Genomic DNA, 288,358 nt, shown 5'->3' with positions numbered 1-288,358 from the left:
CTACACATACAGATACCACCAATACAAAACCAAACACACACACAAATACCTTTTCCTCCAACAGAACTCCCACTCAAACTCCCCTGTTTACAGCTCTGTTTGCTAGCTCCTGTGCCGCTGCCTGACTGGCTGCTACCTTTATAGGACCCCTAGTCAGTCAAGCCCCGCCCCTAATCAGGGCTCAGCTTCTCTCCCAGCACAAAGCCCCTCCACATACAGATACTACCAATACAAAACCAAACACACACAAATACCTTCTACTCCAACAGAACTCCCACTCAAACTCCCCTGTTTACAGCTCTGTTTGATAGCTCCTGTGCCGCTGCCTGACTAGCTGCAACCTTATAGGACCCCTACTCAGGGAAGCCCCGCCCACTAATCAGGGCTCAGCTTCTTTCCCAGCACAAAGCCCTCCAAGCCTCTACACATACAGATACCACCAATACAAAACCAAACACACACACAAATACTTTTTCCTCCAACAGAACTCCCACTCAAACTCCCCTCTTTACAGCTCTGTTTGCTAGCTCCTGTGCCGCTGCCTGACTGGCTGCTACCTTTATAGGACCCCTAGTCAGGGAAGCCCCGCCCCCTAATCAGGGCTCAGCTTCTCTCCCAGCACAAAGCCCCTACACATACAGATACTAACAATACAAAACCAAACACCCACAAATACCTTCTCCTCCAACAGAACTCCCACTCAAACTCCCCTGTTTACAGCTCTGTTTGCTAGCTCCTGTGCCGCTGCAGCTGTCTGTGCGGCTGCCTGACTGGCTGCTACCTTTATAGGACCCCTAGTCAGGGAAGCCCCGCCCCCCTAATCAGGGCTCAGCTTCTCTCCCAGCACAAAGCCCCTACACATACAGATACTAACAACACAAAACCAAACACACACAAATACCTTCTCCTCCAAAAGAACTCCCACTCAAACTCCCCTGTTTACAGCTCTGTTTGCTAGCTCCTGTGCTGCTGCAGCTGTCTCTGCCACTACCTGACTGGCTGCTACCTTTATAGGACCCCTAGTCAGTGAAGCCCCGCCCCCTAATCAGGGCTCAGCTTCTGTCTCAGCACAAAGCCCCTACACACACACATACTACCAATACAAAACCAAACACACACAAATACTTTCTACTCCAACAGAACTCCCACTCAAACTCCCCTGTTTACAGCTCTGTTTGATAGCTCCTGTGCCGCTGCCTGACTGGCTGCAACCTTATAGGACCCCTAGTCAGGGAAGCCCCGCCCACTAATCAGAGCTCAGCTTCTTTCCCAGCACAAAGCCCCTCCAAGCCTCTACACATACAGATACCACCAATACAAAACCAAACACACACACAAATACCTTTTCCTCCAACAGAACTCCCACTCAAACTCCCCTGTTTACAGCTCTGTTTTTAGCTCCTGTGCCGCTGCCTGACTGGCTGCTACCTTTATAGGACCCCTAGTCAGGGAAGCCCCGCCCCCTAATCAGGGCTCAGCTTCTCTCCCAGCACAAAGCCCCTACACATACAGATACTAACAATACAAAACCAAACACACACAAATACCTTCTCCTCCAACAGAACTCCCACTCAAACTCCCCTGTTTACAGCTCTGTTTGCTAGCTCCTGTGCCGCTGCAGCTGTCTGTGCGGCTGCCTGACTGGCTGCTACCTTTATAGGACCCCTAGTCAGGGAAGCCCCGCCCACTAATCAGGGCTCAGCTTCTCTCCCAGCACAAAGCCCCTCCAAGCCTCTACACATACAGGTACTACCAATACAAAACCAAACACACACAAATACCTTCTCCTCCAACAGAACTCCCACTCAAACTCCCCTGTTTACAGCTCTGTTTGCTAGCTCCTGTGCCGCTGCCTGACTGGCTGCTACCTTTATAGGACCCCTAGTCAGGGAAGCCCCGCCCCCTAATCAGGGCTCAGCTTCTCTCCCAGGACAAAGCCCCTACACATACAGATACCACCAATACAAAACCAAACACACACAAATACCTTCTCCTCCAACAGAACTCCCACTCAAACTCCCCTGTTTACAGCTCTGTTTGCGAGCTCCTGTGCCGCTGCAGCTGTCTGTGCCGCTGCCTGACTGGCTGATACCTTTATAGGAACCCTAGTCAGGGAAGCCCCGCCCCCTAATCAGGGCTCAGCTTCTCTCCCAGCACAAAGCCCATACACAGACAGATACTAACAATACAAAACCAAACACACACAAATACCTTCTCCTCCAACAGAACTCCCACTCCAACTCCCCTGTTTACAGCTCTGTTTGCTAGCTCCTGTGCCGCTGCAGCTCTCTGTGCCGCTGCCTGACTGGCTGCTACCTTTATAGGACCCCTAGTCAGTGAAGTCCCGCCCCCTAATCAGGGCTCACCTTCTCTCCCAGCACAAAGACCCTCCAAGCCTCTACCATACAGATACCACCAATACAAAACCAAACACACACACAAATACCTTCTCCTCCAACAGAACTCCCACTCAAACCCGCCTGTTTACAGCTCTGTTTGCTAGCTCCTGTGCCGCTGCAGCTGTCTGTGCCGCTGCCTGACTGGCTGCGACCTTTATAGGACCCCTAGTCAGTCAAGCCCCGCCCCCTAATCAGGGCTCAGCTTCTGTCCCAGCACAAAGCCCCTACACACACAGATACTACCAATACAAAACCAAACACACACAAATACCTTCTCCAACAGTACTCCCACTCAAACTCCCCTGTTTACAGCTCTGTTTGATAGCTCCTGTGCCGCTGCAGCTGTCTGTGCCGCTGCCTGACTGGCTGATACCTTTATAGGACCCCTAGTCAGGGAAGCCCCGCCCCCCTAATCAGGGCTCAGCTTCTCTCCCAGCACAAATCCCCTACACATACAGATACTACCAATACAAAAAAACACAAATACCTTCTCCTCCAAAAGAACTCCCACTCAAACTCCCCTGTTTACAGCTCTGTTTGCTAGCTCCTGTGCTGCTGCAGCTGTCTCTGCCACTACCTGACTGGCTGCTACCTTTATAGGACCCCTAGTCAGTGAAGCCCCGCCCCCTAATCAGGGCTCAGCTTCTGTCTGAGCACAAAGCCCCTACACACACACATACTACCAATACAAAACCAAACACACACAAATACTTTCTACTCCAACAGAACTCCCACTCAAACTCCCCTGTTTACAGCTCTGTTTGATAGCTCCTGTGCCGCTGCAGCTGTCTGTGCGGCTGCCTGACTGGCTGCTACCTTTATAGGACCCCTAGTCAGGGAAGCCCCGCCCACTAATCAGGGCTCAGCTTCTCTCCCAGCACAAAGCCCCTCCAAGCCTCTACACATTCAGGTACTACCAATACAAAACCAAACACACACAAATACCTTCTCCTCCAACAGAACTCCCACTCAAACTCCCCTGTTTACAGCTCTGTTTGCTAGCTCCTGTGCCGCTGCAGCTGTCTGTGCCGCTGCCTGACTGGCTGATACCTTTCTAGGACCCCTAGTCAGGGAAGCCCCGCCCCTAATCAGGGGTCAGCTTCTCTCCCAGCACAAAGCCCCTCCACATACAGATACTAACAATACAAAACCAAACACACACAAATACCTTCTCCTCCCACTCAAACTCCCCTGTTTACAGGTCTGTTTGCTAGCTCCTGTGCCGCTGCAGCTGTCTGTGCCGCTGCCTGACTGGCTGCTACCTTTATAGGACCCCTAGTCAGTGAAGCCCCGCCCCCTAATCAGGGCTCAGCTTCTGTCCCAGCACAAAGCCCCTACACATACAGATACTAACAATACAAAACCAAACACACACAAATACCTTCTCCTCCAACAGAACTCCCACTCAAACTCCCCTGTTTACAGCTCTGTTTGCTAGCTCCTGTGCCGCTGCCTGACTGGCTGCTACCTTTATAGGACCCCTAGTCAGGGAAGCCCCGCCCCCTAATCAGGGCTCAGCTTCTCTCCCAGCACAAAGCCCCTACACATACAGATACTAACAATACAAAACCAAACACACACAAATACCTTCTCCTCCAACAGAACTCCCACTCAAACTCCCCTGTTTACAGCTCTGTTTGCTAGCTCCTGTGCCTCTGCAGCTGTCTGTGCGGCTGCCTGACTGGCTGCTACCTTTATAGGACCCCTAGTCAGGGAAGCCCCGCCCACTAATCAGGGCTCAGCTTCTCTCCCAGCACAAAGCCCCTCCAAGCCTCTACACATACAGGTACTACCAATACAAAACCAAACACACACAAATACCTTCTCCTCCAACAGAACTCCCACTCAAACTCCCCTGTTTACAGCTCTGTTTGCTAGCTCCTGTGCCGCTGCAGCTGTCTGTGCCGCTGCCTGACTGGCTGCTACCTTTATAGGACCCCTAGCCAGGGAAGCCCCGCCCCCTAATCAGGGCTCAGCTTCTCTCCCAGGACAAAGCCCCTACACATACAGATACCACCAATACAAAACCAAACACACACAAATACCTTCTCCTCCCACAGAACTCCCACTCCAACTCCCCTGTTTACAGCTCTGTTTGCTAGCTCCTGTGCCGCTGCAGCTGTCTGTGCCGCTGCCTGACTGGCTGCTACCTTTATAGGACCCCTAGTCAGTGAAGCCCCGCCCCCTAATCAGGGCTCACCTTCTCTCCCAGCACAAAGACCCTCCAAGCCTCTACCATACAGATACCACCAATACAAAACCAAACACACACAAATACCTTCTCCTCCAACAGAACTCCCACTCAAACTCCCCTGTTTACAGCTCTGTTTGCGAGCTCCTGTGCCGCTGCCTGACTGGCTGCTACCTTTATAGGACCCCTAGCCAGGGAAGCCCCGCCCCCTAATCACGGCTCAGCTTCTCTCCCAGCACAAAGTCCCTACACATACAGATACCACCAATACAAAAACACACACAAATACCTTCTCCTCCAAAAGAACTCCCACTCAAACTCCCCTGTTTACAGCTCTGTTTGATAGCTCCTGTGCCGCTGCCTGACTGGCTGCAACCTTATAGGACCCCTAGTCAGGGAAGCCCCGCCCACTAATCAGGGCTCAGCTTCTTTCCCAGCACAAAGCCCCTACACATACAGATACCACCAATACAAAACCAAACACACACAAATACCTTCTCCTTCAACAGAACTCCCACTCAAACTCCCCTGTTTACAGCTCTGTTTGCTAGCTCCTGTGCCGCTGCAGCTGTCTGTGCCGCTGCCTGATTGGCTGCTACCTTTATAGGACCCCTAGTCAGGGAAGCCCCGCCCCCTAATCACGGCTCTGCTTCTCTCCCAGCACAAAGCCCCAACACATACAGATACTACCAATACAAAAACAAAAACACACACAAATACCTCTCCTCCAACAGAACTCCCACTCAAACTCCCCTGTTTACAGCTCTGTTTGCTAGCTCCTGTGCCGCTGCCTGACTGGCTGCTACCTTTATAGGACCCCAAGTCAGGGAAGCCCCGCCCCCTAATCAGGGCTCAGCTTCTCTCCCAGCACAAAGCCTCTACACATACAAATACTACCAATACAAATCCAAACACACAAATACCTTCTCCTCCAACAGAACTCCCACTCAAACTCCCCTGTTTACATCTCTGTGTGCTAGCTCCTGTGCCGCTGCCTGACTGGCTGCTACCTTTATAGGACCCCTAGTCAGGGAAGCCCCGCCCCCTAATCAGGGCTCAGCTTCTCTCCCAGCACAAAGCCTCTACACATACAAATACTACCAATACAAATCCAAACACACACAAATACCTTCTCCTCCAACAGAACTCTCACTCCAACTCCCCTGTTTACAGCTCTGTTTGCTAGCTCCTGTGCCTCTGCAGCTGTCTGTGCCGCTGCCTGACTGGCTGCTACCTTTTTAGGACCCCTAGTCAGTCAAGCCCCGCCCCCTAATCAGGCCTCAGCTTCTCTCCCAGCACAAAGCCCCTACACATACAGATACTATCAATACAAAACCAAACACACACAAATACCTTCTCCTCCAACAGAACTCCCACTCAAACTCCCCTGTTTACATCTCTGTGTGCTAGCTCCTGTGCCGCTGCCTGACTGGCTGCTACCTTTATAGGACCCCTAGTCAGGGAAGCCCCGCTCCCTAATCAGGGCTCAGCTTCTGTCCCAGCACAAAGCCCCTACACATACAGATACTAACAATACAAAACCAAACACACACAAATACCTTCTCCTCCAACAGAACTCTCACTCCAACTCCCCTGTTTAGAGCTCTGTTTGCTAGCTCCTGTGCCGCTGCAGCTGTCTGTGCCGCTGCCTGACTGGCTGATACCTTTCTAGGACCCCTAGTAAGTGAAGCCCCGTCCCCTAATCACGGCTCAGCTTCTCTCCCAGCACAAAGCCCCTTCACATACAGATACTAACAATACAAAACCAAACACACACAAATACCTTCTCCTCCAAAAGAACTCCCACTCAAACTCCCCTGTTTACAGCTCTGTTTGATAGCTCCTGTGCCGCTGCCTGACTGTCTGCAACCTTTATAGGACCCCTAGTCAGGGAAGCCCCGCCCACTAATCAGGGCTCAGCTTCTCTCCCAGCACAAAGCCCCTACACATACAGGTACCACCAATACAAAACCAAACACACACAAATACCTTCTCCTCCAACAGAACTCCCACTCAAACTCCCCTGTTTACAGCTCTGTTTGCTAGCTCCTGTGCCGCTGCAGCTGTCTGTGCCGCTGCCTGATTGCCTGCTACGTTTATAGGACCCCTAGTCAGGGAAGCCCCGCCCCCTAATCAGGGCTCACCTTCTCACCCAGCACAAAGCCACAACACATACAAATAATACCAATACAAAACCAAACACACACAAATACCTTCTCCTCCAACAGAACTCCCACTCAAACCCCCCTGTTTACAGCTCTGTTTGCTAGCTCCTGTGCCGCTGCAGCTGTCTGTGCCGCTGCCTGACTGGCTGATACCTTTATAGGACCCCTAGTCAGTGAAGCCCCGCCCCCTAATCAGGGCTCAGCTTCTCTCCCAGCACAAAGCCCCTACACATACAGATACTAACAATACAAAACCAAACACACACAAATACCTTCTCCTCCAACAGAACTCTCACTCCAACTCCCCTGTTTACAGCTCTGTTTGATAGCTCCTGTGCCGCTGCCTGACTGGCTGCAACCTTATAGGACCCCTAGTCAGGGAAGCCCCGCCCACTAATCAGGGCTCAGCTTCTTTCCCAGCACAAAGCCCCTCCAAGCCTCTACACATACAGATACCACCAATACAAAACCAAACACACACACAAATACCTTTTCCTCCAACAGAACTCCCACTCAAACTCCCCTGTTTACAGCTCTGTTTGCTAGCTCCTGTGCCGCTGCCTGACTGGCTGCTACCTTTATAGGACCCCTAGTCAGGGAAGCCCCGCCCCCTAATCAGGGCTCAGCTTCTCTCCCAGCACAAAGCCCCTACACATACAGATACTAACAATACAAAACCAAACACACACAAATACCTTCTCCTCCAACAGAACTCCCACTCAAACTCCCCTGTTTACAGCTCTGTTTGCTAGCTCCTGTGCCTCTGCAGCTGTCTGTGCGGCTGCCTGACTGGCTGCTACCTTTATAGGACCCCTAGTCAGGGAAGCCCCGCCCACTAATCAGGGCTCAGCTTCTCTCCCAGCACAAAGCCCCTCCAAGCCTCTACACATACAGGTACTACCAATACAAAACCAAACACACACAAATACCTTCTCCTCCAACAGAACTCCCACTCAAACTCCCCTGTTTACAGCTCTGTTTGCTAGCTCCTGTGCCGCTGCAGCTGTCTGTGCCGCTGCCTGACTGGCTGCTACCTTTATAGGACCCCTAGCCAGGGAAGCCCCGCCCCCTAATCAGGGCTCAGCTTCTCTCCCAGGACAAAGCCCCTACACATACAGATACCACCAATACAAAACCAAACACACACAAATACCTTCTCCTCCCACAGAACTCCCACTCCAACTCCCCTGTTTACAGCTCTGTTTGCTAGCTCCTGTGCCGCTGCAGCTGTCTGTGCCGCTGCCTGACTGGCTGCTACCTTTATAGGACCCCTAGTCAGTGAAGCCCCGCCCCCTAATCAGGGCTCACCTTCTCTCCCAGCACAAAGACCCTCCAAGCCTCTACCATACAGATACCACCAATACAAAACCAAACACACACAAATACCTTCTCCTCCAACAGAACTCCCACTCAAACTCCCCTGTTTACAGCTCTGTTTGCGAGCTCCTGTGCCGCTGCCTGACTGGCTGCTACCTTTATAGGACCCCTAGCCAGGGAAGCCCCGCCCCCTAATCACGGCTCAGCTTCTCTCCCAGCACAAAGTCCCTACACATACAGATACCACCAATACAAAAACACACACAAATACCTTCTCCTCCAAAAGAACTCCCACTCAAACTCCCCTGTTTACAGCTCTGTTTGATAGCTCCTGTGCCGCTGCCTGACTGGCTGCAACCTTATAGGACCCCTAGTCAGGGAAGCCCCGCCCACTAATCAGGGCTCAGCTTCTTTCCCAGCACAAAGCCCCTACACATACAGATACCACCAATACAAAACCAAACACACACAAATACCTTCTCCTTCAACAGAACTCCCACTCAAACTCCCCTGTTTACAGCTCTGTTTGCTAGCTCCTGTGCCGCTGCAGCTGTCTGTGCCGCTGCCTGATTGGCTGCTACCTTTATAGGACCCCTAGTCAGGGAAGCCCCGCCCCCTAATCACGGCTCTGCTTCTCTCCCAGCACAAAGCCCCAACACATACAGATACTACCAATACAAAAACAAAAACACACACAAATACCTCTCCTCCAACAGAACTCCCACTCAAACTCCCCTGTTTACAGCTCTGTTTGCTAGCTCCTGTGCCGCTGCCTGACTGGCTGCTACCTTTATAGGACCCCAAGTCAGGGAAGCCCCGCCCCCTAATCAGGGCTCAGCTTCTCTCCCAGCACAAAGCCTCTACACATACAAATACTACCAATACAAATCCAAACACACAAATACCTTCTCCTCCAACAGAACTCCCACTCAAACTCCCCTGTTTACATCTCTGTGTGCTAGCTCCTGTGCCGCTGCCTGACTGGCTGCTACCTTTATAGGACCCCTAGTCAGGGAAGCCCCGCCCCCTAATCAGGGCTCAGCTTCTCTCCCAGCACAAAGCCTCTACACATACAAATACTACCAATACAAATCCAAACACACACAAATACCTTCTCCTCCAACAGAACTCTCACTCCAACTCCCCTGTTTACAGCTCTGTTTGCTAGCTCCTGTGCCTCTGCAGCTGTCTGTGCCGCTGCCTGACTGGCTGCTACCTTTTTAGGACCCCTAGTCAGTCAAGCCCCGCCCCCTAATCAGGCCTCAGCTTCTCTCCCAGCACAAAGCCCCTACACATACAGATACTATCAATACAAAACCAAACACACACAAATACCTTCTCCTCCAACAGAACTCCCACTCAAACTCCCCTGTTTACATCTCTGTGTGCTAGCTCCTGTGCCGCTGCCTGACTGGCTGCTACCTTTATAGGACCCCTAGTCAGGGAAGCCCCGCTCCCTAATCAGGGCTCAGCTTCTGTCCCAGCACAAAGCCCCTACACATACAGATACTAACAATACAAAACCAAACACACACAAATACCTTCTCCTCCAACAGAACTCTCACTCCAACTCCCCTGTTTAGAGCTCTGTTTGCTAGCTCCTGTGCCGCTGCAGCTGTCTGTGCCGCTGCCTGACTGGCTGATACCTTTCTAGGACCCCTAGTAAGTGAAGCCCCGTCCCCTAATCACGGCTCAGCTTCTCTCCCAGCACAAAGCCCCTTCACATACAGATACTAACAATACAAAACCAAACACACACAAATACCTTCTCCTCCAAAAGAACTCCCACTCAAACTCCCCTGTTTACAGCTCTGTTTGATAGCTCCTGTGCCGCTGCCTGACTGTCTGCAACCTTTATAGGACCCCTAGTCAGGGAAGCCCCGCCCACTAATCAGGGCTCAGCTTCTCTCCCAGCACAAAGCCCCTACACATACAGGTACCACCAATACAAAACCAAACACACACAAATACCTTCTCCTCCAACAGAACTCCCACTCAAACTCCCCTGTTTACAGCTCTGTTTGCTAGCTCCTGTGCCGCTGCAGCTGTCTGTGCCGCTGCCTGATTGCCTGCTACGTTTATAGGACCCCTAGTCAGGGAAGCCCCGCCCCCTAATCAGGGCTCACCTTCTCACCCAGCACAAAGCCACAACACATACAAATAATACCAATACAAAACCAAACACACACAAATACCTTCTCCTCCAACAGAACTCCCACTCAAACCCCCCTGTTTACAGCTCTGTTTGCTAGCTCCTGTGCCGCTGCAGCTGTCTGTGCCGCTGCCTGACTGGCTGATACCTTTATAGGACCCCTAGTCAGTGAAGCCCCGCCCCCTAATCAGGGCTCAGCTTCTCTCCCAGCACAAAGCCCCTACACATACAGATACTAACAATACAAAACCAAACACACACAAATACCTTCTCCTCCAACAGAACTCTCACTCCAACTCCCCTGTTTACAGCTCTGTTTGATAGCTCCTGTGCCGCTGCCTGACTGGCTGCAACCTTATAGGACCCCTAGTCAGGGAAGCCCCGCCCACTAATCAGGGCTCAGCTTCTTTCCCAGCACAAAGCCCCTCCAAGCCTCTACACATACAGATACCACCAATACAAAACCAAACACACACACAAATACCTTTTCCTCCAACAGAACTCCCACTCAAACTCCCCTGTTTACAGCTCTGTTTGCTAGCTCCTGTGCCGCTGCCTGACTGGCTGCTACCTTTATAGGACCCCTAGTCAGGGAAGCCCCGCCCCCTAATCAGGGCTCAGCTTCTCTCCCAGCACAAAGCCCCTACACATACAGATACTAACAATACAAAACCAAACACACACAAATACCTTCTCCTCCAACAGAACTCCCACTCAAACTCCCCTGTTTACAGCTCTGTTTGATAGCTCCTGTGCCGCTGCCTGACTGGCTGCAACCTTATAGGACCCCTAGTCAGGGAAGCCCCGCCCCCTAATCAGGGCTCAGCTTCTCTCCCAGCACAAAGCCCCTACACATACAGATACTAACAATACAAAACCAAACACACACAAATACCTTCTCCTCCAACAGAACTCCCACTCAAACTCCCCTGTTTACAGCTCTGTTTGCTAGCTCCTGTGCCGCTGCAGCTGTCTGTGCGGCTGCCTGACTGGCTGCTACCTTTATAGGACCCCTAGTCAGGGAAGCCCCGCCCACTAATCAGGGCTCAGCTTCTGTCCTAGCACAAAGCCCCTACACACACAGATACTACCAATACAAAACCAAACACACACAAACACCTTCTCCACCAACAGAACTCCCACTCAAACTCCCCTGTTTACAGCTCTGTTTGATAGCTCCTGTGCCGCTGCAGCTGTCTGTGCCGCTGCCTGACTGGCTGCTACCTTTATAGGACCCCTAGTCAGGGAAGCCCCGCCCCCTAATCAGGACTCATCTTCTCTCCCAGCACAAAGCCCCAAAACATACAGATACTAAGAACACAAAACCAAACACACACACAAATACCTTCTCCACCAACAGAACTCCCACTCAAACTCCCCTGTTTACATCTCTGTGTGCTAGCTCCTGTGCCGCTGCCTGACTGGCTGCTACCTTTATAGGACCCCTAGTCAGGGAAGCCCCGCCCCCTAATCAGGGTTCAGCTTCTCTCCCAGCACAAAGAGCCTACACATACAGATACTAACAATACAAAACCAAACACACACAAATACCTTCTCCTCCAAAAGAACTCCCACTCGAACTCCCCTGTGTACAGCTCTGTTTCTAGCTCCTGTGCCGCTGCCTGACTGGCTGCTACCTTTATAGGACCCCTCGTCAGGGAAGCCCCGCCCCCTAATCAGGGCTCAGCTTCTTTCCCAGCACAAACCCCCTCCAAGCCTCTACACATACAGATACTACCAATACAAAACCAAACACACACACAAATACCTTCTTCTCCAACAGAACTCCCACTCGAACTCCCCTGTTTACAGCTCTGTTTGTAGCTCCTGTGCCGCTGCCTGACTGGCTGCAACCTTATAGGACCCCTAGTCAGGGAAGCCCCGCCCACTAATCAGGGCTCAGCTTCTTTCCCAGCACAAAGCTCCTCCAAGCCTCTACACATACAGATACCACCAATACAAAACCAAACACACACACAAATACCTTTTCTTCGAACAGAACTCCCACTTAAACTCCCCTGTTTACAGCTCTGTTTGCTAGCTCCTGTGCCGCTGCCTGACTGGCTGCTACCTTTATAGGACCCCAAGTCAGGGAAGCCCCGCCCCCTAATCAGGGCTCAGCTTCTCTCCCAGCACAAAGCCTCTACACATACAGATACTACCAATACAAATCCAAACACACACAAATACCTTCTCCTCCAACAGAACTCCCACTCCAACTTTCGTCTTTACAGCTCTGTTTGCTAGCTCCTGTGCCGCTGCAGCTGTCTGTGCCGCTGCCTGACTGGCTGCTACCTTTATAGGACCCCTAGTCACGGAAGACCCGCCCCCTAATCAGCGCTCAGCTTCTGTCCCAGCACAAAGCCCCTACACACACAGATACTACCAATACAAAACCAAACACACACACAAATACCTTCTCCTCCAACAGTACTCGCACTCAAACTCCCTGTTTACAGCTCTGTTTGCTAGCTCCTGTGCCGCTGCCTGACTGGCTGCTACCTTTATAGGACCCCTAGTCAGGGAAGCCCCGCCCCTAATCAGGGCTCAGCTTCTCTCCCAGCACAAAGCCCCTACACATACAGATACTAACAATACAAAACCAAACACACACAAATACCTTCTCCTCCGAAAGAACTCCCACTCAAACTCCCCTGTTTACAGCTCTGTTTGCTAGCTCCTGTGCCGCTGCCTGACTGGCTGCTACCTTTATAGGACCCCTAGTCAGGGAAGCCCCGCCCCCTAATCAGGGCTCAGCTTCTCTCCCAGCACAAAGCCTCTACACATACAAATACTACCAATACAAATCCAAACACACACAAATACCTTCTCCTCCAACAGAACTCCCACTCAAACTCCCCTGTTTACATCTCTGTGTGCTAGCTCCTGTGCCGCTGCCTCACTGGCTGCTACCTTTATAGGACCCCTAGTCAGGGAAGCCCCGCCCCCTAATCAGGGCTCAGCTTCTCTCCCAGCACAAAGCCTCTACACATACAAATACTACCAATACAAAAACACACACAAATACCTTCTCCTCCAACAGAACTCCCACTCAAACTCCCCTGTTTACAGCTCTGTTTGCTAGCTCCTGTGCCGCTGCCTGACTGGCTGCTAGCTTTATAGGACCCCTAGTCAGGGAAGCCCCGCCCCCTAATCAGGGCTCAGCTTCTCTCCCAGCACAAAGCCCCTACACATACAGATACCACCAATACAAAACCAAACACACACAAATACCTTCTCCTCCAACAGAACTCCCACTCAAAATCCCCTGTTTACAGCTCTGTTTGCTAGATCCTGTGCCGATGCAGCTGTCTGTGCCGCTGCCTGACTGGCTGATACCTTTTTAGGACCCCTAGTCAGTGAAGCCCCGCCCCCTAATCAGGGCTCAGCTTCTCTCCCAGCACAAAGCCCCTACACATACAGATACTAACAATACAAAACCAAACACACACAAATACCTTCTCCTCCCACTCAAACTCCCCGTTTACAGCTCTGTTTGCTAGCTCCTGTGCCGCTGCAGCTGTCTGTGCCGCTGCCTGACTGGCTGCTACCTTTATAGGACCCCAAGTCAGGGAAGCCCCGCCCCCTAATCAGGGCTCAGCTTCTCTCCCAGCACAAAGCCTCTACACATACAGATACTACCAATACAAAACCAAACACACACAAATACCTTCTCCTCAAACAGAACTCCCACTCCAACTTTCCTCTTTACAGCTCTGTTGCTAGCTCCTGTGCCGCTGCCTGACTGGCTGCTACCTTTATAGGACCCCTCGTCAGGGAAGCCCCGCCCCCTAATCAGGGCTCAGCTTCTTTCCCAGCAGAAAGCCCCTCCAAGCCTCTACACATACAGATACTACCAATACAAAACCAAACACACACACAAATACCTTCTCCTCCAACAGAACTCCGACTCAAACCCGCCTGTTTACAGCTCTGTTTGCTAGCTCCTGTGCCGCTGCAGCTGTCTGTGCCGCTGCCTGACTGGCTGCGACCTTTATAGGACCCCTAGTCAGTCAAGCCCCGCCCCCTAATCAGGGCTCAGCTTCTCTCCCAGCACAAAGCCCCTACACACACAGATACTACCAATACAAAACCAAACACACACAAATACCTTCTACTCCAACAGTACTCCCACTCAAACTCCCCTGTTTACAGCTCTGTTTGATAGCTCCTGTGCCGCTGTAGCTGTCTGTGCCGCTGCCTGACTGGCTGATACCTTTATAGGACCCCTAGTCAGTGAAGCCCCGCCCCCTAATCACGGCTCAGCTTCTCTCCCAGCACAAAGCCCCTACACATACAGATACTACCAATACAAAAACACACACAAATACCTTCTCCTCCAACAGAACTCCCACTCAAACTCCCCTGTTTACAGCACTGTTTGCTAGCTCCTGTGCCGCTGCCTGACTGGCTGCTAGCTTTATAGGACCCCTAGTCGGGGAAGCCCCGCCCCCTAATCAGGGCTCAGCTTCTCTCCCAGCACAAAGCCCCTACACATACAGATACCACCAATACAAAACCAAACACACACAAATACCTTCTCCTCCAACAGAACTCCCACTCAAAATCCCCTCTTTACAGCTCTGTTTGCTAGCTCCTGTGCCGATGCAGCTGTCTGTGCCGCTGCCTGACTGGCTGATACCTTTTTAGGACCCCTAGTCAGTGAAGCCCCGCCCCCTAATCAGGGCTCAGCTTCTCTCCCAGCACCAAGCCCCTACACATACAGATACTAACAATACAAAACCAAACACACACAAATACCTTCTCCTCCCACTCAAACTCCCCGTTTACAGCTCTGTTTGCTAGCTCCTGTGCCGCTGCAGCTGTCTGTGCCACTACCTGACTGGCTGCTACCTTTATAGGACCCCAAGTCAGGGAAGCCCCGCCCCCTAATCAGGGCTCAGCTTCTCTCCCAGCACAAAGCCTCTACACATACAGATAATACCAATACAAATCCAAACACACACAAATAACTTCTCCTCCAACAGAACTCCCACTCCAACTTTCCTCTTTACAGCTCTGTTTGCTAGCTCCTGTGCCGCTGCAGCTGTCTGTGCCGCTGCCTGACTGGCTGCTACCTTTATAGGACCCCTAGTCAGTCAAGCCCCGCCCCCTAATCAGGGCTCAGTTTCTCTCCCAGCACAAAGCCCCTACACATACAGATACTACCAATACAAAACCAAACACACACAAATACCTTCTCCTCCAACAGAACTCCCACTCAAACTCCACTGTTTACAGCTCTGTTTGCTAGCTCCTGTGCCGCTGCAGCTGTCTGTGCCGCTCCCTGACTGGCTGCTACCTTTATAGGACCCCTAGTCAGGGAAGACCAGCCCCCTAATCAGGGCTCAGCTTCTGTCCCAGCACAAAGCCCCTACACACACAGATACTACCAATACAAAACCAAACACACACACAAATACCTTCTCCTCCAACAGTACTCCCACTCAAACTCCCCTGTTTACAGCTCTGTTTGCTAGCTCCTGTGCCGCTGCCTGACTGGCTGCTACCTTTATAGGACCCCTAGTCAGGGAAGCCCCGCCCCTAATCAGGGCTCAGCTTCTCTCCCAGCACGAAGCCCCTACACATACAGATACTAACAATACAAAACCAAACACACACATACACCTTCTCCTCCGAAAGAACTCCCACTCAAACTCCCCTGTTTACAGCTCTGTTTGCTAGCTCCTGTGCCGCTGCAGCTGTCTGTGCCGCTGCCTGACTGGCTGCTACCTTTATAGGACCCCTAGTCAGGGAAGCCCCGCCCCTTAATCACGGCTCAGCTTCTCTCCCAGCACAAAGCCCCTACACATACAGATACTAGAAATACAGAACCAAACACACACAAATACCTTCTCCTCCAACGGAACTCTCACTCCAACTCCCCTGTTTAGAGCTCTGTTTGCTAGCTCCTGTGCCGCTGCCTGACTGGCTGCAACCTTTATAGGACCCCTAGTCAGTGAAGCCCCGCCCCCTAATCAGGGCTCAGCTTCTCACCCAGCACAAAGCCCCGACACATACAAATACCACCAATACAAAACCAAACACACACAAATACCTTCTCCTCCAACAGAACTCCCACTCCAACTTTCCTCTTTACAGCTCTGTTTGCTAGCTCCTGTGCCGCTGCAGCTGTCTGTGCCGCTGCCTGACCTGCTGCTACCTTTATAGGACCCCTAGTCAGTCAAGCCCCGCCCCCTAATCAGGCCTCAGCTTCTCTCCCAGCACAAAGCCCCTACACACACAGATACCACCAATACAAATCCAAACACACACAAATACCTTCTCCTCCAAGAGAACTCCCACTCAGACTCCCCTGTTTACAGCTCTGTTTGCTAGCTCCTGTGCCGCTGCAGCTGTCTGTGCCGCTGCCTGACTGGCTGCAACCTTTATAGGACCCCTAGCCAGGGAAGCCCCGCCCCCTAATCAGGGCTCAGCTTCTCTCCCAGGACAAAGCCCCTACACATACAGATACCACCAATACAAAACCAAACACACACAAATACCTTCTCCTCCAACAGAACTCCCACTCAAACTCCCCTGTTTACAGCTCTGTTTGCGAGCTCCTGTGCCGCTGCAGCTGTCTGTGCCGCTGCCTGACTGGCTGATACCTTTATAGGGCCCCTAGTCAGGGAAGCCCCGCCCCCTAATCAGGGCTCAGCTTCTCTCCCAGCACAAAGCCCATACACATACAGATACTAACAATACAAAACCAAACACACACAAATACCTTCTCCTCCAACAGAACTCCCACTCCAACTCCCCTGTTTACAGCTCTGTTTGCTAGCTCCTGTGCCGCTGCAGCTGTCTGTGCCGCTGCCTGACTGTCTGCTACCTTTATAGGACCCCTAGTCAGTGAAGCCCCGCCCCCTAATCAGGGCTCAGCTTCTCTCCCAGCACAAAGACCCTCCAAGCCTCTACCATACAGATACCACCAATACAAAACCAAACACACACAAATACCTTCTCCTCCAACAGAACTCCCACTCCGACTCCCCTGTTTACAGCTCTGTTTGCTAGCTCCTGTGCCGCTGCAGCTGTCTGTGCCGCTGCCTGACTGGCTGCGACCTTTATAGGACCCCTAGTCAGTCAAGCCCCGCCCCCTAATCAGGGCTCAGCTTCTGTCCCAGCACAAAGCCCCTACACACACAGATACTACCAATACAAAACCAAACACACACAAATACCTTCTACTCCAAAAGAACTCCCACTCAAACTCCCCTGTTTACAGCTCTGTTTGATAGCTCCTGTGCCGCTGCCTGACTGGCTGCAACCTTATAGGACCCCTAGTCAGGGAAGCCCCGCCCACTAATCAGGGCTCAGCTTCTTTCCCAGCACAAAGCCCCTCCAAGCCTCTACACATACAGATACCACCAATACAAAACCAAACACACACACAAATACCTTTTCCTCCAACAGAACTCCCACTCAAACTCCCCTGTTTACAGCTCTGTTTGCTAGCTCCTGTGCCGCTGCAGCTGTCTGTGCCGCTGCCTGACTGGCTGCGACCTTTATAGGACCCCTAGTCAGTCAAGCCCCGCCCCCTAATCAGGGCTCAGCTTCTCTCCCAGCACAAAGCCCCTACACATACAGATACTACCAATACAAAACCAAACACACAAATACCTTCTCCTCCAACAGAACTCCCACTCAAACTCCCCTGTTTACAGCTCTGTTTGCTAGCTCCTGTGCCGCTGCAGCTGTCTGTGCCGCTGCCTGACTGGCTGCTACCTTTATAGGACGCCTAGTCAGTGAAGCCCCGCCCCCTAATCAGGGCTCAGCTTCTGTCCCAGCACAAAGCCCCTACACACACAGATACCACCAATACAAAACCAAACACACACAAATACCTTCTCCTCCAACAGAACCCAAACTCAAACCCCCCTGTTTACAGCTCTGTTTGTAGCTCCTGTGCCGCTGCCTGACTGGCTGCTACCTTTATAGGACCCCTCGCCAGGGAAGCCCCGCCCCCTAATCAGGGCTCAGCTTCTTTCCCAGCACAAAGCCCCTCCAAGCCTCTACACATACAGATACTACCAATACAAAACCAAACACACACACAAATACCTTCTCCTCCAACAGAACTCCCACTCAAACCCGCCTGTTTACAGCTCTGTTTGCTAGCTCCTGTGCCGCTGCAGCTGTCTGGCCCGCTGCCTGACTGGCTGCGACCTTTATAGGACCCCTAGTCAGTCAAGCCCCGCCCCCTAATCAGGGCTCAGCTTCTGCCCCAGCACAAAGCCCCTACACACACAGATACTACCAATACAAAACCAAACACACACAAATACCTTCTACTCCAACAGTACTCCCACTCAAACTCCCCTGTTTACAGCTCTGTTTGATAGCTCCTGTGCCGCTGCAGCTGTCTGTGCCGCTGCCTGACTGGCTGATACCTTTATAGGACCCCTAGTCAGTGAAGCCCCGCCCCCTAATCTCGGCTCAGCTTCTCTCCCAGCACAAAGCCCCTACACATACAGATACTACCAATACAAAAACACACACAAATACCTTCTCCTCCAACAGAACTCCCACTCAAACTCCCCTGTTTACAGCTCTGTTTGCTAGCTCCTGTGCTGCTGCCTGACTGGCTGCTACCTTTATAGGACCCCTAGTCAGGGAAGCCCCGCCCCCTAATCAGGGCTCAGCTTCTCTCCCAGCACAAAGCCCCTACACATACAGATACTACCAATACAAAACCAAACACACACAAATACCTTCTACTCCGACAGTACTCCCACTCAAACTCCCCTGTTTACAGCTCTGTTTGATAGCTCCTGTGCCGCTGCCTGACTGGCTGCAACCTTTATAGGACCCCTAGTCAGGGAAGCCCCGCCCCCTAATCAGGGCTCAGCTTCTCTCCCAGCACAAAGCCCCTACACATACAGATACCACCAATACAAAACCAAACACACACAAATACCTTCTCCTCCAACAGAACTCCCACTCAAAATCCCCTGTTTACAGCTCTGTTTGCTAGCTCCTGTGCCGATGCAGCTGTCTGTGCCACTGCGTGACTGGCTGATACCTTTTTAGGACCCCTAGTCAGTGAAGCCCCGCCCCCTAATCAGTTCTCAGCTTCTCTCCCAGCACAAAGCCCCTACACATACAGATACTAACAATACAAAACCAAACACACACAAATACCTTCTCCTCCCACTCAAACTCCCCTGTTTACAGCTCTGTTTGATAGCTCCTGTGCCGCTGCCTGACTGGCTGCAACCTTATAGGACCCCTAGTCAGGGAAGCCCCGCCCACTAATCAGGGCTCAGCTTCTTTCCCAGCACAAAGCCCCTCCAAGCCTCTACACCTACAGATACCACCAATACAAAACCAAACACACACACAAATAACTTTTCCTCCAACAGAACTCCCACTTAAACTCCCCTGTTTACAGCTCTGTTTGCTAGCTCCTGTGCCGCTGCCTGACTGGCTGCTACCTTTATAGGACCCCAAGTCAGGGAAACCCCGCCCCCTAATGAGGGCTCAGCTTCTCTCCCAGCACAAAGCCTCTACACATACAGATACTACCAATACAAATCCAAACACACACAAATACCTTCTCCTCCAACAGAACTCCCACTCCAACTTTCCTCCTTACAGCTCTGTTTGCTAGCTCCTGTGCCGCTGCAGCTGTCTGTGCCGCTGCCTGACTGGCTGCTACCTTTATAGGACCCCTAGTCAGGGAAGACCCGCCCCCTAATCAGGGCTCAGCTTCTGTCCCAGCACAAAGCCCCTACACACACAGATACTACCAATACAAAACCAAACACACACACAAATACCTTCTCCTCCAACAGTACTCGCACTCAAACTCCCTGTTTACAGCTCTGTTTGCTAGCTCCTCTGCCGCTGCCTGACTGGCTGCTACCTTTATAGGACCCCTAGTCAGGGAAGCCCCTCCCCTAATCAGGGCTCAGCTTCTCTCCCAGCACAAAGCCCCTACACATACAGATACTAACAATACAAAACCAAACACACACAAATACCTTCTCCTCCGAAAGAACTCCCACTCAAACTCCCCTGTTTACAGCTCTGTTTGCTAGCTCCTGTGCTGCTGCAGCTGTCTGTGCCACTACCTGACTGGCTGCTACCTTTATAGGACCCCGAGTCAGTGAAGCCCCGCCCCTAATCAGGGCTCAGCTTCTGTCTCAGCACAAAGCCCCTACACACACAGATACTACCAATACAAAACCAAACACACACAAATACCTTCTACTCCAACAGAACTCCCACTCAAAATCCCCTGTTTACAGCTCTGTTTGATAGCTCCTGTGCCGCTGCCTGACTGGCTGCAACCTTTATAGGACCCCTAGTCAGTTAAGCCCCGCCCCCTAATCAGGGCTCAGCTTCTCTCCCAGCACAAAGCCCTTACACATACAGATACCACCAATACAAATCCAAACACACACAAATACCTTCTCCTCCAAGAGAACTCCCACTCAGACTCCCCTGTTTACAGCTCTGTTTGCTAGCTCCTGTGCAGCTGCCTGACTGGCTGCTACCTTTATAGGACCCCTAGCCTGGGAAGCCCCGCCCCCTAATCAGGGCTCAGCTTCTCTCCCAGGACAAAGCCCCTACACATAGAGATACCACCAATACAAAACCAAACACACACAAATACCTTCTCCTCCAACAGAACTCCCACTCAAACTCCCCTGTTTACAGCTCTGTTTCTAGCTCCTGTGCCGCTGCCTGACGGGCTGCAACCTTTATAGGACCCCTAGTCAGGGAAGCCCCGCCCCCTAATCAGGGCTCAGCTTCTTTCCCAGCACAAAGCCCCTCCAAGCCTCTACACATACAGATACTACCAATACAAAACCAAACACACACACAAATACCTTCTCCTCCAACAGAACTCCCACTCAAACCCGCCTGTTTACATCTCTGTTTGCTAGCTCCTGTGCCGCTGCAGCTGTCTGTGCCGCTGCCTGACTGGCTGCGACCTTTATAGGACCCCTAGTCAGTCAAGCCCCGCCCCCTAATCAGGGCTCAGCTTCTGTCCCAGCACAAAGCCCCTACACACACAGATACTACCAATACAAAACCAAACACACACAAATACCTTCTCCTCCAACAGAACTCCCACTCAAACTCCCCTGTTTACAGCTCTGTTTGCTAGCTCCTGTGCCGCTGCCTGACTGGCTGCTACCTTTATAGGACCCCTAGCCAGGGAAGCCCGCCCCCTAATCAGGGCTCAGCTTCTCTACCAGCACAAAGCCCCTACACATACAGATACCACCAATACAAAACCAAACACACACAAATACCTTCTCCTCCAACAGAACTCCCACTCAAACTCCCCTGTTTACAGCTCTGTTTGATAGCTCCTGTGCCGCTGCCTGACTGGCTGCAACCTTATAGGACCCCTAGTCAGGGAAGCCCCGCCCACTAATCAGGGCTCAGCTTCTTTCCCAGCACAAAACCCCTCCAAGCCTCTACACCTACAGATACCACCAATACAAAACCAAACACACACACAAATAACTTTTCCTCCAACAGAACTCCCACTTAAACTCCCCTGTTTACAGCTCTGTTTGCTAGCTCCTGTGCCGCTGCCTGACTGGCTGCTACCTTTATAGGACCCCAAGTCAGGGAAGCCCCGCCCCCTAATGAGGGCTCAGCTTCTCTCCCAGCAAAAAGCCTCTACACATACAGATACTACCAATACAAATCCAAACACACACAAATACCTTCTCCTCCAACAGAACTCCCACTCAAACTCCCCTGTTTACAGCTCTGTTTGCTAGCTCCTGTGCTGCTGCAGCTGTCTGTGCCACTACCTGACTGGCTGCTACCTTTATAGGATCCCGAGTCAGTGAAGCCCCGCCCCTAATCAGGGCTCAGCTTCTGTCTCAGCACAAAGCCCCTACACACACAGATACTACCAATACAAAACCAAACACACACAAATACCTTCTACTCCAACAGTACTCCCACTCAAACTCCCCTGTTTACAGCTCTGTTTGCTAGCTCCTGTGCTGCTGCCTGACTGGCTGCTACCTTTATAGGACCCCTAGTCAGGGAAGCCCCACCCCCTACTCAGGGCTCAGCTTCTCTCCCAGCACAAAGCCTCTACACATACAAATACTACCAATACAAATCCAAACACACACAAATACCTTCTTCTCCAACAGAACTCCCACTCAAACTCCCCTGTTTACATCTCTGTGTGCTAGCTCCTGTGCCGCTGCCTGACTGGCTGCTACCTTTATAGGACCCCTAGTCAGGGAAGCCCCGCCCCCTAATCAGGGCTCAGCTTCTCTCCCAGCACAAAGCCTCTACGCATACAAATACTACCAATACAAAACCAAACACACACACAAATACCTTCTCCTCCAACAGAACTCCCACTCAAAATCCCCTGTTTACAGCTCTGTTTGATAGCTCCTGTGCGCTGCCTGACTGGCTGCAACCTTTATAGGACCCCTAGTCAGTTAAGCCCCGCCCCCTAATCAGGGCTCAGCTTCTCTCCCAGCACAAAGCCCTTACACATACAGATACCACCAATACAAATCCAAACACACACAAATACCTTCTCCTCCAAGAGAACTCCCACTCAGACTCCCCTGTTTACAGCTCTGTTTGCTAGCTCCTGTGCAGCTGCCTTACTGGCTGCTACCTTTATAGGACCCCTAGCCTGGGAAGCCCCGCCCCCTAATCAGGGCTCAGCTTCTCTCCCAGGACAAAGCCCCTACACATAGAGATACCACCAATACAAAACCAAACACACACAAATACCTTCTCCTCCAACAGAACTCCCACTCAAACTCCCCTGTTTACAGCTCTGTTTCTAGCTCCTGTGCCGCTGCCTGACGGGCTGCAACCTTTATAGGACCCCTAGTCAGGGAAGCCCCGCCCCCTAATCAGGGCTCAGCTTCTTTCCCAGCACAAAGCCCCTCCAAGCCTCTACACATACAGATACTACCAATACAAAACCAAACACACACACAAATACCTTCTCCTCCAACAGAACTCCCACTCAAACCCGCCTGTTTACATCTCTGTTTGCTAGCTCCTGTGCCGCTGCAGCTGTCTGTGCCGCTGCCTGACTGGCTGCGACCTTTATAGGACCCCTAGTCAGTCAAGCCCCGCCCCCTAATCAGGGCTCAGCTTCTGTCCCAGCACAAAGCCCCTACACACACAGATACTACCAATACAAAACCAAACACACACAAATACCTTCTCCTCCAACAGAACTCCCACTCAAACTCCCCTGTTTACAGCTCTGTTTGATAGCTCCTGTGCCGCTGCCTGACTGGCTGCAACCTTATAGGACCCCTAGTCAGTGAAGCCCCGCCCCCCAATCAGGGCTCAGCTTCTGTCTCAGCACAAAGCCCCTACACACACAGATACTACCAATACAAAACCAAACACACACAAATACCTTCTCCTCCAAAAGAACTCCCACTCAAACTCCCCTGTTTACAGCTCTGTTTGCTAGCTCCTGTGCTGCTGCCTGACTGGCTGCTACCTTTATAGGACCCCTAGTCAGGGAAGCCCCGCCCCCTAATCAGGGCTCAGCTTCTCTCCCAGGACAAAGCCCCTACACATAGAGATACCACCAATACAAAACCAAACACACACAAATACCTTCTCCTCCAACAGAACTCCCACTCAAACTCCCCTGTTTACAGCTCTGTTTCTAGCTCCTGTGCCGCTGCCTGACGGGCTGCAACCTTTATAGGACCCCTAGTCAGGGAAGCCCCGCCCCCTAATCAGGGCTCAGCTTCTTTCCCAGCACAAAGCCCCTCCAAGCCTCTACACATACAGATACTACCAATACAAAACCAAACACACACACAAATACCTTCTCCTCCAACAGAACTCCCACTCAAACCCGCCTGTTTACATCTCTGTTTGCTAGCTCCTGTGCCGCTGCAGCTGTCTGTGCCGCTGCCTGACTGGCTGCGACCTTTATAGGACCCCTAGTCAGTCAAGCCCCGCCCCCTAATCAGGGCTCAGCTTCTGTCCCAGCACAAAGCCCCTACACACACAGATACTACCAATACAAAACCAAACACACACAAATACCTTCTCCTCCAACAGAACTCCCACTCAAACTCCCCTGTTTACAGCTCTGTTTGATAGCTCCTGTGCCGCTGCCTGACTGGCTGCAACCTTATAGGACCCCTAGTCAGTGAAGCCCCGCCCCCCAATCAGGGCTCAGCTTCTGTCTCAGCACAAAGCCCCTACACACACAGATACTACCAATACAAAACCAAACACACACAAATACCTTCTACTCCGACAGTACTCCCACTCAAACTCCCCTGTTTACAGCTCTGTTTGATAGCTCCTGTGCCGCTGCCTGACTGGCTGCAACCTTTATAGGACCCCTAGTCAGTGAAGCCCCGCCCCCTAATCAGGGCTCAGCTTCTCTCCCAGCACAAAGCCCCTACACATACAGATACTAACAATACAAAACCAAACACACACAAATACCTTCTCCTCCAAAAGAACTCCCACTCAAACTCCCCTGTTTACAGCTCTGTTTGCTAGCTCCTGTGCTGCTGCCTGACTGGCTGCTACCTTTATAGGACCCCTAGTCAGGGAAGCCCCGCCCCCTAATCAGGGCTCAGCTTCTCTCCCAGCACAAAGCCCCTACACATACAGATACTAACAATACAAGACCAAACACACACCAATACCTTCTCCTCCAAAAGAACTCCCACTCAAACTCCCCTGTTTACAGCTCTGTTTGCTAGCTCCTGTGCTGCTGCAGCTGTCTGTGCCGCTACCTGACTGGCTGCTACCTTTATAGGACCCCTAGTCAGTGAAGCCCCGCCCCCCAATCAGGGCTCAGCTTCTGTCTCAGCACAAAGCCCCTACACACACAGATACTACCAATACAAAACCAAACACACACAAATACCTTCTACTCCGACAGTACTCCCACTCAAACTCCCCTGTTTACAGCTCTGTTTGATAGCTCCTGTGCCGCTGCCTGACTGGCTGCAACCTTTATAGGACCCCTAGTCAGGGAAGCCCCGCCCCCTAATCAGGGCTCAGCTTCTCTCCCAGCACAAAGCCCCTACACATACAGATACCACCAATACAAAACCAAACACACACAAATACCTTCTCCTCCAACAGAACTCCCACTCAAAATCCCCTGTTTACAGCTCTGTTTGCTAGCTCCTGTGCCGCTGCAGCTGTCTGTGCCGCTGCGTGACTGGCTGATACCATTTTAGTTCCCCTAGTCAGTGAAGCCCCGCCCCCTAATCAGGGCTCAGCTTCTCTCCCAGCACAAAGCCCCTACACATACAGATACTATCAATACAAAACCAAACACACACAAATACCTTCTCCTCCCACTCAAACTCCCCGTTTACAGCTCTGTTTGCTAGCTCCTGTGCCGCTGCCTGACTGGCTGCTACCTTTATAGGACCCCTAGTCAGGGAAGCCCCGCCCACTAATCAGGGCTCAGCTTCTCTCCCAGCACAAAGACTCTACACATACAAATACTACCAATACAAATCCAAACACACACAAATACCTTCTCCTCCAACAGAACTCCCACTCAAACTCCCCTGTTTACAGCTCTGTTTGCTAGCTCCTGTGCCGCTGCCTCACTGGCTGATACCTTTATAGGACCCCTAGTCAGTGAAGCCCCGCCCCCTAATCAGGGCTCAGCTTCTTTCCCAGCACAAAGCCCCTCCAAGCCTCTACACATACAGATACTACCAATACAAAACCAAACACACACAAATACCTTCTCCTCCAACAGAATTCCCACTCAAACCCGCCTGTTTACAGCTCTGTTTGCTAGCTCCTGTGCCGCTGGAGCTGTCTGTGCCGCTGCCTGACTGGCTGCGACCTTTATAGGACCCCTAGTCAGTCAAGCCCCGCCCCTAATCAGGGCTCAGCTTCTGTCCCAGCAAAAAGCCCCTACACACACAGATACTACCAATACAAAACCAAACACACACAAATACCTTCTACTCCAACAGTACTCCCACTCAAACTCCCCTGTTTACAGCTCTGTTTGATAGCTCCTGTGCCGCTGCAGCTGTCTGTGCCGCTGCCTGACTGGCTGATACCTTTATAGGACCCCTAGTCAGGGAAGCCCCGCCCCCTAATCACGGTTCAGCTTCTGTCCTAGCACAAAGCCCCTACACACACAGATACTACCAATACAAAACCAAACACACACAAATACCTTCTACTCCAACAGAACTCCCACTCAAACTCCCCTGTTTACAGCTCTGTTTGCTAGCTCCTGTGCCGCTGCAGCTGTCTGTGCGGCTGCCTGACTGGCTGCTACCTTTATAGGATCCCTAGTCAGGGAAGCCCCGCCCACTAATCAGGTCTCAGCTTCTCTCCCAGCACAAAGCCCCTCCAAGCCCCTACACACACAGATACCACCAATACAAAACCAAACACACACAAATACCTTCTACTCCAACAGAACTCCCACTCAAACTCCCCTGTTTACAGCTCTGTTTGCTAGCTCCTGTGCCGCTGCAGCTGTCTGTGCAGCTGCCTGACTGGCTGCTACCTTTATAGGACCCCTAGTCAGGGAAGCCCCGCCCCCTAATCAGGGCTCATCTTCTCTCCCAGCACAAAGCCCCAAAACATACAGATACTACCAATACAAAACCAAACACACACAAATACCTTCTACTCCAACAGAACTCCCACTCAAACTCCCCTGTTTACAGCTCTGTTTGATAGCTCCTGTGCCGCTGCCTGACTGGCTGCAACCTTATAGGACCCCTAGTCAGGGAAGCCCCGCCCACTAATCAGGGCTCAGCTTCTTTACCAGCACAAAGCCCCTCCAAGCCTCTGCACATACAGATACCACCAATACAAAACCAAACACACACACAAATACCTTTTCCTCCAACAGAACTCCCACTCAAACTCCCCTGTTTACAGCTCTGTTTGCTAGCTCCTGTGCCGCTGCCTGACTGGCTGCTACCTTTATAGGACCCCTCGTCAGGGAAGCCCCGCCCCCTACTCAGGGCTCAGCTTCTCTCCCAGCACAAAGCCCCTACACATACAGATACTACCAATACAAAACCAAACACACAAATACCTTCTCCTCCAACAGAACTCCCACTCAAACTCCCCTGTTTACAGCTCTGTTTGCTAGCTCCTGTGCCGCTGCAGCTGTCTGTGCCACTGCCTGACTGCCTGCTACCTTTATAGGACTCCTAGTCAGTGAAGCCCCGCCCCCTAATCAGGGCTCAGCTTCTGTCCCAGCACAAAGCCCCTACACACACAGATACTACCAATACAAAACCAAACACACACAAATACCTCCTACTCCGACAGTACTCCCACTCAAACTCCCCTGTTTACAGCTCTGTTTGATAGCTCCTGTGCCGCTGCCTGACTGGCTGCAACCTTTATAGGACCCCTAGTCAGGGAAGCTCCGCCCCCTAATCAGGGCTCAGCTTCTCTCCCAGCACAAAGCCCCTACACATACAGATACTAACAATACAAAACCAAACACACACAAATACCATCTCCTCCCACTCAAACTCCCCGTTTACAGCTCTGTTTGCTAGCTCCTGTGCCGCTGCAGCTCTCTGTGCCGCTGCCTGACTGACTGCTACCTTTATAGGACCCCTAGTCAGTGAAGCCCCGCCCCCTAATCAGGGCTCAGCTTCTGTCCCAGCACAAAGCCCCTACACACAGATACTACCAATACAAATCCAAACACACACAAATACCTTCTACTCCAACAGAACTCCCACTCAAACTCCCCTGTTTACAGCTCTGTTTGTAGCTCCTGTGCCGCTGCCTGACTGGCTGCTACCTTTATAGGACCCCTAGTCAGGGAAGCCCCGCCCCCTAATCAGGGCTCAGCTTCTCTCCCAGCACAAAGCCCCTACACATACCAATAATACCAATACAAAACCAAACACACACGAATACCTTCTCCTCCAACAGAACTCCCACTCAAACCCCCCTGTTTACCGCTCTGTTTGCTAGCTCCTGTGCCGCTGCATTTGTCTGTGCCGCTGCCTGATTGGCTGCTACCTTTATAGGACCCCTAGTCAGGGAAGCCCCGCCCCCTAATCACGGCTCAGCTTCTCTCCCAGCACAAAGCCCCGACACATACAGATACTACCAATACAAAACCAAACACACACACAAATACCTTCTCCTCCAACAGAACACCCACTCAAACTCCCCTGTTTACATCTCTGTGTGCTAGCTCCTGTGCCGCTGCCTGACTGGCTGCTACCTTTATAGGACCCCTAGTCAGGGAAGCCCCGCCCCCTAGTCAGGGCTCAGCTTCTCTCCCAGCACAAAGCCTCTACACATACAAATACTACCAATACAAATCCAAACACACACAAATACCTTCTCCTCCAACAGAACTCTCACTCCAACTCCCCTGTTTACAGCTCTGTTTGCTAGCTCCTGTGCCGCTGCCTGACTGGCTGCAACCTTATAAGACCCCTAGTCAGGGAAGCCCCGCCCACTAATCAGGGCTCAGCTTCTTTCCCAGCACAAAGCCCCGACACATACAGATACCACCTATACAAAACCAAACACACACACAAATACCTTCTCCTCCAACAGAACACCCACTCCAACTCCTCTGTTTACAGCTCTGTTTGCTAGCTCCTGTGCCGCTGCAGCTGTCTGTGCCGCTGCCTGACTGGCTGCTACCTTTATAGGAACCCTAGTCAGTCAAGCCCCGCACCCTAATCAGGCCTCACCTTCTCTCCCAGCACAAAGCCCCTACACATACAGATACTATCAATACAAAACCAAACACACACAAATACCTTCTTCTCCAACAGAACTCCCACTCAAACTCCCCTGTTTACAGCTCTGTGTGCTAGCTCCTGTGCCGCTGCCTGACTGGCTGCTACCTTTATAGGACCCCTAGTCAGGGAAGCCCCGCCCCCTAATCAGGGCTCAGCTTCTCTCCCAGCACAAAGCCCCTACACATACAGATACTAACAATACAAAACCAAACACACACAAATACCTTCTCCTCCAAGAGAACTCCCACTCAAACTCCACTGTTTACATCTCTGTCTGCTAGCTCCTGTGCCGCTGCCTGACTGGCTGATACCTTTCTAGGACCCCTAGTAAGTGAAGCCCCGCCCCCCAATCAGGGCTCATCTTCTGTCTCAGCACAAAGCCCCTACACACACAGATACTACCAATACAAAACCAAACACACACAAATACCTTCTACTCCGACAGTACTCCCACTCAAACTCCCCTGTTTACAGCTCTGTTTGCTAGCTCCTGTGCCGCTGCAGCTGTCTGTGCCGCTGCCTGATTGGCTGCTACGTTTATAGGACCCCTAGTCAGGGAAGCCCCGCCCCCTAATCAGGGCTCAGCTTCTCACCCAGCACAAAGCCCCGACACATACAAATACCAATAGAAAACCAAACACACACAAATACCTTCTCCTCCAACAGAACTCCCACTCAAACCCCCCTGTTTACAGCTCTGTTTGCTAGCTCCTGTGCCGCTGCAGCTGTCTGTGCCGCTGCCTGACTGGCTGCTACCTTTATAGGACCCCTAGTCAGGGAAGCCCCGCCCCCTAATCAGGGCTCAGCTTCTCTCCCAGCACAAAGCCCCTACACATACAGATACTAACAATACAAAACCAAACACACACAAATCAATTCTCCTCCAACAGAACTCTCACTCCAACTCCCCTGTTTAGAGCTCTGTTTGCTAGCTCCTGTGCCGCTGCAGCTGTCTGTGCCGCTGCCTGATTGGCTGCTACGTTTATAGGACCCCTAGTCAGGGAAGCCCCGCCCCCTAATCAGGGCTCAGCTTCTCACCCAGCACAAAGCCCCGACACATACAAATACCAATACAAAACCAAACACACACAAATACCTTCTCCTCCAACAGAACTCCCACTCAAACTCCCCTGTTTACAGCTCTGTTTGCTAGCTCCTGTGCCGCTGCAGCTGTCTGTGCCGCTGCCTGACTGGCTGCTACCTTTATAGGACCCCTAGTCAGTGAAGCCCCGCCCCCTAATCAGGGCTCAGCTACTCTCCCAGCACAAAGCCCCTACACATACAGATACTAACAATACAAAACCAAACACACACAAATACCTTCTCCTCCCACTCAAACTCCCCGTTTACAGCTCTGTTTGCTAGCTCCTGTGCCGCTGCAGCTGTCTGTGCCGCTGTCTGACTGGCTGCTACCTTTATAGGACCCCTAGTCAGTGAAGCCCCGCCCCCTAATCAGGGCTCAGCTACTCTCCCAGCACAAAGCCCCTACACATACAGATACTAACAATACAAAACCAAACACACACAAATACCTTCTCCTCCCACTCAAACTCCCCGTTTACAGCTCTGTTTGCTAGCTCCTGTGCCGCTGCAGCTGTCTGTGCCGCTGTCTGACTGGCTGCTACCTTTATAGGACCCCTAGTCAGTGAAGCCCCGCCCCCTAATCAGGGCTCAGCTACTCTCCCAGCACAAAGCCCCTACACATACAGATACTAACAATACAAAACCAAACACACACAAATACCTTCTCCTCCCACTCAAACTCCCCGTTTACAGCTCTGTTTGCTAGCTCCTGTGCCGCTGCAGCTGTCTGTGCCGCTGTCTGACTGGCTGCTACCTTTATAGGACCCCTAGTCAGTGAAGCCCCGCCCCCTAATCAGGGTTCAGCTTCTATCCCAGCACAAAGCCCCTACATACACAGATACTACCAATACAAAACCAAACACACACAAATACCTTCTACTCCAACAGAACTCCCACTCAAACTCCCCTGTTCACAGCTCTGTTTGATAGCTCCTGTGCCGCTGCCTGACTGGCTGCAACCTTATAAGACCCCTAGTCAGGGAAGCCCCGCCCACTAATCAGGGCTCAGCTTCTTTCCCAGCACAAAGCCCCTCCAAGCCTCTACACATACAGATACCACCAATACAAAACCAAACACACACACAAATACCTTCTCCTCCAACAGAACTCCCACTCAAACTCCCCTGTTTACAGCTCTGTTTGCTAGCTCCTGTGCCGCTGCAGCTGTCTGTGCCGCTGCCTGACTGGCTGCTACCTTTATAGGACCCCTAGTCAGGAAAGCCCCGCCCCTAATCAGGGCTCAGCTTCTCTCCCAGCACAAAGCCCCTACACATACAGATACTAACAATACAAAACCAAACACACACAAATACCTTCTCCTCCAAAAGAACTCCCACTCAAACTCCCCTGTTTACAGCTCTGTTTGATAGCTCCTGTGCCGCTGCCTGACTGGCTGCAACCTTTATAGGACCCCTAGTCAGGGAAGCCCCGCCCCCTAATCAGGGCTCAGCTTCTCTCCCAGCACAAAGCCCCTACACATACAGATACTAAGAATACAAAACCAAACACACACAAATACCTTCTCCTCCCACTCAAACTCCCCTGTTTACAGGTCTGTTTGCTAGCTCCTGTGCCGCTGCAGCTGTCTGTGCCGCTGCCTGACTGGCTGCTACCTTTATAGGACCCCTAGTCAGGGAAGCCCCGCCCCCTAATCAGGGCTCAGCTTCTGTCCCAGCACAAAGCCCCTACACATACAGATACTAACAATACAAAACCAAACACACACAAATACCTTCTCCTCCCACTCAAACTCCCCGTTTACAGCTCTGTTTGCTAGCTCCTGTGCCGCTGCCTGACTGGCTGCTACCTTTATAGGACCCCTAGTCAGGGAAGCCCCGCCCCTAATCAGGGCTCAGCTTCTCTCCCAGCACAAAGCCCCTACACATACAGATACTAACAATACAAAACCAAACACACACATACACCTTCTCCTCCGAAAGAACTCCCACTCAAACTCCCCTGTTTACAGTTCTGTTTGCTAGCTCCTGTGCCGCTGCAGCTGTCTGTGCCGCTGCCTGACTGGCTGCTACCTTTATAGGACCCCTAGTCAGGGAAGCCCCGCCCCCTAATCACGGCTCAGCTTCTCTCCCAGCACAAAGCCCCTACACATACAGATACTAAAAATACAGAACCAAACACACACAAATACCTTCTCCTCCAACGGAACTCTCACTCCAACTCCCCTGTTTAGAGCTCTGTTTGCTAGCTCCTGTGCCGCTGCAGCTGTCTGTGCCGCTGCCTGACTGGCTGATACCTTTCTAGGACCCCTAGTAAGTGAAGCCCCGCCCCCTAATCACGGCTCAGCTTCTCTCCCAGCACAAAGCCCCTTCACATACAGATACTAACAATACAAAACCAAACACACACAAATACCTTCTCCTCCAAAAGAACTCCCACTCAAACTCCCCTGTTTACAGCTCTGTTTGCTAGCTCCTGTGCTGCTGCAGCTGTCTGTGCCGCTACCTGACTGGCTGCTACCATTATAGGACCCCTAGTCAGTGAAGCCCCGCCCCCCAATCAGGGCTCAGCTTCTGTCTCAGCACAAAGCCCCTACACACACAGATACTACCAATACAAAACCAAACACACACAAATACCTTCTACTCCGACAGTACTCCCACTCAAACTCCCCTGTTTACAGCTCTGTTTGATAGCTCCTGTGCCGCTGCCTGACTGGCTGCAACCTTTATAGGACCCCTAGTCAGTGAAGCCCCGCCCCCTAATCAGGGCTCAGCTTCTCTCCCAGCACAAAGCCCCTACACATACAGATACCACCAATACAAAACCAAACACACACAAATACCTTCTCCTCCAACAGAACTCCCACTCCAACTTTCCTCTTTACAGCTCTGTTTGCTAGCTCCTGTGCCGCTGCAGCTGTCTGTGCCGCTGCCTGACTGGCTGCTACCTTTATAGGACCCCTAGTCAGTCAAGCCCCGCCCCCTAATCAGGGGTCAGCTTCTCTCCCAGCACAAAGCCCCTACACATACAGATACTACCAATACAAACCAAACACACACAAATACCTTCTCCTCCAACAGAACTCCCACTCAAACTCCCCTGTTTACAGCTCTGTTTGCTAGCTCCTGTGCCGCTGCAGCTGTCTGTGCCGCTGCCTGACTGGCTGCTACCTTTATAGGACCCCTAGTCAGTCAAGCCCCGCCCCCTAATCAGGTGTCAGCTTCTCTCCCAGCACAAAGCCCCTACACATACAGATACTATCAATACAAAACCAAACACACACACAAATACCTTCTCCTCCAACAGTACTCCCACTCAAACTCCCCTGTTTACAGCTTTGTTTGCTAGCTCCTGTGCCGCTGCCTGACTGGCTGCTACCTTTATAGGACCCCCAGTCAGGAAAGCCCCGCCCCTAATCAGGGCTCAGCTTCTCTCCCAGCACAAAGCCCCTACACATACAGATACTATCAATACAAAACCAAACACACACAAATACCTTCTCCTCCAAAAGAACTCCCACTCAAACTCCCCTGTTTACAGCTCTGTTTGCTAGCTCCTGTGCTGCTGCAGCTGTCTGTGCCACTACCTGACTGGCTGCTACCTTTATAGGACCCCTAGTCAGTGAAGCCCCGCCCCCTAATCAGGGCTCAGCTTCTGTCTCAGCACAAAGCCCCTACACACACACATACTACCAATACAAAACCAAACACACACAAATACCTTCTACTCCAACAGTACTCCCACTCAAACTCCCCTGTTTACAGCTCTGTTTGATAGCTCCTGTGCCGCTGCCTGACTGGCTGCAACCTTTATAGGACCCCTAGTCAGGGAAGCCCTGCCCCCTAATCAGGGCTCAGCTTCTCTCGCAGCACAAAGCCCCTACACATACAGATACTGAGAATACAAAACCAAACACACACAAATACCTTCTCCTCCCACTCAAACTCCCCTGTTTACAGGTCTGTTTGCTAGCTCCTGTGCCGCTGCAGCTGTCTGTGCCGCTGCCTGACTGGCTGCTACCTTTATAGGACCCCTAGTCAGTGAAGCCCCGCCCCCTAATCAGGGTTCAGCTTCTTTCCCAGCACAAAGCCCCTCCAAGCCTCTACACATAGAGATACCACCAATACAAAACTAAACACACACACAAATAGCTTTTCCTCCAACAGAACTCCCACTCAAACTCCCCTGTTTACAGCTCTTTGCTAGCTCCTGTGCCGCTGCCTGACTGGCTGCTACCTTTATAGGACCCCTAGTCAGTCAAGCCCCGCCCCCTAATCAGGGCTCAGCTTCTCTCCCAGCACAAAGCCCCTACACATACATATACTACCAATACAAAAACACACACAAATACCTTCTCCTCCAACAGAACTCCCACTCAAACTCCCCTGTTTACAGCACTGTTTGCTAGCTCCTGTGCCGCTGCCTGACTGGCTGCTACCTTTATAGGACCCCTAGTCAGGGAAGCCCCGCCCCCTAATCAGGGCTCAGCTTCTCTCCCAGCACAAAGCCCCTACACATACAGATACTACCAATACAAAACCAAACACACACAAATACCTTCTCCTCCAACAGAACTCCCACTCAAACTCCCCTGTTTACATCTCTGTGTGCTAGCTCCTGTGCCGCTGCCTGACTGGCTGCTACCTTTATAGGACCCCTAGTCAGGGAAGCCCCGCCCCCTAATCAGGGCTCAGCTTCTCTCCCAGCACAAAGCCCCAACACATACAGATACTAACAATACAAAACCAAACACACACAAATACCTTCTCCTCCAACAGAACTCCCACTCGAACTCCCCTGTTTACAGCTCTGTTTGTAGCTCCTGTGCCGCTGCCTGACTGGCTGCTACCTTTATAGGACCCCTCGTCAGGGAAGCCCCGCCCCCTAATCAGGGCTCAGCTTCTTTCCCAGCACAAAGCCCCTCCAAGCCTCTACACATACAGATACTACCAATACAAAACCAAACACACACACAAATACCTTCTCCTGCAACAGAACTCCGACTCAAACCCGCCTGTTTACAGCTCTGTTTGCTAGCTCCTGTGCCGCTGCAGCTGTCTGTGCCGCTGCCTGACTGGCTGCTACCTTTATAGGATTCCTAGTCAGTGAAGCCCCGCCCCCTAATCAGGGCTCAGCTTCTGTCCCAGCACAAAGCCCCTACACACACAGATACTACCAATACAAAACCAAACACACACAAATACCTTCTACTCCAACAGTACTCCCACTCAAACTCCCCTGTTTACAGCTCTGTTTGATAGCTCCTGTGCCGCTGTAGCTGTCTGTGCCGCTGCCTGACTGGCTGATACCTTTATAGGACCCCTAGTCAGTGAAGCCCCGCCCCCTAATCACGGCTCAGCTTCTCTCCCAGCACAAAGCCCCTACACATACAGATACTACCAATACAAAAACACACACAAATACCTTCTCCTCCAACAGAACTCCCACTCAAACTCCCCTGTTTACAGCACTGTTTGCTAGCTCCTGTGCCGCTGCCTGACTGGCTGCTAGCTTTATAGGACCCCTAGTCAGGGAAGCCCCGCCCCTAATCAGGGCTCAGCTTCTCTCCCAGCACAAAGCCCCTACACATACAGATACTAACAATACAAAACCAAACACACACAAATACCTTCTCCTCCCACTCAAACTCCCCGTTTACAGCTCTGTTTGCTAGCTCCTGTGCCGCTGCCTGACTGGCTGCTACCTTTATAGGACCCCTAGTCAGGGAAGCCCCGCCCCTAATCAGGGCTCAGCTTCTCTCCCAGCACAAAGCCGCTACACATACAGATACTAACAATACAAAACCAAACACACACATACACCTTCTCCTCCGAAAGAACTCCCACTCAAACTCCCCTGTTTACAGCTCTGTTTGCTAGCTCCTGTGCCGCTGCAGCTGTCTGTGCCGCTGCCTGACTGGCTGCTACCTTTATAGGACCCCTAGTCAGGGAAGCCCCGCCCCCTAATCACGGCTCAGCTTCTCTCCCAGCACAAAGCCCCTACACATACAGATACTAAAAATACAGAACCAAACACACACAAATACCTTCTCCTCCAACGGAACTCTCACTCCAACTCCCCTGTTTAGAGCTCTGTTTGCTAGCTCCTGTGCCGCTGCAGCTGTCTGTGCCGCTGCCTGACTGGCTGATACCTTTCTAGGACCCCTAGTAAGTGAAGCCCCGCCCCCTAATCACGGCTCAGCTTCTCTCCCAGCACAAAGCCCCTTCACATACAGATACTAACAATACAAAACCAAACACACACAAATACCTTCTCCTCCAAAAGAACTCCCACTCAAACTCCCCTGTTTACAGCTCTGTTTGCTAGCTCCTGTGCTGCTGCAGCTGTCTGTGCCGCTACCTGACTGGCTGCTACCATTATAGGACCCCTAGTCAGTGAAGCCCCGCCCCCCAATCAGGGCTCAGCTTCTGTCTCAGCACAAAGCCCCTACACACACAGATACTACCAATACAAAACCAAACACACACAAATACCTTCTACTCCGACAGTACTCCCACTCAAACTCCCCTGTTTACAGCTCTGTTTGATAGCTCCTGTGCCGCTGCCTGACTGGCTGCAACCTTTATAGGACCCCTAGTCAGTGAAGCCCCGCCCCCTAATCAGGGCTCAGCTTCTCTCCCAGCACAAAGCCCCTACACATACAGATACCACCAATACAAAACCAAACACACACAAATACCTTCTCCTCCAACAGAACTCCCACTCAAACTCCCCTGTTTACAGCTCTGTTTTCAAGCTCCTGTGCCGCTGCAGCTGTCTGTGCCGCTGCCTGATTGGCTGCTACGTTTATAGGACCCCTAGTCAGGGAAGCCCCGCCCCCTAATCAGGGCTCAGCTTCTCACCCAGCACAAAGCCCCGACACATACAAATACCAATACAAAACCAAACACACACAAATACCTTCTCCTCCAACAGAACTCCCACTCCAACTTTCCTCTTTACAGCTCTGTTTGCTAGCTCCTGTGCCGCTGCAGCTGTCTGTGCCGCTGCCTGACTGGCTGCTACCTTTATAGGACCCCTAGTCAGTCAAGCCCCGCCCCCTAATCAGGGGTCAGCTTCTCTCCCAGCACAAAGCCCCTACACATACAGATACTACCAATACAAACCAAACACACACAAATACCTTCTCCTCCAACAGAACTCCCACTCAAACTCCCCTGTTTACAGCTCTGTTTGCTAGCTCCTGTGCCGCTGCAGCTGTCTGTGCCGCTGCCTGACTGGCTGCTACCTTTATAGGACCTCTAGTCAGTCAAGCCCCGCCCCCTAATCAGGTGTCAGCTTCTCTCCCAGCACAAAGCCCCTACACATACAGATACTATCAATACAAAACCAAACACACACACAAATACCTTCTCCTCCAACAGTACTCCCACTCAAACTCCCCTGTTTACAGCTTTGTTTGCTAGCTCCTGTGCCGCTGCCTGACTGGCTGCTACCTTTATAGGACCCCCAGTCAGGAAAGCCCCGCCCCTAATCAGGGCTCAGCTTCTCTCCCAGCACAAAGCCCCTACACATACAGATACTATCAATACAAAACCAAACACACACAAATACCTTCTCCTCCAAAAGAACTCCCACTCAAACTCCCCTGTTTACAGCTCTGTTTGCTAGCTCCTGTGCTGCTGCAGCTGTCTGTGCCACTACCTGACTGGCTGCTACCTTTATAGGACCCCTAGTCAGTGAAGCCCCGCCCCCTAATCAGGGCTCAGCTTCTGTCTCAGCACAAAGCCCCTACACACACACATACTACCAATACAAAACCAAACACACACAAATACCTTCTACTCCACCAGTACTCCCACTCAAACTCCCCTGTTTACAGCTCTGTTTGATAGCTCCTGTGCCGCTGCCTGACTGGCTGCAACCTTTTGGACCCCTAGTCAGGGAAGCCCTGCCCCCTAATCAGGGCTCAGCTTCTCTCCCAGCACAAAGCCCCTACACATACAGATACTGAGAATACAAAACCAAACACACACAAATACCTTCTCCTCCCACTCAAACTCCCCTGTTTACAGGTCTGTTTGCTAGCTCCTGTGCCGCTGCAGCTGTCTGTGCCGCTGCCTGACTGGCTGCTACCTTTATAGGACCCCTAGTCAGTGAAGCCCCGCCCCCTAATCAGGGTTCAGCTTCTGTCCCAGCACAAAGCCCCTACACACACAGATACTACCAATACAAAACCAAACATACACAAATACCTTCTACTCCAACAGAACTCCCACTCAAACTCCCCTGTTTACAGCTCTGTTTGATAGCTCCTGTGCCGCTGCATGACTGGCTGCAACCTTATAGGACCCCTAGTCAGGGAAGCCCCGTCCACTAATCAGGGCTCAGCTTCTTTCCCAGCACAAAGCCCCTCCAAGCCTCTACACATAGAGATACCACCAATACAAAACTAAACACACACACAAATAGCTTTTCCTCCAACAGAACTCCCACTCAAACTCCCCTGTTTACAGCTCTTTGCTAGCTCCTGTGCCGCTGCCTGACTGGCTGCTACCTTTATAGGACCCCTAGTCAGGGAAGCCCCGCCCCTAATCAGGGCTCAGCTTCTCTCCCAGCACAAAGCCCCTACACATACAGATACTAACAATACAAAACCAAACACACACATACACCTTCTCCTCCGAAAGAACTCCCACTCAAACTCCCCTGTTTACAGCTCTGTTTGCTAGCTCCTGTGCCGCTGCAGCTGTCTGTGCCGCTGCCTGACTGGCTGCTACCTTTATCGGACCCCTCGTCAGGGAAGCCCCGCCCCCTAATCACGGCTCAGCTTCTCTCCCAGCACAAAGCCCCTACACATACAGATACTAAAAATACAGAACCAAACACACACAAATACCTTCTCCTCCAACGGAACTCTCACTCCAACTCCCCTGTTTAGAGCTCTGTTTGCTAGCTCCTGTGCCGCTGCAGCTGTCTGTGCCGCTGCCTGACTGGCTGATACCTTTCTAGGACCCCTAGTAAGTGAAGCCCCGCCCCCTAATCACGGCTCAGCTTCTCTCCCAGCACAAAGCCCCTTCACATACAGATACTAACAATACAAAACCAAACACACACAAATACCTTCTCCTCCAAAAGAACTCCCACTCAAACTCCCCTGTTTACAGCTCTGTTTGCTAGCTCCTGTGCTGCTGCAGCTGTCTGTGCCGCTACCTGACTGGCTGCTACCTTTATAGGACCCCTAGTCAGTGAAGCCCCGCCCCCTAATCAGGGCTCAGCTTCTCTCCCAGCACAAAGCCCCTACAGATACAGATACTAACAATACAAAACCAATGACACACAAATACCTTCTCCTCCCACTCAAACTCCCCGTTTACAGCTCTGTTTGCTAGCTCCTGTGCCGCTGCAGCTGTCTGTGCCGCTGCCTGACTGGCTGCTACCTTTATAGGACCCCTAGTCAGTCAAGCCCCGCCCCCTAATCAGGTGTCAGCTTCTCTCCCAGCACAAAGCCCCTACACATACAGATACTATCAATACAAAACCAAACACACACACAAATACCTTCTCCTCCAACAGTACTCCCACTCAAACTCCCCTGTTTACAGCTTTGTTTGCTAGCTCCTGTGCCGCTGCCTGACTGGCTGCTACCTTTATAGGACCCCCAGTCAGGAAAGCCCCGCCCCTAATCAGGGCTCAGCTTCTCTCCCAGCACAAAGCCCCTACACATACAGATACTATCAATACAAAACCAAACACACACAAATACCTTCTCCTCCAAAAGAACTCCCACTCAAACTCCCCTGTTTACAGCTCTGTTTGCTAGCTCCTGTGCTGCTGCAGCTGTCTGTGCCACTACCTGACTGGCTGCTACCTTTATAGGACCCCTAGTCAGTGAAGCCCCGCCCCCTAATCAGGGCTCAGCTTCTGTCTCAGCACAAAGCCCCTACACACACACATACTACCAATACAAAACCAAACACACACAAATACCTTCTACTCCAACAGTACTCCCACTCAAACTCCCCTGTTTACAGCTCTGTTTGATAGCTCCTGTGCCGCTGCCTGACTGGCTGCAACCTTTATAGGACCCCTAGTCAGGGAAGCCCTGCCCCCTAATCAGGGCTCAGCTTCTCTCCCAGCACAAAGCCCCTACACATACAGATACTGAGAATACAAAACCAAACACACACAAATACCTTCTCCTCCCACTCAAACTCCCCTGTTTACAGGTCTGTTTGCTAGCTCCTGTGCCGCTGCAGCTGTCTGTGCCGCTGCCGGACTGGCTGCTACCTTTATAGGACCCCTAGTCAGTGAAGCCCCGCCCCCTAATCAGGGTTCAGCTTCTGTCCCAGCACAAAGCCCCTACACACACAGATACTACCAATACAAAACCAAACACACACAAATACCTTCTACTCCAACAGAACTCCCACTCAAACTCCCCTGTTTACAGCTCTGTTTGATAGCTCCTGTGCCGCTGCATGACTGGCTGCAACCTTATAGGACCCCTAGTCAGGGAAGCCCCGCCCCCTAATCAGGGCTCAGCTTCTCTCCCAGCACAAAGCCCCTACACATACATATACTAACAATGCAAAACCAAACACACACAAATACCTTCTCCTCCAACAGAACTCCCACTCAAACTCCCCTGTTTACAGCTCTGTTTGCTAGCTCCTGTGCCGCTGCCTGAGTGGCTGCTACCTTTATAGGACCCCTAGTCAGGGAAGCCCCGCCCCCTAATCAGGGCTCAGCTTCTCTCCCAGCACAAAGCCCCTACACATACAGATACTAACAATACAAAACCAAACACACACAAATACCTTCTCCTCCAACAGAACTCCCACTCAAAATCCCCTGTTTACAGCTCTGTTTGCTAGCTCCTGTGCCGCTGCAGCTGTCTGTACCGCTGCCTGATTGGCTGCTACCTTTATAGGACCCCTAGTCAGGGAAGCCCCGCCCCCTAATCAGGGCTCAGCTTCTCACCCAGCACAAAGCCCCGACACATACAAATAATACCAATACAAAGCCAAACACACACAAATACCTTCTCCTCCAACAGAACTCCCACTCAAACCCCCCTGTTTACAGCTCTGTTTGCTAGCTCCTGTGCCGCTGCAGCTGTCTGTGCCGCTGCCTGACTGGCTGATACCTTTATAGGACCCCTAGTCAGTGAAGCCCCGCCCCCTAATCAGGGCTCAGCTTCTCTCCCAGCACAAAGCCTCTACACATACAGATACTAACAATACAAAACCAAACACCCACAAATACCTACTCCTCCAACAGAACTCCCACTCAAACTCCCCTGTTTACAGCTCTGTTTGCTAGCTCCTGTGCCGCTGCAGCTGTCTGTGCTGCTGCCTGACTGGCTGCTACCTTTATAGGACCCCTAGTCAGGGAAGCCCCGCCCCTTAATCAGGGCTCAGCTTCTCTCCCAGCACAAAGCCCCTCCAAGCCTCTAAACATACAGATACCACCAATACAAAACCAACCACACACAAATACCTTCTCCTCCAACAGAACTCCCACTCAAACTCCACTGTTTACAGCTCTGTTTGCTAGCTCCTGTGCCGCTGCCTGACTGGCTGCTACCTTTATAGGACCCCTAGTCAGGGAAGCCCCGCCCCCTAATCAGGGCTCAGCTTCTCTCCCAGCACAAAGCCCCTACACATACAGATACTAACAATCCAAAACCAAACACACACAAATACCTTCTCCTCCAACAGAACTCCCACTCAAACTCCCCTGTTTACAGCTCTGTTTGCTAGCTCCTGTGCCGCTGCCTGACTGGCTGCTACCTTTATGGGACCCCTAGTCAGGGAAGCCCCGCCCCCTAATCAGGGCTCAGCTTCTCTCCCAGCACAAAGCCCCTACACATACAGATACTAACAATACAAAACCAAACACACACAAATACCTACACCTCCAACAGAACTCCCACTCAAACTCCCCTGTTTGCAGCTCTGTTTGCTAGCTCCTGTGCCGCTGCAGCTGTCTGTGCCACTACCTGACTGGCTGCTACCTTTATAGGACCCCTAGTCAGTGAAGCCCCGCCCCCTAATCAGGGCTCAGCTTCTGTCTCAGCACAAAGCCCCTACACACACACATACTACCAAAACAAAAGCAAACACACACAAAAACCTTCTACTCCAACAGTACTCCCACTCAAACTCCCCTGTTTACAGCTCTGTTTGCTAGCTCCTGTGCCGCTGCCTGACTGGCTGCTACCTTTATAGGACCCCTAGTCAGGGAAGCCCCGCCCCCTAATCAGGGCTCAGCTTCTCTCCCAGCACAAAGCCCCTACACATACAGATACTAACAATACAAAACCAAACACACACAAATACCTTCTCCTCCAACAGAACTCCCACTCAAATTCCCCTGTTTACAGCTCTGTTTGCTAGCTCCTGTGCCGCTGCAGCTGTCTGTGCGGCTGCCTGACTGGCTGCTACCTTTATAGGACCCCTAGTCAGGGAAGCCCCGCCCCCTAATCAGGGCTCAGCTTCTCTCCCAGCACAAAGCCCCTACACATACAGATACTACCAACACAAAACCAAACACACACACAAATACCTTCTCCACCAACAGAACTCCAACTCAAACTCCCCTGTTTACATCTCTGTGTGCTAGCTCCTGTGCCGCTGCCTGACTGGCTGCTACCTTTATAGGACCCCTAGTCAGGAAAGCCCCGCCCCCTAATCAGGGCTCAGCTTCTGTCCCAGCACAAAGCCCCTACACATACAGATACTAACAATACAAAACCAAACACACACAAATACCTTCTCCTCCAACAGAACTCCCACTCAAACTCCCCTGTTTACATCTCTGTGTGCTAGCTCCTGTGCCGCTGCCTGACTGGCTGCTACCTTTATAGGACCCCGAGTCAGGAAAGCCCCGCCCCCTAATCAGGGCTCAGCTTCTGTCCCAGCACAAAGCCCCTACACATACAGATACTAACAATACAAAACCAAACACACACAAATACCTTCTCCTCCAAAAGAACTCCCACTCAAACTCCCCTGTTTACAGCTCTGTTTGCTAGCTCCTGTGCCGCTGCAGCTGTCTGTGCCGCTGCCTGATTGGCTGCTACGTTTATAGGACCCCTAGTCAGGGAAGCCCCGCCCCCTAATCAGGGCTCAGCTTCTCACCCAGCACAAAGCCCCGACACATACAAATACCAATAAAAAACCAAACACACACAAATACCTTCTCCTCCAACAGAACTCCCACTCAAACCCCCCTGTTTACAGCTCTGTTTGCTAGCTCCTGTGCCGCTGCAGCTGTCTGTGCCGCTGCCTGACTGGCTGCTTCCTTTATAGGACCCCTAGTCAGTCAAGCCCCGCCCCCTAATCAGGGGTCAGCTTCTCTCCCAGCACAAAGCCCCTACACATACAGATACTACCAATACAAAACCAAACACACACAAATACCTTCTCCTCCAACAGAACTCCCACTCAAACTCCCCTGTTTACAGCTCTGTTTGCTAGCTCCTGTGCCGCTGCAGCTGTCTGTGCCGCTGCCTGACTGGCTGCTACCTTTATAGGACCCCTAGTCAGTGAAGCCCCGCCCCCTAATCAGGGCTCAGCTACTCTCCCAGCACAAAGCCCCTACACATACAGATACTAACAATACAAAACCAAACACACACAAATACCTTCTCCTCCAACAGAACTCCCACTCAAACTCCCCTGTTTACAGCTCTGTTTGATAGCTCCTGTGCCGCTGCCTGACTGGCTGCAACCTTATAGGACCCCTAGTCAGGGAAGCCCCGCCCACTAATCAGGGCTCAGCTTCTTTCCCAGCACAAAGCCCCTCCAAGCCTCTACACATACAGATACCACCAATACAAAACCAAACACACACACAAATACCTTTTCCTCCAACAGAACTCCCACTCAAACTCCCCTCTTTACAGCTCTGTTTGCTAGCTCCTGTGCCGCTGCCTGACTGGCTGCTACCTTTATAGGACCCCTAGTCAGGGAAGCCCCGCCCCCTAATCAGGGCTCAGCTTCTCTCCCAGCACAAAGCCCCTACACATACAGATACTAACAATACAAAACCAAACACACACAAATACCTTCTCCTCCAACAGAACTCCCACTCAAACTCCCCTGTTTACAGCTCTGTTTGCTTGCTCCTGTGCCGCTGCAGCTGTCTGTGCGGCTGCCTGACTGGCTGCTACCTTTATAGGACCCCTAGTCAGGGAAGCCCCGCCCACTAATCAGGGCTCAGCTTCTCTCCCAGCACAAAGCCCCTCCAAGCCTCTACACGTACAGGTACTACCAATACAAAACCAAACACACACAAATACCTTCTCCTCCAACAGAACTCCCACTCAAACTCCCCTGTTTACAGCTCTGTTTGCTAGCTCCTGTGCCGCTGCCTGACTGGCTGCTACCTTTATAGGACCCCTAGTCAGGGAAGCCCCGCCCCCTAATCAGGGCTCAGCTTCTGTCCCAGCACAAAGCCCCTACACATACAGATACTAACAATACAAAACCAAACACACACAAATACCTTCTCCTCCAAAAGAACTCCCACTCAAACTCCCCTGTTTACAGCTCTGTTTGCTAGCTCCTGTGCCGCTGCAGCTGTCTGTGCCGCTGCCTGATTGGCTGCTACGTTTATAGGACCCCTAGTCAGGGAAGCCCCGCCCCCTAATCAGGGCTCAGCTTCTCACCCAGCACAAAGCCCCGACACATACAAATACCAATACAAAACCAAACACACACAAATACCTTCTCCTCCAACAGAACTCCCACTCAAACCCCCCTGTTTACAGCTCTGTTTGCTAGCTCCTGTGCCGCTGCAGCTGTCTGTGCCGCTGCCTGACTGGCTGCTACCTTTATAGGACCCCTAGTCAGTGAAGCCCCGCCCCCTAATCAGGGCTCAGCTACTCTCCCAGCACAAAGCCCCTACACATACAGATACTACCAATACAAAACCAAACACACACAAATACCTTCTACTCCAACAGAACTCCCACTCAAACTCCCCTGTTTACAGCTCTGTTTGATAGCTCCTGTGCCGCTGCCAGACTGGCTGCAACCTTATAAGACCCCTAGTCAGAGAAGCCCCGCCCACTAATCAGGGCTCAGCTTCTTTCCCAGCACAAAGCCCCTCCAAGCCTCTACACATACAGATACCACCAATACAAAACCAAACACACACACAAATACCTTTTCCTCCAACAGAACTCCCACTCAAACTCCACTGTTTACAACTCTGTTTGCTAGCTCCTGTGCCGCTGCCTGACTGGCTGCTACCTTTATAGGACCCCTAGTCAGGGAAGCCCCGCCCCCTAATCAGGGCTCAGCTTCTCTCCCAGCACAAAGCCCCTACACATACAGATACTAACAATACAAAACCAAACACACACAAATACCTTCTCCTCCAACAGAACTCCCACTCCAACTCCCCTGTTTAGAGCTCTGTTTGCTAGCTCCTGTGCCGCTGCAGCTGTCTGTGCCGCTGCCTGACTGGCTGCTACCTTTATAGGACCCCTAGTCAGTGAAGCCCCGCCCCCTAATCAGGGCTCAGCTTCTCTCCCAGCACAAAGACCCTCCAATCCTCTACCAGACAGATACCACCAATACAAAACCAAACACACACAAATACCTTCTCCTCCAACAGAACTCCCACTCAAACTCCCCTGTTTACAGCTCTGTTTGCTAGCTCCTGTGCCGCTGCAGCTGTCTGTGCCGCTGCCTGCCTGGCTGATACCTTTCTAGGACCCCTAGTAAGTGAAGCCCCGCCCCCTAATCACGGCTCAGCTTCTCTCCCAGCACAAAGCCCCTACACATACAGATACTACCAATACAAAACCAAACACACACACAAATACCTTCTCCTCCAACAGAACTCCCACTCAAACCCGCCTGTTTACAGCTCTGTTTGCTAGCTCCTGTGCCGCTGCAGCTGTCTGTGCCGCTGCCTGACGGCTGCTACCTTTATAGGACCCCTAGTCAGTGAAGCCCCGTCCCCTAATCAGGGCTCAGCTACTCTCCCAGCACAAAGCCCCTACACATACAGATACTAACAATACAAAACCAAACACACACAAATACCTTCTACTCCAACAGAACTCCCACTCAAACTCCCCTGTTTACAGCTCTGTTTGATAGCTCCTGTGCCGCTGCCTGACTGGCTGCAACCTTATAAGACCCCTAGTCAGGGAAGCCCCGCCCACTAATCAGGGCTCAGCTTCTTTCCCAGCACAAAGCCCCTCCAAGCCTCTACACATACAGATACCACCAATAGAAAACCAAACACACACACAAATACCTTTTCCTCCAACAGAACTCCCACTCAAACTCCCCTGTTTACAGCTCTGCTTGCTAGCCCCTGTGCCGCTGCAGCTGTCTGTGCCGCTGCCTGACTGGCTGCTACCTTTATAGGACCCCTAGTCAGGGAAGCCCCGCCCCCTAATCAGGGCTCAGCTTCTGTCCCAACACAAAGCCCCTACACACACAGATACTACCAATACAAAACCAAACACACACACAAACACCTTCTCCTCCAACAGTACTCCCACTCAAACTCCCCTGTTTACAGCTCTGTTTGCTAGCTCCTGTGCTGCTGCCTGACTGGCTGCTACCTTTATAGGACCCCTAGTCAGGAAAGCCCCGCCCCTAATCAGGGCTCAGCTTCTCTCCCAGCACAAAGCCCCTACACATACAGATACTAACAATACAAAACCAAACACACACAAATACCTTCTCCTCCCACTCAAACTCCCCTGTTTACAGCTCTGTTTGCTAGCTCCTGTGCGGCTGCCTGACTGGCTGCTACCTTTATAGGACCCCTAGTCAGGGAAGCCCCGCCCCCTAATCAGGGCTCATCTTCTCTCCCAGCACAAAGCCCCAAAACATACAGATACTACCAACACAAAACCAAACACACACACAAATACCTTCTCCACCAACAGAACTCCAACTCAAACTCCCCTGTTTACATCTCTGTGTGCTAGCTCCTGTGCCGCTGCCTGACTGGCTGCTACCTTTATAGGACCCCTAGTCAGGAAACCCCGCCCCCTAATCAGGGCTCAGCTTCTGTCCCAGCACAAAGCCCCTACACATACAGATACTAACAATACAAAACCAAACACACACAAATACCTTCTCCTCCAACAGAACTCCCACTCAAACTCCCCTGTTTACATCTCTGTGTGCTAGCTCCTGTGCCGCTGCCTGACTGGCTGCTACCTTTATAGGACCCCGAGTCAGGAAAGCCCCGCCCCCTAATCAGGGCTCAGCTTCTGTCCCAGCACAAAGCCCCTACACATACAGATACTAACAATACAAAACCAAACACACACAAATACCTTCTCCTCCAAAAGAACTCCCACTCAAACTCCCCTGTTTACAGCTCTGTTTGCTAGCTCCTGTGCCGCTGCAGCTGTCTGTGCCGCTGCCTGATTGGCTGCTACGTTTATAGGACCCCTAGTCAGGGAAGCCCCGCCCCCTAATCAGGGCTCAGCTTCTCACCCAGCACAAAGCCCCGACACATACAAATACCAATACAAAACCAAACACACACAAATACCTTCTCCTCCAACAGAACTCCCACTCAAACCCCCCTGTTTACAGCTCTGTTTGCTAGCTCCTGTGCCGCTGCAGCTGTCTGTGCCGCTGCCTGACTGGCTGCTTCCTTTATAGGACCCCTAGTCAGTCAAGCCCCGCCCCCTAATCAGGGGTCAGCTTCTCTCCCAGCACAAAGCCCCTACACATACAGATACTACCAATACAAAACCAAACACACACAAATACCTTCTCCTCCAACAGAACTCCCACTCAAACTCCCCTGTTTACAGCTCTGTTTGCTAGCTCCTGTGCCGCTGCAGCTGTCTGTGCCGCTGCCTGACTGGCTGCTACCTTTATAGGACCCCTAGTCAGTGAAGCCCCGCCCCCTAATCAGGGCTCAGCTACTCTCCCAGCACAAAGCCCCTACACATACAGATACTAACAATACAAAACCAAACACACACAAATACCTTCTCCTCCAACAGAACTCCCACTCAAACTCCCCTGTTTACAGCTCTGTTTGATAGCTCCTGTGCCGCTGCCTGACTGGCTGCAACCTTATAGGACCCCTAGTCAGGGAAGCCCCGCCCACTAATCAGGGCTCAGCTTCTTTCCCAGCACAAAGCCCCTCCAAGCCTCTACACGTACAGGTACTACCAATACAAAACCAAACACACACACAAATACCTTTTCCTCCAACAGAACTCCCACTCAAACTCCCCTGTTTACAGCTCTGTTTGCTAGCTCCTGTGCCGCTGCCTGACTGGCTGCTACCTTTATAGGACCCCTAGTCAGGGAAGCCCCGCCCCCTAATCAGGGCTCAGCTTCTCTCCCAGCACAAAGCCCCTACACATACAGATACTAACAATACAAAACCAAACACACACAAATACCTTCTCCTCCAACAGAACTCCCACTCAAACTCCCCTGTTTACAGCTCTGTTTGCTTGCTCCTGTGCCGCTGCAGCTGTCTGTGCGGCTGCCTGACTGGCTGCTACCTTTATAGGACCCCTAGTCAGGGAAGCCCCGCCCACTAATCAGGGCTCAGCTTCTCTCCCAGCACAAAGCCCCTCCAAGCCTCTACACGTACAGGTACTACCAATACAAAACCAAACACACACAAATACCTTCTCCTCCAACAGAACTCCCACTCAAACTCCCCTGTTTACAGCTCTGTTTGCTAGCTCCTGTGCCGCTGCCTGACTGGCTGCTACCTTTATAGGACCCCTAGTCAGGGAAGCCCCGCCCCCTAATCACGGCTCAGCTTCTCTCCCAGCACAAAGCCCCTACACATACAGATACTACCAATACAAAACCAAACACACACACAAATACCTTCTCCTCCAACAGAACTCCCACTCAAACCCGCCTGTTTACAGCTCTGTTTGCTAGCTCCTGTGCCGCTGCAGCTGTCTGTGCCGCTGCCTGACGGCTGCTACCTTTATAGGACCCCTAGTCAGTGAAGCCCCGTCCCCTAATCAGGGCTCAGCTACTCTCCCAGCACAAAGCCCCTACACATACAGATACTAACAATACAAAACCAAACACACACAAATACCTTCTACTCCAACAGAACTCCCACTCAAACTCCCCTGTTTACAGCTCTGTTTGCTAGCTCCTGTGCTGCTGCCTGACTGGCTGCTACCTTTATAGGACCCCTAGTCAGGAAAGCCCCGCCCCTAATCAGGGCTCAGCTTCTCTCCCAGCACAAAGCCCCTACACATACAGATACTAACAATACAAAACCAAACACACACAAATACCTTCTCCTCCCACTCAAACTCCCCTGTTTACAGGTCTGTTTGCTAGCTCCTGTGCCGCTGCAGCTGTCTGTGCCGCTGCCTGACTGGCTGCTACCTTTATAGGACCCCTAGTCAGTGAAGACCCGCCCCCTAATCAGGGTTCAGCTTCTGTCCCAGCACAAAGCCCCTACACATACAGATACTAACAATACAAAACCAAACACACACAAATACCTTCTCCTCCAACAGAACTCTCATTCCAACTCCCCTGTTTAGAGCTCTGTTTGCTAGCTCCTGTGCTGCTGCAGCTGTCTGTGCCGCTACCTGACTGGCTGCTACCTTTCTAGGACCCCTAGTAAGTGAAGCCCCGCCCCCTAATCACGGCTCAGCTTCTCTCCCAGCACAAAGCCCCTTCACATACAGATACTAACAATACAAAACCAAACACACACAAATACCTTCTCCTCCAACAGAACTCCCACTCAAACTCCCCTGTTTACAGCTCTGTTTGCCAGCTCCTGTGCCGCTGCAGCTGTCTGTGCCGCTGCCTGATTGGCTGCTACGTTTATAGGACCCCTAGTCAGGGAAGCCCCGCCCCCTAATCAGGGCTCAGCTTCTCACCCAGCACAAAGCCCCGACACATACAAATACCAATACAAAACCAAACACACACAAATACCTTCTCCTCTAACAGAACTCCCACTCAAACCCCCCTGTTTACAGCTCTGTTTGCTAGCTCCTGTGCCGCTGCAGCTGTCTGTGCCGCTGCCTGATTGGCTGCTTCCTTTATAGGACCCCTAGTCAGTCAAGCCCCGCCCCCTAATCAGGGGTCAGCTTCTCTCCCAGCACAAAGCCCCTACACATACAGATACTACCAATACAAAACCAAACACACACAAATACCTTCTCCTCCAACAGAACTCCCACTCAAACTCCCCTGTTTACAGCTCTGTTTGCTAGCTCCTGTGCCGCTGCAGCTGTCTGTGGCGCTGTCTGACTGGCTGCTACCTTTATAGGACCCCTAGTCAGTGAAGCCCCGCCCCCTAATCAGGGTTCAGCTTCTGTCCCAGCACAAAGCCCCTACACACACAGATACTACCAATACAAAACCAAACACACACAAATACCTTCTACTCCAACAGAACTCCCACTCAAACTCCCCTGTTTACAGCTCTGTTTGATAGCTCCTGTGCCGCTGCCTGACTGGCTGCTACCTTTATAGGACCCCTAGCCAGGGAAGCCCCGCCCCCTAATCAGGGCTCAGCTTCTCTCCCAGGACAAAGCCCCTACACATACAGATACCACCAATACAAAACCAAACACACACAAATACCTTCTCCTCCAACAGAACTCCCACTCAAACTCCCCTGTTTACAGCTCTGTTTGCCAGCTCCTGTGCCGCTGCAGCTGTCTGTGCCGCTGCCTGACTGGCTGATACCTTTCTAGGACCCCTAGTAAGTGAAGCCCCGCCCACTAATCAGGGCTCAGCTTCTCTCCCAGCACAAAGCACCTTCACATACAGATACTACCAATACAAAACCAAACACACACGAATACCTTCTCCTCGAACAGAACTCCCACTCGAACTCCCCTGTTTACAGCTCTGTTTGTAGCTCCTGTGCCGCTGCCTGACTGGCTGCTACCTTTATAGGACCCCTAGTCAGGGAAGCCCCGCCCCCTAATCAGGGCTCAGCTTCTTTCCCAGCACAAAGCCCCTCCAAGCCTCTACACATGCAGATACTACCAATACAAAAAAAACACACACACAAATACCTTCTCCTCCAACAGAACTCCCACTCAAACCCGCCTGTTTACAGCTCTGTTTGCTAGCTCCTGTGCCGCTGCAGCTGTCTGTGCCGCTGCCTGACTGGCTGCGACCTTTATAGGACCCCTAGTCAGTCAAGCCCCGCCCCTAATCACGGCTCAGCTTCTCTCCCAGCACAAAGCCCCTACACATACAGATACTACCAATACAAAAACACACACAAATACCTTCTCCTCCAACAGAACTCCCACTCAAACTCCCCTGTTTACAGCTCTGTTTGCTAGCTCCTGTGCCGCTGCCTGACTGTCTGCAACCTTTATAGGACCCCTAGTCAGGGAAGCCCCGCCCCCTAATCAGGGCTCAGCTTCTCTCCCAGCACAAAGCCCCTACACATACAGATAACACCAATACAAAACCAAACACACAAATACCTTCTCCTCCAACAGAACTACCACTCAAACTCCCCTGTTTACAGCTCTGTTTGCTAGCTCCTGTGCCGCTGCAGCTGTCTGTGCCGCTGCCTGATTGCCTGCTACGTTTATAGGACCCCTAGTCAGGGAAGCCCCGCCCCCTAATCAGGGCTCAGCTTCTCACCCAGCACAAAGCCCCGACACATACAAATAATACCAATACAAAACCAAACACACACAAATACCTTCTCCTCCAACAGAACTCCCACTCAAACCCCCCTGTTTACAGCTCTGTTTGCTAGCTCCTGTGCCGCTGCAGCTGTCTGTGCCGCTGCCTGACTGTCTGATACCTTTATAGGACCCCTAGTCAGTGAAGCCCCGCCCCCTAATCAGGGCTCAGCTTCTCTCCCAGCACAAAGCCCCTACACATACAGATACTACCAATACAAAACCAAACACACACAAATACCTTCTACTCCAACAGAACTCCCACTCAAACTCCCCTGTTTACAGCTCTGTTTGATAGCTCCTGTGCCGCTGCCTGACTGGCTGCAACCTTATAGGACCCCTAGTCAGGGAAGCCCCGCCCACTAATCAGGGCTCAGCTTCTTTCCCAGCACAAAGCCCCTACACATACAGATACCACCAATACAAAACCAAACACACACAAATACCTTCTCCTTCAACAGAACTCCCACTCAAACTCCCCTGTTTACAGCTCTGTTTGCTAGCTCCTGTGCCGCTGCAGCTGTCTGTGCCGCTGCCTGATTGGCTGCTACCTTCATAGGACCCCTAGTCAGGGAAGCCCCGCCCCCTAATCACGGCTCAGCTTCTCTCCCAGCACAAAGCCTCTACACATACAAATACTACCAATACAAATCCAAACACACAAATACCTTCTCCTCCAACAGAACTGCCACTCAAACTCCCCTGTTTACATCTCTGTGTGCTAGCTACTGTGCCGCTGCCTGACTGGCTGCTACCTTTATAGGACCCCTAGTCAGGGAAGCCCCGCCCCCTAATCAGGGCTCAGCTTCTCTCCCAGCACAAAGCCTCTACACATACAAATACTACCAATACAAATCCAAACACACACAAATACCTTCTCCTCCAACAGAACTCTCACTCCAACTCCCCTGTTTACATCTCTGTGTGCTAGCTCCTGTGCCGCTGCCTGACTGGCTGCTACCTTTATAGGACCCCTAGTCAGTGAAGCCCCGCCCCCTAATCAGGGCTCAGCTTCTGTCCCAGCACAAAGCCCCTACACATACAGATACTAACAATACAAAACCAAACACACACAAATACCTTCTCCTCCAACAGAACTCCCACTCAAACTCCCCTGTTTACAGCTCTGTTTGATAGCTCCTGTGCCGCTGCCTGACTGGCTGCAACCTTTATAGGACCCCTAGCCAGGGAAGCCCCGCCCCCTAATCAGGGCTCAGCTTCTCTCCCAGGACAAAGCCCCTACACATACAGATACCACCAATACAAAACCAAACACACACAAATACCTTCTCCTCCAACAGAACTCCCACTCAAACTCCCCTGTTTACAGCTCTGTTTGCTAGCTCCTGTGCTGCTGCAGCTGTCTGTGCCGCTACCTGACTGGCTGCTATTTTTATAGGACCCCTAGTCAGTGAAGCCCCGCCCTCCAATCAGGGCTCAGCTTCTGTCTCAGCACAAAGCCCCTACACACACAGATACTACCAATACAAAACCAAACACACACGAATACCTTCTACTCCGACAGTACTCCCACTCAAACTCCCCTGTTTACAGCTCTGTTTGATAGCTCCTGTGCCGCTGCCTGACTGGCTGCAACCTTTATAGGAACCCTAGTCAGGGAAGCCCCGCCCCCTAATCAGGGCTCAGCTTCTTTCCCAGCACAAAGCCCCTACACATACAGATACTAACAATAGAAAACCAAACACACACAAATACCTTCTCCTCCAACAGAACTCCCACTCAAACTCCCCTGTTTACAGCTCTGTTTGCTAGCTCCTGTGCCGCTGCAGCTGTCTGTGCGGCTGCCTGACTGGCTGCTACCTTTATAGGACCCCTAGTCAGTCAAGCCCCGCCCCCTAATCAGGGGTCAGCTTCTCTCCCAGCACAAAGCCCCTACACATACAGATACTAACAATACAAAACCAAACACACACAAATACCTTCTCCTCCCACTCAAACTCCCCGTTTACAGCTCTGTTTGCTAGCTCCTGTGCCGCTGCAGCTGTCTGTGCCGCTGTCTGACTGGCTGCTACCTTTATAGGACCCCTAGTCAGTGAAGCCCCGCCCCCTAATCAGGGTTCAGCTTCTGTTCCAGCACAAAGCCCCTACACACAGAGATACTACCAATACAAAACCAAACACACACAAATAACTTCTACTCCAACAGAACTCCCACTCAAACTCCCCTGTTTACAGGTCTGTTTGCTAGCTCCTGTGCCACTGCAGCTGTCTGTGCGGCTGCCTGACTGGCTGCTACCTTTATAGGACCCCTAGTCAGGGAAGCCCCGCCCACTAATCAGGGCTCAGCTTCTCTCCCAGCACAAAGCCCCTCCAAGCCTCTACACATACAGATACTACCAATACAAAACCAAACACACACAAATACCTTCTCCTCCCACTCAAACTCCCCTGTTTACAGCTCTGTTTGCTAGCTCCTGTGCCGCTGCCTGACTGGCTGCAAACTTATAGGACCCCTAGTCAGGGAAGCCCCGCCCACTAATCAGGGCTCAGCTTCTCTCCCAGCACAAAGCCCCTCCAAGCCTCTACACATACAGATACTACCAATACAAAACCAAACACACACAAATACCTTCTCCTCCAACAGAACTCCCACTCAAACTCCCCTGTTTACAGCTCTGTTTGCTAGCTCCTGTGCCGCTGCCTGACTGGCTGCTACCTTTATAGGACCCCTAGTCAGGGAAGCCCCGCCCCCTAATCAGGGCTCATCTTCTCTCCCAGCACAAAGCCCCAAAACATACAGATACTACCAACACAAAACCAAACACACACACAAATACCTTCTCCACCAACAGAACTCCCACTCAAACTCCCCTGTTTACATCTCTGTGTGCTAGCTCCTGTGCCGCTGCCTGACTGGCTGCTACCTTTATAGGACCCCTAGTCAGGGAAGCCCCGCCCCCTAATCAGGGCTCAGCTTCTCTCCCAGCACAAAGACCCTACACACACAGATACTACCAATACAAAACCAAACACACACAAATACCTTCTCCTCCAACAGAACTCCCACTCAAATCCCCCTGTTTACAGCTCTGTTTGCTAGCTCCTGTGCCGCTGCAGCTGTCTGTGCCGCTGTCTGACTGGCTGCTACCTTTATAGGACCCCTAGTCAGTGAAGCCCCGCCCCCTAATCAGGGTTCAGCTTCTGTTCCAGCACAAAGCCCCTACACACAGAGATACTACCAATACAAAACCAAACGCACACAAATAACTTCTACTCCAACAGAACTCCCACTCAAACTCCCCTGTTTACAGCTCTGTTTGCTAGCTCCTGTGCCGCTGCCTGACTGGCTGCTACCTTATCAGACCCCTAGTCAGGGAAGCCCCGCCCCTAATCAGGGCTCAGCTTCTCTCCCAGCACAAAGCCCCTACAAATACAGATACTAACAATACAAAACCAAACACACACAAATACCTTCTCCTCCAAAAGAACTCCCACTCAAACTCCCCTGTTTACAGCTCTGTTTGATAGCTCCTGTGCCGCTGCCTGACTGGCTGCAACCTTTATAGGACCCCTACTCAGGGAAGCCCCGCCCCCTAATCAGGGCTCAGCTTCTCTCCCAGCACAAAGCCCCTACACATACAGGTACTAAGAATACAAAACCAAACACACACAAATACCTTCTCCTCCCACTCAAACTCCCCTGTTTACAGGTCTGTTTGCTAGCTCCTGTGCCGCTGCAGCTGTCTGTGCCGCTGCCTGACTGGCTGCTACCTTTATAGGACCCCTAGTCAGTGAAGCCCCGCCCCCTAATCAGGGTTCAGCTTCTGTCCCAGCACAAAGCCCCTACACACACAGATACTACCAATACAAAACCAAACACACACAAATACCTTCTACTCCAACAGAACTCCCACTCAAACTCCCCTGTTTACAGCTCTGTTTGATAGCTCCTGTGCCGCTGCCTGACTGGCTGCAACCTTATAGGACCCCTAGTCAGGGAAGCCCCGCCCACTAATCAGGGCTCAGCTTCTTTCCCAGCACAAAGCCCCTCCAAGCCTCTACACATACAGATACCACCAATACAAAACCAAACACACACACAAATAACTTTTCCTCCAACAGAACTCCCACTCAAACTCCCCTGTTTACAGCTCTGTTTGCTAGCTCCTGTGCCGCTGCCTGACTGGCTGCTACCTTTATAGGACCCCTAGTCAGGGAAGCCCCGCCCTCTAATCAGGGCTCAGCTTCTCTCCCAGCACAAAGCCCCTACACATACAGATACTAACAATACAAAACCAAACACACACAAATACCTTCTCCTCCAACAGAACTCCCACTCAAACTCCCCTGTTTACAGCTCTGTTTGCTAGCTCCTGTGCCGCTGCAGCTGTCTGTGCGGCTGCCTGACTGGCTGCTACCTTTATAGGACCCCTAGTCAGGGAAGCCCCGCCCACTAATCAGGGCTCAGCTTCTCTCCCAGCACAAAGCCCCTCCAAGCCTCTACACATACAGATACTACCAATACAAAACCAAACACACACAAATACCTTCTCCTCCCACTCAAACTCCCCTGTTTACAGCTCTGTTTGCTAGCTCCTGTGCCGCTGCCTGACTGGCTGCAAACTTATAGGACCCCTAGTCAGGGAAGCCCCGCCCACTAATCAGGGCTCATCTTCTCTCCCAGCACAAAGCCCCAAAACATACAGATACTACCAACACAAAACCAAAAACACACACAAATACCTTCTCCACCAACAGAACTCCCACTCAAACTCCCCTGTTTACATCTCTGTGTGCTAGCTCCTGTGCCGCTGCCTGACTGGCTGCTACCTTTATAGGACCCCTAGTCAGGGAAGCCCCGCCCCCTAATCAGGGCTCAGCTTCTCTCCCAGCACAAAGACCCTATACATACAGATACTAACAATACAAAACCAAACACACACAAATACCTTCTCCTCCAACAGAACTCCCACTCAAACTCCCCTGTTTACAGCTCTGTTTGCTAGCTCCTGTGCCGCTGCCTGACTGGCTGCTACCTTTATAGGACCCCTAGTCAGGGAAGCCCCGCCCCCTAATCAGGGCTCAGCTTCTCTCCCAGCACAAAGCCCCTACACACACAGATACTACCAATACAAAACCAAACACACACAAATACCTTCTCCTCCAACAGAACTCCCACTCAAATCCCCCTGTTTACAGCTCTGTTTGCTAGCTCCTGTGCCGCTGCAGCTGTCTGTGCCGCTGCCTGACTGGCTGCTACCTTTATAGGACCCCTAGTCAGTGAAGCCCCGCCCCCTAATCAGGGCTCAGCTTCTCTCCCAGCACAAAGCCCCTACACATACAGATACTAACAATACAAAACCAAACACACACAAATACCTTCTCCTCCCACTCAAACTCCCCTGTTTACAGCTCTGTTTGCTAGCTCCTGTGCCGCTGCAGCTGTCTGTGCCGCTGCCTGACTGGCTGCTACCTTTATAGGACCCCTAGTCAGTGAAGCCCCGCCCCCTAATCAGGGTTCAGCTTCTGTCCTAGCACAAAGCCCCTACACACACAGATACTACCAATACAAAACCAAACACACACAAATACCTTCTACTCCAACAGAACTCCCACTCAAACTCCCCTGTTTACAGCTCTGTTTGATAGCTCCTGTGCCGCTGCCTGACTGGCTGCAACCTTATAGGACCCCTAGTCAGGGAAGCCCCGCCCACTAATCAGGGCTCAGCTTCTTTCCCAGCACAAAGCCCCTCCAAGCCTCTACACATACAGATACCACCAATACAAAACCAAACACACACACAAATACCTTTTCCTCCAACAGAACTCCCACTCAAACTCCCCTGTTTACAGCTCTGTTTGCTAGCTCCTGTGCCGCTGCCTGACTGGCTGCTACCTTTATAGAACCCCTAGTCAGGGAAGCCCCGCCCCCTAATCAGGGCTCAGCTTCTCTCCCAGCACAAAGCCCCTACACATACAGATACTAACAATACAAAACCAAACACACACAAATACCTTCTCCTCCAACAGAACTCCCACTCAAATTCCCCTGTTTACAGCTCTGTTTGCTAGCTCCTGTGCCGCTGCAGCTGTCTGTGCGGCTGCCTGACTGGCTGCTACCTTTATAGGACCCCTAGTCAGGGAAGCCCCGCCCCCTAATCAGGGCTCATCTTCTCTCCCAGCACAAAGCCCCAAAACATACAGATACTACCAACACAAAACCAAACACACACACAAATACCTTCTCCACCAACAGAACTCCCACTCAAACTCCCCTGTTTACATCTCTGTGTGCTAGCTCCTGTGCCGCTGCCTGACTGGCTGCTACCTTTATAGGACGACTAGTCAGGGAAGCCCCGCCCCCTAATCAGGGCTCAGCTTCTCTCCCAGCACAAAGCCCCTACACATACAGAGACTACCAATACAAAAACACACACAAATACCTTCTCCTCCAACAGAACTCCCACTCAAACTCCCCTGTTAGAGCTCTGTTTGCTAGCTCCTGTGCCGCTGCCTGACTGGCTGCTACCTTTATAGGACCCCTAGTCAGGGAAGCCCCGCCCCCTAATCAGGGCTCAGCTTCTCTCCCAGCACAAAGCCCCTACACATACAGATACTAACAATACAAAACCAAACACACACAAATACCTTCTACTCCAACAGTACTCCCACTCAAACTCCCCTGTTTACAGCTCTGTTTGCTAGCTCCTGTGCCGCTGCCTGACTGGCTGCTACCTTTATAGGACCCCTAGTCAGGGAAGCCCCGCCCCCTAATCAGGGCTCAGCTTCTCTCCCAGCACAAAGCCCCTACACACACAGATACTACCAATACAAAACCAAACACACACAAATACCTTCTCCTCCAACAGAACTCCCACTCAAATCCCCCTGTTTACAGCTCTGTTTGCTAGCTCCTGTGCCGCTGCAGCTGTCTGTGCCGCTGTCTGACTGGCTGCTACCTTTATAGGACCCCTAGTCAGTGAAGCCCCGCCCCCTAATCAGGGTTCAGCTTCTGTTCCAGCACAAAGCCCCTACACACAGAGATACTACCAATACAAAACCAAACACACACAAATAACTTCTACTCCAACAGAACTCCCACTCAAACTCCCCTGTTTACAGCTCTGTTTGCTAGCTCCTGTGCCGCTGCCTGACTGGCTGCTACCTTATCAGACCCCTAGTCAGGGAAGCCCCGCCCCTAATCAGGGCTCAGCTTCTCTCCCAGCACAAAGCCCCTACAAATACAGATACTAACAATACAAAACCAAACACACACAAATACCTTCTCCTCCAAAAGAACTCCCACTCAAACTCCCCTGTTTACAGCTCTGTTTGATAGCTCCTGTGCCGCTGCCTGACTGGCTGCAACCTTTATAGGACCCCTACTCAGGGAAGCCCCGCCCCCTAATCAGGGCTCAGCTTCTCTCCCAGCACAAAGCCCCTACACATACAGATACTAACAATACAAAACCGAACACACACAAATACCTTCTCCTCCAACAGAACTCCCACTCAAACTCCCCTGTTTGCAGCTCTGTTTGCTAGCTCCTGTGCCGCTGCAGCTGTCTGTGCCACTACCTGACTGGCTGCTACCTTTATAGGACCCCTAGTCAGTGAAGCCCCGCCCCCTAATCAGGGCTCAGCTTCTGTCTCAGCACAAAGCCCCTACACACACACATACTACCAAAACAAAAGCAAACACACACAAAAACCTTCTACTCCAACAGTACTCCCACTCAAACTCCCCTGTTTACAGCTCTGTTTGCTAGCTCCTGTGCCGCTGCCTGACTGGCTGCTACCTTTATAGGACCCCTAGTCAGGGAAGCCCCGCCCCCTAATCAGGGCTCAGCTTCTCTCCCAGCACAAAGCCCCTACACATACAGATACTAACAATACAAAACCAAACACACACAAATACCTTCTCCTCCAACAGAACTCCCACTCAAATTCCCCTGTTTACAGCTCTGTTTGCCAGCTCCTGTGCCGCTGCAGCTGTCTGTGCGGCTGCCTGACTGGCTGCTACCTTTATAGGACCCCTAGTCAGGGAAGCCCCGCCCCCTAATCAGGGCTCAGCTTCTCTCCCAGCACAAAGCCCCTACACATACAGATACTACCAACACAAAACCAAACACACACACAAATACCTTCTCCACCAACAGAACTCCAACTCAAACTCCCCTGTTTACATCTCTGTGTGCTAGCTCCTGTGCCGCTGCCTGACTGGCTGCTACCTTTATAGGACCCCTAGTCAGGAAAGCCCCGCCCCCTAATCAGGGCTCAGCTTCTGTCCCAGCACAAAGCCCCTACACATACAGATACTAACAATACAAAACCAAACACACACAAATACCTTCTCCTCCAACAGAACTCCCACTCAAACTCCCCTGTTTACATCTCTGTGTGCTAGCTCCTGTGCCGCTGCCTGACTGGCTGCTACCTTTATAGGACCCCGAGTCAGGAAAGCCCCGCCCCCTAATCAGGGCTCAGCTTCTGTCCCAGCACAAAGCCCCTACACATACAGATACTAACAATACAAAACCAAACACACACAAATACCTTCTCCTCCAAAAGAACTCCCACTCAAACTCCCCTGTTTACAGCTCTGTTTGCTAGCTCCTGTGCCGCTGCAGCTGTCTGTGCCGCTGCCTGATTGGCTGCTACGTTTATAGGACCCCTAGTCAGGGAAGCCCCGCCCCCTAATCAGGGCTCAGCTTCTCACCCAGCACAAAGCCCCGACACATACAAATACCAATAAAAAACCAAACACACACAAATACCTTCTCCTCCAACAGAACTCCCACTCAAACCCCCCTGTTTACAGCTCTGTTTGCTAGCTCCTGTGCCGCTGCAGCTGTCTGTGCCGCTGCCTGACTGGCTGCTTCCTTTATAGGACCCCTAGTCAGTCAAGCCCCGCCCCCTAATCAGGGGTCAGCTTCTCTCCCAGCACAAAGCCCCTACACATACAGATACTACCAATACAAAACCAAACACACACAAATACCTTCTCCTCCAACAGAACTCCCACTCAAACTCCCCTGTTTACAGCTCTGTTTGCTAGCTCCTGTGCCGCTGCAGCTGTCTGTGCCGCTGCCTGACTGGCTGCTACCTTTATAGGACCCCTAGTCAGTGAAGCCCCGCCCCCTAATCAGGGCTCAGCTACTCTCCCAGCACAAAGCCCCTACACATACAGATACTAACAATACAAAACCAAACACACAAATACCTTCTCCTCCAACAGAACTCCCACTCAAACTCCCCTGTTTACAGCTCTGTTTGATAGCTCCTGTGCCGCTGCCTGACTGGCTGCAACCTTATAGGACCCCTAGTCAGGGAAGCCCCGCCCACTAATCAGGGCTCAGCTTCTTTCCCAGCACAAAGCCCCTCCAAGCCTCTACACATACAGATACCACCAATACAAAACCAAACACACACACAAATACCTTTTCCTCCAACAGAACTCCCACTCAAACTCCCCTCTTTACAGCTCTGTTTGCTAGCTCCTGTGCCGCTGCCTGACTGGCTGCTACCTTTATAGGACCCCTAGTCAGGGAAGCCCCGCCCCCTAATCAGGGCTCAGCTTCTCTCCCAGCACAAAGCCCCTACACATACAGATACTAACAATACAAAACCAAACACACACAAATACCTTCTCCTCCAACAGAACTCCCACTCAAACTCCCCTGTTTACAGCTCTCTTTGCTTGCTCCTGTGCCGCTGCAGCTGTCTGTGCGGCTGCCTGACTGGCTGCTACCTTTATAGGACCCCTAGTCAGGGAAGCCCCGCCCACTAATCAGGGCTCAGCTTCTCTCCCAGCACAAAGCCCCTCCAAGCCTCTACACGTACAGGTACTACCAATACAAAACCAAACACACACAAATACCTTCTCCTCCAACAGAACTCCCACTCAAACTCCCCTGTTTACAGCTCTGTTTGCTAGCTCCTGTGCCGCTGCCTGACTGGCTGCTACGTTTATAGGACCCCTAGTCAGGGAAGCCCCGCCCCCTAATCAGGGCTCAGCTTCTCACCCAGCACAAAGCCCCGACACATACAAATACCAATACAAAACCAAACACACACAAATACCTTCTCCTCCAACAGAACTCCCACTCAAACCCCCCTGTTTACAGCTCTGTTTGCTAGCTCCTGTGCCGCTGCAGCTGTCTGTGCCGCTGCCTGACTGGCTGCTACCTTTATAGGACCCCTAGTCAGTGAAGCCCCGCCCCCTAATCAGGGCTCAGCTACTCTCCCAGCACAAAGCCCCTACACATACAGATACTACCAATACAAAACCAAACACACACAAATACCTTCTACTCCAACAGAACTCCCACTCAAACTCCCCTGTTTACAGCTCTGTTTGATAGCTCCTGTGCCGCTGCCAGACTGGCTGCAACCTTATAAGACCCCTAGTCAGGGAAGCCCCGCCCACTAATCAGGGCTCAGCTTCTTTCCCAGCACAAAGCCCCTCCAAGCCTCTACACATACAGATACCACCAATACAAAACCAAACACACACACAAATACCTTTTCCTCCAACAGAACTCCCACTCAAACTCCACTGTTTACAACTCTGTTTGCTAGCTCCTGTGCCGCTGCCTGACTGGCTGCTACCTTTATAGGACCCCTAGTCAGGGAAGCCCCGCCCCCTAATCAGGGCTCAGCTTCTCTCCCAGCACAAAGCCCCTACACATACAGATACTAACAATACAAAACCAAACACACACAAATACCTTCTCCTCCAACAGAACTCCCACTCCAACTCCCCTGTTTAGAGCTCTGTTTGCTAGCTCCTGTGCCGCTGCAGCTGTCTGTGCCGCTGCCTGACTGGCTGCTACCTTTATAGGACCCCTAGTCAGTGAAGCCCCGCCCCCTAATCAGGGCTCAGCTTCTCTCCCAGCACAAAGACCCTCCAATCCTCTACCAGACAGATACCACCAATACAAAACCAAGCACACACAAATACCTTCTCCTCCAACAGAACTCCCACTCAAACTCCCCTGTTTACAGCTCTGTTTGCTAGCTCCTGTGCCGCTGCAGCTGTCTGTGCCGCTGCCTGACTGGCTGATACCTTTCTAGGACCCCTAGTAAGTGAAGCCCCGCCCCCTAATCACGGCTCAGCTTCTCTCCCAGCACAAAGCCCCTACACATACAGATACTACCAATACAAAACCAAACACACACACAAATACCTTCTCCTCCAACAGAACTCCCACTCAAACCCGCCTGTTTACAGCTCTGTTTGCTAGCTCCTGTGCCGCTGCAGCTGTCTGTGCCGCTGCCTGACGGCTGCTACCTTTATAGGACCCCTAGTCAGTGAAGCCCCGTCCCCTAATCAGGGCTCAGCTACTCTCCCAGCACAAAGCCCCTACACATACAGATACTAACAATACAAAACCAAACACACACAAATACCTTCTACTCCAACAGAACTCCCACTCAAACTCCCCTGTTTACAGCTCTGTTTGATAGCTCCTGTGCCGCTGCCTGACTGGCTGCAACCTTATAAGACCCCTAGTCAGGGAAGCCCCGCCCACTAATCAGGGCTCAGCTTCTTTCCCAGCACAAAGCCCCTCCAAGCCTCTACACATACAGATACCACCAATAGAAAACCAAACACACACACAAATACCTTTTCCTCCAACAGAACTCCCACTCAAACTCCCCTGTTTACAGCTCTGCTTGCTAGCCCCTGTGCCGCTGCAGCTGTCTGTGCCGCTGCCTGACTGGCTGCTACCTTTATAGGACCCCTAGTCAGGGAAGCCCCGCCCCCTAATCAGGGCTCAGCTTCTGTCCCAACACAAAGCCCCTACACACACAGATACTACCAATACAAAACCAAACACACACACAAACACCTTCTCCTCCAACAGTACTCCCACTCAAACTCCCCTGTTTACAGCTCTGTTTGCTAGCTCCTGTGCTGCTGCCTGACTGGCTGCTACCTTTATAGGACCCCTAGTCAGGAAAGCCCCGCCCCTAATCAGGGCTCAGCTTCTCTCCCAGCACAAAGCCCCTACACATACAGATACTAACAATACAAAACCAAACACACACAAATACCTTCTCCTCCCACTCAAACTCCCCTGTTTACAGCTCTGTTTGCTAGCTCCTGTGCGGCTGCCTGACTGGCTGCTACCTTTATAGGACCCCTAGTCAGGGAAGCCCCGCCCCCTAATCAGGGCTCATCTTCTCTCCCAGCACAAAGCCCCAAAACATACAGATACTACCAACACAAAACCAAACACACACACAAATACCTTCTCCACCAACAGAACTCCAACTCAAACTCCCCTGTTTACATCTCTGTGTGCTAGCTCCTGTGCCGCTGCCTGACTGGCTGCTACCTTTATAGGACCCCTAGTCAGGAAACCCCGCCCCCTAATCAGGGCTCAGCTTCTGTCCCAGCACAAAGCCCCTACACATACAGATACTAACAATACAAAACCAAACACACACAAATACCTTCTCCTCCAACAGAACTCCCACTCAAACTCCCCTGTTTACATCTCTGTGTGCTAGCTCCTGTGCCGCTGCCTGACTGCTACCTTTATAGGACCCCGAGTCAGGAAAGCCCCGCCCCCTAATCAGGGCTCAGCTTCTGTCCCAGCACAAAGCCCCTACACATACAGATACTAACAATACAAAACCAAACACACACAAATACCTTCTCCTCCAAAAGAACTCCCACTCAAACTCCCCTGTTTACAGCTCTGTTTGCTAGCTCCTGTGCCGCTGCAGCTGTCTGTGCCGCTGCCTGATTGGCTGCTACGTTTATAGGACCCCTAGTCAGGGAAGCCCCGCCCCCTAATCAGGGCTCAGCTTCTCACCCAGCACAAAGCCCCGACACATACAAATACCAATACAAAACCAAACACACACAAATACCTTCTCCTCCAACAGAACTCCCACTCAAACCCCCCTGTTTACAGCTCTGTTTGCTAGCTCCTGTGCCGCTGCAGCTGTCTGTGCCGCTGCCTGACTGGCTGCTTCCTTTATAGGACCCCTAGTCAGTCAAGCCCCGCCCCCTAATCAGGGGTCAGCTTCTCTCCCAGCACAAAGCCCCTACACATACAGATACTACCAATACAAAACCAAACACACACAAATACCTTCTCCTCCAACAGAACTCCCACTCAAACTCCCCTGTTTACAGCTCTGTTTGCTAGCTCCTGTGCCGCTGCAGCTGTCTGTGCCGCTGCCTGACTGGCTGCTACCTTTATAGGACCCCTAGTCAGTGAAGCCCCGCCCCCTAATCAGGGCTCAGCTACTCTCCCAGCACAAAGCCCCTACACATACAGATACTAACAATACAAAACCAAACACACACAAATACCTTCTCCTCCAACAGAACTCCCACTCAAACTCCCCTGTTTACAGCTCTGTTTGATAGCTCCTGTGCCGCTGCCTGACTGGCTGCAACCTTATAGGACCCCTAGTCAGGGAAGCCCCGCCCACTAATCAGGGCTCAGCTTCTTTCCCAGCACAAAGCCCCTCCAAGCCTGTACACATACAGATACCACCAATACAAAACCAAACACACACACAAATACCTTTTCCTCCAACAGAACTCCCACTCAAACTCCCCTGTTTACAGCTCTGTTTGCTAGCTCCTGTGCCGCTGCCTGACTGGCTGCTACCTTTATAGGACCCCTAGTCAGGGAAGCCCCGCCCCCTAATCAGGGCTCAGCTTCTCTCCCAGCACAAAGCCCCTACACATACAGATACTAACAATACAAAACCAAACACACACAAATACCTTCTCCTCCAACAGAACTCCCACTCAAACTCCCCTGTTTACAGCTCTGTTTGCTTGCTCCTGTGCCGCTGCAGCTGTCTGTGCGGCTGCCTGACTGGCTGCTACCTTTATAGGACCCCTAGTCAGGGAAGCCCCGCCCACTAATCAGGGCTCAGCTTCTCTCCCAGCACAAAGCCCCTCCAAGCCTCTACACGTACAGGTACTACCAATACAAAACCAAACACACACAAATACCTTCTCCTCCAACAGAACTCCCACTCAAACTCCCCTGTTTACAGCTCTGTTTGCTAGCTCCTGTGCCGCTGCCTGACTGGCTGCTACCTTTATAGGACCCCTAGTCAGGGAAGCCCCGCCCCCTAATCAGGGCTCAGCTTCTGTCCCAGCACAAAGCCCCTACACATACAGATACTAACAATACAAAACCAAACACACACAAATACCTTCTCCTCCAAAAGAACTCCCACTCAAACTCCCCTGTTTACAGCTCTGTTTGCTAGCTCCTGTGCCGCTGCAGCTGTCTGTGCCGCTGCCTGATTGGCTGCTACGTTTATAGGACCCCTAGTCAGGGAAGCCCCGCCCCCTAATCAGGGCTCAGCTTCTCACCCAGCACAAAGCCCCGACACATACAGATACTACCAATACAAAACCAAACACACACAAATACCTTCTCCTCCAACAGAACTCCCACTCAAACCCACCTGTTTACAGCTCTGTTTGCTAGCTCCTGTGCCGCTGCAGCTGTCTGTGCCGCTGCCTGACTGGCTGCTACCTTTATAGGACCCCTAGTCAGTGAAGCCCCGCCCCCTAATCAGGGCTCAGCTACTCTCCCAGCACAAAGCCCCTACACATACAGATACTACCAATACAAAACCAAACACACACAAATACCTTCTACTCCAACAGAACTCCCACTCAAACTCCCCTGTTTACAGCTCTGTTTGATAGCTCCTGTGCCGCTGCCAGACTGGCTGCAACCTTATAAGACCCCTAGTCAGGGAAGCCCCGCCCACTAATCAGGGCTCAGCTTCTTTCCCAGCACAAAGCCCCTCCAAGCCTCTACACATACAGATACCACCAATACAAAACCAAACACACACACAAATACCTTTTCCTCCAACAGAACTCCCACTCAAACTCCACTGTTTACAACTCTGTTTGCTAGCTCCTGTGCCGCTGCCTGACTGGCTGCTACCTTTATAGGACCCCTAGTCAGGGAAGCCCCGCCCCCTAATCAGGGCTCAGCTTCTCTCCCAGCACAAAGCCCCTACACATACAGATACTAACAATACAAAACCAAACACACACAAATACCTTCTCCTCCAACAGAACTCCCACTCCAACTCCCCTGTTTAGAGCTCTGTTTGCTAGCTCCTGTGCCGCTGCAGCTGTCTGTGCCGCTGCCTGACTGGCTGCTACCTTTATAGGACCCCTAGTCAGTGAAGCCCCGCCCCCTAATCAGGGCTCAGCTTCTCTCCCAGCACAAAGACCCTCCAAGCCTCTACCAGACAGATACCACCAATACAAAACCAAACACACACAAATACCTTCTCCTCCAACAGATCTCCCACTCAAACTCCCCTGTTTACAGCTCTGTTTGCTAGCTCCTGTGCCGCTGCAGCTGTCTGTGCCGCTGCCTGACTGGCTGATACCTTTCTAGGACCCCTAGTAAGTGAAGCCCCGCCCCCTAATCACGGCTCAGCTTCTCTCCCAGCACAAAGCCCCTACACATACAGATACTACCAATACAAAACCAAACACACACACAAATACCTTCTCCTCCAACAGAACTCCCACTCAAACCCGCCTGTTTACAGCTCTGTTTGCTAGCTCCTGTGCCGCTGCAGCTGTCTGTGCCGCTGCCTGACGGCTGCTACCTTTATAGGACCCCTAGTCAGTGAAGCCCCGTCCCCTAATCAGGGCTCAGCTACTCTCCCAGCACAAAGCCCCTACACATACAGATACTAACAATACAAAACCAAACACACACAAATACCTTCTACTCCAACAGAACTCCCACTCAAACTCCCCTGTTTACAGCTCTGTTTGATAGCTCCTGTGCCGCTGCCTGACTGGCTGCAACCTTATAAGACCCCTAGTCAGGGAAGCCCCGCCCACTAATCAGGGCTCAGCTTCTTTCCCAGCACAAAGCCCCTCCAAGCCTCTACACATACAGATACCACCAATAGAAAACCAAACACACACACAAATACCTTTTCCTCCAACAGAACTCCCACTCAAACTCCCCTGTTTACAGCTCTGCTTGCTAGCCCCTGTGCCGCTGCAGCTGTCTGTGCCGCTGCCTGACTGGCTGCTACCTTTATAGGACCCCTAGTCAGGGAAGCCCCGCCCCCTAATCAGGGCTCAGCTTCTGTCCCAACACAAAGCCCCTACACACACAGATACTACCAATACAAAACCAAACACACACACAAACACCTTCTCCTCCAACAGTACTCCCACTCAAACTCCCCTGTTTACAGCTCTGTTTGCTAGCTCCTGTGCTGCTGCCTGACTGGCTGCTACCTTTATAGGACCCCTAGTCAGGAAAGCCCCGCCCCTAATCAGGGCTCAGCTTCTCTCCCAGCACAAAGCCCCTACACATACAGATACTAACAATACAAAACCAAACACACACAAATACCTTCTCCTCCCACTCAAACTCCCCTGTTTACAGGTCTGTTTGCTAGCTCCTGTGCCGCTGCAGCTGTCTGTGCCGCTGCCTGACTGGCTGCTACCTTTATAGGACCCCTAGTCAGTGAAGACCCGCCCCCTAATCAGGGTTCAGCTTCTGTCCCAGCACAAAGCCCCTACACATACAGATACTAACAATACAAAACCAAACACACACAAATACCTTCTCCTCCAACAGAACTCTCATTCCAACTCCCCTGTTTAGAGCTCTGTTTGCTAGCTCCTGTGCTGCTGCAGCTGTCTGTGCCGCTACCTGACTGGCTGCTACCTTTCTAGGACCCCTAGTAAGTGAAGCCCCGCCCCCTAATCACGGCTCAGCTTCTCTCCCAGCACAAAGCCCCTTCACATACAGATACTAACAATACAAAACCAAACACACACAAATACCTTCTCCTCCAAAAGAACTCTCACTCAAACTCCCCTGTTTACAGCTCTGTTTGCTAGCTCCTGTGCTGCTGCAGCTGTCTGTGCCGCTACCTGACTGGCTGCTACCTTTATAGGACCCCTAGTCAGGGAAGCCCCGCCCCCTAATCAGGGCTCAGCTTCTCTCCCAGCACAAAGCCCCTACACATACAGATACTAACAATACAAAACCAAACACACACAAATACCTTCTCCTCCAACAGAACTCCCACTCAAACTCCCCTGTTTACAGCTCTGTTTGCCAGCTCCTGTGCCGCTGCAGCTGTCTGTGCCGCTGCCTGATTGGCTGCTACGTTTATAGGACCCCTAGTCAGGGAAGCCCCGCCCCCTAATCAGGGCTCAGCTTCTCACCCAGCACAAAGCCCCGACACATACAAATACCAATACAAAACCAAACACACACAAATACCTTCTCCTCTAACAGAACTCCCACTCAAACCCCCCTGTTTACAGCTCTGTTTGCTAGCTCCTGTGCCGCTGCAGCTGTCTGTGCCGCTGCCTGACTGGCTGCTTCCTTTATAGGACCCCTAGTCAGTCAAGCCCCGCCCCCTAATCAGGGGTCAGCTTCTCTCCCAGCACAAAGCCCCTACACATACAGATACTACCAATACAAAACCAAACACACACAAATACCTTCTACTCCAACAGAACTCCCACTCAAACTCCCCTGTTTACAGCTCTGTTTGATAGCTCCTGTGCCGCTGCCTGACTGGCTGCTACCTTTATAGGACCCCTAGCCAGGGAAGCCCCGCCCCCTAATCAGGGCTCAGCTTCTCTCCCAGGACAAAGCCCCTACACATACAGATACCACCAATACAAAACCAAACACACACAAATACCTTCTCCTCCAACAGAACTCCCACTCAAACTCCCCTGTTTACAGCTCTGTTTGCCAGCTCCTGTGCCGCTGCAGCTGTCTGTGCCGCTGCCTGACTGGCTGATACCTTTCTAGGACCCCTAGTAAGTGAAGCCCCGCCCACTAATCAGGGCTCAGCTTCTCTCCCAGCACAAAGCACCTTCACATACAGATACTACCAATACAAAACCAAACACACACGAATACCTTCTCCTCGAACAGAACTCCCACTCGAACTCCCCTGTTTACAGCTCTGTTTGTAGCTCCTGTGCCGCTGCCTGACTGGCTGCTACCTTTATAGGACCCCTAGTCAGGGAAGCCCCGCCCCCTAATCAGGGCTCAGCTTCTTTCCCAGCACAAAGCCCCTCCAAGCCTCTACACATGCAGATACTACCAATACAAAAAAAACACACACACAAATACCTTCTCCTCCAACAGAACTCCCACTCAAACCCGCCTGTTTACAGCTCTGTTTGCTAGCTCCTGTGCCGCTGCAGCTGTCTGTGCCGCTGCCTGACTGGCTGCGACCTTTATAGGACCCCTAGTCAGTCAAGCCCCGCCCCTAATCACGGCTCAGCTTCTCTCCCAGCACAAAGCCCCTACACATACAGATACTACCAATACAAAAACACACACAAATACCTTCTCCTCCAACAGAACTCCCACTCAAACTCCCCTGTTTACAGCTCTGTTTGCTAGCTCCTGTGCCGCTGCCTGACTGTCTGCAACCTTTATAGGACCCCTAGTCAGGGAAGCCCCGCCCCCTAATCAGGGCTCAGCTTCTCTCCCAGCACAAAGCCCCTACACATACAGATAACACCAATACAAAACCAAACACACAAATACCTTCTCCTCCAACAGAACTACCACTCAAACTCCCCTGTTTACAGCTCTGTTTGCTAGCTCCTGTGCCGCTGCAGCTGTCTGTGCCGCTGCCTGATTGCCTGCTACGTTTATAGGACCCCTAGTCAGGGAAGCCCCGCCCCCTAATCAGGGCTCAGCTTCTCACCCAGCACAAAGCCCCGACACATACAAATAATACCAATACAAAACCAAACACACACAAATACCTTCTCCTCCAACAGAACTCCCACTCAAACCCCCCTGTTTACAGCTCTGTTTGCTAGCTCCTGTGCCGCTGCAGCTGTCTGTGCCGCTGCCTGACTGTCTGATACCTTTATAGGACCCCTAGTCAGTGAAGCCCCGCCCCCTAATCAGGGCTCAGCTTCTCTCCCAGCACAAAGCCCCTACACATACAGATACTACCAATACAAAACCAAACACACACAAATACCTTCTACTCCAACAGAACTCCCACTCAAACTCCCCTGTTTACAGCTCTGTTTGATAGCTCCTGTGCCGCTGCCTGACTGGCTGCAACCTTATAGGACCCCTAGTCAGGGAAGCCCCGCCCACTAATCAGGGCTCAGCTTCTTTCCCAGCACAAAGCCCCTACACATACAGATACCACCAATACATAACCAAACACACACAAATACCTTCTCCTTCAACAGAACTCCCACTCAAACTCCCCTGTTTACAGCTCTGTTTGCTAGCTCCTGTGCCGCTGCAGCTGTCTGTGCCGCTGCCTGATTGGCTGCTACCTTCATAGGACCCCTAGTCAGGGAAGCCCCGCCCCCTAATCACGGCTCAGCTTCTCTCCCAGCACAAAGCCTCTACACATACAAATACTACCAATACAAATCCAAACACACAAATACCTTCTCCTCCAACAGAACTCCCACTCAAACTCCCCTGTTTACATCTCTGTGTGCTAGCTACTGTGCCGCTGCCTGACTGGCTGCTACCTTTATAGGACCCCTAGTCAGGGAAGCCCCGCCCCCTAATCAGGGCTCAGCTTCTCTCCCAGCACAAAGCCTCTACACATACAAATACTACCAATACAAATCCAAACACACACAAATACCTTCTCCTCCAACAGAACTCTCACTCCAACTCCCCTGTTTACATCTCTGTGTGCTAGCTCCTGTGCCGCTGCCTGACTGGCTGCTACCTTTATAGGACCCCTAGTCAGTGAAGCCCCGCCCCCTAATCAGGGCTCAGCTTCTGTCCCAGCACAAAGCCCCTACACATACAGATACTAACAATACAAAACCAAACACACACAAATACCTTCTCCTCCAACAGAACTCCCACTCAAACTCCCCTGTTTACAGCTCTGTTTGATAGCTCCTGTGCCGCTGCCTGACTGGCTGCAACCTTTATAGGACCCCTAGCCAGGGAAGCCCCGCCCCCTAATCAGGGCTCAGCTTCTCTCCCAGGACAAAGCCCCTACACATACAGATACCACCAATACAAAACCAAACACACACAAATACCTTCTCCTCCAACAGAACTCCCACTCAAACTCCCCTGTTTACAGCTCTGTTTGCGAGCTCCTGTGCCGCTGCAGCTGTCTGTGCCGCTGCCTGACTGGCTGATACCTTTATAGGACCCCTAGTCAGGGAAGCCCCGCCCCCTAATCAGGGCTCAGCTTCTCTCCCAGCACAAAGCCCATACACATACAGATACTAACAATACAAAACCAAACACACACAAATACCTTCTCCTCCAACAGAACTCCCACTCCAACTCCCCTGTTTACAGCTCTGTTTGCTAGCTCCTGTGCCGCTGCAGCTGTCTGTGCCGCTGCCTGACTGGCTGCTACCTTTATAGGACCCCTAGTCAGCGAAGCCCCGCCCCCTAATCAGGGCTCAGCTTCTCTCCCAGCACAAAGCCCCTTCACATACAGATACTACCAATACAAAACCAAACACACACGAATACCTTCTCCTCCAACACAACTCCCACTCGAACTCCCCTGTTAACAGCTCTGTTTGTAGCTCCTGTGCCGCTACCTGACTGGCTGCTACCTTTATAGGACCCCTAGTCAGGGAAGCCCCGCCCCCTAATCAGGGCTCAGCTTCTTTCCCAGCACAAAGCCCCTCCAAGCCTCTACACATGCAGATACTACCAATACAAAACCAAACACACACAAATACCTTCTCCTCCAAAAGAACTCCCACTCAAACTCCCCTGTTTACAGCTCTGTTTGCTAGCTCCTGTGCTGCTGCAGCTGTCTGTGCCGCTACCTGACTGGCTGCTACCTTTATAGGACCCCTAGTCAGTGAAGCCCCGCCCTCCAATCAGGGCTCAGCTTCTGTCTCAGCACAAAGCCCCTACACACACAGATACTACCAATACAAAACCAAACACACACGAATACCTTCTACTCCGACAGTACTCCCACTCAAACTCCCCTGTTTACAGCTCTGTTTGATAGCTCCTGTGCCGCTGCCTGACTGGCTGCAACCTTTATAGGAACCCTAGTCAGGGAAGCCCCGCCCCCTAATCAGGGCTCAGCTTCTTTCCCAGCACAAAGCCCCTACACATACAGATACTAACAATAGAAAACCAAACACACACAAATACCTTCTCCTCCAACAGAACTCCCACTCAAACTCCCCTGTTTACAGCTCTGTTTGCTAGCTCCTGTGCCGCTGCAGCTGTCTGTGCGGCTGCCTGACTGGCTGCTACCTTTATAGGACCCCTAGTCAGTCAAGCCCCGCCCCCTAATCAGGGGTCAGCTTCTCTCCCAGCACAAAGCCCCTACACATACAGATACTAACAATACAAAACCAAACACACACAAATACCTTCTCCTCCCACTCAAACTCCCCGTTTACAGCTCTGTTTGCTAGCTCCTGTGCCGCTGCAGCTGTCTGTGCCGCTGTCTGACTGGCTGCTACCTTTATAGGACCCCTAGTCAGTGAAGCCCCGCCCCCTAATCAGGGTTCAGCTTCTGTTCCAGCACAAAGCCCCTACACACAGAGATACTACCAATACAAAACCAAACACACACAAATAACTTCTACTCCAACAGAACTCCCACTCAAACTCCCCTGTTTACAGGTCTGTTTGCTAGCTCCTGTGCCACTGCAGCTGTCTGTGCGGCTGCCTGACTGGCTGCTACCTTTATAGGACCCCTAGTCAGGGAAGCCCCGCCCACTAATCAGGGCTCAGCTTCTCTCCCAGCACAAAGCCCCTCCAAGCCTCTACACATACAGATACTACCAATACAAAACCAAACACACACAAATACCTTCTCCTCCCACTCAAACTCCCCTGTTTACAGCTCTGTTTGCTAGCTCCTGTGCCGCTGCCTGACTGGCTGCAAACTTATAGGACCCCTAGTCAGGGAAGCCCCGCCCACTAATCAGGGCTCAGCTTCTCTCCCAGCACAAAGCCCCTCCAAGCCTCTACACATACAGATACTACCAATACAAAACCAAACACACACAAATACCTTCTCCTCCAACAGAACTCCCACTCAAACTCCCCTGTTTACAGCTCTGTTTGCTAGCTCCTGTGCCGCTGCCTGACTGGCTGCTACCTTTATAGGACCCCTAGTCAGGGAAGCCCCGCCCCCTAATCAGGGCTCATCTTCTCTCCCAGCACAAAGCCCCAAAACATACAGATACTACCAACACAAAACCAAACACACACACAAATACCTTCTCCACCAACAGAACTCCCACTCAAACTCCCCTGTTTACATCTCTGTGTGCTAGCTCCTGTGCCGCTGCCTGACTGGCTGCTACCTTTATAGGACCCCTAGTCAGGGAAGCCCCGCCCCCTAATCAGGGCTCAGCTTCTCTCCCAGCACAAAGACCCTACACACACAGATACTACCAATACAAAACCAAACACACACAAATACCTTCTCCTCCAACAGAACTCCCACTCAAATCCCCCTGTTTACAGCTCTGTTTGCTAGCTCCTGTGCCGCTGCAGCTGTCTGTGCCGCTGTCTGACTGGCTGCTACCTTTATAGGACCCCTAGTCAGTGAAGCCCCGCCCCCTAATCAGGGTTCAGCTTCTGTTCCAGCACAAAGCCCCTACACACAGAGATACTACCAATACAAAACCAAACACACACAAATAACTTCTACTCCAACAGAACTCCCACTCAAACTCCCCTGTTTACAGCTCTGTTTGCTAGCTCCTGTGCCGCTGCCTGACTGGCTGCTACCTTATCAGACCCCTAGTCAGGGAAGCCCCGCCCCTAATCAGGGCTCAGCTTCTCTCCCAGCACAAAGCCCCTACAAATACAGATACTAACAATACAAAACCAAACACACACAAATACCTTCTCCTCCAAAAGAACTCCCACTCAAACTCCCCTGTTTACAGCTCTGTTTGATAGCTCCTGTGCCGCTGCCTGACTGGCTGCAACCTTTATAGGACCCCTACTCAGGGAAGCCCCGCCCCCTAATCAGGGCTCAGCTTCTCTCCCAGCACAAAGCCCCTACACATACAGGTACTAAGAATACAAAACCAAACACACACAAATACCTTCTCCTCCCACTCAAACTCCCCTGTTTACAGGTCTGTTTGCTAGCTCCTGTGCCGCTGCAGCTGTCTGTGCCGCTGCCTGACTGGCTGCTACCTTTATAGGACCCCTAGTCAGTGAAGCCCCGCCCCCTAATCAGGGTTCAGCTTCTGTCCCAGCACAAAGCCCCTACACACACAGATACTACCAATACAAAACCAAACACACACAAATACCTTCTACTCCAACAGAACTCCCACTCAAACTCCCCTGTTTACAGCTCTGTTTGATAGCTCCTGTGCCGCTGCAGCTGTCTGTGCCGCTGCCTGACTGGCTGCAACCTTATAGGACCCCTAGTCAGGGAAGCCCCGCCCACTAATCAGGGCTCAGCTTCTTTCCCAGCACAAAGCCCCTCCAAGCCTCTACACATACAGATACCACCAATACAAAACCAAACACACACACAAATAACTTTTCCTCCAACAGAACTCCCACTCAAACTCCCCTGTTTACAGCTCTGTTTGCTAGCTCCTGTGCCGCTGCCTGACTGGCTGCTACCTTTATAGGACCCCTAGTCAGGGAAGCCCCGCCCTCTAATCAGGGCTCAGCTTCTCTCCCAGCACAAAGCCCCTACACATACAGATACTAACAATACAAAACCAAACACACACAAATACCTTCTCCTCCAACAGAACTCCCACTCAAACTCCCCTGTTTACAGCTCTGTTTGCTAGCTCCTGTGCCGCTGCAGCTGTCTGTGCGGCTGCCTGACTGGCTGCTACCTTTATAGGACCCCTAGTCAGGGAAGCCCCGCCCACTAATCAGGGCTCAGCTTCTCTCCCAGCACAAAGCCCCTCCAAGCCTCTACACATACAGATACTACCAATACAAAACCAAACACACACAAATACCTTCTCCTCCCACTCAAACTCCCCTGTTTACAGCTCTGTTTGCTAGCTCCTGTGCCGCTGCCTGACTGGCTGCAAACTTATAGGACCCCTAGTCAGGGAAGCCCCGCCCACTAATCAGGGCTCATCTTCTCTCCCAGCACAAAGCCCCAAAACATACAGATACTACCAACACAAAACCAAAAACACACACAAATACCTTCTCCACCAACAGAACTCCCACTCAAACTCCCCTGTTTACATCTCTGTGTGCTAGCTCCTGTGCCGCTGCCTGACTGGCTGCTACCTTTATAGGACCCCTAGTCAGGGAAGCCCCGCCCCCTAATCAGGGCTCAGCTTCTCTCCCAGCACAAAGACCCTATACATACAGATACTAACAATACAAAACCAAACACACACAAATACCTTCTCCTCCAACAGAACTCCCACTCAAACTCCCCTGTTTACAGCTCTGTTTGCTAGCTCCTGTGCCGCTGCCTGACTGGCTGCTACCTTTATAGGACCCCTAGTCAGGGAAGCCCCGCCCCCTAATCAGGGCTCAGCTTCTCTCCCAGCACAAAGCCCCTACACACACAGATACTACCAATACAAAACCAAACACACACAAATACCTTCTCCTCCAACAGAACTCCCACTCAAATCCCCCTGTTTACAGCTCTGTTTGCTAGCTCCTGTGCCGCTGCAGCTGTCTGTGCCGCTGCCTGACTGGCTGCTACCTTTATAGGACCCCTAGTCAGTGAAGCCCCGCCCCCTAATCAGGGCTCAGCTTCTCTCCCAGCACAAAGCCCCTACACATACAGATACTAACAATACAAAACCAAACACACACAAATACCTTCTCCTCCCACTCAAACTCCCCTGTTTACAGCTCTGTTTGCTAGCTCCTGTGCCGCTGCAGCTGTCTGTGCCGCTGCCTGACTGGCTGCTACCTTTATAGGACCCCTAGTCAGTGAAGCCCCGCCCCCTAATCAGGGTTCAGCTTCTGTCCTAGCACAAAGCCCCTACACACACAGATACTACCAATACAAAACCAAACACACACAAATACCTTCTACTCCAACAGAACTCCCACTCAAACTCCCCTGTTTACAGCTCTGTTTGATAGCTCCTGTGCCGCTGCCTGACTGGCTGCAACCTTATAGGACCCCTAGTCAGGGAAGCCCCGCCCACTAATCAGGGCTCAGCTTCTTTCCCAGCACAAAGCCCCTCCAAGCCTCTACACATACAGATACCACCAATACAAAACCAAACACACACACAAATACCTTTTCCTCCAACAGAACTCCCACTCAAACTCCCCTGTTTACAGCTCTGTTTGCTAGCTCCTGTGCCGCTGCCTGACTGGCTGCTACCTTTATAGAACCCCTAGTCAGGGAAGCCCCGCCCCCTAATCAGGGCTCAGCTTCTCTCCCAGCACAAAGCCCCTACACATACAGATACTAACAATACAAAACCAAACACACACAAATACCTTCTCCTCCAACAGAACTCCCACTCAAATTCCCCTGTTTACAGCTCTGTTTGCTAGCTCCTGTGCCGCTGCAGCTGTCTGTGCGGCTGCCTGACTGGCTGCTACCTTTATAGGACCCCTAGTCAGGGAAGCCCCGCCCCCTAATCAGGGCTCATCTTCTCTCCCAGCACAAAGCCCCAAAACATACAGATACTACCAACACAAAACCAAACACACACACAAATACCTTCTCCACCAACAGAACTCCCACTCAAACTCCCCTGTTTACATCTCTGTGTGCTAGCTCCTGTGCCGCTGCCTGACTGGCTGCTACCTTTATAGGACGACTAGTCAGGGAAGCCCCGCCCCCTAATCAGGGCTCAGCTTCTCTCCCAGCACAAAGCCCCTACACATACAGAGACTACCAATACAAAAACACACACAAATACCTTCTCCTCCAACAGAACTCCCACTCAAACTCCCCTGTTTACAGCTCTGTTTGCTAGCTCCTGTGCCGCTGCCTGACTGGCTGCTACCTTTATAGGACCCCTAGTCAGGGAAGCCCCGCCCCCTAATCAGGGCTCAGCTTCTCTCCCAGCACAAAGCCCCTACACACACAGATACTACCAATACAAAACCAAACACACACAAATACCTTCTCCTCCAACAGAACTCCCACTCAAATCCCCCTGTTTACAGCTCTGTTTGCTAGCTCCTGTGCCGCTGCAGCTGTCTGTGCCGCTGTCTGACTGGCTGCTACCTTTATAGGACCCCTAGTCAGTGAAGCCCCGCCCCCTAATCAGGGTTCAGCTTCTGTTCCAGCACAAAGCCCCTACACACAGAGATACTACCAATACAAAACCAAACACACACAAATAACTTCTACTCCAACAGAACTCCCACTCAAACTCCCCTGTTTACAGCTCTGTTTGCTAGCTCCTGTGCCGCTGCCTGACTGGCTGCTACCTTATCAGACCCCTAGTCAGGGAAGCCCCGCCCCTAATCAGGGCTCAGCTTCTCTCCCAGCACAAAGCCCCTACAAATACAGATACTAACAATACAAAACCAAACACACACAAATACCTTCTCCTCCAAAAGAACTCCCACTCAAACTCCCCTGTTTACAGCTCTGTTTGATAGCTCCTGTGCCGCTGCCTGACTGGCTGCAACCTTTATAGGACCCCTACTCAGGGAAGCCCCGCCCCCTAATCAGGGCTCAGCTTCTCTCCCAGCACAAAGCCCCTACACATACAGGTACTAAGAATACAAAACCAAACACACACAAATACCTTCTCCTCCCACTCAAACTCCCCTGTTTACAGGTCTGTTTGCTAGCTCCTGTGCCGCTGCAGCTGTCTGTGCCGCTGCCTGACTGGCTGCTACCTTTATAGGACCCCTAGTCAGTGAAGCCCCGCCCCCTAATCAGGGTTCAGCTTCTGTCCCAGCACAAAGCCCCTACACACACAGATACTACCAATACAAAACCAAACACACACAAATACCTTCTACTCCAACAGAACTCCCACTCAAACTCCCCTGTTTACAGCTCTGTTTGATAGCTCCTGTGCCGCTGCCTGACTGGCTGCAACCTTTATAGGACCCCTAGTCAGGGAAGCCCCGACCCCTAATCAGGGCTCAGCTTCTCTCCCAGCACAAAGCCCCTACACATACAGATACTACCAATACAAAACCAAACACACACAAATACCTTCTCCTCCAACAGAACTCCCACTCAAACCCCCTGTTTACAGCTCTGTTTGCTAGCTGCTGTGCCGCTGCAGCTGTCTGTGCCGCTGCCTGACTGGCTGATACCTTTATAGGACTGCTAGTCAGTGAAGCCCCGCCCCCTAATCTCGGCTCAGCTTCTCTCCCAGCACAAAGCCCCTACACATACAGATACTAACAATACAAAAACACACACAAATACCTTCTCCTCCAACAGAACTCCCACTCAAACTCCCCTGTTTACAGCTCTGTTTGCTAGCTCCTGTGCCGCTAGCTGACTGGCTGCTACCTTTATAGGACCCCTAGTCAGGGAAGCCCCGCCCCCTAATCAGGGCTCAGCTTCTCTCCCAGCACAAAGCCCCTACACACACAGATACTACCAATACAAATCCAAACACACACAAATACCTTCTCCTACAACAGAACTCCCACTCAAACTCCCCTGTTTACATCTCTGTGTGCTAGCTCCTGTGCCGCTGCCTGACTGGCTGCTACCTTTATAGGACCCCTAGTCAGGGAAGCCCCGCCCCCTAATAAGGGCTCAGCTTCTCTCCCAGCACAAAGCCTCTACACATACAAATACTACCAATACAAATCCAAACACACACAAATACCTTCTCCTCCAACAGAACTCTCACTCCAACTCCCCTGTTTACAGCTCTGTTTGCTAGCTCCTGTGCCGCTGCAGCTGTCTGTGCCGCTGCCTGACTGTCTGCTACCTTTATAGGACCCCTAGTCAGTGAAGCCCCGCCCCCTAATCAGGGCTCAGCTTCTCTCCCAGCACAAAGCCCCTACACACACAGATACTACCAATACAAATCCAAACACACACAAATACCATCTACTCCAACAGAACTCCCACTCAAACTCCCCTGTTTACAGCTCTGTTTGCTAGCTCCTGTTCCGCTGCCTGACTGGCTGCTACCTTTATAGGACCCCTAGCCAGGGAAGCCCCGCCCCCTAATCAGGGCTCAGCTTCTCTCCCAGGACAAAGCCCCTACACATACAGATACCACCAATACAAAACCAAACACACACAAATACCTTCTGCTCCAACAGAACTCCCACTCAAACTCCCCTGTTTACAGCTCTGTTTGCTAGCTCCTGTGCTGTTGCAGCTGTCTGTGCCGCTACCTGACTGGCTGCTACCTTTATAGGACACCTAGTCAGTGAAGCCCCGCCCCCCCATCAGGGCTCAGCTTCTGTCTCAGCACAAAGCCCCTACACACACAGATACTACCAATACAAAACCAAACACACACAAATACCTTCTACTCCGACAGTACTCCTACTCAAACTCCCCTGTTTACAGCTCTGTTTGCTAGCTCCTGTGCCGCTGCAGCTGTCTGTGCCGCTGCCTGATTGGCTGCTACGTTTATAGGACCCCTAGTCAGGGAAGCCCCGCCCCCTAATCAGGGCTCAGCTCCTCACCCAGCACAAAGCCCCGACACATACAAATACCAATACAAAACCAAACACACACAAATACCTTCTCCTCCAACAGAACTCCCACTCCAACGCCCCTGTTTACAGCTCTGTTTGGTAGCTCCTGTGCCGCTGCCTGACTGGCTGCAACCTTATAAGACCCCTAGTAAGGGAAGCCCCGCCCACTAATCAGGGCTCAGCTTCTTTCCCAGCACAAAGCCCCTCCAAGCCTCTACACATACAGAAAGCACCAATACAAAACCAAACACACACACAAATACCTTTTCCTCCAACAGAACTCCCACTCAAACTCCCCTGTTTACAGCTCTGTTTGCTAGCTCCTGTGCCACTGCAGCTGTCTGTGCCGCTGCCTGACTGGCTGCTACCTTTATAGGACCCCTAGTCAGTCAAGCCCCGGCCCCTAATCAGGGCTCAGTTTCTTTCCCAGCACAAAGCCCCTACACATACAGATACTAACAATACAAAACCAAACACACACAAATACCTTCTCCTCCAACAGAACTCCCACTCAAACTCCCCTGTTTACAGCTCTGTTTGCTAGCTCCTGTGCCGCTGCCTGACTGGCTGCTACCTTTATAGGACCCCTAGTCAGGGAAGCCCCGCCCCCTAATCAGGGCTCAGCTTCTCTCCCAGCACAAAGCCCCTACACACACAGATACTACCAATACAAAACCAAACACACACAAATACCTTCTCCTCCAACAGAACTCCCACTCAAATCCCCCTGTTTACAGCTCTGTTTGCTAGCTCCTGTGCCGCTGCAGCTGTCTGTGCCGCTGTCTGACTGGCTGCTACCTTTATAGGACCCCTAGTCAGTGAAGCCCCGCCCCCTAATCAGGGTTCAGCTTCTGTTCCAGCACAAAGCCCCTACACACAGAGATACTACCAATACAAAACCAAACACACACAAATAACTTCTACTCCAACAGAACTCCCACTCAAACTCCCCTGTTTACAGCTCTGTTTGCTAGCTCCTGTGCCGCTGCCTGACTGGCTGCTACCTTATCAGACCCCTTGTCAGGGAAGCCCCGCCCCTAATCAGGGCTCAGCTTCTCTCCCAGCACAAAGCCCCTACAAATACAGATACTAACAATACAAAACCAAACACACACAAATACCTTCTCCTCCAAAAGAACTCCCACTCAAACTCCCCTGTTTACAGCTCTGTTTGATAGCTCCTGTGCCGCTGCCTGACTGGCTGCAACCTTTATAGGACCCCTACTCAGGGAAGCCCCGCCCCCTAATCAGGGCTCAGCTTCTCTCCCAGCACAAAGCCCCTACACATACAGGTACTAAGAATACAAAACCAAACACACACAAATACCTTCTCCTCCCACTCAAACTCCCCTGTTTACAGGTCTGTTTGCTAGCTCCTGTGCCGCTGCAGCTGTCTGTGCCGCTGCCTGACTGGCTGCTACCTTTATAGGACCCCTAGTCAGTGAAGCCCCGCCCCCTAATCAGGGTTCAGCTTCTGTCCCAGCACAAAGCCCCTACACACACAGATACTACCAATACAAAACCAAACACACACAAATACCTTCTACTCCAACAGAACTCCCACTCAAACTCCCCTGTTTACAGCTCTGTTTGATAGCTCCTGTGCCGCTGCCTGACTGGCTGCAACCTTATAGGACCCCTAGTCAGGGAAGCCCCGCCCACTAATCAGGGCTCAGCTTCTTTCCCAGCACAAAGCCCCTCCAAGCCTCTACACATACAGATACCACCAATACAAAACCAAACACACACACAAATAACTTTTCCTCCAACAGAACTCCCACTCAAACTCCCCTGTTTACAGCTCTGTTTGCTAGCTCCTGTGCCGCTGCCTGACTGGCTGCTACCTTTATAGGACCCCTAGTCAGGGAAGCCCCGCCCTCTAATCAGGGCTCAGCTTCTCTCCCAGCACAAAGCCCCTACACATACAGATACTAACAATACAAAACCAAACACACACAAATACCTTCTCCTCCAACAGAACTCCCACTCAAACTCCCCTGTTTACAGCTCTGTTTGCTAGCTCCTGTGCCGCTGCAGCTGTCTGTGCGGCTGCCTGACTGGCTGCTACCTTTATAGGACCCCTAGTCAGGGAAGCCCCGCCCACTAATCAGGGCTCAGCTTCTCTCCCAGCACAAAGCCCCTCCAAGCCTCTACACATACAGATACTACCAATACAAAACCAAACACACACAAATACCTTCTCCTCCCACTCAAACTCCCCTGTTTACAGCTCTGTTTGCTAGCTCCTGTGCCGCTGCCTGACTGGCTGCAAACTTATAGGACCCCTAGTCAGGGAAGCCCCGCCCACTAATCAGGGCTCATCTTCTCTCCCAGCACAAAGCCCCAAAACATACAGATACTAACAATACAAAACCAAACACACACAAATACCTTCTCCACCAACAGAACTCCCACTCAAACTCCCCTGTTTACATCTCTGTGTGCTAGCTCCTGTGCCGCTGCCTGACTGGCTGCTACCTTTATAGGACCCCTAGTCAGGGAAGCCCCGCCCCCTAATCAGGGCTCAGCTTCTCTCCCAGCACAAAGACCCTATACATACAGATACTAACAATACAAAACCAAACACACACAAATACCTTCTCCTCCAACAGAACTCCCACTCAAACTCCCCTGTTTACAGCTCTGTTTGCTAGCTCCTGTGCCGCTGCCTGACTGGCTGCTACCTTTATAGGACCCCTAGTCAGGGAAGCCCCGCCCCCTAATCAGGGCTCAGCTTCTCTCCCAGCACAAAGCCCCTACACATACAGATACTAACAATACAAAACCAAACACACACAAATACCTTCTACTCCAACAGTACTCCCACTCAAACTCCCCTGTTTACAGCTCTGTTTGCTAGCTCCTGTGCCGCTGCCTGACTGGCTGCTACCTTTATAGGACCCCTAGTCAGGGAAGCCCCGCCCCCTAATCAGGGCTCAGCTTCTCTCCCAGAACAAAGCCTCTACACATACAAATACTACCAATACAAATCCAAACACACACAAATACCTTCTCCTCCAACAGAACTCCCACTCAAACTCCCCTGTTTACAGCTCTGTTTGCTAGCTCCTGTGCCGCTGCCTGACTGGCTGCTACCTTTATAGGACCCCTAGTCAGGGAAGCCCCGCCCCCTAATCAGGGCTCAGCTTCTCTCCCAGCACAAAGCCCCTACACACACAGATACTACCAATACAAAACCAAACACACACAAATACCTTCTCCTCCAACAGAACTCCCACTCAAATCCCCCTGTTTACAGCTCTGTTTGCTAGCTCCTGTGCCGCTGCAGCTGTCTGTGCCGCTGTCTGACTGGCTGCTACCTTTATAGGACCCCTAGTCAGTGAAGCCCCGCCCCCTAATCAGGGTTCAGCTTCTGTTCCAGCACAAAGCCCCTACACACAGAGATACTACCAATACAAAACCAAACACACACAAATAACTTCTACTCCAACAGAACTCCCACTCAAACTCCCCTGTTTACAGCTCTGTTTGCTAGCTCCTGTGCCGCTGCCTGACTGGCTGCTACCTTATCAGACCCCTAGTCAGGGAAGCCCCGCCCCTAATCAGGGCTCAGCTTCTCTCCCAGCACAAAGCCCCTACAAATACAGATACTAACAATACAAAACCAAACACACACAAATACCTTCTCCTCCAAAAGAACTCCCACTCAAACTCCCCTGTTTACAGCTCTGTTTGATAGCTCCTGTGCCGCTGCCTGACTGGCTGCAACCTTTATAGGACCCCTACTCAGGGAAGCCCCGCCCCCTAATCAGGGCTCAGCTTCTCTCCCAGCACAAAGCCCCTACACATACAGGTACTAAGAATACAAAACCAAACACACACAAATACCTTCTCCTCCCACTCAAACTCCCCTGTTTACAGGTCTGTTTGCTAGCTCCTGTGCCGCTGCAGCTGTCTGTGCCGCTGCCTGACTGGCTGCTACCTTTATAGGACCCCTAGTCAGTGAAGCCCCGCCCCCTAATCAGGGTTCAGCTTCTGTCCCAGCACAAAGCCCCTACACACACAGATACTACCAATACAAAACCAAACACACACAAATACCTTCTACTCCAACAGAACTCCCACTCAAACTCCCCTGTTTACAGCTCTGTTTGATAGCTCCTGTGCCGCTGCCTGACTGGCTGCAACCTTTATAGGACCCCTAGTCAGGGAAGCCCCGACCCCTAATCAGGGCTCAGCTTCTCTCCCAGCACAAAGCCCCTACACATACAGATACTACCAATACAAAACCAAACACACACAAATACCTTCTCCTCCAACAGAACTCCCACTCAAACCCCCTGTTTACAGCTCTGTTTGCTAGCTGCTGTGCCGCTGCAGCTGTCTGTGCCACTGCCTGACTGGCTGATACCTTTATAGGACTGCTAGTCAGTGAAGCCCCGCCCCCTAATCTCGGCTCAGCTTCTCTCCCAGCACAAAGCCCCTACACATACAGATACTAACAATACAAAAACACACACAAATACCTTCTCCTCCAACAGAACTCCCACTCAAACTCCCCTGTTTACAGCTCTGTTTGCTAGCTCCTGTGCCGCTAGCTGACTGGCTGCTACCTTTATAGGACCCCTAGTCAGGGAAGCCCCGCCCCCTAATCAGGGCTCAGCTTCTCTCCCAGCACAAAGCCCCTACACACACAGATACTACCAATACAAATCCAAACACACACAAATACCTTCTCCTACAACAGAACTCCCACTCAAACTCCCCTGTTTACATCTCTGTGTGCTAGCTCCTGTGCCGCTGCCTGACTGGCTGCTACCTTTATAGGACCCCTAGTCAGGGAAGCCCCGCCCCCTAATAAGGGCTCAGCTTCTCTCCCAGCACAAAGCCTCTACACATACAAATACTACCAATACAAATCCAAACACACACAAATACCTTCTCCTCCAACAGAACTCTCACTCCAACTCCCCTGTTTACAGCTCTGTTTGCTAGCTCCTGTGCCGCTGCAGCTGTCTGTGCCGCTGCCTGACTGTCTGCTACCTTTATAGGACCCCTAGTCAGTGAAGCCCCGCCCCCTAATCAGGGCTCAGCTTCTCTCCCAGCACAAAGCCCCTACACACACAGATACTACCAATACAAATCCAAACACACACAAATACCATCTACTCCAACAGAACTCCCACTCAAACTCCCCTGTTTACAGCTCTGTTTGCTAGCTCCTGTTCCGCTGCCTGACTGGCTGCTACCTTTATAGGACCCCTAGCCAGGGAAGCCCCGCCCCCTAATCAGGGCTCAGCTTCTCTCCCAGGACAAAGCCCCTACACATACAGATACCACCAATACAAAACCAAACACACACAAATACCTTCTGCTCCAACAGAACTCCCACTCAAACTCCCCTGTTTACAGCTCTGTTTGCTAGCTCCTGTGCTGTTGCAGCTGTCTGTGCTGCTACCTGACTGGCTGCTACCTTTATAGGACACCTAGTCAGTGAAGCCCCGCCCCCCCATCAGGGCTCAGCTTCTGTCTCAGCACAAAGCCCCTACACACACAGATACTACCAATACAAAACCAAACACACACAAATACCTTCTACTCCGACAGTACTCCTACTCAAACTCCCCTGTTTACAGCTCTGTTTGCTAGCTCCTGTGCCGCTGCAGCTGTCTGTGCCGCTGCCTGATTGGCTGCTACGTTTATAGGACCCCTAGTCAGGGAAGCCCCGCCCCCTAATCAGGGCTCAGCTCCTCACCCAGCACAAAGCCCCGACACATACAAATACCAATACAAAACCAAACACACACAAATACCTTCTCCTCCAACAGAACTCCCACTCCAACGCCCCTGTTTACAGCTCTGTTTGGTAGCTCCTGTGCCGCTGCCTGACTGGCTGCAACCTTATAAGACCCCTAGTAAGGGAAGCCCCGCCCACTAATCAGGGCTCAGCTTCTTTCCCAGCACAAAGCCCCTCCAAGCCTCTACACATACAGAAAGCACCAATACAAAACCAAACACACACACAAATACCTTTTCCTCCAACAGAACTCCCACTCAAACTCCCCTGTTTACAGCTCTGTTTGCTAGCTCCTGTGCCACTGCAGTTGTCTGTGCCGCTGCCTGACTGGCTGCTACCTTTATAGGACCCCTAGTCAGTCAAGCCCCGGCCCCTAATCAGGGCTCAGTTTCTTTCCCAGCACAAAGCCCCTACACATACAGATACTAACAATACAAAACCAAACACACACAAATACCTTCTCCTCCAACAGAACTCCCACTCAAACTCCCCTGTTTACAGCTCTGTTTGCTAGCTCCTGTGCCGCTGCCTGACTGGCTGCTACCTTTATAGGACCCCTAGTCAGGGAAGCCCCGCCCCCTAATCAGGGCTCAGCTTCTCTCCCAGCACAAAGCCCCTACACACACAGATACTACCAATACAAAACCAAACACACACAAATACCTTCTCCTCCAACAGAACTCCCACTCAAATCCCCCTGTTTACAGCTCTGTTTGCTAGCTCCTGTGCCGCTGCAGCTGTCTGTGCCGCTGTCTGACTGGCTGCTACCTTTATAGGACCCCTAGTCAGTGAAGCCCCGCCCCCTAATCAGGGTTCAGCTTCTGTTCCAGCACAAAGCCCCTACACACAGAGATACTACCAATACAAAACCAAACACACACAAATAACTTCTACTCCAACAGAACTCCCACTCAAACTCCCCTGTTTACAGCTCTGTTTGCTAGCTCCTGTGCCGCTGCCTGACTGGCTGCTACCTTATCAGACCCCTTGTCAGGGAAGCCCCGCCCCTAATCAGGGCTCAGCTTCTCTCCCAGCACAAAGCCCCTACAAATACAGATACTAACAATACAAAACCAAACACACACAAATACCTTCTCCTCCAAAAGAACTCCCACTCAAACTCCCCTGTTTACAGCTCTGTTTGATAGCTCCTGTGCCGCTGCCTGACTGGCTGCAACCTTTATAGGACCCCTACTCAGGGAAGCCCCGCCCCCTAATCAGGGCTCAGCTTCTCTCCCAGCACAAAGCCCCTACACATACAGGTACTAAGAATACAAAACCAAACACACACAAATACCTTCTCCTCCCACTCAAACTCCCCTGTTTACAGGTCTGTTTGCTAGCTCCTGTGCCGCTGCAGCTGTCTGTGCCGCTGCCTGACTGGCTGCTACCTTTATAGGACCCCTAGTCAGTGAAGCCCCGCCCCCTAATCAGGGTTCAGCTTCTGTCCCAGCACAAAGCCCCTACACACACAGATACTACCAATACAAAACCAAACACACACAAATACCTTCTACTCCAACAGAACTCCCACTCAAACTCCCCTGTTTACAGCTCTGTTTGATAGCTCCTGTGCCGCTGCCTGACTGGCTGCAACCTTATAGGACCCCTAGTCAGGGAAGCCCCGCCCACTAATCAGGGCTCAGCTTCTTTCCCAGCACAAAGCCCCTCCAAGCCTCTACACATACAGATACCACCAATACAAAACCAAACACACACACAAATAACTTTTCCTCCAACAGAACTCCCACTCAAACTCCCCTGTTTACAGCTCTGTTTGCTAGCTCCTGTGCCGCTGCCTGACTGGCTGCTACCTTTATAGGACCCCTAGTCAGGGAAGCCCCGCCCTCTAATCAGGGCTCAGCTTCTCTCCCAGCACAAAGCCCCTACACATACAGATACTAACAATACAAAACCAAACACACACAAATACCTTCTCCTCCAACAGAACTCCCACTCAAACTCCCCTGTTTACAGCTCTGTTTGCTAGCTCCTGTGCCGCTGCAGCTGTCTGTGCGGCTGCCTGACTGGCTGCTACCTTTATAGGACCCCTAGTCAGGGAAGCCCCGCCCACTAATCAGGGCTCAGCTTCTCTCCCAGCACAAAGCCCCTCCAAGCCTCTACACATACAGATACTACCAATACAAAACCAAACACACACAAATACCTTCTCCTCCCACTCAAACTCCCCTGTTTACAGCTCTGTTTGCTAGCTCCTGTGCCGCTGCCTGACTGGCTGCAAACTTATAGGACCCCTAGTCAGGGAAGCCCCGCCCACTAATCAGGGCTCATCTTCTCTCCCAGCACAAAGCCCCAAAACATACAGATACTAACAATACAAAACCAAACACACACAAATACCTTCTCCACCAACAGAACTCCCACTCAAACTCCCCTGTTTACATCTCTGTGTGCTAGCTCCTGTGCCGCTGCCTGACTGGCTGCTACCTTTATAGGACCCCTAGTCAGGGAAGCCCCGCCCCCTAATCAGGGCTCAGCTTCTCTCCCAGCACAAAGACCCTATACATACAGATACTAACAATACAAAACCAAACACACACAAATACCTTCTCCTCCAACAGAACTCCCACTCAAACTCCCCTGTTTACAGCTCTGTTTGCTAGCTCCTGTGCCGCTGCCTGACTGGCTGCTACCTTTATAGGACCCCTAGTCAGGGAAGCCCCGCCCCCTAATCAGGGCTCAGCTTCTCTCCCAGCACAAAGCCCCTACACACACAGATACTACCAATACAAAACCAAACACACACAAATACCTTCTCCTCCAACACAACTCCCACTCAAATCCCCCTGTTTACAGCTCTGTTTGCTAGCTCCTGTGCCGCTGCCTGACTGGCTGCTACCTTTATAGGACCCCTAGTCAGGGAAGCCCCGCCCCCTAATCAGGGCTCAGCTTCTCTCCCAGCACAAAGCCCCTACACATACAGATACTAACAATACAAAACCAAACACACACAAATACCTTCTCCTCCCACTCAAACTCCCCTGTTTACAGCTCTGTTTGCTAGCTCCTGTGCCGCTGCAGCTGTCTGTGCCGCTGCCTGACTGGCTGCTACCTTTATAGGACCCCTAGTCAGTGAAGCCCCGCCCCCTAATCAGGGTTCAGCTTCTGTCCTAGCACAAAGCCCCTACACACACAGATACTACCAATACAAAACCAAACACACACAAATACCTTCTACTCCAACAGAACTCCCACTCAAACTCCCCTGTTTACAGCTCTGTTTGATAGCTCCTGTGCCGCTGCCTGACTGGCTGCAACCTTATAGGACCCCTAGTCAGGGAAGCCCCGCCCACTAATCAGGGCTCAGCTTCTTTCCCAGCACAAAGCCCCTCCAAGCCTCTACACATACAGATACCACCAATACAAAACCAAACACACACACAAATACCTTTTCCTCCAACAGAACTCCCACTCAAACTCCCCTGTTTACAGCTCTGTTTGCTAGCTCCTGTGCCGCTGCCTGACTGGCTGCTACCTTTATAGAACCCCTAGTCAGGGAAGCCCCGCCCCCTAATCAGGGCTCAGCTTCTCTCCCAGCACAAAGCCCCTACACATACAGATACTAACAATACAAAACCAAACACACACAAATACCTTCTCCTCCAACAGAACTCCCACTCAAATTCCCCTGTTTACAGCTCTGTTTGCTAGCTCCTGTGCCGCTGCAGCTGTCTGTGCGGCTGCCTGACTGGCTGCTACCTTTATAGGACCCCTAGTCAGGGAAGCCCCGCCCCCTAATCAGGGCTCATCTTCTCTCCCAGCAAAAAGCCCCAAAACATACAGATACTACCAACACAAAACCAAACACACACACAAATACCTTCTCCACCAACAGAACTCCCACTCAAACTCCCCTGTTTACATCTCTGTGTGCTAGCTCCTGTGCCGCTGCCTGACTGGCTGCTACCTTTATAGGACGACTAGTCAGGGAAGCCCCGCCCCCTAATCAGGGCTCAGCTTCTCTCCCAGCACAAAGCCCCTACACATACAGAGACTACCAATACAAAAACACACACAAATACCTTCTCCTCCAACAGTACTCCCACTCAAACTCCCCTGTTTACAGCTCTGTTTGATAGCTCCTGTGCCGCAGCCTGACTGGCTGCAACCTTTATAGGACCCCTAGTCAGGGAAGCCCCGACCCCTAATCAGGGCTCAGCTTCTCTCCCAGCACAAAGCCCCTACACATACAGATACTACCAATACAAAACCAAACACACACAAATACCTTCTCCTCCAACAGAACTCCCACTCAAACCCCCTGTTTACAGCTCTGTTTGCTAGCTGCTGTGCCGCTGCAGCTGTCTGTGCCGCTGCCTGACTGGCTGATACCTTTATAGGACTGCTAGTCAGTGAAGCCCCGCCCCCTAATCTCGGCTCAGCTTCTCTCCCAGCACAAAGCCCCTACACATACAGATACTAACAATACAAAAACACACACAAATACCTTCTCCTCCAACAGAACTCCCACTCAAACTCCCCTGTTTACAGCTCTGTTTGCTAGCTCCTGTGCCGCTAGCTGACCGGCTGCTACCTTTATAGGACCCCTAGTCAGGGAACCCCCGCCCCCTAATCAGGGCTCAGCTTCTCTCCCAGCACAAAGCCCCTACACACACAGATACTACCAATACAAAACCAAACACACACAAATACCTTCTACTCCAACAGTACTCCCACTCAAACTCCCCTGTTTACAGCTCTGTTTGCTAGCTCCTGTGCCGCTGCCTGACTGGCTGCTACCTTTATAGGACCCCTAGTCAGGGAAGCCCCGCCCCCTAATCAGGGCTCAGCTTCTCTCCCAGCACAAAGCCTCTACACATACAAATACAACCAATACAAATCCAAACACACACAAATACCTTCTCCTACAACAGAACTCCCACTCAAACTCCCCTGTTTACATCTCTGTGTGCTAGCTCCTGTGCCGCTGCCTGACTGGCTGCTACCTTTATAGGACCCCTAGTCAGGGAAGCCCCGCCCCCTAATAAGGGCTCAGCTTCTCTCCCAGCACAAAGCCTCTACACATACAAATACTACCAATACAAATCCAAACACACACAAATACCTTCTCCTCCAACAGAACTCTCACTCCAACTCCCCTGTTTACAGCTCTGTTTGCTAGCTCCTGTGCCGCTGCAGCTGTCTGTGCCGCTGCCTGACTGTCTGCTACCTTTATAGGACCCCTAGTCAGTGAAGCCCCGCCCCCTAATCAGGGCTCAGCTTCTCTCCCAGCACAAAGCCCCTACACACACAGATACTACCAATACAAATCCAAACACACACGAATACCATCTACTCCAACAGAACTCCCACTCAAACTCCCCTGTTTACAGCTCTGTTTGCTAGCTCCTGTTCGGCTGCCTGACTGGCTGCTACCTTTATAGGACCCCTAGCCAGGGAAGCCCCGCCCCCTAATCAGGGCTCAGCTTCTCTCCCAGGACAAAGCCCCTACACATACAGATACCACCAATACAAAACCAAACACACACAAATACCTTCTGCTCCAACAGAACTCCCACTCAAACTCCCCTGTTTACAGCTCTGTTTGCTAGCTCCTGTGCTGTTGCAGCTGTCTGTGCCGCTACCTGACTGGCTGCTACCTTTATAGGACACCTAGTCAGTGAAGCCCCGCCCCCCCATCAGGGCTCAGCTTCTGTCTCAGCACAAAGCCCCTACACACACAGATACTACCAATACAAAACCAAACACACACAAATACCTTCTACTCCGACAGTACTCCTACTCAAACTCCCCTGTTTACAGCTCTGTTTGCTAGCTCCTGTGCCGCTGCAGCTGTCTGTGCCGCTGCCTGACTGTCTGCTACCTTTATAGGACCCCTAGTCAGTGAAGCCCCGCCCCCTAATCAGGGCTCAGCTTCTCTCCCAGCACAAAGCCCCTACACACACAGATACTACCAATACAAATCCAAACACACACGAATACCATCTACTCCAACAGAACTCCCACTCAAACTCCCCTGTTTACAGCTCTGTTTGCTAGCTCCTGTTCCGCTGCCTGACTGGCTGCTACCTTTATAGGACCCCTAGCCAGGGAAGCCCCGCCCCCTAATCAGGGCTCAGCTTCTCTCCCAGGACAAAGCCCCTACACATACAGATACCACCAATACAAAACCAAACACACACAAATACCTTCTGCTCCAACAGAACTCCCACTCAAACTCCCCTGTTTACAGCTCTGTTTGCTAGCTCCTGTGCTGTTGCAGCTGTCTGTGCCGCTGCCTGATTGGCTGCTACGTTTATAGGACCCCTAGTCAGGGAAGCCCCGCCCCCTAATCAGGGCTCAGCTCCTCACCCAGCACAAAGCCCCGACACATACAAAAACCAATACAAAACCAAACACACACAAATACCTTCTCCTCCAACAGAACTCCCACTCAAACGCCCCTGTTTACAGCTCTGTTTGGTAGCTCCTGTGCCGCTGCCTGACTGGCTGCAACCTTATAAGACCCCTAGTAAGGGAAGCCCCGCCCACTAATCAGGGCTCAGCTTCTTTCCCAGCACAAAGCCCCTCCAAGCCTCTACACATACAGATACCACCAATACAAAACCAAACACACACACAAATACCTTTTCCTCCAACAGAACTCCCACTCAAACTCCCCTGTTTACAGCTCTGTTTGCTAGCTCCTGTGCCACTGCAGCTGTCTGTGCCGCTGCCTGACTGGCTGCTACCTTTATAGGACCCCTAGTCAGTCAAGCCCCGGCCCCTAATCAGGGCTCAGTTTCTTTCCCAGCACAAAGCCCCTACACATACAGATACTAACAATACAAAACCAAACACACACAAATACCTTCTCCTCCAACAGAACTCCCACTCAAACTCCCCTGTTTACAGCTCTGTTTGCTACCTCCTGTGCCGCTGCAGCTGTCTGTGCGGCTGCCTGACTGGCTGCTACCTTTATAGGACCCCTAGTCAGGGAAGCCCCGCCCACTAATCACGGCTCAGCTTCTCTCCCAGCACAAAGCCTCTCCAAGCCTCTACACATACAGGTACTACCAATACAAAACCAAACACACACAAATACCTTCTCCTCCAACAGAACTCCCACTCAAACTCCCCTGTTTACAGCTCTGTTTGCTAGCTCCTGTGCCGCTGCCTGACTGGCTGCTACCTTTATAGGACCCCTAGTCAGGGAAGCCCCGCCCCCTAATCAGGGCTCAGCTTCTCTCCCAGCACAAAGCCCCTACACATACAGATACTAACAATACAAAACCAAACACACACAAATACCTTCTCCTCCAACAGAACTCCCACTCAAACTCACCTGTTTACATCTCTGTGTGCTAGCTCCTGTGCCGCTGCCTGACTGGCTGCTACCTTTATAGGACCCCTAGTCAGTGAAGCCCCGCCCCCTAATCAGGGCTCAGCTTCTGTCCCAGCACAAAGCCCCTACACACACAGATACTACCAATACAAAACCAAACACACACAAATACCTTCTACTCCAACAGAACTCCCATTCAAACTCCCCTGTTTACAGCTCTGTTTGATAGCTCCTGTGCCGCTGCCTGACTGGCTGCTACCTTATAAGACCCCTAGTCAGGGAAGCCCCGCCCAGTAATCAGGGCTCAGCTTCTTTCCCAGCACAAAGCCCCTCCAAGCCTCTACACATACAGATACCACCAATACAAAACCAAACACACACACAAATACCTTCTCCTCCAACAGAACTCCCACTCAAACTCCCCTGTTTACAGCTCTGTTTGCTAGCTCCTGTGCCGCTGCCTGACTGGCTGCTACCTTTATAGGACCCCTAGTCAGGAAAGCCCCGCCCCTAATCAGGGCTCAGCTTCTCTCCCAGCACAAAGCCCCGACACATAAAAATACCAATACAAAACCAAACACACACAAATACCTTCTCCTCCAACAGAACTCCCACTCAAACCCCCCTGTTTACAGCTCTGTTTGCTAGCTCCTGTGCCGCTGCAGCTGTCTGTGCCGCTGCCTGACTGGCTGCTACCATTATAGGACCCCTAGTCAGTCAAGCCCCGCCCCCTAATCAGGGGTCAGCTTCTCTCCCAGCACAAAGCCCCTACACATACAGATACTACCAATACAAAACCAAACACACACAAATACCTTCTCCTCCAACAGAACTCCCACTCAAACTCCCCTGTTTACAGCTCTGTTTGCTAGCTCCTGTGCTGCTGCAGCTGTCTGTGCCACTACCTGACTGGCTGCTACCTTTATAGGACCCCTAGTCAGTGAAGCCCCGCCCCCTAATCAGGGCTCAGCTTCTGTCTCAGCACAAAGCCCCTACACACACACATACTACCAATACAAAACCAAACACACACAAATACCTTCTACTCCAACAGTACTCCCACTCAAACTCCCCTGTTTACAGCTCTGTTTGATAGCTCCTGTGCCGCTGCCTGACTGGCTGCAACCTTTATAGGACCCCTAGTCAGGGAAGCCCTGCCCCCTAATCAGGGCTCAGCTTCTCTCCCAGCACAAAGCCCCTACACATACAGATACTGAGAATACAAAACCAAACACACACAAATACCTTCTCCTCCCACTCAAACTCCCCTGTTTACAGCTCTGCTTGATAGCTCCTGTGCCGCTGCATGACTGGCTGCAACCTTATAGGACCCCTAGTCAGGGAAGCCCCGTCCACTAATCAGGGCTCAGCTTCTTTCCCAGCACAAAGCCCCTCCAAGCCTCTACACATAGAGATACCACCAATACAAAACTAAACACACACACAAATAGCTTTTCCTCCAACAGAACTCCCACTCAAACTCCCCTGTTTACAGCTCTTTGCTAGCTCCTGTGCCGCTGCCTGACTGGCTGCTACCTTTATAGGACCCCTAGTCAGTCAAGCCCCGCCCCCTAATCAGGGCTCAGCTTCTCTCCCAGCACAAAGCCCCTACACATACAGATACCACCAATACAAAACCAAACACACACAAATACCTTCTCCTCCAACAGAACTCCCACTCAAAATCCCCTCTTTACAGCTCTGTTTGCTAGCTCCTGTGCCGATGCAGCTGTCTGTGCCGCTGCCTGACTGGCTGATACCTTTTTAGGACCCCTAGTCAGTGAAGCCCCGCCCCCTAATCAGGGCTCAGCTTCTCTCCCAGCACAAAGCCCCTACACATACAGATACTACCAATACAAATCCAAACACACACAAATACCTTCTTTTCCAACAGAACTCCCACTCCAACTTTCCTCTTTACAGCTCTGTTTGCTAGCTCCTGTGCCGCTGCAGCTGTCTGTGCCGCTGCCTGACTGGCTGCTACCTTTATAGGACCCCTAGTCAGTCAAGCCCCGCCCCCTAATCAGGGCTCAGTTTCTCTCCCAGCACAAAGCCCCTACACATACAGATACTACCAATACAAAACCAAACACACACAAATACCTTCTCCTCCAACAGAACTCCCACTCAAACTCCCCTGTTTACATCTCTGTGTGCTAGCTCCTGTGCCGCTGCCTGACTGGCTGCTACCTTTATAGGACCCCTAGTCAGGGAAGCCCCGCCCCCTAATCAGGGCTCAGCTTCTCTCCCAGCACAAAGCCCCAACACATACAGATACTAACAATACAAAACCAAACACACACAAATACCTTCTCCTCCAACAGAACTCCCACTCGAACTCCCCTGTTTACAGCTCTGTTTGTAGCTCCTGTGCCGCTGCCTGACTGGCTGCTACCTTTATAGGACCCCTCGTCAGGGAAGCCCCGCCCCCTAATCAGGGCTCAGCTTCTTTCCCAGCACAAAGCCCCTCCAAGCCTCTACACATACAGATACTACCAATACAAAACCAAACACACACACAAATACCTTCTCCTGCAACAGAACTCCGACTCAAACCCGCCTGTTTACAGCTCTGTTTGCTAGCTCCTGTGCCGCTGCAGCTGTCTGTGCCGCTGCCTGACTGGCTGCTACCTTTATAGGATTCCTAGTCAGTGAAGCCCCGCCCCCTAATCAGGGCTCAGCTTCTGTCCCAGCACAAAGCCCCTACACACACAGATACTACCAATACAAAACCAAACACACACAAATACCTTCTACTCCAACAGTACTCCCACTCAAACTCCCCTGTTTACAGCTCTGTTTGATAGCTCCTGTGCCGCTGTAGCTGTCTGTGCCGCTGCCTGACTGGCTGATACCTTTATAGGACCCCTAGTCAGTGAAGCCCCGCCCCCTAATCACGGCTCAGCTTCTCTCCCAGCACAAAGCCCCTACACATACAGATACTACCAATACAAAAACACACACAAATACCTTCTCCTCCAACAGAACTCCCACTCAAACTCCCCTGTTTACAGCACTGTTTGCTAGCTCCTGTGCCGCTGCCTGACTGGCTGCTAGCTTTATAGGACCCCTAGTCAGGGAAGCCCCGCCCCCTAATCAGGGCTCAGCTTCTCTCCCAGCACAAAGCCCCTACACATACAGATACCACCAATACAAAACCAAACACACACAAATACCTTCTCCTCCAACAGAACTCCCACTCAAAATCCCCTCTTTACAGCTCTGTTTGCTAGCTCCTGTGCCGATGCAGCTGTCTGTGCCGCTGCCTGACTGGCTGATACCTTTTTAGGACCCCTAGTCAGTGAAGCCCCGCCCCCTAATCAGGGCTCAGCTTCTCTCCCAGCACAAAGCCCCTACACATACAGATACTAACAATACAAAACCAAACACACACAAATACCTTCTCCTCCCACTCAAACTCCCCGTTTACAGCTCTGTTTGCTAGCTCCTGTGCCGCTGCCTGACTGGCTGCTACCTTTATAGGACCCCTAGTCAGGGAAGCCCCGCCCCTAATCAGGGCTCAGCTTCTCTCCCAGCACAAAGCCCCTACACATACAGATACTAACAATACAAAACCAAACACACACATACACCTTCTCCTCCGAAAGAACTCCCACTCAAACTCCCCTGTTTACAGCTCTGTTTGCTAGCTCCTGTGCCGCTGCAGCTGTCTGTGCCGCTGCCTGACTGGCTGCTACCTTTATAGGACCCCTAGTCAGGGAAGCCCCGCCCCCTAATCACGGCTCAGCTTCTCTCCCAGCACAAAGCCCCTACACATACAGATACTAAAAATACAGAACCAAACACACACAAATACCTTCTCCTCCAACGGAACTCTCACTCCAACTCCCCTGTTTAGAGCTCTGTTTGCTAGCTCCTGTGCCGCTGCAGCTGTCTGTGCCGCTACCTGACTGGCTGCTACCATTATAGGACCCCTAGTCAGTGAAGCCCCGCCCCCCAATCAGGGCTCAGCTTCTGTCTCAGCACAAAGCCCCTACACACACAGATACTACCAATACAAAACCAAACACACACAAATACCTTCTACTCCGACAGTACTCCCACTCAAACTCCCCTGTTTACAGCTCTGTTTGATAGCTCCTGTGCCGCTGCCTGACTGGCTGCAACCTTTATAGGACCCCTAGTCAGTGAAGCCCCGCCCCCTAATCAGGGCTCAGCTTCTCACCCAGCACAAAGCCCCGACACATACAAATACCAATACAAAACCAAACACACACAAATACCTTCTCCTCCAACAGAACTCCCACTCAAACTCCCCTGTTTACAGCTCTGTTTGCTAGCTCCTGTGCCGCTGCAGCTGTCTGTGCCGCTGCCTGACTGGCTGCTACCTTTATAGGACCCCTAGTCAGTCAAGCCCCGCCCCCTAATCAGGTGTCAGCTTCTCTCCCAGCACAAAGCCCCTACACATACAGATACTATCAATACAAAACCAAACACACACACAAATACCTTCTCCTCCAACAGTACTCCCACTCAAACTCCCCTGTTTACAGCTTTGTTTGCTAGCTCCTGTGCCGCTGCCTGACTGGCTGCTACCTTTATAGGACCCCCAGTCAGGAAAGCCCCGCCCCTAATCAGGGCTCAGCTTCTCTCCCAGCACAAAGCCCCTACACATACAGATACTATCAATACAAAACCAAACACACACAAATACCTTCTCCTCCAAAAGAACTCCCACTCAAACTCCCCTGTTTACAGCTCTGTTTGCTAGCTCCTGTGCTGCTGCAGCTGTCTGTGCCACTACCTGACTGGCTGCTACCTTTATAGGACCCCTAGTCAGTGAAGCCCCGCCCCCTAATCAGGGCTCAGCTTCTGTCTCAGCACAAAGCCCCTACACACACACATACTACCAATACAAAACCAAACACACACAAATACCTTCTACTCCAACAGTACTCCCACTCAAACTCCCCTGTTTACAGCTCTGTTTGATAGCTCCTGTGCCGCTGCCTGACTGGCTGCAACCTTTATAGGACCCCTAGTCAGGGAAGCCCTGCCCCCTAATCAGGGCTCAGCTTCTCTCCCAGCACAAAGCCCCTACACATACAGATACTGAGAATACAAAACCAAACACACACAAATACCTTCTCCTCCCACTCAAACTCCCCTGTTTACAGGTCTGTTTGCTAGCTCCTGTGCCGCTGCATGACTGGCTGCAACCTTATAGGACCCCTAGTCAGGGAAGCCCCGTCCACTAATCAGGGCTCAGCTTCTTTCCCAGCACAAAGCCCCTCCAAGCCTCTACACATAGAGATACCACCAATACAAAACTAAACACACACACAAATAGCTTTTCCTCCAACAGAACTCCCACTCAAACTCCCCTGTTTACAGCTCTTTGCTAGCTCCTGTGCCGCTGCCTGACTGGCTGCTACCTTTATAGGACCCCTAGTCAGGGAAGCCCCGCCCCCCAATCAGGGCTCAGCTTCTGTCTCAGCACAAAGCCCCTACACACACAGATACTACCAATACAAAACCAAACACACACAAATACCTTCTACTCCGACAGTACTCCCACTCAAACTCCCCTGTTTACAGCTCTGTTTGATAGCTCCTGTGCCGCTGCCTGACTGGCTGCAACCTTTATAGGACCCCTAGTCAGTGAAGCCCCGCCCCCTAATCAGGGCTCAGCTTCTCTCCCAGCACAAAGCCCCTACACATACAGATACCACCAATACAAAACCAAACACACACAAATACCTTCTCCTCCAACAGAACTCCCACTCAAACTCCCCTGTTTACAGCTCTGTTTTCAAGCTCCTGTGCCGCTGCAGCTGTCTGTGCCGCTGCCTGATTGGCTGCTACGTTTATAGGACCCCTAGTCAGGGAAGCCCCGCCCCCTAATCAGGGCTCAGCTTCTCACCCAGCACAAAGCCCCGACACATACAAATACCAATACAAAACCAAACACACACAAATACCTTCTCCTCCAACAGAACTCCCACTCCAACTTTCCTCTTTACAGCTCTGTTTGCTAGCTCCTGTGCCGCTGCAGCTGTCTGTGCCGCTGCCTGACTGGCTGCTACCTTTATAGGACCCCTAGTCAGTCAAGCCCCGCCCCCTAATCAGGGGTCAGCTTCTCTCCCAGCACAAAGCCCCTACACATACAGATACTACCAATACAAACCAAACACACACAAATACCTTCTCCTCCAACAGAACTCCCACTCAAACTCCCCTGTTTACAGCTCTGTTTGCTAGCTCCTGTGCCGCTGCAGCTGTCTGTGCCGCTGCCTGACTGGCTGCTACCTTTATAGGACCCCTAGTCAGTGAAGCCCCGCCCCCTAATCAGGGCTCAGCTACTCTCCCAGCACAAAGCCCCTACAGATACAGATACTAACAATACAAAACCAATGACACACAAATACCTTCTCCTCCCACTCAAACTCCCCGTTTACAGCTCTGTTTGCTAGCTCCTGTGCCGCTGCAGCTGTCTGTGCCGCTGCCTGACTGGCTGCTACCTTTATAGGACCCCTAGTCAGTCAAGCCCCGCCCCCTAATCAGGTGTCAGCTTCTCTCCCAGCACAAAGCCCCTACACATACAGATACTATCAATACAAAACCAAACACACACACAAATACCTTCTCCTCCAACAGTACTCCCACTCAAACTCCCCTGTTTACAGCTTTGTTTGCTAGCTCCTGTGCCGCTGCCTGACTGGCTGCTACCTTTATAGGACCCCCAGTCAGGAAAGCCCCGCCCCTAATCAGGGCTCAGCTTCTCTCCCAGCACAAAGCCCCTACACATACAGATACTATCAATACAAAACCAAACACACACAAATACCTTCTCCTCCAAAAGAACTCCCACTCAAACTCCCCTGTTTACAGCTCTGTTTGCTAGCTCCTGTGCTGCTGCAGCTGTCTGTGCCACTACCTGACTGGCTGCTACCTTTATAGGACCCCTAGTCAGTGAAGCCCCGCCCCCTAATCAGGGCTCAGCTTCTGTCTCAGCACAAAGCCCCTACACACACACATACTACCAATACAAAACCAAACACACACAAATACCTTCTACTCCAACAGTACTCCCACTCAAACTCCCCTGTTTACAGCTCTGTTTGATAGCTCCTGTGCCGCTGCCTGACTGGCTGCAACCTTTATAGGACCCCTAGTCAGGGAAGCCCTGCCCCCTAATCAGGGCTCAGCTTCTCTCCCAGCACAAAGCCCCTACACATACAGATACTGAGAATACAAAACCAAACACACACAAATACCTTCTCCTCCCACTCAAACTCCCCTGTTTACAGGTCTGTTTGCTAGCTCCTGTGCCGCTGCAGCTGTCTGTGCCGCTGCCTGACTGGCTGCTACCTTTATAGGACCCCTAGTCAGTGAAGCCCCGCCCCCTAATCAGGGTTCAGCTTCTGTCCCAGCACAAAGCCCCTACACACACAGATACTACCAATACAAAACCAAACACACACAAATACCTTCTACTCCAACAGAACTCCCACTCAAACTCCCCTGTTTACAGCTCTGTTTGATAGCTCCTGTGCCGCTGCATGACTGGCTGCAACCTTATAGGACCCCTAGTCAGGGAAGCCCCGCCCCCTAATCAGGGCTCAGCTTCTCTCCCAGCACAAAGCCCCTACACATACATATACTAACAATGCAAAACCAAACACACACAAATACCTTCTCCTCCAACAGAACTCCCACTCAAACTCCCCTGTTTACAGCTCTGTTTGCTAGCTCCTGTGCCGCTGCCTGAGTGGCTGCTACCTTTATAGGACCCCTAGTCAGGGAAGCCCCGCCCCCTAATCAGGGCTCAGCTTCTCTCCCAGCACAAAGCCCCTACACATACAGATACTAACAATACAAAACCAAACACACACAAATACCTTCTCCTCCAACAGAACTCCCACTCAAAATCCCCTGTTTACAGCTCTGTTTGCTAGCTCCTGTGCCGCTGCAGCTGTCTGTACCGCTGCCTGATTGGCTGCTACCTTTATAGGACCCCTAGTCAGGGAAGCCCCGCCCCCTAATCAGGGCTCAGCTTCTCACCCAGCACAAAGCCCCGACACATACAAATAATACCAATACAAAGCCAAACACACACAAATACCTTCTCCTCCAACAGAACTCCCACTCAAACCCCCCTGTTTACAGCTCTGTTTGCTAGCTCCTGTGCCGCTGCAGCTGTCTGTGCCGCTGCCTGACTGGCTGATACCTTTATAGGACCCCTAGTCAGTGAAGCCCCGCCCCCTAATCAGGGCTCAGCTTCTCTCCCAGCACAAAGCCTCTACACATACAGATACTAACAATACAAAACCAAACACCCACAAATACCTACTCCTCCAACAGAACTCCCACTCAAACTCCCCTGTTTACAGCTCTGTTTGCTAGCTCCTGTGCCGCTGCAGCTGTCTGTGCTGCTGCCTGACTGGCTGCTACCTTTATAGGACCCCTAGTCAGGGAAGCCCCGCCCCTTAATCAGGGCTCAGCTTCTCTCCCAGCACAAAGCCCCTCCAAGCCTCTAAACATACAGATACCACCAATACAAAACCAACCACACACAAATACCTTCTCCTCCAACAGAACTCCCACTCAAACTCCACTGTTTACAGCTCTGTTTGCTAGCTCCTGTGCCGCTGCCTGACTGGCTGCTACCTTTATAGGACCCCTAGTCAGGGAAGCCCCGCCCCCTAATCAGGGCTCAGCTTCTCTCCCAGCACAAAGCCCCTACACATACAGATACTAACAATACAAAACCAAACACACACAAATACCTTCTCCTCCAACAGAACTCCCACTCAAACTCCCCTGTTTACAGCTCTGTTTGCTAGCTCCTGTGCCGCTGCCTGACTGGCTGCTACCTTTATGGGACCCCTAGTCAGGGAAGCCCCGCCCCCTAATCAGGGCTCAGCTTCTCTCCCAGCACAAAGCCCCTACACATACAGATACTAACAATACAAAACCAAACACACACAAATACCTTCTCCTCCAAAAGAACTCCCACTCAAACTCCCCTGTTTACAGCTCTGTTTGATAGCTCCTGTGCCGCTGCCTGACTGGCTGCAACCTTATAGGACCCCTAGTCAGGGAAGCCCCGCCCACTAATCAGGGCTCAGCTTCTCTCCCAGCACAAAGCCCCTCCAAGCCTCTACACACACAGATACTACCAATACAAAACCAAACACACACAAATACCTTCTACTCCAACAGAACTCCCACTCAAAATCCCCTGTTTACAGCTCTGTTTGCTAGCTCCTGTGCCGCTGCCTGACTGGCTGCTACCTTTATAGGACCCCTAGTCAGGGAAGCCCCGCCCCCTAATCAGGGCTCAGCTTCTCTCCCAGCACAAAGCCCCTACACATACAGATACTAACAATACAAAACCAAACACACACAAATACCTTCTCCTCCAACAGAACTCCCACTCAAACTCCCCTGTTTGCAGCTCTGTTTGCTAGCTCCTGTGCCGCTGCAGCTGTCTGTGCCACTACCTGACTGGCTGCTACCTTTATAGGACCCCTAGTCAGTGAAGCCCCGCCCCCTAATCAGGGCTCAGCTTCTGTCTCAGCACAAAGCCCCTACACACACACATACTACCAAAACAAAAGCAAACACACACAAAAACCTTCTACTCCAACAGTACTCCCACTCAAACTCCCCTGTTTACAGCTCTGTTTGCTAGCTCCTGTGCCGCTGCCTGACTGGCTGCTACCTTTATGGGACCCCTAGTCAGGGAAGCCCCGCCCCCTAATCAGGGCTCAGCTTCTCTCCCAGCACAAAGCCCCTACACATACAGATACTAACAATACAAAACCAAACACACACAAATACCTTCTCCTCCAACAGAACTCCCACTCAAACCCCCCTGTTTACAGCTCTGTTTGCTAGCTCCTGTGCCGCTGCAGCTGTCTGTGCCGCTGCCTGACTGGCTGCTTCCTTTATAGGACCCCTAGTCAGTCAAGCCCCGCCCCCTAATCAGGGGTCAGCTTCTCTCCCAGCACAAAGCCCCTACACATACAGATACTACCAATACAAAACCAAACACACACAAATACCTTCTCCTCCAACAGAACTCCCACTCAAACTCCCCTGTTTACAGCTCTGTTTGCTAGCTCCTGTGCCGCTGCAGCTGTCTGTGCCGCTGCCTGACTGGCTGCTACCTTTATAGGACCCCTAGTCAGTGAAGCCCCGCCCCCTAATCAGGGCTCAGCTACTCTCCCAGCACAAAGCCCCTACACATACAGATACTAACAATACAAAACCAAACACACACAAATACCTTCTCCTCCAACAGAACTCCCACTCAAACTCCCCTGTTTACAGCTCTGTTTGATAGCTCCTGTGCCGCTGCCTGTCTGGCTGCAACCTTATAGGACCCCTAGTCAGGGAAGCCCCGCCCACTAATCAGGGCTCAGCTTCTTTCCCAGCACAAAGCCCCTCCAAGCCTCTACACATACAGATACCACCAATACAAAACCAAACACACACACAAATACCTTTTCCTCCAACAGAACTCCCACTCAAACTCCCCTCTTTACAGCTCTGTTTGCTAGCTCCTGTGCCGCTGCCTGACTGGCTGCTACCTTTATAGGACCCCTAGTCAGGGAAGCCCCGCCCCCTAATCAGGGCTCAGCTTCTCTCCCAGCACAAAGCCCCTACACATACAGATACTAACAATACAAAACCAAACACACACAAATACCTTCTCCTCCAACAGAACTCCCACTCAAACTCCCCTGTTTACAGCTCTGTTTGCTTGCTCCTGTGCCGCTGCAGCTGTCTGTGCGGCTGCCTGACTGGCTGCTACCTTTATAGGACCCCTAGTCAGGGAAGCCCCGCCCACTAATCAGGGCTCAGCTTCTCTCCCAGCACAAAGCCCCTCCAAGCCTCTACACGTACAGGTACTACCAATACAAAACCAAACACAGACAAATACCTTCTCCTCCAACAGAACTCCCACTCAAACTCCCCTGTTTACAGCTCTGTTTGCTAGCTCCTGTGCCGCTGCCTGATTGGCTGCTACGTTTATAGGACCCCTAGTCAGGGAAGCCCCGCCCCCTAATCAGGGCTCAGCTTCTCACCCAGCACAAAGCCCCGACACATACAAATACCAATACAAAACCAAACACACACAAATACCTTCTCCTCCAACAGAACTCCCACTCAAACCCCCCTGTTTACAGCTCTGTTTGCTAGCTCCTGTGCCGCTGCAGCTGTCTGTGCCGCTGCCTGACTGGCTGCTTCCTTTATAGGACCCCTAGTCAGTCAAGCCCCGCCCCCTAATCAGGGGTCAGCTTCTCTCCCAGCACAAAGCCCCTACACATACAGATACTACCAATACAAAACCAAACACACACAAATACCTTCTCCTCCAACAGAACTCCCACTCAAACTCCCCTGTTTACAGCTCTGTTTGCTAGCTCCTGTGCCGCTGCAGCTGTCTGTGCCGCTGCCTGACTGGCTGCTACCTTTATAGGACCCCTAGTCAGTGAAGCCCCGCCCCCTAATCAGGGCTCAGCTACTCTCCCAGCACAAAGCCCCTACACATACAGATACTACCAATACAAAACCAAACACACACAAATACCTTCTACTCCAACAGAACTCCCACTCAAACTCCCCTGTTTACAGCTCTGTTTGCTAGCTCCTGTGCCGCTGCAGCTGTCTGTGCCGCTGCCTGACTGGCTGCTACCTTTATAGGACCCCTAGTCAGTGAAGCCCCGCCCCCTAATCAGGGCTCAGCTTCTCTCCCAGCACAAAGACCCTCCAATCCTCTACCAGACAGATACCACCAATACAAAACCAAACACACACAAATACCTTCTCCTCCAACAGAACTCCCACTCAAACTCCCCTGTTTACAGCTCTGTTTGCTAGCTCCTGTGCCGCTGCAGCTGTCTGTGCCGCTGCCTGACTGGCTGATACCTTTCTAGGACCCCTAGTAAGTGAAGCCCCGCCCCCTAATCACGGCTCAGCTTCTCTCCCAGCACAAAGCCCCTACACATACAGATACTACCAATACAAAACCAAACACACACACAAATACCTTCTCCTCCAACAGAACTCCCACTCAAACCCGCCTGTTTACAGCTCTGTTTGCTAGCTCCTGTGCCGCTGCAGCTGTCTGTGCCGCTGCCTGACGGCTGCTACCTTTATAGGACCCCTAGTCAGTGAAGCCCCGTCCCCTAATCAGGGCTCAGCTACTCTCCCAGCACAAAGCCCCTACACATACAGATACTAACAATACAAAACCAAACACACACAAATACCTTCTACTCCAACAGAACTCCCACTCAAACTCCCCTGTTTACAGCTCTGTTTGATAGCTCCTGTGCCGCTGCCTGACTGGCTGCAACCTTATAAGACCCCTAGTCAGGGAAGCCCCGCCCACTAATCAGGGCTCAGCTTCTTTCCCAGCACAAAGCCCCTCCAAGCCTCTACACATACAGATACCACCAATAGAAAACCAAACACACACAAATACCTTTTCCTCCAACAGAACTCCCACTCAAACTCCCCTGTTTACAGCTCTGCTTGCTAGCCCCTGTGCCGCTGCAGCTGTCTGTGCCGCTGCCTGACTGGCTGCTACCTTTATAGGACCCCTAGTCAGGGAAGCCCCGCCCCCTAATCAGGGCTCAGCTTCTGTCCCAACACAAAGCCCCTACACACACAGATACTACCAATACAAAACCAAACACACACACAAACACCTTCTCCTCCAACAGTACTCCCACTCAAACTCCCCTGTTTACAGCTCTGTTTGCTAGCTCCTGTGCTGCTGCCTGACTGGCTGCTACCTTTATAGGACCCCTAGTCAGGAAAGCCCCGCCCCTAATCAGGGCTCAGCTTCTCTCCCAGCACAAAGCCCCTACACATACAGATACTAACAATACAAAACCAAACACACACAAATACCTTCTCCTCCCACTCAAACTCCCCTGTTTACAGCTCTGTTTGCTAGCTCCTGTGCGGCTGCCTGACTGGCTGCTACCTTTATAGGACCCCTAGTCAGGGAAGCCCCGCCCCCTAATCAGGGCTCATCTTCTCTCCCAGCACAAAGCCCCAAAACATACAGATACTACCAACACAAAACCAAACACACACACAAATACCTTCTCCACCAACAGAACTCCAACTCAAACTCCCCTGTTTACATCTCTGTGTGCTAGCTCCTGTGCCGCTGCCTGACTGGCTGCTACCTTTATAGGACCCCTAGTCAGGAAAGCCCCGCCCCCTAATCAGGGCTCAGCTTCTGTCCCAGCACAAAGCCCCTACACATACAGATACTAACAATACAAAACCAAACACACACAAATACCTTCTCCTCCAACAGAACTCCCACTCAAACTCCCCTGTTTACATCTCTGTGTGCTAGCTCCTGTGCCGCTGCCTGACTGGCTGCTACCTTTATAGGACCCCGAGTCAGGAAAGCCCCGCCCCCTAATCAGGGCTCAGCTTCTGTCCCAGCACAAAGCCCCTACACATACAGATACTAACAATACAAAACCAAACACACACAAATACCTTCTCCTCCAAAAGAACTCCCACTCAAACTCCCCTGTTTACAGCTCTGTTTGCTAGCTCCTGTGCCGCTGCAGCTGTCTGTGCCGCTGCCTGATTGGCTGCTACGTTTATAGGACCCCTAGTCAGGGAAGCCCCGCCCCCTAATCAGGGCTCAGCTTCTCACCCAGCACAAAGCCCCGACACATACAAATACCAATACAAAACCAAACACACACAAATACCTTCTCCTCCAACAGAACTCCCACTCAAACCCCCCTGTTTACAGCTCTGTTTGCTAGCTCCTGTGCCGCTGCAGCTGTCTGTGCCGCTGCCTGACTGGCTGCTTCCTTTATAGGACCCCTAGTCAGTCAAGCCCCGCCCCCTAATCAGGGGTCAGCTTCTCTCCCAGCACAAAGCCCCTACACATACAGATACTACCAATACAAAACCAAACACACACAAATACCTTCTCCTCCAACAGAACTCCCACTCAAACTCCCCTGTTTACAGCTCTGTTTGCTAGCTCCTGTGCCGCTGCAGCTGTCTGTGCCGCTGCCTGACTGGCTGCTACCTTTATAGGACCCCTAGTCAGTGAAGCCCCGCCCCCTAATCAGGGCTCAGCTACTCTCCCAGCACAAAGCCCCTACACATACAGATACTAACAATACAAAACCAAACACACACAAATACCTTCTACTCCAACAGAACTCCCACTCAAACTCCCCTGTTTACAGCTCTGTTTGATAGCTCCTGTGCCGCTGCCTGACTGGCTGCAACCTTATAGGACCCCTAGTCAGGGAAGCCCCGCCCACTAATCAGGGCTCAGCTTCTTTCCCAGCACAAAGCCCCTCCAAGCCTCTACACATACAGATACCACCAATACAAAACCAAACACACACACAAATACCTTTTCCTCCAACAGAACTCCCACTCAAACTCCCCTGTTTACAGCTCTGTTTGCTAGCTCCTGTGCCGCTGCCTGACTGGCTGCTACCTTTATAGGACCCCTAGTCAGGGAAGCCCCGCCCCCTAATCAGGGCTCAGCTTCTCTCCCAGCACAAAGCCCCTACACATACAGATACTAACAATACAAAACCAAACACACACAAATACCTTCTCCTCCAACAGAACTCCCACTCAAACTCCCCTGTTTACAGCTCTGTTTGCTTGCTCCTGTGCCGCTGCAGCTGTCTGTGCGGCTGCCTGACTGGCTGCTACCTTTATAGGACCCCTAGTCAGGGAAGCCCCGCCCACTAATCAGGGCTCAGCTTCTCTCCCAGCACAAAGCCCCTCCAAGCCTCTACACGTACAGGTACTACCAATACAAAACCAAACACACACAAATACCTTCTCCTCCAACAGAACTCCCACTCAAACTCCCCTGTTTACAGCTCTGTTTGCTAGCTCCTGTGCCGCTGCCTGACTGGCTGCTACCTTTATAGGACCCCTAGTCAGGGAAGCCCCGCCCCCTAATCAGGGCTCAGCTTCTGTCCCAGCACAAAGCCCCTACACATACAGATACTAACAATACAAAACCAAACACACACAAATACCTTCTCCTCCAAAAGAACTCCCACTCAAACTCCCCTGTTTACAGCTCTGTTTGCTAGCTCCTGTGCCGCTGCAGCTGTCTGTGCCGCTGCCTGATTGGCTGCTACGTTTATAGGACCCCTAGTCAGGGAAGCCCCGCCCCCTAATCAGGGCTCAGCTTCTCACCCAGCACAAAGCCCCGACACATACAGATACTACCAATACAAAACCAAACACACACAAATACCTTCTCCTCCAACAGAACTCCCACTCAAACCCCCCTGTTTACAGCTCTGTTTGCTAGCTCCTGTGCCGCTGCAGCTTTCTGTGCCGCTGCCTGACTGGCTGCTACCTTTATAGGACCCCTAGTCAGTGAAGCCCCGCCCCCTAATCAGGGCTCAGCTACTCTCCCAGCACAAAGCCCCTACACATACAGATACTACCAATACAAAACCAAACACACACAAATACCTTCTACTCCAACAGAACTCCCACTCAAACTCCCCTGTTTACAGCTCTGTTTGATAGCTCCTGTGCCGCTGCCAGACTGGCTGCAACCTTATAAGACCCCTAGTCAGGGAAGCCCCGCCCACTAATCAGGGCTCAGCTTCTTTCCCAGCACAAAGCCCCTCCAAGCCTCTACACATACAGATACCACCAATACAAAACCAAACACACACACAAATACCTTTTCCTCCAACAGAACTCCCACTCAAACTCCACTGTTTACAACTCTGTTTGCTAGCTCCTGTGCCGCTGCCTGACTGGCTGCTACCTTTATAGGACCCCTAGTCAGGGAAGCCCCGCCCCCTAATCAGGGCTCAGCTTCTCTCCCAGCACAAAGCCCCTACACATACAGATACTAACAATACAAAACCAAACACACACAAATACCTTCTCCTCCAACAGAACTCCCACTCAAACTCCCCTGTTTAGAGCTCTGTTTGCTAGCTCCTGTGCCGCTGCAGCTGTCTGTGCCGCTGCCTGACTGGCTGCTACCTTTATAGGACCCCTAGTCAGTGAAGCCCCGCCCCCTAATCAGGGCTCAGCTTCTCTCCCAGCACAAAGACCCTCCAAGCCTCTACCAGACAGATACCACCAATACAAAACCAAACACACACAAATACCTTCTCCTCCAACAGAACTCCCACTCAAACTCCCCTGTTTACAGCTCTGTTTGCTAGCTCCTGTGCCGCTGCAGCTGTCTGTGCCGCTGCCTGACTGGCTGATACCTTTCTAGGACCCCTAGTAAGTGAAGCCCCGCCCCCTAATCACGGCTCAGCTTCTCTCCCAGCACAAAGCCCCTACACATACAGATACTACCAATACAAAACCAAACACACACACAAATACCTTCTCCTCCAACAGAACTCCCACTCAAACCCGCCTGTTTACAGCTCTGTTTGCTAGCTCCTGTGCCGCTGCAGCTGTCTGTGCCGCTGCCTGACTGGCTGATACCTTTCTAGGACCCCTAGTAAGTGAAGCCCCGCCCCCTAATCACGGCTCAGCTTCTCTCCCAGCACAAAGCCCCTACACATACAGATACTAACAATACAAAACCAAACACACACAAATACCTTCTACTCCAACAGAACTCCCACTCAAACTCCCCTGTTTACAGCTCTGTTTGATAGCTCCTGTGCCGCTGCCTGACTGGCTGCAACCTTATAAGACCCCTAGTCAGGGAAGCCCCGCCCACTAATCAGGGCTCAGCTTCTTTCCCAGCACAAAGCCCCTCCAAGCCTCTACACATACAGATACCACCAATAGAAAACCAAACACACACACAAACACCTTCTCCTCCAACAGAACTCCCACTCAAACTCCCCTGTTTACAGCTCTGCTTGCTAGCCCCTGTGCCGCTGCAGCTGTCTGTGCCGCTGCCTGACTGGCTGCTACCTTTATAGGACCCCTAGTCAGGGAAGCCCCGCCCCCTAATCAGGGCTCAGCTTCTGTCCCAACACAAAGCCCCTACACACACAGATACTACCAATACAAAACCAAACACACACACAAACACCTTCTCCTCCAACAGTACTCCCACTCAAACTCCCCTGTTTACAGCTCTGTTTGCTAGCTCCTGTGCTGCTGCCTGACTGGCTGCTACCTTTATAGGACCCCTAGTCAGGAAAGCCCCGCCCCTAATCAGGGCTCAGCTTCTCTCCCAGCACAAAGCCCCTACACATACAGATACTAACAATACAAAACCAAACACACACAAATACCTTCTCCTCCCACTCAAACTCCCCTGTTTACAGGTCTGTTTGCTAGCTCCTGTGCCGCTGCAGCTGTCTGTGCCGCTGCCTGACTGGCTGCTACCTTTATAGGACCCCTAGTCAGTGAAGACCCGCCCCCTAATCAGGGTTCAGCTTCTGTCCCAGCACAAAGCCCCTACACATACAGATACTAACAATACAAAACCAAACACACACAAATACCTTCTCCTCCAACAGAACTCTCATTCCAACTCCCCTGTTTAGAGCTCTGTTTGCTAGCTCCTGTGCTGCTGCAGCTGTCTGTGCCGCTACCTGACTGGCTGCTACCTTTCTAGGACCCCTAGTAAGTGAAGCCCCGCCCCCTAATCACGGCTCAGCTTCTCTCCCAGCACAAAGCCCCTTCACATACAGATACTAACAATACAAAACCAAACACACACAAATACCTTCTCCTCCAAAAGAACTCTCACTCAAACTCCCCTGTTTACAGCTCTGTTTGCTAGCTCCTGTGCTGCTGCAGCTGTCTGTGCCGCTACCTGACTGGCTGCTACCTTTATAGGACCCCTAGTCAGGGAAGCCCCGCCCCCTAATCAGGGCTCAGCTTCTCACCCAGCACAAAGCCCCGACACATACAGATACTAACAATACAAAACCAAACACACACAAATACCTTCTCCTCCAACAGAACTCCCACTCAAACCCCCCTGTTTACAGCTCTGTTTGCTAGCTCCTGTGCCGCTGCAGCTGTCTGTGCCGCTGCCTGACTGGCTGCTTCCTTTATAGGACCCCTAGTCAGTCAAGCCCCGCCCCCTAATCAGGGGTCAGCTTCTCTCCCAGCACAAAGCCCCTACACATACAGATACTACCAATACAAAACCAAACACACACAAATACCTTCTCCTCCAACAGAACTCCCACTCAAACTCCCCTGTTTACAGCTCTGTTTGCTAGCTCCTGTGCCGCTGCAGCTGTCTGTGGCGCTGTCTGACTGGCTGCTACCTTTATAGGACCCCTAGTCAGTGAAGCCCCGCCCCCTAATCAGGGTTCAGCTTCTGTCCCAGCACAAAGCCCCTACACACACAGATACTACCAATACAAAACCAAACACACACAAATACCTTCTACTCCAACAGAACTCCCACTCAAACTCCCCTGTTTACAGCTCTGTTTGATAGCTCCTGTGCCGCTGCCTGACTGGCTGCTACCTTTATAGGACCCCTAGCCAGGGAAGCCCCGCCCCCTAATCAGGGCTCAGCTTCTCTCCCAGGACAAAGCCCCTACGCATACAGATACCACCAATACAAAACCAAACACACACAAATACCTTCTCCTCCAACAGAACTCCCACTCGAACTCCCCTGTTTACAGCTCTGTTTGCCAGCTCCTGTGCCGCTGCAGCTGTCTGTGCCGCTGCCTGACTGGCTGATACCTTTCTAGGACCCCTAGTAAGTGAAGCCCCGCCCACTAATCAGGGCTCAGCTTCTCTCCCAGCACAAAGCACCTTCACATACAGATACTACCAATACAAAACCAAACACACACGAATACCTTCTCCTCGAACAGAACTCCCACTCGAACTCCCCTGTTTACAGCTCTGTTTGTAGCTCCTGTGCCGCTGCCTGACTGGCTGCTACCTTTATAGGACCCCTAGTCAGGGAAGCCCCGCCCCCTAATCAGGGCTCAGCTTCTTTCCCAGCACAAAGCCCCTCCAAGCCTCTACACATGCAGATACTACCAATACAAAAAAAACACACACACAAATACCTTCTCCTCCAACAGAACTCCCACTCAAACCCGCCTGTTTACAGCTCTGTTTGCTAGCTCCTGTGCCGCTGCAGCTGTCTGTGCCGCTGCCTGACTGGCTGCGACCTTTATAGGACCCCTAGTCAGTCAAGCCCCGCCCCTAATCACGGCTCAGCTTCTCTCCCAGCACAAAGCCCCTACACATACAGATACTACCAATACAAAAACACACACAAATACCTTCTCCTCCAACAGAACTCCCACTCAAACTCCCCTGTTTACAGCTCTGTTTGCTAGCTCCTGTGCCGCTGCCTGACTGTCTGCAACCTTTATAGGACCCCTAGTCAGGGAAGCCCCGCCCCCTAATCAGGGCTCAGCTTCTCTCCCAGCACAAAGCCCCAACACATACAGATAACACCAATACAAAACCAAACACACAAATACCTTCTCCTCCAACAGAACTACCACTCAAACTCCCCTGTTTACAGCTCTGTTTGCTAGCTCCTGTGCCGCTGCAGCTGTCTGTGCCGCTGCCTGATTGCCTGCTACGTTTATAGGACCCCTAGTCAGGGAAGCCCCGCCCCCTAATCAGGGCTCAGCTTCTCACCCAGCACAAAGCCCCGACACATACAAATAATACCAATACAAAACCAAACACACACAAATACCTTCTCCTCCAACAGAACTCCCACTCAAACCCCCCTGTTTACAGCTCTGTTTGCTAGCTCCTGTGCCGCTGCAGCTGTCTGTGCCGCTGCCTGACTGTCTGATACCTTTATAGGACCCCTAGTCAGTGAAGCCCCGCCCCCTAATCAGGGCTCAGCTTCTCTCCCAGCACAAAGCCCCTACACATACAGATACTACCAATACAAAACCAAACACACACAAATACCTTCTACTCCAACAGAACTCCCACTCAAACTCCCCTGTTTACAGCTCTGTTTGATAGCTCCTGTGCCGCTGCCTGACTGGCTGCAACCTTATAGGACCCCTAGTCAGGGAAGCCCCGCCCACTAATCAGGGCTCAGCTTCTTTCCCAGCACAAAGCCCCTACACATACAGATACCACCAATACAAAACCAAACACACACAAATACCTTCTCCTTCAACAGAACTCCCACTCAAACTCCCCTGTTTACAGCTCTGTTTGCTAGCTCCTGTGCCGCTGCAGCTGTCTGTGCCGCTGCCTGATTGGCTGCTACCTTCATAGGACCCCTAGTCAGGGAAGCCCCGCCCCCTAATCACGGCTCAGCTTCTCTCCCAGCACAAAGCCTCTACACATACAAATACTACCAATACAAATCCAAACACACAAATACCTTCTCCTCCAACAGAACTCCCACTCAAACTCCCCTGTTTACATCTCTGTGTGCTAGCTACTGTGCCGCTGCCTGACTGGCTGCTACCTTTATAGGACCCCTAGTCAGGGAAGCCCCGCCCCCTAATCAGGGCTCAGCTTCTCTCCCAGCACAAAGCCTCTACACATACAAATACTACCAATACAAATCCAAACACACACAAATACCTTCTCCTCCAACAGAACTCTCACTCCAACTCCCCTGTTTACATCTCTGTGTGCTAGCTCCTGTGCCGCTGCCTGACTGGCTGCTACCTTTATAGGACCCCTAGTCAGTGAAGCCCCGCCCCCTAATCAGGGCTCAGCTTCTGTCCCAGCACAAAGCCCCTACACATACAGATACTAACAATACAAAACCAAACACACACAAATACCTTCTCCTCCAACAGAACTCCCACTCAAACTCCCCTGTTTACAGCTCTGTTTGATAGCTCCTGTGCCGCTGCCTGACTGGCTGCAACCTTTATAGGACCCCTAGCCAGGGAAGCCCCGCCCCCTAATCAGGGCTCAGCTTCTCTCCCAGGACAAAGCCCCTACACATACAGATACCACCAATACAAAACCAAACACACACAAATACCTTCTCCTCCAACAGAACTCCCACTCAAACTCCCCTGTTTACAGCTCTGTTTGCGAGCTCCTGTGCCGCTGCAGCTGTCTGTGCCGCTGCCTGACTGGCTGATACCTTTATAGGACCCCTAGTCAGGGAAGCCCCGCCCCCTAATCAGGGCTCAGCTTCTCTCCCAGCACAAAGCCCATACACATACAGATACTAACAATACAAAACCAAACACACACAAATACCTTCTCCTCCAACAGAACTCCCACTCCAACTCCCCTGTTTACAGCTCTGTTTGCTAGCTCCTGTGCCGCTGCAGCTGTCTGTGCCGCTGCCTGACTGGCTGCTACCTTTATAGGACCCCTAGTCAGCGAAGCCCCGCCCCCTAATCAGGGCTCAGCTTCTCTCCCAGCACAAAGCCCCTTCACATACAGATACTACCAATACAAAACCAAACACACACGAATACCTTCTCCTCCAACAGAACTCCCACTCGAACTCCCCTGTTAACAGCTCTGTTTGTAGCTCCTGTGCCGCTACCTGACTGGCTGCTACCTTTATAGGACCCCTAGTCAGGGAAGCCCCGCCCCCTAATCAGGGCTCAGCTTCTTTCCCAGCACAAAGCCCCTCCAAGCCTCTACACATGCAGATACTACCAATACAAAACCAAACACACACAAATACCTTCTCCTCCAAAAGAACTCCCACTCAAACTCCCCTGTTTACAGCTCTGTTTGCTAGCTCCTGTGCTGCTGCAGCTGTCTGTGCCGCTACCTGACTGGCTGCTACCTTTATAGGACCCCTAGTCAGTGAAGCCCCGCCCTCCAATCAGGGCTCAGCTTCTGTCTCAGCACAAAACCCCTACACACACAGATACTACCAATACAAAACCAAACACACACGAATACCTTCTACTCCGACAGTACTCCCACTCAAACTCCCCTGTTTACAGCTCTGTTTGATAGCTCCTGTGCCGCTGCCTGACTGGCTGCAACCTTTATAGGAACCCTAGTCAGGGAAGCCCCGCCCCCTAATCAGGGCTCAGCTTCTTTCCCAGCACAAAGCCCCTACACATACAGATACTAACAATAGAAAACCAAACACACACAAATACCTTCTCCTCCAACAGAACTCCCACTCAAACTCCCCTGTTTACAGGTCTGTTTGCTAGATCCTGTGTCGCTGCAGCTGTCTGTGCCGCTGCCTGACTGGCTGCTACCTTTATAGGACCCCTAGTCAGTCAAGCCCCGCCCCCTAATCAGGGGTCAGCTTCTCTCCCAGCACAAAGCCCCTACACATACAGATACTAACAATACAAAACCAAACACACACAAATACCTTCTCCTCCCACTCAAACTCCCCGTTTACAGCTCTGTTTGCTAGCTCCTGTGCCGCTGCAGCTGTCTGTGCCGCTGTCTGACTGGCTGCTACCTTTATAGGACCCCTAGTCAGTTAAGCCCCGCCCCCTAATCAGGGTTCAGCTTCTGTTCCAGCACAAAGCCCCTACACACAGAGATACTACCAATACAAAACCAAACACACAAATAACTTCTACTCCAACAGAACTCCCACTCAAACTCCCCTGTTTACAGCTCTGTTTGCTAGCTCCTGTGCCGCTGCCTGACTGGCTGCTACCTATATAGGACCCCTAGTCAGGGAAGCCCCGCCCCCTAATCAGGGCTCATCTTCTCTCCCAGCACAAAGCCCCAAAACATACAGATACTACCAACACAAAACCAAACACACACACAAATACCTTCTCCACCAACAGAACTCCCACTCAAACTCCCCTGTTTACATCTCTGTGTGCTAGCTCCTGTGCCGCTGCCTGACTGGCTGCTACCTTTATAGGACCCCTAGTCAGGGAAGCCCCGCCCCCTAATCAGGGCTCAGCTTCTCTCCCAGCACAAAGACCCTATACATACAGATACTAACAATACAAAACCAAACACACACAAATACCTTGTCCTCCAACAGAACTCCCACTCAAACTCCCCTGTTTACAGCTCTGTTTGCTAGCTCCTGTGCCGCTGCCTGACTGGCTGCTACCTTTATAGGACCCCTAGTCAGGGAAGCCCCGCCCCCTAATCAGGGCTCAGCTTCTCTCCCAGCACAAAGCCCCTACACACACAGATACTACAAATACAAAACCAAACACACACAAATACCTTCTCCTCCAACAGAACTCCCACTCAAATCCCCCTGTTTACAGCTCTGTTTGCTAGCTCCTGTGCCGCTGCAGCTGTCTGTGCCGCTGTCTGACTGGCTGCTACCTTTATAGGACCCCTAGTCAGGGAAGCCCCGCCCACTAATCAGGGCTCAGCTTCTTTCCCAGCACAAAGCCCCTCCAAGCCTCTACACATACAGATACCACCAATACAAAACCAAACACACACACAAATAACTTTTCCTCCAACAGAACTCCCACTCAAACTCCCCTGTTTACAGCTCTGTTTGCTAGCTCCTGTGCCGCTGCCTGACTGGCTGCTACCTTTATAGGACCCCTAGTCAGGGAAGCCCCGCCCTCTAATCAGGGCTCAGCTTCTCTCCCAGCACAAAGCCCCTACACATACAGATACTAACAATACAAAACCAAACACACACAAATACCTTCTCCTCCAACAGAACTCCCACTCAAACTCCCCTGTTTACAGCTCTGTTTGCTAGCTCCTGTGCCGCTGCAGCTGTCTGTGCGGCTGCCTGACTGGCTGCTACCTTTATAGGACCCCTAGTCAGGGAAGCCCCGCCCACTAATCAGGGCTCAGCTTCTCTCCCAGCACAAAGCCCCTCCAAGCCTCTACACATACAGATACTACCAATACAAAACCAAACACACACAAATACCTTCTCCTCCCACTCAAACTCCCCTGTTTACAGCTCTGTTTGCTAGCTCCTGTGCCGCTGCCTGACTGGCTGCAAACTTATAGGACCCCTAGTCAGGGAAGCCCCGCCCACTAATCAGGGCTCATCTTCTCTCCCAGCACAAAGCCCCAAAACATACAGATACTACCAACACAAAACCAAAAACACACACAAATACCTTCTCCACCAACAGAACTCCCACTCAAACTCCCCTGTTTACATCTCTGTGTGCTAGCTCCTGTGCCGCTGCCTGACTGGCTGCTACCTTTATAGGACCCCTAGTCAGGGAAGCCCCGCCCCCTAATCAGGGCTCAGCTTCTCTCCCAGCACAAAGCCCCAAAACATACAGATACTACCAACACAAAACCAAAAACACACACAAATACCTTCTCCACCAACAGAACTCCCACTCAAACTCCCCTGTTTACAGCTCTGTTTGCTAGCTCCTGTGCCGCTGCCTGACTGGCTGCTACCTTTATAGGACCCCTAGTCAGGGAAGCCCCGCCCCCTAATCAGGGCTCAGCTTCTCTCCCAGCACAAAGCCCCTACACACACAGATACTACCAATACAAAACCAAACACACACAAATACCTTCTCCTCCAACAGAACTCCCACTCAAATCCCCCTGTTTACAGCTCTGTTTGCTAGCTCCTGTGCCGCTGCAGCTGTCTGTGCCGCTGCCTGACTGGCTGCTACCTTTATAGGACCCCTAGTCAGTGAAGCCCCGCCCCCTAATCAGGGCTCAGCTTCTCTCCCAGCACAAAGCCCCTACACATACAGATACTAACAATACAAAACCAAACACACACAAATACCTTCTCCTCCCACTCAAACTCCCCTGTTTACAGCTCTGTTTGCTAGCTCCTGTGCCGCTGCAGCTGTCTGTGCCGCTGCCTGACTGGCTGCTACCTTTATAGGACCCCTAGTCAGTGAAGCCCCGCCCCCTAATCAGGGTTCAGCTTCTGTCCTAGCACAAAGCCCCTACACACACAGATACTACCAATACAAAACCAAACACACACAAATACCTTCTACTCCAACAGAACTCCCACTCAAACTCCCCTGTTTACAGCTCTGTTTGATAGCTCCTGTGCCGCTGCCTGACTGGCTGCAACCTTATAGGACCCCTAGTCAGGGAAGCCCCGCCCACTAATCAGGGCTCAGCTTCTTTCCCAGCACAAAGCCCCTCCAAGCCTCTACACATACAGATACCACCAATACAAAACCAAACACACACACAAATACCTTTTCCTCCAACAGAACTCCCACTCAAACTCCCCTGTTTACAGCTCTGTTTGCTAGCTCCTGTGCCGCTGCCTGACTGGCTGCTACCTTTATAGAACCCCTAGTCAGGGAAGCCCCGCCCCCTAATCAGGGCTCAGCTTCTCTCCCAGCACAAAGCCCCTACACATACAGATACTAACAATACAAAACCAAACACACACAAATACCTTCTCCTCCCACTCAAACTCCCCTGTTTACAGCTCTGTTTGCTAGCTCCTGTGCCGCTGCAGCTGTCTGTGCCGCTGCCTGACTGGCTGCTACCTTTATAGGACCCCTAGTCAGTGAAGCCCCGCCCCCTAATCAGGGTTCAGCTTCTGTCCCAGCACAAAGCCCCTACACACACAGATACTACCAATACAAAACCAAACACACACAAATACCTTCTACTCCAACAGAACTCCCACTCAAACTCCCCTGTTTACAGCTCTGTTTGATAGCTCCTGTGCCGCTGCCTGACTGGCTGCAACCTTATAGGACCCCTAGTCAGGGAAGCCCCGCCCACTAATCAGGGCTCAGCTTCTTTCCCAGCACAAAGCCCCTCCAAGCCTCTACACATACAGATACCACCAATACAAAACCAAACACACACACAAATAACTTTTCCTCCAACAGAACTCCCACTCAAACTCCCCTGTTTACAGCTCTGTTTGCTAGCTCCTGTGCCGCTGCCTGACTGGCTGCTACCTTTATAGGACCCCTAGTCAGGGAAGCCCCGCCCTCTAATCAGGGCTCAGCTTCTCTCCCAGCACAAAGCCCCTACACATACAGATACTAACAATACAAAACCAAACACACACAAATACCTTCTCCTCCAACAGAACTCCCACTCAAACTCCCCTGTTTACAGCTCTGTTTGCTAGCTCCTGTGCCGCTGCAGCTGTCTGTGCGGCTGCCTGACTGGCTGCTACCTTTATAGGACCCCTAGTCAGGGAAGCCCCGCCCACTAATCAGGGCTCAGCTTCTCTCCCAGCACAAAGCCCCTCCAAGCCTCTACACATACAGATACTACCAATACAAAACCAAACACACACAAATACCTTCTCCTCCCACTCAAACTCCCCTGTTTACAGCTCTGTTTGCTAGCTCCTGTGCCGCTGCCTGACTGGCTGCAAACTTATAGGACCCCTAGTCAGGGAAGCCCCGCCCACTAATCAGGGCTCATCTTCTCTCCCAGCACAAAGCCCCAAAACATACAGATACTACCAACACAAAACCAAAAACACACACAAATACCTTCTCCACCAACAGAACTCCCACTCAAACTCCCCTGTTTACATCTCTGTGTGCTAGCTCCTGTGCCGCTGCCTGACTGGCTGCTACCTTTATAGGACCCCTAGTCAGGGAAGCCCCGCCCCCTAATCAGGGCTCAGCTTCTCTCCCAGCACAAAGACCCTATACATACAGATACTAACAATACAAAACCAAACACACACAAATACCTTCTCCTCCAACAGAACTCCCACTCAAACTCCCCTGTTTACAGCTCTGTTTGCTAGCTCCTGTGCCGCTGCCTGACTGGCTGCTACCTTTATAGGACCCCTAGTCAGGGAAGCCCCGCCCCCTAATCAGGGCTCAGCTTCTCTCCCAGCACAAAGCCCCTACACACACAGATACTACCAATACAAAACCAAACACACACAAATACCTTCTCCTCCAACAGAACTCCCACTCAAATCCCCCTGTTTACAGCTCTGTTTGCTAGCTCCTGTGCCGCTGCAGCTGTCTGTGCCGCTGCCTGACTGGCTGCTACCTTTATAGGACCCCTAGTCAGTGAAGCCCCGCCCCCTAATCAGGGCTCAGCTTCTCTCCCAGCACAAAGCCCCTACACATACAGATACTAACGATACAAAACCAAACACACACAAATACCTTCTCCTCCCACTCAAACTCCCCTGTTTACAGCTCTGTTTGCTAGCTCCTGTGCCGCTGCAGCTGTCTGTGCCGCTGCCTGACTGGCTGCTACCTTTATAGGACCCCTAGTCAGTGAAGCCCCGCCCCCTAATCAGGGTTCAGCTTCTGTCCCAGCACAAAGCCCCTACACACACAGATACTACCAATACAAAACCAAACACACACAAATACCTTCTACTCCAACAGAACTCCCACTCAAACTCCCCTGTTTACAGCTCTGTTTGATAGCTCCTGTGCCGCTGCCTGACTGGCTGCAACCTTATAGGACCCCTAGTCAGGGAAGCCCCGCCCACTAATCAGGGCTCAGCTTCTTTCCCAGCACAAAGCCCCTCCAAGCCTCTACACATACAGATACCACCAATACAAAACCAAACACACACACAAATACCTTTTCCTCCAACAGAACTCCCACTCAAACTCCCCTGTTTACAGCTCTGTTTGCTAGCTCCTGTGCCGCTGCCTGACTGGCTGCTACCTTTATAGAACCCCTAGTCAGGGAAGCCCCGCCCCCTAATCAGGGCTCAGCTTCTCTCCCAGCACAAAGCCCCTACACATACAGATACTAACAATACAAAACCAAACACACACAAATACCTTCTCCTCCAACAGAACTCCCACTCAAATTCCCCTGTTTACAGCTCTGTTTGCTAGCTCCTGTGCCGCTGCAGCTGTCTGTGCGGCTGCCTGACTGGCTGCTACCTTTATAGGACCCCTAGTCAGGGAAGCCCCGCCCCCTAATCAGGGCTCATCTTCTCTCCCAGCACAAAGCCCCAAAACATACAGATACTACCAACACAAAACCAAACACACACACAAATACCTTCTCCACCAACAGAACTCCCACTCAAACTCCCCTGTTTACATCTCTGTGTGCTAGCTCCTGTGCCGCTGCCTGACTGGCTGCTACCTTTATAGGACGACTAGTCAGGGAAGCCCCGCCCCCTAATCAGGGCTCAGCTTCTCTCCCAGCACAAAGCCCCTACACATACAGAGACTACCAATACAAAAACACACACAAATACCTTCTCCTCCAACAGAACTCCCACTCAAACTCCCCTGTTAGAGCTCTGTTTGCTAGCTCCTGTGCCGCTGCCTGACTGGCTGCTACCTTTATAGGACCCCTAGTCAGGGAAGCCCCGCCCCCTAATCAGGGCTCAGCTTCTCTCCCAGCACAAAGCCCCTACACATACATATACTAACAATACAAAACCAAACACACACAAATACCTTCTCCTCCAACAGAACTCCCACTCAAACTCCCCTGTTTACAGCTCTGTTTGCTAGCTCCTGTGCCGCTAGCTGACTGGCTGCTACCTTTATAGGACCCCTAGTCAGGGAAGCCCCGCCCCCTAATCAGGGCTCAGCTTCTCTCCCAGCACAAAGCCCCTACACACACAGATACTACCAATACAAATCCAAACACACACAAATACCTTCTCCTCCAACAGAACTCTCACTCCAACTCCCCTGTTTACAGCTCTGTTTGCTAGCTCCTGTTCCGCTGCCTGACTGGCTGCTACCTTTATAGGACCCCTAGCCAGGGAAGCCCCGCCCCCTAATCAGGGCTCAGCTTCTCTCCCAGGACAAAGCCCCTACACATACAGATACCACCAATACAAAACCAAACACACACAAATACCTTCTGCTCCAACAGAACTCCCACTCAAACTCCCCTGTTTACAGCTCTGTTTGCTAGCTCCTGTGCCGCTGCAGCTGTCTGTGCCGCTGCCTGATTGGCTGCTACGTTTATAGGACCCCTAGTCAGGGAAGCCCCGCCCCCTAATCAGGGCTCAGCTCCTCACCCAGCACAAAGCCCCGACACATACAAATACCAATACAAAACCAAACACACACAAATACCTTCTCCTCCAACAGAACTCCCACTCAAACGCCCCTGTTTACAGCTCTGTTTGGTAGCTCCTGTGCCGCTGCCTGACTGGCTGCAACCTTATAAGACCCCTAGTAAGGGAAGCCCCGCCCACTAATCAGGGCTCAGCTTCTTTCCCAGCACAAAGCCCCTCCAAGCCTCTACACATACAGATACCACCAATACAAAACCAAACACACACACAAATACCTTTTCCTCCAACAGAACTCCCACTCAAACTCCCCTGTTTACAGCTCTGTTTGCTAGCTCCTGTGCCACTGCAGCTGTCTGTGCCGCTGCCTGACTGGCTGCTACCTTTATAGGACCCCTAGTCAGTCAAGCCCCGGCCCCTAATCAGGGCTCAGTTTCTTTCCCAGCACAAAGCCCCTACACATACAGATACTAACAATACAAAACCAAACACACACAAATACCTTCTCCTCCAACAGAACTCCCACTCAAACTCCCCTGTTTACAGCTCTGTTTGCTACCTCCTGTGCCGCTGCAGCTGTCTGTGCGGCTGCCTGACTGGCTGCTACCTTTATAGGACCCCTAGTCAGGGAAGCCCCGCCCACTAATCACGGCTCAGCTTCTCTCCCAGCACAAAGCCTCTCCAAGCCTCTACACATACAGGTACTACCAATACAAAACCAAACACACACAAATACCTTCTCCTCCAACAGAACTCCCACTCAAACTCCCCTGTTTACAGCTCTGTTTGCTAGCTCCTGTGCCGCTGCCTGACTGGCTGCTACCTTTATAGGACCCCTAGTCAGGGAAGCCCCGCCCCCTAATCAGGGCTCAGCTTCTCTCCCAGCACAAAGCCCCTACACATACAGATACTAACAATACAAAACCAAACACACACAAATACCTTCTCCTCCAACAGAACTCCCACTCAAACTCCCCTGTTTACATCTCTGTGTGCTAGCTCCTGTGCCGCTGCCTGACTGGCTGCTACCTTTATAGGACCCCTAGTCAGTGAAGCCCCGCCCCCTAATCAGGGCTCAGCTACTCTCCCAGCACAAAGCCCCTACACATACAAATACTACCAATACAAATCCAAACACACACAAATACCTTCTCCTCCCACTCAAACTCCCCGTTTACAGCTCTGTTTGCTAGCTCCTGTGCCGCTGCAGCTGTCTGTGCCGCTGCCTGACTGGCTGCTACCTTTATAGGACCCCTAGTCAGTGAAGCCCCGCCCCCTAATCAGGGTTCAGCTTCTGTCCCAGCACAAAGCCCCTACACACACAGATACTACCAATACAAAACCAAACATACACAAATACCTTCTACTCCAACAGAACTCCCACTCAAACTCCCCTGTTTACAGCTCTGTTTGATAGCTCCTGTGCCGCTGCCTGACTGGCTGCTACCTTATAAGACCCCTAGTCAGGGAAGCCCCGCCCAGTAATCAGGGCTCAGCTTCTTTCCCAGCACAAAGCCCCTCCAAGCCTCTACACATACAGATACCACCAATACAAAACCAAACACACACACAAATACCTTCTCCTCCAACAGAACTCCCACTCAAACTCCCCTGTTTACAGCTCTGTTTGCTAGCTCCTGTGCCGCTGCCTGACTGGCTGCTACCTTTATAGGACCCCTAGTCAGGAAAGCCCCGCCCCTAATCAGGGCTCAGCTTCTCTCCCAGCACAAAGCCCCGACACATAAAAATACCAATACAAAACCAAACACACACAAATACCTTCTCCTCCAACAGAACTCCCACTCAAACCCCCCTGTTTACAGCTCTGTTTGCTAGCTCCTGTGCCGCTGCAGCTGTCTGTGCCGCTGCCTGACTGGCTGCTACCATTATAGGACCCCTAGTCAGTCAAGCCCCGCCCCCTAATCAGGGGTCAGCTTCTCTCCCAGCACAAAGCCCCTACACATACAGATACTACCAATACAAAACCAAACACACACAAATACCTTCTCCTCCAACAGAACTCCCACCCAAACTCCCCTGTTTACAGCTCTGTTTGCTAGCTCCTGTGCCGCTGCAGCTGTCTGTGCCGCTGCCTGACTGGCTGCTACCTTTATAGGACCCCTAGTCAGTGAAGCCCCGCCCCCTAATCAGGGCTCAGCTACTCTCCCAGCACAAAGCCCCTACACATACAGATACTAACAATACAAAACCAAACACACACAAATACCTTCTCCTCCCACTCAAACTCCCCGTTTACAGCTCTGTTTGCTAGCTCCTGTGCCGCTGCAGCTGTCTGTGCCGCTGCCTGACTGGCTGCTACCTTTATAGGACCCCTAGTCAGTGAAGCCCCGCCCCCTAATCAGGGTTCAGCTTCTGTCCCAGCACAAAGCCCCTACACACACAGATACTACCAATACAAAACCAAACACACACAAATACCTTCTACTCCAACAGAACTCCCACTCAAACTCCCCTGTTTACAGCTCTGTTTGATAGCTCCTGTGCCGCTGCCTGACTGGCTGCTACCTTATAAGACCCCTAGTCAGGGAAGCCCCGCCCAGTAATCAGGGCTCAGCTTCTTTCCCAGCACAAAGCCCCTCAAAGCCTCTACACATACAGATACCACCAATACAAAACCAAACACACACACAAATACCTTCTCCTCCAACAGAACTCCCACCCAAACTCCCCTGTTTACAGCTCTGTTTGCTAGCTCCTGTGCCGCTGCAGCTGTCTGTGCCGCTGCCTGACTGGCTGCTACCTTTATAGGACGCCTAGTCAGTGAAGCCCCGCCCACTAATCAGGGCTCAGCTTCTCTCCCAGCACAAAGCCCCTCCAAGCCTCTACACATACAAATACTACCAATACAAATCCAAACACACAAATACCTTCTCTTCCAACAGAACTCCCACTCAAACTCCCCTGTTTACAGCTCTGTTTGATAGCTCCTGTGCCGCTGCCTGACTGGCTGCTACCTTTATAGGACCCCTAGTCAGGGAAGCCCCACCCCCTAATCAGGGCTCAGCTTCTGTCTCAGCACAAAGCCCCTACACACACACATACTACCAATACAAAACCAAACACACACAAAAACCTTCTACTCCAACAGTACTCCCACTCAAACTCCCCTGTTTACAGCTCTGTTTGATAGCTCCTGTGCCGCTGCCTGACTGGCTGCAACCTTTATAGGACCCCTAGTCAGGGAAGCCCCGCCCCCTAATCAGGGCTCAGCTTCTCTCCCAGCACAAAGCCCCTACACATACAGATACTAAGAATACAAAACCAAACACACACAAATACCTTCTCCTCCCACTCAAACTCCCCTGTTTACAGGTCTGTTTGCTAGCTCCTGTGCCGCTGCAGCTGTCTGTGCCGCTGCCTGACTGGCTGCTACCTTTATAGGACCCCTAGTCAGTGAAGACCCGCCCCCTAATCAGGGTTCAGCTTCTGTCCCAGCACAAAGTCCCTACACACACAGATACTACCAATACAAAACCAAACACACACAAATGCCATCTCCTCCAACAGAACTCCCACTCAAACTCCCCTGTTTACAGCTCTGTTTGCTAGCTCCTGTGCCGCTGCAGCTGTCTGTGCCGCTGCCTGACTGGCTGCTATCTTTATAGGACCCCTAGTCAGTGAAGCCCCGCCCCCTAATCAGGGCTCAGCTTCTCTCGCAGCACCTAACCCCTCCAAGCCTCTACACATACAGATACTACCAATACAAAAACACACACAAATACCTTCTCCTCCAACAGAACTCCCACTCAAACTCCCCTGTTCACAGCTCTGTTTGCTAGCTCCTGTGCCGCTGCCTGACTGGCTGCTACCTTTATAGGACCCCTAGTCAGTGAAGCCCGCCCCCTAATCAGGGCTCAGCTTCTCTCCCAGCACAAAGCCCCTCCAAGCCTCTACACATACAGATAATACCAAAACAAAAACACACACAAATACGTTCTCCTCCAACAGAACTCCCACTCAAACTCCCCTGTTTACAGGTCTGTTTGCTAGCTCCCTTGCCGCTGCCTGACTGGCTGCTACCTTTATAGGACCCCTAGTCAGTGAAGCCCCGCCCCCTAATCAGGGCTCAGCTTCTCTCGCAGCACCTAGCCCCTCCAAGCCTCTACACATACAGATAATACCAATACAAAAACACACACAAATACCTTCTCCTCCAACAGAACTCCCACTCAAACTCCTCTGTTCACAGCTCTGTTTGCTAGCTCCTGTGCCACTGCAGCTGTCTGTTCCGCTGCCTGACTGGCTGCTACCTTTATAGGACCCCTAGTCAGTGAAGCCCCGCCCCCAATCAGGGCTCAGCTTCCCTCCCAGCACAAAGCCCCTCCAAGCCTCTACACATACAGATACTACCAATGCAAAACCAAACACACACAAATACGTTCTCCTCCAACAGAACTCCCACTCAAACTCCCCTGTTTACAGCTCTGTTTGCTAGCTCCTGTGCCGCTGCCTGACTGGCTGCTACCTTTATAGGACCCCTAGTCAGTGAAGCCCCGCCCCCTAATCAGGGCTCAGCTTCTCTCCCAGCACAAAGCCCCTCCAAGCCTCTACACATACAGATAATACCAATACAAAAACACACACAAATACGTTCTCCTCCAACAGAACTCCCACTCAAACTCCCCTGTTTACAGGTCTGTTTGCTAGCTCCCTTGCCGCTGCCTGACTGGGTGCTCCCTTTATAGGACCCCTAGTCAGTGAAGCCCCGCCCCCTAATCAGGGCTCAGCTTCTCTCGCAGCACCTAGCCCCTAAAAGCCTCTACACATACAGATACTACCAATACAAAAACACACACAAATAGCTTCTCCTCCAACAGAACTCCCACTCAAACTCCCCTGTTCACAGCTCTGTTTGCTAGCTCCTGTGCCGCTGCCTGACTGGCTGCTACCTTTATAGGACCCCTAGTCTGTGAAGCCCCGCCCCCTAATCAGGGCTCAGCTTCTCTCGCAGCACCTAGCCCCTCCAAGCCTCTACACATACAGATACTACCAATACAAAATCACACACAAATACCTTCTCCTCCAACAGAACTCCCACTCAAACTCCCCTGTTCACAGCTCTGTTTGCTAGCTCCTGTGCCGCTGCCTGACTGGCTGCTACCTTTATAGGACCCCTAGTCAGTGAAGCCCCGCCCCCTAATCAGGGCTCAGCTTCTCTCCAAGCACAAAGCCCCGCCAAACCCCTACACATACAGATACTACCAATACAAAACCAAACACAAACAAATACCTTCTCCTCCAACAGAACTCCCACTCAAACTCCCCTGTTCACAGCTCTGTTTGCTAGCTCCTGTGCCGCTGCCTGACTGGCTGCTACCTTTATAGGACCCCTAGTCAGGGAAGCCCCGCCCCCTAATCAGGGCTCAGCTTCTCTCGCATCACCTAGCCCCTCCAAGCCTCTACACATACAGATACTACCAATACAAAAACACAAACAAATACCTTCTCCTCCAACAGAAATCCCACTCAAACTCCCCTGTTCACAGCTCTGTTTGCTAGCTCCTGTGCCGCTGCCTGACTGGCTGCTACCTTTATAGGACCCCTAGTCAGTGAAGCCCCGCCCCCTAATCAGGGCTCAGCTTCTCTCCCAGCACAAAGCCCCTCCAAGCCTCTACACTTCAGATAATACCAATACAAAAACACACACAAATACGTTCTCCTCCAACATAACTCCCACTCAAACTCCCCTGTTTACAGATCTGTTTGCTAGCTCCCTTGCCGCTGCCTGACTGGCTGCTACCTTTATACGACCCCTAGTCAGTGAAGTCCCGCCCCCTAATCAGGGCTCAGCTTCTCTCGCAGCACCAAGCCCCTCCAAGCCTCTACACATACAGATACTACCAATACAAAAACACACACAAATAGCTTCTCCTCCAACAGAACTCCCACTCAAACTCCCCTGTTCACAGCTCTGTTTGCTAGCTCCTGTGCCGCTGCCAGACTGGCTGCTACCTTTATAGGACCCCTAGTCAGTGAAGCCCCGCCCCCTAATCAGGGCTCAGCTTCTCTCGCAGCACCTAGCCCCTCCAAGCCTCTACACATACAGATAATACCAATACAAAAACACACACAAATACCTTCTCCTCCAACAGAACTCCCACTCAAACTCCTCTGTTCACAGCTCTGTTTGCTAGCTCCTGTGCCACTGCAGCTGTCTGTTCCGCTGCCTGACTGGCTGCTAGCTTTATAGGACCCCTAGTCAATTAAGCCCCGCCCCCTAATCAGGGCTCAGTTTCTCTCCAAGCACAAAGCCCCGCCAAACCCCTACACATACAGATACTACCAATACAAAACCAAACACACACAAATGCCATCTCCTCCAACAGAACTCCCACTCAAACTCCCCTGTTTACAGCTCTGTTTGCTAGCTCCTGTGCCGCTGCAGCTGTCTGTGCCGCTGCCTGACTGGCTGCTATCTTTATAGGACCCCTAGTCAGTGAAGCCCCGCCCCCTAATCAGGGCTCAGCTTCTCTCGCAGCACCTAACCCCTCCAAGCCTCTACACATACAGATACTACCAATACAAAAACACACACAAATACCTTCTCCTCCAACAGAACTCCCACTCAAACTCCCCTGTTCACAGCTCTGTTTGCTAGCTCCTGTGCCGCTGCCTGACTGGCTGCTACCTTTATAGGACCCCTAGTCAGTGAAGCCCGCCCCCTAATCAGGGCTCAGCTTCTCTCCCAGCACAAAGCCCCTCCAAGCCTCTACACATACAGATAATACCAAAACAAAAACACACACAAATACGTTCTCCTCCAACAGAACTCCCACTCAAACTCCCCTGTTTACAGGTCTGTTTGCTAGCTCCCTTGCCGCTGCCTGACTGGCTGCTACCTTTATAGGACCCCTAGTCAGTGAAGCCCCGCCCCCTAATCAGGGCTCAGCTTCTCTCGCAGCACCTAGCCCCTCCAAGCCTCTACACATACAGATAATACCAATACAAAAACACACACAAATACCTTCTCCTCCAACAGAACTCCCACTCAAACTCCTCTGTTCACAGCTCTGTTTGCTAGCTCCTGTGCCACTGCAGCTGTCTGTTCCGCTGCCTGACTGGCTGCTACCTTTATAGGACCCCTAGTCAGTGAAGCCCCGCCCCCAATCAGGGCTCAGCTTCCCTCCCAGCACAAAGCCCCTCCAAGCCTCTACACATACAGATACTACCAATGCAAAACCAAACACACACAAATACGTTCTCCTCCAACAGAACTCCCACTCAAACTCCCCTGTTTACAGCTCTGTTTGCTAGCTCCTGTGCCGCTGCCTGACTGGCTGCTACCTTTATAGGACCCCTAGTCAGTGAAGCCCCGCCCCCTAATCAGGGCTCAGCTTCTCTCCCAGCACAAAGCCCCTCCAAGCCTCTACACATACAGATAATACCAATACAAAAACACACACAAATACGTTCTCCTCCAACAGAACTCCCACTCAAACTCCCCTGTTTACAGGTCTGTTTGCTAGCTCCCTTGCCGCTGCCTGACTGGGTGCTCCCTTTATAGGACCCCTAGTCAGTGAAGCCCCGCCCCCTAATCAGGGCTCAGCTTCTCTCGCAGCACCTAGCCCCTAAAAGCCTCTACACATACAGATACTACCAATACAAAAACACACACAAATAGCTTCTCCTCCAACAGAACTCCCACTCAAACTCCCCTGTTCACAGCTCTGTTTGCTAGCTCCTGTGCCGCTGCCTGACTGGCTGCTACCTTTATAGGACCCCTAGTCTGTGAAGCCCCGCCCCCTAATCAGGGCTCAGCTTCTCTCGCAGCACCTAGCCCCTCCAAGCCTCTACACATACAGATACTACCAATACAAAATCACACACAAATACCTTCTCCTCCAACAGAACTCCCACTCAAACTCCCCTGTTCACAGCTCTGTTTGCTAGCTCCTGTGCCGCTGCCTGACTGGCTGCTACCTTTATAGGACCCCTAGTCAGTGAAGCCCCGCCCCCTAATCAGGGCTCAGCTTCTCTCCAAGCACAAAGCCCCGCCGAACCCCTACACATACAGATACTACCAATACAAAACCAAACACAAACAAATACCTTCTCCTCCAACAGAACTCCCACTCAAACTCCCCTGTTCACAGCTCTGTTTGCTAGCTCCTGTGCCGCTGCCTGACTGGCTGCTACCTTTATAGGACCCCTAGTCAGGGAAGCCCCGCCCCCTAATCAGGGCTCAGCTTCTCTCGCATCACCTAGCCCCTCCAAGCCTCTACACATACAGATACTACCAATACAAAAACACAAACAAATACCTTCTCCTCCAACAGAAATCCCACTCAAACTCCCCTGTTCACAGCTCTGTTTGCTAGCTCCTGTGCCGCTGCCTGACTGGCTGCTACCTTTATAGGACCCCTAGTCAGTGAAGCCCCGCCCCCTAATCAGGGCTCAGCTTCTCTCCCAGCACAAAGCCCCTCCAAGCCTCTACACTTCAGATAATACCAATACAAAAACACACACAAATACGTTCTCCTCCAACATAACTCCCACTCAAACTCCCCTGTTTACAGATCTGTTTGCTAGCTCCCTTGCCGCTGCCTGACTGGCTGCTACCTTTATACGACCCCTAGTCAGTGAAGTCCCGCCCCCTAATCAGGGCTCAGCTTCTCTCGCAGCACCAAGCCCCTCCAAGCCTCTACACATACAGATACTACCAATACAAAAACACACACAAATAGCTTCTCCTCCAACAGAACTCCCACTCAAACTCCCCTGTTCACAGCTCTGTTTGCTAGCTCCTGTGCCGCTGCCAGACTGGCTGCTACCTTTATAGGACCCCTAGTCAGTGAAGCCCCGCCCCCTAATCAGGGCTCAGCTTCTCTCGCAGCACCTAGCCCCTCCAAGCCTCTACACATACAGATAATACCAATACAAAAACACACACAAATACCTTCTCCTCCAACAGAACTCCCACTCAAACTCCTCTGTTCACAGCTCTGTTTGCTAGCTCCTGTGCCACTGCAGCTGTCTGTTCCGCTGCCTGACTGGCTGCTAGCTTTATAGGACCCCTAGTCAATTAAGCCCCGCCCCCTAATCAGGGCTCAGTTTCTCTCCAAGCACAAAGCCCCGCCAAACCCCTACACATACAGATACTACCAATACAAAACCAAACACACACAAATGCCATCTCCTCCAACAGAACTCCCACTCAAACTCCCCTGTTTACAGCTCTGTTTGCTAGCTCCTGTGCCGCTGCAGCTGTCTGTGCCGCTGCCTGACTGGCTGCTATCTTTATAGGACCCCTAGTCAGTGAAGCCCCGCCCCCTAATCAGGGCTCAGCTTCTCTCGCAGCACCTAACCCCTCCAAGCCTCTACACATACAGATACTACCAATACAAAAACACACACAAATACCTTCTCCTCCAACAGAACTCCCACTCAAACTCCCCTGTTCACAGCTCTGTTTGCTAGCTCCTGTGCCGCTGCCTGACTGGCTGCTACCTTTATAGGACCCCTAGTCAGTGAAGCCCGCCCCCTAATCAGGGCTCAGCTTCTCTCCCAGCACAAAGCCCCTCCAAGCCTCTACACATACAGATAATACCAAAACAAAAACACACACAAATACGTTCTCCTCCAACAGAACTCCCACTCAAACTCCCCTGTTTACAGGTCTGTTTGCTAGCTCCCTTGCCGCTGCCTGACTGGCTGCTACCTTTATAGGACCCCTAGTCAGTGAAGCCCCGCCCCCTAATCAGGGCTCAGCTTCTCTCGCAGCACCTAGCCCCTCCAAGCCTCTACACATACAGATAATACCAATACAAAAACACACACAAATACCTTCTCCTCCAACAGAACTCCCACTCAAACTCCTCTGTTCACAGCTCTGTTTGCTAGCTCCTGTGCCACTGCAGCTGTCTGTTCCGCTGCCTGACTGGCTGCTACCTTTATAGGACCCCTAGTCAGTGAAGCCCCGCCCCCAATCAGGGCTCAGCTTCCCTCCCAGCACAAAGCCCCTCCAAGCCTCTACACATACAGATACTACCAATGCAAAACCAAACACACACAAATACGTTCTCCTCCAACAGAACTCCCACTCAAACTCCCCTGTTTACAGCTCTGTTTGCTAGCTCCTGTGCCGCTGCCTGACTGGCTGCTACCTTTATAGGACCCCTAGTCAGTGAAGCCCCGCCCCCTAATCAGGGCTCAGCTTCTCTCCCAGCACAAAGCCCCTCCAAGCCTCTACACATACAGATAATACCAATACAAAAACACACACAAATACGTTCTCCTCCAACAGAACTCCCACTCAAACTCCCCTGTTTACAGGTCTGTTTGCTAGCTCCCTTGCCGCTGCCTGACTGGGTGCTCCCTTTATAGGACCCCTAGTCAGTGAAGCCCCGCCCCCTAATCAGGGCTCAGCTTCTCTCGCAGCACCTAGCCCCTAAAAGCCTCTACACATACAGATACTACCAATACAAAAACACACACAAATAGCTTCTCCTCCAACAGAACTCCCACTCAAACTCCCCTGTTCACAGCTCTGTTTGCTAGCTCCTGTGCCGCTGCCTGACTGGCTGCTACCTTTATAGGACCCCTAGTCTGTGAAGCCCCGCCCCCTAATCAGGGCTCAGCTTCTCTCGCAGCACCTAGCCCCTCCAAGCCTCTACACATACAGATACTACCAATACAAAATCACACACAAATACCTTCTCCTCCAACAGAACTCCCACTCAAACTCCCCTGTTCACAGCTCTGTTTGCTAGCTCCTGTGCCGCTGCCTGACTGGCTGCTACCTTTATAGGACCCCTAGTCAGTGAAGCCCCGCCCCCTAATCAGGGCTCAGCTTCTCTCCAAGCACAAAGCCCCGCCAAACCCCTACACATACAGATACTACCAATACAAAACCAAACACAAACAAATACCTTCTCCTCCAACAGAACTCCCACTCAAACTCCCCTGTTCACAGCTCTGTTTGCTAGCTCCTGTGCCGCTGCCTGACTGGCTGCTACCTTTATAGGACCCCTAGTCAGGGAAGCCCCGCCCCCTAATCAGGGCTCAGCTTCTCTCGCATCACCTAGCCCCTCCAAGCCTCTACACATACAGATACTACCAATACAAAAACACAAACAAATACCTTCTCCTCCAACAGAAATCCCACTCAAACTCCCCTGTTCACAGCTCTGTTTGCTAGCTCCTGTGCCGCTGCCTGACTGGCTGCTACCTTTATAGGACCCCTAGTCAGTGAAGCCCCGCCCCCTAATCAGGGCTCAGCTTCTCTCCCAGCACAAAGCCCCTCCAAGCCTCTACACTTCAGATAATACCAATACAAAAACACACACAAATACGTTCTCCTCCAACATAACTCCCACTCAAACTCCCCTGTTTACAGATCTGTTTGCTAGCTCCCTTGCCGCTGCCTGACTGGCTGCTACCTTTATACGACCCCTAGTCAGTGAAGTCCCGCCCCCTAATCAGGGCTCAGCTTCTCTCGCAGCACCAAGCCCCTCCAAGCCTCTACACATACAGATACTACCAATACAAAAACACACACAAATAGCTTCTCCTCCAACAGAACTCCCACTCAAACTCCCCTGTTCACAGCTCTGTTTGCTAGCTCCTGTGCCGCTGCCAGACTGGCTGCTACCTTTATAGGACCCCTAGTCAGTGAAGCCCCGCCCCCTAATCAGGGCTCAGCTTCTCTCGCAGCACCTAGCCCCTCCAAGCCTCTACACATACAGATACTACCAATACAAAAACACACACAAATACCTTCTCCTCCAACAGAACTCCCACTCAAACTCCCCTGTTCACAGCTCTGTTTGCTAGCTCCTGTCCCGCTGCCTGACCGGCTGCTACCTTTATAGGAACCCTAGTCAGTGAAGCCCCGCCCCCTAATCAGGGCTCAGCTTCTCTCCCAGCACAAAGCCCCTCCAAACCTCTACACTTCAGATAATACCAATACAAAAACACACACAAATACGTTCTCCTCCAACATAACTCCCACTCAAACTCCCCTGTTTACAGGTCTGTTTGCTAGCTCCCTTGCCGCTGCCTGACTGGCTGCTACCTTTATAGGACTCCTAGTCTTTGAAGCCCCGCCCCCTAATCAGGGCTCAGCTTCTCTCGCAGCACCTAGCCCCTCCAAGCCTCTACACATACAGATACTACCAATACAAAAACACACACAAATACCTTCTCCTCCAACAGAACTCCCACTCAAACTCCCCTGTTCACAGCTCTGTTTGCTAGCTCCTGTGTCGCTGCCTGACTGGCTGCTACCTTTATAGGACCCCTAGTCAGTGAAGCCCCGCCCCCTAATCAGGGCTCAGCTTCTCTCGCAGCACCTAGCCCCTCCAAGCCTCTACACATACAGATACTACCAATACAAAAACACACACAAATACCTTCTCCTCCAACAGAACTCCCACTCAAACTCCCCTGTTCACAGCTCTGTTTGCTAGCTCCTGTGCCGCTGCCTGACTGGCTGCTACCTTTATAGGACCCCTAGTCAGGGAAGCCCCGCCCCCAAATCAGGGCTCAGCTTCTCTCCCAGCACAAAGCCCCTGCACATACAGATACTGACAATACAAAACCAAACACACACAAATACCTTCTCCTCCAACAGAACTCCCACTCAAACTCCCCTGTTTACAGCTCTGTTTGCTAGCTCCTGTGCCGCTGCAGCTGTCTGTGCCAATGCCTGACTGGCTGCTACCTTTATAGGACCCCTAGTCAGTGAAGCCCCGCCCCTTAATCAGGGCTCAGCTTCTCTCGCAGCACCTAGCCCCTCCAAGCCTCTACACCTACAGATAATACCAATACAAAAACACACACAAATACCTTCTCCTCCAACAGAACTCCCACTCAAACTCCCCTGTTCACAGCTCTGTTTGATAGCTCCTGTGCCGCTGCCTGACTGGCTGCTCCCTTTATAGGACCCCTAGTCTGTTAAGCCCCGTCCCCTAATCAGGGCTCAGCTTCTCTCGCAGCACCTAGCCCCTCCAAGCCTCCACACATACAGATACTACCAATACAAAAACACACACAAATACCTTCTCCTCCAACAGAACTCCCACTCAAACTCCCCTGTTTACAGCTCTGTTTGCTAGCTCCTGTGCCGCTGCCTGACTGGATGCTACCTTTATAGGACCCCTAGTCAGGGAAGCCCCGCCCCCTAATCAGGGCTCAGTTTCTCTCCCAGCACAAAGCCCCTGCACATACAGATACTGACAATACAAAACCAAACACACACAAATACCATCTCCTCCAACAGAACTCCCACTCAAACTCCCCTGTTTACAGCTCTGTTTGCTCGCTCCTGTGCCGCTGCCTGACTGGCTGCTACCTTTATAGGACCCCTAGTCAGTGAAGCCCCGCCCCCTAATCAGGGCTCAGCTTCTCTCGCAGCACCTAGCCCCTCCAAGCCTCTACACATACAGATACTACCAATACAAAAACACACACAAATACGTTCTCCTCCAACGGAACTCCCACTCAAACTCCCCTGTTTACAGGTCTGTTTGCTAGCTCCCTTGCCGCTGCCTGACTGGCTGCTACCTTTATACGACCCCTAGTCAGTGAAGTCCCGCCCCCTAATCAGGGCTCAGCTTCTCTCGCAGCACCTAGCCCCTCCAAGCCTCTACACATACAGATACTACCAATACAAAAACACACACAAATACCTTCTCCTCCAACAGAACTCCCACTCAAACTCCCCTGTTCACAGCTCTGTTTGCTAGCTCCTGTGCCGCTGCCTGACTGGCTACTACCTTTATAGGACACCTAGTCAGTGAAGCCCCGCCCCCTAATCAGGGCTCAGCTTCTCTCCCAGCACAAAGCCCCTCCAAGCCTCTACACATACCGATACTACCAATGCAAAACCAAACACACACAAATACCTTCTCCTCCAACAAAACTCCCACTCAAACTCCCCTGTTTACAGCTCTGTTTGCTAGCTCCTGTGCCGCTGCCTGACTGGCTGCTACCTTTATAGGACCCCTAGTCAGGGAAGCCCCGCCCCCTAATCAGGTTTCAGCTTCTCTCGCAGCACCTAGCCCCTCCAAGCCTCTACACATACAGATACTACCAATACAAAAACACACACAAATACCTTCTCCTCCAACAGAACTCCCACTCAAACTCCCCTGTTCACAGCACTGTTTGATAGCTCCTGTGCCGCTGCCTGACTGGCTGCTACCTTTATAGGACCCCTAGTCTGTTAAGCCCCGTCCCCTAATCAGGGCTCAGCTTCTCTCGCAGCACCTAGCCCCTCCAAGCCTCTACACATACAGATACTACCAATACGAAAACACACACAAATACCTTCTCCTCCAACAGAACTCCCACTCAAACTCCCCTGTTCACAGCTCTGTTTGCTAGCTCCTGTGCCGCTGCAGCTGTCTGTGGCGCTGCCTGACTGGCTACTACCTTTATAGGACCCCTAGTCAGTGAAGCCCCGCCCCCTAATCAGGGCTCAGCTTCTCTCGCAGCACCTAGCCCCTCCAAGCCTCTACACATACAGATACTACCAATACAAAACACACACAAATAGATTCTCCTCCAACAGAACTCCCACTCAAACTCCCCTGTTCACAGCTCTCTTTGCTAGCTCCTGTGCCGCTGCCTGACTGGCTGCTACCTTTATAGGACCCCTAGTCAGTGAAGCCCCGCCCCCTAATCAGGGCTCAGCTTCTCTCGCAGCACCTAGCCCCTCCAAGCCTCTACACATACACATACTACCAATACAAAAACACACACAAATAGCTTCTCCTCCAACAGAACTCCCACTCAAACTCCCCTGTTTACAGGTCTGTTTGCTAGCTCCCTTGCCGCTGCCTGACTGGCTGCTACCTTTATAGGACCCCTAGTCAGTGAAGCCCCGCCCCCTAATCAGGTTTCAGCTTCTCTCGCAGCACCTAGCCCCTCCAAGCCTCTACACATACAGATACTACCAATACAAAAACACACACAAATAGCTTCTCCTCCAACAGAACTCCCACTCAAACTCCCCTGTTCACAGCTCTCTTTGCTAGCTCCTGTGCCGCTGCCTGACTGGCTGCTACCTTTATAGGACCCCTAGTCAGTGAAGCCCCGCCCCCTAATCAGGGCTCAGCTTCTCTCGCAGCACCTAGCCCCTCCAAGCCTCTACACATACACATACTACCAATACAAAAACACACAGAAATAACTTCTCCTCCAACAGAACTCCCACTCAAACTCTCCTGTTTACAGCTATGTTTGCTAGCTCCTGTGCCGCTGCCTGACTGGCTGCTACCTTTATAGGACCGCTAGTCAGTGAAGCCCCGCCCCCTAATCAGGGCTCAGCTTCTGTCCCAGCACCAAGCCCGTACACATACAGATACTACCAATACAAAACCAAACACACACAAATACCTTCTCCTCCAACAGAACTCCCACTCAAACTGCCCTGTTTACACGTCTGTTTGCTAGCTCCTGTGCCGCTGCCTGACTGCCTGCTACCTTTATAGGACCCCTAGTCATTGAAGCCCCGCCCCCTAATCAGGGCTCAGCTTCTCTCCCAGCTCAAAGCCCCTCCAAGCCTCTACATATACAGATACTACCAATACAAAACCAAACAAACACAAATACCTTCTCCTCCAACAGAACTCCCACTCCAACTCCCCTGTTTACAGGTCTGTTTGCTAGCTCCTGTGCCGCTGCAGCTGTCTGTGCCGCTGCCTGACTGGCTGCTACCTTTATAGGACCCCTAGTCAGTGAAGCCCCGCCCCCAATCAGGGCTCAGCATCTCTCCCAGCACAAAGCCCCTCCAAGCCTCTACACATACAGATACTACCAATACAAAAAGACACACAAATACCTTCTCCTCCAAAAGAACTCTCACTCGAACTCCCCTGCTTACAGCTCTGTTTGCTAGCTCCTGTGCCACTGCCTGACTGGCTGCTACCTTCATAGGACCCGTAGTCAGGGAAGCCACGCCCCCTAATCAGGGCTCAGCTTCTCTCCCAGCACAAAGCCCGTACACATACAGATACTACCAATACAAAACCGAACACACACAAGTACCTTCTCCTCCAACAGAACTCCCACTCAAACTCCCCTGTTTAGAGCTCTGTTTGCTAGCTCCTGTGCCGCTGCAGCTGTCTGTTCCGCTGCCTGACTGCCTGCTACCTTTATAGGACTCCTAGTCAGTGAAGCCCCGCCCCCTAATCAGGGCTCAGCTTCTCTCCCAGAACAAAGCCCCTCCAAGCCTCTACACATACAGATACTACCTATGCAAAACCAAACACACACAAATACCTTCTCCTCCAACAGAACTCCCACTCAAACTCCCCTGTTTACAGCTCTGTTTGCTAGCTCCTGTGCCGCTGCCTGACTGGCTGCTACCTTTATAGGACCCCTAGTCAGGGAAGCCCCGCCCCCTAATCAGGGCTCAGCTTCTCTCCCAGCACAAAGCCCCTGCACATACAGATACTGACAATACAAAACCAAACACACACAAATACGTTCTCCTCCAACAGAACTCCCACTCAAACTCCCCTGTTTACAGCTCTGTTTGCTAGCTCCTGTGCCGCTGCAGCTGTCTGTGCCAATGCCTGACTGGCTGCTACCTTTATAGGACCCCTAGTCAGTGAAGCCCCGCCCCCTAATCAGGGCTCAGCTTCTCTCGCAGCACCTAGCCCCTCCAAGCCTCTACACATACAGATAATACCAATACAAAAACACACACAAATACCTTCTCCTCCAACAGAACTCCCACTCAAACTCCTCTGTTCACAGCTCTGTTTGCTAGCTCCTGTGCCACTGCAGCTGCCTGTTCCGCTGCCTGACTGGCTGCTACCTTTATAGGACCCCTAGTCAGTTAAGCCCCGCCCCCTAATCAGGGCTCAGGTTCTCTCCAAGCACAAAGCCCCGCCAAACCCCTACACATACAGATACTACCAATACAAAACCAAACACACACAAATACCATCTCCTCCAACAGAACTCCCACTCAAACTCCCCTGTTTACAGCTCTGTTTGCTAGCTCCTGTGCCGCTGCAGCTGTCTGTGCCACTGCCTGACTGGCTGCTACCTTTATAGGAAACCTAGTCAGTGAAGCCCCGCCCCCTAATCAGGGCTCAGCTTCTCTCCCAGCACAAAGCCCCTCCAAGCCTCTACACATACAGATACTACCAATGCAAAACCAAACACACACAAATACCTTCTCCTCCAACAGAACTCCCACTCAAACTCCCCTGTTTACAGCTCTGTTTGCTAGCTCCAGTGCCGCTGCCTGACTGGCTGCTACCATTATAGGACCCCTAGTCAGGGAAGCCCCGCCCCCTAATCAGGGCTCAGCTTCTCTCCCAGCACAAAGCCCCTGCATATACAGATACTGACAATACAAAACCAAACACACACAAATACCTTCTCCTCCAACAGAACTCCCACTCAAACTCCCCTGTTTACAGCTCTGTTTGCTAGCTCCTCTGCCACTGCAGCTGTCTGTTCCGCTGCCTGACTGGCTGCTACCTTTATAGGACCCCTAGTCAGTGAAGCCCCGCCCCCTAATCAGGGCTCAGCTTCTCTCGCAGCACCTAGCCCCTCCAAGCCTCTACACATACAGATACTACCAATACAAAAACACACACAAATACCTTCTTCTCCAACAGAACTCCCACTCAAACTCCCCTGTTCACAGCTCTCTTTGCTAGCTCCTGTGCCGCTGCCTGACTGGCTGCTACCTTTATAGGACCCCTAGTCAGTGAAGCCCCGCCCCCTAATCAGGGCTCAGCTTCTCTCGCAGCACCTAGCCCCTAAAAGCCTCTACACATACAGATACTACCAATACAAAAACACACACAAATACCTTCTCCTCCAACAGAACTCCCACTCAAACTCCCCTGTTCACAGCTCTGTTTGCTAGCTCCTGTGCCGCTGCCTGACTGGCTGCTACCTTTACAGGACCCCTAGTCTGTGAAGCCCCGCCCCCTAATCAGGGCTCAGCTTCTCTCGCAGCACCTAGCCCCTCCAAGCCTCTACACATACAGATACTACCAATACAAAAACACACACAAATACCTTCTCCTCCAACAGAACTCCCACTCAAACTCCCCTGTTCACAGCTCTGTTTGCTAGCTCCTGTGCCACTGCAGCTGTCTGTTCCGCTGCCTGACTGGCTGCTACCTTTATAGGACCCCTAGTCAGTGAAGCCCCGCCCCCTAATCAGGGCTCAGCTTCTCTCCAAGCACAAAGCCCCGCCAAACCCCTACACATACAGATACTACCAATACAAAACCAAACACACACAAATACCATCTCCTCCAACAGAACTCCCACTCAAACTCCCCTGTTTACAGCTCTGTTTGCTAGCTCCTGTGCCGCTGCAGCTGTCTGTGCCGCTGCCTGACTGGCTGCTACCTTTATAGGACCCCTAGTCAGTGAAGCCCCGCCCCCTAATCAGGGCTCAGCTTCTCTCCCAGCACAAAGCCCCTGCACATACAGATACTGACAATACAAATCCAAACACACACAAATACCTTCTCCTCCAACAGAACTCCCACTCAAACTCCCCTGTTTACAGCTCTGTTTGCTAGCTCCTGTGCCGCTGCCTGACTGGCTGCTACCTTTATAGGACCCCTAGTCAGGGAAGCCCCGCCCCCTAATCAGGGCTCAGCTTCTCTCCCAGCACAAAGCCCCTGCACATACAGATACTGACAATACAAATCCAAACACACACAAATACCTTCTCCTCCAACAGAACCCCCACTCAAACTCCCCTGTTCACAGCTCTGTTTGCTAGCTCCTGTGCCGCAGCAGCTGTCTGTGCGGCTGCCTGACTGGCTGCTACCTTTATAGGACCCCAAGTCAGTGAAGCCCCGCCCCCTAATCAGGGCTCAGCTTCTCTCCCAGCACAAAGCCCCTCCAAGCCTCTGCACATACAGATACTACCAATACAAAAAAACACACACACATACCTTCTCCTCCAACAGAACTCCCACTCAAACTCCCCTGCTTACAGCTCTGTTTGCTAGCTCCTGTGCTGCTGTCTGACTGGCTGCTACCTTTATAGGACCCCTAGTCAGGGAAGCCCCGCCCCCTAATCAGGGCTCAGCTTCTCTCACAGCACCTAGCCCCTCCAAGCCTCTACACATACAGATAATACCAATACAAAAACATACACAAATACCTTCTCCTCCAACAGAACTCCCACTCAAACTCCCCTGTTCACAGCTCTGTTTGCTAACTCCTGTGCCACTGCAGCTGTCTGTTCCGCTGCCTGACTGGCTACTACCTTTATAGGACCGCTAGTCAGTGAAGCCCCGTCCCCTAATCAGGGCTCAGCTTCTCTCCCAGCACAAAGCCCCTACACATACAGATACTACCAATACAAAACCAAACACACACAAATACCTTCTGCTCCAACAGAACTCCCACTCAAACTCCCCTCTTTACAGCTCTGTTTGCTAGCTCCTGTGCCACTGCAGCTGTCTGTGCCGCTGCCTGACTGGCTGCTCCCTTTCTAGGACCCCTAATCAGTGAAGCCCCGCCCCCTGATCAGGGCTCAGCTTCTCTCCCAGCACAAAGCCCCTCCATGCCTCTACACATACAGATACTACCAATACAAAAACACACACAAATAGCTTCTCCTCCAACAGAACTCCCACTCAAACTCCCCTGTTCACAGCTCTGTTTGCTAGCTCCTGTGCCGCTGCCTGACTGGCTGCTACCTTTATAGGACCCCTAGTCAGGGAAGCCCCGCCCCCTAATCAGGGCTCAGCTTCTCTCGCAGCACCTAGCCCCTCCAAGCCTCTACACATACACATACTACCAATACAAAAACACACACAAATACCTTCTCCTCCAACAGAACTCCCACTCAAACTCCCCTGTTCACAGCTCTGTTTGCTAGCTCCTGTGCCGCTGCCTGACTGGCTGCTACCTTTATAGGACCCCTAGTCAGTGAGGCCCCGCCCCCAAATCAGGGCTCAGCTTCTCTCCCAGCACAAAGCCCCTCCAAGCCTCTACACATACAGATAATACCAATACAAAAACACACACAAATACGTTCTCCTCCAACAGAACTCCCACTCAAACTCCCCTGTTTACAGGTCTGTTTGCTAGCTCCCTTGCCGCTGCCTGACTGGCTGCTACCTTTATAGGACCCCTAGTCAGTGAAGCCCCGCCCCCTAATCAGGGCTCAGCTTCTCTCGCAGCACCTAGCCCCTCCAAGCCTCTACACATACAGATACTACCAATACAAAAACACACACAAATAGCTTCTCCTCCAACAGAACTCCCACTCAAACTCCCCTGTTTACAGCTCTGTTTGCTAACTCCTGTGCCGCTGCAGGTGTCTGTTCCGCTGACTGACTGGCTGCTCCCTTTATAGGACCCCTAGTCAGTGAAGCCCCGCCCCCTAATCAGGGTTCAGCTTCTCTCCAAGCACAAAGCCCCGCCAAACCCCTTCACATACAGATACTACCAATAAAAAACCAAACACACACAAATACCTTCTCCTCCAACAGCACTCCCACTCAAACTCCCCTGCTTACAGCTCTGTTTGCTAGCTCCTGTGCCGCTGCCTGACTGGCTGCTCCCTTTATAGGACACCTAGTCAGTGAAGCCCCGCCCCCTAATCAGGGCCCAGCTTCTCTCCCAGCACAAAGCCCCTCCAAGCCTCTACACATACAGATACTACCAATACAAAACCAAACACACACAAATACCTTCTCCTCCAACAGAACTCCCACTCAAACTCCCCTGTTCACAGCTCTGTTTGCTAGCTCCTGTGCCACTGCAGCTGTCTGTTCCGCTGCCTGACTGGCTGCTACCTTTATAGGACCCCTAGTCAGTGAAGCCCCGCCCCCTAATCAGGGCTCAGCTTCTCTCCAAGCACAAAGCCCCGCCAAACCCCTACACATACAGATACTACCAATACAAAACCAAACACACACAAATACCATCTCCTCCAACAGAACTCCCACTCAAACTCCCCTGTTTACAGCTCTGTTTGCTAGCTCCTGTGCCGCTGCCTGACTGGCTGCTACCTTTATAGGACCCCTAGTCAGGGAAGCCACGCCCCCTAATCAGGGCTCAGCTTCTCTCCCAGCACAAAGCCCCTGCACATACAGATACTGACAATACAAATCCAAACACACACAAATACCTTCTCCTCCAACAGAACTCCCACTCAAACTCCCCTGTTCACAGCTCTGTTTGCTAGCTCCTGTGCCGCAGCAGCTGTCTGTGCGGCTGCCTGACTGGCTGCTACCTTTATAGGACCCCAAGTCAGTGAAGCCCCGCCCCCTAATCAGGGCTCAGCTTCTCTCCCAGCACAAAGCCCCTCCAAGCCTCTGCACATACAGATACTACCAATACAAAAAAACACACACAAATACCTTCTCCTCCAACAGAACTCCCACTCAAACTCCCCTGCTTACAGCACTGTTTGCTAGCTCCTGTGCTGCTGTCTGACTGGCTGCTACCTTTATAGGACCCCTAGTCAGGGAAGCCCCGCCCCCTAATCAGGGCTCAGCTTCTCTCACAGCACCTAGCCCCTCCAAGCCTCTACACATACAGATAATACCAATACAAAAACATACACAAATACCTTCTCCTCCAACAGAACTCCCACTCAAACTCCCCTGTTCACAGCTCTGTTTGCTAACTCCTGTGCCACTGCAGCTGTCTGTTCCGCTGCCTGACTGGCTACTACCTTTATAGGACCGCTAGTCAGTGAAGCCCCGTCCCCTAATCAGGGCTCAGCTTCTCTCCCAGCACAAAGCCCCTACACATACAGATACTACCAATACAAAACCAAACACACACAAATACCTTCTGCTCCAACAGAACTCCCACTCAAACTCCCCTCTTTACAGCTCTGTTTGCTAGCTCCTGTGCCACTGCAGCTGTCTGTGCCGCTGCCTGACTGGCTGCTCCCTTTCTAGGACCCCTAATCAGTGAAGCCCCGCCCCCTGATCAGGGCTCAGCTTCTCTCCCAGCACAAAGCCCCTCCATGCCTCTACACATACAGATACTACCAATACAAAAACACACACAAATAGCTTCTCCTCCAACAGAACTCCCACTCAAACTCCCCTGTTTACAGGTCTGTTTGCTAGCTCCTGTGCCGCTGCCTGACTGGCTGCTACCTTTATAGGACCCCTAGTCAGTGAAGCCCCGCCCCCTAATCAGGGCTCAGCTTCTCTCCCAGCACAAAGCCCCTCCAAGCCTCTACACATACAGATACTACCAATACAAAAACACACACAAATAGCTTCTCCTCCAACAGAACTCCCACTCAAACTCCCCTGTTTACAGCTCTGTTTGCTAACTCCTGTGCCGCTGCAGGTGTCTGTTCCGCTGCCTGACTGGCTGCTCCCTTTATAGGACCCCTAGTCAGTGAAGCCCCGCCCCCTAATCAGGGTTCAGCTTCTCTCCAAGCACAAAGCCCCGCCAAACCCCTTCACATACAGATACTACCAATAAAAAACCAAACACACACAAATACCTTCTCCTCCAACAGCACTCCCACTCAAACTCCCCTGCTTACAGCTCTGTTTGCTAGCTCCTGTGCCGCTGCCTGACTGGCTGCTCCCTTTATAGGACACCTAGTCAGTGAAGCCCCGCCCCCTAATCAGGGCCCAGCTTCTCTCCCAGCACAAAGCCCCTCCAAGCCTCTACACATACAGATACTACCAATAAAAAACACACACAAATACCTTCTCCTCCAGCAGAACTCCCACTCAAACTGCCCTGTTTACAGCTCTGTTTGCTAGCTCCTGTGCCGCTGCTTGACTGGCTGCTAGCTTTATAGGACCCCTAGTCAGAGAAGCCCCGCCCCCTAATCAGGGCTCAGCTTCTCTCCCAGCACAAAGCCCCTGCACATACAGATACTACCAATGCAAAACCAAACACACACAAATACCTTCTCCAACAGAACTCCCACTCAAACTCCCCTGTTCACAGCTCTGTTTGCTAGCTCCTGTGCCACTGCAGCTGTCTGTGCCAATGCCTGACTGGCTGCTACCTTTATAGGACCCCTAGTCAGTGAAGCCCCGCCCCCTAATCAGGGCTCAGCTTCTCTCCCAGCACAAAGCCCCTTCAAGCCTCTACACATACAGATACTACCAATGCAAAAACACACACAAATACCTTCTCCTCCAACAGAACTCCCACTCAAACTCCCCTGTTTACAGCTCTGTTTGCTAACTCCTGTGCCGCTGCAGCTGTCTCTGCCGCTGCCTGACTGGCTGCTACCTTTATAGGACCCCTAGTCAGTGAAGCCCCGCCCCCTAATCAGGGCTCAGCTTCTCTCCCAGCACAAAGCCCCTCCAAGCCACTACACATACAGATACTACCAATACAAAAACACACACACAAATAACTTCTCCTCCAACAGAACTCCCACTCAAACTCCCCTGTTCACAGCTATGTTTGCTAGCTCCTGTGCCGCTGCCTGACCGGCTGCTACCTTTATAGGACCCCTAGTCAGTGAAGCCCCGCCCCCTAATCAGGGCTCAGCTTCTCTCCCAGCACAAAGCCCCTCCAAGGCTCTACACATACAGATACTACCAATGCAAAACCAAACACACACAAATACCTTCTCCTCCAACACAACTCCCACTCAAACTCCCCTGTTTACAGCTCTGTTTGCTAGCTCCTGTGCCGCTGCCTGACTGGCTGCTACCTTTATAGGACCCCTAGTCAGGGAAGCCCCGCCCCCTAATCAGGGCTCAGCTTCTCTCCAAGCACAAAGCCCCTGCACATACAGATACTGACAATACAAAACCAAACACACACAAATACCTTCTCCTCCAACAGAACTCCCACTCAAATTCCCCTGTTTAAAGCTCTGTTTGCTAGCTCCTGTGCCGCTGCCTGACTGGCTGCTACCTTTATAGGACCCCTAGTCAGTGAAGCCCCGCCCCCTAATCAGGGCTCAGCTTCTCTCCCAGCACAAAGCACCTCCAAGCCTCTACACATACAGATACTACCAATACAAAACCAAACACACACAAATACCTTCTCCTCCTACAGAACTCCCACTCAAACTCCCCTGTTTACAGCTCTGTTTGCTAGCTCCTGCGCCGCTGCAGCTGTCTGAGCCGCTGCCTGACTGACTGCTACCTTTATAGGACCCCTAGTCAGTCAAGCCCCGCCCCCTAATCAGGGCTCAGCTTCTCTCCCAGCACCTAGCCCCTCCAAGCCTCTACACATACAGATACTACCAATACAAAAAGACACACAAATACCTTCTCCTCCAACAGAACTCCCACTCAAACTCCCCTGTTCACAGCTCTGTTTGCTAGCTCCTGTGCCACTGCAGCTGTCTGTGCGGCTGCCTGACTGGCTGCTACCTTTATAGGACCGCTAGTCAGTGAAGCCCCGTCCCCTAATCAGGGCTCAGCTTCTCTCCCAGCACAAAGCCCCTACACATACAGATACTACCAATACAAAACCAAACACACACAAATACCTTCTGCTCCAACAGAACTCCCACTCAAACTCCCCTCTTTACAGCTCTGTTTGCTAGCTCCTGTGCCACTGCAGCTGTCTGTGCCGCTGCCTGACTGGCTGCTCCCTTTCTAGGACCCCTAATCAGTGAAGCCCCGCCCCCTGATCAGGGCTCAGCTTCTCTCCCAGCACAAAGCCCCTCCATGCCTCTACACATACAGATACTACCAATACAAAAACACACACAAATAGCTTCTCCTCCAACAGAACTCCCACTCAAACTCCCCTGTTCACAGCTCTGTTTGCTAGCTCCTGTGCCGCTGCCTGACTGGCTGCTACCTTTATAGGACCCCTAGTCAGTGAGGCCCCGCCCCCAAATCAGGGCTCAGCTTCTCTCCCAGCACAAAGCCCCTCCAAGCCTCTACACATACAGATAATACCAATACAAAAACACACACAAATACGTTCTCCTCCAACAGAACTCCCACTCAAACTCCCCTGTTTACAGGTCTGTTTGCTAGCTCCCTTGCCGCTGCCTGACTGGCTGCTACCTTTATAGGACCCCTTGTCAGTGAAGCCCCGCCCCCTAATCAGGGCTCAGCTTCTCTCCCAGCACAAAGCCCCTCCAAGCCTCTACACATACAGATACTACCAATACAAAAACACACACAAATAGCTTCTCCTCCAACAGAACTCCCACTCAAACTCCCCTGTTTACAGCTCTGTTTGCTAACTCCTGTGCCGCTGCAGGTGTCTGTTCCGCTGCCTGACTGGCTGCTCCCTTTATAGGACCCCTAGTCAGTGAAGCCCCGCCCCCTAATCAGGGTTCAGCTTCTCTCCAAGCACAAAGCCCCGCCAAACCCCTTCACAGACAGATACTACCAATAAAAAACCAAACACACACAAATACCTTCTCCTCCAACAGCACTCCCACTCAAACTCCCCTGCTTACAGCTCTGTTTGCTAGCTCCTGTGCCGCTGCCTGACTGGCTGCTCCCTTTATAGGACACCTAGTCAGTGAAGCCCCGCCCCCTAATCAGGGCCCAGCTTCTCTCCCAGCACAAAGCCCCTCCAAGCCTCTACACATACAGATACTACCAATACAAAACCAAACACACACAAATACCTTCTCCTCCAACAGAACTACCACTCAAACTCCCCTGTTTACAGCTCTGTTTGCTAGCTCCTGTGCCGCTGCCTGACTGGCTGCTCCCTTTATAGGACACCTAGTCAGTGAAGCCCCGCCCCCTAATCAGGGCCCAGCTTCTCTCCCAGCACAAAGCCCCTCCAAGCCTCTACACATACAGATACTACCAATAAAAAACACACACACAAATAACTTCTCCTCCAACAGAACTCCCACTCAAACTCCCCTGTTCACAGCTATGTTTGCTAGCTCCTGTGCCGCTGCCTGACCGGCTGCTAGCTTTATAGGACCCCTAGTCAGAGAAGCCCCGCCCCCTAATCAGGGCTCAGCTTCTCTCCCAGCACAAAGCCCCTGCACATACAGATACTACCAATGCAAAACCAAACACACACAAATACCTTCTCCAACAGAACTCCCACTCAAACTCCCCTGTTCACAGCTCTGTTTGCTAGCTCCTGTGCCACTGCAGCTGTCTGTGCCAATGCCTGACTGGCTGCTACCTTTATAGGACCCCTAGTCAGTGAAGCCCCGCCCCCTAATCAGGGCTCAGCTTCTCTCCCAGCACAAAGCCCCTCCAAGCCACTACACATACAGATACTACCAATACAAAAACACACACACAAATAACTTCTCCTCCAACAGAACTCCCACTCAAACTCCCCTGTTCACAGCTATGTTTGCTAGCTCCTGTGCCGCTGCCTGACCGGCTGCTACCTTTATAGGACCCCTAGTCAGTGAAGCCCCGCCCCCTAATCAGGGCTCAGCTTCTCTCCCAGCACAAAGCCCCTCCAAGGCTCTACACATACAGATACTACCAATACAAAACCAAACACACACAAATACCTTCTCCTCCAACAGAACTCCCACTCAAATTCCCCTGTTTAAAGCTCTGTTTGCTAGCTCCTGTGCCACTGCAGCTGTCTGTTCCGCTGCCTGACTGGCTGCTACCTTTATAGGACCCCTAGTCAGTGAAGCCCCGCCCCCTAATCAGGGCTCAGCTTCTCTCCCAGCACAAAGCACCTCCAAGCCTCTACACATACAGATACTACCAATACAAAACCAAACACACACAAATACCTTCTCCTCCTACAGAACTCCCACTCAAACTCCCCTGTTTACAGCTCTGTTTGCTAGCTCCTGCGCCGCTGCAGCTGTCTGAGCCGCTGCCTGACTGACTGCTACCTTTATAGGACCCCTAGTCAGTCAAGCCCCGCCCCCTAATCAGGGCTCAGCTTCTCTCCCAGCACCTAGCCCCTCCAAGCCTCTACACATACAGATACTACCAATACAAAAAGACACACAAATACCTTCTGCTCCAACAGAACTCCCACTCAAACTCCCCTGTTCACAGCTCTGTTTCCTAGCTCCTGTGCCGCTGCCTGACTGGCTGCTACCTTTATAGGACTCCTAGTCAGTGAAGCCCCGCCCCCTAATCAGGGCTCAGCTTCTCTCCCAGCACCTAGCCCCTCCAAGCCTCTACACATACAGATACTACCAATACAAAAAGACACACAAATACCTTCTCCTCCAACAGAACTCCCACTCAAACTCCCCTGTTCACAGCTCTGTTTGCTAGCTCCTGTGCCGCTGCCTGACTGGCTGCTACCTTTATAGGACCCCTAGTCAGTGAAGCCCCGCCCCCTGATCAGGGCTCAGCTTCTCTCCCAGCACAAAGCCCCTGCACATACAGATACTGACAATACAAAACCAAACACACACAAATACCTTCTCCTCCAACAGAACTCCCACTCCAACTCCCCTGTTTACAGCTCTGTTTGCTAGCTCCTGTGCCGCTGCAGCTGTCTGTGCCGATGCCTGACTGGCTCCTACCTTTATAGGACCCCTAGTCAGTGAAGCCCCGCCCCCTAATCAGGGCCCAGCTTCTCTCCCAGCACAAAGCCCCTCCAAGCCTCTACACATACAGATACTACCAATACAAAACCAAACACACACAAATACCTTCTCCTCCAACAGAACTCCCACTCAAACTGCCCTGTTTACAGCTCCGTTTGCTAGCTCCTGTGCCGCTGCAGCTGTCTGAGCCGCTGCCTGACTGGCTCCTACCTTTATAGGACCCCTAGTCAGTCAAGCCCCGCCCCCTAATCAGGGCTCAGCCTCTCTCCCAGCACAAAGCCCGTACACATACATATACTACCAATACAAAACCAAACACACACAAATACCATCTCCTCCAACAGAACTCCCACTCAAACTCCCCTGCTTACAGCTCTGTTTTCTAGCTCCTGTGCCGGTGTCTGACTGGCTGCTCCCTTTATAGGACCCCTAGTCAGTGAAGGCCCGCCCCCTAATCAGGGCCCAGCTTCTCTCCCAGCACAAAGCCCCTCCAAGCCTCTACACATACAGATACTACCAATACAAAACCAAACACACACAAATACCTTCTCCTCCAACAGAACTCCCACTCAAACTGCCCTGTTTACAGGTCTGTTTGCTAGCTCCTGTGCCGCTGCAGCTGTCTGAGCCGCTGCCTGACTGGCTGCTACCTTTATAGGACCCCTAGTAAGGGAAGCCCCGCCCCCTAATCAGGGCTCAGCTTCTCTCCCAGCACAAAGCCCCTGCACATACAGATACTGACAATACAAAACCAAACACACACAAATACCTTCTCCTCCAACAGAACTCCCACTCAAACTCCCCTGTTTACAGCTCTGTTTGCTAGCTCCTGTGCCGCTGCAGCTGTCTGTGCCAATGCCTGACTGGCTGCTACCTTTATAGGACCCCTAGTCAGTCAAGCCCCGCCCCCTAATCAGGGCTCAGCTTCTCTCCCAGCACAAAGCCCCTTCAAGCCTCTACACATACATATACTACCAATTCAAAAACACACACAAATACCTTCTCCTCCAACAGAACTCCCACTCAAACTCCCCTGTTCACAGCTCTGTTTGCTAGCTCCTGTGCCGCTGCCTGACTGGCTGCTACCTTCATAGGACCCCCAGTCAGGGAAGCCACGCCCCCTAATCAGGGCTCAGCTTCTCTCCCAGCACAAAGCTCGTACACATGCAGATACTACCAATACAAAACCGAACACACACAAGTACCTTCTCCTCCAACAGAACTCCCACTCAAACTCCCCTGTTTACAGCTCTGTTTGCTAGCTCCTGTGCCACTGCAGTTGTCTGTGCCGCTGCCTGACTGGCTGCTCCCTTTCTAGGACCCCTAGTCAGTGAATCCCCGCCCCCTAATCAGGGCTCAGCTTCTCTCCCAGTACAAAGCCCCTCCAAGCCTCTACACATACAGATACTACCAATACAAAACCAAACACACACAAATACCTTCTCCTCCAACAGAACTCCCACTCAAACTCCCCTGTTTACAGCTCTGTTTGCTAGCTCCTGTGCCGCTGCAGCTGTCTGTTCCGCTGCCTGACTGCCTGCTACCTTTATAGGACCCCTAGTCAGTCAAGCCCCGCCCCCTAATCAGGGCTCAGCTTCTCTCCCAGCACAAAGCCCCTCCAAGCCTCTACACATACAGATACTACCTATGCAAAACCAAACACACACAAATACCTTCTCCTCCAACAGAACTCCCACTCAAACTCCTCTGTTCACAGCTCTGTTTGCTAGCTCCTGTGCCACTGCAGCTGTCTGTTCCGCTGCCTGACTGGCTGCTACCTTTATAGGACCCCTAGTCAGTTAAGCCCCGCCCCCTAATCAGGGCTCAGCTTCTCTCCAAGCACAAAGCCCCGCCAAACCCCTACACATACAGATACTACCAATACAAAACCAAACACACACAAATACCATCTCCTCCAACAGAACTCCCACTCAAACTCCCCTGTTTACAGCTCTGTTTGCTAGCTCCTGTGCCGCTGCAGCTGTCTGTGCCGCTGCCTGACTGGCTGCTACCTTTATAGGAAACCTAGTCAGTGAAGCCCCGCCCCCTAATCAGGGCTCAGCTTCTCTCGCAGCACCTAACCCCTCCAAGCCTCTACACATACAGATACTACCAATACAAAAACACACACGAATACCTTCTCCTCCAACAGAACTCCCACTCAAACTCCCCTGTTCACAGCTCTGTTTGCTAGCTCCTGTGCCGCTGCCTGACTGGCTGCTACCTTTATAGGACCCCTAGTCAGTGAAGCCCCGCCCCCTAATCAGGGCTTAGCTTCTCTCCCAGCACAAAGCCCCTCCAAGCCTCTACACATACAGATACTACCAATGCAAAACCAAACACACACAAATACGTTCTCCTCCAACAGAACTCCCACTCAAACTCCCCTGTTTACAGGTCTGTTTGCTAGCTCCCTTGCCGCTGCCTGACTGGGTGCTCCCTTTATAGGACCCCTAGTCAGTGAAGCCCCGCCCCCTAATCAGGGCTCAGCTTCTCTCGCAGCACCTAGCCCCTAAAAGCCTCTACACATACAGATACTACCAATACAAAAACACACACAAATAGCTTCTCCTCCAACAGAACTCCCACTCAAACTCCCCTGTTCACAGCTCTGTTTGCTAGCTCCTGTGCCGCTGCCTGACTGGCTGCTACCTTTATAGGACCCCTAGTCTGTGAAACCCCGCCCCCTAATCATGGCTCAGCTTCTCTCGCAGCACCTAGCCCCTCCAAGCCTCTACACATACAGATACTACCAATACAAAAACACACACAAATAGCTTCTCCTCCAACAGAACTCCCACTCAAACTCCCCTCTTCACAGCTCTGTTTGCTAGCTCCTGTGCCGCTGCCTGACTGGCTGCTACCTTTATAGGACCCCTAGTCAGTGAAGCCCCGCCCCCTAATCAGGGCTCAGCTTCTCTCCCAGCACAAAGCCCGTCCAAGCCTCTACACATACAGATACTACCAATGCAAAACCAAACACACACAAATACGTTCTCCTCCAACAGAACTCCCACTCAACCTCCCCTGTTTACAGGTCTGTTTGCTAAATCCCTTGCCGCTGCCTGACTGGCTGCTACCTTTATAGGACCCCTAGTCAGTGAAGCCCCGCCCCCTAATCAGGGCTCAGCTTCTCTCGCAGCACCTAGCCCCTCCAAGTCTCTACACATAAAGATAATACCAATACAAAAACACACACAAATAGCTTCTCCTCCAACAGAACTCCCACTCAAACTCCTCTGTTCACAGCTCTGTTTGCTAGCTCCTGTGCCACTGCAGCTGTCTGTTCCGCTGCCTGACTGGCTGCTACCTTTATAGGACCCCTAGTCAGTTAAGCCCCGCCCCCTAATCAGGGCTCAGCTTCTCTCCAAGCACAAAGCCCCGCCAAACCCCTACACATACAGATACTACCAATACAAAACCAAACACACACAAATACCATCTCCTCCAACAGAACTCCCACTCAAACTCCCCTGTTTACAGCTCTGTTTGCTAGCTCCTGTGCCACTGCAGCTGTCTGTGCCGCTGCCTGACTGGCTGCTACCTTTATAGGAAACCTAGTCAGTGAAGCCCCGCCCCCTAATCAGGGCTCAGCTTCTCTCGCAGCACCTAACCCCTCCAAGCCTCTACACACACAGATACTACCAATACAAAAACACACACAAATACCTTCTCCTCCAACAGAACTCCCACTCAAACTCCCCTGTTCACAGCTCTCTTTGCTAGCTCCTGTGCCGCTGCCTGACTGGCTGCTACCTTTATAGGACCCCTAGTCAGTGAAGCCCCGCCCCCTAATCAGGGCTCAGCTTCTCTCGCAGCACCTAGCCCCTCCAAGCCTCTACACATACAGATACTACCAATACAAAAACACACACAAATACCTTCTCCTCCAACAGAACTCCCACTCAAACTCCCCTGTTCACAGCTCTGTTTGCTAGCTCCTGTGCCGCTGCCTGACTGGCTGCTACCTTTATAGGACCCCTAGTCAGTGAAGCCCCGCCCCCTAATCAGGGCTCAGCTTCTCTCGCAGCACCTAGCCCCTCCAAGCCTCTACACATACAGATACTACCAATACAAAAACACACACAAATACATTCTTCTCCAACAGAACTCCCACTCAAACTCCCCTGTTCACAGCTCTGTTTGCTAGCTCCTGTGCCGCTGCCTGACTGGCTGCTACCTTTATAGGACCCCTAGTCAGTGAAGCCCCGCCCCCTAATCAGGGCTCAGCTTCTCTCCCAGCACAAAGCCCCTCCAAGCCTCTACACATACAGATAATACCAATACAAAAACACACACAAATACGTTCTCCTCCAACAGAACTCCCACTCAAACTCCCCTGTTTACAGGTCTGTTTGCTAGCTCCCTTGCCGCTGCCTGACTGGGTGCTCCCTTTATAGGACCCCTAGTCAGTGAAGCCCCGCCCCCTAATCAGGGCTCAGCTTCTCTCGCAGCACCTAGCCCCTAAAAGCCTCTACACATACAGATACTACCAATACAAAAACACACACAAATAGCTTCTCCTCCAACAGAACTCCCACTCAAACTCCCCTGTTCACAGCTCTGTTTGCTAGCTCCTGTGCCGCTGCCTGACTGGCTGCTACCTTAATAGGACCCCTAGTCTGTGAAGCCCCGCCCCCTAATCATGGCTCAGCTTCTCTCGCAGCACCTAGTCCCTCCAAGCCTCTACACATACAGATACTACCAATACAAAAACACACACAAATACCTTCTCCTCCAACAGAACTCCCACTCAAACTCCCCTGTTCACAGCTCTGTTTGCTAGCTCCTGTGCCGCTGCCTGACTGGCTGCTACCTTTATAGGACCCCTAGTCAGTGAAGCCCCGCCCCCTAATCAGGGCTCAGCTTCTCTCCCAGCACAAAGCCCGTCCAAGCCTCTACACATACAGATACTACCAATGCAAAACCAAACACACACAAATACGTTCTCCTCCAGCAGAACTCCCACTCAAACTCCCCTGTTTACCGCTCTGTTTGCTAGCTCCTGTGCCGCTGCCTGACTGGCTGCTACCTTCATAGGACCCCCAGTCAGGGAAGCCACGCCCCCTAATCAGGGCTCAGCTTCTCTCCCAGCACAAAGCCCGTACACATGCAGATACTACCAATACAAAACCGAACACACACAAGTACCTTCTCCTCCAACAGAACTCCCACTCAAACTCCCCTGTTTACAGCTCTGTTTGCTAGCTCCTGTGCCGCTGCAGCTGTCTGTTCCGCTGCCTGACTGCCTGCTACCTTTATAGGACCCCTAGTCAGTCAAGCCCCGCCCCCTAATCAGGGCTCAGCTTCTCTCCCAGCACAAAGCCCCTCCAAGCCTCTACACATACAGATACTACCTATGCAAAACCAAACACACACAAATACCTTCTCCTCCAACAGAACTCCCACTCAAACTCCTCTGTTCACAGCTCTGTTTGCTAGCTCCTGTGCCACTGCAGCTGTCTGTTCCGCTGCCTGACTGGCTGCTACCTTTATAGGACCCCTAGTCAGTTAAGCCCCGCCCCCTAATCAGGGCTCAGCTTCTCTCCAAGCACAAAGCCCCGCCAAACCCCTACACATACAGATACTACCAATACAAAACCAAACACACACAAATACCATCTCCTCCAACAGAACTCCCACTCAAACTCCCCTGTTTACAGCTCTGTTTGCTAGCTCCTGTGCCGCTGCAGCTGTCTGTGCCGCTGCCTGACTGGCTGCTACCTTTATAGGAAACCTAGTCAGTGAAGCCCCGCCCCCTAATCAGGGCTCAGCTTCTCTCCCAGCACAAAGCCCCTCCAAGCCTCTACACATACAGATAATACCAATACAAAAACACACACAAATACGTTCTCCTCCAACAGAACTCCCACTCAAACTCCCCTGTTTACAGGTCTGTTTGCTAGCTCCCTTGCCGCTGCCTGACTGGGTGCTCCCTTTATAGGACCCCTAGTCAGTGAAGCCCCGCCCCCTAATCAGGGCTCAGCTTCTCTCGCAGCACCTAGCCCCTAAAAGCCTCTACACATACAGATACCACCAATACAAAAACACACACAAATAGCCTCTCCTCCAACAGAACTCCCACTCAAACTCCCCTGTTCACAGCTCTGTTTGCAAGCTCCTGTGCCGCTGCCTGACTGGCTGCTACCTTTATAGGACCCCTACTCAGTGAAGCCCCGCCCCCTAATCAGGGCTCAGCTTCTCTCGCAGCACCTAGCCCCTCCAAGCCTCTACACATACAGATACTACCAATACAAAAACACACACAAATACATTCTTCTCCAACAGAACTCCCACTCAAACTCCCCTGTTCACAGCTCTGTTTGCTAGCTCCTGTGCCGCTGCCTGACTGGCTGCTACCTTTATAGGACCCCTAGTCAGTGAAGCCCCGCCCCCTAATCAGGGCTCAGCTTCTCTCCCAGCACAAAGCCCCTCCAAGCCTCTACACATACAGATAATACCAATACAAAAACACACACAAATACGTTCTCCTCCAACAGAACTCCCACTCAAACTCCCCTGTTTACAGGTCTGTTTGCTAGCTCCCTTGCCGCTGCCTGACTGGGTGCTCCCTTTATAGGACCCCTAGTCAGTGAAGCCCCGCCCCCTAATCAGGGCTCAGCTTCTCTCGCAGCACCTAGCCCCTAAAAGCCTCTACACATACAGATACTACCAATACAAAAACACACACAAATACCTTCTCCTCCAACAGAACTCCCACTCAGACTCCCCTGTTCACAGCTCTGTTTGCTAGCTCCTGTGCCGCTGCCTGACTGGCTGCTACCTTTATAGGACCCCTAGTCTGTGAAGCCCCGCCCCCTAATCAGGGCTCAGCTTCTCTCGCAGCACCTAGCCCCTCCAAGCCTCTACACATACAGATACTACCAATACAAAAACACACACAAATACCTTCTCCTCCAACAGAACTCCCACTCAAACTCCCCTGTTCACAGCTCTGTTTGCTAGCTCCTGTGCCGCTGCCTGACTGGCTGCTACCTTTATAGGACCCCTAGTCTGTGAAGCCCCGCCCCCTAATCAGGGCTCAGCTTCTCTCCCAGCACAAAGCCCGTCCAAGCCTCTACACATACAGATACTACCAATGCAAAACCAAACACACACAAATACGTTCTCCTCCAACAGAACTCCCACTCAAACTCCCCTGTTTACAGCTCTGTTTGCTAGCTCCTGTGCCGCTGCCTGACTGGCTGCTACCTTTATAGGACCCCTAGTCAGTGAAGCCCCGCCCCCTAATCAGGGCTCAGCTTCTCTCCAAGCACAAAGCCCCGCCAAACCCCTACACATACAGATACTACCAATACAAAACCAAACACACACAAATACCATCTCCTCCAACAGAACTCCCACTCAAACTCCCCTGTTTACAGCTCTGTTTGCTAGCTCCTGTGCCGCTGCCTGACTGGCTGCTACCTTTATAGGACCCCTAGTTAGTGAAGCCCCGCCCCCTAATCAGGGCTCAGCTTCTCTCGCAGCACCTAGCCCCTAAAAGCCTCTATACATACAGATACCACCAATACAAAAACACACACAAATAGCTTCTCCTCCAACAGAACTCCCACTCAAACTCCCCTGTTCACAGCTCTGTTTGCTAGCTCCTGTGCCGCTGCAGCTGTCTGTGCCGCTGCCTGACTGGCTGCTACCTTTATAGGACCCCTACTCAGTGAAGCCCCGCCCCCTAATCAGGGCTCAGCTTCTCTCGCAGCACCTAGCCCCTCCAAGCCTCTACACATACAGATACTACCAATACAAAAACACACACAAATACATTCTTCTCCAACAGAACTCCCACTCAAACTCCCCTGTTCACAGCTCTGTTTGCTAGCTCCTGTGCCGCTGCCTGACTGGCTGCTACCTTTATAGGACCCCTAGTCAGTGAAGCCCCGCCCCCTAATCAGGGCTCAGCTTCTCTCCCAGCACAAAGCCCCTCCAAGCCTCTACACATACAGATAATACCAATACAAAAACACACACAAATACGTTCTCCTCCAACAGAACTCCCACTCAAACTCCCCTGTTTACAGGTCTGTTTGCTAGCTCCCTTGCCGCTGCCTGACTGGGTGCTCCCTTTATAGGACCCCTAGTCAGTGAAGCCCCGCCCCCTAATCAGGGCTCAGCTTCTCTCGCAGCACCTAGCCCCTCCAAGCCTCTACACATACAGATACTACCAATACAAAAACACACACAAATACCTTCTCCTCCAACAGAACTCCCACTCAAACTCCCCTGTTCACAGCTCTGTTTGCTAGCTCCTGTGCCGCTGCCTGACTGGCTGCTACCTTTATAGGACCCCTAGTCTGTGAAGCCCCGCCCCCTAATCAGGGCTCAGCTTCTCTCCCAGCACAAAGCCCGTCCAAGCCTCTACACATACAGATACTACCAATGCAAAACCAAACACACACAAATACGTTCTCCTCCAACAGAACTCCCACTCAAACTCCCCTGTTTACAGCTCTGTTTGCTAGCTCCTGTGCCGCTGCCTGACTGGCTGCTACCTTTATAGGACCCCTAGTCAGTGAAGCCCCGCCCCCTAATCAGGGCTCAGCTTCTCTCCAAGCACAAAGCCCCGCCAAACCCCTACACATACAGATACTACCAATACAAAACCAAACACACACAAATACCATCTCCTCCAACAGAACTCCCACTCAAACTCCCCTGTTCACAGCTCTGTTTGCTAGCTCCTGTGCCGCTGCCTGACTGGCTGCTACCTTTATAGGACCCCTAGTTAGTGAAGCCCCGCCCCCTAATCAGGGCTCAGCTTCTCTCGCAGCACCTAGCCCCTAAAAGCCTCTATACATACAGATACCACCAATACAAAAACACACACAAATAGCTTCTCCTCCAACAGAACTCCCACTCAAACTCCCCTGTTCACAGCTCTGTTTGCTAGCTCCTGTGCCGCTGCCTGACTGGCTGCTACCTTTATAGGACCCCTAGTCAGTGAAGCCCCGCCCCCTAATCAGGGCTCAGCTTCTCTCGCAGCACCTAGCCCCTCCAAGCCTCTACACATACAGATACTACCAATACAAAAACACACACAAATACCTTCTCCTCCAACAGAACTCCCACTCAAACTCCCCTGTTCACAGCTCTGTTTGCTAGCTCCTGTGCCGCTGCCTGACTGGCTGCTACCTTTATAGGACCCCTAGTCAGTGAAACCCCGCCCCCTAATCAGGGCTCAGCTTCTCTCGCAGCACCTAGCCCCTCCAAGCCTCTACACATACAGATACTACCAATACAAAAACACACACAAATAGCCTCTCCTCCAACAGAACTCCCACTCAAACTCCCCTGTTCACAGTTCTGTTTGCTAGCTCCTGTGCCGCTGCCTGACTGGCTGCTACCTTTATAGGACCCCTAGTCTGTGAAGCCCCGCCCCTAATCAGGGCTCAGCTTCTCTCGCAGCACCTAGCCCCTCCAAGCCTCTACACATACAGATACTACCAATACAAAAACACACACAAATACCTTCTCCTCCAACAGAACTCCCACTCAAACTCCCCTGTTCACAGCTCTGTTTGCTAGCTCCTGTGCCGCTGCCTGACTGGCTGCTACCTTTATAGGACCCCTAGTCAGTGAAGCCCCGCCCCCTAATCAGGGCTCAGCTTCTCTCCCAGCACAAAGCCCCTCCAAGCCTCTACACATACAGATACTACCAATTCAAAACCAAACACACACAAATACCTTCTCCTCCAACAGAACTACCACTCAAACTCCCCTGTTTACAGCTCTGTTTGCTAGCTCCTGTGCCGCTGCAGCTGTCTGTGCCAATGCCTGACTGGCTGATACCTTTATAGGACCCCTAATCAGTGAAGTCCCGCCCCCTAATCAGGGCTCAGCTTCTCTCGCAGCACCTAGCCCCTCCAAGCCTCTACACATACAGATACTACCAATACAAAAACACACACAAATAGCTTCTCCTCCAACAGAACTCCCACTCAAACTCCCCTGTTCACAGCTCTGTTTGCTAGCTCCTGTGCCGCTGCCTGACTGGCTGCTACCTTTATAGGACCCCTAGTCTTTGAAGCCACGCCCCCTAATCAGGGCTCAGCTTCTCTCGCAGCACCTAGCCCCTCCAAGCCTCTGCACATACAGATACTACCAATACAAAAACACACACAAATACCTTCTCCTCCAACAGAACTCCCACTCAAACTCCCCTGTTCACAGCTCTGTTTGCTAGCTCCTGTGCCGCTGCCTGACTGGCTGCTACCTTTATAGGACCCCTAGTCAGTGAAGCCCCGCCCCCTAATCAGGGCTCAGCTTCTCTCGCAGCACCTAGCCCCTCCAAGCCTCTACACATACAGATACTACCAATACAAAAACACACACAAATACCTTCTCCTCCAACAGAACTCCGACTCAAACTCCCCTGTTCACAGCTCTGTTTGCTAGCTCCTGTGCCGCTGCCTGACTGGCTGCTACCTTTATAGGACCCCTAGTCAGGGAAGCCCCGCCCCCTAATCAGGGCTCAGCTTCTCTCCCAGCACAAAGCCCCTGCACATACAGATACTGACAATACAAAACCAAACACACACAAATACTTTCTCCTCCAACAGAACTCCCACTCAAACTCCCCTGTTCACAGCTCTGTTTGCTAGCTCCTGTGCCGCTGCCTGACTGGCTGCTACCTTTATAGGACCCCTAGTCAGTGAAGCCCCGCCCCCTAATCAGGGCTCAGCTTCTCTCGCAGCACCTAGCCCCTCCAAGCCTCTACACATACATATACTACCAATACAAAAACACACACGAATACCTTCTCCTCCAACAGAACTCCCACTCAAACTCCCCTGTTTACAGCTCTGTTTGCTAGCTCCTGTGCCGCTGCCTGACTGGCTGCTACCTTTATAGGACCCCTAGTCAGTGAAGCCCCGCCCCCTAATCAGGGCTCAGCTTCTCTCGCAGCACCTAGCCCCTCCAAGCCTCTACACATACAGATACTACCAATACAAAACCAAACACACACAAATACCTTCTCCTCCAACAGAACTCCCACTCAAACTCCCCTGTTCACAGCTCTGTTTGCTAGCTCCTGTGCCGCTGCCTGACTGGCTGCTACCTTTATAGGACCCCTAGTCAGTGAAGCCCCGCCCCCTAATCAGGGCTCAGCTTCTCTCCCAGCACAAAGCCCCTCCAAGCCTCTACACTTCAGATAATACCAATACAAAAACACACACAAATACCTTCTCCTCCAACAGAACTCCAACTCAAACTCCCCCGTTCACAGCTCTGTTTGCTAGCTCCTGTGCCGCTGCCTGACTGGCTGCTACCTTTATAGGACCCCTAGTCAGTGAAGCCCCGCCCCCTAATCAGGGCTCAGCTTCTCTCCCAGCACAAAGCCCCTCCAAGCCTCTACACATACAGATACTACCAATGCAAAACCAAACACACACAAATACCTTCTCCTCCAACAGAACTCCCACTCAAACTCCCCTGTTTACAGCTCTGTTTGCTAGCTCCTGTGCCGCTGCCTGACTGGCTGCTACCTTTATAGGACCCCTAGTCAGGGAAGCCCCGCCGCCTAATCAGGGCTCAGCTTCTCTCCCAGCACAAAGCCCCTGCACATACAGATACTGACAATACAAAACCAAACACACACAAATACCTTCTCCTCCAACAGAACTCCCACTCAAACTCCCCTGTTTACAGCTCTGTTTGCTAGCTCTTGTGCCGCTGCCTGACTGGCTGCTACCTTTATAGGACCCCTAGTCAGGGAAGCCCCGCCCCCTAATCAGGGCTCAGCTTCTCTCCCAGCACAAAGCCCCTGCACATACAGATACAGACAATACAAAACCAAACACACACAAATACCTTCTCCTCCAACAGAACTCCCACTCAAACTCCCCTGTTTACAGCTCTGTTTGCTAGCTCCTGTGCCGCTGCACCTGTCTGTGCCGCTGCCTGACTGGCTGCTACCTTTATAGGACCCCTAGTCAGTGAAGCCCCGCCCCCTAATCAGGGCTCAGCTTCTCTCCCAGCACAAAGCCCCTGCACATACAGATACTGACAATACAAAACCAAATACACACAAATACCATCTCCTCCAACAGAACTCCCACTCAAACTCCCCTGTTCACAGCTCTGTTTGCTAGCTCCTGTGCCGCTGCCTGACTGGCTGCTACCTTTATAGGACCCCTAGTCAGTCAAGCCCCGCCCCCTAATCAGGGCTCAGCTTCTCTCCCAGCACAAAGCCCCTTCAAGCCTCTACACATACATATACTACCAATACAAAAACACACACAAATACCTTCTCCTCCAACAGAACTCCCACTCAAACTCCCCTGTTCACAGCTCTGTTTGCTAGCTCCTGTGCCGCTGCCTGACTGGCTGCTACCTTTATAGGACCCCTAGTCAGTGAAGCCCCGCCCCCTAATCAGGGCTCAGCTTCTCTCCCAGCACCTAGCCCCTCCAAGCCTCTACACATACAGATATTACCAATACAAAAACACACACAAATACCGTCTCCTCCAACAGAACTCCCACTCAAACTCCCCTGTTTACAGCTCTGTTTGCTAGCTCCTGTGCCGCTGCCTGACTGGCTTCTACCTTTATAGGACCCCTAGTCAGGGAAGCCCAGCCCCCTAATCAGGGCTCAGCTTCTCTCGCAGCACCTAGCCCCTCCAAGCCTCTATACAAAAACACACACAAATACCTTCTCCTCCAACAGAACTCCCACTCAAACTCCCCTGTTCACAGCTCTGTTTGCTAGCTCCTGTGCCACTGCAGCTGTCTGTTCCGCTGCCTGACTGGCTGCTACCTTTATAGGACCCCTAGTCAGTGAAGCCCCGCCCCCTAATCAGGGCTCAGCTTCTCTCGCCGCACCTAGCCCCTAAAAGCCTCTACACATACAGATACCACCAATACAAAAACACACACAAATAGCTTCTCCTCCAACAGAACTCCCACTCAAACTCCCCTGTTCACAGCTCTGTTTGCTAGCTCCTGTGCCATTGCCTGACTGGCTGCTACCTTTATAGGACCCCTAGTCAGTGAAGCCCCGCCCCCTAATCAGGGCTCAGCTTCTCTCCCAGCACAAAGCCCCTCCAAGCCTCTACACTTCAGATAATACCAATACAAAAACACACACAAATACGTTCTCCTCCAACAGAACTCCCACTCAAACTCCCCTGTTTACAGGTCTGTTTGTTATCTCCCTTGCCGCTGCCTGACTGGCTGCTACCTTTATACGACCCCTAGTCAGTGAAGTCCCGCCCCCTAATCAGGGCTCAGCTTCTCTCGCAGCACCTAGCCCCTCCAAGCCTCTACACATACAGATACTACCAATACAAAAACACACACAAATACCTTCTCCTCCAACAGAACTCCCACTCAAACTCCCCCGTTCACAGCTCTGTTTGCTAGCTCCTGTGCCGCTGCCTGACTGACTGCTACCTTTATAGGACCCCTAGTCAGTGAAGCCCCGCCCCCTAATCAGGGCTCAGCTTCTCTCCCAGCACAAAGCCCCTCCAAGCCTCTACACATACAGATACTACCAATGCAAAACCAAACACACACAAATACCTTCTCCTCCAACAGAACTCCCACTCAAACTCCCCTGTTTACAGCTCTGTTTGCTAGCTCCTGTGCCGCTGCCTGACTGGCTGCTACCTTTATAGGACCCCTAGTCAGGGAAGCCCCGCCGCCTAATCAGGGCTCAGCTTCTCTCCCAGCACAAAGCCCCTGCACATACAGATACTGACAATACAAAACCAAACACACACAAATACCTTCTCCTCCAACAGAACTCCCACTCAAACTCCCCTGTTTACAGCTCTGTTTGCTAGCTCTTGTGCCGCTGCCTGACTGGCTGCTACCTTTATAGGACCCCTAGTCAGGGAAGCCCCGCCCCCTAATCAGGGCTCAGCTTCTCTCCCAGCACAAAGCCCCTGCACATACAGATACAGACAATACAAAACCAAACACACACAAATACGTTCTCCTCCAACAGAACTACCACTCAAACTCCCCTGTTTACAGCTCTGTTTGCTAGCTCCTGTGCCGCTGCAGCTGTCTGTGCCAATGCCTGACTGGCTGATACCTTTATAGGACCCCTAATCAGTGAAGCCCCGCCCCCTAATCAGGGCTCAACTTCTCTCCCAGCACAAAGCCCCTGCACATACAGATACTGACAATACAAAACCAAACACACACAAATACCATCTCCTCCAACAGAACTCCCACTCAAACTCCCCTGTTTACAGCTCTGTTTGCTAGCTCCTGTGCCGCTGCAGCTGTCTGTGCCGCTGCCTGACTGGCTGCTACCTTTATAGGACCCCTAGTCAGTGAAGCCCCGCCCCCTAATCAGGGCTCAGCTTCTCTCCCAGCACAAAGCCCCTGCACATACAGATACTGACAATACAAAACCAAATACACACAAATACCTTCTCCTCCAACAGAACTCCCACTCAAACTCCCCTGTTTACAGCTCTGTTTGCTAGCTCCTGTGCCGCTGCAGCTGTCTGTGCAAATGCCTGACTGGCTGCTACCTTTATAGGACCCTTAGTCAGTCAAGCCCCGCCCCCTAATCAGGGCTCAGCTTCTCTCCCAGCACAAAGCCCCTTCAAGCCTCTACACATACATATACTACCAATACAAAAACACACACAAATACCTTCTCCTCCAACAGAACTCCCACTCAAACTCCCCTGTTCACAGCTCTGTTTGCTAGCTCCTGTGCCGCTGCCTGACTGGCTGCTACCTTTATAGGACCCCTAGTCAGTGAAGCCCCGCCCCCTAATCAGGGCTCAGCTTCTCTCCCAGCACCTAGCCCCTCCAAGCCTCTACACATACAGATATTACCAATACAAAAACACACACAAATACCGTCTCCTCCAACAGAACTCCCACTCAAACTCCCCTGTTTACAGCTCTGTTTGCTAGCTCCTGTGCCGCTGCCTGACTGGCTTCTACCTTTATAGGACCCCTAGTCAGGGAAGCCCCGCCCCCTAATCAGGGCTCAGCTTCTCTCGCAGCACCTAGCCCCTCCAAGCCTCTATACAAAAACACACACAAATACCTTCTCCTCCAACAGAACTCCCACTCAAACTCCCCTGTTCACAGCTCTGTTTGCTAGCTCCTGTGCCACTGCAGCTGTCTGTTCCGCTGCCTGACTGGCTGCTACCTTTATAGGACCCCTAGTCAGTGAAGCCCCGCCCCCTAATCAGGGCTCAGCTTCTCTCGCCGCACCTAGCCCCTAAAAGCCTCTACACATACAGATACCACCAATACAAAAACACACACAAATAGCTTCTCCTCCAACAGAACTCCCACTCAAACTCCCCTGTTCACAGCTCTGTTTGCTAGCTCCTGTGCCATTGCCTGACTGGCTGCTACCTTTATAGGACCCCTAGTCAGTGAAGCCCCGCCCCCTAATCAGGGCTCAGCTTCTCTCCCAGCACAAAGCCCCTCCAAGCCTCTACACTTCAGATAATACCAATACAAAAACACACACAAATACGTTCTCCTCCAACAGAACTCCCACTCAAACTCCCCTGTTTACAGGTCTGTTTGTTATCTCCCTTGCCGCTGCCTGACTGGCTGCTACCTTTATACGACCCCTAGTCAGTGAAGTCCCGCCCCCTAATCAGGGCTCAGCTTCTCTCGCAGCACCTAGCCCCTCCAAGCCTCTACACATACAGATACTACCAATACAAAAACACACACAAATACCTTCTCCTCCAACAGAACTCCCACTCAAACTCCCCCGTTCACAGCTCTGTTTGCTAGCTCCTGTGCCGCTGCCTGACTGACTGCTACCTTTATAGGACCCCTAGTCAGTGAAGCCCCGCCCCCTAATCAGGGCTCAGCTTCTCTCCCAGCACAAAGCCCCTCCAAGCCTCTACACATACAGATACTACCAATGCAAAACCAAACACACACAAATACCTTCTCCTCCAACAGAACTCCCACTCAAACTCCCCTGTTTACAGCTCTGTTTGCTAGCTCCTGTGCCGCTGCCTGACTGGCTGCTACCTTTATAGGACCCCTAGTCAGGGAAGCCCCGCCGCCTAATCAGGGCTCAGCTTCTCTCCCAGCACAAAGCCCCTGCACATACAGATACTGACAATACAAAACCAAACACACACAAATACCTTCTCCTCCAACAGAACTCCCACTCAAACTCCCCTGTTTACAGCTCTGTTTGCTAGCTCTTGTGCCGCTGCCTGACTGGCTGCTACCTTTATAGGACCCCTAGTCAGGGAAGCCCCGCCCCCTAATCAGGGCTCAGCTTCTCTCCCAGCACAAAGCCCCTGCACATACAGATACAGACAATACAAAACCAAACACACACAAATACGTTCTCCTCCAACAGAACTACCACTCAAACTCCCCTGTTTACAGCTCTGTTTGCTAGCTCCTGTGCCGCTGCAGCTGTCTGTGCCAATGCCTGACTGGCTGATACCTTTATAGGACCCCTAGTCAGTGAAGCCCCGCCCCCTAATCAGGGCTCAGCTTCTCTCCCAGCACAAAGCCCCTGCACATACAGATACTGACAATACAAAACCAAATACACACAAATACCTTCTCCTCCAACAGAACTCCCACTCAAACTCCCCTGTTTACAGCTCTGTTTGCTAGCTCCTGTGCCGCTGCAGCTGTCTGTGCAAATGCCTGACTGGCTGCTACCTTTATAGGACCCTTAGTCAGTCAAGCCCCGCCCCCTAATCAGGGCTCAGCTTCTCTCCCAGCACAAAGCCCCTTCAAGCCTCTACACATACATATACTACCAATACAAAAACACACACAAATACCTTCTCCTCCAACAGAACTCCCACTCAAACTCCCCTGTTCACAGCTCTGTTTGCTAGCTCCTGTGCCGCTGCCTGACTGGCTGCTACCTTTATAGGACCCCTAGTCAGTGAAGCCCCGCCCCCTAATCAGGGCTCAGCTTCTCTCCCAGCACCTAGCCCCTCCAAGCCTCTACACATACAGATATTACCAATACAAAAACACACACAAATACCGTCTCCTCCAACAGAACTCCCACTCAAACTCCCCTGTTTACAGCTCTGTTTGCTAGCTCCTGTGCCGCTGCCTGACTGGCTTCTACCTTTATAGGACCCCTAGTCAGGGAAGCCCCGCCCCCTAATCAGGGCTCAGCTTCTCTCGCAGCACCTAGCCCCTCCAAGCCTCTATACAAAAACACACACAAATACCTTCTCCTCCAACAGAACTCCCACTCAAACTCCCCTGTTCACAGCTCTGTTTGCTAGCTCCTGTGCCACTGCAGCTGTCTGTTCCGCTGCCTGACTGGCTGCTACCTTTATAGGACCCCTAGTCAGGGAAGCCCCGCCCCCTAATCAGGGCTCAGCTTCTCTCCCAGCACCTAGCCCCTCCAAGCCTCTACACATACAGATACTACCATTACAAAAACACACACAAATACCTTCTCCTCCAACAGAACTCCCACTCAAACTCCCCTGTTCACAGCTCTGTTTGCTAGCTCCTGTGCCGCTGCCGGACTGGCTGCTACCTTTATAGGACCCCTAGTCAGTGAAGCCCCGCCCCCTGATCAGGGCTCAGCTTCTCTCCCAGCACAAAGCCTCTCCAAGCCTCTACATATACAGATACTACCAATACAAAAAAACACACAAATACCTTCTCCTCCAACAGAACTCCCACTCAAACTCCCCTGTTTACCGCTCTGTTTGCTAGCTCCTGTGCCGCTGCCTGACTGGCTGCTACCTTCATAGGACCCCTAGTCAGTGAAGCCCCGCCCCCTGATCAGGGCTCAGCTTCTCTCCCAGCACAAAGCCCCTCCACATACAGATACTGACAATACAAAACCAAACACACACAAATACCTTCTCCTCCAACAGAACTCCCACTCCAACTCCCCTGTTTACAGCTCTGTTTGCTAGGTACTGTGCCGCTTCAGCTGTCTGTGCCGCTGCCTGACTGGCTGTTAACTTTATAGGACCCCTAGTCAGTGAAGCCCCGCCCCCAATCAGGGCTCAGCTTCTCTCCCAGCACAAAGCCCCTCCAAGCCTCTACACATACAGATACTACCAATACAAAACCAAACACACACAAATACCTTCTCCTCCAACAGAACTCCCACTCAAACTCCCCTGTTTACAGCTCTCTTTGCTAGCTCCTGTGCCGCTGCCTGACTGGCTGCTACCTTTATAGGACGCCTAGTCAGTGAAGCCCCGCCCCCTAAGCAGGGCTCAGCTTCTCTCCCAGCACAAAGCCCCTCCAAGCCTCTACACATACAGATACTACCAATACAAAACCAAAAACACACAAATACCTTCCCCTCCAACAGAACTCCCACTCAAACTCCCCTGTTTACAGCTCTGTTTGCTAGCTCCTGTGCCGCTGCAGCTGTCTGTGCCAATGCCTGACTGGCTGCTACCTTTATAGGACGCCTAGTCAGTGAAGCCCCGCCCCCTAAGCAGGGCTCAGCTTCTCTCCCAGCACAAAGCCCCTCCAAGCCTCTACACATACAGATACTACCAATACAAAACCAAAAACACACAAATACCTTCTCCTCCAACAGAACTGCCACTCAAACTCCCCTGTTTACAGCTCTGTTTGCTAGCTCCTGTGCCGCTGCCTGACTGGCTGCTACCTTTATAGGACCCCTAGTCAGGGAAGCCCCGCCCCCTAATCAGGGCTCAGCTTCTCTCCCAGCACAAAGCCCCTGCACATACAGATACTGACAATACAAAACCAAACACACACAAATACCTTCTCCTCCAACAGAACTCCCACTCAAACTCCCCTGTTTACAGCTCTGTTTGCTAGCTCCTGTGCCGCTGCAGCTGTCTGTGCCAATGCCTGACTGGCTGCTACCTTTATAGGACCCCTAGTCAGTGAAGCCCCGCCCCCTAATCAGGGCTCAGCTTCTCTCCCAGCACAAAGCCCCTGCACATACAGATACTGAAAATACAAAACCAAACACACACAAATACCTTCTCCTCCAACAGAACTCCCACTCAAACTCACCTGTTTACAGCTCTGTTTGCTAGCTCCTGTGCCGCTGCAGCTGTCTGAGCCGCTGCCTGACTGGCTGCTACCTTTATAGAATCCCTAGTCAGTCAAGCCCCGCCCCCTAATCAGGGCTCAGCTTCTCTCCCAGCACAAAGCCCCTTCAAGCCTCTACACATACATATACTACCAATACAAAAACACACACAAATACCTTCTCCTCCAACAGAACTCCCACTCAAACTCCCCTGTTCACAGCTCTGTTTCCTAGCTCCTGTGCCGCTGCCTGACTGGCTGCTACCTTTATAGGACCCCTAGTCAGTGAAGCCCCGCCCCCTGATCAGGGCTCAGCTTCTCTCCCAGCACAAAGCCCCTCCAAGCCTCTACATATACAGATACTACCAATACAAAAAAACACACAAATACCTTCTCCTCCAACAGAACTCCCACTCAAACTCCCCTGTTTACCGCTCTGTTTGCTAGCTCCTGTGCCGCTGCCTGACTGGCTGCTACCTTCATAGGACCCCTAGTCAGGGAAGCCACGCCCCCTAAACAGGCCTCAGCTTCTCTCCCAGCACAAAGCCCGTGCACATACAGATACTACCAATACAAAACCGAACACACACAAGTACCTTCTCCTCCAACAGAACTCCCACTCAAACTCCCCTGTTTACAGCTCTGTTTGGTAGCTCCTGTGCCGCTGCAGCTGTCTGTGCCAAAGCCTGACTGGCTGCTACCTTTATAGGACCCCTAGTCAGTGAAGCCCCGCCCCCTAATCAGGGCTCAGCTTCTCTCGCAGCACCTAGCCCCTCCAAGCCTCTACACATACAGATACTACCAATACAAAAACACACACAAATACCTTCTCCTCCAACAGAACTCCCACTCAAACTCCCCTGTTCACAGCTCTGTTTGCTAGCTCCTGTGCCATCGCAGCTGTCTGTTCCGCTGCCTGACTGGCTGCTGCCTTTATAGGACCCCTAGTCAGTGAAGCCCCGCCCCCTGATCAGGGCTCAGCTTCTCTCCCAGCACAAAGCCCCTCCAAGCCTCTACACATACAGATACTTCCAATACAAAACCAAACACACACAAATACCTTCTCCTCCAACAGAACTCCCACTCAAACTCCCCTGTTTACAGCTCTGTTTGCTAGCTCCTGTGCCGCTGCCTGACTGGCTGCTACCTTTATAGGACGCCTAGTCAGTGAAGCCCCGCCCCCTAAGCAGGGCTCAGCTTCTCTCCCAGCACAAAGCCCCTCCAAGCCTCTACACATACAGATACTACCAATACAAAACCAAAAACACACAAATACCTTCCCCTCCAACAGAACTCCCACTCAAACTCCCCTGTTTACAGCTCTGTTTGCTAGCTCCTGTGCCGCTGCAGCTGTCTGTGCCAATGCCTGACTGGCTGCTACCTTTATAGGACCCCTAGTCAGTCAAGCCCCGCCCCCTAATCAGGGCTCAGCTTCTCTCCCAGCACCTAGCCCCTCCAAGCCTCTACACATACAGATATTACCAATACAAAAACACACACAAATACCTTCTCCTCCAACAGAACTCCCACTCAAACTCCCCTGTTTACCTGTCTGTTTGCTAGCTCCTGTGCCGCTGCCTGACTGGCTGCTACCTTTATAGGACCCCTAGTCAGGGAAGCCCCGCCCCCTAATCAGGGCTCAGCTTATCTCCCAGCACAAAGCCCCTGCACATACAGATACTGACAATACAAAACCAAACACACACATACCTTCTCCTCCAACAGAACTCCCACTCAAACTCCCCTGTTTACAGCTCTGTTTGCTAGCTCCTGTGCCGCTGCAGCTGTCTGTGCCAATGCCTGACTGGCTGCTACCTTTATAGGACCCCTAGTCAGTGAAGCCCCGCCCCCTAATCAGGGCTCAGCTTCTCTCCCAGCACAAAGCCCCTGCACATACAGATACTGACAATACAAAACCAAACACACACATAGCTTCTCCTCCAACAGAACTCCCACTCAAACTCCCCTGTTTACAGCTCTGTTTGCTAGCTCCTGTGCCGCTGCAGCTGTCTGTGCCAATGCCTGACTGGCTGCTACCTTTATAGGACCCCTAGTCAGAGAAGCCCCGCCCCCTAATCAGGGCTCAGCTTCTCTCCCAGCACAAAGCCCCTGCACATACAGATACTGACAATACAAAACCAAACACACACATACCTTCTCCTCCAACAGAACTCCCACTCAAACTCCCCTGTTCACAGCTCTGTTTCCTAGCTCCTGTGCCGCTGCCTGACTGGCTGCTACCTTTATAGGACCCCTAGTCAGTGAAGCCCCGCCCCCTAATCAGGGCTCAGCTTCTCTCCCAGCACCTAGCCCCTCCAAGCCTCTACACATACAGATACTACCAATACAAAAACACACACAAATACCTTCTCCTCCAACAGAACTCCCACTCAAACTCCCCTGTTCACAGCTCTGTTTGCTAGCTCCTGTGCCGCTGCCTGACTGGCTGCTACCTTTATAGGACCCCTAGTCAGTGAAGCCCCGCCCCCTGATCAGGGCTCAGCTTCTCTCCCAGCACAAAGCCCCTCCAAGCCTCTACACATACAGATACTACCAATACAAAACCAAACACACACAAATACCTTCTCCTCCAACAGAACTCCCACTCAAACTCCCCTGTTCACAGCTCTGTTTGCTAGCTCCTGTGCCGCTGCCTGACTGGCTGCTACCTTTATAGGACCCCTAGTCAGTGAAGCCCCGCCCCCTAATCAGGGCTCAGCTTCTCTCCCAGCACAAAGCCCCTCCAAGCCTCTACACATACAGATACTACCAATGCAAAACCAAACACACACAAATACCTTCTCCTCCAAAAGAACTCCCACTCAAACTCCCCTGTTCACAGCTCTGTTTGCTAGCTCCTGTGCCACTGCAGCTGTCTGTTCCGCTGCCTGACTGGCTGCTACCTTTATAGGACCCCTAGTCAGTGAAGCCCCGCCCCCTAATCAGGGCTCAGCTTCTCTCCAAGCACAAAGCCCCGCCAAACCCCTACACATACAGATACTACCAATGCAAAACCAAACACACACAAATACCTTCTCCTCCAAAAGAACTCCCACTCAAACTCCCCTGTTCACAGCTCTGTTTGCTAGCTCCTGTGCCACTGCAGCTGTCTGTTCCGCTGCCTGACTGGCTGCTACCTTTATAGGACCCCTAGTCAGTGAAGCCCCGCCCCCTAATCAAGGCTCAGCTTCTCTCGCAGCACCTAGCCCCTAAAAGCCTCTACACATACAGATACTACCAATACAAATACACAAACAAATAGCTTCTCCTCCAACAGAACTCCCACTCAAACTCCCCTGTTCACAGCTGTGTTTGCTAGCTCCTGTGCCGCTGCCTGACTGGGTGCTACCTTTATAGGACCCCTAGTCTGTGAAGCCCCGCCCCCTAATCAGGGCTCAGCTTCTCTCGCAGCACCTAGCCCCTCCAAGCCTCTACACATACAGATACTACCAATACAAAAACACACACAAATACCTTCTCCTCCAACAGAACTCCCACTCAAACTCCCCTATTTACAGCTCTGTTTGCTAGCTCCTGTGCCGCTGCCTGACTCGCTGCTACCTTTATAGGACCCCTAGTCAGGGAAGCCCCGCCCCCTAATCAGGGCTCAGCTTCTCTCCCAGCACAAAGCCCCTGCACATACAGATACTGACAATACAAAACCAAACACACACAAATACCGTCTCCTCCAACAGAACTCCCACTCAAACTCCCCTGTTCACAGCTCTGTTTGCTAGCTCCTGTGCCACTGCAGCTGTCTGTTCCGCTGCCTGACTGGCTGCTACCTTTATAGGACCCCTAGTCAGTGAAACCCCGCCCCCTAATCAGGGCTCAGCTTCTCTCGCAGCACCTAGCCCCTAAAAGCCTCTACACATACAGATACTACCAATACAAAAACACACACAAATAGCTTCTCCTCCAACAGAACTCCCACTCAAACTCCCCTGTTTACAGCTCTGTTTGCTAGCTCCTGTGCCGCTGCCTGACTGGCTGCTACCTTTATAGGACCCCTAGTCAGGGAAGCCCCGCCCCCTAATCAGGGCTCAGCTTCTCTCCCAGCACAAAGCCCCTGCACATACAGATACTGACAATACAAATCCAAACACACACAAATACCTTCTCCTCCAACAGAACTCCCACTCAAACTCCCCTGTTCACAGCTCTGTTTGCTAGCTCCTGTGCCGCAGCAGCTGTCTGTGCGGCTGCCTGACTGGCTGCTACCTTTATAGGACCCCAAGTCAGTGAAGCCCCGCCCCCTAATCAGGGCTCAGCTTCTCTCCCAGCACAAAGCCCCTCCAAGCCTCTGCACATACAGATACTACCAATACAAAAAAACACACACAAATACCTTCTCCTCCAACAGAACTCCCACTCAAACTCCCCTGCTTACAGCACTGTTTGCTAGCTCCTGTGCTGCTGTCTGACTGGCTGCTACCTTTATAGGACCCCTAGTCAGGGAAGCCCCGCCCCCTAATCAGGGCTCAGCTTCTCTCACAGCACCTAGCCCCTCCAAGCCTCTACACATACAGATAATACCAATACAAAAACATACACAAATACCTTCTCCTCCAACAGAACTCCCACTCAAACTCCCCTGTTCACAGCTCTGTTTGCTAACTCCTGTGCCACTGCAGCTGTCTGTTCCGCTGCCTGACTGGCTACTACCTTTATAGGACCGCTAGTCAGTGAAGCCCCGTCCCCTAATCAGGGCTCAGCTTCTCTCCCAGCACAAAGCCCCTACACATACAGATACTACCAATGCAAAACCAAACACACACAAATACCTTCTCCTCCAACAGAACTCCCACTCAAACTCCCCTGTTCACAGCTCTGTTTGCTAGCTCCTGTGCCGCTGCCTGACTGGCTGCTACCTTTATAGGACCCCTAGTCAGGGAAGCCCCGCCCCCTAATCAGGGCTCAGCTTCTCTCGCAGCACCTAGCCCCTCCAAGCCTCTACACATACACATACTACCAATACAAAAACACACACAAATACCTTCTCCTCCAACAGAACTCCCACTCAAACTCCCCTGTTCACAGCTCTGTTTGCTAGCTCCTGTGCCGCTGCCTGACTGGCTGCTACCTTTATAGGACCCCTAGTCAGTGAGGCCCCGCCCCCAAATCAGGGCTCAGCTTCTCTCCCAGCACAAAGCCCCTCCAAGCGTCTACACATACAGATAATACCAATACAAAAACACACACAAATACGTTCTCCTCCAACAGAACTCCCACTCAAACTCCCCTGTTTACAGGTCTGTTTGCTAGCTCCCTTGCCGCTGCCTGACTGGCTGCTACCTTTATAGGACCCCTAGTCAGTGAAGCCCCGCCCCCTAATCAGGGCTCAGCTTCTCTCGCAGCACCTAGCCCCTCCAAGCCTCTACACATACACATACTACCAATACAAAAACACACACAAATAGCTTCTCCTCCAACAGAACTCCCACTCAAACTCCCCTGTTTACAGCTCTGTTTGCTAACTCCTGTGCCGCTGCAGCTGTCTGTTCCGCTGCCTGACTGGCTGCTCCCTTTATAGGACCCCTAGTCAGTGAAGCCCCGCCCCCTAATCAGGGTTCAGCTTCTCTCCAAGCACAAAGCCCCGCCAAACACCTTCACATACAGATACTACCAATAAAAAACCAAACACACACAAATACCTTCTCCTCCAACAGCACTCCCACTCAAACTGCCCTGTTTACAGCTCTGTTTGCTAGCTCCTGTGCCGCTGCTTGACTGGCTGCTAGCTTTATAGGACACCTAGTCAGTGAAGCCCCGCCCCCTAATCAGGGCCCAGCTTCTCTCCCAGCACAAAGCCCCTCCAAGCCTCTACACATACAGATACTACCAATACAAAACAAAACACACACAAATACCTTCTCCTCCAACAGAACTACCACTCAAACTCCCCTGTTTACAGCTCTGTTTGCTAGCTCCTGTGCCGCTGCCTGACTGGCTGCTCCCTTTATAGGACACCTAGTCAGTGAAGCCCCGCCCCCTAATCAGGGCCCAGCTTCTCTCCCAGCACAAAGCCCCTCCAAGCCTCTACACATACAGATACTACCAATAAAAAACACACACAAATACCTTCTCCTCCAGCAGAACTCCCACTCAAACTGCCCTGTTTACAGCTCTGTTTGCTAGCTCCTGTGCCGCTGCTTGACTGGCTGCTAGCTTTATAGGACCCCTAGTCAGAGAAGCCCCGCCCCCTAATCAGGGCTCAGCTTCTCTCCCAGCACAAAGCCCCTTCAAGCCTCTACACATACAGATACTACCAATGCAAAACCAAACACACACAAATACCTTCTCCAACAGAACTCCCACTCAAACTCCCCTGTTCACAGCTCTGTTTGCTAGCTCCTGTGCCACTGCAGCTGTCTGTGCCAATGCCTGACTGGCTGCTACCTTTATAGGACCCCTAGTCAGTGAAGCCCCGCCCCCTAATCAGGGCTCAGCTTCTCTCCCAGCACAAAGCCCCTTCAAGCCTCTACACATACAGATACTACCAATACAAAAACACACACAAATACCTTCTCCTCCAACAGAACTCCCACTCAAACTCCCCTGTTCACAGCTATGTTTGCTAGCTCCTGTGCCGCTGCCTGACCGGCTGCTACCTTTATAGGACCCCTAGTCAGTGAAGCCCCGCCCCCTAATCAGGGCTCAGCTTCTCTCCCAGCACAAAGCCCCTCCAAGGCTCTACACATACAGATACTACCAATGCAAAACCAAACACACACAAATACCTTCTCCTCCAACACAACTCCCACTCAAACTCCCCTGTTTACAGCTCTGTTTGCTAGCTCCTGTGCCGCTGCCTGACTGGCTGCTACCTGTATAGGACCCCTAGTCAGGGAAGCCCCGCCCCCTAATCAGGGCTCAGCTTCTCTCCAAGCACAAAGCCCCTGCACATACAGATACTGACAATACAAAACCAAACACACACAAATACCTTCTCCTCCAACAGAACTCCCACTCAAATTCCCCTGTTTAAAGCTCTGTTTGCTAGCTCCTGTGCCACTGCAGCTGTCTGTTCCGCTGCCTGACTGGCTGCTACCTTTATAGGACCCCTAGTCAGTGAAGCCCCGCCCCCTAATCAGGGCTCAGCTTCTCTCCCAGCACAAAGCACCTCCAAGCCTCTACACATACAGATACTACCAATACAAAACCAAACACACACAAATACCTTCTCCTCCTACAGAACTCCCACTCAAACTCCCCTGTTTACAGCTCTGTTTGCTAGCTCCTGCGCCGCTGCAGCTGTCTGAGCCGCTGCCTGACTGACTGCTACCTTTATAGGACCCCTAGTCAGTCAAGCCCCGCCCCCTAATCAGGGCTCAGCTTCTCTCCCAGCACAAAGCCCCTTCAAGCCTCTACACGTACACATACTACCAATACAAAAACACACACAAATACCTTCTCCTCCAACAGAACTCCCACTCAAACTCCCCTGTTCACAGCTCTGTTTCCTAGCTCCTGTGCCGCTGCCTGACTGGCTGCTACCTTTATAGGACCCCTAGTCAGTGAAGCCCCGCCCCCTAATCAGGGCTCAGCTTCTCTCCCAGCACCTAGCCCCTCCAAGCCTCTACACATACAGATACTACCAATACAAAAAGACACACAAATACCTTCTCCTCCAACAGAACTCCCACTCCAACTCCCCTGTTTACAGCTCTGTTTGCTAGGTCCTGTGCCGCTTCAGCTGTCTGTGCCGCTGCCTGACTGGCTGCTAACTTTATAGGACCCCTAGTCAGTGAAGCCCCGCCCCCAATCAGGGCTCAGCTTCTCTCCCAGCACAAAGCCCCACCAAGCCTCTACACATAGAGATACTACCAATACAAAAAAACACACAAATACCTTCTCCTCCAACAGAACTCCCCCTCAAACTGCCCTGTTTACAGCTCTGTTTGCTAGCTCCTGTGCCGCTGCCTGACTGGCTGCTACCTTTATAGGACCCCTAGTCAGTGAAGCCCCGCCCCCTAATCAGGGCTCAGCTTCTCTCCCAGCACAAAGCCCCTGCACATACAGATACTGACAATACAAATCCAAACACACACAAATACCTTCTCCTCCAACAGAACTCCCACTCAAACTCCCCTGTTCACAGCTCTGTTTGCCAGCTCCTGTGCCGCAGCAGCTGTCTGTGCGGCTGCCTGACTGGCTGCTACCTTTATAGGACCCCTAGTCAGTGAAGCCCCGCCCCCTCATCAGGGATCAGCTTCTCTCCCAGCACAAAGCCCCTCCAAGCCTCTACACATACAGATACTACCAATACAAAACCAAACACACACAAATACTATCTCCTCCAACAGAACTCCCACTCAAACTCCCCTGTTTAGAGCTCTGTTTGCTCGCTCCTGTGCCGCTGCAGCTGTCTTAGCCGCTGCCTGACTGGCTGCTACCTTTATAGGACCCCTAGTCAGGGAAGCCCCGTCCCCTAATCAGGGCGCAGCTTCTCTCCCAGCACAAAGCCCCTGCACATACAGATACTGACAATACAAAACCAAACACACACAAATACCTTCTCCTACAACAGAACTCCCACTCCAACTCCCCTGTTTACAGCTCTGTTTGCTAGCTCCTGTGCCGCTGCAGCTGTCTTAGCCGCTGCGTGACTGGCTGCTACCTTTATAGGACCCCTAGTCAGTCAAGCCCCGCCCCCTAATCAGGGCTCAGCTTCTCTCCCAGCACAAAGCCCGTACACATACAGATACTACCAATACAAAACCGAACACACAAATCCCATCTCCTCCAACAGAACTCCCACTCAAACTCCCCTGTTTACAGGTCTGTTTGCTAGCTCCTGTGCCGCTGCCTGACTGCCTGCTACCTTTATAGGACCCCTAGTCAGTGAAGCCCCGCCCCCTAATCAGGGCTCAGCTTCTCTCCCAGCACAAAGCCCCTCAAAGCGTCTACACATACAGATACCACCAATACAAAAACACACACAAATACCTTCTCCTCCAACAGAACTCCCACTCAAACTCCCCTGTTCACAGCCTTCTTTGCTAGCTCCTGAGCCGCTGCAGCTGTCTGTGCCGCTGCCTGACTGGCTCCTACCTTTATAGGACCCCTAGTCAGTGAATCCCCGCCCCCTGATCAGGGCTCAGCTTCTCTCCCAGTACAAAGCCCCTCCAAGCCTCTACACATACAGATACTACCAATACAAAACCAAACACACACAAATACCTTCTCCTCCAACAGAACTCCCACTCCAACTCCCCTGTTTACAGCTCTGTTTGCTAGCTCCTCTGCCGCTGCAGCTGTCTGTGCCGATGCCTGACTGGCTCCTACCTTTATAGGACCCCTAGTCAGTGAAGCCCCGCCCCCTAATCAGGGCCCAGCTTCTCTCCCAGCACAAAGCCCCTCCAAGCCTCTACACATACAGATACTACCAATACAAAACCAAACACACACAAATACCTTCTCCTCCAACAGAACTCCCACTCAAACTGCCCTGTTTACAGCTCCGTTTGCTAGCTCCTGTGCCGCTGCAGCTGTCTGAGCCGCTGCCTGACTGGCTCCTACCTTTATAGGACCCCTAGTCAGTCAAGCCCCGCCCCCTAATCAGGGCTCAGCCTCTCTCCCAGCACAAAGCCCGTACACATACATATACTACCAATACAAAACCAAACACACACAAATACCATCTCCTCCAACAGAACTCCCACTCAAACTCCCGTTTACAGCTCTGTTTGCTAGCTCCTGTGCCGCTGCAGCTGTCTGTGCCGATGCCTGACTGGCTCCTACCTTTATAGGACCCCTAGTCAGTGAAGCCCCGCCCCCTAATCAGGGCTCAGCTTCTCTCCAAGCACAAAGCCCCGCCAAACCCCTACACATACAGATACTACCAATACAAAACCAAACACACACAAATACCTTCTCGTCCAACAGAACTCCCACTCAAACTCCCCTGCTTACAGCTCTGTTTGATAGCTCCTGTGCCGGTGTCTGACTGGCTGCTCCCTTTATAGGACCCCTAGTCAGTGAAGGCCCGCCCCCTAATCAGGGCCCAGCTTCTCTCCCAGCACAAAGCCCCTCCAAGCCTCTACACATACAGATACTACCAATACAAAACCAAACACACACAAATACCTTCTCCTCCAACAGAACTCCCACTCAAACTGCCCTGTTTACAGGTCTGTTTGCTAGCTCCTGTGCCGCTGCAGCTGTCTGAGCCACTGCCTGACTGGCTGCTACCTTTATAGGACCCCTAGTCAGGGAAGCCCCGCCCCCTAATCAGGGCTCAGCTTCTCTCCCAGCACAAAGCCCCTGCACATACAGATACTGACAATACAAAACCAAATACACACAAATACCTTCTCCTCCAACAGAACTCCCACTCAAACTCCCCTGTTTACAGCTCTGTTTGCTAGCTCCTGTGCCGCTGCAGCTGTCTGAGCCAATGCCTGACTGGCTGCTACCTTTATAGGACCCCTAGTCAGTCAAGCCCCGCCCCCTAATCAGGGCTCAGCTTCTCTCCCAGCACAAAGCCCCTTCAAGCCTCTACACATACATATACTACCAATTCAAAAACACACACAAATACCTTCTCCTCCAACAGAACTCCCACTCAAACTCCCCTGTTCACAGCTCTGTTTGCTAGCTCCTGTGCCGCTGCCTGACTGGCTGCTACCTTTATAGGACCCCTAGTCAGTGAAGCCCCGCCCCCTAATCAGGGCTCAGCTTCTCTCCCAGCACCTAGCCCCTCCAAGCCTCTACACATACAGATATTACCAATACAAAAACACACACAAATACCTTCTCCTCCAACAGAACTCCCACTCAAACTCCCCTGTTCACAGCTCTGTTTGCTAGCTCCTGTGCCGCTGCCTGACTGACTGCTACCTTTATAGGACCCCTAGTCAGGGAAGCCCCGCCCCCTAATCAGGGCTCAGCTTCTCTCCCAGCACAAAGCCCCTGCACATACAGATACTGACAATACAAAACCAAACACACACAAATACCGTCTCCTCCAACAGAACTCCCACTCAAACTCCCCTGTTCTCAGCTCTGTTTGCTAGCTCCTGTGCCACTGCAGCTGTCTGTTCCGCTGCCTGACTGGCTGCTACCTTTATAGGACCCCTAGTCAGTGAAACCCCGCCCCCTAATCAGGGCTCAGCTTCTCTCGCAGCACCTAGCCCCTAAAAGCCTCTACACATACAGATACTACCAATACAAAAACACACACAAATAGCTTCTCCTCCAACAGAACTCCCACTCAAACTCCCCTGTTTACAGCTCTGTTTGCTAGCTCCTGTGCCGCTGCCTGACTGGCTGCTACCTTTATAGGACCCCTAGTCAGGGAAGCCCCGCCCCCTAATCAGGGCTCAGCTTCTCTCCCAGCACAAAGCCCCTGCACATACAGATACTGACAATACAAATCCAAACACACACAAATACCTTCTCCTCCAACAGAACTCCCACTCAAACTCCCCTGTTCACAGCTCTGTTTGCTAGCTCCTGTGCCGCAGCAGCTGTCTGTGCGGCTGCCTGACTGGCTGCTACCTTTATAGGACCCCAAGTCAGTGAAGCCCCGCCCCCTAATCAGGGCTCAGCTTCTCTCCCAGCACAAAGCCCCTCCAAGCCTCTGCACATACAGATACTACCAATACAAAAAAACACACACAAATACCTTCTCCTCCAACAGAACTCCCACTCAAACTCCCCTGCTTACAGCACTGTTTGCTAGCTCCTGTGCTGCTGTCTGACTGGCTGCTACCTTTATAGGACCCCTAGTCAGGGAAGCCCCGCCCCCTAATCAGGGCTCAGCTTCTCTCACAGCACCTAGCCCCTCCAAGCCTCTACACATACAGATAATACCAATACAAAAACATACACAAATACCTTCTCCTCCAACAGAACTCCCACTCAAACTCCCCTGTTCACAGCTCTGTTTGCTAACTCCTGTGCCACTGCAGCTGTCTGTTCCGCTGCCTGACTGGCTACTACCTTTATAGGACCGCTAGTCAGTGAAGCCCCGTCCCCTAATCAGGGCTCAGCTTCTCTCCCAGCACAAAGCCCCTACACATACAGATACTACCAATACAAAACCAAACACACACAAATACCTTCTGCTCCAACAGAACTCCCACTCAAACTCCCTCTTTACAGCTCTGTTTGCTAGCTCCTGTGCCACTGCAGCTGTCTGTGCCGCTGCCTGACTGGCTGCTCCCTTTCTAGGACCCCTAATCAGTGAAGCCCCGCCCCCTGATCAGGGCTCAGCTTCTCTCCCAGCACAAAGCCCCTCCATGCCTCTACACATACAGATACTACCAATACAAAAACACACACAAATAGCTTCTCCTCCAACAGAACTCCCACTCAAACTCCCCTGTTCACAGCTCTGTTTGCTAGCTCCTGTGCCGCTGCCTGACTGGCTGCTACTTTATAGGACCCCTAGTCAGGGAAGCCCCGCCCCCTAATCAGGGCTCAGCTTCTCTCGCAGCACCTAGCCCCTCCAAGCCTCTACACATACACATACTACCAATACAAAAACACACACAAATACCTTCTCCTCCAACAGAACTCCCACTCAAACTCCCCTGTTCACAGCTCTGTTTGCTAGCTCCTGTGCCGCTGCCTGACTGGCTGCTACCTTTATAGGACCCCTAGTCAGTGAGGCCCCGCCCCCAAATCAGGGCTCAGCTTCTCTCCCAGCACAAAGCCCCTCCAAGCGTCTACACATACAGATAATACCAATACAAAAACACACACAAATACGTTCTCCTCCAACAGAACTCCCACTCAAACTCCCCTGTTTACAGGTCTGTTTGCTAGCTCCCTTGCCGCTGCCTGACTGGCTGCTACCTTTATAGGACCCCTAGTCAGTGAAGCCCCGCCCCCTAATCAGGGCTCAGCTTCTCTCGCAGCACCTAGCCCCTCCAAGCCTCTACACATACACATACTACCAATACAAAAACACACACAAATAGCTTCTCCTCCAACAGAACTCCCACTCAAACTCCCCTGTTTACAGCTCTGTTTGCTAACTCCTGTGCCGCTGCAGCTGTCTGTTCCGCTGCCTGACTGGCTGCTCCCTTTATAGGACCCCTAGTCAGTGAAGCCCCGCCCCCTAATCAGGGTTCAGCTTCTCTCCAAGCACAAAGCCCCGCCAAACACCTTCACATACAGATACTACCAATAAAAAACCAAACACACACAAATACCTTCTCCTCCAACAGCACTCCCACTCAAACTCCCCTGCTTACAGCTCTGTTTGCTAGCTCCTGTGCCGCTGCCTGACTGGCTGCTCCCTTTATAGGACACCTAGTCAGTGAAGCCCCGCCCCCTAATCAGGGCCCAGCTTCTCTCCCAGCACAAAGCCCCTCCAAGCCTCTACACATACAGATACTACCAATACAAAACAAAACACACACAAATACCTTCTCCTCCAACAGAACTCCCACTCAAACTCCCCTGTTTACAGCTCTGTTTGCTAGCTCCTGTGCCGCTGCTTGACTGGCTGCTAGCTTTATAGGACCCCTAGTCAGAGAAGCCCCGCCCCCTAATCAGGGCTCAGCTTCTCTCCCAGCACAAAGCCCCTTCAAGCCTCTACACATACAGATACTACCAATGCAAAACCAAACACACACAAATACCTTCTCCAACAGAACTCCCACTCAAACTCCCCTGTTCACAGCTCTGTTTGCTAGCTCCTGTGCCACTGCAGCTGTCTGTGCCAATGCCTGACTGGCTGCTACCTTTATAGGACCCCTAGTCAGTGAAGCCCCGCCCCCTAATCAGGGCTCAGCTTCTCTCCCAGCACAAAGCCCCTTCAAGCCTCTACACATACAGATACTACCAATACAAAAACACACACAAATACCTTCTCCTCCAACAGAACTCCCACTCAAACTCCCCTGTTCACAGCTATGTTTGCTAGCTCCTGTGCCGCTGCCTGACCGGCTGCTACCTTTATAGGACCCCTAGTCAGTGAAGCCCCGCCCCCTAATCAGGGCTCAGCTTCTCTCCCAGCACAAAGCCCCTCCAAGGCTCTACACATACAGATACTACCAATGCAAAACCAAACACACACAAATACCTTCTCCTCCAACACAACTCCCACTCAAACTCCCCTGTTTACAGCTCTGTTTGCTAGCTCCTGTGCCGCTGCCTGACTGGCTGCTACCTGTATAGGACCCCTAGTCAGGGAAGCCCCGCCCCCTAATCAGGGCTCAGCTTCTCTCCAAGCACAAAGCCCCTGCACATACAGATACTGACAATACAAAACCAAACACACACAAATACCTTCTCCTCCAACAGAACTCCCACTCAAATTCCCCTGTTTAAAGCTCTGTTTGCTAGCTCCTGTGCCACTGCAGCTGTCTGTTCCGCTGCCTGACTGGCTGCTACCTTTATAGGACCCCTAGTCAGTGAAGCCCCGCCCCCTAATCAGGGCTCAGCTTCTCTCCCAGCACAAAGCACCTCCAAGCCTCTACACATACAGATACTACCAATACAAAACCAAACACACACAAATACCTTCTCCTCCTACAGAACTCCCACTCAAACTCCCCTGTTTACAGCTCTGTTTGCTAGCTCCTGCGCCGCTGCAGCTGTCTGAGCCGCTGCCTGACTGACTGCTACCTTTATAGGACCCCTAGTCAGTCAAGCCCCGCCCCCTAATCAGGGCTCAGCTTCTCTCCCAGCACAAAGCCCCTTCAAGCCTCTACACGTACACATACTACCAATACAAAAACACACACAAATACCTTCTCCTCCAACAGAACTCCCACTCAAACTCCCCTGTTCACAGCTCTGTTTCCTAGCTCCTGTGCCGCTGCCTGACTGGCTGCTACCTTTATAGGACCCCTAGTCAGTGAAGCCCCGCCCCCTAATCAGGGCTCAGCTTCTCTCCCAGCACCTAGCCCCTCCAAGCCTCTACACATACAGATACTACCAATACAAAAAGACACACAAATACCTTCTCCTCCAACAGAACTCCCACTCCAACTCCCCTGTTTACAGCTCTGTTTGCTAGGTCCTGTGCCGCTTCAGCTGTCTGTGCCGCTGCCTGACTGGCTGCTAACTTTATAGGACCCCTAGTCAGTGAAGCCCCGCCCCCAATCAGGGCTCAGCTTCTCTCCCAGCACAAAGCCCCACCAAGCCTCTACACATAGAGATACTACCAATACAAAAAAACACACAAATACCTTCTCCTCCAACAGAACTCCCCCTCAAACTGCCCTGTTTACAGCTCTGTTTGCTAGCTCCTGTGCCGCTGCCTGACTGGCTGCTACCTTTATAGGACCCCTAGTCAGTGAAGCCCCGCCCCCTAATCAGGGCTCAGCTTCTCTCCCAGCACAAAGCCCCTGCACATACAGATACTGACAATACAAATCCAAACACACACAAATACCTTCTCCTCCAACAGAACTCCCACTCAAACTCCCCTGTTCACAGCTCTGTTTGCCAGCTCCTGTGCCGCAGCAGCTGTCTGTGCGGCTGCCTGACTGGCTGCTACCTTTATAGGACCCCAAGTCAGTGAAGCCCCGCCCCCTAATCAGGGCTCTACTTCTCTCCCAGCACAAAGCCCCTCCAAGCCTCTGCACATACAGATACTACCAATACAAAAAAACACACACAAATACCTTCTCCTCCAACAGAACTCCCACTCCAACTCCCCTGTTCACAGCTCTGTTTGCTAGCTCCGGTGCCGCTGCCTGACTGGCTGCTACCTTTATAGGACCCCTAGTCAGTGAAGCCCCGCCCCCTCATCAGGGATCAGCTTCTCTCCCAGCACAAAGCCCCTCCAAGCCTCTACACATACAGATACTACCAATACAAAACCAAACACACACAAATACTATCTCCTCCAACAGAACTCCCACTCAAACTCCCCTGTTTAGAGCTCTGTTTGCTCGCTCCTGTGCCGCTGCAGCTGTCTTAGCCGCTGCCTGACTGGCTGCTACCTTTATAGGACCCCTAGTCAGGGAAGCCCCGTCCCCTAATCAGGGCGCAGCTTCTCTCCCAGCACAAAGCCCCTGCACATACAGATACTGACAATACAAAACCAAACACACACAAATACCTTCTCCTACAACAGAACTCCCACTCCAACTCCCCTGTTTACAGCTCTGTTTGCTAGCTCCTGTGCCGCTGCAGCTGTCTTAGCCGCTGCGTGACTGGCTGCTACCTTTATAGGACCCCTAGTCAGTCAAGCCCCGCCCCCTAATCAGGGCTCAGCTTCTCTCCCAGCACAAAGCCCGTACACATACAGATACTACCAATACAAAACCGAACACACAAATCCCATCTCCTCCAACAGAACTCCCACTCAAACTCCCCTGTTTACAGGTCTGTTTGCTAGCTCCTGTGCCGCTGCCTGACTGCCTGCTACCTTTATAGGACCCCTAGTCAGTGAAGCCCCGCCCCCTAATCAGGGCTCAGCTTCTCTCCCAGCACAAAGCCCCTCAAAGCGTCTACACATACAGATACCACCAATACAAAAACACACACAAATACCTTCTCCTCCAACAGAACTCCCACTCAAACTCCCCTGTTCACAGCCTTCTTTGCTAGCTCCTGAGCCGCTGCAGCTGTCTGTGCCGCTGCCTGACTGGCTCCTACCTTTATAGGACCCCTAGTCAGTGAATCCCCGCCCCCTGATCAGGGCTCAGCTTCTCTCCCAGTACAAAGCCCCTCCAAGCCTCTACACATACAGATACTACCAATACAAAACCAAACACACACAAATACCTTCTCCTCCAACAGAACTCCCACTCCAACTCCCCTGTTTACAGCTCTGTTTGCTAGCTCCTCTGCCGCTGCAGCTGTCTGTGCCGATGCCTGACTGGCTCCTACCTTTATAGGACCCCTAGTCAGTGAAGCCCCGCCCCCTAATCAGGGCCCAGCTTCTCTCCCAGCACAAAGCCCCTCCAAGCCTCTACACATACAGATACTACCAATACAAAACCAAACACACACAAATACCTTCTCCTCCAACAGAACTCCCACTCAAACTGCCCTGTTTACAGCTCCGTTTGCTAGCTCCTGTGCCGCTGCAGCTGTCTGAGCCGCTGCCTGACTGGCTCCTACCTTTATAGGACCCCTAGTCAGTCAAGCCCCGCCCCCTAATCAGGGCTCAGCCTCTCTCCCAGCACAAAGCCCGTACACATACATATACTACCAATACAAAACCAAACACACACAAATACCATCTCCTCCAACAGAACTCCCACTCAAACTCCCGTTTACAGCTCTGTTTGCTAGCTCCTGTGCCGCTGCAGCTGTCTGTGCCGATGCCTGACTGGCTCCTACCTTTATAGGACCCCTAGTCAGTGAAGCCCCGCCCCCTAATCAGGGCTCAGCTTCTCTCCAAGCACAAAGCCCCGCCAAACCCCTACACATACAGATACTACCAATACAAAACCAAACACACACAAATACCTTCTCGTCCAACAGAACTCCCACTCAAACTCCCCTGTTTACACGTCTGTTTGCTAGCTCCCTTGCCGCTGCCTGACTGGGTGCTCCCTTTATAGGACCCCTAGTCAGTGAAGCCCCGCCCCCTAATCAGGGCTCAGCTTCTCTCGCAGCACCTAGCCCCTAAAAGCCTCTACACATACAGATACTACCAATACAAAAACACACACAAATAGCTTCTCCTCCAACAGAACTCCCACTCAAACTCCCCTGTTCACAGCTCTGTTTGCTAGCTCCTGTGCCGCTGCCTGACTGGCTGCAACCTTTATAGGACCCCTAGTCAGGGAAGCCCCGCCGCCTAATCAGGGCTCAGCTTCTCTCCCAGCACAAAGCCCCTACACATACAGATACTAAGAATACAAAACCAAACACACACAAATACCTTCTCCTCCCACTCTAACTCCCCTGTTTACAGGTCTGTTTGCTAGCTCCTGTGCCGCTGCAGCTGTCTGTGCCGCTGCCTGACTGGCTGCTACCTTTATAGGACCCCTAGTCAGTGAAGCCCCGCCCCCTAATCAGGGTTCAGCTTCTGTCCCAGCACAAAGCCCCTACACACACAGATACTACCAATACAAAACCAAACACACACAAATACCTAATACTCCAACAGAACTCCCACTCAAACTCCCCTGTTTACAGCTCTGTTTGATAGCTCCTGTGCCGCTGCCTGACTGGCTGCAACCTTATAGGACCCCTAGTCAGGGAAGCCCCGCCCACTAATCAGGGCTCAGCTTCTTTCCCAGCACAAAGCCCCTCCAAGCCTCTACACATACAGATACCACCGATACAAAACCAAACACACACACAAATACGTTTTCCTCCAACAGAACTCCCACTCAAACTCCCCTGTTTACAGCTCTGTTTGCTAGCTCCTGTGCCGCTGCCTGACTGGCTGCTACCTTTATAGGACACCTAGTCAGGGAAGCCCCGCCCCCTAATCAGGGCTCAGCTTCTCTCCCAGCACAAAGCCCCTACATATACAGATACTAACAATGCAAAACCAAACACACACAAATACCTTCTCCTCCAACAGAACTCCCACTCAAACTCCCCTGTTTACAGCTCTGTTTGATAGCTCCTGTGCCGCTGCCTGACTGGCTGCTACCTTTATAGGACCCCTAGTCAGGGAAGCCCCGCCCCCGAATGAGGGCTCAGCTTCTGTCTCAGCACAAAGCCCCTACACACACAGATACTACCAATACAAAACCAAACACACACAAATACCTTCTCCTCCAACAGAACTCCCACTCAAATCCCCCTGTTTACAGCTCTGTTTGCTAGCTCCTGTGCCGCTGCAGCTGTCTGTGCCGCTGCCTGATTGGCTGCTACCTTAATAGGACCCCTAGTCAGTGAAGCCCCGCCCCCTAATCAGGGCTCAGCTTCTCTCCCAGCACAAAGCCCCTCCAAGCCTCTACACATACAGATACCACCAATACAAAACCAAACACACACACAAATACCTTTTCCTCCAACAGAACTCCCACTCAAACTCCGCTGTTTACAGCTCTGTTTGCTAGCTCCTGTGCTGCTGCCTGACTGGCTGCTACCTTTATAGGACCCCTAGTCAGTGAAGCCCCGCCCCCTAATCAGGGCTCAGCTTCTGTCCCAGCACAAAGCCCCTACACACACAGATACTACCAATACAAAACCAAACACACACCAATACCTTCTACTCCAACAGAACTCCCACTCAAACTCCCCTGTTTACAGCTCTGTTTGATAGCTCCTGTGCCGCTGCCTGACTGGCTGCAACCTTTATAGGACCCCTAGTCAGTGAAGCCCCGCCCCCTAATCAGGGCTCAGCTTCTCTCCCAGCACAAAGCCCATACACATAGAGATACTAAGAATACAAAACCAAACACACACAGATACCTTCTACTCCAACAGAACTCCCACTCAAACTCCCCTGTTTACAGCTCTGTTTGCTAGCTCCTGTGCCGCTGCAGCTGTCTGTGCCGCTGCCTGACTGGTTGCTACCTTTATAGGACCCCTAGTCAGTGAAGCCCCGCCCCCTAATCAGGGCTCAGCTTCTGTCCCAGCACAAAGCCCCTACACATACAGATACTACCAATACAAAGCAAAACACACACAAACACCTTCTACTCCAACAGAACTCCCACTCAAACTCCCCTGTTTACAGCTCTGTTTGATAGCTCCTGTGCCGCTGCCTGACTGGCTGCAACCTTTATAGGACCCCTAGTCAGGGAAGCCCCGCCCACTAATCAGGGCTCAGCTTCTCTCCCAGCACAAAGCCCCTGCACATACAGATACCACCAATACAAAACGAAACACACACAAGTACCTTCTCCTCCAACAGAACCCCCACTCATACTCCCCTGTTTACAGCTCTGTTGGCTAGCTCCTGTGCCACTGCAGCATCTGTGCCGCTGCCTGATTGGCTGCTACCTTTATAGGACCCCTAGTCAGTGAAGACCCACCCCCTAATCAGCGCTCAGCTTCTCTCCCAGCACAAAGCCCCTCCAAGCCTCTACACATACAGATACCACCAATACAAAACCAAACACACACACAAATAACTTTTCCTCCAACAGAACTCCCACTCAAACTCCGCTGTTTACAGCTCTGTTTGCTAGCTCCTGTGCCGCTGCCTGACTGGCTGCTTCCTTTATAGGACCCCTACTTAGTCAAGCCCCGCCCCCTAATCAGGGCTCAGCTTCTCTCCCAGCACAAAGCCCCTACACATACAGATACTACCAATACAAAACCATACACAAACAAATACCTTCTCCTCCACCAGAACTCCCACTCAAACTCCCCTGTTTACAGCTCTGTTTGCTAGCTCCTGTGCCGCTGCCTGACTGGCTGCTACCTTTATAGGACCCCTAGTCACTGAAGCCCCGCCCCCTAATCAGAGCTCAGCTTCTCTCCCAGCACAAAGCCCCTGCACATACAGATACCACCAATACAAAACGAAACACACACAAGTACCTTCTCTTCCAACAGAACCCCCACTCATACTCCCCTGTTTACAGCTCTGTTTGCTCGCTCCTGTGCCGCTGCAGCTGTCTGTGCAGCTGCCTGACTGGCTGCTACCTTTATAGGACCCGTAGGCAGTGAAGCCCCGCCCCCTAATCAGGGCTCAGCTTCTCTCCCAGCACAAAGCCCCGACACACACAGATACTACCAATACAAAACCAAACACACACAAATACCTTCTACTCCAACAGAACTCCCAGTCAAACTCCCCTGTTTACAGCTCTGTTTGCTAGCTCCTGTGCCGCTGCAGCTGTCTGTGCCGCTCCCTGATTGGCTGCTACCTTTATAGGACCCCTAGTCAGTGAAGCCCCGCCCCCAAATCAGGGCTCAGCTTCTCTCCCAGCACAAAGCCCCTGCACATACAGATACCACCAATACAAAACCAAACACACACAAGTACCTTCTCCTCCAACAGAACTCCCACACAAACTCCCATGTTTACAGCTCTGTGTGCTAGCTCCTGTGCCGCTGCCTGACTGGCTGCTACCTTTATAGGACCCCTAGCCAGGGAAGCCCCGCCCCCTAATCAGGGCTCATCTTCTGTCCCAGCACAAAGCCCCTACAAAAACAGATACCACCAATACAAAACCAAACACACACAAATACCTTCTCCTCCAACAGAACTCCCACTCAAACTCCCCTGTTTACAGCTCTGTTTGCTAGATCCTGTGCCGCTGCAGCTGTCTTTGCCGCTGCCTGACTGGCTGATACCTTTATAGGACCCCTCGTCAGTGAAGCCCCGCCCCCTAATCACGGCCTAGCTTCTCTCCCAGCACAAAGCCCCTACACATACAGATACTACCAATACAAAACAAAACACACTCAAATACCTTCTCCTCCAACAGAACTCCCACTCAAACTCCCCTGTTTACAGCTCTGTTTGCTAGCTCCTGTGCCGCTGCCTGACTGGCTGCTACCTTTATAGGACCCCTAGTCAGGGAAGCCCCGCCCCCTAATCACTTCTCAGCTTCTCTCCCAGCACAAAGCCCCTACACAAACAGATACCACCAATACAAAACCAAACACACACAAATACCTTCTCCTCCAACAGAACTCCAACTCAAACTCCACTGTTTACAGCTCTGTTTGCTAGCTCCTGTGCCGCTGCAGCTGTCTGTGCCGCTGCCTGACTGGCTGATACCTTTTTTGGACCCCTAGTCAGTGAAGCCCCGCCCCCAATCACGGCTCAGCTTCTCTCCCAGCACAAAGCCCCTGCACATACAGATACTACCAGTACAAAACCAAACTCCCACAAATACCTTCTCCTCCAACAGAACTCCCACTCAAACTCCCTTGCTTACATCTCTGTTTGCTAGCTCCTGTGCCGCTGCAGCTGTCTGTGCCGCTGCCTGATTGGCTGCTACCTTTATAGGACCCCTAGTCAGTGAAGCCCCGCCCCGTAATCAGGGCTCAGCTTCTCTCCCAGCACAAAGCCTCTACACATACAAATACTGCCAATACAAATCCAAACACACACAAATACCTTCTCCTCCAACAGAACTCCCACTCATACTCCCTTGCTTACATCTCTGTTTGCTAGCTCCTGTGCCGCTGCCTGACTGGCTGCTACCTTTATAGGACCCCTACCCAGGGAAGCCCCGCCCCCTAATCACGGCTCAGCTTCTCTCCCAGGACAAAGCCCCTACACATACACATACCACCAATACAAAACCAAACACACACAAGTACTTTCTCCTCCAACAGAACTCCCACTCAAACTCCCCTGTTTACAGCTCTGTTTGCTAGCTCCTGTGCCGCTGCCTGACTGGCTGCTACCTTTATAGGACCCCTACCCAGGGAAGCCCCGCCCCCTAATCAGGGCTCAGCTTCTCTCCCAGGACAAAGCCCCTACACATACAGATACCACCAATACAAAACCAAACACACACAAATACCTTCTCCTCCAAAAGAACTCCCACTCAAACTCCCCTGTTTACAGCTCTGTTTGCTAGCTCCTGTGCCGCTGCAGCTGTCTGTGCCGCTGCCTGACTGGCTGATATCTTTTTTGGACCCCTAGTCAGTGAAGCCCCGCCCCCTAATCAGGGCTCATCTTCTGTCCCAGCACAAAGCCCCTACACATACAGATACTACCAATACAAAACCAAACACACACAAATACCTTCTACTCCAACAGAACTCCCACTCAAACTCCCCTGTTTACAGCTCTGTTTGATAGCTCCTGTGCCACGGCCTGACTGGCTGCAAGCTTTATAGGACCCCTAGTCAGGGAAGCCCCGACCACTAATCAGGGCTCAGCTTCTCTACCAGCACAAAGCCCCTCCAAGCCTCTACACATACAGATACCACCAATTCAAAATCAAACACACACACAAATACCTTTTCCTCCAACAGAACTCCCACTCAAACTCCCCTGTTTACAGCTCTGTTTGCTAGCTCCTGTGCCGCTGCAGCTGTCTGTGCCGCTACCTGACTGGCTGCTACCTTTATTGGACCCCTAGTCAGTGAGGCTCCGCCCCCTAATCAGGGCTCATCTTCTGTCCCAGCACAAAGCCCCTACACATACAGATATTACCAATACAAAACCAAACACACACAAATACCTTCTACTCCAACGGAACTCCCACTCAAACTCCCCTGTTTACAGCTCTGTTTGCTAGCTCCTGTGCCGCTGCCTGACTGGCTGCTACCTTTACAGGACCCCTAGTCAGGGAAGCCCCGCCCCCTAATCAGGGCTCAGCTTCTCTCCCAGCACAAAGCCTCTACACATACAAATACTGCCAATACAAATCCAAACACACACAAATACCTTCTCCTCCAACAGAACTCCCACTCAAACTCCCCTGTTTACAGCTCTGTTTACTCGCTCCTGTGCCGCTGCCTGACTGGCTGCAAGCTTTATAGGACCCCTAGTCAGGGAAGCCCCGCCCCCTAATCAGGGCTCAGCTTCTCTCCCAGCACAAAGCCCCTACACATACAGATACCACCAATACAAAACCAAACACACACACAAATAGCTTCTCCTCCAACAGAACTCCCACTCAAACTCCCCTGTTTACAGCTCTGTTTGATAGCTCCTGTGCCGCTGCCTGACTGGCTGCAAGCTTTATAGGACCCCTAGTCAGGGAAGCCCCGCCCCCTAATCAGGGCTCAGCTTCTCTCCCAGCACAAAGCCCCTGCACATACAGATACTACCAATACAAAACCAAACACACACAAATACCTTCTCCTCCAACAGAAATCCCACTCAAACTCCCCTGTTTACAGCTCTGTTTGCTAGCTCCTGTGCCGCTGCAGCTGTCTGTTTCGCTGCCTGATTGGCTGCTACCTTTATAGGACCCCTAGTCAGGGAAGCCCCGCCCCCTAATCAGGGCTCAGCTTCTCTCCCAGCACAAAGCCTCTACACATACAAATACTACCAATACAAATCCAAACACACACAAATACCTTCTCCTCCAACAGAACTCCCACTCAAACTCCCCTGTTTACAGCTCTGTTTGCTAGATCCTGTGCCGCTGCAGCTGTCTTTGCCGCTGCCTGACTGGCTGATACCTTTATAGGACCCCTCGTCAGTGAAGCCCCGCCCCCTAATCACGGCCTAGCTTCTCTCCCAGCACAAAGCCCCTACACATACAGATACTACCAATACAAAACAAAACACACTCAAATACCTTCTCCTCCAACAGAACTCCCACTCAAACTCCCCTGTTTACAGCTCTGTTTGCTAGCTCCTGTGCCGCTGCCTGACTGGCTGCTACCTTTATAGGACCCCTAGTCAGGGAAGCCCCGCCCCCTAATCACTTCTCAGCTTCTCTCCCAGCACAAAGCCCCTACACAAACAGATACCACCAATACAAAACCAAACACACACAAATACCTTCTCCTCCAACAGAACTCCAACTCAAACTCCACTGTTTACAGCTCTGTTTGCTAGCTCCTGTGCCGCTGCAGCTGTCTGTGCCGCTGCCTGACTGGCTGATACCTTTTTTGGACCCCTAGTCAGTGAAGCCCCGCCCCCAATCACGGCTCAGCTTCTCTCCCAGCACAAAGCCCCTGCACATACAGATACTACCAGTACAAAACCAAACTCCCACAAATACCTTCTCCTCCAACAGAACTCCCACTCAAACTCCCTTGCTTACATCTCTGTTTGCTAGCTCCTGTGCCGCTGCAGCTGTCTGTGCCGCTGCCTGATTGGCTGCTACCTTTATAGGACCCCTAGTCAGTGAAGCCCCGCCCCGTAATCAGGGCTCAGCTTCTCTCCCAGCACAAAGCCTCTACACATACAAATACTGCCAATACAAATCCAAACACACACAAATACCTTCTCCTCCAACAGAACTCCCACTCATACTCCCTTGCTTACATCTCTGTTTGCTAGCTCCTGTGCCGCTGCCTGACTGGCTGCTACCTTTATAGGACCCCTACCCAGGGAAGCCCCGCCCCCTAATCACGGCTCAGCTTCTCTCCCAGGACAAAGCCCCTACACATACACATACCACCAATACAAAACCAAACACACACAAATACCTTCTCCTCCAACAGAACTCCCACTCAAACTCCCCTGTTTACAGCTCTGTTTGATAGCTCCTGTGCCGCTGCCTGACTGCCTGCAAGCTTTATAGGACCCCTACCCAGGGAAGCCCCGCCGCCTAATCAGGGCTCAGCTTCTCTCCCAACACAAAGCCCCTACACATACAGATACCACCAATACAAAACCAAACACACACAAGTACTTTCTCCTCCAACAGAACTCCCACTCAAACTCCCCTGTTTACAGCTCTGTTTGCTAGCTCCTGTGCCGCTGCCTGACTGGCTGCTACCTTTATAGGACCCCTACCCAGGGAAGCCCCGCCCCCTAATCAGGGCTCAGCTTCTCTCCCAGGACAAAGCCCCTACACATACAGATACCACCAATACAAAACCAAACACACACAAATACCTTCTCCTCCAAAAGAACTCCCACTCAAACTCCCCTGTTTACAGCTCTGTTTGCTAGCTCCTGTGCCGCTGCAGCTGTCTGTGCCGCTGCCTGACTGGCTGATATCTTTTTTGGACCCCTAGTCAGTGAAGCCCCGCCCCCTAATCAGGGCTCATCTTCTGTCCCAGCACAAAGCCCCTACACATACAGATACTACCAATACAAAACCAAACACACACAAATACCTTCTACTCCAACAGAACTCCCACTCAAACTCCCCTGTTTACAGCTCTGTTTGATAGCTCCTGTGCCACGGCCTGACTGGCTGCAAGCTTTATAGGACCCCTAGTCAGGGAAGCCCCGACCACTAATCAGGGCTCAGCTTCTCTACCAGCACAAAGCCCCTCCAAGCCTCTACACATACAGATACCACCAATTCAAAATCAAACACACACACAAATACCTTTTCCTCCAACAGAACTCCCACTCAAACTCCCCTGTTTACAGCTCTGTTTGCTAGCTCCTGTGCCGCTGCAGCTGTCTGTGCCGCTACCTGACTGGCTGCTACCTTTATTGGACCCCTAGTCAGTGAGGCTCCGCCCCCTAATCAGGGCTCATCTTCTGTCCCAGCACAAAGCCCCTACACATACAGATATTACCAATACAAAACCAAACACACACAAATACCTTCTACTCCAACGGAACTCCCACTCAAACTCCCCTGTTTACAGCTCTGTTTGCTAGCTCCTGTGCCGCTGCCTGACTGGCTGCTACCTTTACAGGACCCCTAGTCAGGGAAGCCCCGCCCCCTAATCAGGGCTCAGCTTCTCTCCCAGCACAAAGCCTCTACACATACAAATACTGCCAATACAAATCCAAACACACACAAATACCTTCTCCTCCAACAGAACTCCCACTCAAACTCCCCTGTTTACATCTCTGTTTGCTAGCTCCTGTGCCGCTGCCTGACTGGCTGCTACCTTTAGAGGACCCCTACCCAGGGAAGCCCCGCCACCTAATCACGGCTCAGCTTCTCTCCCAGGACAAAGCCCCTACACATACAGATACCACAAACACAAAACCAAACACACACACAAATACCTTCTCCTCCAACAGAACTCCCACTCAAACTCCCCTGTTTACAGCTCTGTTTACTCGCTCCTGTGCCGCTGCCTGACTGGCTGCAAGCTTTATAGGACCCCTAGTCAGGGAAGCCCCGCCCCCTAATCAGGGCTCAGCTTCTCTCCCAGCACAAAGCCCCTACACATACAGATACCACCAATACAAAACCAAACACACACACAAATAGCTTCTCCTCCAACAGAACTCCCACTCAAACTCCCCTGTTTACAGCTCTGTTTGATAGCTCCTGTGCCGCTGCCTGACTGGCTGCAAGCTTTATAGGACCCCTAGTCAGGGAAGCCCCGCCCCCTAATCAGGGCTCAGCTTCTCTCCCAGCACAAAGCCCCTACACATACAGATACTAACAATACAAAACCAAACACACACAAATACCTTCTCCTTCAACAGAACTCCCACTCAAACTCCCCTGTTTACAGCTCTGTTTGCTAGCTCCTGTGCCGCTGCATCTGTCTGTGCCGCTGCCTGATTGGCTGCTACCTTTATAGGACCCCTAGTCAGGGAAGCCCCGCCCCCTAATCACGGCTCAGCTTCTCTCCCAGCACAAAGCCCCTACACATACAGATACTAACAATACAAAACAAAACACACACAAATACCTTCTCCTCCAACAGAACTCCCACTCAAACTCCCCTGTTTACAGCTCTGTTTGATAGCTCCTGTGCCGCTGCCTGACTGGCTGCAAGCTTTATAGGACCCCTAGTCAGGGAAGCCCCGCCCCCTAATCAGGGCTCAGCTTCTCTCCCAGCACAAAGCCCCTGCACATACAGATACTACCAATACAAAACCAAACACACACAAATACCTTCTCCTCCAACAGAAATCCCACTCAAACTCCCCTGTTTACAGCTCTGTTTGCTAGCTCCTGTGCCGCTGCAGCTGTCTGTTTCGCTGCCTGATTGGCTGCTACCTTTATAGGACCCCTAGTCAGGGAAGCCCCGCCCCCTAATCAGGGCTCAGCTTCTCTCCCAGCACAAAGCCTCTACACATACAAATACTACCAATACAAATCCAAACACACACAAATACCTTCTCCTCCAACAGAACTCCCACTCAAACTCCCCTGTTTACAGCTCTGTTTGCTAGCTCCTGTGCCGCTGCCTGACTGGCTGCTACCTTTATAGGACCCCTAGTCAGGGAAGCCCCGCCCCCTAATCAGGGCTCAGCTTCTCTCCCAGCACAAAGCCCCTACACACACAGATACTACCAATACAAAACCAAACACACACAAATACCTTCTACTCCAACAGAACTCCCACTCAAACTCCCCTGTTTACAGCTCTGTTTGCTAGCTCCTGTGCCGCTGCCTGACTGGCTGCTACCTTTATAGGACCCCTTACCCAGGGAAGCCCCGCCCCCTAATCAGGGCTCAGCTACTCTCCCAGCACAAAGCCCCTACACATACAGATACCACCAATACAAAACCAAACACGCACAAATACCTTCTCCTCCAACAGAACTCCCACTCAAACTCCCCTGTTTACAGCTCTGTTTGCTAGCTCCTGTGCCGCTGCCTGACTGGCTGCTACCTTTATAGGACCGCTACCCAGGGAAGCCCCGCCCCCTAATCAGGGCTCAGCTTCTCTCCCAGGACAAAGCCCCTACACATACAGATACCACCAATACAAAACCAAACACACACAAATACCTTCTCCTCCAAAAGACATCCCACTCAAACTCCCCTGTTTACAGCTCTGTTTGCTAGCTCCTGTGCCGCTGCAGCTGTCTGTGCCGCTGCCTGACTGGCTGATATCTTTTTTGGACCCCTAGTCAGTGAAGCGCCGCCCCCTAATCAGGGCTCATCTTCTGTCCCAGCACAAAGCCCCTACACATACAGATACTACCAATACAAAACCAAACACACACGAATACATTCTACTCCAACAGAACTCCAACTCAAACTCCCCTGTTTACAGCTCTGTTTGCTAGCTCCTGTGCCGCTGCCTAACTGGCTGCTAGCTTTATAGGACCCCTAGTCAGGGAAGCCCCGCCCCCTAATCAGGGCTCAGCTTCTCTCCCAGCACAAAGCCCCTACACATACAGATACCACCTATACAAAACCAAACACACACACAAATACCTTCTCCTCCAACAGAACTCCCACTCAAACTCCCCTGTTTACAGCTCTGTTTGCTAGCTCCTGTGCCACTGCCTGACTGGCTGCAAGCTTTATAGGACCCCTAGTCAGGGAAGCCCCGACCACTAATCAGGGCTCAGCTTCTCTCCCAGCACAAAGCCCCTCCAAGCCTCTACACATACAGATACCACCAATACAAAACCAAACACACACACAAATACCTTTTCCTCCAACAGAACTCCCACTCAAACTCCTCTGTTTACAGCTCTGTTTCCTAGCTCCTGTGCCGCTGCAGCTGTCTGTGCCGCTGCCTGACTGGCTGATACCTTTTTTGGACCCCTAGTCAGTGAAGCCCCGCCCCCTAATCACGGCTCAGATTCTCTCCCAGCACAAAGCCCCTACACATACAGATACTACCAATACAAAACCAAACACACACAAATAGCTTCTCCTCCAACAGAACTCCCACTCAAACTCCCCTGTTTACAGCTCTGTTTGATAGCTCCTGTGCCGCTGCCTGACTGGCTGCAAGCTTTATAGGACCCCTAGTCAGGGAAGCCCCGCCCCCTAATCAGGGCTCAGCTTCTCTCCCAGCACAAAGCCTCTACACATACAAATACTACCAATACAAATCCAAACACACACAAATACCTTCTCCTCTAACAGAACTCCCACTCAAATTCCCCTGTTTACAGCTCTGTTTGCTAGCTCCTGTGCCGCTGCCTGACTGGCTGCTACCTTTATAGGACCCCTAGTCAGGGAAGCCCCGCCCCCTAATCAGGGCTCAGCTTCTCTCCCAGCACAAAGCCCCTACACACACAGATACTACCAATACAAAACCAAACACACACAAATACCTTCTACTCCAACAGAACTCCCACTCAAACTCCCCTGTTTACAGCTCTGTTTGCTAGCTCCTGTGCCGCTGCCTGACTGGCTGCTACCTTTATAGGACCCCTTACCCAGGGAAGCCCCGCCCCCTAATCAGGGCTCAGCTTCTCTCCCAGGACAAAGCCCCTACACATACAGATACCACCAATACAAAACCAAACACACACAAATACCTTCTCCTCCAACAGAACTCCCACTCAAACTCCCCTGTTTACAGCTCTGTTTGCTAGCTCCTGTGCCGCTGCCTGACTGGCTGCTACCTTTATAGGACCGCTACCCAGGGAAGCCCCGCCCCCTAATCAGGGCTCAGCTTCTCTCCCAGGACAAAGCCCCTACACATACAGATACCACCAATACAAAACCAAACACACACAAATACCTTCTCCTCCAAAAGAACTCCCACTCAAACTCCCCTGTTTACAGCTCTGTTTGCTAGCTCCTGTGCCGCTGCAGCTGTCTGTGCCGCTGCCTGACTGGCTGATATCTTTTTTGGACCCCTAGTCAGTGAAGCCCCGCCCCCTAATCAGGGCTCATCTTCTGTCCCAGCACAAAGCCCCTACACATACAGATACTACCAATACAAAACCAAACACACACAAATACCTTCTACTCCAACAGAACTCCAACTCAAACTCCCCTGTTTACAGCTCTGTTTGATAGCGCCTGTGCCGCTGCCTGACTGGCTGCAAGCTTTATAGGACCCCTAGTCAGGGAAGCCCCGACCACTAATCAGGGCTCAGCTTCTCTCCCAGCACAAAGGCCCTCAAAGCCTCTACACATACAGATACCACCAATACAAAACCAAACACACACAAATACCTTTTCCTCCAACAGAACTCCCACTCAAACTCCCGTTTACAGCTCTGTTTGATAGCGCCTGTGCCGCTGCCTGACTGGCTGCAAGCTTTATAGGACCCCTAGTCAGGGAAGCCCCGCCCCCTAATCAGGGCTCAGCTTCTCTCCCAGCACAAAGCCCCTACACATACAGATACTACCAATACAAAACCAAACACCCACAAATACCTTCTCCTCCAACAGAACTCCCACTCAAACTACCCTGTTTACAGCTCTGTTTCCTAGCTCCTGTGCCGCTGCAGCTGTCTGTGCCGCTGCCTGACTGGCTGATACCTTTTTTGGACCCCTAGTCAGTGAAGCCCCGCCCCCTAATCACGGCTCAGCTTCTCTCCCAGCACAAAGCCCCTACACATACAGATACTACCAATACAAAACCAAACACACACACAAATACCTTCTCCTCCAACAGAACTCCCACTCAAACTCCCCTGTTTACAGCTCTGTTTGCTAGCTCCTGTGCCGCTGCCTGACTGGCTGCTACCTTTATAGGACCCCTAGTCAGGGAAGCCCCGCCCCCTAATCAGGGCTCAGCTTCTCTCCCAGCACAAAGCCCCTACACACACAGATACTACCAATACAAAACCAAACACACACAAATACCTTCTACTCCAACAGAACTCCGACTCAAACTCCCCTGTTTACAGCTCTGTTTGCTAGCTCCTGTGCCGCTGCCTGACTGGCTGCTACCTTTATAGGACCCCTTACCCAGGGAAGCCCCGCCCCCTAATCAGGGCTCAGCTTCTCTCCCAGGACAAAGCCCCTACACATACAGATACCACCAATACAAAACCAAACACACACAAATACCTTCTCCTCCAACAGAACTCCCACTCAAACTCCCCTGTTTACATCTCTGTTTGCTAGCTCCTGTGCCGCTGCCTGACTGGCTGCAACCTTATAGGACCCCTAGTCAGGGAAGCCCCGCCCCCTAATCAGCGCTCAGCTTCTCTCCCAACACAAAGCCCCTACACATACAGATACTACCAATACAAAACCAAACACACACGAATATATTCTACTCCAAAAGAACTCCCACTCAAACTCCCCTGTTTACAGCTCTGTTTGATAGCTCCTGTACCGCTGCCTGACTGGCTGCTACCTTTATAGGACCCCTAGTCAGGGAAGCCCCGCCCCCTAATCAGGGCTCAGCTTCTCTCCCAGCACAAAGCCCCTGCACATACAGATACTAAAAATACAAAACCAAACACCCACAAATACCTTCTCCTCCAAAAGAACTCCCACTCAAACTCCCCTGTTTACAGCTCTGTTTGCTAGCTCCTGTGCCGCTGCAGCTGTCTGTGCCGCTGCCTGACTGGCTGATATCTTTTTTGGACCCCTAGTCAGTGAAGCCCCGCCCCCTAATCTGGGCTCATCTTCTGTCCCAGCACAAAGCCCCTACACATACAGATACTACCAATACAAAACCAAACACCCACAAATACCTTCTCCTCCAAAAGAACTCCCACTCAAACTCCCCTGTTTACAGCTCTGTTTGCTAGCTCCTGTGCCGCTGCAGCTGTCTGTGCCGCTGCCTGACTGGCTGATATCTTTTTTGGACCCCTAGTCAGTGAAGCCCCGCCCCCTAATCTGGGCTCATCTTCTGTCCCAGCACAAAGCCCCTACACATACAGATACTACCAATACAAAACCAAACACACACGAATACCTTCTCCTCCAAAAGAACTCCCACTCAAACTCCCCTATTTACAGCTCTGTTTGCTAGCTCCTGTGCCGCTGCCTGACTGGCTGCTACCTTTATAGGACCCCTAGTCAGGGAAGGCCCGCCCCCTAATCAGGGCTCAGCTTCTCTCCCAACACAAAGCCCCTACACACACAGATACTACCAATACAAAACCAAACACACACAAATACCTTCTCCTTCAACAGAACTCCCACTCAAACTCCCCTGTTTACAGCTCTGTTTGCCAGCTCCTGTGCCGCTGCAGCTGTCTGTGCCGCTGCCTGATTGGCTGCTACCTTTATAGGACACCTAGTCAGGGAAGCCCTGCCCCCTAATCAGGGCTCAGCTTCTGTCCCAGCACAAAGCCCCTGCACATACAGATACCACCAATACAAAACCAAACACACACAAATACCTTCTCCTTCAACAGAACTCCCACTCAAACTCCCCTGTTTACAGCTCTGTTTGCTAGCTCCTGTGCCGCTGCAGCTGTCTGTGCCGCTGCCTGATTGGCTGCTACCTTTATAGGACACCTAGTCAGGGAAGCCCCGCCCCCTAATCACGGCTCAGCTTCTCTCCCAGCACAAAGCCCCTCCAAGCCTCTACACATACAGATACCACCAATAAAAAACCAAACACACACAAGTACCTTCTCCTCCAACAGAACTCCCACTCAAACTCCCCTGTTTACAGCTCTGTTTGCTAGCTCCTGTGCCGCTGCCTGACTGGCTGCAACCTTTATAGGACCCCTAGTCAGGGAAGCCCCGCCCCCTAATCAGGGCTCAGCTTCTCTCCCAGCACAAAGCCCCTGCACATACAGATACTACCAATACAATACCAAACACCCACAAATACCTTCTCCTCCAAGAGAACTCCCACTCAAACTCCCCTGTTTACAGCTCTGTTTGCTAGATCCTGTGCCGCTGCCTGACTGGCTGCTACCTTTATAGAACCCCTAGTCAGGGAAGCCCCGCCCCCTAATCAGGGCTCAGCTTCTCTCCCAGCACAAAGCCCCTACACATACAGATACTAACAATACAAAACCAAACACACACAAATACCTTCTCCTCCAACAGAACTCCCACTCAAACTCCCCTGTTTACAGCTCTGTTTGATAGCTCCTGTACCGCTGCCTGACTGGCTGCAAGCTTTATAGGACCCCTAGTCAGGGAAGCCCCGCCCACTAATCAGGGCTCAGCTTCTCTCCCAGCACAAAACCCCTCCAAGCCTCCACACATACAGATACCACCAATACAAAACCAAACACACAAACAAATACCTTTTCCTCCAACAGAACTCCCACTCAAACTCCCCTGTTTACAGCTCTGTTTGCTAACTCCTGTGCCGCTGCAGCTGTCTGTGCCGCTACTTGACTGGCTGCTACCTTTATAGGACCCCTAGTCAGTGAGGCCCCGCCCCCTAATAAGGGCTCATCTTCTGTCCCAGCACAAAGCCCCTACACATACAGATACTACCAATACAAAACCAAACACACACAAATACCTTCTCCTCCAAAAGAACTCCCACTCAAACTCCCCTGTTTACAGCTCTGTTTCATAGCTCCTGTGCCGCTGCCTGACTGGCTGCTACCTTTATAGGACCGCTACCCAGGGAAGCCCCGCCCCCTAATCAGGGCTCAGCTTCTCTCCCAGGACAAAGCCCCTACACATACAGATACCACCAATACAAAACCAAACACACACAAATACCTTCTCCTCCAAAAGAACTCCCACTCAAACTCCCCTGTTTACAGCTCTGTTTGCTAGCTCCTGTGCCGCTGCAGCTGTCTGTGCCGCTGCCTGACTGGCTGATATCTTTTTTGGACCCCTAGTCAGTGAAGCCCCGCCCCCTAATCAGGGCTCATCTTCTGTCCCAGCACAAAGCCCCTACACATACAGATACTACCAATACAAAACCAAACACACACAAATACCTTCTACTCCAACAGAACTCCAACTCAAACTCCCCTGTTTACAGCTCTGTTTGATAGCGCCTGTGCCGCTGCCTGACTGGCTGCAAGCTTTATAGGACCCCTAGTCAGGGAAGCCCCGACCACTAATCAGGGCTCAGCTTCTCTCCCAGCACAAAGGCCCTCAAAGCCTCTACACATACAGATACCACCAATACAAAACCAAACACACACAAATACCTTTTCCTCCAACAGAACTCCCACTCAAACTCCCGTTTACAGCTCTGTTTGATAGCGCCTGTGCCGCTGCCTGACTGGCTGCAAGCTTTATAGGACCCCTAGTCAGGGAAGCCCCGCCCCCTAATCAGGGCTCAGCTTCTCTCCCAGCACAAAGCCCCTACACATACAGATACTACCAATACAAAACCAAACACCCACAAATACCTTCTCCTCCAACAGAACTCCCACTCAAACTACCCTGTTTACAGTTCTGTTTCCTAGCTCCTGTGCCGCTGCAGCTGTCTGTGCCGCTGCCTGACTGGCTGATACCTTTTTTGGACCCCTAGTCAGTGAAGCCCCGCCCCCTAATCACGGCTCAGCTTCTCTCCCAGCACAAAGCCCCTACACATACAGATACTACCAATACAAAACCAAACACACACACAAATACCTTCTACTCCAACAGAACTCCGACTCAAACTCCCCTGTTTACAGCTCTGTTTGCTAGCTCCTGTGCCGCTGCCTGACTGGCTGCTACCTTTATAGGACCCCTTACCCAGGGAAGCCCCGCCCCCTAATCAGGGCTCAGCTTCTCTCCCAGGACAAAGCCCCTACACATACAGATACCACCAATACAAAACCAAACACACACAAATACCTTCTCCTCCAACAGAACTCCCACTCAAACTCCCCTGTTTACATCTCTGTTTGCTAGCTCCTGTGCCGCTGCCTGACTGGCTGCAACCTTATAGGACCCCTAGTCAGGGAAGCCCCGCCCCCTAATCAGCGCTCAGCTTCTCTCCCAACACAAAGCCCCTACACATACAGATACTACCAATACAAAACCAAACACACACGAATATATTCTACTCCAAAAGAACTCCCACTCAAACTCCCCTGTTTACAGCTCTGTTTGATAGCTCCTGTACCGCTGCCTGACTGGCTGCTACCTTTATAGGACCCCTAGTCAGGGAAGCCCCGCCCCCTAATCAGGGCTCAGCTTCTCTCCCAGCACAAAGCCCCTGCACATACAGATACTAAAAATACAAAACCAAACACCCACAAATACCTTCTCCTCCAAAAGAACTCCCACTCAAACTCCCCTGTTTACAGCTCTGTTTGCTAGCTCCTGTGCCGCTGCAGCTGTCTGTGCCGCTGCCTGACTGGCTGATATCTTTTTTGGACCCCTAGTCAGTGAAGCCCCGCCCCCTAATCTGGGCTCATCTTCTGTCCCAGCACAAAGCCCCTACACATACAGATACTACCAATACAAAACCAAACACCCACAAATACCTTCTCCTCCAAAAGAACTCCCACTCAAACTCCCCTGTTTACAGCTCTGTTTGCTAGCTCCTGTGCCGCTGCAGCTGTCTGTGCCGCTGCCTGACTGGCTGATATCTTTTTTGGACCCCTAGTCAGTGAAGCCCCGCCCCCTAATCTGGGCTCATCTTCTGTCCCAGCACAAAGCCCCTACACATACAGATACTACCAATACAAAACCAAACACACACGAATACCTTCTCCTCCAAAAGAACTCCCACTCAAACTCCCCTGTTTACAGCTCTGTTTGCTAGCTCCTGTGCCGCTGCCTGACTGGCTGCTACCTTTATAGGACCCCTAGTCAGGGAAGGCCCGCCCCCTAATCAGGGCTCAGCTTCTCTCCCAACACAAAGCCCCTACACACACAGATACTACCAATACAAAACCAAACACACACAAATACCTTCTCCTTCAACAGAACTCCCACTCAAACTCCCCTGTTTACAGCTCTGTTTGCCAGCTCCTGTGCCGCTGCAGCTGTCTGTGCCGCTGCCTGATTGGCTGCTACCTTTATAGGACACCTAGTCAGGGAAGCCCTGCCCCCTAATCAGAGCTCAGCTTCTGTCCCAGCACAAAGCCCCTGCACATACAGATACCACCAATACAAAACCAAACACACACAAATACCTTCTCCTTCAACAGAACTCCCACTCAAACTCCCCTGTTTACAGCTCTGTTTGCTAGCTCCTGTGCCGCTGCAGCTGTCTGTGCCGCTGCCTGATTGGCTGCTACCTTTATAGGACACCTAGTCAGGGAAGCCCCGCCCCCTAATCACGGCTCAGCTTCTCTCCCAGCACAAAGCCCCTCCAAGCCTCTACACATACAGATACCACCAATAAAAAACCAAACACACACAAGTACCTTCTCCTCCAACAGAACTCCCACTCAAACTCCCCTGTTTACAGCTCTGTTTGCTAGCTCCTGTGCCGCTGCCTGACTGGCTGCAACCTTTATAGGACCCCTAGTCAGGGAAGCCCCGCCCCCTAATCAGGGCTCAGCTTCTCTCCCAGCACAAAGCCCCTGCACATACAGATACTACCAATACAATACCAAACACCCACAAATACCTTCTCCTCCAAGAGAACTCCCACTCAAACTCCCCTGTTTACAGCTCTGTTTGCTAGATCCTGTGCCGCTGCCTGACTGGCTGCTACCTTTATAGAACCCCTAGTCAGGGAAGCCCCGCCCCCTAATCAGGGCTCAGCTTCTCTCCCAGCACAAAGCCCCTACACATACAGATACTAACAATACAAAACCAAACACACACAAATACCTTCTCCTCCAACAGAACTCCCACTCAAACTCCCCTGTTTACAGCTCTGTTTGATAGCTCCTGTACCGCTGCCTGACTGGCTGCAAGCTTTATAGGACCCCTAGTCAGGGAAGCCCCGCCCACTAATCAGGGCTCAGCTTCTCTCCCAGCACAAAACCCCTCCAAGCCTCCACACATACAGATACCACCAATACAAAACCAAACACACAAACAAATACCTTTTCCTCCAACAGAACTCCCACTCAAACTCCCCTGTTTACAGCTCTGTTTGCTAGCTCCTGTGCCGCTGCAGCTGTCTGTGCCGCTGCCTGATTGGCTGCTACCTTTATAGGACACCTAGTCAGGGAAGCCCCGCCCCCTAATCACGGCTCAGCTTCTCTCCCAGCACAAAGCCCCTCCAAGCCTCTACACATACAGATACCACCAATACAAACCAAACACACACAAGTACCTTCTCCTCCAACAGAACTCCCACTCAAACTCCCCTGTTTACAGCTCTGTTTGCTAGCTCCTGTGCCGCTGCAGCTGTCTGTGCCGCTACCTGACTGGCTGCTACCTTTATAGGACCACTAGTCAGTGAGGCTCCGCCCCCTAATCAGGGCTCAGCTTCTGTCCCAGCACAAAGCCCCTACACATACAGATACTACAAATACAAAACCAAACACACAAATACCTTCTCCTCCAAAAGAACTCCCACTCAAACTCCCCTGTTTACAGCTCTGTTTGCTAGCTCCTGTGCCGCTGCAGCTGTCTCTGCCGCTGCCTGACTGGCTGATATCTTTTTTGGACCCCTAGTCAGTGAAGCCCCGCCCCCTAATCTGGGCTCATCTTCTGTCCCAGCACAAAGCCCCTACACATACAGATACTACCAATACAAAACCAAACACACACGAATACCTTCTCCTCCAAAAGAACTCCCACTCAAACTCCCCTGTTTACAGCTCTGTTTGCTAGCTCCTGTGCCGCTGCAGCTGTCTGTGCCGCTGCCTGACTGGCTGATACCTTTTTTGGACCCCTAGTCAGTGAAGCCCCGCCCCCTAATCAGGGCTCAGCTTCTCTCCCAGCACAAAGCCCCTACACACACAGATACCACCAATACAAAACCAAACACACACAAATACCTTCTCCTCCAACAGAACCCCCACTCAAACTCCCCTGTTTACAGCTCTGTTTGCTAGCTCCTGTGCCGCTGCCTGACTGGCTGCTACCTTTATAGGACCCCTAGTCAGGGAAGGCCCGCCCCCTAATCAGGGCTCAGCTTCTCTCAAAGCACAAAGCCCCTACACACACAGATACTACCAATACAAAACCAAACGCACACAAATAGCTTCTCCTCCAACAGAACCCCCACTCCAACTCCCCTGTTTACAGCTCTGTTTGCTAGCTCCTGTGCCGCTGCAGCTGTCTGTGCCGCTGCCTGATTGGCTGCTACCTTTATAGGACACCTAGTCAGGGAAGCCCTGCCCCCTAATCAGGGCTCAGCTTCTGTCCCAGCACAAAGCCCCTGCACATACAGATACCACCAATACAAAACCAAACACACACAAGTACCTTCTCCTCCAACAGAACTCCCACTCAAACTCCCCTGTTTACAGCTCTGTTTGCTAGCTCCTGTGCCGCTGCAGCTGTCTGTGCCGCTACCTGACTCGCTGCTACCTTTATAGGACCCCTAGTCAGTGAGGCTCCGCCCCCTAATCAGGGCTCATCTTCTGTCCCAGCACAAAGCCCCTACACATACAGATACTACAAATACAAAACCAAACACACACAAATACCTTCTCCTCCAACAGAACTCCCACTCCAACTCCCCTGTTTACAGCTCTGTTTGCTAGCTCCTGTGCCGCTGCCTGACTGGCTGCAACCTTTATAGGACACCTAGTCAGGGAAGCCCTGCCCCCTAATCAGGGCTCAGCTTCTCTCCCAGCACAAAGCCCCTGCACATACAGATACTACCAATACAAAACCAAACACCCACAAATACCTTCTCCTCCAAGAGAACTCCCACTCAAACTCCCCTGTTTACAGCTGTTTGCTAGATCCTGTGCCGCTGCCTGACTGGCTGCTACCTTTATAGAACCCCTAGTCAGGGAAGCCCCGCCCCCTAATCAGGGCTCAGCTTCTCTCCCAGCACAAAGCCCCTACACATACAGATACTACCAATACAAAACCAAACACACACAAATACCTTCTCCTCCAACAGAACTCCCACTCAAACTCCCCTGTTTACAGCTCTGTTTGATAGCTCCTGTGCCGCTGCAGCTGTCAGTGCCGCTGCCTGATTGGCTGCTACCTTTATAGGACCCCTAGTCAGGGAAGCCCCGCCCCCTAATCAGGGCTCAGCTTCTCTCCCAGCACAAAGCCTCTACACATACAAATACTACCAATACAAATCCAAACACACACAAATACCTTCTCCTCCAACAGAACTCCCACTCAAACTCCCCTGTTTACATCTCTGTTTGCTAGCTCCTGTGCCGCTGCCTGACTGGCTGCTACCTTTATAGGACCCCTAGTCAGGGAAGCCCCGCCCCCTAATCAGGGCTCAGCTTCTCTCCCAGCACAAAGCCCCTACACACACAGATACTACCAATACAAAACCAAACACACACAAATACCTTCTACTCCAACAGAACTCCCACTCAAACTCCCCTGTTTACAGCTCTGTTTCATAGCTCCTGTGCCGCTGCCTGACTGGCTGCAACCTTTATAGGACCCCTAGTCAGGGAAGCCCCGCCCCCTAATCAGGGCTCAGCTTCTCTCCCAGGACAAAGCCCCTACACATACAGATACCACCAATACAAAAACAAACACACAAATACCTTCTCCTCCAAAAGAACTCCCACTCAAACTCCCCTGTTTACAGCTCTGTTTGCTAGCTCCTGTGCCACTGCAGCTGTCTGTGCCGCTACTTGACTGGCTGCTACCTTTATAGGACCCTAGTCAGTGAGGCCCCGCCCCCTAATCAGGGCTCATCTTCTGTCCCAGCACAAAGCCCCTACACATACAGATACTACCAATACAAAACCAAACACACACACAAATACCTTCTACTCCAACAGAACTCCCACTCAAACTCCCCTGTTTACAGCTCTGTTTGCTAGCTCCTGTGCCACTGCAGCTGTCTGTGCCGCTACTTGACTGGCTGCTACCTTTATAGGACCCCTAGTCAGTGAGGCCCCGCCCCCTAATCAGGGCTCATCTTCTGTCCCAGCACAAAGCCCCTACACATACAGATACTAACAATACAAAACCAAACAAACACAAATACCTTCTACTCCAACAGTACTCCCACTCAAACTCCCCTGTTTACAGCTCTGTTTGATAGCTCCTGTGCCGCTGCCTGACTGGCTGCAAGCTTTATAGGACCCCTAGTCAGGGAAGCCCCGCCCCCTAATCAGGGCTCAGCTTCTCTCCCAGCACAAAGCCCCTACACATACAGATACTACCAATACAAAACCAAACACACACAAATACCTTCTCCTCCAACAGAACTCCCACTCAAACTCCCCTGTTTACAGCTCTGTTTGATAGCTCCTGTGCCGCTGCAGCTGTCAGTGCCGCTGCCTGATTGGCTGCTACCTTTATAGGACCCCTAGTCAGGGAAGCCCCGCCCCCTAATCAGGGCTCAGCTTCTCTCCCAGCACAAAGCCTCTACACATACAAATACTACCAATACAAATCCAAACACACACAAATACCTTCTCCTCCAACAGAACTCCCACTCAAACTCCCCTGTTTACATCTCTGTTTGCTAGCTCCTGTGCCGCTGCCTGACTGGCTGCTACCTTTATAGGACCCCTAGTCAGGGAAGCCTCGCCCCCTAATCAGGGCTCAGCTTCTCTCCCAGCACAAAGCCCCTACACACACAGATACTACCAATACAAAACCAAACACACACAAATACCTTCTACTCCAACAGAACTCCCACTCAAACTCCCCTGTTTACAGCTCTGTTTCATAGCTCCTGTGCCGCTGCCTGACTGGCTGCAACCTTTATAGGACCCCTAGTCAGGGAAGCCCCGCCCCCTAATCAGGGCTCAGCTTCTCTCCCAGGACAAAGCCCCTACACATACAGATACCACCAATACAAAAACAAACACACAAATACCTTCTCCTCCAAAAGAACTCCCACTCAAACTCCCCTGTTTACAGCTCTGTTTGCTAGCTCCTGTGCCACTGCAGCTGTCTGTGCCGCTACTTGACTGGCTGCTACCTTTATAGGACCCCTAGTCAGTGAGGCCCCGCCCCCTAATCAGGGCTCATCTTCTGTCCCAGCACAAAGCCCCTACACATACAGATACTACCAATACAAAACCAAACACACACACAAATACCTTCTACTCCAACAGAACTCCCACTCAAACTCCCCTGTTTACAGCTCTGTTTGCTAGCTCCTGTGCCACTGCAGCTGTCTGTGCCGCTACTTGACTGGCTGCTACCTTTATAGGACCCCTAGTCAGTGAGGCCCCGCCCCCTAATCAGGGCTCATCTTCTGTCCCAGCACAAAGCCCCTACACATACAGATACTACCAATACAAAACCAAACACACACACAAATACCTTCTACTCCAACAGTACTCCCACTCAAACTCCCCTGTTTACAGCTCTGTTTGATAGCTCCTGTGCCGCTGCCTGACTGGCTGCAAGCTTTATAGGACACCTAGTCAGGGAAGCCCTGCCCCCTAATCAGGGCTCAGCTTCTGTCCCAGCACAAAGCCCCTACACATACAGATACCACCTATACAAAACCAAACACACACAAGTACCTTCTCCTCCAACAGAACTCCCACTCAAACTCCCCTGTTTACAGCTCTGTTTGCTAGCTCCTGTGCCGCTGCCTGACTGGCTGCTACCTTTATAGGACCCCTACCCAGGTAAGCCCCGCCCCCTAATCACGGCTCAGCTTCTCTCCCAGCACAAAGCCCCTCCAAGCCTCTACACATACAGATACCACCAATACAAAACAAAACACACACACAAATACCTTCTACTCCAACAGAACTCCCTCTCAAACTCCCCTGTTTACAGCTCTGTTTGCTAGCTCCTGTGCTGCTGCAGCTGTCTGTGCCACTACCTGACTGGCTGCTACCTTTATAGGACCCCTAGTCAGTGAAGCCCCACCCCCTAATCAGGGCTCAGCTTCTGTCTCAGCACAAAGCCCCTACACACACAGATACTACCAATACAAAACCAAACACACACAAATACCTTCTACTCCAACAGTACTCCCACTCAAACTCCCCTGTTTACAGCTCTGTTTGATAGCTCCTGTGCCGCTGCCTGACTGGCTGCAAGCTTTATAGGACCCCTAGTCAGGGAAGCCCCGCCCCCTAATCAGGGCTCAGCTTCTCTCCCAGCACAAAGCCCCTACACACACAGATACTACCAATACAAAACCAAACACACACAAATACCTTCTACTCCAACAGAACTCCCACTCAAACTCCCCTGTTTACAGCTCTGTTTCATAGCTCCTGTGCCGCTGCCTGACTGGCTGCAACCTTTATAGGACCCCTAGTCAGGGAAGCCCCGCCCCCTAATCAGGACTCAGCTTCTCTCCCAGCACAAAGCCCCTACACACACAGATACTACCAATACAAAACCAAACACACACAAGTACCTTCTACTCCCACAGAACTCCCACTCAAACTCCCCTGTTTACAGCTCTGTTTGATAGCTCCTGTGCTGCTGCCTGACTGGCTGCAACCTTATAGGACCGCTAGTCAGGGAAGCCCCGCCCACTAATCAGGGCTCAGCTTCTTTCCCAGCACAAAGCCCCTCCAAGCCTCTACACATACAGATACCACCAATACAAAACCAAACACACACACAAATACCTTTTCCTCCAACAGAACTCCCACTCAAACTCCCCTGTTTACAGCTCTGTTTGCTAGCTCCTGTGCCGCTGCCTGACTGGCTGCTACCTTTATAGGACCCCTAGTCAGGGAAGCCCCGCCCCCTAATCAGGGCTCAGCTTCTCTCCCAGCACAAAGCCCCTACACATACAGATACTAACAATACAAAACCAAACACACACAAATACCTTCTCCTCCAACAACACTCCCTCTCAAACTCCCCTGTTTACAGCTCTGTTTGCTAGCTCCTGTTCCGCTGCAGCTGTCTGTGCGGCTGCCTGACTGGCTGCTACCTTTATAGGATCCCTAGTCAGTGAAGCCCCGCCCCCTAATCAGGGCTCAGCTTCTGTCCCAGCACAAAGCCCCTACACACACAGATACTACCAATACAAAACCAAACACACACAAATACCTTCTACACCAACAGTACTCCCACTCAAACTCCCCTGTTTACAGCTCTGTTTGATAGCTCCTGTGCCGCTGCAGCTGTCTGTGCCGCTGCCTGACTGGCTGACACCTTTATAGGACCCCTAGTCAGTGAAGCCCCGCCCCCTAATCTCGGCTCAGCTTCTCTCCCAGCACAAAGCCCCTACACATACAGATACTACCAATACAAAAACACACGCAAATACCTTCTCCTCCAACAGAACTCCCACTCAAACTCCCCTGTTTACAGCTCTGTTTGCTAGCTCCTGTGCCGCTGCCTGACTGGCTGCTACCTTTATAGGACCCCTAGTCAGGGAAGCCCCGCCCCCTAATCAGGGCTCAGCTTCTCTCCCAGCACAAAGCCCCTACACATACAGATACTAACAATACAAAACCAAACACACACAAATACCTTCTCCTCCAAAAGAACTCCCACTCAAACTCCCCTGTTTACAGCTCTGTTTGCTAGCTCCTGTGCTGCTGCAGCTGTCTGTGCCGCTACCTGACTGGCTGCTACCTTTATAGGACTCCTAGTCAGTGAAGACCCGCCCCCTAATCAGGGCTCAGCTTCTGTCCCAGCACAAAGCCCCTACACATACAGATACCACCTATACAAAACCAAACACACACACAAATACCTTCTCCTCCAACAGAACTCCCTCTCAAACTCCCCTGTTTACAGCTCTTTTTGCTAGCTCCTGTGCCGCTGCCTGACTGGCTGCTACCTTTATAGGACCCCTAGTCAGGGAAGCCCCGCCCCCTAATCAGGGCTCAGCTTCTCTCCCAGCACAAAGACTCTACACATACAAATACTACCAATACAAATCCAAACACACACAAATACCTTGTCCTCCAACAGAACTCTCACTCCAACTCCCCTGTTTACAGCTCTGTTTGCTAGCTCCTGTGCCGCTGCAGCTGTCTGTGCCGCTGCCTGACTGGCTGCTACCTTTATAGGACCCCTAGTCAGTCAAGCCCCGCCCCCTAATCAGGCCTCAGCTTCTCTCCCAGCACAAAGCCCCTACACATACAGATACTACCAATACAAAACCAAACACACACAAATACCTTCTTCTCCAACAGAACTCCCACTCAAACTCCCCTGTTTACAGCTCTGTTTGTTAGCTCCTGTGCCGCTGCAGCTGTCTGTGCCGCTGCCTGACTGGCTGCTACCTTTATAGGACCCCTAGTCAGTGAAGGCCGCCCCCTAATCAGGGCTCAGCTTCTGTCCCAGCACAAAGCCCCTACACACACAGATACTACCAATACAAAACCAAACACACACAAATACCTTCTACTCCAACAGAACTCCCAGTCAAAATCCCCTGTTTACAGCTCTGTTTGCTACCTCCTGTGCCGCTGCAGCTGTCTGTGCCGCTGCCTGACTGGCTGATACCTTTATAGGACCCCTAGTCAGGGAAGCCCCGCCCCCTAATCAGGGCTCAGCTTCTCTCCCAGCACAAAGCCCATACACATACAGATACTAACAATACAAAACCAAACACACACAAATACCTTCTCCTCCAACAGAACTCCCACTCCAACTCCCGTGTTTACAGCTCTGTTTGCTAGCTCCTGTGCCGCTGCCTGACTGGCTGCTACCTTTATAGGACCCCTAGTCAGTGAAGCCCCGCCCCCTAATCAGGGCTCAGCTTCATTCCCAGGACAAGCCCCGACACATACAGATACCACCAATACAAAACCAAACACACACAAATACCTTCTCCTCCAAAAGAACTCCCACTCAAACTCCCCTGTTTACAGCTCTGTTTGATAGCTCCTGTGCCACTGCCTGACTGGCTGCAAGCTTTATAGGACCCCTAGTCAGGGAAGCCCCGACCACTAATCAGGGCTCAGCTTCTCTCCCAGCACAAAGCCCCTCCAAGCCTCTACACATACAGATACCACCAATACAAAACCAAACACACACACAAATACCTTTTCCTCCAACAGAACTCCCACTCAAACTCCCCTGTTTACAGCTCTGTTTGCTAGCTCCTGTGCCGCTGCCTGACTGGCTGCTACCTTTATAGGACCCCTAGTCAGGGAAGCCCCGCCCCCTAATCAGGGCTCAGCTTCTCTCCCAGCACAAAGCCTCTACACATACAGATACTACCAATACAAAACCAAACACACACAAATACCTTCTCCTCCAACAGAACTCCCACTCAAACTCCCCTGTTTACAGCTCTGTTTCATAGCTCCTGTGCCGCTGCCTGACTGGCTGCAACCTTTATAGGACCCCTAGTCAGGGAAGCCCCGCCCCCTAATCAGGGCTCAGCTTCTCTCCCAGGACAAAGCCCCTACACATACAGATACCACCAATACAAAAACAGACACACAAATACCTTCTCCTCCAAAAGAACTCCCACTCAAACTCCCCTGTTTACAGCTCTGTTTGCTAGCTCCTGTGCCACTGCAGCTGTCTGTGCCACTACTTGACTGGCTGCTACCTTTATAGGACCCCTAGTCAGTGAGGCCCCGCCCCCTAATCAGGGCTCATCTTCTGTCCCAGCACAAAGCCCCTACACATACAGATACTAACAATACAAAATCAAACACACACAAATACCTTCTCCTCCCACTCAAACTCCCCTGTTTACAGCTCTGTTTGCTAGCTCCTGTGCCGCTGCAGCTGTCTGTGCCGCTGCCTGACTGGCTGCTACCTTTATAGGACCCCTAGTCAGTGAAGCCCCGCCCCCTAATCAGGGTTCAGCTTCTGTCCTAGCACAAAGCCCCTACACACACAGATACTACCAATACAAAACCAAACACACACAAATACCTTCTACTCCCACAGAACTCCCACTCAAACTCCCCTGTTTACAGCTCTGTTTGATAGCGCCTGTGCCGCTGCCTGACTGGCTGCAAGCTTTATAGGACCCCTAGTGAGGGAAGCCCCGCCCCCTAATCAGGGCTCAGCTTCTCTCCCAACACAAAGCCCCTGCACATACAGATACCACCAATACAAAACCAAACACACACAAGTACCTTCTCCTCCAACAGAACTCCCACTCAAACTCCCCTGTTTACAGCTCTGTTTGATAGCTCCTGTGCCACTGCCTGACTGGCTGCAAGCTTTATAGGACCCCTAGTCAGGGAAGCCCCGACCACTAATCAGGGCTCAGCTTCTCTCCCAGCACAAAGCCCCTCCAAGCCTCTACACATACAGATACCACCAATACAAAACCAAACACACACACAAATACCTTTTCCTCCAACAGAACTCCCACTCAAACTCCCCTGTTTACAGCTCTGTTTGCTAGCTCCTGTGCCGCTGCCTGACTGGCTGCTACCTTTATAGGACCCCTAGTCAGGGAAGCCCCGCCCCCTAATCAGGGCTCAGCTTCTCTCCCAGCACAAAGCCTCTACACATACAGATACTACCAATACAAAACCAAACACACACAAATACCTTCTCCTCCAACAGAACTCCCACTCAAACTCCCCTGTTTACAGCTCTGTTTCATAGCTCCTGTGCCGCTGCCTGACTGGCTGCAACCTTTATAGGACCCCTAGTCAGGGAAGCCCCGCCCCCTAATCAGGGCTCAGCTTCTCTCCCAGGACAAAGCCCCTACACATACAGATACCACCAATACAAAAACAGACACACAAATACCTTCTCCTCCAAAAGAACTCCCACTCAAACTCCCCTGTTTACAGCTCTGTTTGCTAGCTCCTGTGCCACTGCAGCTGTCTGTGCCACTACTTGACTGGCTGCTACCTTTATAGGACCCCTAGTCAGTGAGGCCCCGCCCCCTAATCAGGGCTCATCTTCTGTCCCAGCACAAAGCCCCTACACATACAGATACTAACAATACAAAATCAAACACACACAAATACCTTCTCCTCCCACTCAAACTCCCCTGTTTACAGCTCTGTTTGCTAGCTCCTGTGCCGCTGCAGCTGTCTGTGCCGCTGCCTGACTGGCTGCTACCTTTATAGGACCCCTAGTCAGTGAAGCCCCGCCCCCTAATCAGGGTTCAGCTTCTGTCCTAGCACAAAGCCCCTACACACACAGATACTACCAATACAAAACCAAACACACACAAATACCTTCTACTCCCACAGAACTCCCACTCAAACTCCCCTGTTTACAGCTCTGTTTGATAGCGCCTGTGCCGCTGCCTGACTGGCTGCAAGCTTTATAGGACCCCTAGTGAGGGAAGCCCCGCCCCCTAATCAGGGCTCAGCTTCTCTCCCAACACAAAGCCCCTGCACATACAGATACCACCAATACAAAACCAAACACACACAAGTACCTTCTCCTCCAACAGAACTCCCACTCAAACTCCCCTGTTTACAGCTCTGTTTGCTAGCTCCTGTGCCGCTGCAGCTGTCTGTGCCGCTGCCTGATTGGCTGCTACCTTTATAGGACCCCTAGTCAGGGAAGCCCCGCCCCCTAATCACGGCTCAGCTTCTCTCCCAGCACAAAGCCCCTGCACATACAGATACTAACAATACAAAACCAAACACCCACAAATACCTTCTCCTCCAACAGAACTCCCACTCAAACTCCCCTGTTTACAGCTCTGTTTGCTAGCTCCTCTGACGCTGCCTGACTGGCTGCTACCTTTATAGGACCCCTACCCAGGGAAGCCCCGCCCCCTAATCACGGCTCAGCTTCTCTCCCAGCACAAAGCCCATACACATACAGATACTAACAATACAAAACCAAACACACACAAATACCTTCTCCTCCAACAGAACTCCCACTCCAACTCCCGTGTTTACAGCTCTGTTTGCTAGCTCCTGTGCCGCTGCCTGACTGGCTGCTACCTTTATAGGACCCCTAGTCAGTGAAGCCCCGCCCCCTAATCAGGGCTCAGCTTCATTCGCAGGACAAGCCCCTACACATACAGATACCACCAATACAAAACCAAACACACACAAATACCTTCTCCTCCAAAAGAACTCCCACTCAAACTCCCCTGTTTACAGCTCTGTTTGCTAGCTCCTGTGCCGCTGCAGCTGTCTGTGCCGCTGCCTGACTGGCTGATATCTTTTTGGACCCCTAGTCAGTGAAGCCCCGCCCCCTAATCAGGGCTCATCTTCTGTACAAGCACAAAGCCCCTACACATACAGATACTACCAATACGAAACCAAACACACACAAATACCTTCTACTCCAACAGAACTCCCACTCAAACTCCCCTGTTTACAGCTCTGTTTGATAGCTCCTGTGCCACTGCCTGACTGGCTGCAAGCTTTATAGGACCCCTAGTCAGGGAAGCCCCGACCACTAATCAGGGCTCAGCTTCTCTCCCAGCACAAAGCCCCTCCAAGCCTCTACACATACAGATACCACCAATAAAAAACCAAACACACACACAAATACCTTTTCCTCCAACAGAACTCCCACTCAAACTCCCCTGTTTACAGCTCTGTTTGCTAGCTCCTGTGCCGCTGCCTGACTGGCTGCTACCTTTATAGGACCCCTAGTCAGGGAAGCCCCGCCCCCTAATCAGGGCTCAGCTTCTCTCCCAGCACAAAGCCTCTACACATACAGATACTACCAATACAAAACCAAACACACACAAATACCTTCTCCTCCAACAGAACTCCCACTCAAACTCCCCTGTTTACAGCTCTGTTTCATAGCTCCTGTGCCGCTGCCTGACTGGCTGCAACCTTTATAGGACCCCTAGTCAGGGAAGCCCCGCCCCCTAATCAGGGCTCAGCTTCTCTCCCAGGACAAAGCCCCTACACATACAGATACCACCAATACAAAAACAGACACACAAATACCTTCTCCTCCAAAAGAACTCCCACTCAAACTCCCCTGTTTACAGCTCTGTTTGCTAGCTCCTGTGCCACTGCAGCTGTCTGTGCCGCTACTTGACTGGCTGCTACCTTTATAGGACCCCTAGTCAGTGAGGCCCCGCCCCCTAATCAGGGCTCATCTTCTGTCCCAGCACAAAGCCCCTACGCATACAGATACTACCAATACAAAACCAAACACACACACAAATACCTTCTACTCCAACAGAACTCCCACTCAAACTCCCCTGTTTACAGCTCTGTTTGCTAGCTCCTGTGCCACTGCAGCTGTCTGTGCCGCTACTTGACTGGCTGCTACCTTTATAGGACCCATAGTCAGTGAGGCCCCGCCCCCTAATCAGGGCTCATCTTCTGTCCCAGCACAAAGCCCCTACACATACAGATACTAACAATACAAAACCAAACACACACAAATACCTTCTACTCCAACAGTACTCCCACTCAAACTCCCCTGTTTACAGCTCTGTTTGATAGCTCCTGTGCCGCTGCCTGACTGGCTGCAACCTTTATAGGACCCCTAGTCAGTGAAGCCCCGCCCCCTAATCAGGACTCAGCTTCTCTCCCAGCACAAAGCCCCTACACATACAGATACTAACAATACAAAATCAAACACACACAAATACCTTCTCCTCCCACTCAAACTCCCCTGTTTACAGCTCTGTTTGCTAGCTCCTGTGCCGCTGCAGCTGTCTGTGCCGCTGCCTGACTGGCTGCTACCTTTATAGGACCCCTAGTCAGTGAAGCCCCGCCCCCTAATCAGGGTTCAGCTTCTGTCCTAGCACAAAGCCCCTACACACACAGATACTACCAATACAAAACCAAACACACACAAATACCTTCTACTCCCACAGAACTCCCACTCAAACTCCCCTGTTTACAGCTCTGTTTGATAGCGCCTGTGCCGCTGCCTGACTGGCTGCAAGCTTTATAGGACCCCTAGTGAGGGAAGCCCCGCCCCCTAATCAGGGCTCAGCTTCTCTCCCAACACAAAGCCCCTGCACATACAGATACCACCAATACAAAACCAAACACACACAAGTACCTTCTCCTCCAACAGAACTCCCACTCAAACTCCCCTGTTTACAGCTCTGTTTGCTAGCTCCTGTGCCGCTGCAGCTGTCTGTGCCGCTGCCTGATTGGCTGCTACCTTTATAGGACCCCTAGTCAGGGAAGCCCCGCCCCCTAATCACGGCTCAGCTTCTCTCCCAGCACAAAGCCCCTGCACATACAGATACTAACAATACAAAACCAAACACCCACAAATACCTTCTCCTCCAACAGAACTCCCACTCAAACTCCCCTGTTTACAGCTCTGTTTGCTAGCTCCTCTGACGCTGCCTGACTGGCTGCTACCTTTATAGGACCCCTACCCAGGGAAGCCCCGCCCCCTAATCACGGCTCAGCTTCTCTCCCATCACAAAGCCCCTCCAAGCCTCTACACATACAGATACCACCAATACAAAACCAAACACACACAAGTACCTTCTCCTCCAACAGAACTCCCACTCAAACTCCCCTGTTTACAGCTCTGTTTGCTAGCTCCTGTGCCGCTGCAGCTGTCTGTGCCGCTACCTGACTGGCTGCTACCTTTATAGGACCCCTAGTCAGTGAGGCTCCGCCCCCTAATCAGGGCTCATCTTCTGTCCCAGCACAAAGCCCCTACACATACAGATACCACCAATACAAAACCAAACACACACAAATACCTTCTCCTCCAACAGAACGCCCACTCAAACTCCCCTGTTTACAGCTCTGTTTGCTAGCTCCTGTGCCGCTGCCTGACTGGCTGCAACCTTTATAGGACCCCTAGTCAGGGAAGCCCCGCCCCCTAATCAGGGCTCAGCTTCTCTCCCAGCACAAAGCCCCTACACACACAAATACTACCAATACAAATCCAAACACACACAAATACCTTCTCCTCCAACAGAACTCCCACTCAAACTCCCCTGTTTACAGCTCTGTTTGCTAGCTCCTGTGCCGCTGCAGCTGTCTGTGCCGCTGCCTGATTGGCTGCTACCTTTATAGGACCCCTAGTCAGGGAAGCCCCGCCCCCTAATCAGGGCTCAGCTTCTCTCCCAGCACAAAGCCTCTACACATACAAATACTACCAATACAAATCCAAACACACACAAATACCTTCTCCTCCAACAGAACTCCCACTCAAACTCCCCTGTTTACATCTCTGTTTGCTAGCTCCTGTGCCGCTGCCTGACTGGCTGCTACCTTTATAGGACCCCTAGTCAGGGAAGCCCCGCCCCCTAATCAGGGCTCAGCTTCTCTCCCAGCACAAAGCCCCTACACACACAGATACTACCAATACAAAACCAAACACACACAAATACCTTCTACTCCAACAGAACTCCCACTCAAACTCCCCTGTTTACAGCTCTGTTTCATAGCTCCTGTGCCGCTGCCTGACTGGCTGCAACCTTTATAGGACCCCTAGTCAGGGAAGCCCCGCCCCCTAATCAGGGCTCAGCTTCTCTCCCAGGACAAAGCCCCTACACATACAGATACCACCAATACAAAAACAAACACACAAATACCTTCTCCTCCAAAAGAACTCCCACTCAAACTCCCCTGTTTACAGCTCTGTTTGCTAGCTCCTGTGCCACTGCAGCTGTCTGTGCCGCTACTTGACTGGCTGCTACCTTTATAGGACCCCTAGTCAGTGAGGCCCCGCCCCCTAATCAGGGCTCATCTTCTGTCCCAGCACAAAGCCCCTACACATACAGATACTACCAATACAAAACCAAACACACACACAAATACCTTCTACTCCAACAGAACTCCCACTCAAACTCCCCTGTTTACAGCTCTGTTTGCTAGCTCCTGTGCCACTGCAGCTGTCTGTGCCACTACCTGACTGGCTGCTACCTTTATAGGACCCCTAGTCAGTGAAGCCCCACCCCCTAATCAGGGCTCAGCTTCTGTCTCAGCACAAAGCCCCTACACACACAGATACTACCAATACAAAACCAAACACACACAAATACCTTCTACTCCAACAGTACTCCCACTCAAACTCCCCTGTTTACAGCTCTGTTTGCTAGCTCCTGTGCCGCTGCCTCACTGGCTGCGACCTTTATAGGACCCCTAGTCAGTCAAGCCCCGCCCCCTAATCAGGGCTCAGCTTCTCTCCCAGCACAAAGCCCCTACGCATACAGATACTACCAATACAAAACCAAACACACAAATACCTTCTCCTCCAACAGAACTCCCACTCAAACTCCCCTGTTTACAGCTCTGTTTGCTAGCTCCTGTGCCGCTGCAGCTGTCTGTGCCGCTGCCTGACTGGCTGCTACCTTTATAGGACTCCTAGTCAGTGAAGCCCCGCCCCCTAATCTCGGCTCAGCTTCTCTCCCAGCACAAAGCCCCTACACATACAGATACTACCAATACAAAAACACACACAAATACCTTCTCCTCCAACAGAACTCCCACTCAAACTCCCCTGTTTACAGCTCTGTTTGCTAGCTCCTGTGCCGCTGCCTGACTGGCTGCTACCTTTATAGGACCCCTAGTCAGGGAAGCCCCGCCCCCTAATCAGGGCTCAGCTTCTCTCCCAGCACAAAGCCCCTACACATACAGATACTAACAATACAAAACCAAACACACACAAATACCTTCTCCTCCAAAAGAACTCCCACTCAAACTCCCCTGTTTACAGCTCTGTTTGCTAGCTCCTGTGCTGCTGCAGCTGTCTGTGCCGCTACCTGACTGGCTGCTACCTTCATAGGACCCCTAGTCAGTGAAGCCCCGCCCCCCAATCACGGCTCAGCTTCTGTCTCAGCACAAAGCCCCTACACACACAGATACCACCAACACAAAACCAAACACACACAAATACCTTCTACTCCGACAGTACTCCCACTCAAACTCCCCTGTTTACAGCTCTGTTTGATAGCTCCTGTGCCGCTGCCTGACTGGCTGCAACCTTTATAGGACCCCTAGTCAGGGAAGCCCCGCCCCCTAATCAGGGCTCAGCTTCTCTCCCAGCACAAAGCCCCTACACATACAGATACCACCAATACAAAACCAAACACACACAAATACCTTCTCCTCCAACAGAACTCCCACTCAAAATCCCGTTTACAGCTCTGTTTGCTAGCTCCTGTGCCGATGCAGCTGTCTGTGCCGCTGCGTGACTGGCTGATACCTTTTTAGGACCCCTAGTCAGTGAAGCCCCGCCCCCTAATCAGGGCTCAGCTTCTCTCCCAGCACAAAGCCCCTACACATACAGATACCACCTATACAAAACCAAACACACACAAATACCTTCTCCTCCAACAGAACTCCCTCTCAAACTCCCCTGTTTACAGCTCTGTTTGCTAGCTCCTGTGCCGCTGCCTGACTGGCTGCTACCTTTATAGGACCCCTAGTCAGTCAAGCCCCGCCCCCTAATCAGGGCTCAGCTTCTGTCCCAGCACAAAGCCCCTACACACACAGATACTACCAATACAAAACCAAACACACACAAATACCTTCTACTCCAACAGAACTCCCACTCAAAATCCCCTGTTTACAGCTCTGTTTGATAGCTCCTGTGCCGCTGCAGCTGTCTGTGCCGCTGCCTGACTGGCTGATATCTTTTTTGGACCCCTAGTCAGTGAAGCCCCGCCCCCTAATCAGGGCTCATCTTCTTTCCCAGCACAAAGCCCCTACACATACAGATACTACCAATACAAAACCTAACACACACAAATACCTTCTACTCCAACAGTACTCCCACTCAAACTCCCCTGTTTACAGCTCTGTTTTATAGCTCCTGTGCCGCTGCCTGACTGGCTGCAAGCTTTATAGGACCCCTAGTCAGGGAAGCCCCGCCCCCTAATCAGGGCTCAGCTTCTCACCCAACACAAAGCCCCTACACATACAGATGCCACCAATACAAAACCAAACACACACAAATACCTTCTCCTCCAAAAGAACTCCCACTCAAACTCCCCTGTTTACAGCTCTGTTTGATAGCTCCTGTGCCGCTGCAGCTGTCTGTGCCGCTACCTGACTGGCTGCTACCTTTATTGGACCCCTAGTCAGTGAAGCCCCGCCCCCTAATCAGGGCTCATCTTCTGTCCCAGCACAAAGCCCCTACACATACAGATACTACCAATACAAAACCAAACACACAAATACCTTCTACTCCAACAGAACTCCCACTCAAACTCCCCTGTTTACAGCTCTGTTTGATAGCTCCTGTGCCACGGCCTGACTGGCTGCTACCTTTATAGGACCCCTAGTCAGGGAAGCCCCGCCCACTAATCAGGGCTCAGCTTCTCTCCCAGCACAAAGCCCCTCCAAGCCTCTACACATACAGGTACTACCAATGCAAAACCAAACACACACAAATACCTTCTCCTCCAACAGAACTCCCACTCAAACTCCCCTGTTTACAGCTCTGTTTGCTAGCTCCTGTGCCGTTGCCTGACTGGCTGCTACCTTTATAGGACCCCTAGTCAGGGAAGCCCCGCCCCCTAATCAGGGCTCAGCTTCTCTCCCAGCACAAAGCCCCTACACATACAGATACTAACAATACAAAACCAAACACACACAAATACCTTCTCCTCCAACAGAACTCCCACTCAAACTCCCCTGTTTACTGCTCTGTTTGCTAGCTCCTGTGCTGCTGCAGCTGTCTGTGCCACTACCTGACTGGCTGCTACCTTTATAGGACCCCTAGTCAGTGAAGCCCCACCCCCTAATCAGGGCTCAGCTTCTGTCTCAGCACAAAGCCCCTACACACACAGATACTACCAATACAAAACCAAACACACACAAATACCTTCTACTCCAACAGTACTCCCACTCAAACTCCCCTGTTTACAGCTCTGTTTGATAGCTCCTGTGCCGCTGCCTGACTGGCTGCAACCTTTATAGGACCCCTAGTCAGTGAAGCCCCGCCCCCTAATCAGGACTCAGCTTCTCTCCCAGCACAAAGCCCCTACACATACAGATACTAACAATACAAAATCAAACACACACAAATACATTCTCTTCCCACTCAAACTCCCCTGTTTACAGCTCTGTTTCATAGCTCCTGTGCTGCTGCCTGACTGGCTGCAACCTTATAGGACCGCTAGTCAGGGAAGCCCCGCCCACTAATCAGGGCTCAGCTTCTTTCCCAGCACAAAGCCCCTCCAAGCCTCTACACATACAGATACCACCAATACAAAACCAAACACACACACAAATACCTTTTCCTCCAACAGAACTCCCACTCAAACTCCCCTGTTTACAGCTCTGTTTGCTAGCTCCTGTGCCGCTGCCTGACTGGCTGCTACCTTTATAGGACCCCTAGTCAGGAAAGCCCCGCCCCCTAATCAGGGCTCAGCTTCTCTCCCAGCACAAAGCCCCTACACATACAGATACTAACAATACAAAACCAAACACACACAAATACCTTCTCCTCCAACAGAACTCCCTCTCAAACTCCCCTGTTTAGAGCTCTGTTTGCTAGCTCCTGTGCCGCTGCAGCTGTCTGTGCGGCTGCCCGACTGGCTGCTACCTTTATAGGATCCCTAGTCAGGGAAGCCCCGCCCACTAATCAGGGCTCAGCTTCTCTCCCAGCACAAAGCCCCTCCAAGCCTCTACACATACAGGTACTACCAATACAAAACCAAACACACACAAATACCTTCTCCTCCAACAGAAGTCCCACTCAAACTCCCCTGTTTACAGCTCTGTTTGCTAGCTCCTGTGCCGCTGCCTGACTGGCTGCGACCTTTATAGGACCCCTAGTCAGTCAAGCCCCGCCCCCTAATCAGGGCTCAGCTTCTCTCCCAGCACAAAGCCCCTACGCATACAGATACTACCAATACAAAACCAAACACACAAATACCTTCTCCTCCAACAGAACTCCCACTCAAACTCCCCTGTTTACAGCTCTGTTTGATAGCTCCTGTGCCACGGCCTGACTGGCTGCCACCTTTATAGGACCCCTAGTCAGGGAAGCCCCGCCCACTAATCAGGGCTCAGCTTCTCTCCCAGCACAAAGCCCCTCCAAGCCTCTACACATACAGGTACTACCAATGCAAAACCAAACACACACAAATACCTTCTCCTCCAACAGAACTCCCACTCAAACTCCCCTGTTTACAGCTCTGTTTCATAGCTCCTGTGCTGCTGCCTGACTGGCTGCAACCTTATAGGACCGCTAGTCAGGGAAGCCCCGCCCACTAATCAGGGCTCAGCTTCTCTCCCAGCACAAAGCCCCTACACATACAGATACTAACAATACAAAACCAAACACACACAAATACCTTCTCCTCCAACAGAACTCCCTCTCAAACTCCCCTGTTTAGAGCTCTGTTTGCTAGCTCCTGTGCCGCTGCAGCTGTCTGTGCGGCTGCCTGACTGGCTGCTACCTTTATAGGATCCCTAGTCAGGGAAGCCCCGCCCACTAATCAGGGCTCAGCTTCTCTCCCAGCACAAAGCCCCTCCAAGCCTCTACACATACAGGTACTACCAATACAAAACCAAACACACACAAATACCTTCTCCTCCAACAGAACTCCCACTCAAACTCCCCTGTTTACAGCTCTGTTTGCTAGCTCCTGTGCCGCTGCCTGACTGGCTGCGACCTTTATAGGACCCCTAGTCAGGGAAGCCCCGCCCCCTAATCAGGGCTCAGCTTCTCTCCCAGCACAAAGCCCCTACACATACAGATACTAACAATACAAAACAAACACACACAAATACCTTCTCCTCCAAAAGAACTCCCACTCAAACTCCCCTGTTTACAGCTCTGTTTGCTAGCTCCTGTGCTGCTGCAGCTGTCTGTGCCGCTACCTGACTGGCTGCTACCTTCATAGGACCCCTAGTCAGTGAAGCCCCGCCCCCCAATCACGGCTCAGCTTCTGTCTCAGCACAAAGCCCCTACACACACAGATACTACCAACACAAAACCAAACACACACAAATACCTTCTCCTCCCACTCAAACTCCCCGTTTACAGCTCTGTTTGCTAGCTCCTGTGCTGCTGCAGCTGTCTGTGCCGCTGTCTGACTGGCTGCTACCTTTATAGGACCCCTAGTCAGTGAAGCCCCGCCCCCTAATCAGGGTTCAGCTTCTTTCCCAGCACAAAGCCCCTCCAAGCCTCTACACATACAGATACCACCAATACAAAACCAAACACACACACAAACACCTTCTCCTCCAACAGAACTCCCACTCAAACTCCACTGTTTACAGCTCTGTTTGCTAGCTCCTGTGCCGCTGCAGCTGTCTGTGCCTCTGCCTGACTGGCTGCTACCTTTATAGGACCCCTAGTCAGGGAAGACCCGCCCCCTAATCAGGGCTCAGCTTCTTTCCCAGCACAAAGCCCCTCCAAGCCTCTACACATACAGATACTACCAATACAAAACCAAACACACACACAAATACCTTCTCCTCCAACAGAACTCCCACTCAAACCCGCCTGTTTACAGCTCTGTTTGCTAGCTCCTGTGCCGCTGCAGCTGTCTGTGCCGCTGCCTGACTGGCTGCGACCTTTATAGGACCCCTAGTCAGGGAAGCCCCGCCCCCTAATCAGGGCTCAGCTTCTCTCCCAGCACAAAGCCCCTACACATACAGATACCACCAATACAAAACCAAACACACACAAATACCTTCTCCACCAACAGAACTCCCACTCAAAATCCCCTCTTTACAGCTCTGTTTGCTAGCTCCTGTGCCAATGCAGCTGTCTGTGCCGCTGCCTGACTGGCTGATACCTTTTTAGGACCCCTAGTCAGTGAAGCCCCGCCCCCTAATCAGGGCTCAGCTTCTCTCCCAGCACAAAGCCCCTACACATACAGATACTAACAATACAAAACCAAACACACACAAATACCTTCTCCTCCCACTCAAACTCCCCGTTTACAGCTCTGTTTGCTAGCTCCTGTGCCGCTGCAGCTGTCTGTGCCACTACCTGACTGGCTGCTACCTTTATAGGACCCCAAGTCAGGGAAGCCCCGCCCCCTAATCAGGGCTCAGCTTCTCTCCCAGCACAAAGCCTCTACACATACAGATACTACCAATACAAATCCAAACACACACAAATACCTTCTCCTCCAACAGAACTCCCACTCAAACTCCCCTGTTTACAGCTTTGTTTGCTAGCTCCTGTGCCGCTGCCTGACTGGCTGCTAGCTTTATAGGACCCCTAGTCAGGGAAGCCCCGCCCCCTAATCAGGGCTCAGCTTCTCTCCCAGCACAAAGCCTCTACACATACAGATGCTACCAATACAAAACCAAACACACACAAATACCTTCTCCTCCAACAGAACTCCCACTCAAACTCCCCTGTTTACAGCTCTGTTTGCTAGCTCCTGTGCCGCTGCCTGACTGGCTGCTACCTTTATAGGACCCCTAGTCAGGGAAGCCCCGCCCCCTAATCACGGCTCAGCTTCTCTCCCAGCACAAAGCCCCTACACATACAGATACTAACAATACAGAACCAAACACACACAAATACCTTCTCCTCCAACGGAACTCTCACTCCAACTCCCCTGTTTAGAGCTCTGTTTGCTAGCTCCTGTGCCGCTGCAGCTGTCTGTGCCGCTGCCTGACTGGCTGATACCTTTCTAGGACCCCTAGTAAGTGAAGCCCCGCCCCCTAATCACGGCTCAGCTTCTCTCCCAGAACAAAGCCCCTTCACATACAGATACTAACAATACAAAACCAAACACACACAAATACCTTCTCCTCCAAAAGAACTCCCACTCAAACTCCCCTGTTTACAGCTCTGTTTGCTAGCTCCTGTGCTGCTGCAGCTGTCTGTGCCGCTACCTGACTGGCTGCTACCTTTATAGGACCCCTAGTCAGTGAAGCCCCGCCCCCCAATCAGGGCTCAGCTTCTGTCTCAGCACAAAGCCCCTACACACACAGATACTACCAATACAAAACCAAACACACACAAATACCTTCTACTCCGACAGTACTCCCACTCAAACTCCCCTGTTTACAGCTCTGTTTGATAGCTCCTGTGCCGCTGCCTGACTGGCTGCAAACTTTATAGGACCCCTAGTCAGGGAAGCCCCGCCCCCTAATCAGGGCTCAGCTTCTAACCCAGCACAAAGCCCCGACACATACAAATACCAATACAAAACCAAACACACACAAATACCTTCTCCTCCAACAGAACTCCCACTCAAACCCCCCTGTTTACAGCTCTGTTTGCTAGCTCCTGTGCCGCTGCAGCTGTCTGTGCCGCTGCCTGACTGGCTGCTACCTTTATAGGACTCCTAGTCAGTCAAGCCCCGCCCCCTAATCAGGGGTCAGCTTCTCTCCCAGCACAAAGCCCCTACACATACAGATACTACCAATACAAACCAAACACACACAAATACCTTCTCCTCCAACAGAACTCCCACTCAAACTCCCCTGTTTACAGCTCTGTTTGCTAGCTCCTGTGCCGCTGCAGCTGTCTGTGCCGCTGCCTGACTGGCTGATACCTTTCTAGGACCCCTAGTAAGTGAAGCCCCGCCCCCTAATCACGGCTCAGCTTCTCTCCCAGCACAAAGCCCCTCCAAGCCTCTACACATCCAGATACTACCAATACAAAACCAAACACACACAAATACCTTCTCCTCCAACAGAACTCCCACTCAACCTCCCCTGTTTACAGCTCTGTTTGCTAGCTCCTGTGCCGCTGCAGCTGTCTGTGCCGCTGCCTGACTGGCTGCGACCTTTATAGGACCCCTAGTCAGTCAAGCCCCGCCCCCTAATCAGGGCTCAGCTTCTCTCCCAGCACAAAGCCCCTACACATACAGATACTACCAATACAAAACCAAACACACACAAATACCTTCTCCTCCAACAGAACTCCCACCCAAACTCCCCTGTTTACAGCTCTGTTTGCTAGCTCCTGTGCCGCTGCAGCTCTCTGTGCCGCTGCCTGACTGGCTGCTACCTTTATAGGACCCCTAGTCAGTGAAGCCCCGCCCCCTAATCAGGGCTCAGCTTCTGTCCCAGCACAAAGCCCCTACACACACAGATACTACCAATACAAAACCAAACACACACAAATACCTTCTACTCCAACAGTACTCCACTGAAACTCCCCTGTTTACAGCTCTGTTTGATAGCTCCTGTGCCGCTGCAGCTGTCTGTGCCGCTGCCTGACTGGCTGATACCTTTATAGGACCCCTAGTCAGTGAAGCCCCGCCCCCTAATCAGGGCTCAGCTTCTGTCCCAGCACAAAGCCCCTACACACACAGATACTACCAATACAAAACCAAACACACACAAATACCTTCTACTCCAACAGAACTCCCACTCAAACTCCCCTGTTTACAGCTCTGTTTGATAGCTCCTGTGCCGCTGCCTGACTGGCTGCAACCTTATAGGACCCCTAGTCAGGGAAGCCCCGCCCACTAATCAGGGCTCAGCTTCTTTCCCAGCACAAAGCCCCTCCAAGCCTCTACACATAGAGATACCACCAATACAAAACCAAACACACACACAAATAGCTTTTCCTCCAACAGAACTCCCACTCAAACTCCCCTGTTTACAGCTCTTTGCTAGCTCCTGTGCCGCTGCCTGACTGGCTGCTACCTTTATAGGACCCCTAGTCAGGGAAGCCCCGCCCCCTAATCAGGGCTCAGCTTCTCTCCCAGCACAAAGCCCCTACACATACATATACTAACAATGCAAAACCAAACACACACAAATACCTTCTCCTCCAACAGAACTCCCACTCAAACTCCCCTGTTTACAGCTCTGTTTGCTAGCTCCTGTGCCGCTGCCTGAGTGGCTGCTACCTTTATAGGACCCCTAGTCAGGGAAGCCCCGCCCCCTAATCAGGGCTCAGCTTCTCTCCCAGCACAAAGCCCCTACACATACAGATACTAACAATACAAAACCAAACACACACAAATACCTTCTCCTCCAAAAGAACTCCCACTCAAACTCCCCTGTTTACAGCTCTGTTTGCTAGCTCCTGTGCTGCTGCAGCTGTCTGTGCCGCTACGTGACTGGCTGCTACCTTTATAGGACCCCTAGTCAGTGAAGCCCCGCCCCCCAATGAGGGCTCAGCTTCTGTCTCAGGACAAAGCCCCTACACACACAGATACTACCAATACAAAACCAAACACACACAAATACCTTCTACTCCGACAGTATTCCCACTCAAACTCCCCTGTTTACAGCTCTGTTTGCTAGCTCCTGTGCCGCTGCAGCTGTCTGTACCGCTGCCTGATTGGCTGCTACGTTTATAGGACCCCTAGTCAGGGAAGCCCCGCCCCCTAATCAGGGCTCAGCTTCTCACCCAGCACAAAGCCCCGACACATACAAATAATACCAATACAAAACCAAACACACACAAATACCTTCTCCTCCAACAGTACTCCCACTCAAACTCCCCTGTTTACAGCTTTGTTTGCTAGCTCCTGTGCCGCTGCCTGACTGGCTGCTACCTTTATAGGACCCCCAGTCAGGAAAGCCCCGCCCCTAATCAGGGCTCAGCTTCTCTCCCAGCACAAAGCCCCTACACATACAGATACTATCAATACAAAACCAAACACACACACAAATACCTTCTCCTCCAACAGTACTCCCACTCAAACTCCCCTGTTTACAGGTCTGTTTGCTAGCTCCTGTGCCGCTGCAGCTGTCTGTTCCGCTGCCTGACTGGCTGCTACCTTTATAGGACCCCTAGTCAGTGAAGCCCCGCCCCCTAATCAGGGTTCAGCTTCTGTCCCAGCACAAAGCCCCTACACACACAGATACTACCAATACAAAACCAAACACACACACAAATACCTTCTCCTCCAACAGTACTCCCACTCAAACTCCCCTGTTTACAGCTCTGTTTGCTAGCTCCTGTGCCGCTGCCTGACTGGCTGCTACCTTTATAGGACCCCTAGTCAGGGAAGCCCCGCCCCTAATCAGGGCTCAGCTTCTCTCCCAGCACAAAGCCCCTACACATACAGATACTAACAATACAAAACCAAACACACACATACACCTTCTCCTCCGAAAGAACTCCCACTCAAACTCCCCTGTTTACAGCTCTGTTTGCTAGCTCCTGTGCCGCTGCAGCTGTCTGTGCCGCTGCCTGACTGGCTGCTACCTTTATAGGACCCCTAGTCAGGGAAGCCCCGCCCCCTAATCACGGCTCAGCTTCTCTCCCAGCACAAAGCCCCTACACATACAGATACTAACAATACAGAACCAAACACACACAAATACCTTCTCCTCCAACGGAACTCTCACTCCAACTCCATTGTTTAGAGCTCTGTTTGCTAGCTCCTGTGCCGCTGCAGCTGTCTGTGCCGCTGCCTGACTGGCTGATACCTTTCTAGGACCCCTAGTAAGTGAAGCCCCGCCCCCTAATCACGGCTCAGCTTCTCTCCCAGCACAAAGCCCCTCCAAGCCTCTACACATCCAGATACTACCAATACAAAACCAAACACACACAAATACCTTCTCCTCCAACAGAACTCCCACTCAACCTCCCCTGTTTACAGCTCTGTTTGCTAGCTCCTGTGCCGCTGCAGCTGTCTGTGCCGCTGCCTGACTGGCTGCGACCTTTATAGGACCCCTAGTCAGTCAAGCCCCGCCCCCTAATCAGGGCTCAGCTTCTCTCCCAGCACAAAGCCCCTACACATACAGATACTACCAATACAAAACCAAACACACACAAATACCTTCTCCTCCAACAGAACTCCCACCCAAACTCCCCTGTTTACAGCTCTGTTTGCTAGCTCCTGTGCCGCTGCAGCTCTCTGTGCCGCTGCCTGACTGGCTGCTACCTTTATAGGACCCCTAGTCAGTGAAGCCCCGCCCCCTAATCAGGGCTCAGCTTCTGTCCCAGCACAAAGCCCCTACACACACAGATACTACCAATACAAAACCAAACACAAACAAATACCTTCTACTCCAACAGTACTCCACTGAAACTCCCCTGTTTACAGCTCTGTTTGATAGCTCCTGTGCCGCTGCAGCTGTCTGTGCCGCTGCCTGACTGGCTGATACCTTTATAGGACCCCTAGTCAGTGAAGCCCCGCCCCCTAATCAGGGCTCAGCTTCTCTCCCAGCACGAAGCCCCTACACATACAGATACTACCAATACAAAAACACACAAATACCTTCTCCTCCAAAAGAACTCCCACTCAAACTCCCCTGTTTACAGCTCTGTTTGCTAGCTCCTGTGCTGCTGCAGCTGTCTGTGCCGCTACCTGACTGGCTGCTACCTTTATAGGACCCCTAGTCCACTACCCCGCCCACTAATCAGGGCTCAGCTTCTTTCCCAGCACAAAGCCCCTCCAAGCCTCTACACATAGAGATACCACCAATACAAAACCAAACACACACACAAATAGCTTTTCCTCCAACAGAACTCCCACTCAAACTCCCCTGTTTACAGCTCTTTGCTAGCTACTGTGCCGCTGCCTGACTGGCTGCTACCTTTATAGGACCCCTAGTCAGGGAAGCCCCGCCCCTAATCAGGGCTCAGCTTCTCTCCCAGCACAAAGCCCCTACACATACAGATACTAACAATACAAAACCAAACACACACAAATACCTTCTCCTCCAAAAGAACTCCCACTCAAACTCCCCTGTTTACAGCTCTGTTTGCTAGCTCCTGTGCTGCTGCAGCTGTCTGTGCCGCTACGTGACTGGCTGCTACCTTTATAGGACCCCTAGTCAGTGAAGCCCCGCCCCCCAATGAGGGCTCAGCTTCTGTCTCAGGACAAAGCCCCTACACACACAGATACTACCAATACAAAACAAAACACACACAAATACCTTCTACTCCGACAGTACTCCCACTCAAACTCCCCTGTTTACAGCTCTGTTTGATAGCTCCTGTACCGCTGCCTGATTGGCTGCTACGTTTATAGGACCCCTAGTCAGGGAAGCCCCGCCCCCTAATCAGGGCTCAGCTTCTCACCCAGCACAAAGCCCCGACACATACAAATAATACCAATACAAAACCAAACACACACAAATACCTTCTCCTCCAACAGAACTCCCACTCAAACCCCCCTGTTTACAGCTCTGTTTGCTAGCTCCTGTGCCGCTGCAGCTGTCTGTGCCGCTGCCTGACTGGCTGATACCTTTATAGGACCCCTAGTCAGTGAAGCCCCGCCCCCTAATCAGGGCTCAGCTTCTCTCCCAGCACAAAGCCCCTACACACACAGATACTACCAATACAAAACCAAACACACACACAAATACCTTCTCCTCCAAGAGTACTCCCACTCAAACTCCCCTGTTTACAGCTCTGTTTGCTAGCTCCTGTGCCGCTGCCTGACTGGCTGCTACCTTTATAGGACCCCTAGTCAGGGAAGCCCCGCCCCTAATCAGGGCTCAGCTTCTATCCCAGCACAAAGCCCCTACACATACAGATACTAACAATACAAAACCAAACACAGACGAATACCTTCTCCTCCTAAAGAACTCCCACTCAAACTCCCCTGTTTACCGCTCTGTTTGCTAGCTCCTGTGCCGCTGCCTGACTGGCTGCAACCTTTATAGGACCCCTAGTCAGGGAAGCCCTGCCCCTAATCAGGGCTCAGCTTCTATCCCAGCACAAAGCCCCTACACATACAGATACTACCAATACAAAACCAAACACCCACAAATACCTTCTACTCCAACAGTACTCCCACTCAAACTCCCCTGTTTACAGCTCTGTTTGATAGCTCCTGTGCCGCTGCCTGACTGGCTGCAACCTTTATAGGACCCCTAGTCAGGGAAGCCCTGCCCCCTAATCAGGGCTCAGCTTCTCTCCCAGCACAAAGCCCCTACACATACAGATACTGAGAATACAAAACCAAACACACACAAATACCTTCTCCTCCCACTCAAACTCCCCTGTTTACAGGTCTGTTTGCTAGCTCCTGTGCCGCTGCAGCTGTCTGTGCCGCTGCCTGACTGGCTGCTACCTTTATAGGACCCCTAGTCAGTGAAGCCCCGCCCCCTAATCAGGGTTCAGCTTCTGTCCCAGCACAAAGCCCCTACACACACAGATACTGAGAATACAAAACCAAACACACAAATACCTTCTCCTCCCACTCAAACTCCCCTGTTTACAGCTCTGTTTGATAGCTCCTGTGCCGCTGCCTGACTGGCTGCAACCTTATAGGACCCCTAGTCAGGGAAGCCCCGCCCACTAATCAGGGCTCAGCTTCTCTCCCAGCACAAAGCCCCTCCAAGCCTCTACACACACAGATACTACCAATACAAAACCAAACACACACAAATACCTTCTACTCCAACAGAACTCCCACTCAAACTCCCCTGTTTACAGCTCTGTTTGCTAGCTCCTGTGCCGCTGCCTGACTGGCTGCTACCTTTATAGGACCCCTAGTCAGGGAAGCCCCGCCCCCTAATCAGGGCTCAGCTTCTCTCCCAGCACAAAGCCCCTCCAAGCCTCTACACATACAGATACTAACAATACAAAACCAAACACACACAAATACCTTCTCCTCCAACAGAACTCCCACTCAAACTCCCCTGTTTACAGCTCTGTTTGATAGCTCCTGTGCCGCTGCCTGACTGGCTGCAACCTTTATAGGACCCCTAGTCAGTGAAGCCCCGCCCCCCAATGAGGGCTCAGCTTCTCTCCCAGCACAAATCCCCTACACATACAGATACTAACAATACAAAACCAAACACACACAAATACCTTCTCCTCCAACAGAACTCCCACCCAAACTCCCCTGTTTACAGCTCTGTTTGCTAGCTCCTGTGCCGCTGCAGCTCTCTGTGCCGCTGCCTGACTGGCTGCTACCTTTATAGGACCCCTAGTCAGTGAAGCCCGCCCCCTAATCAGGGCTCAGCTTCTGTCCCAGCACAAAGCCCCTACACACACAGATACTACCAATACAAAACCAAACACACACAAATACCTTCTACTCCAACAGTACTCCACTGAAACTCCCCTGTTTACAGCTCTGTTTGATAGCTCCTGTGCCGCTGCAGCTGTCTGTGCCGCTGCCTGACTGGCTGATACCTTTATAGGACCCCTAGTCTGTGAAGCCCCGCCCCCTAATCAGGGCTCAGCTTCTCTCCCAGCACGAAGCCCCTACACATACAGATACTACCAATACAAAAACACACAAATACCTTCTCCTCCAAAAGAACTCCCACTCAAACTCCCCTGTTTACAGCTCTGTTTGCTAGCTCCTGTGCTGCTGCAGCTGTCTGTGCCGCTACCTGACTGGCTGCTACCTTTATAGGACCCCTAGTCAGTCAAGCCCCGCCCCCTAATCAGGTGTCAGCTTCTCTCCCAGCACAAAGCCCCTACACATACAGATACTATCAATACAAAACCAAACACACACACAAATACCTTCTCCTCCAACAGTACTCCCACTCAAACTCCCCTGTTTACAGCTTTGTTTGCTAGCTCCTGTGCCGCTGCCTGACTGGCTGCTACCTTTATAGGACCCCTAGTCAGGAAAGCCCCGCCCCTAATCAGGGCTCAGCTTCTCTCCCAGCACAAAGCCCCTACAAATACAGATACTAACAATACAAAACCAAACACACACAAATACCTTCTCCTCCCACTCAAACTCCCCTGTTTACAGCTCTGTTTGATAGCTCCTGTGCCGCTGCCTGACTGGCTGCAACCTTATAGGACCCCTAGTCAGGGAAGCCCCGCCCACTAATCAGGGCTCAGCTTCTTTCCCAGCACAAAGCCCCTCCAAGCCTCTACACATAGAGATACCACCAATACAAAACCAAACACACACACAAATAGCTTTTCCTCCAACAGAACTCCCACTCAAACTCCCCTGTTTACAGCTCTTTGCTAGCTACTTTGCCGCTGCCTGACTGGCTGCTACCTTTATAGGACCCCTAGTCAGGGAAGCCCCGCCCCCTAATCAGGGCTCAGCTTCTCTCCCAGCACAAAGCCCCTACACATACATATACTAACAATGCAAAACCAAACACACACAAATACCTTCTCCTCCAACAGAACTCCCACTCAAACTCCCCTGTTTACAGCTCTGTTTGCTAGCTCCTGTGCCGCTGCCTGAGTGGCTGCTACCTTTATAGGACCCCTAGTCAGGGAAGCCCCGCCCCCTAATCAGGGCTCAGCTTCTCTCCCAGCACAAAGCCCCTACACATACAGATACTAACAATACAAAACCAAACACACACAAATACCTTCTCCTCCAACAGAACTCCCACTCAAACTCCCCTGTTTACAGCTCTGTTTGCTAGCTCCTGTGCTGCTGCAGCTGTCTGTACCGCTGCCTGATTGGCTGCTACGTTTATAGGACCCCTAGTCAGGGAAGCCCCGCCCCCTAATCAGGGCTCAGCTTCTCACCCAGCACAAAGCCCCGACACATACAAATAATACCAATACAAAACCAAACACACACAAATACCTTCTCCTCCAACAGAACTCCCACTCAAACCCCCCTGTTTACAGCTCTGTTTGCTAGCTCCTGTGCCGCTGCAGCTGTCTGTGCCGCTGCCTGACTGGCTGATACCTTTATAGGACCCCTAGTCAGTGAAGCCCCGCCCCCTAATCAGGGCTCAGCTTCTCTCCCAGCACAAAGCCCCTACATATACAGATACTAACAATACAAAACCAAACACACACAAATACCTTCTCCTCCAACAGAACTCCCACTCAAACCCCCCTGTTTACAGCTCTGTTTGCTAGCTCCTGTGCCGCTGCAGCTGTCTGTGCCGCTGCCTGACTGGCTGATACCTTTATAGGACCCCTAGTCAGTGAAGCCCCGCCCCCTAATCAGGGCTCAGCTTCTCTCCCAGCACAAAGCCCCTACACACACAGATACTACCAATACAAAACCAAACACACACACAAATACCTTCTCCTCCAAGAGTACTCCCACTCAAACTCCCCTGTTTACAGCTCTGTTTGCTAGCTCCTGTGCCGCTGCCTGACTGGCTGCTACCTTTATAGGACCCCTAGTCAGGGAAGCCCCGCCCCCTAATCAGGGCTCAGCTTCTCTCCCAGCACAAAGCCTCTACACATACAGATACTACCAATACAAAACCAAACACCCACAAATACCTACTCCTCCAACAGAACTCCCACTCAAACTCCCCTGTTTACAGCTCTGTTTGATAGCTCCTGTGCCGCTGCCTGACTGGCTGCAACCTTATAGGACCCCTAGTCAGGGAAGCCCCGCCCACTAATCAGGGCTCAGCTTCTCTCCCAGCACAAAGCCCCTCCAAGCCTCTACACACACAGATACTACCAATACAAAACCAAACACACACAAATACCTTCTACTCCAGCAGAACTCCCACTCAAACTCCCCTGTTTACAGCTCTGTTTGATAGCTCCTGTGCCGCTGCCTGACTGGCTGCAACCTTTATAGGACCCCTAGTCAGTGAAGCCCCGCCCCCCAATGAGGGCTCAGCTTCTCTCCCAGCACAAATCCCCTACACATACAGATACTAACAATACAAAACCAAACACACACAAATACCTTCTCCTCCAACAGAACTCCCACTAAAACTCCCCTGTTTACAGCTCTGTTTTATAGCTCCTGTGCCGCTGCCTGACTGGCTGCAACCTTATAGGACCCCTAGTCAGGGAAGCCCCGCCCACTAATCAGGGCTCAGCTTCTCTCCCAGCACAAAGCCCCTCCAAGCCTCTACACACACAGATACTGACAATACAAAACCAAACACACACAAATACCTTCTACTCCAACAGAACTCCCACTCCAAATCCCCTGTTTACAGCTCTGTTTGCTAGCTCCTGTGCCGCTGCCTGACTGGCTGCTACCTTTATAGGACCCCTAGTCAGGGAAGCCCCGCCCCCTAATAAGGGCTCAGCTTCTCTCCCAGCACAAAGCCCCTACACATACAGATACTAACAATACAAAACCAAACACACACAAATACCTTCTCCTCCAAAAGAACTCCCACTCAAACTCCCCTGTTTACAGCTCTGTTTGCTAGCTCCTGTGCTGCTGCAGCTGTCTGTGCCGCTACCTGACTGGCTGCTACCTTTATAGGATCCCCTAGTCAGTGAAGCCCCGCCCCCCAATGAGGGCTCAGCTTCTGTCTCAGCACAAAGCCCCTACACACACAGATACTACCAATACAAAACCAAACACACACAAATACCTTCTACTCCGACAGTACTCCCACTCAAACTCCCCTGTTTACAGCTCTGTTTGATAGCTCCTGTGCCGCTGCCTGACTGGCTGCAACCTTTATAGGACCCCTAGTCAGGGAAGCCCCGCCCCCTAATCAGGGCTCAGCTTCTCTCCCAGCACAAAGCCCCTACACATACAGATACCACCAATACAAAACCAAACACACACAAATACCTTCTCCTCCAACAGAACTCCCACTCAAACCCCCCTGTTTACAGCTCTGTTTGCTAGCTCCTGTGCCTCTGCAGCTGTCTGTGCCGCTGCCTGACTGGCTGCTACATTTATAGGACTCCTAGTCAGTGAAGCCCCGCCCCCCAATCAGGGCTCAGCTTCTGTCCCAGCACAAAGCCCCTACACACACAGATACTACCAATACAAAACCAAACACACACAAATACCTTCTACTCCGACAGTACTCCCACTCAAACTCCCCTGTTTACAGCTCTGTTTGATAGCTCCTGTGCCGCTGCCTGACTGGCTGCAACCTTATAGGACCCCTAGTCAGGGAAGCCCCGCCCACTAATCAGGGCTCAGCTTCTTTCCCAGCACAAAGCCCCTCCAAGCCTCTACACCTACAGATACCACCAATACAAAACCAAACACACACACAAATACCTTTTCCTCCAACAGAACTCCCACTTAAACTCCCCTGTTTACAGCTCTGTTTGCTAGCTCCTGTGCCGCTGCCTGACTGGCTGCTACCTTTATAGGACCCCAAGTCAGGGAAGCCCCGCCCCCTAATCAGGGCTCAGCTTCTCTCCCAGCACAAAGCCTCTACACATACAGATACTACCAATACAAATCCAAACACACACAAATACCTTCTCCTCCAACAGAACTCCCACTCCAACTTTCCTCTTTACAGCTCTGTTTGCTAGCTCCTGTGCCGCTGCAGCTGTCTGTGCCGCTGACTGACTGGCTGCTACCTTTATAGGACCCCTAGTCAGTCAAGCCCCGCCCCCTAATCAGGCCTCAGCTTCTCTCCCAGCACAAAGCCCCTACACACACAGATACTACCAATACAAAACCAAACACACACAAATACCTTCTACTCCAACAGAACTCCCACTCAAAATCCCCTGTTTACAGCTCTGTTTGATAGCTCCTGTGCCGCTGCCTGACTGGCTGCAACCTTTATAGGACCCCTAGTCAGGGAAGCCCCTCCCCCTAATCCGGGCTCAGCTTCTTTCCCAGCACAAACCCCCTCCAAGCCTCTACACATACAGATACCACCAATACAAAACCAAACACACACACAAATACCTTTTCCTCCAACAGAACTCCCACTCAAACTCCCCTGTTTACAGCTCTGTTTGCTAGCTCCTGTGCCGCTGCCTGACTGGCTGCTACCTTTATAGGACCCCTAGTCAGGGAAGCCCCGCCCCCTAATCAGGGCTCAGCTTCTCTCCCAGCACAAAGCCCCTACACATACAGATACTAACAATACAAAACCAAACACACACAAATACCTTCTCCTCCAACAGAACTCCCACTCAAACTCCCCTGTTTACAGCTCTGTTTGCTAGCTCCTGTGCCGCTGCAGCTGTCTGTGCGGCTGCCTGACTGGCTGCTACCTTTATAGGATCCCTAGTCAGGGAAGCCCCGCCCACTAATCAGGGCTCAGCTTCTCTCCCAGCACAAAGCCCCTCCAAGCCTCTACACATGCAGATACTACCAATACAAAACCAAACACACACAAATACCTTCTCCTCCAACAGAACTCCCACTCAAACTCCCCTGTTTACAGCTCTGTTTGCTAGCTCCTGTGCCGCTGCCTGACTGGCTGCTACCTTTATAGTACCCCTAGCCAGGGAAGCCCCGCCCCCTAATCAGGGCTCAGCTTCTCTCCCAGGACAAAGCCCCTACACATAGAGATACCACCAATACAAAACCAAACACACACAAATACCTTCTCCTAAAACAGAACTCCCACTCAAACTCCCCTGTTTACAGCTGTGTTTCTAGCTCCTGTGCCGCTGCAGCTGTCTGTGCCGCTGCCTGACTGGCTGATACCTTTCTAGGACCCCTAGTAAGTGAAGCCCCGCCCCCTAATCACGGCTCAGCTTCTCTCCCAGCACAAAGCCCCTTCACATACAGATACTACCAATACAAAACCAAACACACACGAATACCTTCTCCTCCAACAGAACTCCCACTCGAACTCCCCTGTTTACAGCTCTGTTTGTAGCTCCTGTGCCGCTGCCTGACTGGCTGCAACCTTTATAGGACCCCTAGTCAGTCAAGCCCCGCCCCCTAATCAGGGCTCAGCTTCTGTCCCAGCACAAAGCCCCTACACACACAGATACTACCAATACAAAACCAAACACACACAAACACCTTCTACTCCAACAGTACTCCCACTCAAACTCCCCTGTTTACAGCTCTGTTTGATAGCTCCTGTGCCGCTGCAGCTGTCTGTGCCGCTGCCTGACTGGCTGATACCTTTAGGGGGCGGGGCTTCACTGACTAGCGGTCCTATAATCACGGTTCAGCTTCTGTCCTAGCACAAAGCCCCTACACACACAGATACTACCAATACAAAACCAAACACACACAAATACCTTCTACTCCAACAGAACTCCCACTCAAACTCCCCTGTTTACAGCTCTGTTTGATAGCTCCTGTGCCGCTGCAGCTGTCTGTGCCGCTGCCTGACTGGCTGATACCTTTAGGGGGCGGGGCTTCACTGACTAGCGGTCCTATAATCACGGTTCAGCTTCTGTCCTAGCACAAAGCCCCTACACATACAGATACTACCAATACAAAAACACACACAAATACCTTCTCCTCCAACAGAACTCCCACTCAAACTCCCCTGTTTACAGCTCTGTTTGCTAGCTCCTGTGCTGCTGCAGCTGTCTGTGCCGCTACCTGACTGGCTGCTACCTTTATAGGACCCCTAGTCAGTGAAGCCCCGCCCCCCAATCAGGGCTCAGCTTCTGTCTCAGCACAAAGCCCCTACACACACAGATACTACCAATACAAAACCAAACACACACAAATACCTTCTACTCCGACAGTACTCCCACTCAAACTCCCCTGTTTACAGCTCTGTTTGATAGCTCCTGTGCCGCTGCCTGACTGGCTGCAACCTTTATAGGACCCCCAGTCAGGGAAGCCCCACCCCCTAATCAGGGCTCAGCTTCTCTCCCAGCACAAAGCCTCTACACATACAAATACTACCAATAGAAATCCAAACACACACAAATACCTTCTCCTCCAACAGAACTCCCACTCAAACTCCCCTGTTTACATCTCTGTGTGCTAGCTCCTGTGCCGCTGCCTGACTGGCTGCTACCTTTATAGGACCCCTAGTCAGGGAAGCCCCACCCCCTAATCAGGGCTCAGCTTCTCTCCCAGCACAAAGCCTCTACACATACAAATACTACCAATACAAATCCAAACACACACAAATACCTTCTCCTCCAACAGAACTCTCACTCCAACTCCCCTGTTCACAGCTCTGTTTGCTAGCTCCTGTTCCGCTGCAGCTGTCTGTGCCGCTGACTGACTGGCTGCTACCTTTATAGGACCCCTAGTCAGTCAAGCCCCGCCCCCTAATCAGGCCTCAGCTTCTCTCCCAGCACAAAGCCCCTACACACACAGATACTACCAATACAAAACCAAACACACACAAATACCTTCTCCTCCAAGAGAACTCCCACTCAAAATCCCCTGTTTACAGCTCTGTTTGCTAGCTCCTGTGCCGCTGCAGCTGTCTGTGCCGCTGCCTGACTGGCTGCAACCTTTATAGGACCCCTAGCCAGGGAAGCCCCGCCCCCTAATCAGGGCTCAGCTTCTCTCCCAGGACAAAGCCCCTACACATACAGATACCACCAATACAAAACCAAACACACACAAATACCTTCTCCTCCAACAGAACTCCCACTCAAACTCCCCTGTTTACAGCTCTGTTTGCGAGCTCCTGTGCCGCTGCAGCTGTCTGTGCCGCTGCCTGACTGGCTGATACCTTTATAGGGCCCCTAGTCAGTGAAGCCCGCCCCCTAATCAGGGCTCAGCTTCTCTCCCAGCACAAAGACCCTCCAAGCCTCTACCATACAGATACCACCAATACAAAACCAAACACACACAAATACCTTCTCCTCCAAGAGAACTCCCACTCAAACTCCCCTGTTTACAGCTCTGTTTGCTAGCTCCTGTGCCGCTGCCTGACTGGCTGCTACCTTTATAGGACCCCTAGTAAGTGAAGCCCCGGCCCCTAATCACGGCTCAGCTTCTCTCCCAGCACAAAGCCCCTTCACATACAGATACTACCAATACAAAACCAAACACACACGAATACCTTCTCCTCCAACAGAACTCCCACTCGAACTCCCCTGTTTACAGCTCTGTTTGATAGCTCCTGTGCCGCTGCCTGACTGGCTGCAAGCTTTATAGGACCCCTAGTCAGGGAAGCCCCGCCCCCTAATCAGGGCTCAGCTTCTCTCCCAGCACAAAGCCCCTGCATATACAGATACTGACAATACAAAACCAAACACACACAAATACCTTCTCCTCCAACAGAACTCCCACTCAAACTCCCCTGTTTACAGCTCTGTTTGCTAGCTCCTCTGCCACTGCAGCTGTCTGTTCCGCTGCCTGACTGGCTGCTACCTTTATAGGACCCCTAGTCAGTGAAGCCCCGCCCCCTAATCAGGGCTCAGCTTCTCTCGCAGCACCTAGCCCCTCCAAGCCTCTACACATACAGATACTACCAATACAAAAACACACACAAATACCTTCTTCTCCAACAGAACTCCCACTCAAACTCCCCTGTTCACAGCTCTCTTTGCTAGCTCCTGTGCCGCTGCCTGACTGGCTGCTACCTTTATAGGACCCCTAGTCAGTGAAGCCCCGCCCCCTAATCAGGGCTCAGCTTCTCTCGCAGCACCTAGCCCCTAAAAGCCTCTACACATACAGATACTACCAATACAAAAACACACACAAATACCTTCTCCTCCAACAGAACTCCCACTCAAACTCCCCTGTTCACAGCTCTGTTTGCTAGCTCCTGTGCCGCTGCCTGACTGGCTGCTACCTTTACAGGACCCCTAGTCTGTGAAGCCCCGCCCCCTAATCAGGGCTCAGCTTCTCTCGCAGCACCTAGCCCCTCCAAGCCTCTACACATACAGATACTACCAATACAAAAACACACACAAATACCTTCTCCTCCAACAGAACTCCCACTCAAACTCCCCTGTTCACAGCTCTGTTTGCTAGCTCCTGTGCCACTGCAGCTGTCTCTTCCGCTGCCTGACTGGCTGCTACCTTTATAGGACCCCTAGTCAGTGAAGCCCCGCCCCCTAATCAGGGCTCAGCTTCTCTCCAAGCACAAAGCCCCGCCAAACCCCTACACATACAGATACTACCAATACAAAACCAAACACACACAAATACCATCTCCTCCAACAGAACTCCCACTCAAACTCCCCTGTTTACAGCTCTGTTTGCTAGCTCCTGTGCCGCTGCAGCTGTCTGTGCCGCTGCCTGACTGGCTGCTACCTTTATAGGACCCCTAGTCAGTGAAGCCCCGCCCCCTAATCAGGGCTCAGCTTCTCTCCCAGCACAAAGCCCCTGCACATACAGATACTGACAATACAAATCCAAACACACACAAATACCTTCTCCTCCAACAGAACTCCCACTCAAACTCCCCTGTTTACAGCTCTGTTTGCTAGCTCCTGTGCCGCTGCCTGACTGGCTGCTACCTTTATAGGACCCCTAGTCAGGGAAGCCCCGCCCCCTAATCAGGGCTCAGCTTCTCTCCCAGCACAAAGCCCCTGCACATACAGATACTGACAATACAAATCCAAACACACACAAATACCTTCTCCTCCAACAGAACTCCCACTCAAACTCCCCTGTTCACAGCTCTGTTTGCTAGCTCCTGTGCCGCAGCAGCTGTCTGTGCGGCTGCCTGACTGGCTGCTACCTTTATAGGACCCCAAGTCAGTGAAGCCCCGCCCCCTAATCAGGGCTCAGCTTCTCTCCCAGCACAAAGCCCCTCCAAGCCTCTGCACATACAGATACTACCAATACAAAAAAACACACACAAATACCTTCTCCTCCAACAGAACTCCCACTCAAACTCCCCTGCTTACAGCACTGTTTGCTAGCTCCTGTGCTGCTGTCTGACTGGCTGCTACCTTTATAGGACCCCTAGTCAGGGAAGCCCCGCCCCCTAATCAGGGCTCAGCTTCTCTCACAGCACCTAGCCCCTCCAAGCCTCTACACATACAGATAATACCAATACAAAAACATACACAAATACCTTCTCCTCCAACAGAACTCCCACTCAAACTCCCCTGTTCACAGCTCTGTTTGCTAACTCCTGTGCCACTGCAGCTGTCCGTTCCGCTGCCTGACTGGCTACTACCTTTATAGGACCGCTAGTCAGTGAAGCCCCGTCCCCTAATCAGGGCTCAGCTTCTCTCCCAGCACAAAGCCCCTACACATACAGATACTACCAATACAAAACCAAACACACACAAATACCTTCTGCTCCAACAGAACTCCCACTCAAACTCCCCTCTTTACAGCTCTGTTTGCTAGCTCCTGTGCCACTGCAGCTGTCTGTGCCGCTGCCTGACTGGCTGCTCCCTTTCTAGGACCCCTAATCAGTGAAGCCCCGCCCCCTGATCAGGGCTCAGCTTCTCTCCCAGCACAAAGCCCCTCCATGCCTCTACACATACAGATACTACCAATACAAAAACACACACAAATAGCTTCTCCTCCAACAGAACTCCCACTCAAACTCCCCTGTTCACAGCTCTGTTTGCTAGCTCCTGTGCCGCTGCCTGACTGGCTGCTACCTTTATAGGACCCCTAGTCAGGGAAGCCCCGCCCCCTAATCAGGGCTCAGCTTCTCTCGCAGCACCTAGCCCCTCCAAGCCTCTACACATACACATACTACCAATACAAAAACACACACAAATACCTTCTCCTCCAACAGAACTCCCACTCAAACTCCCCTGTTCACAGCTCTGTTTGCTAGCTCCTGTGCCGCTGCCTGACTGGCTGCTACCTTTATAGGACCCCTAGTCAGTGAGGCCCCGCCCCCAAATCAGGGCTCAGCTTCTCTCCCAGCACAAAGCCCCTCCAAGCCTCTACACATACAGATACTACCAATACAAAAACACACACAAATACGTTCTCCTCCAACAGAACTCCCACTCAAACTCCCCTGTTTACAGGTCTGTTTGCTAGCTCCCTTGCCGCTGCCTGACTGGCTGCTACCTTTATAGGACCCCTAGTCAGTGAAGCCCCGCCCCCTAATCAGGGCTCAGCTTCTCTCCAAGCACAAAGCCCCGCCAAACCCCTTCACATACAGATACTACCAATAAAAAACCAAACACACACAAATACCTTCTCCTCCAACAGCACTCCCACTCAAACTCCCCTGCTTACAGCTCTGTTTGCTAGCTCCTGTGCCGCTGCCTGACTGGCTGCTCCCTTTATAGGACACCTAGTCAGTGAAGCCCCGCCCCCTAATCAGGGCCCAGCTTCTCTCCCAGCACAAAGCCCCTCCAAGCCTCTACACATACAGATACTACCAATACAAAACCAAACACACACAAATACCTTCTCCTCCAACAGAACTCCCACTCAAACTCCCCTGTTCACAGCTCTGTTTGCTAGCTCCTGTGCCACTGCAGCTGTCTGTTCCGCTGCCTGACTGGCTGCTACCTTTATAGGACCCCTAGTCAGTGAAGCCCCGCCCCCTAATCAGGGCTCAGCTTCTCTCCAAGCACAAAGCCCCGCCAAACCCCTACACATACAGATACTACCAATACAAAACCAAACACACACAAATACCATCTCCTCCAACAGAACTCCCACTCAAACTCCCCTGTTTACAGCTCTGTTTGCTAGCTCCTGTGCCGCTGCCTGACTGGCTGCTACCTTTATAGGACCCCTAGTCAGGGAAGCCCCGCCCCCTAATCAGGGCTCAGCTTCTCTCCCAGCACAAAGCCCCTGCACATACAGATACTGACAATACAAATCCAAACACACACAAATACCTTCTCCTCCAACAGAACTCCCACTCAAACTCCCCTGTTCACAGCTCTGTTTGCTAGCTCCTGTGCCACAGCAGCTGTCTGTGCGGCTGCCTGACTGGCTGCTACCTTTATAGGACCCCAAGTCAGTGAAGCCCCGCCCCCTAATCAGGGCTCAGCTTCTCTCCCAGCACAAAGCCCCTCCAAGCCTCTGCACATACAGATACTACCAATACAAAAAAACACACACAAATACCTTCTCCTCCAACAGAACTCCCACTCAAACTCCCCTGCTTACAGCACTGTTTGCTAGCTCCTGTGCTGCTGTCTGACTGGCTGCTACCTTTATAGGACCCCTAGTAAGGGAAGCCCCGCCCCCTAATCAGGGCTCAGCTTCTCTCACAGCACCTAGCCCCTCCAAGCCTCTACACATACAGATAATACCAATACAAAAACATACACAAATACCTTCTCCTCCAACAGAACTCCCACTCAAACTCCCCTGTTCACAGCTCTGTTTGCTAACTCCTGTGCCACTGCAGCTGTCTGTTCCGCTGCCTGACTGGCTACTACCTTTATAGGACCGCTAGTCAGTGAAGCCCCGTCCCCTAATCAGGGCTCAGCTTCTCTCCCAGCACAAAGCCCCTACACATACAGATACTACCAATACAAAACCAAACACACACAAATACCTTCTGCTCCAACAGAACTCCCACTCAATCTCCCCTCTTTACAGCTCTGTTTGCTAGCTCCTGTGCCACTGCAGCTGTCTGTGCCGCTGCCTGACTGGCTGCTCCCTTTCTAGGACCCCTAATCAGTGAAGCCCCGCCCCCTGATCAGGGCTCAGCTTCTCTCCCAGCACAAAGCCCCTCCATGCCTCTACACATACAGATACTACCAATACAAAAACACACACAAATAGCTTCTCCTCCAACAGAACTCCCACTCAAACTCCCCTGTTCACAGCTCTGTTTGCTAGCTCCTGTGCCGCTGCCTGACTGGCTGCTACCTTTATAGGACCCCTAGTCAGTGAGGCCCCGCCCCCAAATCAGGGCTCAGCTTCTCTCCCAGCACAAAGCCCCTCCAAGCCTCTACACATACAGATAATACCAATACAAAAACACACACAAATACGTTCTCCTCCAACAGAACTCCCACTCAAACTCCCCTGTTTACAGGTCTGTTTGCTAGCTCCCTTGCCGCTGCCTGACTGGCTGCTACCTTTATAGGACCCCTAGTCAGTGAAGCCCCGCCCCCTAATCAGGGCTCAGCTTCTCTCCCAGCACAAAGCCCCTCCAAGCCTCTACACATACAGATACTACCAATACAAAAACACACACAAATAGCTTCTCCTCCAACAGAACTCCCACTCAAACTCCCCTGTTTACAGCTCTGTTTGCTAACTCCTGTGCCGCTGCAGGTGTCTGTTCCGCTGCCTGACTGGCTGCTCCCTTTATAGGACCCCTAGTCAGTGAAGCCCCGCCCCCTAATCAGGGTTCAGCTTCTCTCCAAGCACAAAGCCCCGCCAAACCCCTTCACATACAGATACTACCAATAAAAAACCAAACACACACAAATACCTTCTCCTCCAACAGCACTCCCACTCAAACTCCCCTGCTTACAGCTCTGTTTGCTAGCTCCTGTGCCGCTGCCTGACTGGCTGCTCCCTTTATAGGACACCTAGTCAGTGAAGCCCCGCCCCCTAATCAGGGCCCAGCTTCTCTCCCAGCACAAAGCCCCTCCAAGCCTCTACACATACAGATACTACCAATACAAAACCAAACACACACAAATACCTTCTCCTCCAACAGAACTACCACTCAAACTCCCCTGTTTACAGCTCTGTTTGCTAGCTCCTGTGCCGCTGCCTGACTGGCTGCTCCCTTTATAGGACACCTAGTCAGTGAAGCCCCGCCCCCTAATCAGGGCCCAGCTTCTCTCCCAGCACAAAGCCCCTCCAAGCCTCTACACATACAGATACTACCAATAAAAAACACACACAAATACCTTCTCCTCCAGCAGAACTCCCACTCAAACTGCCCTGTTTACAGCTCTGTTTGCTAGCTCCTGTGCCGCTGCTTGACTGGCTGCTAGCTTTATAGGACCCCTAGTCAGAGAAGCCCCGCCCCCTAATCAGGGCTCAGCTTCTCTCCCAGCACAAAGCCCCTGCACATACAGATACTACCAATGCAAAACCAAACACACACAAATACCTTCTCCAACAGAACTCCCACTCAAACTCCCCTGTTCACAGCTCTGTTTGCTAGCTCCTGTGCCACTGCAGCTGTCTGTGCCAATGCCTGACTGGCTGCTACCTTTATAGGACCCCTAGTCAGTGAAGCCCCGCCCCCTAATCAGGGCTCAGCTTCTCTCCCAGCACAAAGCCCCTTCAAGCCTCTACACATACAGATACTACCAATACAAAAACACACACAAATACCTTCTCCTCCAACAGAACTCCCACTCAAACTCCCCTGTTTACAGCTCTGTTTGCTAACTCCTGTGCCGCTGCAGCTGTCTCTGCCGCTGCCTGACTGGCTGCTACCTTTATAGGACCCCTAGTCAGTGAAGCCCCGCCCCCTAATCAGGGCTCAGCTTCTCTCCCAGCACAAAGCCCCTCCAAGCCACTACACATACAGATACTACCAATACAAAAACACACACACAAATAACTTCTCCTCCAACAGAACTCCCACTCAAACTCCCCTGTTCACAGCTATGTTTGCTAGCTCCTGTGCCGCTGCCTGACCGGCTGCTACCTTTATAGGACCCCTAGTCAGTGAAGCCCCGCCCCCTAATCAGGGCTCAGCTTCTCTCCCAGCACAAAGCCCCTTCAAGCCTCTACACATACAGATACTACCAATACAAAAAGACACACAAATACCTTCTCCTCCAACAGAACTCCCACTCAAACTCCCCTGTTCACAGCTCTGTTTGCTAGCTCCTGTGCCGCTGCCTGACTGGCTGCTACCTTTATAGGACCCCTAGTCAGTGAAGCCCCGCCCCCTGATCAGGGCTCAGCTTCTCTCCCAGCACAAAGCCCCTGCACATACAGATACTGACAATACAAAACCAAACACACACAAATACCTTCTCCTCCAACAGAACTCCCACTCAAACTGCCCTGTTTACAGCTCCGTTTGCTAGCTCCTGTGCCGCTGCAGCTGTCTGAGCCGCTGCCTGACTGGCTCCTACCTTTATAGGACCCCTAGTCAGTCAAGCCCCGCCCCCTAATCAGGGCTCAGCCTCTCTCCCAGCACAAAGCCCGTACACATACATATACTACCAATACAAAACCAAACACACACAAATACCATCTCCTCCAACAGAACTCCCACTCAAACTCCCCTGCTTACAGCTCTGTTTTCTAGCTCCTGTGCCGGTGTCTGACTGGCTGCTCCCTTTATAGGACCCCTAGTCAGTGAAGGCCCGCCCCCTAATCAGGGCCCAGCTTCTCTCCCAGCACAAAGCCCCTCCAAGCCTCTACACATACAGATACTACCAATACAAAACCAAACACACACAAATACCTTCTCCTCCAACAGAACTCCCACTCAAACTGCCCTGTTTACAGGTCTGTTTGCTAGCTCCTGTGCCGCTGCAGCTGTCTGAGCCGCTGCCTGACTGGCTGCTACCTTTATAGGACCCCTAGTAAGGGAAGCCCCGCCCCCTAATCAGGGCTCAGCTTCTCTCCCAGCACAAAGCCCCTGCACATACAGATACTGACAATACAAAACCAAACACACACAAATACCTTCTCCTCCAACAGAACTCCCACTCAAACTCCCCTGTTTACAGCTCTGTTTGCTAGCTCCTGTGCCGCTGCAGCTGTCTGTGCCAATGCCTGACTGGCTGCTACCTTTATAGGACCCCTAGTCAGTCAAGCCCCGCCCCCTAATCAGGGCTCAGCTTCTCTCCCAGCACAAAGCCCCTTCAACCCTCTACACATACATATACTACCAATTCAAAAACACACACAAATACCTTCTCCTCCAACAGAACTCCCACTCAAACTCCCCTGTTCACAGCTCTGTTTGCTAGCTCCTGTGCCGCTGCCTGACTGGCTGCTACCTTTATAGGACCCCTAGTCAGTGAAGCCCCGCCCCCTAATCAGGGCTCAGCTTCTCTCCCAGCACCTAGCCCCTCCAAGCCTCTACACATACAGATATTACCAATACAAAACCAAACACACACAAATACCTTCTCCTCCAACAGAACTCCCACTCAAACTCCCCTGTTTACCGCTCTGTTTGCTAGCTCCTGTGCCGCTGCCTGACTGGCTGCTACCTTCATAGGACCCCCAGTCAGGGAAGCCACGCCCCCTAATCAGGGCTCAGCTTCTCTCCCAGCACAAAGCCCGTACACATGCAGATACTACCAATACAAAACCGAACACACACAAGTACCTTCTCCTCCAACAGAACTCCCACTCAAACTCCCCTGTTTACAGCTCTGTTTGCTAGCTCCTGTGCCACTGCAGCTGTCTGTGCCGCTGCCTGACTGGCTGCTCCCTTTCTAGGACCCCTAGTCAGTGAAGCCCCGCCCCCTAATCAGGGCTCAGCTTCTCTCCCAGTACAAAGCCCCTCCAAGCCTCTACACATACAGATACTACCAATACAAAACCAAACACACACAAATACCTTCTCCTCCAACAGAACTCCCACTCAAACTCCCCTGTTTACAGCTCTGTTTGCTAGCTCCTGTGCCGCTGCAGCTGTCTGTTCCGCTGCCTGACTGCCTGCTACCTTTATAGGACCCCTAGTCAGTCAAGCCCCGCCCCCTAATCAGGGCTCAGCTTCTCTCCCAGCACAAAGCCCCTCCAAGCCTCTACACATACAGATACTACCTATGCAAAACCAAACACACACAAATACCTTCTCCTCCAACAGAACTCCCACTCAAACTCCTCTGTTCACAGCTCTGTTTGCTAGCTCCTGTGCCACTGCAGCTGTCTGTTCCGCTGCCTGACTGGCTGCTACCTTTATAGGACCCCTAGTCAGTTAAGCCCCGCCCCCTAATCAGGGCTCAGCTTCTCTCCAAGCACAAAGCCCCGCCAAACCCCTACACATACAGATACTACCAATACAAAACCAAACACACACAAATACCATCTCCTCCAACAGAACTCCCACTCAAACTCCCCTGTTTACAGCTCTGTTTGCTAGCTCCTGTGCCGCTGCAGCTGTCTGTGCCGCTGCCTGACTGGCTGCTACCTTTATAGGAAACCTAGTCAGTGAAGCCCCGCCCCCTAATCAGGGCTCAGCTTCTCTCGCAGCACCTAACCCCTCCAAGCCTCTACACATACAGATACTACCAATACAAAAACACACACAAATACCTTCTCCTCCAACAGAACTCCCACTCAAACTCCCCTGTTCACAGCTCTGTTTGCTAGCTCCTGTGCCGCTGCCTGACTGGCTGCTACCTTTATAGGACCCCTAGTCAGTGAAGCCCCGCCCCCTAATCAGGGCTTAGCTTCTCTCCCAGCACAAAGCCCCTCCAAGCCTCTACACATACAGATACTACCAATGCAAAACCAAACACACACAAATACGTTCTCCTCCAACAGAACTCCCACTCAAACTCCCCTGTTTACAGGTCTGTTTGCTAGCTCCCTTGCCGCTGCCTGACTGGGTGCTCCCTTTATAGGACCCCTAGTCAGTGAAGCCCCGCCCCCTAATCAGGGCTCAGCTTCTCTCGCAGCACCTAGCCCCTAAAAGCCTCTACACATACACATACTACCAATACAAAAACACACACAAATAGCTTCTCCTCCAACAGAACTCCCACTCAAACTCCCCTGTTCACAGCTCTGTTTGCTAGCTCCTGTGCCGCTGCCTGACTGGCTGCTACCTTTATAGGACCCCTAGTCTGTGAAACCCCGCCCCCTAATCATGGCTCAGCTTCTCTCGCAGCACCTAGCCCCTCCAAGCCTCTACACATACAGATACTACCAATACAAAAACACACACAAATACCTTCTCCTCCAACAGAACTCCCACTCAAACTCCCCTGTTCACAGCTCTGTTTGCTAGCTCCTGTGCCGCTGCCTGACTGGCTGCTACCTTTATAGGACCCCTAGTCAGTGAAGCCCCGCCCCCTAATCAGGGCTCAGCTTCTCTCCCAGCACAAAGCCCGTCCAAGCCTCTACACATACAGATACTACCAATGCAAAACCAAACACACACAAATACGTTCTCCTCCAACAGAACTCCCACTCAACCTCCCCTGTTTACAGGTCTGTTTGCTAAATCCCTTGCCGCTGCCTGACTGGCTGCTACCTTTATAGGACCCCTAGTCAGTGAAGCCCCGCCCCCTAATCAGGGCTCAGCTTCTCTCGCAGCACCTAGCCCCTCCAAGCCTCTACACATAAAGATAATACCAATACAAAAACACACACAAATACCTTCTCCTCCAACAGAACTCCCACTCAAACTCCTCTGTTCACAGCTCTGTTTGCTAGCTCCTGTGCCACTGCAGCTGTCTGTTCCGCTGCCTGACTGGCTGCTACCTTTATAGGACCCCTAGTCAGTTAAGCCCCGCCCCCTAATCAGGGCTCAGCTTCTCTCCAAGCACAAAGCCCCGCCAAACCCCTACACATACAGATACTACCAATACAAAACCAAACACACACAAATACCATCTCCTCCAACAGAACTCCCACTCAAACTCCCCTGTTTACAGCTCTGTTTGCTAGCTCCTGTGCCACTGCAGCTGTCTGTGCCGCTGCCTGACTGGCTGCTACCTTTATAGGAAACCTAGTCAGTGAAGCCCCGCCCCCTAATCAGGGCTCAGCTTCTCTCGCAGCACCTAACCCCTCCAAGCCTCTACACACACAGATACTACCAATACAAAAACACACACAAATACCTTCTCCTCCAACAGAACTCCCACTCAAACTCCCCTGTTCACAGCTCTGTTTGCTAGCTCCTGTGCCGCTGCCTGACTGGCTGCTACCTTTATAGGACCCCTAGTCAGTGAAGCCCCGCCCCCTAATCAGGGCTCAGCTTCTCTCCCAGCACAAAGCCCCTCCAAGCCTCTACACATACAGATAATACCAATACAAAAACACACACAAATACGTTCTCCTCCAACAGAACTCCCACTCAAACTCCCCTGTTCACAGCTCTCTTTGCTAGCTCCTGTGCCGCTGCCTGACTGGCTGCTACCTTTATAGGACCCCTAGTCAGTGAAGCCCCGCCCCCTAATCAGGGCTCAGCTTCTCTCGCAGCACCTAGCCCCTCCAAGCCTCTACACATACAGATACTACCAATACAAAAACACACACAAATACCTTCTCCTCCAACAGAACTCCCACTCAAACTCCCCTGTTCACAGCTCTGTTTGCTAGCTCCTGTGCCGCTGCCTGACTGGCTGCTACCTTTATAGGACCCCTAGTCAGTGAAGCCCCGCCCCCTAATCAGGGCTCAGCTTCTCTCGCAGCACCTAGCCCCTCCAAGCCTCTACACATACAGATACTACCAATACAAAAACACACACAAATACATTCTTCTCCAACAGAACTCCCACTCAAACTCCCCTGTTCACAGCTCTGTTTGCTAGCTCCTGTGCCGCTGCCTGACTGGCTGCTACCTTTATAGGACCCCTAGTCAGTGAAGCCCCGCCCCCTAATCAGGGCTCAGCTTCTCTCCCAGCACAAAGCCCCTCCAAGCCTCTACACATACAGATAATACCAATACAAAAACACACACAAATACGTTCTCCTCCAACAGAACTCCCACTCAAACTCCCCTGTTTACAGGTCTGTTTGCTAGCTCCCTTGCCGCTGCCTGACTGGGTGCTCCCTTTATAGGACCCCTAGTCAGTGAAGCCCCGCCCCCTAATCAGGGCTCAGCTTCTCTCGCAGCACCTAGCCCCTAAAAGCCTCTACACATACAGATACTACCAATACAAAAACACACACAAATAGCTTCTCCTCCAACAGAACTCCCACTCAAACTCCCCTGTTCACAGCTCTGTTTGCTAGCTCCTGTGCCGCTGCCTGACTGGCTGCTACCTTAATAGGACCCCTAGTCTGTGAAGCCCCGCCCCCTAATCATGGCTCAGCTTCTCTCGCAGCACCTAGTCCCTCCAAGCCTCTACACATACAGATACTACCAATACAAAAACACACACAAATACCTTCTCCTCCAACAGAACTCCCACTCAAACTCCCCTGTTCACAGCTCTGTTTGCTAGCTCCTGTGCCGCTGCCTGACTGGCTGCTACCTTTATAGGACCCCTAGTCAGTGAAGCCCCGCCCCCTAATCAGGGCTCAGCTTCTCTCCCAGCACAAAGCCCGTCCAAGCCTCTACACATACAGATACTACCAATGCAAAACCAAACACACACAAATACGTTCTCCTCCAGCAGAACTCCCACTCAAACTCCCCTGTTTACCGCTCTGTTTGCTAGCTCCTGTGCCGCTGCCTGACTGGCTGCTACCTTCATAGGACCCCCAGTCAGGGAAGCCACGCCCCCTAATCAGGGCTCAGCTTCTCTCCCAGCACAAAGCCCGTACACATGCAGATACTACCAATACAAAACCGAACACACACAAGTACCTTCTCCTCCAACAGAACTCCCACTCAAACTCCCCTGTTTACAGCTCTGTTTGCTAGCTCCTGTGCCACTGCAGCTGTCTGTGCCGCTGCCTGACTGGCTGCTCCCTTTCTAGGACCCCTAGTCAGTGAAGCCCCGCCCCCTAATCAGGGCTCAGCTTCTCTCCCAGTACAAAGCCCCTCCAAGCCTCTACACATACAGATACTACCAATACAAAACCAAACACACACAAATACCTTCTCCTCCAACAGAACTCCCACTCAAACTCCCCTGTTTACAGCTCTGTTTGCTAGCTCCTGTGCCGCTGCAGCTGTCTGTTCCGCTGCCTGACTGCCTGCTACCTTTATAGGACCCCTAGTCAGTCAAGCCCCGCCCCCTAATCAGGGCTCAGCTTCTCTCCCAGCACAAAGCCCCTCCAAGCCTCTACACATACAGATACTACCTATGCAAAACCAAACACACACAAATACCTTCTCCTCCAACAGAACTCCCACTCAAACTCCTCTGTTCACAGCTCTGTTTGCTAGCTCCTGTGCCACTGCAGCTGTCTGTTCCGCTGCCTGACTGGCTGCTACCTTTATAGGACCCCTAGTCAGTTAAGCCCCGCCCCCTAATCAGGGCTCAGCTTCTCTCCAAGCACAAAGCCCCGCCAAACCCCTACACATACAGATACTACCAATACAAAACCAAACACACACAAATACCATCTCCTCCAACAGAACTCCCACTCAAACTCCCCTGTTTACAGCTCTGTTTGCTAGCTCCTGTGCCGCTGCAGCTGTCTGTGCCGCTGCCTTCTGGCTGCTACCTTTATAGGACCCCTAGTCAGTGAAGCCCCGCCCCCTAATCAGGGCTCAGCTTCTCTCGCAGCACCTAGCCCCTCCAAGCCTCTACACATACAGATACTACCAATACAAAAACACACACAAATACCTTCTCCTCCAACAGAACTCCCACTCAAACTCCCCTGTTCACAGCTCTGTTTGCTAGCTCCTGTGCCGCTGCCTGACTGGCTGCTACCTTTATAGGACCCCTAGTCAGTGAAGCCCCGCCCCCTAATCAGGGCTCAGCTTCTCTCGCAGCACCTAGCCCCTCCAAGCCTCTACACATACAGATACTACCAATACAAAAACACACACAAATACATTCTTCTCCAACAGAACTCCCACTCAAACTCCCCTGTTCACAGCTCTGTTTGCTAGCTCCTGTGCCGCTGCCTGACTGGCTGCTACCTTTATAGGACCCCTAGTCAGTGAAGCCCCGCCCCCTAATCAGGGCTCAGCTTCTCTCCCAGCACAAAGCCCCTCCAAGCCTCTACACATACAGATAATACCAATACAAAAACACACACAAATACGTTCTCCTCCAACAGAACTCCCACTCAAACTCCCCTGTTTACAGGTCTGTTTGCTAGCTCCCTTGCCGCTGCCTGACTGGGTGCTCCCTTTATAGGACCCCTAGTCAGTGAAGCCCCGCCCCCTAATCAGGGCTCAGCTTCTCTCGCAGCACCTAGCCCCTAAAAGCCTCTACACATACAGATACTACCAATACAAAAACACACACAAATAGCTTCTCCTCCAACAGAACTCCCACTCAAACTCCCCTGTTCACAGCTCTGTTTGCTAGCTCCTGTGCCGCTGCCTGACTGGCTGCTACCTTAATAGGACCCCTAGTCTGTGAAGCCCCGCCCCCTAATCATGGCTCAGCTTCTCTCGCAGCACCTAGTCCCTCCAAGCCTCTACACATACAGATACTACCAATACAAAAACACACACAAATACCTTCTCCTCCAACAGAACTCCCACTCAAACTCCCCTGTTCACAGCTCTGTTTGCTAGCTCCTGTGCCGCTGCCTGACTGGCTGCTACCTTTATAGGACCCCTAGTCAGTGAAGCCCCGCCCCCTAATCAGGGCTCAGCTTCTCTCCCAGCACAAAGCCCGTCCAAGCCTCTACACATACAGATACTACCAATGCAAAACCAAACACACACAAATACGTTCTCCTCCAGCAGAACTCCCACTCAAACTCCCCTGTTTACCGCTCTGTTTGCTAGCTCCTGTGCCGCTGCCTGACTGGCTGCTACCTTCATAGGACCCCCAGTCAGGGAAGCCACGCCCCCTAATCAGGGCTCAGCTTCTCTCCCAGCTCAAAGCCCGTACACATGCAGATACTACCAATACAAAACCGAACACACACAAGTACCTTCTCCTCCAACAGAACTCCCACTCAAACTCCCCTGTTTACAGCTCTGTTTGCTAGCTCCTGTGCCACTGCAGCTGTCTGTGCCGCTGCCTGACTGGCTGCTCCCTTTCTAGGACCCCTAGTCAGTGAAGCCCCGCCCCCTAATCAGGGCTCAGCTTCTCTCCCAGTACAAAGCCCCTCCAAGCCTCTACACATACAGATACTACCAATACAAAACCAAACACACACAAATACCTTCTCCTCCAACAGAACTCCCACTCAAACTCCCCTGTTTACAGCTCTGTTTGCTAGCTCCTGTGCCGCTGCAGCTGTCTGTTCCGCTGCCTGACTGCCTGCTACCTTTATAGGACCCCTAGTCAGTCAAGCCCCGCCCCCTAATCAGGGCTCAGCTTCTCTCCCAGCACAAAGCCCCTCCAAGCCTCTACACATACAGATACTACCTATGCAAAACCAAACACACACAAATACCTTCTCCTCCAACAGAACTCCCACTCAAACTCCTCTGTTCACAGCTCTGTTTGCTAGCTCCTGTGCCACTGCAGCTGTCTGTTCCGCTGCCTGACTGGCTGCTACCTTTATAGGACACCTAGTCAGTTAAGCCCCGCCCCCTAATCAGGGCTCAGCTTCTCTCCAAGCACAAAGCCCCGCCAAACCCCTACACATACAGATACTACCAATACAAAACCCAACACACACAAATACCATCTCCTCCAACAGAACTCCCACTCAAACTCCCCTGTTCACAGCTCTGTTTGCTAGCTCCTGTGCCGCTGCCTGACTGGCTGCTACCTTTATAGGACCCCTAGTCAGTGAAGCCCCGCCCCCTAATCAGGGCTCAGCTTCTCTCCCAGCACAAAGCCCCTCCAAGCCTCTACACATACAGATACTACCAATGCAAAACCAAACACACACAAATACGTTCTCCTCCAACAGAACTCCCACTCAAACTCCCCTGTTTACAGGTCTGTTTGCTAGCTCCCTTGCCGCTGCCTGACTGGGTGCTCCCTTTATAGGACCCCTAGTCAGTGAAGCCCCGCCCCCTAATCAGGGCTCAGCTTCTCTCGCAGCACCTAGCCCCTAAAAGCCTCTACACATACAGATACTACCAATACAAAAACACACACAAATAGCTTCTCCTCCAACAGAACTCCCACTCAAACTCCCCTGTTCACAGCTCTGTTTGCTAGCTCCTGTGCCGCTGCCTGACTGGCTGCTACCTTTATAGGACCCCTAGTCTGTGAAGCCCCGCCCCCTAATCATGGCTCAGCTTCTCTCGCAGCACCTAGCCCCTCCAAGCCTCTACACATACAGATACTACCAATACAAAAACACACACAAATACCTTCTCCTCCAACAGAACTCCCACTCAAACTCCCCTGTTCACAGCTCTGTTTGCTAGCTCCTGTGCCGCTGCCTGACTGGCTGCTACCTTTATAGGACCCCTAGTCAGTGAAGCCCCGCCCCCTAATCAGGGCTCAGCTTCTCTCCCAGCACAAAGCCCGTCCAAGCCTCTACACATACAGATACTACCAATGCAAAACCAAACACACACAAATACGTTCTCCTCCAACAGAACTCCCACTCAACCTCCCCTGTTTACAGGTCTGTTTGCTAAATCCCTTGCCGCTGCCTGACTGGCTGCTACCTTTATAGGACCCCTAGTCAGTGAAGCCCCGCCCCCTAATCAGGGCTCAGCTTCTCTCGCAGCACCTAGCCCCTCCAAGCCTCTACACATAAAGATAATACCAATACAAAAACACACACAAATACCTTCTCCTCCAACAGAACTCCCACTCAAACTCCTCTGTTCACAGCTCTGCTTGCTAGCTCCTGTGCCACTGCAGCTGTCTGTTCCGCTGCCTGACTGGCTGCTACCTTTATAGGACCCCTAGTCAGTTAAGCCCCGCCCCCTAATCAGGGCTCAGCTTCTCTCCAAGCACAAAGCCCCGCCAAACCCCTACACATACAGATACTACCAATACAAAACCAAACACACACAAATACCATCTCCTCCAACAGAACTCCCACTCAAACTCCCCTGTTTACAGCTCTGTTTGCTAGCTCCTGTGCCACTGCAGCTGTCTGTGCCGCTGCCTGACTGGCTGCTACCTTTATAGGAAACCTAGTCAGTGAAGCCCCGCCCCCTAATCAGGGCTCAGCTTCTCTCGCAGCACCTAACCCCTCCAAGCCTCTACACACACAGATACTACCAATACAAAAACACACACAAATACCTTCTCCTCCAACAGAACTCCCACTCAAACTCCCCTGTTCACAGCTCTGTTTGCTAGCTCCTGTGCCGCTGCCTGACTGGCTGCTACCTTTATAGGACCCCTAGTCAGTGAAGCCCCGCCCCCTAATCAGGGCTCAGCTTCTCTCCCAGCACAAAGCCCCTCCAAGCCTCTACACATACAGATAATACCAATACAAAAACACACACAAATACGTTCTCCTCCAACAGAACTCCCACTCAAACTCCCCTGTTCACAGCTCTCTTTGCTAGCTCCTGTGCCGCTGCCTGACTGGCTGCTACCTTTATAGGACCCCTAGTCAGTGAAGCCCCGCCCCCTAATCAGGGCTCAGCTTCTCTCGCAGCACCTAGCCCCTCCAAGCCTCTACACATACAGATACTACCAATACAAAAACACACACAAATACCTTCTCCTCCAACAGAACTCCCACTCAAACTCCCCTGTTCACAGCTCTGTTTGCTAGCTCCTGTGCCGCTGCCTGACTCGCTGCTACCTTTATAGGACCCCTAGTCAGTGAAGCCCCGCCCCCTAATCAGGGCTCAGCTTCTCTCGCAGCACCTAGCCCCTCCAAGCCTCTACACATACAGATACTACCAATACAAAAACACACACAAATACATTCTTCTCCAACAGAACTCCCACTCAAACTCCCCTGTTCACAGCTCTGTTTGCTAGCTCCTGTGCCGCTGCCTGACTGGCTGCTACCTTTATAGGACCCCTAGTCAGTGAAGCCCCGCCCCCTAATCAGGGCTCAGCTTCTCTCCCAGCACAAAGCCCCTCCAAGCCTCTACACATACAGATAATACCAATACAAAAACACACACAAATACGTTCTCCTCCAACAGAACTCCCACTCAAACTCCCCTGTTTACAGGTCTGTTTGCTAGCTCCCTTGCCGCTGCCTGACTGGGTGCTCCCTTTATAGGACCCCTAGTCAGTGAAGCCCCGCCCCCTAATCAGGGCTCAGCTTCTCTCGCAGCACCTAGCCCCTAAAAGCCTCTACACATACAGATACTACCAATACAAAAACACACACAAATAGCTTCTCCTCCAACAGAACTCCCACTCAAACTCCCCTGTTCACAGCTCTGTTTGCTAGCTCCTGTGCCGCTGCCTGACTGGCTGCTACCTTAATAGGACCCCTAGTCTGTGAAGCCCCGCCCCCTAATCATGGCTCAGCTTCTCTCGCAGCACCTAGTCCCTCCAAGCCTCTACACATACAGATACTACCAATACAAAAACACACACAAATACCTTCTCCTCCAACAGAACTCCCACTCAAACTCCCCTGTTCACAGCTCTGTTTGCTAGCTCCTGTGCCGCTGCCTGACTGGCTGCTACCTTTATAGGACCCCTAGTCAGTGAAGCCCCGCCCCCTAATCAGGGCTCAGCTTCTCTCCCAGCACAAAGCCCGTCCAAGCCTCTACACATACAGATACTACCAATGCAAAACCAAACACACACAAATACGTTCTCCTCCAACAGAACTCCCACTCAAACTCCCCTGTTTACAGCTCTGTTTGCTAGCTCCTGTGCCGCTGCCTGACTGGCTGCTACCTTTATAGGACCCCTAGTCAGGGAAGCCCCGCCCCCTAATCAGGGCTCAGCTTCTCTCCAAGCACAAAGCCCCGCCAAACCCCTACACATACAGATACTACCAATACAAAACCAAACACACACAAATACCATCTCCTCCAACAGAACTCCCACTCAAACTCCACTGTTTACAGCTCTGTTTGCTAGCTGCTGTGCCGCTGCCTGACTGGTTGCTACCTTTATAGGACCCCTAGTCAGTGAAGCCCCGCCCCCTAATCAGGGCTCAGCTTCTCTCGCAGCACCTAGCCCCTAAAAGCCTCTACACATACAGATACCACCAATACAAAAACACACACAAATAGCTTCTCCTCCAACAGAACTCCCACTCAAACTCCCCTGTTCACAGCTCTGTTTGCTAGCTCCTGTGCCGCTGCCTGACTGGCTGCTACCTTAATAGGACCCCTAGTCTGTGAAGCCCCGCCCCCTAATCATGGCTCAGCTTCTCTCGCAGCACCTAGTCCCTCCAAGCCTCTACACATACAGATACTACCAATACAAAAACACACACAAATACCTTCTCCTCCAACAGAACTCCCACTCAAACTCCCCTGTTCACAGCTCTGTTTGCTAGCTCCTGTGCCGCTGCCTGACTGGCTGCTACCTTTATAGGACCCCTAGTCAGTGAAGCCCCGCCCCCTAATCAGGGCTCAGCTTCTCTCCCAGCACAAAGCCCGTCCAAGCCTCTACACATACAGATACTACCAATGCAAAACCAAACACACACAAATACGTTCTCCTCCAACAGAACTCCCACTCAAACTCCCCTGTTTACAGCTCTGTTTGCTAGCTCCTGTGCCGCTGCCTGACTGGCTGCTACCTTTATAGGACCCCTAGTCAGGGAAGCCCCGCCCCCTAATCAGGGCTCAGCTTCTCTCCAAGCACAAAGCCCCGCCAAACCCCTACACATACAGATACTACCAATACAAAACCAAACACACACAAATACCATCTCCTCCAACAGAACTCCCACTCAAACTCCACTGTTTACAGCTCTGTTTGCTAGCTGCTGTGCCGCTGCCTGACTGGTTGCTACCTTTATAGGACCCCTAGTCAGTGAAGCCCCGCCCCCTAATCAGGGCTCAGCTTCTCTCGCAGCACCTAGCCCCTAAAAGCCTCTACACATACATATACCACCAATACAAAAACACACACAAATAGCTTCTCCTCCAACAGAACTCCCACTCAAACTCCCCTGTTCACAGCTCTGTTTGCTAGCTCCTGTGCCGCTGCCTGACTGGCTGCTACCTTTATAGGACCCCTAGTCAGGGAAGCCCCGCCCCCTAATCGGGGCTCAGCTTCTCTCGCAGCACCTAGCCCCTCCAAGCCTCTACACATACAGATACTACCAATACAAAAACACACACAAATACCTTCTCCTCCAACAGAACTCCCACTCAAACTCCCCTGTTCACAGCTCTGTTTGCTAGCTCCTGTGCCGCTGCCTGACTGGCTGCTACCTTTATAGGACTCCTAGTCAGTGAAGCCCCGCCCCCTAATCAGGGCTCAGCTTCTCTCCCAGCACAAAGCCCCTCCAAGCCTCTACACTTCAGATAATACCAATACAAAAACACACACAAATACGTTCTCCTCCAACATAACTCCCACTCCAACTCCCCTGTTCACAGCTCTGTTTGCTAGCTCCTGTGCCGCTGCCTGACTGGCTGCTACCTTTATAGGACGCCTAGTCAGTGAAGCCCCGCCCCCTAATCAGGGCTCAGCTTCTCTCGCAGCACCTAGCCCCTCCAAGCCTCTACACATACAGATACTTCCAATACAAAAACACAAACAAATACCTTCTCCTCCAACAGAACTCCCACTCAAACTACCCTGTTCACAGCTCTGTTTGCTAGCTCCTGTGCCGCTGCCTGACCGGCTGCTACCTTTATAGGACCCGTAGTCAGTGAAGCCCCACCCCCTAATCAGGGCTCAGCTTCTCTCGCAGCACCTAGCCCCTCCAAGCCTCTACACATACAGATACTACCAATACAAAAACACACACAAATACCTTCTCCTCCAACAGAACTCCCACTCAAACTCCCCTGTTCACAGCTCTGTTTGCTAGCTCCTGTGTCGCTGCCTGACTGGCTGCTACCTTTATAGGACCCCTAGTCAGTGAAGCCCCGCCCCCTAATCAGGGCTCAGCTTCTCTCCCAGCACAAAGCCCCTGCACATACAGATACTGACAATACAAAACCAAACACACACAAATACTTTCTCCTCCAACAGAACTCCCACTCAAACTCCCCTGTTCACAGCTCTGTTTGCTAGCTCCTGTACAACTGCAGCTGTCTGTTCCGCTGCCTGACTGGCTGCTACCTTTATAGGACCCCTAGTCAGTGAAGCCCCGCGCCCTAATCAGGGCTCAGCTTCTCTCCAAGCACAAAGCCCCGCCAAACCCCTACACATACAGATACTACCAACACAAAACCAAACACACACAAATACCATCTCCTCCAACAGAACTCCCACTCAAACTCCCCTGTTTACAGCTCTGTTTGCTAGCTCCTGTGCCGCTGCCTGACTGGCTGCTACCTTTATAGGACCCCTAGTCAGTGAAGCCCCGCCCCCTAATCAGGGCTCAGCTTCTCTCGCAGCACCTAGCCCCTCCAAGCCTCTACACATACAGATTATACCAATACAAAAACACACACAAATACGTTCTCCTCCAACAGAACTCCCACTCAAACTCCCCTGTTTACAGGTCTGTTTGCTAGCTCCCTTGCCGCTGCCTGACTGGGTGCTCCCTTTATAGGACCCCTAGTCAGTGAAGCCCCGCCCCCTAATCAGGGCTCAGCTTCTCTCGCAGCACCTAGCCCCTAAAAGCCTCTACACATACAGATACTACCAATACAAAAACACACACAAATACCTTCTCCTCCAACAGAACTCCCACTCAGACTCCCCTGTTCACAGCTCTGTTTGCTAGCTCCTGTGCCGCTGCCTGACTGGCTGCTACCTTTATAGGACCCCTAGTCTGTGAAGCCCCGCCCCCTAATCAGGGCTCAGCTTCTCTCGCAGCACCTAGCCCCTCCAAGCCTCTACACATACAGATACTACCAATACAAAAACACACACAAATACCTTCTCCTCCAACAGAACTCCCACTCAAACTCCCCTGTTCACAGCTCTGTTTGCTAGCTCCTGTGCCGCTGCCTGACTGGCTGCTACCTTTATAGGACCCCTAGTCTGTGAAGCCCCGCCCCCTAATCAGGGCTCAGCTTCTCTCCCAGCACAAAGCCCGTCCAAACCCCTACACATACAGATACTACCAATACAAAACCAAACACACACAAATACCATCTCCTCCAACAGAACTCCCACTCAAACTCCCCTGTTTACAGCTCTGTTTGCTAGCTCCTGTGCCGCTGCCTGACTGGCTGCTACCTTTATAGGACCCCTAGTTAGTGAAGCCCCGCCCCCTAATCAGGGCTCAGCTTCTCTCGCAGCACCTAGCCCCTAAAAGCCTCTATACATACAGATACCACCAATACAAAAACACACACAAATAGCTTCTCCTCCAACAGAACTCCCACTCAAACTCCCCTGTTCACAGCTCTGTTTGCTAGCTCCTGTGCCGCTGCCTGATTGGCTGCTACCTTTATAGGACCCCTAGTCAGTGAAGCCCCGCCCCCTAATCAGGGCTCAGCTTCTCTCGCAGCACCTAGCCCCTCCAAGCCTCTACACATACAGATACTACCAATACAAAAACACACACAAATACCTTCTCCTCCAACAGAACTCCCACTCAAACTCCCCTGTTCACAGCTCTGTTTGCTAGCTCCTGTGCCGCTGCCTGACTGGCTGCTACCTTTATAGGACCCCTAGTCAGTGAAACCCCGCCCCCTAATCAGGGCTCAGCTTCTCTCGCAGCACCTAGCCCCTCCAAGCCTCTACACATACAGATACTACCAATACAAAAACACACACAAATAGCCTCTCCTCCAACAGAACTCCCACTCAAACTCCCCTGTTCACAGTTCTGTTTGCTAGCTCCTGTGCCGCTGCCTGACTGGCTGCTACCTTTATAGGACCCCTAGTCTGTGAAGCCCCGCCCCTAATCAGGGCTCAGCTTCTCTCGCAGCACCTAGCCCCTCCAAGCCTCTACACATACAGATACTACCAATACAAAAACACACACAAATACCTTCTCCTCCAACAGAACTCCCACTCAAACTCCCCTGTTCACAGCTCTGTTTGCTAGCTCCTGTGCCGCTGCCTGACTGGCTGCTACCTTTATAGGACCCCTAGTCAGTGAAGCCCCGCCCCCTAATCAGGGCTCAGCTTCTCTCCCAGCACAAAGCCCCTCCAAGCCTCTACACATACAGATACTACCAATGCAAAACCAAACACACACAAATACCTTCTCCTCCAACAGAACTACCACTCAAACTCCCCTGTTTACAGCTCTGTTTGCTAGCTCCTGTGCCGCTGCAGCTGTCTGTGCCAATGCCTGACTGGCTGATACCTTTATAGGACCCCTAATCAGTGAAGTCCCGCCCCCTAATCAGGGCTCAGCTTCTCTCGCAGCACCTAGCCCCTCCAAGCCTCTACACATACAGATACTACCAATACAAAAACACACACAAATACCTTCTCCTCCAACAGAACTCCCACTCAAACTCCCCTGTTCACAGCTCTGTTTGCTAGCTCCTGTGCCGCTGCCTGACTGGCTGCTACCTTTATAGGACCCCTAGTCAGTGAAGCCCCGCCCCCTAATCAGGGCTCAGCTTCTCTCGCAGCACCTAGCCCCTCCAAGCCTCTACACATACAGATACTACCAATACAAAAACACACACAAATACCTTCTCCTCCAACAGAACTCCGACTCAAACTCCCCTGTTCACAGCTCTGTTTGCTAGCTCCTGTGCCGCTGCCTGACTGGCTGCTACCTTTATAGGACCCCTAGTCAGGGAAGCCCCGCCCCCTAATCAGGGCTCAGCTTCTCTCCCAGCACAAAGCCCCTGCACATACAGATACTGACAATACAAAACCAAACACACACAAATACTTTCTCCTCCAACAGAACTCCCACTCAAACTCCCCTGTTCACAGCTCTGTTTGCTAGCTCCTGTGCCGCTGCCTGACTGGCTGCTACCTTTATAGGACCCCTAGTCAGGGAAGCCCCGCCCCCTAATCAGGGCTCAGCTTCTCTCCCAGCACAAAGCCCCTGCACATACAGATACTGACAATACAAAACCAAACACACACAAATACTTTCTCCTCCAACAGAACTCCGACTCAAACTCCCCTGTTCACAGCTCTGTTTGCTAGCTCCTGTGCCGCTGCCTGACTGGCTGCTACCTTTATAGGACCCCTAGTCAGTGAAGCCCCGCCCCCTAATCAGGGCTCAGCTTCTCTCCAAGCACAAAGCCCCGCCAAACCCCTACACATAAAGATACTACCAATACAAAACCAAACACACACAAATACCATCTCCTCCAACAGAACTCCCACTCAAACTCCCCTGTTTACAGCTCTGTTTGCTAGCTCCTGTGCCGCTGCCTGACTGGCTGCTACCTTTATAGGACCCCTAGTCAGTGAAGCCCCGCCCCCTAATCAGGGCTCAGCTTCTCTCGCAGCACCTAGCCCCTCCAAGCCTCTACACATACAGATACTACCAATACAAAAACACACACAAATACCTTCTCCTCCAACAGAACGCCCACTCAAACTCCCCTGTTTACAGCTCTGTTTGCTAGCTCCTGTGCCGCTGCCTGACTGGCTGCTACCTTTATAGGACCCCTAGTCAGGGAAGCCCCGCCCCCTAATCAGGGCTCAGCTTCTCTCCCAGCACAAAGCCCCTGCACATACAGATACTGACAATACAAAACCAAACACACACAAATACTTTCTCCTCCAACAGAACTCCCACTCAAACTCCCCTGTTCACAGCTCTGTTTGCTAGCTCCTGTGCCGCTGCAGCTGTCTGTGCCGCTGCCTGACTGGCTGCTACCTTTATAGGACCCCTAGTCAGTGAAGCCCCGCCCCCTAATCAGGGCTCAGCTTGTCTCGCAGCACCTAGCCCCTCCAAGCCTCTACACATACAGGTACTACCAATACAAAAACACAAACAAATACCTTCTCCTCCAACAGAACTCCCACTCAAACTCCCCTGTTCACAGCTCTGTTTGCTAGCTCCTGTGCCGCTGCCTGACTGGCTGCTACCTTTATAGGAACCCTAGTCAGTGAAGCCCCGCCCCCTAATCAGGGCTCAGCTTCTCTCGCCGCACCTAGCCCCTAAAAGCCTCTACACATACAGATACCACCAATAAAAAAACACACACAAATAGCTTCTCCTCCAACAGAACTCCCACTCAAACTCCCCTGTTCACAGCTCTGTTTGCTAGCTCCTGTGCCATTGCCTGACTGGCTGCTACCTTTATAGGACCCCTAGTCAGTGAAGCCCCGCCCCCTAATCAGGGCTCAGCTTCTCTCCCAGCACAAAGCCCCTCCAAGCCTCTACACTTCAGATAATACCAATACAAAAACACACACAAATACGTTCTCCTCCAACAGAACTCCCACTCAAACTCCCCTGTTTACAGGTCTGTTTGCTATCTCCCTTGCCGCTGCCTGACTGGCTGCTACCTTTATACGACCCCTAGTCAGTGAAGTCCCGCCCCCTAATCAGGGCTCAGCTTCTCTCGCAGCACCTAGCCCCTCCAAGCCTCTACACATACTGATACTACCAATACAAAAACACACACAAATACCTTCTCCTCCAACAGAACTCCAACTCAAACTCCCCCGTTCACAGCTCTGTTTGCTAGCTCCTGTGCCGCTGCCTGACTGGCTGCTACCTTTATAGGACCCCTAGTCAGTGAAGCCCCGCCCCCTAATCAGGGCTCAGCTTCTCTCCCAGCACAAAGCCCCCCCAAGCCTCTACACATACAGATACTACCAATGCAAAACCAAACACACACAAATACCTTCTCCTCCAACAGAACTCCCACTCCAACTCCCCTGTTTACAGCTCTGTTTGCTAGCTCCTGTGCCGCTGCCTGACTGGCTGCTACCTTTATAGGACCCCTAGTCAGGGAAGCCCCGCCCCCTAATCAGGGCTCAGCTTCTCTCCCAGCACAAAGCCCCTGCACATACAGATACTGACAATACAAAACCAAACACACACAAATACCTTCTCCTCCAACAGAACTACCACTCAAACTCCCCTGTTTACAGCTCTGTTTGCTAGCTCCTGTGCCGCTGCAGCTGTCTGTGCCAATGCCTGACTGGCTGATACCTTTATAGGACCCCTAATCAGTGAAGCCCCGCCCCCTAATCAGGGCTCAACTTCTCTCCCAGCACAAAGCCCCTGCACATACAGATACTGACAATACAAAACCAAACACACACAAATACCATCTCCTCCAACAGAACTCCCACTCAAACTCCCCTGTTTACAGCTCTGTTTGCTAGCTCCTGTGCCGCTGCAGCTGTCTGTGCCGCTGCCTGACTGGCTGCTACCTTTATAGGACCCCTAGTCAGTGAAGCCCCGCCCCCTAATCAGGGCTCAGCTTCTCTCCCAGCACAAAGCCCCTGCACATACAGATACTGACAATACAAAACCAAATACACACAAATACCTTCTCCTCCAACAGAACTCCCACTCAAACTCCCCTGTTTACAGCTCTGTTTGCTAGCTCCTGTGCCGCTGCACCTGTCTGTGCCAATGCCTGACTGGCTGCTACCTTTATAGGACCCTTAGTCAGTCAAGCCCCGCCCCCTAATCAGGGCTCAGCTTCTCTCCCAGCACAAAGCCCCTTCAAGCCTCTACACATACATATACTACCAATACAAAAACACACACAAATACCTTCTCCTCCAACAGAACTCCCACTCAAACTCCCCTGTTCACAGCTCTGTTTGCTAGCTCCTGTGCCGCTGCCTGACTGGCTGCTACCTTTATAGGACCCCTAGTCAGTGAAGCCCCGCCCCCTAATCAGGGCTCAGCTTCTCTCCCAGCACCTAGCCCCTCCAAGCCTCTACACATACAGATATTACCAATACAAAAACACACACAAATACCGTCTCCTCCAACAGAACTCCCACTCAAACTCCCCTGTTTACAGCTCTGTTTGCTAGCTCCTGTGCCGCTGCCTGACTGGCTTCTACCTTTATAGGACCCCTAGTCAGGGAAGCCCCGCCCCCTAATCAGGGCTCAGCTTCTCTCGCAGCACCTAGCCCCTCCAAGCCTCTATACAAAAACACACACAAATACCTTCTCCTCCAACAGAACTCCCACTCAAACTCCCCTGTTCACAGCTCTGTTTGCTAGCTCCTGTGCCACTGCAGCTGTCTGTTCCGCTGCCTGACTGGCTGCTACCTTTATAGGACCCCTAGTCAGTTAACCCCCGCCCCCTAATCAGGGCTCAGCTTCTCTCCAAGCACAAAGCCCCGCCAAACCCCTACACATACAGATACTACCAATACAAAACCAAACACACACAAATACCATCTCCTCCAACAGAACTCCCACTCAAACTCCCCTGTTCACAGCTCTGTTTGCTAGCTCCTGTGCCGCTGCCTGACTGGCTGCTACCTTTATAGGACCCCTAGTCAGTGAAGCCCCGCCCCCTAATCAGGGCTCAGCTTCTCTCGCCGCACCTAGCCCCTAAAAGCCTCTACACATACAGATACCACCAATACAAAAACACACACAAATAGCTTCTCCTCCAACAGAACTCCCACTCAAACTCCCCTGTTCACAGCTCTGTTTGCTAGCTCCTGTGCCATTGCCTGACTGGCTGCTACCTTTATACGACCCCTAGTCAGTGAAGTCCCGCCCCCTAATCAGGGCTCAGCTTCTCTCGCAGCACCTAGCCCCTCCAAGCCTCTACACATACAGATACTACCAATACAAAAACACACACAAATACCTTCTCCTCCAACAGAACTCCCACTCAAACTCCCCCGTTCACAGCTCTGTTTGCTAGCTCCTGTGCCGCTGCCTGACTGGCTGCTACCTTTATAGGACCCCTAGTCAGTGAAGCCCCGCCCCCTAATCAGGGCTCAGCTTCTCTCCCAGCACAAAGCCCCTCCAAGCCTCTACACATACAGATACTACCAATGCAAAACCAAACACACACAAATACCTTCTCCTCCAACAGAACTCCCACTCAAACTCCCCTGTTTACAGCTCTGTTTGCTAGCTCCTGTGCCGCTGCAGCTGTCTGTGCCAATGCCTGACTGGCTGCTACCTTTATAGGACCCTTAGTCAGTCAAGCCCCGCCCCCTAATCAGGGCTCAGCTTCTCTCCCAGCACAAAGCCCCTTCAAGCCTCTACACATACATATACTACCAATACAAAAACACACACAAATACCTTCTCCTCCAACAGAACTCCCACTCAAACTCCCCTGTTCACAGCTCTGTTTGCTAGCTCCTGTGCCAGTGCCTGACTGGCTGCTACCTTTATAGGACCCCTAGTCAGTGAAGCCCCGCCCCCTAATCAGGGCTCAGCTTCTCTCCCAGCACCTAGCCCCTCCAAGCCTCTACACATACAGATATTACCAATACAAAAACACACACAAATACCGTCTCCTCCAACAGAACTCCCACTCAAACTCCCCTGTTTACAGCTCTGTTTGCTAGCTCCTGTGCCGCTGCCTGACTGGCTTCTACCTTTATAGGACCCCTAGTCAGGGAAGCCCCGCCCCCTAATCAGGGCTCAGCTTCTCTCGCAGCACCTAGCCCCTCCAAGCCTCTATACAAAAACACACACAAATACCTTCTCCTCCAACAGAACTCCCACTCAAACTCCCGTGTTCACAGCTCTGTTTGCTAGCTCCTGTGCCACTGCAGCTGTCTGTTCCGCTGCCTGACTGGCTGCTACCTTTATAGGACCCCTAGTCAGGGAAGCCCCGCCCCCTAATCAGGGCTCAGCTTCTCTCCCAGCACCTAGCCCCTCCAAGCCTCTACACATACAGATACTACCAATACAAAAACACACACAAATACCTTCTCCTCCAACAGAACTCCCACTCAAACTCCCCTGTTCACAGCTCTGTTTGCTAGCTCCTGTGCCGCTGCCGGACTGGCTGCTACCTTTATAGGACCCCTAGTCAGTGAAGCCCCGCCCCCTGATCAGGGCTCAGCTTCTCTCCCAGCACAAAGCCTCTCCAAGCCTCTACATATACAGATACTACCAATACAAAAAAACACACAAATACCTTCTCCTCCAACAGAACTCCCACTCAAACTCCCCTGTTTACCGCTCTGTTTGCTAGCTCCTGTGCCGCTGCCTGACTGGCTGCTACCTTCATAGGACCCCTAGTCAGTGAAGCCCCGCCCCCTGATCAGGGCTCAGCTTCTCTCCCAGCACAAAGCCCCTGCACATACAGATACTGACAATACAAAACCAAACACACACAAATACCTTCTCCTCCAACAGAACTCCCACTCCAACTCCCCTGTTTACAGCTCTGTTTGCTAGGTCCTGTGCCGCTTCAGCTGTCTGTGCCGCTGCCTGACTGGCTGTTAACTTTATAGGACCCCTAGTCAGTGAAGCCCCGCCCCCAATCAGGGCTCAGCTTCTCTCCCAGCACAAAGCCCCTCCAAGCCTCTACACATACAGATACTACCAATACAAAAAAACACACAAATACCTTCTCCTCCAAAAGAACTCCCACTCAAACTCCCCTGCTTACAGCTCTGTTTGCTAGCTCCTGTGCCACTGCCTGACTGGCTCCTACCTTTATAGGACCCCTAGTCAGTGAAGCCCCGCCCCCTGATCAGGGCTCAGCTTCTCTCCCAGCACAAAGCCCCTCCAAGCCTCTACACATACAGATACTACCAATACAAAACCAAACACACACAAATACCTTCTCCTCCAACAGAACTCCCACTCAAACTCCCCTGTTTACAGCTCTCTTTGCTAGCTCCTGTGCCGCTGCCTGACTGGCTGCTACCTTTATAGGACGCCTAGTCAGTGAAGCCCCGCCCCCTAAGCAGGGCTCAGCTTCTCTCCCAGCACAAAGCCCCTCCAAGCCTCTACACATACAGATACTACCAATACAAAACCAAAAACACACAAATACCTTCCCCTCCAACAGAACTCCCACTCAAACTCCCCTGTTTACAGCTCTGTTTGCTAGCTCCTGTGCCGCTGCAGCTGTCTGTGCCAATGCCTGACTGGCTGCTACCTTTATAGGACCCCTAGTCAGTCAAGCCCCGCCCCCTAATCAGGGCTCAGCTTCTCTCCCAGCACCTAGCCCCTCCAAGCCTCTACACATACAGATATTACCAATACAAAAACACACACAAATACCTTCTCCTCCAACAGAACTGCCACTCAAACTCCCCTGTTTACAGCTCTGTTTGCTAGCTCCTGTGCCGCTGCCTGACTGGCTGCTACCTTTATAGGACCCCTAGTCAAGGAAGCCCCGCCCCCTAATCAGGGCTCAGCTTCTCTCCCAGCACAAAGCCCCTGCACATACAGATACTGACAATACAAAACCAAACACACACAAATACCTTCTCCTCCAACAGAACTCCCACTCAAACTCCCCTGTTTACAGCTCTGTTTGCTAGCTCCTGTGCCGCTGCAGCTGTCTGTGCCAATGCCTGACTGGCTGCTACCTTTATAGGACCCCTAGTCAGTGAAGCCCCGCCCCCTAATCAGGGCTCAGCTTCTCTCCCAGCACAAAGCCCCTGCACATACAGATACTGAAAATACAAAACCAAACACACACAAATACCTTCTCCTCCAACAGAACTCCCACTCAAACTCACCTGTTTACAGCTCTGTTTGCTAGCTCCTGTGCCGCTGCAGCTGTCTGAGCCGCTGCCTGACTGGCTGCTACCTTTATAGAATCCCTAGTCAGTCAAGCCCCGCCCCCTAATCAGGGCTCAGCTTCTCTCCCAGCACAAAGCCCCTTCAAGCCTCTACACATACATATACTACCAATACAAAAACACACACAAATACCTTCTCCTCCAACAGAACTCCCACTCAAACTCCCCTGTTCACAGCTCTGTTTCCTAGCTCCTGTGCCGCTGCCTGACTGGCTGCTACCTTTATAGGACCCCTAGTCAGTGAAGCCCCGCCCCCTGATCAGGGCTCAGCTTCTCTCCCAGCACAAAGCCCCTGCACATACAGATACTGACAATACAAAACCAAACACACACAAATACCTTCTCCTCCAACAGAACTCCCACTCCAACTCCCCTGTTTACAGCTCTGTTTGCTAGGTCCTGTGCCGCTTCAGCTGTCTGTGCCGCTGCCTGACTGGCTGCTACCTTTATAGGACCCCTAGTCAGTGAAGCCCCGCCCCCTGATCAGGGCTCAGCTTCTCTCCCAGCACAAAGCCCCTGCACATACAGATACTGACAATACAAAACCAAACACACAAATACCTTCTCCTCCAAAAGAACTCCCACTCAAACTCCCCTGCTTACAGCTCTGTTTGCTAGCCCCTGTGCCACTGCCTGACTGGCTCCTACCTTTATAGGACCCCTAGTCAGTGAAGCCCCGCCCCCTGATCAGGGCTCAGCTTCTCTCCCAGCACAAAGCCCCTCCAAGCCTCTACATATACAGATACTACCAATACAAAAAAACACACAAATACCTTCTCCTCCAACAGAACTCCCACTCAAACTCCCCTGTTTACCGCTCTGTTTGCTAGCTCCTGTGCCGCTGCCTGACTGGCTGCTACCTTCATAGGACCCCTAGTCAGGGAAGCCACGCCCCCTAAACAGGCCTCAGCTTCTCTCCCAGCACAAAGCCCGTGCACATACAGATACTACCAATACAAAACCGAACACACACAAGTACCTTCTCCTCCAACAGAACTCCCACTCAAACTCCCCTGTTTACAGCTCTGTTTGCTAGCTCCTGTGCCGCTGCAGCTGTCTGTGCCAAAGCCTGACTGGCTGCTACCTTTATAGGACCCCTAGTCAGTGAAGCCCCGCCCCCTAATCAGGGCTCAGCTTCTCTCGCAGCACCTAGCCCCTCCAAGCCTCTACACATACAGATATTACCAATACAAAAACACACACAAATACCTTCTCCTCCAACAGAACTCCCACTCAAACTCCCCTGTTCACAGCTCTGTTTGCTAGCTCCTGTGCCACTGCAGCTGTCTGTTCCGCTGCCTGACTGGCTGCTGCCTTTATAGGACCCCTAGTCAGTGAAGCCCCGCCCCCTGATCAGGGCTCAGCTTCTCTCCCAGCACAAAGCCCCTCCAAGCCTCTACACATACAGATACTTCCAATACAAAACCAAACACACACAAATACCTTCTCCTCCAACAGAACTCCCACTCAAACTCCCCTGTTTACAGCTCTGTTTGCTAGCTCCTGTGCCGCTGCCTGACTGGCTGCTACCTTTATAGGACGCCTAGTCAGTGAAGCCCCGCCCCCTAAGCAGGGCTCAGCTTCTCTCCCAGCACAAAGCCCCTCCAAGCCTCTACACATACAGATACTACCAATACAAAACCAAAAACACACAAATACCTTCCCCTCCAACAGAACTCCCACTCAAACTCCCCTGTTTACAGCTCTGTTTGCTAGCTCCTGTGCCGCTGCAGCTGTCTGTGCCAATGCCTGACTGGCTGCTACCTTTATAGGACCCCTAGTCAGTCAAGCCCCGCCCCCTAATCAGGGCTCAGCTTCTCTCCCAGCACCTAGCCCCTCCAAGCCTCTACACATACAGATATTACCAATACAAAAACACACACAAATACCTTCTCCTCCAACAGAACTCCCACTCAAACTCCCCTGTTTACCTGTCTGTTTGCTAGCTCCTGTGCCGCTGCCTGACTGGCTGCTACCTTTATAGGACCCCTAGTCAGGGAAGCCCCGCCCCCTAATCAGGGCTCAGCTTATCTCCCAGCACAAAGCCCCTGCACATACAGATACTGACAATACAAAACCAAACACACACATACCTTCTCCTCCAACAGAACTCCCACTCAAACTCCCCTGTTTACAGCTCTGTTTGCTAGCTCCTGTGCCGCTGCAGCTGTCTGTGCCAATGCCTGACTGGCTGCTACCTTTATAGGACCCCTAGTCAGTGAAGCCCCGCCCCCTAATCAGGGCTCAGCTTCTCTCCCAGCACAAAGCCCCTGCACATACAGATACTGACAATACAAAACCAAACACACACATACCTTCTCCTCCAACAGAACTCCCACTCAAACTCCCCTGTTTACAGCTCTGTTTGCTAGCTCCTGTGCCGCTGCAGCTGTCTGTGCCAATGCCTGACTGGCTGCTACCTTTATAGGACCCCTAGTCAGTGAAGCCCCGCCCCCTAATCAGGGCTCAGCTTCTCTCCCAGCACAAAGCCCCTGCACATACAGATACTGACAATACAAAACCAAACACACACATACCTTCTCCTCCAACAGAACTCCCACTCAAACTCCCCTGTTCACAGCTCTGTTTCCTAGCTCCTGTGCCGCTGCCTGACTGGCTGCTACCTTTATAGGACCCCTAGTCAGTGAAGCCCCGCCCCCTAATCAGGGCTCAGCTTCTCTCCCAGCACCTAGCCCCTCCAAGCCTCTACACATACAGATACTACCAATACAAAAACACACACAAATACCTTCTCCTCCAACAGAACTCCCACTCAAACTCCCCTGTTCACAGCTCTGTTTGCTAGCTCCTGTGCCGCTGCCTGACTGGCTGCTACCTTTATAGGACCCCTAGTCAGTGAAGCCCCGCCCCCTGATCAGGGCTCAGCTTCTCTCCCAGCACAAAGCCCCTCCAAGCCTCTACACATACAGATACTACCAATACAAAACCAAACACACACAAATACCTTCTCCTCCAACAGAACTCCCACTCAAACTCCCCTGTTCACAGCTCTGTTTGCTAGCTCCTGTGCCGCTGCCTGACTGGCTGCTACCTTTATAGGACCCCTAGTCAGTGAAGCCCCGCCCCCTAATCAGGGCTCAGCTTCTCTCCCAGCACAAAGCCCCTCCAAGCCTCTACACATACAGATACTACCAATGCAAAACCAAACACACACAAATACCTTCTCCTCCAAAAGAACTCCCACTCAAACTCCCCTGTTCACAGCTCTGTTTGCTAGCTCCTGTGCCACTGCAGCTGTCTGTTCCGCTGCCTGACTGGCTGCTACCTTTATAGGACCCCTAGTCCGTGAAGCCCCGCCCCCTAATCAGGGCTCAGCTTCTCTCCCAGCACAAAGCCCCTCCAAGCCTCTACACATACAGATAATACCAATAAAAAAACACACAAATACGTTCTCCCCCAACAGAACTCCCACTCAAATTCCCCTGTTTACAGCTCTGTTTGCTAGCTCCTGTGCCGCTGCCTGACTGGCTGCTACCTTTATAGGACCCCTAGTCAGTGAAGCCCCGCCCCCTAATCAGGGCTCAGCTTCTCTCGCAGCACCTAGCCCCTAAAAGCCTCTACACATACAGATACTACCAATACAAATACACAAACAAATAGCTTCTCCTCCAACAGAACTCCCACTCAAACTCCCCTGTTCACAGCTGTGTTTGCTAGCTCCTGTGCCGCTGCCTGACTGGGTGCTACCTTTATAGGACCCCTAGTCTGTGAAGCCCCGCCCCCTAATCAGGGCTCAGCTTCTCTCGCAGCACCTAGCCCCTCCAAGCCTCTACACATACAGATACTACCAATACAAAAACACACACAAATACCTTCTCCTCCAACAGAACTCCCACTCAAACTCCCCTATTTACAGCTCTGTTTGCTAGCTCCTGTGCCGCTGCCTGACTCGCTGCTACCTTTATAGGACCCCTAGTCAGGGAAGCCCCGCCCCCTAATCAGGGCTCAGCTTCTCTCCCAGCACAAAGCCCCTGCACATACAGATACTGACAATACAAAACCAAACACACACAAATACCGTCTCCTCCAACAGAACTCCCACTCAAACTCCCCTGTTCACAGCTCTGTTTGCTAGCTCCTGTGCCACTGCAGCTGTCTGTTCCGCTGCCTGACTGGCTGCTACCTTTATAGGACCCCTAGTCAGTGAAACCCCGCCCCCTAATCAGGGCTCAGCTTCTCTCGCAGCACCTAGCCCCTAAAAGCCTCTACACATACAGATACTACCAATACAAAAACACACACAAATAGCTTCTCCTCCAACAGAACTCCCACTCAAACTCCCCTGTTCACAGCTCTGTTTGCTAGCTCCTGTGCCGCTGCCTGACTGGCTGCTACCTTTATAGGACCCCTAGTCAGGGAAGCCCCGCCCCCTAATCAGGGCTCAGCTTCTCTCCCAGCACAAAGCCCCTGCACATACAGATACTGACAATACAAAACCAAACACACACAAATACCGTCTCCTCCAACAGAACTCCCACTCAAACTCCCCTGTTTACAGCTCTGTTTGCTAGCTCCTGTGCCGCTGCAGCTGTCTGTGCCAATGCCTGACTGGCTGCTACCTTTATAGGACCCCTAGTCAGTGAAGCCCCGCCCCCTAATCAGGGCTCAGCTTCTCTCCCAGCACAAAGCCCCTTCAAGCCTCTACACATACAGATACTACCAATACAAAAACACACACAAATAGCTTCTCCTCCAACGGAACTCCCACTCAAACTCCCCTGTTCACAGCTCTGTTTGCTAGCTCCTGTGCCGCTGCCTGACTGGCTGCTACCTTTATAGGACCCCTAGTCAGGGAAGCCCCGCCCCCTAATCAGGGCTCAGCTTCTCTCCCAGCACAAAGCCCCTGCACATACAGATACTGACAATACAAAACCAAACACACACAAATACCGTCTCCTCCAACAGAACTCCCACTCAAACTCCCCTGTTTACAGCTCTGTTTGCTAGCTCCTGTGCCGCTGCAGCTGTCTGTGCCAATGCCTGACTGGCTGCTACCTTTATAGGACCCCTAGTCAGTGAAGCCCCGCCCCCTAATCAGGGCTCAGCTTCTCTCCCAGCACAAAGCCCCTTCAAGCCTCTACACATACAGATACTACCAATACAAAAACACACACAAATACCTTCTCCTCCAACAGAACTCCCACTCAAATTCCCCTGTTTAAAGCTCTGTTTGCTAGCTCCTGTGCCACTGCAGCTGTCTGTTCCGCTGCCTGACTGGCTGCTACCTTTATAGGACCCCTAGTCAGTGAAGCCCCGCCCCCTAATCAGGGCTCAGCTTCTCTCCCAGCACAAAGCCCCTACACATACAGATACTACCAATACAAAACCAAACACACACAAATACCTTCTCCTCCAACAGAACTCCCACTCAAACTCCCCTGTTTACAGCTCTGTTTGCTAGCTCCTGTGCCACTGCAGCTGTCTGTTCCGCTGCCTGACTGGCTGCTACCTTTATAGGACCCCTAGTCAGTGAAGCCCCGCCCCCTGATCAGGGCTCAGCTTCTCTCCCAGCACAAAGCCCCTCCAAGCCTCTACACATACAGATACTACCAATACAAAAAAACACACAAATACCTTCTCCTCCAAAAGAACTCCCACTCAAAGTCCCCTGCTTACAGCTCTGTTTTCTAGCTCCTGTGCCGCTGCCTGACTGGCTCCTACCTTTATAGGACCCCTAGTCAGTGAAGCCCCGCCCCCTGATCAGGGCTCAGCTTCTCTCCCAGCACAGAGACCCTACACATACAGATACTACCAATACAAAACCAAACATACACAAATACCTTCTCCTCCAACAGAACTCCCACTCAAAGTCCCCTGTTTACAGGTCTGCTTGCTAGCTCCTGTGCCGCTGCCTGACTGGCTCCTACCTTTATAGGATCCCTAGTCAGTGAAGCCCCGCCCCCAATCAGGGCTCAGCTTCTCTCCCAGGACAAAGCCCCTTCAAACCTCTACACATACAGGTACTACCAATACAAAAACACACACAAATACCTTCTCCTCCAACAGAACTCCCACTCAAACTCCCCTGTTTACAGCTCTGTTTGCTAGCTCCTTTGCCGCTGCAGCTGTCTGTGCCGCTGCCTGACTGGCTGCTACCTTTACAGGACCCCTAGTCAGTGAAGCACCGTCCCCTAATCAGGGCTCAGCTTCTCTCCCAGCACAAAGCCCCTCCAAGCCTCTACACATACAGATACTACCAATACAAAACCAAACACACACAAATACCTTCTCCTCCAACAGAACTCCCACTCAAACTCCCCTGTTTACACCTCTGTTTCCTAGCTCCTGTGCCGCTGTCTGACTGGCTGCTACCTTTATAGGACCCCTAGTCAGTGAAGCCCCGCCCCCTAATCAGGGCTCAGCTTCTCTCCCAGCACAAAGCCCCTGCACATACAGATACTGACAATACAAAACCAAACACACACAAACACCTTCTCCTCCAACAGAACTCCCACTCAAACTCACCTGTTTACAGATCTGTTTGCTAGCTCCTGTGCCGCTGCAGCTGTCTGTGCCAATGCCTGACTGGCTGCTACCTTTATAGGACCCCTAGTCAGTCAAGCCCCGCCCCCTAATCAGGGCTCAGCTTCTCTCCCAGCACAAAGCCCCTTCAAGCCTCTACACATACATATACTACCAATACAAAAACACACACAAATACCGTCTCCTCCAACAGAACTCCCACTCAAACTCCCCTGTTCACAGCTCTGTTTGCTAGCTCCTGTGCCGCTGCCTGACTGGCTGCTACCTTTATAGGACCCCTAGTCAGTGAAGCCCCGCCCCCTAATCAGGGCTCAGCTTCTCTCCCAGCACCTAGCCCCTCCAAGCCTCTACACATACAGATATTACCAATACAAAAACACACACAAATACCTTCTCCTCCAACAGAACTCCCACTCAAACTCCCCTGTTTACAGCTCTGTTTGCTAGCTCCTGTGCCGCTGCCTGACTCGCTGCTACCTTTATAGGACCCCTAGTCAGGGAAGCCCCGCCCCCTAATCAGGGCTCAGCTTCTCTCCCAGCACAAAGCCCCTGCACATACAGATACTGACAATACAAAACCAAACACACACAAATACCGTCTCCTCCAACAGAACTCCCACTCAAACTCCCCTGTTCACAGCTCTGTTTGCTAGCTCCTGTGCCACTGCAGCTGTCTGTTCCGCTGCCTGACTGGCTGCTACCTTTATAGGACCCCTAGTCAGTGAAACCCCGCCCCCTAATCAGGGCTCAGCTTCTCTCGCAGCACCTAGCCCCTAAAAGCCTCTACACATACAGATACTACCAATACAAAAACACACACAAATAGCTTCTCCTCCAACAGAACTCCCACTCAAACTCCCCTGTTCACAGCTCTGTTTGCTAGCTCCTGTGCCGCTGCCTGACTGGCTGCTACCTTTATAGGACCCCTAGTCAGGGAAGCCCCGCCCCCTAATCAGGGCTCAGCTTCTCTCCCAGCACAAAGCCCCTGCACATACAGATACTGACAATACAAAACCAAACACACACAAATACCGTCTCCTCCAACAGAACTCCCACTCAAACTCCCCTGTTTACAGCTCTGTTTGCTAGCTCCTGTGCCGCTGCAGCTGTCTGTGCCAATGCCTGACTGGCTGCTACCTTTATAGGACCCCTAGTCAGTGAAGCCCCGCCCCCTAATCAGGGCTCAGCTTCTCTCCCAGCACAAAGCCCCTTCAAGCCTCTACACATACAGATACTACCAATACAAAAACACACACAAATAGCTTCTCCTCCAACGGAACTCCCACTCAAACTCCCCTGTTCACAGCTCTGTTTGCTAGCTCCTGTGCCGCTGCCTGACTGGCTGCTACCTTTATAGGACCCCTAGTCAGGGAAGCCCCGCCCCCTAATCAGGGCTCAGCTTCTCTCCCAGCACAAAGCCCCTGCACATACAGATACTGACAATACAAAACCAAACACACACAAATACCGTCTCCTCCAACAGAACTCCCACTCAAACTCCCCTGTTTACAGCTCTGTTTGCTAGCTCCTGTGCCGCTGCAGCTGTCTGTGCCAATGCCTGACTGGCTGCTACCTTTATAGGACCCCTAGTCAGTGAAGCCCCGCCCCCTAATCAGGGCTCAGCTTCTCTCCCAGCACAAAGCCCCTTCAAGCCTCTACACATACAGATACTACCAATACAAAAACACACACAAATACCTTCTCCTCCAACAGAACTCCCACTCAAATTCCCCTGTTTAAAGCTCTGTTTGCTAGCTCCTGTGCCACTGCAGCTGTCTGTTCCGCTGCCTGACTGGCTGCTACCTTTATAGGACCCCTAGTCAGTGAAGCCCCGCCCCCTAATCAGGGCTCAGCTTCTCTCCCAGCACAAAGCCCCTACACATACAGATACTACCAATACAAAACCAAACACACACAAATACCTTCTCCTCCAACAGAACTCCCACTCAAACTCCCCTGTTTACAGCTCTGTTTGCTAGCTCCTGTGCCACTGCAGCTGTCTGTTCCGCTGCCTGACTGGCTGCTACCTTTATAGGACCCCTAGTCAGTGAAGCCCCGCCCCCTGATCAGGGCTCAGCTTCTCTCCCAGCACAAAGCCCCTCCAAGCCTCTACACATACAGATACTACCAATACAAAAAAACACACAAATACCTTCTCCTCCAAAAGAACTCCCACTCAAAGTCCCCTGCTTACAGCTCTGTTTTCTAGCTCCTGTGCCGCTGCCTGACTGGCTCCTACCTTTATAGGACCCCTAGTCAGTGAAGCCCCGCCCCCTGATCAGGGCTCAGCTTCTCTCCCAGCACAGAGACCCTACACATACAGATACTACCAATACAAAACCAAACATACACAAATACCGTCTCCTCCAACAGAACTCCCACTCAAACTCCCCTGTTCACAGCTCTGTTTGCTAGCTCCTGTGCCACTGCAGCTGTCTGTTCCGCTGCCTGACTGGCTGCTACCTTTATAGGACCCCTAGTCAGTGAAACCCCGCCCCCTAATCAGGGCTCAGCTTCTCTCGCAGCACCTAGCCCCTAAAAGCCTCTACACATACAGATACTACCAATACAAAAACACACACAAATAGCTTCTCCTCCAACAGAACTCCCACTCAAACTCCCCTGTTCACAGCTCTGTTTGCTAGCTCCTGTGCCGCTGCCTGACTGGCTGCTACCTTTATAGGACCCCTAGTCAGGGAAGCCCCGCCCCCTAATCAGGGCTCAGCTTCTCTCCCAGCACAAAGCCCCTGCACATACAGATACTGACAATACAAAACCAAACACACACAAATACCGTCTCCTCCAACAGAACTCCCACTCAAACTCCCCTGTTTACAGCTCTGTTTGCTAGCTCCTGTGCCGCTGCAGCTGTCTGTGCCAATGCCTGACTGGCTGCTACCTTTATAGGACCCCTAGTCAGTGAAGCCCCGCCCCCTAATCAGGGCTCAGCTTCTCTCCCAGCACAAAGCCCCTTCAAGCCTCTACACATACAGATACTACCAATACAAAAACACACACAAATAGCTTCTCCTCCAACGGAACTCCCACTCAAACTCCCCTGTTCACAGCTCTGTTTGCTAGCTCCTGTGCCGCTGCCTGACTGGCTGCTACCTTTATAGGACCCCTAGTCAGGGAAGCCCCGCCCCCTAATCAGGGCTCAGCTTCTCTCCCAGCACAAAGCCCCTGCACATACAGATACTGACAATACAAAACCAAACACACACAAATACCGTCTCCTCCAACAGAACTCCCACTCAAACTCCCCTGTTTACAGCTCTGTTTGCTAGCTCCTGTGCCGCTGCAGCTGTCTGTGCCAATGCCTGACTGGCTGCTACCTTTATAGGACCCCTAGTCAGTGAAGCCCCGCCCCCTAATCAGGGCTCAGCTTCTCTCCCAGCACAAAGCCCCTTCAAGCCTCTACACATACAGATACTACCAATACAAAAACACACACAAATACCTTCTCCTCCAACAGAACTCCCACTCAAATTCCCCTGTTTAAAGCTCTGTTTGCTAGCTCCTGTGCCACTGCAGCTGTCTGTTCCGCTGCCTGACTGGCTGCTACCTTTATAGGACCCCTAGTCAGTGAAGCCCCGCCCCCTAATCAGGGCTCAGCTTCTCTCCCAGCACAAAGCCCCTACACATACAGATACTACCAATACAAAACCAAACACACACAAATACCTTCTCCTCCAACAGAACTCCCACTCAAACTCCCCTGTTTACAGCTCTGTTTGCTAGCTCCTGTGCCACTGCAGCTGTCTGTTCCGCTGCCTGACTGGCTGCTACCTTTATAGGACCCCTAGTCAGTGAAGCCCCGCCCCCTGATCAGGGCTCAGCTTCTCTCCCAGCACAAAGCCCCTCCAAGCCTCTACACATACAGATACTACCAATACAAAAAAACACACAAATACCTTCTCCTCCAAAAGAACTCCCACTCAAAGTCCCCTGCTTACAGCTCTGTTTTCTAGCTCCTGTGCCGCTGCCTGACTGGCTCCTACCTTTATAGGACCCCTAGTCAGTGAAGCCCCGCCCCCTGATCAGGGCTCAGCTTCTCTCCCAGCACAGAGACCCTACACATACAGATACTACCAATACAAAACCAAACATACACAAATACCTTCTCCTCCAACAGAACTCCCACTCAAAGTCCCCTGTTTACAGGTCTGCTTGCTAGCTCCTGTGCCGCTGCCTGACTGGCTCCTACCTTTATAGGATCCCTAGTCAGTGAAGCCCCGCCCCCAATCAGGGCTCAGCTTCTCTCCCAGGACAAAGCCCCTTCAAACCTCTACACATACAGGTACTACCAATACAAAAACACACACAAATACCTTCTCCTCCAACAGAACTCCCACTCAAACTCCCCTGTTTACAGCTCTGTTTGCTAGCTCCTTTGCCGCTGCAGCTGTCTGTGCCGCTGCCTGACTGGCTGCTACCTTTACAGGACCCCTAGTCAGTGAAGCACCGTCCCCTAATCAGGGCTCAGCTTCTCTCCCAGCACAAAGCCCCTCCAAGCCTCTACACATACAGATACTACCAATACAAAACCAAACACACACAAATACCTTCTCCTCCAACAGAACTCCCACTCAAACTCCCCTGTTTACACCTCTGTTTCCTAGCTCCTGTGCCGCTGTCTGACTGGCTGCTACCTTTATAGGACCCCTAGTCAGTGAAGCCCCGCCCCCTAATCAGGGCTCAGCTTCTCTCCCAGCACAAAGCCCCTGCACATACAGATACTGACAATACAAAACCAAACACACACAAACACCTTCTCCTCCAACAGAACTCCCACTCAAACTCACCTGTTTACAGATCTGTTTGCTAGCTCCTGTGCCGCTGCAGCTGTCTGTGCCAATGCCTGACTGGCTGCTACCTTTATAGGACCCCTAGTCAGTCAAGCCCCGCCCCCTAATCAGGGCTCAGCTTCTCTCCCAGCACAAAGCCCCTTCAAGCCTCTACACATACATATACTACCAATACAAAAACACACACAAATACCGTCTCCTCCAACAGAACTCCCACTCAAACTCCCCTGTTCACAGCTCTGTTTGCTAGCTCCTGTGCCGCTGCCTGACTGGCTGCTACCTTTATAGGACCCCTAGTCAGTGAAGCCCCGCCCCCTAATCAGGGCTCAGCTTCTCTCCCAGCACCTAGCCCCTCCAAGCCTCTACACATACAGATATTACCAATACAAAAACACACACAAATACCTTCTCCTCCAACAGAACTCCCACTCAAACTCCCCTGTTTACAGCTCTGTTTGCTAGCTCCTGTGCCGCTGCCTGACTGGCTGCTACCTTTATAGGACCCCTAGTCAGGGAAGCCCCGCCCCCTAATCAGGGCTCAGCTTCTCTCCCACCACAAAGCCCCTGCACATACAGATACTGACAATACAAAACAAAACACACACAAATACCTTCTCCTCCAACAGAACTCCCACTCAAACTCCCCTGTTTACAGCTCTGTTTGCTAGCTCCTGTGCCGCTGCAGCTGTCTGTGCCAATGCCTGACTGGCTGCTACCTTTATAGGACCCCTAGTCAGTGAAGCCCCGCCCCCTAATCAGGGCTCAGCTTCTCTCGCAGCACCTAGCCCCTCCAAGCCTCTACACATACAGATAATACCAATACAAAAACACACACAAATACCTTCTCCTCCAACAGAACTCCCACTCAAACTCCCCTGTTTACAGCTCTGTTTGCTAGCTCCTGTGCCGCTGCCTGACTGGCTGCTACCTTTATAGGACCCCTAGTCAGGGAAGCCCCGCCCCCTAATCAGGGCTCAGCTTCTCTCCCAGCACAAAGCCCCTGCACATACAGATACTGACAATACAAAACCAAACACACACAAATACCTTCTCCTCCAACAGAACTCCCACTCAAACTCCCCTGTTTACAGCTCTGTTTGCTAGCTCCTGTGCCACTGCAGCTGTCTGTTCCGCTGCCTGACTGGCTGCTACCTTTATAGGACCCCTAGTCAGTGAAGCCCCGCCCCCTAATCAGGGCTCAGCTTCTCTCCAAGCACAAAGCCCCGCCAAACCCCTACACATACAGATACTACCAATACAAAACCAAACACACACAAATACCATCTCCTCCAACAGAACTCCCACTCAAACTCCCCTGTTTACAGCTCTGTTTGCTAGCTCCTGTGCCGCTGCAGCTGTCTGTGCAGCTGCCTGACTGGCTGCTACCTTTATAGGACCCCTAGTCAGTGAAGCCCCGCCCCCTAATCAGGGCTCAGCTTCTCTCGCAGCACCTAGCCCCTCCAAGCCTCTACACATACAGATACTACCAATACAAAAACACACACAAATACCTTCTTCTCCAACAGAACTCCCACTCAAACTCCCCTGTTCACAGCTCTCTTTGCTAGCTCCTGTGCCGCTGCCTGACTGGCTGCTACCTTTATAGGACCCCTAGTCAGTGAAGCCCCGCCCCCTAATCAGGGCTCAGCTTCTCTCGCAGCACCTAGCCCCTAAAAGCCTCTACACATACAGATACTACCAATACAAAAACACACACAAATACCTTCTCCTCCAACAGAACTCCCACTCAAACTCCCCTGTTCACAGCTCTGTTTGCTAGCTCCTGTGCCGCTGCCTGACTGGCTGCTACCTTTATAGGACCCCTAGTCAGGGAAGCCCCGCCCCCTAATCAGGGCTCAGCTTCTCTCCCAGCACAAAGCCCGTCCAAGCCTCTACACATACAGATACTACCAATGCAAAACCAAACACACACAAATACCTTCTCCTCCAACAGAACTCCCACTCAAACTCCCCTGTTTACAGCTCTGTTTGCTAGCTCCTGTGCCGCTGCCTGACTGGCTGCTACCTTTATAGGACCCCTAGTCAGGGAAGCCCCTCCCCCTAATCAGGGCTCAGCTTCTCTCCCAGCACAAAGCCCCTGCACATACAGATACTGACAATACAAAACCAAACACACACAAATACCTTATCCTCCAACAGAACTCCCACTCAAACTCCCCTGTTCACAGCTCTGTTTGCTAGCTCCTGTGCCACTGCAGCTGTCTGTTCCGCTGCCTGACTGGCTGCTACCTTTATAGGACCCCTAGTCAGTGAAGCCCCGCCCCCTAATCAGGGCTCAACTTCTCTCCCAGCACAAAGCCCGTACACATACAGACACTACCAATGCAAAACCGAACACACACAAATACCTTCTCCTCCAACAGAACTCCCACTCAAACTCCCCTGTTTACAGCTCTGTTTGCTAGCTCCTGTGCCGCTGCAGCTGTCTGTGCCGCTGCCTGACTGGCTGCTACCTTTATAGGACCCCTAGTCAGTGAAGCCCCGCCCCCTAATCAGGGCTCAGCTTCTCTCCCAGCACAAAGCCCCTGCACATACAGATACTGACAATACAAATCCAAACACACACAAATACCTTCTCCTCCAACAGAACTCCCACTCAAACTCCCCTGTTTACAGCTCTGTTTGCTAGCTCCTGTGCCGCTGCCTGACTGGCTGCTACCTTTATAGGACCCCTAGTCAGGGAAGCCCCGCCCCCTAATCAGGGCTCAGCTTCTCTCCCAGCACAAAGCCCCTGCACATACAGATACTGACAATACAAATCCAAACACACACAAATACCTTCTCCTCCAACAGAACTCCCACTCAAACTCCCCTGTTCACAGCTCTGTTTGCTAGCTCCTGTGCCGCAGCAGCTGTCTGTGCGGCTGCCTGACTGGCTGCTACCTTTATAGGACCCCAAGTCAGTGAAGCCCCGCCCCCTAATCAGGGCTCAGCTTCTCTCCCAGCACAAAGCCCCTCCAAGCCTCTGCACATACAGATACTACCAATACAAAAAAACACACACAAATACCTTCTCCTCCAACAGAACTCCCACTCAAACTCCCCTGCTTACAGCACTGTTTGCTAGCTCCTGTGCTGCTGTCTGACTGGCTGCTACCTTTATAGCACCCCTAGTCAGGGAAGCCCCGCCCCCTAATCAGGGCTCAGCTTCTCTCACAGCACCTAGCCCCTCCAAGCCTCTACACATACAGATAATACCAATACAAAAACATACACAAATACCTTCTCCTCCAACAGAACTCCCACTCAAACTCCCCTGTTCACAGCTCTGTTTGCTAACTCCTGTGCCACTGCAGCTGTCTGTTCCGCTGCCTGACTGGCTACTACCTTTATAGGACCGCTAGTCAGTGAAGCCCCGTCCCCTAATCAGGGCTCAGCTTCTCTCCCAGCACAAAGCCCCTACACATACAGATACTACCAATACAAAACCAAACACACACAAATACCTTCTGCTCCAACAGAACTCCCACTCAAACTCCCTCTTTACAGCTCTGTTTGCTAGCTCCTGTGCCACTGCAGCTGTCTGTGCCGCTGCCTGACTGGCTGCTCCCTTTCTAGGACCCCTAATCAGTGAAGCCCCGCCCCCTGATCAGGGCTCAGCTTCTCTCCCAGCACAAAGCCCCTCCATGCCTCTACACATACAGATACTACCAATACAAAAACACACACAAATAGCTTCTCCTCCAACAGAACTCCCACTCAAACTCCCCTGTTCACAGCTCTGTTTGCTAGCTCCTGTGCCGCTGCCTGACTGGCTGCTACCTTTATAGGACCCCTAGTCAGGGAAGCCCCGCCCCCTAATCAGGGCTCAGCTTCTCTCGCAGCACCTAGCCCCTCCAAGCCTCTACACATACACATACTACCAATACAAAAACACACACAAATACCTTCTCCTCCAACAGAACTCCCACTCAAACTCCCCTGTTCACAGCTCTGTTTGCTAGCTCCTGTGCCGCTGCCTGACTGGCTGCTACCTTTATAGGACCCCTAGTCAGTGAGGCCCCGCCCCCAAATCAGGGCTCAGCTTCTCTCCCAGCACAAAGCCCCTCCAAGCCTCTACACATACAGATAATACCAACACAAAAACACACACAAATACGTTCTCCTCCAACAGAACTCCCACTCAAACTCCCCTGTTTACAGGTCTGTTTGCTAGCTCCCTTGCCGCTGCCTGACTGGCTGCTACCTTTATAGGACCCCTAGTCAGTGAAGCCCCGCCCCCTAATCAGGGCTCAGCTTCTCTCGCAGCACCTAGCCCCTCCAAGCCTCTACACATACACATACTACCAATACAAAAACACACACAAATAGCTTCTCCTCCAACAGAACTCCCACTCAAACTCCCCTGTTTACAGCTCTGTTTGCTAACTCCTGTGCCGCTGCAGCTGTCTGTTCCGCTGCCTGACTGGCTGCTCCCTTTATAGGACCCCTAGTCAGTGAAGCCCCGCCCCCTAATCAGGGTTCAGCTTCTCTCCAAGCACAAAGCCCCGCCAAACACCTTCACATACAGATACTACCAATAAAAAACCAAACACACACAAATACCTTCTCCTCCAACAGCACTCCCACTCAAACTCCCCTGCTTACAGCTCTGTTTGCTAGCTCCTGTGCCGCTGCCTGACTGGCTGCTCCCTTTATAGGACACCTAGTCAGTGAAGCCCCGCCCCCTAATCAGGGCCCAGCTTCTCTCCCAGCACAAAGCCCCTCCAAGCCTCTACACATACAGATACTACCAATACAAAACAAAACACACACAAATACTATCTCCTCCAACAGAACTCCCACTCAAACTCCCCTGTTTAGAGCTCTGTTTGCTCGCTCCTGTGCCGCTGCAGCTGTCTTAGCCGCTGCCTGACTGGCTGCTACCTTTATAGGACCCCTAGTCAGGGAAGCCCCGTCCCCTAATCAGGGCGCAGCTTCTCTCCCAGCACAAAGCCCCTGCACATACAGATACTGACAATACAAAACCAAACACACACAAATACCTTCTCCTACAACAGAACTCCCACTCCAACTCCCCTGTTTACAGCTCTGTTTGCTAGCTCCTGTGCCGCTGCAGCTGTCTTAGCCGCTGCGTGACTGGCTGCTACCTTTATAGGACCCCTAGTCAGTCAAGCCCCGCCCCCTAATCAGGGCTCAGCTTCTCTCCCAGCACAAAGCCCGTACACATACAGATACTACCAATACAAAACCGAACACACAAATACCATCTCCTCCAACAGAACTCCCACTCAAACTCCCCTGTTTACAGGTCTGTTTGCTAGCTCCTGTGCCGCTGCCTGACTGCCTGCTACCTTTATAGGACCCCTAGTCAGTGAAGCCCCGCCCCCTAATCAGGGCTCAGCTTCTCTCCCAGCACAAAGCCCCTCCAAGCCTCTACACATACAGATACCACCAATACAAAAACACACACAAATACCTTCTCCTCCAACAGAACTCCCACTCAAACTCCCCTGTTCACAGCCTTCT

This window comes from Lepidochelys olivacea, assembly GCF_965140295.1.
Source record: "Lepidochelys olivacea isolate rLepOli2 genome assembly, chromosome: 26".
NCBI classification, from domain to species: domain Eukaryota; kingdom Metazoa; phylum Chordata; order Testudines; family Cheloniidae; genus Lepidochelys; species Lepidochelys olivacea.
The sequence above is the reverse complement of the archived record's forward strand: the minus strand, read 5'-3'. Positions refer to the sequence as shown.